Here is a 226,369-nt window from a genome sequence, read left to right as displayed (position 1 = left end):
GGAGTGTAGCCAGCCAGCTTGTCTTCATTATTTCCTCCGGCCTTCAACGCGCCTTTGGTCAAACATGCACATGCCTCTGGCCACATTGCCTTCCTTATTTCCTAAACCATTCAACGCGCCTTTGCTCAAACATATACATGCCTGTGGTAAATATGTCAAACGCACCATTTCTCTGTAAAGCTAGGGGTGACTACATGAACAGCCTCGAGGATTACTTCAGGCTCATAGACCGCTATCGCGGTTCCAATTAGCTACAGCGCTGAAATTTCGTTCCGAGGCAAAAAAATCGGCCGAACAAACTCACATTTATGGGTCCGAATTCCTATCTGTGTGACGCACGTCCTTCCCTCAATCAAATCAATCATCTGCCGGATCAAGAAAACATATTTTTACCAAGGCCTCACGTGCCACGAACAATGAACTTATTGGAAACTCCACTCGCATGAAATGTGTTTGTGTGTTCGTTAGTGCTTTCCGGTGTTTTTATGCTGTGCCCATAGTGCGGCCTCTGGACATCTTTCCGGACTGTGACTGACGTGCCATTTCTGTACCATGTTGATTTCTTTCATTACGGGGTTTAACTGAGGCGCAATGTAGCAGCCTTTTCCCAACCACGATAAATACTGACCTTGAACAAACATGCAGCAGTCTCATGAAAACTGTTCCCCTGTTTTAATATCATCAAGCCCTTGTTAAATTTTTAAGCTTGTGTTAGTCTACATATAGATTTATCCTTAGTTCGTAGCACCTTCTTCTCTACACTTTATATATATTCTCGAAAGTAGGTTGAATGTTAAATAAAGTTGGCCTTGCTCAGGCACATTCTCCTCGTCGTTTCGGTTCTAGTACTTATAGCAAACAGAGTTAAAGTCCAAAATTCTGTAAGTGTTTTCACACTGCTGAAGATCTAATCTCCAGCTCGCAAAACGTCGCAAAGTATATTGTCATACCGTATGTGACCGCAAGAAAACGTCTATTCATAACTATAATGCGATAATGCGCATTCTAATGCACATTCTGGAAGCGGCGTCTTCGTTGTGTCCGCCACTTTGTAATCCAACGACTTCAGGGCTCGGAGCTGATGAAAACGTTTCAGAATGTGTCTCAGCGAGAGAATACCGCGATAGCGTGTACATCCCATAGTATTTAGCAAGCGGAGACGTGCCACCGTAGACGTACATATGATTACAGGAATCAGGCTACAATAAGAGTGGCCCAGTTCAGATCCGCTACTGCTACTGCGCGTGGCCAGCAATGTGGTATGCTTCTGAGCTAACACATCTCTGACCAATGTTTTACCAGTAGCCTTGGTCACCTCTGAGTTTCTCTCGGCTGTGTCATGGGCAGTTGCTATCTGCGTGCAACGTGGCAAGCATTGTTAGGGACAGCATATGAGCTGTGCTGCCGCAAGATACAGACATTTTTCTTTCAATACGCGCTTGCTGTCGCGCGTAACCCTACAGATAGAGTTGAACTCTGCCAGAGACAGTAGAGCTGCAGAGCTGAGAAAGTTAATAAGTAAGCGCAAGGTAGCCGGCATTAGGAAGTTCAATATGGAACGATTTCAGTATACAATAATAACATGAATCGGGCCTAAAACCGGCTAACAGGAAACAAGGCAAAGGTAAAATTAGATGTATGCGTTAAGAGACAAAAAGAACAATGTCATTAGCACTAAGAATAATACAGTTCAAGCAGCCGAAATATTTTTCACAAATCTACACAGCATACATGCAATCGGGAAGTTCATGAGAAAGCCAGTAGCATGAAGACATAGTACGTCCAACCAGTAACGAAAGAAGTCAAAAAAACCTTGGAGTAATGTTAATGGTGAAATCAGCTGGTGATCATCAGGTAGCAGCAGATCTTTTGAAGGACAAAGGAAAGAGAGTGCTATAAAAACTAGCCATCCGCTATAGGCAATGCCTTATGAAATCGAGCGTCCAAGAAGCTTAGAAGAACGGTAAGGTTATCTGATTTATAAGAAAAATTACAGACTGATTAGCTTACTCTGTTGCCTACAAAGAGGCAACTACTATTTGCTACTAATCGCTAATAGAATGAAGGCAACCTTAGGTTGAAATCAGCCAGATGATCAGAGAGGCTTTCGTAAAAGACACAGGACAGTAAACCACAATCACGCTTTCAATCAGGTGATACAGCAATGCGCAGAATATAACCAACCACTAAATACAGCCTTCATTTATTACAAGAAAGCACTAAACTCAGTAAAAATATCAGCAGTTATGCAGGCATTGCGTAATCACTGTACAGAAAAGTCTTATGGGAAAATTCTGGAAGCTACCTATAACTAACGCAGAACGCCTATAGTCCTCCATTAACTTAGCGATAAAACTCAAATAATTAATGGTGTGATGTAGAAAGACACTATGTAGCTAGTGCTGTTCACCGCATGGTTACCGGAGGTGTGGCGAGGCCCAAATTGGGCAAAGTTAGGGATAAAAGTTGATGGAGGATACCAAAATTATTTGCCATTCGCTGATGAGATTACCATTCTAAGTTGTGGGGACCTGCCCTGCAGCCCCCTGAGTTTGCTTTCCCGCGAGGCACCGTGCAGCGGCGGTCGCACCTCGAGGCTGAGCGCAATCCCTTGTGAGTTACATTAAATGGCAAGAGAGGGCGCCAGCATCGCTGCGCAGAGACTGCCAAAGCCCGCGCGCGGGAGAGGGGGCAGGGGGGCTTCGGCTGGGATCTTCGGCCCGAGCGGACGTGTCGCTCGCGGCTCCGCTCTTCGCCGGCGGGGCGAGGAAGCGACGGGGAGACAGGCTCCCGTACTCGTCCCGTCCGGCCTTCGGAGTATATCCTTGCCCTAGCGCGGGCGAACATTCGCTCGGAACCTTGCTGGTGAGTCGGACGACCTCGATTCATTAGCGTACCTTGTTGCTAGCTGGCGTTATTGTTTCTGTAGCAATAAATGCCTGTTTGTGTCAGCCAATGTGTCGTTCCTTTGCTCCCCCAGAGTAAGGCCCGCCGTGGTCGGCGAGCGCTCGGTAGCGTACGCGATCACGGGGTGGGGTCCGGGCGGCTTTGAACCATGTCAGACGCGATTGAGTGGGGAGAACGTACTTATCTCCCCAATTCAACCCCACATCTGGTAGCCCAACGTGGGGCCTGCTCTTGGAACATTGGACGACTTCGAGGAACGCTCTTCGTCCGGACTTAACAAGTGCTAGGCCTAGAGTGAATTTTGATCGCTAGGACCTGCGGCATGCTTTCTTGAGTGCGAGGTGTATTGCGTGCAGCATGTTTGAACTTTTCGACATGCTCAGCGCATTTTTTTCCCTGGAGATTCGCGAGAATCACTTGGTCCGCATCGAGGGAGCGCGAGGCCTAGCACCCGCGGAGTTGCCGAGCCCGAAACGAGTGAGTACGGAAGCCGCGTGGGTAGTCCGAGTGTCTGTACATATTTTCTCTACTGTCTCTTTTTCGACTCTGGGAGTCGCGGCTCCGGGAGCCGGGTGGCCTGGGGCCACGGGTGCCGCTACGAGCTCGCTGGTATTGCAGCTCGGCACCGGGCGCTCCGACACCGTCCGATACGGTGGGCGCCGACCGCTCAGAAGCTGCTTTGTGCAATGAGCGGGGTAGGACCACCCCAGAAAGCTAACGTCTCCTCGCGGCTGCGCGCACATAACCCGTTTCGGGTCTTTGTTGAGGTCACGGTCGTTGTCAGAGTGGTAGTTAGGCCTGAGGCATTTCGGAGCTTCCTGCACCACGTTAAAAGAGACACGACCACCAGACCGTGTCGTTGAGAGGGGGCGCACTTTGCTGCCCGCCCGTTTTTTTTATAACCTCGCACGAACTGAGCAGTCTAGTTCAACTCAAAAAAAAAGGCTTTGTTCACTCGAACTTTGCGTTTGCACAGCTGCCGACATGTTTTGCTAGCGAGTTAGGCGTTGTGCCACGAGGCCCTTGCGGATGCCGTTTCCCCTCCCGTGACCTACGTTAAAGGCACGCCGAGAGCGTTTCGGCAATTTTGCAGATCCGGTAGAGCCACCCAGGCTTGTTTTCCGGTGCACATCGTCTCGCTGCCACCTGTTGCGATGGAGCGGCCTGTATCCTGTTCGCCGCATCCATCCGGGGCAACTGTGGCGAGACCAGTCAGCAGTCACCTCCGGCTGCTGCTACCATGGCGACTACTGCAGGATCCTGGCCTGCAGTTTTTCCACCGGCCTTCGATTCGCGGGCCTGCGGACACGGTAGTCCGCGGGCCATACGAGTCGTCACAGCGGAGACCACGCCGCCTTCGGAATACCGCAGAAGTCTGCGTGGACGCTGTCGGCGTGACCTCCGCTGCAAGACGTGCCTCAAGGACATGAAGACCAGGAGATTCCTCCATAGCATGTACCTTCAGGCGCGTGGGTCTATTTAAGGTTTGGGGGGATGTGGGGACCTGCCCTGCAGCCCCCTGAGTTTGCTTTCCCGCGAGACACCGTGCAGCGGCGGTCTCACCTCGAAGCTGAGCGCGCATTCCCTTTTGAGTTACATTAACTGGCAAGAGAGGGCGCCAGCATCGCTGCGCAGAGACTGCCAAAGCCCGCGTGCGGGAGAGGGGGCAGGAAGCTTCGGCTGGGATCTTCGGCCCGAGCGGACGTGTCGCTCGCGGCTCCGCTCTTCGCCGGCGGGGCGAGGAAGCGACGGGGAGACAGGCTCCCGTACTCGTCCCGTCCGGCCTTCGGAGTATATCCTTGCCCTAGCGCGGGCGAACATTCGCTCGGAACCTTGCTGGTGAGTCGGACGACCTCGATTCATTAGCGTACCTTGTTGCTAGCTGGCGTTATTGTTTCTGTAGCAATAAATGCCTGTTTGTGTCAGCCAATGTGTCGTTCCTTTGTTCCCCCAGAGCAAGGCCCGCCGTGGTCGGCGAGCGCTCGGTAGCGTACGCGATCACGGGGTGGGGTCCGGGCGGCTTTGAACCCTGTCAGCCGCGATTGAGTGGGGAGAACGTACTTATCTCCCCAATTCAACCCCACAAAGTCGCTCTGGAGAAGAACTGCAAATCATTGTGAATCAGTGTGACAGGCAGAGCAGAACGGTGCTTGCAAAAATAAATATGCATAACACCAAAGTATTATTCAATACTCTCTCGCAAGGGAAGGCCAGTTCAAAATTGGTAGCGAAGTGCTGTAGGTAGTAAGAGGATACATCTACCTTCTCGCATGTTCCGTTATATTAAAAGGCAACTGATTTCAATAGCAACTTTATTCCTGCGAAGAAAATTTTAGTTAGTGTTAATTTGTTAATTATAACCTGCTTGTGTTCTATAAATGAGAAATTAATTTAGTGCTGAAAATACAAAAAAACCCAAGACGCGGGATGTGAAGTGAGCTGATATCGTAGATAAAATTAACTGTAAAACTTGTTTCTGTTTGCAAATAACTAGCACTGTAGATTTGTTAAAGATGGTATCACCGAGTAATGCTGTGAAAGTAAAAAAGTGGTGCGTGGACTATCACTGCAACAATCTGGTAGAGTATTCAATTATACAGTGCAGATATTCATTGCAATGAGAGGCGCCCTTATCAACAGCAAAAATATTTTATAATAACGAAGCTCTTGTATGAGATTGGAGGAAGAGGCTCCTGATCTGCAGGAGAGCTGTTGTAGAAACATGGTGTGACGCTCTAGGGTTTTTAGAGCGAAAGCTTTTTGCAGTCGTCATTTCGCAATTAAACCACTCAGAGCTCCGTTATGGTCCCTGCACTATCAATACGGGCTGCCACTATGGCGGATGCGGATGACCACCCCAAGCGAAGTATGTGAAGGATGTGCCAGGCGCACTCACATCTGGTACAGTTTCTCGAAGATGGTCATCGCAGACGCGGAGCTGCAGCCGCTACAGCCGGAGGAAAAGGTTGAAACAGCAGCGGTGGCTGTTACTCCTCGCGCGCCCAACATGGAGGCACCCAGCTTAATGCTGATTGGCGTAGCGGCCATCTCGATCGTCGCCGCCGCAAGGCGAAGCCACGGCTGCACGTTCCGCTGCGCGTCCTGGAAACATTATTCAGCAGCGATGGTGTCGAAAGCGGCAGTGAAAAGCGACGTCCTAGACGACACCACAGTTTTTGCCGCCGGTAAGAAAACCATTGTATTCAATAGACACCTTTAGCGTAGCGTGGACTGCGTTACCGTTATCGTATATTTACCGGAGTACCGGGGGGCAGTCCGCCACCGGTAAGCATGCACTGATTGGTGTCGACGCTGCATGCGCATGTGCAGCTGCCGGGTACGGTAATATGGCACACGGTATGCTAAATGTCTTCATTATGACACTGCACGTCCAGTGAATGCGCTGGTGACAAGCGTCCCAAGCAGCACAGGCAATTGGACCAATATTGGAAGGGGATGGTTTCACACCGTTATTTGCAGGACGAGGCTTTGTGAATGCATTTCAAATATTGGGCCGGTTACCTGTGCTGCTTGGCGGGAGTCCGTTCGGCTACTCAAGCTCTGTGTGGCACTGTCTGTGGTTCAAGCCTATATAGGTACTCCAGAAACTTCAGCGCTTTGAGCGCTTGCGTAGGGAGCAAGGCGGAAATTTGGGCGAGTTGGTAAGTTTTATTTTCGCTCTCAGCGCAACACGAACGGGACACAAGACGAAGGACTAGCACAAACAGGCGCTGACTATCAGCTGGTTTTTATTGAAAAACGAAAAGCGTATAAATACAAACAGTGAACTACTTATCAATCAACAAACGTTATCTGGAAGGCGTAGGGACTTCACGATAGGGCATCCCACGAGTTCCAAATTTTCGCCACTTATAAGAACTCTGTGCTCGAGGCCACTATGCCTCACCTGTTCACGTAAATATCATCATCATAACAGTATAAGCTTCACTTTCGTTCAGCAGCAGCGGTGGCTCAGCGGTCATGATGCTCTGCTGCTCACCCGAAAGACGTGAGTCCGAACCCGGCTGCATTGGTGGCATTTCGACAGAGGCGAAATGCTAGAGGCCCGTGTACTGTCCCATATCAGCGCACCTTAAAGAAACTCTAGGTGGCCGAAATTATCTGCAGCCCTCCACTGCAGCGTCCCATAGAGGCTGAGTGGCTTTGGAGCGTTAAACTCCGTAAACCAAACCAATACACTTCCATTGAACTTTACGAAAAACCTCACGCATCATTGCCAAACACAATACGCACATTGCCTAAAAATTGCCTAGCACATTTCTTTCTTTCCGTTCCTGTTGGGCGACCGGCTTAGTTTCGTTTCTGGAAGTCAGCGTCCTTAAACTACACACGGTGTATAAGGGGCTCGCATTGGGGCGCATCGGAATAGTTTTGCCATCCAGGGTTAATTAGCCTGTACTGATATTACAGAGCGCACAAGCGTTTCGTATACCTAGCAGAGCGCAACTTTTACGGGAGGCATAAAAAACGAGCAAAAAAACATTGTGGAAAAGCACTATATGAGTCCTTTGCCCGTCGCGCAGGGTTGATTGGTTCTTGACATGGCTGATCAATAAGAGGTTGTTGGACAGAATGTCGACTCCGCTTACTGGATAGTTTACATAGAGCGAGATGAATACGCCGCTGCTAGGTACGATGTCAGAGTCGCCCAAAAAAAGACAGCCGATTTATATTGATTAGGCGAAATGAGAAATCAGGGCGCTAAGTATAATATTGTTAGGAGGAAAAAGCTCTTTACATTTATTTACAAACGTTATGGCTAAAGACTGAATAGGGAGCACCAACGCGATCAGGGAGCCACCTGAACTTCTTCCTCGTTCGTTCTCTTTACGCGACAGGCCACTTCGCCTTCCTTTTGTATGGCAACATGACCCCCGGCGGAACGTGCGCTGTCCCGGCGTTATCCTGGTGATAGGGAGCGACGTGGTGGAGCGTGAGGCGCATAACGTGAACAATGTCGGTGTGTTCTCAGTTTCGCAAAGAGACCGACGCGGCGGTAAGGGGACCACAGAAGAACGCGTGATCCCGGTTCGTAGGTGACGTGGCGATGGCGGTTATCGTACGTGGATTTCTGCGCTTGCTAGGACGATTGGAGGTAACTGCGGTCGATTTGGCGAGCGTCTGCAGCTTGAGAAATGGCGTCACGGGCGTAGGCGGTGGCGGGATGTTCAGCGTATGGGACGAGTGTGTCCAAAGGCAGGACGGCGTGTCTCCCACGTAAGAGAATGGAGAGTAACCAGTTGTGTCTTCCCGGCAGCTGTTGTCAGCGAACGTCACATAGGGCAAAGCGAGACCCGTGTCCTAGTGATCGGGAGAGACGTACATAGGCAACGTATCTATCAATGTCTGGTTCAAACGCTCGGTTAGCCTGTCCGTCTGCGGGTGGTATGCTGTGGCAATCTTATGCTTGGTAGAACATGAGCGGAGGATGTCGTCAAGAACTCTTGACATAAAATTGCGTCCGCTGTCCGTAATTGATGAGGGCCACCATGTTGTAGAATAAGATTATGCCAGAGAAAATCAGCGACATCGGTCACACAGCTCGTACGCAATGCGCGTATGATCGTGTACCGAGTAGCATATTCTCTGGCTAATGCGACCCACCTATTTCTGGAATTCGATGCCGGGAATGGTCCAAGGAGGTCAAGCCCTACATTGTTTAACCGCTCCACGGGCACGTCTATAGGGATAAGAAGACCAGGAGGTGGTGCCGAAAAACTTCTCCGGCGTTGACAGATGTCACCAGTGCTGATGTAACGCTGACTGTACGGTAAAATCTAGGTCAAAAGAAATGCGCCGTACCCAGTAGTAAGTTCTTGCCACACCAAGGTGTCCAGATGCAGGCACGTCCTGGAGTTCTGCATTTATAGAAGAGCGCAGCTGCTGAGGAATGACGAGAAGAAAGGAGGGCCCGTCAGAACGTAAGTTGCGGAGATATAGGATTTCAATTTTGCTAAGGAATAGCTGCAGGGAGCGCTTCGAGCTTTAAGAGCTGAGGCCCTCAAGGATGGTTTGACATACGGGTACTTGCTCTGCTAGTCGGCGATGTTGTTTAGATGACAAATACTAAACAGGGAAGGAATATCAGCACTGCCACTGAGATCAGGTGGCTTAACAGGGTACCGAGACAGGCAGTCAGCGTCTTGATGAAGACGTCCAGATTTGTACACGACAGTGTACGAATACTCCTGAAGGCGCAGCAACCAGCAACTAAGACGCCCGGAAGGATCGTTCAGTGAGGAAGTGAGGAAAACCAGCAGAGAGCATGGTGGTCCGTGACCACGGGAAAAGCACGCCCGAACAAGTATCGCCGGAATTTAGCTGCAGCCCAAACCAGGGCGAGGCTCTCACGTTCGGTAATCGAGCTATTTCGCTCGACAGGTGAAAGCAGGCAGCCTGCATACAAAACGACGCGGTCTGGACCCCGGGAGCATTGTGCCAGCACTGCTCCGATCCCGTAGCCGCAAGCGTCTGTGCGGAGTTCAGTTGGGGCCGAGGGATCAAAATGTGACACAATTAGCGATGACGTCAGCAGGAGGAGAAATGTGGAAAACGCATTTTGTTGACCAGGCCCAAGGAAAAGTCAGTGTAGGTCTTCAGTAGGTAACTGTTGCGATAACGGCAACATCTTGAATAAAACGGCAAAAGTAGGAACACAACCCAACAAAACTGCGCACGGAATTCTGGGACTCTGGAAGAGGAAAGTTTGTCACCGCTTCAGTTTTATCTGGATCAAGACGTACACTAGAGGCGTCGACGAGATGTCCAAGAATGGTGAGTTGCCAGCTGAATTAGTCATTTGGACAAGTTTAGCTGCAGCCCAGTCGTAAGAAACACCGGCATAAAATAAACTGCAGCGCCTAAGATCACTGCGACGGAGGGCAGAGCGCAGATTCCGACGCGCAAAGTCAAGCCTTGAGCTCAGACATGCGAGGTTCATGCAAACGAAAATTGATCGCAGAATTCAAGCCCTCCAGGCATGACGTTTGAGGTCATTTTATGAAACATTTGATTCATTGGAGCCTTTCTCAAGAACCTGGAATGTCGTTCGTGGCCTTCAAACATCCCCACAACAGCTGCACCCATTGAGGTCTCTCGCACTGTAAAAACGACGTGGCGAGGTCTAGGTAGCTGAATCTTTCTGTGCTTGCAATGGGTAGCAGGGTCACCGACCCCATCCGAAACGCTGCATTGCACCGATGTTCCCGCTTCTCGAAATTCACGGATGGACCTTCCCTTCTCAGCTGATGACCTTGACGCCACGCTGGCTTGTTGCAGACGGTCATCATCATCTTATTCTTGCTGCCTACCTCCACCTGCAAGGTCTTCAGATTTCAAGCGAAAATTTATTGTCGCGCACCCAATCGCATAAAACACGCCGCTGCGGATCTGAATGTTAACCAATGGTACATTTTCAACACACTAGCCCTTTTGTTGTGAACAGATTCTGCCGTTTAATTTATCTCCTGGGTTTGAACATGTATATAGGATGAACATTAGTACGCCTTGCTTGAAAAGTGCGGCGGCGTGTCGAAATTTGCACGCCGAGCAGTCTCGAACGATGTTCGTTCTAGGATGGCCTTGCAAGAGCGACATCGTAAGAGGCGTCAGCGCGAAGCAGCCGCCTCCATCAAGCAGCTGATTCAAGCCGTTTGTTTCTGTGCGCCGTCACATTATGTCTCCAATTTTTTTTCTTTGCACTGTCACGGCTTTTGTTTTCATGAGTAAATAGCATTCGAAAAGCTGTTCTCCAGCCGGTTTAAGGCCTTTCATTAACGCGGGTAATAATGTGCCATATGGTGACGTCACCTCAGATGAACTTCCATTAGCGCGGGTGGGCCTGATCAGACGTGTCTCAGCACAGCTCCATTCTTTGACGCTGTTATCGGGAGAAATCCTGCCCATCGACTGAAAACGAGTGAAGAATCGGATGTCGGAACTCGCCGGGAATACGAGGATACCAAGTTTTCCACCATGTGAGTCCGATTTTTCGAATAATCCAGTATTTTTGAGGCGAATCGAGCTAAGCCTAACCCGGGCGATACATGGTCGGAGCCTCGGCGGGGGAGCCGAGGGAGCAGCAGCGGCGCAGCGGCTCCCCTAGCGTGAGGAGCAGCAGCGCCACGGCGCGCGGCACGAAGCGCGCGGGAAATTTGAAACGAGGGCAGCCATCATGGAGGTGGTTGAAGGTGACGAAGTGGACCCGCTGGAGTTCACGGCGCCGGGACAGTGGTTCCAGTGCAGAGGGAAGAAGGTTGTCCCGCTCGAGAAGAGCAGGAGGGAAATCGAGGCCGAGCAGTTCAGGCTCCGGCAGGCCGGATGAAAACTGGCAGCATTTTCAGTAGAGAAACTGGAGGCACAAATACCGGAGGGAGCGGACAAGATTATTCTCCGACCCAAAGGTGGACTAGATAGACTCCTTCAATGTGGACCTGCATACTTAACAAGAATGATCAAGGCGTCGGCGGGCGTGAATATTCAAGAAACGGAAGAGGAAGACATCGTGATACCCAACACGAAACAACATTCCATCCTCATCGCTACGACAAGTGCGGAAAGGAAGATGAAATACGTGAGCATAAACCTAATCAAGCTAGGGGAGGAAGAACAGGTGCCAGTCTTCGCCTACGTGGCCACTCCGGACGGCTGCGGCAAGGGAGTGGTGAACGGGGTGGATAGGATTTTCACCCAAGAGGAGATCATGCAGATGCTAAGGCACAAGGCAAACCCGGAGGTTATCGGGGTAAGAAGACTCGGGAAAGATTCCACGACTATATTAATACTCTTCAAGGAGGAGAGAGTACCGAGGACAGTCATCCTTGGGGGAGCCCCGCACAGATGCTACCTGTATAAGAAGAAATACGAAGTATGCAAGGCATGCGGAAGACTAGGCCATAGAATCGACGTGTGTTCAAACCCGGCAAACATCAAATGCCGTGGTTGCGGACAGAAAAATCCACCAGAGGCCCACAACTGCAAGCTGAAGTGCCACTCTGCGGGAAAGATCACATGCTGGGGAACAGCAGATGAAAGCTGATCCATCGTACACCGTGCGAAATCAAAAAGAGACACTGGGAAAAGAAGATGAAGGAAGAAGCGGACACGTGGGGAGCAACCAACCACATCGCAAAAACCCAAGAACACCAGAGCCGCCAAAGGGCCAGACCAGACGGGGAGAAGGAAGGATACAAGCCCAGGACGAGTTCCTTCCCTAGCCTAGGAGAGGAGCAGCGGACAGCCTCCAGGGGACGAAGCTCTTCCAGAGGGAGGAACCAATTCAGGGGAAGGAGCCAATCCAGGGGACTGTCGAGCTCGAGAGCCAGGACCCCCAGTCGAGCCCTAGGCGCATCAACAACCCATAATGGTGAGAGCAAAGGCGTGAGCTTCGCAAGCACGGCTACCCAGGGCGGAAATATTAAGGACAAAAAAGACGAGGAAATAGAAAAATTGACAAACATTATTAAGAGCATGACTGCAACGATCCTAAGTTTAAAGGAGGACATACAAAATTTAAAAACAGAGCGCAATACAGTGACGCCTCAATCTCAAACAAAAGCAAGCGGATCTAAAATAGCGGCGCAAAACAAAATCGAAGGCGACCCTCTTAGCGCTCAAGCCGACAGCAAGGGTGCGGAGATTAATATAATGGTCGAGGGTATCTCTCCACCCCCATCTAAACGCAAAGTCAGGGAGGAAAACTACTCAGACCTGACAGTGGATGAAAAGCTAGAGAAATTAAATGCGAAACTGGAGAGAAGTCTTAAGAATTTTGCTAAGGAAAGAGACAGTAAACTTGAGTACTTAGCCAATCAGATTCAACAAATGCAGATACAGATGCAAAATCACTTTCACCTCATGACGGAGGCGCTCCAGCAATTAAAGGGGGAAACCCCCAACCTAAATGCGAGAGTGACTCTACTTGAGGAGAACATGACAAAGTTGAATAATGGACAGACCGCCCAATAACATCCAAATTTGGCAGTGGAACTGGCGCGGGTATCGGCGCGAGCGACCGGTATTGCAGAGCACGCTGTCGCTCCGCGAATCAGCCCCCCTTGCTATAGCGTTGCAGGAGACCGGTGGCCCGGCCAAATTACAGGGGTATCGCGCCTTCCACAGTGGGAAAGGGGACAAAACGAGAGTTACAACACTGGTGCAGAGAAACGTAGCAACGATCGAACACGAATTAGAAGACAACGTCATGGAAAACGTCTTTGTAGAAATTCTAACAGGTACAAAGGAGGAATCGAACACGTTCCTACTCAATATTTACAGCCCACCGCGACAACGGAAGGTCCGCTTCAGGGCGATAATGAACAAGGCCCTTAAAATAGCGGGGAACCAGCCGCTAATTATAGTAGGGGATTTTAACGCCCATCACCCGGAGTGGGGGGTACACCACGGAAGACGCAAAGGGGAGACAGTTGTGGGAGGACACGCATAACCTGGGGATAACATTGCTGACTGACCCGATACACCCCACGCGGGCGGGCAACAGCATTACCGCCGATACCTCACCGGACGTGACCCTGATTAAAAATGTAGAAACGACGCAATGGATAAATACGGAACTCAATCTGGGGAGCGACCACTCAATAGTGGAAACTACGGTTGAAATCAGGAGTAAAGTCAAAGAAAAAACGTGTTTCCGGACGAAAATCACAGACTGGGACCGATTTAGAGAGATTAGGGGGAACAGAGACATAACAAAGATAGGAAATATAGAGGACTGGTGCGAAGCGGTAAAGAAAGACACCAGGAAAACAACTAAGACGCTAGAAGGAGAAAAAGCTCCGGAAATAGTGGAAGCCCGACTCTTACACATGTGGGAGGCCAAACAGGGCATGGAACGTCGACTTAAAATGCAAGGTAGAAACAACAAAAACCTCAGAAGAAGGCTGGCGCGTCATAACAAATAAATAGAAGATTACGCCTTTAAGCTGTGTGAACAAAATTGTACTAACAAATGTAGTGACATGGAAAGGAGTGTGAATCTCCCCCAGAGGTGGAATATCCTAAGACATTAATTAGACCCTGCCACGTCGAAAACACAAGCACGAGTCAGAATGGCTAAAGTTAGACACGCATGCGAAGAACAGGACGACGACATATTCATGAAAAAACTCGTCGAGACATACATAGGCGACACGGAAATTAGAGAGCTACCCGACTACCACGGGATTCCAAATGAGAAGTTAGACGCGCCCATCACGAGAGCTGAAGTAAGGGCGGAGATAGCGAAACTCAAAACCAAGTCGGCTCCATGGCCAGATAGAGTCACGAATAAGATGCTCAGGAACTTAGATGACACCTCGATAGAGGTCCTTACCAGCTACATGCAGGATTGCTGGGAAAAAGGGGAGATCCCACCGCTGTGGAAAGAGGCTACCGTGATCCTGATTCCAAAACCCGGGAAGCAACCGCAGCTGGAAAACCTCCGGCCTATATCACTCACGTCATGTGTCGGAAAGTTAATGGAACACATCATTCAGACCAGAATTTCAAATTATATGGAGGAAACAGAGAAATGGCCAGACGAGATGTATGGCTTCAGGCCCCATCTGAGCACACAGGACGTCATGCTGCGGCTGCTGCAAGACATAATCTATTTCAGAACCAAAGACGCGAAAGTCATTATGGGACTAGACCTCAAAAAGGCCTTCGACAACGTCAAGCCCGAAGCCATTCTGGAGGGGCTCCAGCAGGCAGGAATAGAGCTAAAAACCTATCGTTATGTCAGAAATTTTTTAACGGACCGCACGGCTGTTATAAATTTCCAGGAAATACAATCAGGCGTGATCAGGCTGGGTAACAGGGGGACACCTCAGGGATCGGTACTGTCACGCACTCTTTTCAACATGGCCATGAGAGGGCTCCCGAAGGAACTGCGAAAAATTGGGAACTACAACTTAAACTACAGCCTGTACGCGGACGACATCAACCTCTGGATCAACAGAGGGAGTGACGCAGAGATCAATCAAACGCTGCAGGTGGCAGCAGACGTCATCTCAAAGTACGCGGAGGACAGAGGACTTAAATGTTCGCCTGAAAAATCAGAAATCTTCGTGTATAATGACAAGGCACTCAGGAACAAACCTCCCTCTGACCCACAGGTGTACGTGGAAGGAAGGGAAATACCAAAGGCAGAGACAATACGAATATTGGGCCTCCACTTACACACGGGAGGAACACGATCACAATTAACATATTAGAAAACCAAGCGACCAAGACATTAAACCTCATTAGGAGGGTCTCACGTAAGGGAGGCGGCCTCAAGGGAAAAAACCTCCTAAGATTGGTACAGGCCTTCATCATTAGTAGAGTGGGATACGCCACGCCATATCTGAACCTAAAGGCAGATGAGAGGAGCAAGATAGACGCGCTCATCAGGAAATGCGTAAGAAATGCCCTAGGGCTCCCAATCTGTACATCGACGGAGAAGCTACTGGCCCTAGGACTGCATAATACGATTGCAGAAATCGCGGAAGCGGTTAAAACCTCGCAACTTGAAAGACTCAGCACGACGCGAGTGGGAAGAGCTACGCTAAGTAATCTTGGAATGGCCACAGACAGGGGGCAAAAGGAAAGGGTCGACATTGACAGGGAAATCAGGGCGCACCTAAGAATCCCTCCCCTACCCAAGAATATGCACCCTGAGTTTAATAAGGAAAGGAGACAGAAAAGGGCGGAAGCGATAGAAAGAATATATCGGGGTAAATCCCGAAATGAAGTCGCCTACGTAGATGCGGCAGGGGCAGACACAGTCGATACATGACCATAGTGGCGGTAGATGGGGAGGGCACCCTCATCACGGCGGCCACCATACTAGGGAAAGAAACCGAGACAGTGGAGGAAGCCGCGATAACGATCGCTTGCGCTGGCACAAAAGCTAGATATATTATTAGCGACAGTAAGACTGCAATCCAAAAATTCAGCAGAGGGAGGATAAACCCCCTCACCACCAAAATTTTAACACAAGGAGTGATTGATAGGACGATCAACATCATCTGGACCCCGGCGCACGAATCTGTCAGCGGTAACGAGGCGGCCCACAGTGCAGCTCGAGATCTCTGCCTCCGTGCTTTACAGGATGGGTCGGCTCAGGCCGAACATGATAGAGAAGGGCGATTAATCTCGTATCAAGAGATTACAGAACACTACAAGTAATGCCGGAGGTGTTTTCTCCCACCAAACATGGCATTAAATAGGAGTCAGGAGACGGCGTGGAGACACCTGCAGACGGGAGTATACCCAAACCCAGTACTAAACAAACATATCCGATCGGACTGCGAGGACGATAAATGTAAAAAGTGTGGGGCGAGAGGAACCCTCGACCATATAATTTGGGAGTGCGCTTACTCCCCAGGCAGGGCACAAAACATTAGCAGTAGGGAAGCCTGGGAAACCTTGTTGCGGAGCTCGGACCCTGAGCTCCAAATCACCGCCGTCCAACTGGCGGAAGAGGCCGCCGGCGAAACCAACCCGGCCAGCATCGAATGCGACCATCCCGTGCGGCTGGGCCGCTCTTAAGTCCTCTCCCCTGTAAAGGGGGGTGAGACAGAGCGGCCCAGGCGGTGTGGTCTTTCTCTGTTGGACAATAAAAGTTTTCATCAACAACAACAACATCCATTAGCGCCACCTGGACGAAACTCACAGTAAAATGTTGGAGTTCAGAAGTCATGTTCAGCATTAAAGGTCAAATGTCAAGGGTCAAAGGGCCAGGCGGCACGGTGGACATGAGACATCATGCTAGCTCCTGAAAACCTGCCACAACTTGAGGCTTTAACTTGGTTATACCTATTATAGTGCGAAAGCATTCCCAAATTCCAAAGATGAAATTTTTTTAACGATCCGGGCCAAATTTGTAAGTTTCCATCGTGTCGGTTATGTCGACCACGCAGGAGCCTGAGGGCACCTTAATTTTGTCTAGATTAAACAGTTTTCCACGTCGCTTCTCATGCATATAACAAGGGATACAGAACTCTTACTTGAAAACGAAATGAAAACCTTGCTCTGACAGTCCATTGGCTTTCAATTCCGCGACAATTAGGGAAAAACCACTGGAACTAGGAACAGGAATTCAGTTTTTCTCTTCTATGCCTGCAAGTGGAGAAACGAAAGTGAAATGCTATGAAACTGCCACACGTATTCTGACTGGCCTACTGTAGTGAAAAAATAAGAGTTTCTGATTCAACTTTACATAAACAATAGACAAGCAACGTCTTCATGAACACAACATATATCGGGCCAGATGACGCACTACCCCGCTGATTGAAACGTGGTCAATGCTCGGCAAATCTATTTCACAACAGATAAGTGCTTACCCTTCTGGCTGCGTGCCTTTACGCAGGGCATCAAACTAGACATTTCGCAATGAGAGTTGGCAAGGTAAAGCCCTCTCAGCGCTTCGTCGCTTTCTAATTTTCTGCCGGAGAAAAATATGCCTGCTTGTAGCCACAGCAGCAATTACGCCCAGGACCATATTACAGCAATTACACCCAGAAGCAGCAATTACACCCACAACGCATTTGGAAATAAAAGGACGCTTCTACTCACAAAGAGGATCATGCAGGTCAGGCCACGGAATGACTGCAGAGCTCTCATAATGCATCAGATGGTGATTTGCGCTTGCGCAGGGTGCTAACGGCGGCAGCTGGAGCGCGCATGCTATCTCGGCGCGCTGGTTCTCCGGCTATTCACCGCTGTGTCAGCCACAGGCCACACCCGTCGCGCCGAGGCGGCGGCATGTCGGCGCACCGCGCTACTCCAGAATGAGTGTCGGAGAGAAGAGGAGAAAGCCAGATGATCGGCTCCTTTTTTTTTTTTTTGAAGCATTTGCTGCATCAAGAATAGAAAAGCTACAAAAATTCTATGCGCAATTTCGATTCTCCGTAGGGAGAAATATTAGAGCAGCTGTGTCGGTGTCTCAGGGTGTGTAGGCTCATTGTTTTGCTTTGATGGGTGGTCGGCACTTATGATGACGATATTAGCTTGATATTATTATTATTTGAAGAAGACGGTGATATGCAATGCAGAGCGCGCGGGAATGTGTATATTAAATCACTAGCAGTAGTAGTGAAGACGACTACAATGTGCAATATGCAGCGCGAAAGCAAGACAAATTTTAGAGTTCGCTTGTTTTCTGTCTCATTTGTTGCGATGTAAAGTTCAACCTCTGGTGCTTTTGGAGGGGTGCGCTCTAAGCATTTGCCTGGGATTGCCAAAATCACTGGCAAATTGTGGCCTCTTTCGTGAAGACCGCGCACGGGACCTAATCTCTTGCTTGCAGCTCCTCGCGGTGCGCTCCTTCTTACGGGGACTTGAATCGATGCCTGGAGTGGCTCATCCAATATTTTTAACAACCCCAGCTTTTTTTCTAGACAAACATTCACCGCACTACAAACTGCCTTAACTTGTGTTCACAGAGTGCCTGTTGTCTAAAATTGCAAACTCGCTTAAGTTCGTGCAATCTGTTAGTAATGTGCAGGCTTCACCAGCTGTTTGCTTCGACTACGCTCTGCCGCTATATCAAAAGAACTTGTCTGCAAATGTGCTAAATGGTCTCCTAGAAAAATATTTGTTTCTGTATCTGAGCCACGTAGTTATTTTCACAGATGCATCGCAACATGGCAAAAAAAGCAGCAGCAGGTGTTTATTCCCACGCACTAGACTAGTGTTGTTCCATCCGGGTTCTTGATTATAAACCAACTTTTGCTGCCGAATTTTGTCGCTGTTGGCTTGGCCCTTCAAAAAAGTTCTCGCAATATTTCTCACGTGATCAATCTCTCGGAATGTCTCTTAGTCGTGGCAGCGCTTGAAAGCTCGAGGAGTAGTCTCTTGTACCGATCCCTCATGTACGTTGCACGCCTTACTGTGTAATAAGTGCGTTTACAGTGGATTCCAGGCCATAGTGGCATTACTTCAAATTCTATGGCGGATTTCGTTCAGAAATCAGCCACCAATAGGCCTGTTGCCCATGTCGTTCCAAACCTTACCCTCCTGATTATGACCGTTATGAATGTTTCCAACCTGCACCAGTACCTGAGCCATGAACCCATCCTTGCTACAGCTGACTTTGAACACACAAAACCCCATGGATCATAGGTTCATGCCCTTCGAGGCAATGTCAAGTTTCCATGCCGCTGTTACGCTGAAAGATTTCTCATGTCAATCTGCATTTATGCCCTTCTGGGTTCACGCCATCGAATCTCTGTGCGTCATTGCGGGGACGTTCAAACGTTTTATCATTTCATCCTCACCTACCTGTCCTCCCCTCCTCCGGTGCAACCGTCAAAGGGCATGTCCTTAAGTACGCGTATGAGCTTCTTCACAGGCATATCACCAAAACCGGGAGATTTTAGTGTTAACTTTTCGTTTCCTTTACTTTTTTCAATTTTTTTCATTTTTCTTTAAAGTTTCTTTAATTCAGCACTCACCGCTTTGCTTCCTTGATTTTAATTGTAAATTCCTCATGACTTCTCAAAATTCGTTACTTGTTATCACAGATTTCTCGCTTTATATTTATGAACCCGGTTTAGATAAGCCTGGATATATTTTCTCCCGTTTGAATCTGCAAAAACCCTGGCCTATCCTCCACGGTGGGTATGTGACATCGCTTTTCAGGCAACAACACGAGGCGTAATCGGCTGTTGCATTAGCCTTGTGCTCTCAGTCTCTGAAAGCTCCTTGCTTTGCTGCCGATCGGCACGTGTGGCGACAATATTGGTTCGACACCAGTGTTTGTTGAAGAAGATGGCTATGTGTAATGCACAAAAAGCGAGAATTTCGTGGTTTAAGCGGACGCGTGTTCGGCTGCCTCGATAGCTTAGTCATTCTGCTTCTAGCTACGGTCGTGAAAGAATGCAGGATGGCTGGCTCTTCGCGAGCTGTGATAACGACCGACGCTGGCCGCGGAACATCGTTTTTGGATGGTTTCAGAGATTACAAGATTGTACTGCCGTATTTGCGTACCGGAGCAAGGACTGAAAACAATGGTCCTTTTTCACTCCGACATCACTGGAAGGATTTAAAGAATAGAATATTTCTGCCAGCCGATGCAAGAAGCCGGCGTCATTGTACTGGTGGGTCGGACCAGGTGTCGCACGTCTGGACAGTAAACTTCCGTTGCAAAGAAGTTAAGAAAACAAAACTGTGAGGAGGGTGGTCGATGAATATGGCGAAGTGAAAGAAGTCTCGAGTGATAGATGAAAAACGGACATGTTTAAAAACGGGAACGGGTCACTGTTAGTCATCCGGCCTGGGAGTGCGCCTATATTTCACCGCTGCCCCAACCCAGGTCACATTACGCATGACTGCAAGGTGCCGAAGTATACACAGTTCCACGAATATGGGCACGAAGAGGGTGAATGCACGAATTCGTACGGCCGCACTGCTGAGCGCGGAAAACTCGGCGAAAATAGCTCCATATGAACGACGTTGAAGCTGATCCCAACAGAGTTGGCAGTAATGAACAGGGTTAACGAGTCACCGCAGGATATCCCACGCCCCGCTGGAAAATACAACGGGCCGACCGCGGCGGCTGCGTTTTTATGGAGTAAAAACGCTAAGGCGCCCGTGTGCTGTGCGATGTCAGTGCACGTTAAAGATCCCCATGTGGTCGAAATTATTCCGGAGCCCTCCACTACGGCACCTCTTTCTTCCTTTCTTCTTTCACTTCCTCATTTTGCCCTTCCCTTACGGCTCGGTTCAGGTGTCCAACGATATATGAGACAGATACTGCGCCATTTCCTTTCCCCAAAAACCAATTATTATTATTATTATTATTATTATTATTATTATTATTATTATTATTATTATTATTATTATTATTATTATTATTATTAGTATTATTATTAATTTATGGAGGTCTACCAAGCTGCTGCTGAACGGCGCCACGATGACGTCAATGCAACGGGCCAGCAGCAAAGGCAACGTCCGTTGGAGAAGTCAGCGGGATGCTGGCGAGAATAAAATGGAGCGTGTCGCCAGCTGGCAACGATTTTCATCGCTTCCTCGCCACCACAACTCAGTCCTAATAATGGCGGACCGGCACTGCGCGGCTGTACGTTGTGCGTACATAGGTAAGAGCCGTACTGGTGGCCTGGTATTCCTAAGCGATAGCGGCTTTTGAAAGACACCACGTCGTATTCATCATCATCAGCCTGACTACACCCACTGGAGGGCAAAGGCCTCTCCCAAGTCTCTCCAATTAACCCTTCTTTTTGGAAGCTGCATCCAGCCTTTGCCTGCCAACGTCTAAATCTAATCTGCCCACTTAACATCCCGCTGCCCCCTGCTACTCTTACTTTGTCTTGGAATCCAATCCGTTACCATTAAGAACCAGCGATTATCTTAACTTCACAATACATGCCCTGTCCAAGTACATTTCTTCGTCTTTATTTCGAATAGGTAGTCATTAACCCTCATTTGTTTCCTCGCGCACTATGCGTGCTTCCGATCTCTTAACGTTACGCCTAGTATTTTTCTTTCCGTGGCGCTGCAAAACTTTTTCGTTAGCCTCCACGTTTCTGCCCCGCAGGTGAGTATCGGTATTATACAGGTTTCGTACAGTTTTCTTTTGAGGGATATTGGTAAACTGCCATTCGTGATCTGAGAAAACATGCCATGTGCGCTCCACCGCATTGTTATCTTTTTAGTTATTTCCCTGCGATGATCAGGATCCGCTGTCAATACCCGTTGTGAGTAGACGTATTCTTTTACCGCTTCCGGCCCCTCGCTGCCAATTGTGAACAGCTGTTTTCTTGGTAGAGTGTTGAACACTACTCTGGTTTTCTGCATGCTGATTTTTATATTCACCGTTCTGCTCTGCCTGTCCAACTCATCGATCATGATTCGCACTTCACCTCCTGAGTGACTCAGCAAGGCATTGTCATCAGCGAAATGCAGATTATTTAGGTATTCTTCATATACTTTTTTTCCCAATTGTTCTCAGTTCAGGCCTCTTAATACCTCCTTTAAACAGGCAGTGAACTTGGCCCATTGTCGTAGCCACGATTAATGTCAGAGGTCTTTCATGCAGAAGGAGAGAAAATCAGCTATTATTGCTCGTGACAGAGCAGAAATTGGATATTGTAGTGATACAAGAGACCAAAATCGAAAGTCAAGGGCAGACCGACAGTATGGTGCGTCCGTTCAGCGGCCGATAGCATGTTTGCGCGGCTCTTGCGGTAAGTAGTTCGGCAGGGTGCATGCTTCCGATTCCGCCAGTCCCTGGGAGCGATTGTGGAAATAGTTGAGACGCGTTTTCGCTCATTGAATTCTGTGTGACGTCACATCTGCCAGTTTTAAATGGCACGTCGTCTGCATTAATGAGCACACTAACAAGAAATAGAAGCGGCAACTTTCTGAGACAGTTGGAAAGTATTGTGACACAGACCGTCCGATCGTCTTACTTGGCGTTCTAAACTGCTTAAGTATGGCATGCCACAAGACCAGTTCGGCGCCCAACACAGAGTACTGCCTGTTTGAGTAAAGTAACTGATCGCTGCCATCTGGTATATGTGGGCGATTGTTTCGGGTTTTATTCTGGCATTAGTGTTACTCATTTCTATGGAACTGATAGAATTCTGCTGCAGATACCACGCACAACCAGTGCCATTTAGTGACCATTGTCTTGTTTTGCTTGTAGGAAAAAGAAAAGGGTCGAAAAGGAAATTCGTGTGGGAAAACCTTAATCCTAATGAGAAGCTGCTGAATTATATCTTTCTGGGACGTGTAGCGTCGGCGATGCACTGATTGCACAAAGAGGACCACGGGCTTCATGGAGTGAAGTGCGAAGATTTAGCCGACAATCAAAATAACATCTATTGAACGATTGAGCAATGTAAAGCAAAAAAGAGTGATGGAAGGTATGCTTAGAGACGACTTGCTGTTTTTTATAACGCAAGAGGGCAAGCAGCCATTGGCATGCATAGAAGAAATTCGCTCCGCTAAGCGGAAATTAGAGGCAATAGATAGAGAGCGGTAACAAAGATCGAGCGTGAGGGCGAGGTCACAGTGCCTTATAGTGGGCGAAATGTCCACAAAACGTACTCTCGGCTAGGAAAGACGCACGCTCAAAAGAATGGCTTGGAAATAGAATGGAACCGTCTAATTTACTAGTATAAAGGAGATGTAAGGGATTCTCTTTTCTTATTAGAACAGCGGCCTTTTTGCTTACACCAAAGAAAAAGACCGAAGACTTTAAAACCCGTCTTAAAATCTCCCTCTAATTCCGAAGCTTAGTGAAAGAATGAAAGAACATTAAAACTGAGGTGCCCCTTTCAACCCAAGAAGCGCGGTAAAGGGCATATGACCTCTACCCTGGAACGTCTCGAGGACAAGGTGGGCTAGTAGCATCGCTCTATAAGGCAATCGAAAATTGATTTGCGCAAGTTTGGTCTACGCTCTTTAATGAAGCTTATAATTAGGATATCCTTCCCTGTGATTTCTACCGTCCTACACAATTTCAATACCAAAAAGCGAAGATGAAGCTAGACTGAGACAAGTTAGCGGCTACCGACCAATACCTCTGGCAAAAAGTGCATTTTAAGATCGTCATAGAAATTCTGGCTGAACAGCTCCAGGCTGCGATGCAAGAATCCGTAGGACCACATCACACCTGTGGTATTAAAGGCCGCGACATATATTCCTACACTCACTCAGCCTCTGTATGTGCTCGAGTGTTCCGACGCCATGCGTGAAAGCATGGTGACATTTCAGCTTGATCTAGAGAAACCCTTCGACGGGGTGCCACATTACCTCTTGTTCTCTCTGTTAGAGCACGTGAATTTCGGATGAGTCATTTGGCATGGCGACGCCACGGCGTACAAGGGATGCACAACACGGTAAATAGTAAATAAAGAATTGGAGCGTGCATCTCAGTGCAAACCCTGTGCGTATGCGTTACCCCCCTGTCATCATTGCTACTTTGTTTGTTTTTTTATAAAACATTTCTGTTTGAGCATAACTGAAAGCAGCATCAGTCATGATTTTCTCGTACATACGGCGGAGGGGCGCATTCTGGCGTATCCAGATGATATTGCTGTATTTTGTGATCACTACAAAAGCGTTCGTGTTGTTGTTGAAATTGTAAAAGACTTAATTTTGAGAAAAAAAGCAAGTGCAGGACCTTTTCCAGGCTAAAATAAAGCACTCTTCTGATCGCTGGCTCGCCCAATTTCGCGATGCAACTAAAGAGCAGCCAAAAAAATTCTTGAGCCACATAACCTGGCTGGGTGAAACGAATCGAAGAAAGCAGGAACAGATTCAAGATGCCGAGGGAAAACGATTACAGCGAGACAATGCTGCGAAGTACAATGCAGCAGTTATAGCTGAATTATTTAGGAACGACGATGGGGAAATGTCCCTAATAAGGGAGCAACCCAGAACAGCACAGTAGAACACAGCTTAGAACTGACCAGTCTTAACTCGGAAAAGGCGAAAGCAAGTAATCCAAAATACACATCTGCAGAGATAGAAGAAATTCCAATCAAGCTGGTTAATGAACTTGACCCTAGAGGAAAGAAAACGCTTTTTAAGCACTGGATGCAGTCATTACAAATAAGTAAATTCCGCACCTCTGGAAACATAAATAAATGAATTTAATTTTTTAAAAGACAATAAGGTGAACATGAAATCCTACCGACCGATTTGGATAACATCAGTTATATGCAGGCTGGCGATGCAGGCGGTGAAATAAAAATGCAGTCATTGGTAGACAGTAATGGAATAATCGGAGAACTTCATAACGGCTTCAGAAGGCGTAGACGCAAATATAATAGCCTATTCGTGCTTACCCAATGCATAGAAATAGTTAAGGCGGAAAGCAGACCTCCGTATTTAGCCCCCCTGCGCATAAGCGGTGCATACGACAACATTAGCACAGAACTCCTGTGGAACACATTAAAAGATGAAGGTACCAGTCACGAGGTAATTGATTTTCCACGGGAAGTACACGTAGAAAAAAATGGCTGTGGGTTAGCTATAATTAAACCTGGAATGACGCGATAGCTACATCTGGCCGAGATGATTTCGCTCAGTCGAATTGCAAAGTCAGTCTTTGGCCGCTCCGTTTCGCTGGGCTGTCCTTCTTTATGTTCGTCCTTCTGGGCAGGGCGCACGCGCACAGCTGTTGCAGCTGTTACGCGGGGCGCCCCAACAGCAGCAGATGCTCCGCACCAGGTGACCAACCCGCGTCACCAACCACGTGACCAACGCCGCCACCACGGAGCTCATGTGGAGCCGCGCTGAAGGGTCGAAGGGGTAGCGTAGTGTAGCTATCGCTACAATAAAGTTCAAATAACATGGGAAGAGATTAAGATTATGACAAGTGTCGGGGTACACAAATGATGAAGGCAATGTCCTCCTCTATCACCTCTGATGTTCATGCTTTATATGATTAATATAGAAATAAGGCTACAAGGAAGCAGTCCCGATTATAATCTGTCGTACAGATTAGGCGGAAAGGTTGTTGACAAACGACTACGGGGTTTAATGTCTGCGAACGATATTGTACTTCTAGCAGATAGCCGGCAAGATTTGCAAACTCTGGTTAATTGCTGTGGAGACAAAGGAAAAACTATAGGTTTCATTTTAGCGCAACTAAGTCAGGTGTAGCGATATTCAACGATACAACTGATCAGGTGCTTAGAATACAAGGCCATGAAATTCCTTTAGTTGCCGAGTACAAATATCTCGGGGTATGGGTAAACGAAGGGCAGACGTACACGGAAAACCATGAACAGTCTCCTATGGCAAATGGGTGAAGAGATACCTGGATAATGAAATATAGGGAATTATGAAGGTAGAACAAATATGACATATTTAGAGGTATTTGGAAAGGAATAATAGTGCCGGGGCTTACATTTAGGAATGCGGTTCATTACATAAGGGCAGGAGTTCAGTGGAGATTGGAACTAATTTAGAGAGCGGTTGGAAGATTAGCACTAGTTGCCTACGGGAAAACCACAAACGAGACAGTACAGGGTAATATGGGCTAGGCATCGTTCGAAGCCCAAGAAGGTCAGAGTAAAATATTTTACGAAGGACGCCTGAGTAGACTGAACTATGGCAGCAGGGCAGATAAAGTATTTAAGTACCTATACAGCAATAGCGTTGACTCACAATGGCAGAAATGAACTAGGAATCTAACCAGTAAGTATGCCAGACAAAGGGCGGAGAAAGGAAGAGCATTAAATGGCAGGTTAAAGACGCGGAAGGTGAAAATGAAAAAGAAGGATAGTGTATAACTATATCGATACTGGAAAAAGCTGATCAGGCAGGAAGCGTTTTATGATAACTCAAGAGGCAGCACCCTACTCTTTTGAAGCTATGTCAGGGTGTCTCAGCGCGCGCAGTTTCAAAAAGAAATTTACCGAAGATGACACATGGAGTTTATGTGGCTAATCTGTAAAATCAATAGAGCACCTAATAATCTAATGTGATCTCATCCATCCTGATGCCAAAGCAGGCACAGTCACTCGTCCTGAGGTCCTACTGTTTAGAGACAACAATGGTCATGTAAAGAAATCTGCGGAGGTTATAAGCAAAAAGCGATTTAGAAATTGGTGGCTCTAAAGCAGACACGTGACGAGTGGTGAGAAGTGTAGGAAGACATATTTAAAGAAAATGGCGAGTTTTATTAACATCTTACAACATAGATAAACGCAGGTAAAGGAAAAAAGATCAGCATGGTGGCAACTTCCATACCCCGTTTCAAAAGCGACGCTCCTTCCTTCTTTCCTTCCCTAATTCCCTCCTTCCTTCATTCATTCCTTTCTTCTTTCCTTTCTTTCTTCCTTCCCTCCTTCCTTCTTTCCATCCATCCATCCATCCATCCATCCATCCATCCAACTATCCACCGAAGCGGCGACGGACGACGACAGCACGCATAAAAGTTGCCCTTGTTAGAAGCACTCCCAATCAACACCTCCATCTCCCCATCGCCTCCGGCGCGCCTTATGCCCGTGTGGAATAACTGGTGGACCTCCATGTAGCGCCAGCTGTGCCGAATTTCGTACCATAATTGCGATGGAACTATTCCTTCTGCACCATTCCGGGTGTTATAGTATAATTTCTCGCTGCAGATAGCAGATATCTGCTAGTCAACTTTGAGGCTAGTTTGCAACGTGCATTCGCAATGGCGATAAACTCTCGCTGTACCACCAACACTATGCGTTCCCTTAAATTTGCATAAATACTATGAAACAACCATTCTTTATAATTTATAGACCGTTCCCGCTGGTATCGTACGATTTATCGTTCCACATCACGTACGACTCTTGAACAAGTTTCAGAGAATCTCACGACAGGTTTCCAAACCGACGCCATTTCAGACTTTAATGTTATGCCTTTCTTCGGCTTTGAAAATTGAAAATTTGTTTCTGAGGAAAGGAAATGGCGCAGTTAACGACACATATCTCGGAAGGCAACCGAACCGCGTTTTAAGGAAGATATAAAGGAAGAACCGAAATAAGAAACCGTAAAACAGGCGCCGAAGTGGCCGCCTCCCGAATAATTTCGACCACCTGGGGATCTTTAACGTGCACTTACATTGCACAGCACACGGGTGCCTTTGTGTTTCACCTCAGTTTCTTAATTTTGACGTAACCATTCGTTGCAAAGCTTTCCGGGTGTTGTCATACGATTTCTCATTGCGCACTACAAACAGCTGCTCGTCAAGTTAGAGGCTAGGTCGTGACCGCGATTGCAACGACTGAGATATAGTCATAATGGGACCTTATTTTCGGCTTCACAGCACGGAAGCAGTCTTAAGCGCCCTCCTTTATATCTAAGCCATCTCTTTTTGTCTCGTCACGTGCCTCTTCACGCAGTAAATGTACAGCAAGGTTACTCGTCTGCTTCTGTTAATATGTGAGAAGCCCTTAATCCAGCCTTGATCATGCCGTCTCTTCAATCCAAGTCCGCCTTGCATACTTATTGGAGGATTAGTAACGAACAATGGCCCATTTTGGCCCACCTGTTAGAATGGCGCTGCTAGTCATGGGACAAAATGACAACTAAGGCCAATCTTGGCTGTGAAGAGAGTAGCGATGCCACTACGAGCGGCACAATGTATAACGTGGTCCATTGTTGAAAATGACGTAGTGGGACTGTGAATATGACGGAAATAGAGGTCGAGAATGGCCCCTGTTGTAATGCAACGAAATGGCGCTGCCAGTATTGGAACAACACAGACATGTAAAGGAGTTATTGGAGCCGTGAGAGAGGAGAATTCCCTTTGTTGGAAAACCTGCGACGCCGTGTAGGACTAATTTCTGCCACGACTTATTCAATATGGAGCCCTGCGTTGCTTGGGGAGCGTTTCAGTATGTCATGTTCATTCAAGACCCGCCATGGCAGCCTTCCATGCTTGAGAGCAAAAAAGTGCGCCAAAATGCACATGAGAACACGATGGCAAGAGAGGTAAGATTGCGCTTCCTTCCAACGTATGAAACCAAAATTGGTCGCTAGGGCAGACGAATAACACAAGCGCAGCCTTGGATTCCGTCTCAGTAGACTATCGGAAAGTAGAAACGATGAATATGCATTAGAATAACACTGCGTATTTAGTCAGCGTACAGATTCACACTGAGTACCGGACATTTTAATGCGTATTCTGGAATACCATTATTGTGCTTACCTATGGCGATGTCGTAGCAGGTTTTTTTACTGAAAGCACATTAAGCATGAGAAGTAAGCTTTCAGTCATGGTGACTTCTTGAAAAAAGTAGGACAAATTTTCGGAAAGCCATTTAGATTCAGTAACGTCCACAAGCTATCTGACTCTTCCAACGGGCCGCGAGGTAGACACATTCACTCTTGACTTTGTGTGGTGTCTTAGAAGTTGCGGGCTATTTACTTTTCTCTTTTTTGCTAATTGGTCTTAATCTCTTCTCCAATGTAGTCTTTACACCCATGAAACGAGCAACCGACGCACGTGCTATTCAATTTGCATCATTCCAACGGTACGGGCTATCCTCGTTTCTATTCACTGTGTAAGCTCGAGTAATGCAGAAAGTTGGGCGAGTTGGCGATTCATCTTGAACTAGCAACAGCGTGCGGGACGAATACTGAGATGAGGCACACAGCAACAGTTGAAATCGAGCGATGATTGTCCTGCATGCGTCATCTCTCTCTTAATCTTGTAAACTGGTGCTAGTTTGAGATATGTAACTTCATGACGCCATCAGCACTACCTGCGGGGCGTTTATATAGCTTTAGATGTCCTGTCGAGCAAACTAAACCTCGCTTTTCCTCTAAAAGCAGAAAGCCTAGGTGGCATGGGTCAGGAAGATTTCTCTCATACACACTAACCTTATGGAAAATTATACGTTTGCAGTATGCAGTCGGATATATATTTTGAATATAAACACAGTTTGCATTCATGGATGCGCCAAGAATAACTACGAAATAGGTGCGTCAAACATTTTGCTTGCCACACTGAATACCAGAAATTTGTCAAAGTTATCTCACCTGAAAGCATGCTTCAAAAATTTTACAATACCGGAAAAAATATTTATACAGCGTTAACATCTTAGCAATTAATTAAAAATTTAGTCTTTTACTTTAATTTTACAAGTATAGTTGAAATTACGAAATGGGCACTCCTCGAAAACTTATTTTCAACACACTTCAACTGTGGTAGAACAATGTAGTGTTCGAAATCCTGTTTGAGGGACAGCCGGGACGCTTCTGTTTCTGTTATCGTTCCGTTCATCATAAATTCCAGCTGGGAGACAACCACCACTTTATAACATTACGTATGGATAATGGAAAGCATAAAACTTCCAAGGGCGTCTCGGGAACCTCCGGGCTGTTCGGGCCGGTCGGATTGCATATACACCTATGTATGTGTTCTTTGACAACTGGAATCCTAACCAGTTTTAACGCATGTTGCGATTAGCAATGTGTCTCTAGTAGAATAATTAACGATCAATTTTTTTCTCTGAACTTTGCGCAATTTTGAAACAGGCAGTTCGTCTTCATTTAAAGACTACAAAATAAAGAACTAGCGTTTGTCTCAACGCTCGTGCTTCGGACTTCAATATAGCTGTTCACACATTCTTTTAGGGACCACATTAACGTCCGGGTTCTTTTAGAGACTATAATTAACTCGGTCTTCATTTCCTGCATTTGGCAACAATTCGCATAATCATATAGCAGGAAATTGTATACCAGTGATAGAGGCACGCCTTCGTGTTTCAGGCAACGGCATGTAAAATTAGAGCTTTTTGCTTCTTTAATAATAATAATAATTGGTTTTGGTGGAAAGGAAATGGCGCAGTATCTGTCTCATATATCGCTGGACACCTGAACCGCGCCGTGGTGGTGGTAGTGGTTTTATTAAAAATAATAGTAAAAAGGAAGAAAAAGATTTTTGCTAGCCCCGGCATCTGCCATCGATACTGAAGCACCTGAGCTGGGGCAGCGGAAATAAAAGATAGCAGGCTGAATGGAGAAATGAAATGAAAGAGGTGAGGGGACAGGAAGAGAGGATAGGGGGAGAAGTAATATGTACAAACTATTTACACAATAAGAAATGTGTCCAGGTTGTGGGCGTGATTAGTTCATTATACACGGATTAAATCACACACACGGACAGCACTGTGTTGGTTACAACTGGAGTGGGGCGTCCAGTTATTAATCGTTCAAGGTACAACTCGCGGAGCGTGTTCTACCTTGAACAATTAATAACTGGACGCCCCACTCCAGCTGTAAACAACACAGTAAGAAAAGGGATAAAGAAGGGAGTGAAAGAAGGAAGAAAGAGGTGCCGTAGTGAACGGCTCGGGAATAATTTCGACCACCTGGGGATCTTTAACTTGCAGTGACATCGCACAGCACACAGGCGCCTTGCCTTAATTTTCGTTTCCCGATGATGCCGCACGGGAGAAGAGAGAAGCATAGGTGTTCCGACTGCACCGTAAGGCTGTGTACCCACGTTTACACTCTAATGTCGTTAAAACCAACGCTAAATCTTCCTCGTAAAACAAGATGGAAAAAGGTAATGTTTGGCCAAAGAGGCTATTATAGAAATTTCAACCTTTCTTCAGCAATGGAACATTTCGATACACATAAACTTATTCCGTTTACGTTAAATCCATTTGTGGTGTCTTTGCATTCGCTGCAAATCATCTATTCTTAGTAAAAACAGTATTTTATTTTGAGCTAATGGCTTGTAAACAGCTATAGGAACTTGAACAACATTCTTGGCGCGCTATTCGTCATGCGCTAGAACAATTTTCAGCGATGTCCTAATGTAATACCTCAGCTAATAAACACATAGAGGGGAGTTATAAAAAAAATTAAATTATGTTACTTTTCCCAGTAAACCATTTCCCCTTCTTCATCTTACCTTCATTCTCTATCCAGTCATGTCATCCATTTGAGTCATATTCACTGCTCTGATGCAACCTTCATTTAGTGGATTCCACCATAATGCAGCATAAGGGCGAACAATTTATTTACACCCCCAAATTTCGACCGCAACCTTAGGTCGTAGGTTTTGTTGGTTCACAAAACAACACCCTTGTAATTTAATATAATCCAAGCTCTTTGAGTGCGTTACACCGAGAGCCCATCTTCACGCTTGAAACTGCTGAGCCCTCGCTTGTGATGTTGAAAACTGTCATTGAGTTTGGCAAAAACATCGGCCACTTATTGCCATTAGGTCCAATAGGCGCTCTGCAATGAAGAAAAAAAAAGATATTTTTAAAGACTTGCGCCACCCGTATTTTTCAGTAAAGGCGACCACGACTCCCACTACATAAACACACCGCACACTCTGCACATCACCTTTCTATCGCATACATTTTTAACCATTACTAAAATTCTAAAAGTAAACTACAAGAAACAATTCAGTGCCCTTTTAACAGGACCTTACCGAGCTCTTTTTATACGTGAAAACTGTACAGGGAATCTCGGTTTCAAAGCAAAAGTACTTTAGTTTAAATATGTAATATTATCTTAAAATCTTCGAAGTAGCACAATTGTCATTACATTAATTCATAGCTATACTATACTTTCCATTGTGCAATAATAAAAAATTCTTACATTATGCATCCCCACAATATATCAAAGTATCCGGGGGGATAACTTTGCAAAATAGTTACGAAGAATCAGAACGAGTGTACGCCTCTTAAATTATAAGGCCAGCGAATTTCCTCTTTTGAGAAAATAAAAATCGTGCTTGCTTCTAACAAACCTCTTCCCACAATGTATACGAGCGAGGAATATCAATTATCACATAGTTCGCCCTGAAAAAGCTTCATCATCGCAATGCGGCGTTCCATTCACGTTTATCTAAGAGATTCTATTTTATAATGATCATTCTCGTTAAATTTCTATTTGGGGCTGGCATGAAATTACAGATGTGGAAGCAGCCAAACGATCTTCGTATCGTAAAGAACATCCTATCGGTTTCAGTATTGACAGCCGTGCCTAGATATGGTCAATAAAAATATAATATTATTCACTCTGTTCGTGAACGTGTCATGTTAGCTGCACACTTATCCGCCTTCAAAAATAGTTGTTGAATGGAAACGCAGGCGATTTTACTGATTGGCTTTCTTGTCGAAAAATAAATATTCGATGTCGTAGTGTCTATTGCGCTGTGGCTTAGGGTAAAATAAATTAAACTGATTAGGAGTACATTTACACATTGAAGAGGATGAATGTCCGCAATGCTTTATGACTGGTGCAGCTTTATGCGCGCTGCGTGTCCAAGCACGCGGGTTTTGATGGACCGTGAGTGTTTTCCCGGGTTCAGCGACTTTAGACTTACATCATCGAGGCCTCCACAATACAGCCAGTCAGAACCCCACCCTTTATGGCTTACCTGCCCTTAGCGAAACTGCTCCATAACTCGATGACTGCCCTGCTGAATGGAATATCCCTTGTACATCCACCGTCAAAGTCAAAAGGTCTCCCGAACACGAAAGGTATTTCGTCTCCGTGCGTCACACCAAACCAAGGTTGTCTTTTGTTGCACGCCGACACGTAATTCATCTCGTAGACGTAGACGCCATTGCCACCGTCGGCTGAAGCTGCGGCATCGGCCAATCTTTCCGCAGTTTCGAAGGCCGCGCACAAAACATGTTCATCGCTCTTGATATCAGACAGTGCTTGTCTCAATCCTTTGTAATCGTTTTCTTGAATATTCCCCATATATATCTGCTGGAGGTGGATTAGGTCGGGAAGAGAGAGATCCGGGTAGAGGGTTCCCAGGAAGTGAATCATTTCAACCTTGTTAATTTTTCTGGGAGGTAGAATTTGAGAGAACGTGTCTCTGAAACTCTCGTAGAGCATGATGCTTCCTTCATTGGCGACGTATCCAATTAAGACATCTTTGTCACCCAGAAATGCAGCTTCACTGGGTTTCACGGGGAGGAACTCATCCCCGAAAATTGGTTCAAACAGGCGACTTCCTTCGTCAGCAAAAGTTTGTTCCACTGAGGAGATTAAGCTGGCGTTTACATTTTTAAGGCATGACACCGATTCTGACGACAAGTTGATGTCGCTGCTACCATTGCTACAACCAAAGATCTGAGCAAAGTCATTGGTGTATCTCAACATCAACGATCGCTCTTTCGTGCGATCTTTTTTTGTCACGGGCCCGCTCTGCATGATCGCTCGCTTGAACAAATGTTTGCTTCCTGGCGATAACAGGTGAAAACCGGTCGCGATACTACCAGCGCTCCATCCGAATAACGTCACTTCCCCTGGGTCGCCGCCGAAGACTGCGATGTTGTCTTGTATCCACTGCAGTGCCAAAGCTGAGTCGTGCAGACCCTGGTTTCCGGGAGCATCCTCTGTCCCGTCATACAGGAAACCATACGACTGCAGCCTGAACATTGAGATAAAGCGCAAAGGCATGTCAATTTGAAATAATACTGAAAACTACAAATAAAAAATCTTCATATATATTCGCACTCGAGCATGTAAACCAGCGTGACGGTGCGATGCTTTACGTAGCAATTTCTGGAGGAATCAACACCGAGCCTCTACCGCCAAAAGACTCCATGAGTTAATAAAGCGCAAAGCTTTTCGGCAGCATATTTCTTTGTGGTAAATTGTTAAGGCAAGCGTGTGTAAATATAGTATACCAATACACCTTAGGGCAGCTGCAGCCAGTGTCACAGCACTGGCGTCGGGAAGAGATAGATAGTCGTTGACTTCTCCACCCGCCTTTATCCTGTGGAATAGGGAGTCGCTGTATTCGGCCTGCGGCAAAGTCCCTGATGCTAGAAGTACTTCCCGGCGCTAAGATGAGGACATATGAGCGAAGTTCCAATGTTTAAGACTACTACAATTTGAATGCATTCTGGACGGTGAAACATAAAGGTAGGAAATTTTAGGCAGGCCTATTGCTAAGCGGAAATCATTTTTGTATCCCCTTTTCGTGGCTTGATGTGTGTGCTATACCAGCTTGCAACGTGCCTAATGTAAAGTCTTCAAAGGAAGGACTCTTCGAATTTCTGAACTCTCGAATACAAATGAAAGTTTTTCGTTTCTCTGATTACGCGCTTCATTTTATTTCGAACTTTCTGTCCAAACATTTTTTGTGCAAATTCAAAATTTCGCTCTCACCTTCTTTGCTCTAATATATCTCGCTAAAGGCAGGTTGTGTACTGTCGATTAATAACTCATTCAAATCTGCCTAACCTGCTGCTTACAGCTACACGAGGGAGCTATAGCAGTACGTTTGCGCTGAGGCGGATGCGAATGAATAATGCGTTTCGGCCTGTATTTATTAAACCCTTGGGTATTTCAGATAAATACGTTAAAATAAATATTCATGAGTACAGGAACACTTTGTAAATGGCATTATTTCTTAGCTTCACGCCATCTTTATATCTTAAATAGGAGAGAGAAATATTTATTAGTGCGAGAATTATTTTTTACATGGCGCTTTTTATTACCCTTGCGCCATGTTTTTTTTTTATCGTAAATTGTCTCCTGTCTACTTTAGAGGGTGAGTTACTTCCTAGCTAGCTTCAAGCACGCTATTTAAAATTTAAAAGAATGAAATGACCTTTCTTCTCCCCGATCATGCAAAGCAGTAGTATGCAACGACATGCAGCTACACTACAAAAAAGCACCTGTAGGCAATGGTGACCACCACCACTTTTCCAAGAGCAGCCAGATTGGCACCGTCATCCAAGCGCATGGCAGCTGATCCAACTTGAAACTCTCCGCCATGGAGCCACGCCATGACTGGGAGCCGCGTTGATCCGCTTAGCGTCGGTGTCCATACGTTTAGGTATAGGCAGTCTTCACTCTTTTGCAGACCTTTAAGAAAAAGTTACACAATGCACTTACATTCGCATACTAACCGAACACCAAGCGCCGAAATTGTGCAACCTCGCAGGAAACAAAATCAACGGTTCCCAGGGCGCTTTACTCCGGACGAAAGTTGCATCTTCTCCGGGCTAATTATTTTTCGAATATCGCTAGGACTAAAAAGAGAATAAAAAAGCTAACTGCTTCAATTGGCTTATTCTAGAGCCACTCTAAAAAAGATCCGTGCTTCGATGGCAAGCACAACAGTCACGGGCTGCCAAAAATTTATTTTAGCCGAGGGCATGATAAGCGCTGCATTCTAAAATGCATCATTTCAGAACCTCAAAAAAAAAAGCTTTGTTACGTACGTACGAGCGATAATTTAGCAAGAAACCCTTTTACATCAGGTGAGAAAATGCGGCTTGCGTTTCACTAACCACGGGCATATAATTTTTTGAATGCTGGTGCTGCTGTAATAATTAATCCTGATCTGCTGAGTACGTCCTGTTTTTTATACCTTTTATAAAGGACGACTGAAGTAATAGCAATTAGTGCTGTCGTCACTGCAACATTTTACGATTAACGGCAAATCAAGAGAATCAGCTCTTTTCGCTGTCAGCACCGCTGTTATTGGACAACAGCCTCTTCTTATTTGTGAGAATTACATAGGACCAAAAATAAATGTAAGACATTCTCCGTACACTAGGCAACTTCTCGTTACAAAAAAAGAAAACTACCTAACCACGACTAGCAAGATTTCGCTAAATAAATTTATGTAGAAATGGAGCCTTCCAAAACCGACCACTTAACAGTAGTAACATTTCACGAACGATTACTTCGTTCGCAGTGATACCAAAGATTTCTCCGGTTCTTCGCTACATGAACCACGAGTCAGAGGCCCCGCGACGTCCGGCCCGTCTTCTCACCCTCCGTAGACAATACGGCCAAGACACCTCGGCTATTGTGTGTGGATGTGGCTTCCTGTGCACAGCCCCACAGATATGCTTGTGCTGCTGTGAATCACGCCAACACCCCTTTTCTTAGAGCGTCCTTCACGGCACAGGATCCGGCGACCGCAGAAGCAATTGCAATAGCCATCACCATATAAATGAGCGGCACGCAATTACCACCACGGCGCTCACATTTTTACAGAGTCCCAAGCCGCCCGTAGACCCTTTATGAGTGTGCGTGTCCCGCCCACGGCTCACCGCGTACTAGGCGGTCATCTCCAGTATGATCACGTCATCATCTCGGTCCCAGGACATGCACGTCTCGATGGCAACATTCGGGCAGATGACCTAGCTCGAGATTACACCAACCGAGCGGTGCACACTGACTCTACTGTTAACCACCTCTCAACCTATTTTTCAACCCGCCTAGAGACCCTCCGCCTAAACAGGAGTCTCTACCCTTCGCCACATAACAAACTTTCGCCGGAGGACTCCTTCCACCTAAGACGCATCCAAACACTTACTTTCTCCAATCTCTACCACCTACACCGCATTCACCCAACGTTATACCCAGATACATGGTGTGGCGAAAATACCACATTCACACACATTACATGGACATGCTCAGGTAAACCGAACCACTTAAAGCCGCACAACGAGGAGCGGGAGCCCTGGAGGTAGCGCTGGCCAGCGGCACCCTGAAAGGCCAGGAGGCGCTAGTCGTCATCACCAAAGCGTCGGCGGAAGCCACTGGAGTCTCGGACCCACAATCCGCTCCGGTCTTCTTTTTACAAATAAATGTTTATTCTCTCTCCCTCTCTCTCTATCTCCGGTTCCTAACAGAACATCGAATGGCAGGCTTTTGGACGTAACCACAAAGTTTATTCCGGTAGGCCATCGATATCAAGCGGTTGATGCAAAATCATGACACGCTTTACCTGTTTTATAAACTTTCTGTTCATAAACATCGAAAACATTCAATTTAAGTAAGCACAAAGAATACCAAAATTCTATTGTAAGTCCTGCTCAAGTCATAATTATGTCTCAAGCCTGCAAATTTATCACTTTACCGTGAACAGAGTTCTCAAAAGAGAAAAAGTTTGCACAAAACAGAGCACTGCAGTGGCATCTCTTCACTGCAGGATTTCACTGCAAGCACATGCTGAAGTGGAAACTTGGACGCATGGACTTGCTCACTGCGTTCGTATGTAACACTCTTTTGTGGTGATGGCACGTAGATTGGAAATGAGGAGAGAACAGTGCAATAACCCCGGACAGAAGAGATTATGAAGTGTCACTCGTTTCATATTGCACCACTAGGCCTCGGTGAAGGCATCATGTGCATAAAATTCAGAAGCGCAATCCAAACTAGGCATCTAAGATTTTGGGCGCTCTTTCGCTGTGAGTGACGGCGCACTAGCATGAAAAAAAAACTGGGCTTCGTATATACCGATCATCCTCACGGGGGCACGATCTTTTGAAAAATATTGCACTAGTGCTCCAATTTTGAGGCTTAAAAGATGTTTTTGTAGCGATAGCTACATTACGCTCGCATTTCGAGCCTTCAGGATTGCCACCCCGTGGACCGCGGCCTCCCCGTCGCCACCGTAGCAGCGCCGTGGTTGGTCACGTGGGTGGTCACGTGGTTTGTGACGTGGTGCGGAGCAGCTAACGGAGGCAGCGTAAAAGAACGACGAAAGACTGATTTTCAGTTCGACTGAGCGAATTCCATTCGGCCAGCTGAAGCTATCGCGTCACTCCAGGTTTTACCAGAGCTAAACCACAGGCAATTTTTCCGTCGTTTCCGCTCGATTGTTGAGATATCCGCACCTTTTTCTAATTCGCGGCAAAGTGACATCGTAAAATTACGACCGCCCGCATTTCATGGAGCTATATGCAAGAGCAGACATCGGGAAGTTTATGTTTGATTTTCTGAGAAATCTGGTCGCCTCTTCATGCCGAAAAAGTAATGCTAATGATCTTCCCGAAAGGTAATCTATGGTACTGGCTCTGTTTAATTTAGCGCTGATTTTTCTGTCAGTGTCCCTTTGAGAAGGCACCTATAACATTAAAATGTACAAGTTCACAAAGGGAAACGTAGATACTGTTTGGTGATTGCTAGCTTTCTGTGTAATAGCGTTGAATGGTTATTTCTCAGACTGCGCTTTGTTCATCGCCAGTCTTTCGAACGGTGAGAATTATCGTTTCAGCCGAAAGCATTCCTTGACCCATAGAGCGAACATCCGTGTGTGTGTGATGACATTTGAATAACATATGACAGGTGGTGTCTTCAGCGAATCCAAATGCAACCGAATGCGACTGCCGAAACAAAGATGCATCGATGGTCAGAGCATCCGCATGGAATCGAGCATAACGAATGCATCCCAATGCGTCCAAATTCAAGAGCACAAGATGAAACAGCATCCAAGCACCGCGGCGCGTAAGTAGTCATAAATTTCGGCTGTGTGTGATATTGCGCTACGGAGAGTGAATCATCTATGTCTACTTTCATGGCTCCACGGGGCAGGCCTTGCAAAGCTGTTGACTCAGAATGGCCACAGCGACTGCGCAAAGAAGCTGAAGGTGGTAAAAATGCTGCCAAAAGGGCAAAGAGAGCAGCGCACAAGTGGATGCGGTCGAGTCGATGCGGAGAAAGCGAGTCGACGACAAATAATCGTGCCAACGTCCGACGGCGGCCAGTGCATATGCGATGCGGCGGGCTTAGGCCTTCTTGCACGGAAATAGCCTTCAATTTCTCTGCCGACTTTTTTCGCTAAAGACATTTTGATGTTCATTGCTCGTAAACATTTAATTATATTCACACATTCACTTCCATTTCACAAAGTATTATGAGGCGCACTATCTTGCAACCGCTAATTTTAGCGGTTAAGCAGCTGTTAAGTAGCAACGTTAAGCAGCTGTTGCTGCTTAACGTTTTCGACTCTATTGCCCGACTACTACAAGGCCGTTTTTGATCTTCAACAGAGAGGTGCTTTTTTTCTCTTTTTTTCAATACTGCCACCTCATTACATGCACCCCTGATACTAGGCCTGCGTTCAAGCTGATTATCAATGTTCAATTTATTCAATTTATTATTTTGATGCTTTACCTCTATTGCCTTCCTTCTGCTAAAAGCCGTGATTTGCGTGGGTGTGTGTGCGTGCACGCGTTAGTACGTGTGTGTGAAGCCTCAGCGCTATGAAAACATCTCGAATGGCTGTTCCTCCGAGCACCCGCTGCTAAAAATGCATCTGCCGCACACGAGCCGCCAATTTCTGACGTAACTCCACCGTACGTATGCACGCCTTCCACATTAGTCCATACATAAGAAGCCTATCACGCAGCATTGGAATAAAAAATTAACGCCGAAACGCTATTCTAACAGTCAATGGGAAAGCGATCAACTTAAAAGCAAAATTACAATCAAAACAGTCGAGCCTCGCTGTAACGAAATACTTTATAAAGAAATACTCGATATAACGAAGGAATGACTTCCCCTCTTGGAAGCTAAGTCAACACTGGCTATCACGTAGCTACGGCTACAACGAAGTAATCTTCGGGCCCTCTCAATTTCGTTATGAAATGGGCTGCACACTGCCGAGGCATTCACCAAGGCGCAGAGCAGTATTAGGCAGAAAAACGGGTTAGAGACCATAAGTATCGAGAGGCCAGCGGACACAGTCAGTACGGTGTATGGCAGAGGGAGACACTTGCGGGGCACGAAAGTATTGCCTCGAGTAAAGAGGACAGTGTCGTCACTGATGTAGTTGCAAAAAATGTGAACAAGAACGGATGAGCATGGGGAATGTCGATGTCGTCGGCGGCGAGGGCTTTAACACAGGAAACGGTAGGGGTAGCGTCCAGGAAACGTCAGGAAAGTAAAGAGGACCCGACTTCCGCTCACACAAAATCGATGATAGCTTCATGGCGGCAAAGGAAATCCCAGCCGAGAATAATAGGATGGGAAAAAGAAGGCAGCACGACGAATTATATCGTGTAGAAGAAGTCCTGAATAACACCTTGAGCAGTACACGCTGCGGATAGCTTGATATAGTCAAAGCTGGCCGTACGCAGCGACAGTCTAGCAATCGGCGTCTTTACCTTCTTCAACGAACGAAAAACTTTCCGTCCATAACAAAAATTGCAGCACCGGCGTCCACAAAGAGCCAAAACAGAAATGCCCTCGACAGAAACTTTATTCAGATTAGCAGGGAATATGCGAGGCCATAGAAAGTTCGACGGTCACGCATTTCTCGCCTCAGGAACTGCGGCACCTAGTTTTCCTTCTGATTGGTATTGGGGCGAGGTCGCATAGGAGGAACGGAGCGGCGCCTCGGAGAAGTGAACGGAGTCCAGAAAGAGCGGAACTGTCAGGAGAAAAAGTACGACTTGACGGTGGATCAGCTGGCCCAGAATACTCACTCGTGGAAGGTCAGTACGCGGGAGCTTGAGGAGGTGGCGGGTAAACTGAGAGACGACGACGGCAAAGCCGCAACTGTAGCAGATAGGCCGGTTGTCGATGATGCGCCAGGGATTGCTGACGCGTGGAGCCGCTGCTCGCGCAGGTATTGCAGGCATTAGAAAGGTAGGGGTCGAGGTCTGGCGACAACGACCGCGCATGTCCGCGGAGCGGCCAAAGGAGGCGGTGTTTGGGCGACGACGTCAGCGTATGTCAGTGCAGGGGTGACAAGTGGTGGCGGATGGCCGGGTGGAAGAGCCTCGGCAACCTGCTCTTGGTTGGCATGTCGAAAAGCCAGAGCCAATATGGAGCTCGCTCTGTAAGGCTCGGCAGAAGAGACAGCTGGAATGCCACTTCTTCTCGAACAAAGTGTTCGATCTGTAGCAGCCGGGATGAAGTGTCAGATGCTGACGTCAACATAGAAAGCGACTCAACCTGTCGGGGGTGCTGACGAGTGAGGTGCTTTTGCTTCCGCAGCTCCTAGAAGCTTTGGCAGAGGGTGACGAACTCAGCAACAGTGCGTAAGTCGCGCGCTAACATCATCTGGAAGGCGTCGTTGTCTGCACCCTTCAAAATGTTCTTAATCTTGTCAGCTTCCGACATATTGAGGTTGACACGCTTGCATAGGTCCAAGACATCTATGTAACTGGTGAAGCTTTCGGCGGCCTCCTGGGACTGTTCACGCAAGCGTTGTTCGGCGCGGAGTTTCCGGACAGTAGGACGACCGAACACTACGGAGAAGGTTATCTTGAAAGCAGAACAAGTTCGGATGTCCACCTCGTGGTTCCGACACCGCAAGTTAACCATGCCGGTGAGATAAAAAATTTCGTTATTTAGCTTTGTCGCATCCTCCCATTTGTTGTAAAGGTTCACTAGCTCGTAAGACGTGAGCCAACCTTCGACATCCTGCTCATCGTTCCCCCTGAAGATGGCCGGGTCCCTTTGGCGAAGGAAGCCGGCGCAGGTAACAACTGAGCCCACTTGCACAGCTTGATGTTGAACGTCGTTAGGCATCACAGGTGGCGGGATAGTACGGTTGCGCAATTGCACGGCTGTCACCCGGAGCTGGGACGGGAGCAGCAGTGGAAACAGTCCGAGGGCAGCCAGGTCGGGCACAGTCATTCGGGGTGATCGCAATACGGCTGAGGCGCAGGGCAGTCTTCTTCTTTGTCTCGAGTCATCTGCTTTGTCTGTCATCTTCATTACACGAGGTTTAGCTGTAGTGCTAACACAGGTTTGTCGCACCACTTCATGTGTTCGCCTTAGCTTTTCACAGCAGCGGCTGCTAAAATCTCTTTCACTGGGTTCAGCGCAGTACTATTGTTAGTCGAAGTAACCAGAGGGTGGGGACTACGGTGAAGGAGAGTGAGGAGCTTGGGGGTGACTAAGGGAAAGGGAGGATATGGCGAGAGTCAAAGAATGCACATGCAAAGACTAGCACTAGGAGGCGGATGTAGCATGAGATGAGGAACGCGTTACCTTAAAGGGATTTTCGTGCAAGGAGTAAGGTACGGCGATATGGGACGAATAAGCAAGAGAGGGTTTATTGATAAGAAAGGCAGACAGGTTGGCCTGAAAAATAAATATCTGGCCTGCTACTCAGCTCTGGGGGACGGGAAGAGGAGATAAAAGAAGGTTACGATGGGGGACGATGATGATGGGAGGAGGCAGATGAAAGCTACTTTAAAAAAAAAAACAAGGCACACTTTCTGACATCACAAACGCGAGTCAAGGTCCGTGTCGCTCAAAAAGCGTGAGAGCGCTCGCGTTGCCTTTACAGTTCTAAAACTATCTGGCCAAGCGCCGAGGATCAAATCCTCAGAGAGGAGCGATGTGTCCATAGGCTTCAGAGCAGATGTGAGTATGAGTCTTTCACGTACATACGCTGGACACGCCACTAAAACATGTTCTATAGCCTCTAGCACGCCACATGTGGTACATTCCGGGGAGTCCGCTTGTCCTATTAAGTGCAAGTATTTGCCCGTGAATGCCACATTTAAACGTAGTCTACGGATAACGCATGCAATAGGGCGAGGTATTCCGCGAGGAACTGAAAAGGTCATCGTCGGATCTAGCCGTTTAAGGCGGATGTGGCGGGTGTCTGGCAGGGCGCAACGAATAAGCAAACGAAGCGTAGTGGGCATGGGAACCAAGTAAGGGTTCTACCTTTGAAGATGGAGTAGAAAGGTTACCATGGAAGGGTGTGGCGAGGACAGAGGAACGCGGAACCGGAAAGTGGCTGCCATGGGAATAACTGGGAAGAGTATTGCCGCTGAAGGAGGCAGAGGATCATTAGTGAAAAGCGGATGGTAGGATCAGAGCAACAAAATCACCAGCCGGGGAGTGGTTGCGTCGGAAACAGCCTTGATGTAGTTACCTTGAAAAGAATGAGGAAAAAGGTTACTGCGGAATGAGGATGGTTATGGCGAGAGCAGAATGTGCAGGCGGTCGATGCTTGTCTCGTTAAGAACACCCAAGAGGGTTAGCGAAACAACTTTCGTCCTGTGAACGCCAAAGCATTGTTCTTCTATGTTTAATTTCGTTTATTTATTTATTTTAGCTTTTTTGTTTCTTTCTAATGACATACCAACTCATTAGCATGCAGCATAAGAATGCGCTTATAGTAGGTTCACACTTGTTCGGCAAGGACCGACGCGGTTTCATGGCCTGTGGGTTGCGTGCCCGCCATGCTGTCTGAAAGCTGGGGTTCAACTCGCTAAATCCTGAGAAGGAATTTTACTTTTCTTTGATTCCACGGCGACGTCACCTCGGATTCTAGGGACAACGGCTGCTGTTGAATACAGACTCCAGGTTTCGTTACCGATGAGTTGCATTAAATTGTGGATGAGGACTAAACGAGAGTGGAGGATTCTGACACGCTTCGTCAGCTGGAGCTGCTAACAAACGTGTTTCACGAATTGAGCCTTAACGGCGGACGGGGAAGAAATGCTACTCAGGAGACGAGTATATGCTGAAAACTAAACCACTAGCCTATAACTATGTTTTTGTGCATATTGCAAATGAGTTCTGTATGAATATACATATAACTATGTTGCTTACAAATTCTTTGCCCTAACATACGCGAAACCAGTATACCTCGAAATCTGTCGCTGAATCACGCGGTACACACACGCAACCGGTTTGTAATAATTTTGTCAATATATGGCTAACAGGCTAACAGGAGATATTTATTCATTTCAGTATTTACGATTCATTAGTCCCAGGTCCTGGATCGTTGTACTTTAAAGGCGCCAAGACCACACACGCACGAGAAAACTGGACAAAGCGCCACTCACAACTGGTTCAATTTACAGAAACCACATGCATGCATATATATACAGTCAGCCAGCGCCTGCACAAGGAGCCTATTCACACATCAAGTCAAGTCGTACACGACAAGCATCGCACAAAAAAACTGTTTTCCGTCTTGTACAAAGATAAAGATGTTTCGCTGACGCACAAACGGCCTTTCTTGCTGATATAGAACTCTTCGATCAGTTCTCTTGCTTTTGCAATGCTACTCTTGGCAAGAATCCGCAGCATTGAAAACATGGCTCACAAGAGCGCGAAGGGCAGGCTCTGATATCCTTCACGAGGGCACAAATTTACCTAAGCATATCAGAACCTGCCCTGCACGCTCTTGTGAGGTATGTTTTCTATGCTGCGGATTATTGCCAGCAGTAGCAATGTGAAAGCAAGAGAACTGGTCGAAGCGTTCTATATCAAAAAGAAAGGCAGTTTGTGCGTCAGCGAAACATCTATATCTTTGTACAAGACGGAAAAACAGTTTTTTGAGCGATGCTTATCGTGTACGTCTTGGTGCGTGAATATGCTCCTTGCGCAGGCGCAGGCTGATTGTATATACATGCATGTATGTGGTTTCTTTAAATTAAACCCGTCGTGAGAGGCGCTTTGTCCCATTTTCTTCTCTCGTGTGTATGTGTGGTTTTGGCGCCTTTAAAGTACAATGATCAATTACCAACTAGCCCAAAAAGAAGTTCACGTCCTGGAGCGGGCAAGTTTAACATAACACCACACGGGATTGGAAAAATAAGTCTATTTTTAATCTTTTTACGTCCATGCCGGTCCCTTTCGTATGACCTTTAAATGAACTTGCTGTACAATAAAACTCGGTGACAGGATAGTGCACACACTGCAGTGGTTAGAACATCTGGATGCACCTACTCAATAAATCGCCTGCGGTACTCGCATGTTTCTCCCCTCCATGAAAAGGTCCCCTCAACACCGACACCTATTTAGCCACTACGGCACCGACACACCGACAAACACCGCCTTCCATATGATGAAGCTACGTACAAAGCCATTGGGCACGTGAAGATATTTATGTTTTACGCCAGGATATAAAGTGGAAGAAAAGACAGGACGTCGTAGCGGGAAATTAGTGCTACACCATAATAGAGGCGCATGTGATACGTCCTAGAGAGCGGATGTGCGGCTTGCAACATGTTTTAAAGCGCCTATAACCATCTTTGGAACGAGTAAACGTCATGACATCCATTTTTTGACGAGTTAAATAAGGGATCAGCCATTCCATGCCTTAGCTCATGCCGCACCGTATGTGATACGTGGACATCTAGTGTTCGGTTTCTTTTAATACCGGCTCTCAAATTATCCGCTGCCCAAGTGGATAATCAACTGTGTAAAACAAGCTTTCAGGCTTATATACGACATTCCTTAAACATAACTGCAGTACAATAAATATAATCACATTCACGTTTGTTTGGGTATGTGCATCTTTCTTATTAGAATCTCGTTTTTGCGCTTCAGTCCTGTCTAAAGATACTAACTTCCTTTAAAAAATATAAAATATTTCTTCGTGATTTTCTCCTTCTTCAGTTATCCCAAGCGTTTTTCCAGTGTACATATACCAAAGACTATTCATTTCACAGCGATAGCTGTTAGGCACCCGTCCCTGGCTTTCTCGGCGTAACCGGTAGTGCGCTAGCAACCACCGGTTGCACCGGTCAAACTTGGGTCGCATAAGCCTACAGGGGGATCTGTTTGGAACAGCCGCCTGCCAGTGCAGGGGTGCATCACGTGGCCACCATTCCAGTGGGGACAAGACTAAACACCTAAACAGCTATCGCTGAATCTCACGTTACATAGTCGTAACCTCCCTGTGAGTTTTTTTACTACATCTTCGTGTCCAATTTATAGCGATGTGCTCAGTTTTCGGGAATAGGAATAACCTTAAAAGGTGCCTTGGATGTGTGCGCCTTTTGAAGAATCCGATAGGTGACCATATGAAGTGTGTGTGCCGTCGAAGTCTCCGCTAACTATAAGATACCCGAGTTGGTAGAACGAAGAAAACGAATCCATTCAAGATCGAGAGGTGCGGAGCCAGAACGGCAATGAAAAGAAACTAAAATAGCGGCTGTGGGTGCAGGTTTAACAAAAAAAGTGACGATCTCTAGACATGTGCTGCAACTGTGAAAGACTGAGCGGCGCATGCGGAACTGAATTGTGAATATAAATTCCAGATGTGCCTGGGCTGAGGGAGGAGGCAGTGCAGTAGCAATCCTGGGATAGAGGGCGAATGGTATGCGAAGAAACCTGAAAGGCGTGGAAGTGAAATACACTCGTGCAGTGGGAACGCCCATGCCATCAGCTTCCCGTCGCGAAGGCAGATATTGATTTCAGAGACCTTATTAGTGAAGCCTCGGCAGTTCCACTGCGCCACCATAGGTCATGCGCTGCCCATGGCGAGGCCGAAGAGCTTCTACGATGAGGAACTTCACCTGCTGCATGAGCACTAATATCTTATTCACTGTCGGAGTAGTAACGGTTAACACGTAGTCGGCACCTGATCATGGCCCGGTGCTCATTGAAGGCCACCTCTGTGAACATTGCTGCTGAGTTATTAGAATTCTTCGCGAGGAGTGAGAACGACACTGCTGCTGCTGCTACTGGTTCTGGGTGATTTCGTCTAGACGGCAGCGAACCACTGCGATGGCGTTGTCTAAAGCTTTGTCTTCGTCTGTGATATCCACATGTGTTGGATGCAGAGGTCATCTTGGTGTACTATTTGATCCACGAAGGTGAGCCACTTGTGAGTAGGCCGCTGAGAAGACGAATGGGGAGCAGCGGGGTTAGGTGAACGACATTCAGGGAGGTGATTGCCGTCACATGAGCAAGCCATAAACCGATTACTTGGAGAAATATCTATTTTTGCACACGGCTTGCGCAAGTTCTTCGCTCGCTTCCTCTTAGGACAAGCGGAGAAGTGAATTGCATGCCCCGGCGATTTGCATAGCGCAAAAAGAACTGTAGGTTCATTCATGTCGGCCGAAGCTGCAGGGTTAGGGCAGGTGTTTGCTATGTCCTTTTTTATGGCAATGATCACAAAAATACAACGAAGTCAGAAGGGCTCTGTTTTAATAATCGCACCGTAGTACGTAAGGTACTTCGGCAGAGACAACGGCTTCGCAGGATGACCAGGTATGAGCCCCGGCGCTCCGTAGGGCATGTTTGCAGAACAGCGCGAGTGGAACAGCGAATGATAGCGCGCTCATCTACAGGAGGACTTGTGCTGTCGCCATGATAAACCATGCAGCGGAAGGTGTCAGGGCAAGATGTAAAATATATTTGCACCTGTACATGTTTCCTGTCCTCCAGGAGTATCTGCGCTACTGCGCATATTTTCTGGTCATCCACCAAAGAATGACAAATTTATCGCGAAAGTTTTCAATGGGCAATGGACGACAAATGTACAGTAATTATGAGCCAAGGACGTGGTCAGTTGTGGTTTGAGCATACCGGGCAGGAAGAAGCTGTCCTATCAAATTGCATTGTAAGCTTGACGGTGACGCGGGACGAGTTAGGAGCTGTTGTAACTGACGCTTGAGTCACGAGAGGCCTCTGGGGAGTTGGCAGGGGCTCAGACACTGATGGCGGCCCTTGATGGAAATACTAAACTGGTGCCACGCGCACAGTTTCTTCAGGAAGTGCCACAGGCACGGAAGTGGTAGAGCACTCCATGGCACAGGCCAAAGTCGTTGCATCGGATGACGCAGCAGCACGGCCGTGAAGGCAGCGTCAGGTGGTAAGACATCGGGCGCCCGCGTAGCTGTCTTCGACGACGCAGACTACATGCAGGACCGTAGCGCGGCCTCGCTCGGCAGCGAGGAGTTAAGTTAAGCCTATCATGCGCTTGGGGAATCCGGTTGGGTTTTCTCACGTGAGAATGACTCCACCTCACCGGGAAACTCTCCACAAGGGCGCCTTCAGCATTCGTTCTCACGCTGGACACTGTCCCTCGCAGCACGCAAGAAAAAAGGCGAAACAAGGCAATAACACAGAGCTAGAAGAAGACGCGTGTCCACCCACTACGTATTCGTCTTCTTCGGCTGTACATAAGGCTTTCGTTATTTCCTGTTTCATTACTGGCGGGATTATCTATTGTTGTGCGCTACTGCCTATGTAATTAACGTGCAGATTACAATGGCTACTGTATAAATTTGTGTAGAACTCTTCGCCTTCTTCAACTATCTTTTCCATATTGCGAGCGACATTTCCCTCTTTGTCCCTTAGCGAATACATCGGGTCATACCGATGTCTAGTTTCCTCTTCAATGCTTTTAGGCTACCTCCGCTCTTTAGAGCACGCTCGATTTGCTCTGTTTAAACTTCCTTATGTCGCCTACTTTGCGCTTGTTGATTAAGTTGATAGTTCTGCCAGTTCTCGTCTGTCTGTAGGGTGAGAAGCTTTCAGGTTTTGGCGACCTTGATCAGGTTTTTCTTATCCTGAGGTAGCTTGCCGGTATCCAGTCGAAACATCCTACAGCCTACTTCTACGGCGCACTCCGTAGTGATAGCTGTGCGATTATTGTTCATTGTTTTAATATCAACAACCTCTCTTCTGGTAGAGGCGAATATATGTTCTAGAGCAATATTGTGAATTCTTGTACTTTCCCTCTAACCGATAACTCGATACTGCTTCACTAATTTCTTCCGTTCCCTGTTCAGTTTTAAGGCAATTACAGTCCTTACCATTCTTTAGTCGCTACAGCGCACCTTTCCGATGTCCTCCACATCATGCACGATACCAGGGTGAGTGCTTAGTAGGCAGTATATTCCACTGCGGTCTCACCATTTGGGCTCTTCCATGTCCACTTTCTGCTTTTTCCTCTCCGGAAGAAGGTATTCATGATCCCTAAATTGTTTCTGTCTGGGAACTCCACTAAGAAATCCCCCTTGTATTCTTTGAGCATATTGCATAGCCGCATACCACCCGCTTATCTTGCCTTCGCATACGCAGTCGCTACGTGGTAAGACGTAACCCGGTGCTACGCAGCTGATAATAAAACCTTTTTGTGGCTCTACGTAGCCGTCGCCGCGACGCCAACGCACCCCCAATGACTGGTGCAATAAATTTGAGAAGCCAGCCACCGCCGTATCACAGCCCGCTCTCCGCATTAAGGGCATGACGCTTTAGCTGATGGGCTAGTGGCCATACACGCAGGATTTATCTTCCACTACGTGACATTCATAGAACCCTAGAAGTCCTCATAACACTACAGCGCAGTGGGGCACTGGATAAGCAGTGCGCCGCTTCCCATGACTGACACGTGATTCCACCGGTGGAATTCATGCGATCCAGGCTGCTGTTCCCGAGCAACTTTGCGCAACCAATGATTAACTTAACTTGCACCTGCCAGGTTGCATGAGGACGCGACCTTTTATAGGTATCATCAAGTGTCAACACACACACATACCCAGAATAGTTTTCGCTCAATGGGGCAAGTAAGGCTCAAGCCTTAAAAGCTGAATATAATGAAGAGAATCAGAAACAGACAGCGCCCGTCGTATTAATTGTACCTCGCTGTGTATAAGGAGAGAAAATTTGTCGTTTCTAACTTTTATGAAATGTCCGTATTGCCGTGCACACACTTGTTTTATGTGTAGAACGTTCAATCCGGTGATTTATTGATTTCAGTTGGATAAAACTGTTTCGGGGCCTTGTGAGGTAAAATTCGGACCTGTGTTTTAATTTCTGTTTGTTTTTGTGCAGCTGCGCAGATAGAGCTTTATGTATTCTTCACAATACAAGCTTTACATTATCGTAACAAAAGATTCCCTTGTCAACAGTACGCGAAGATTAAAACTCAAACACAATACAAATTATACATATTTTTAGCGCAACCATGACAGGACACAGAGAACAGAGACAAACCCGAGTCTCTGTCGTGGTTGCGCTCAAAATATGTATAATTTGTCACAAATCCAACTAGCCCAACGTCTAACTCTTTCAAGCGCAATAGCCTAGCTACTGCAATGCCGCATTGGTAGCGATGATGTCGTCACAGCCAATAGTATTAAATTGATTCGATTCCCCTGCTATTCACTTTCGCTCTTCCCCATTGAACGTGCTGCGTACACACATTTGCTGCTGCCAAGATGAGACACTTTCTAAACTTACGATGGTAAGATGAAGAAATTCAGAGCAAATGAAACATATGCATCCCTGTGTAGAACGTAAATCTTGAGATATTAAATCCATTTATGGCAACCTGCTTCGAGCTTCTTTGCTAAAGCTCAGCATTAACCGCACTCACTCTACCCGCGACGTCGCGTGTTAAGTGTCAATACTTTCTGCCGACGTTTTCTCATAATTTTTATTCTTCATATTTAGCGGCCAATACGAAGCAGTAAGTTTATTGGCAGGCTACGCGCGGTAAACCAGAATATGGACTTACCGTAGGGTGCCCAAAGTATGTGTCTTGGATAAAACACGTCCACTTGCATGCAAGAAGGTGGTGTCTTTGTTGCATCAAGTGTGCTGTCTCCCCAGGGAGCAACAGGCTTTGGTTTCTTATACCGTAGATCGCCGACGGGTGGTTGAGCGAAGGGAACACCCGTGAAAGAGTAAACTTCAATGCCTGCCGCGGAAATGCGTCTAGAACCGCGGATTTTCCCCACGGGTGGATTCACAACAGGAGCACCTCGCAGAGTTCCAGCAGTATTCGACAGTAGTTCTGACGCCGCAGATAATTCGGACAGCAAGCAAGCCAAGAGAAACGCAATGAAAGGCCGCTGCGCTGACCTGGCTGACATTTTGATTCCGCCGAAGCTTGAAGCCTATCTGTGATACAAAGAGAATGTGTGACACCTAAGAGGATACACTGTTTCCGCACCTGCGCTCGTACCTGCAGCTGCATTGGAGCTAGGCATGCGCAGAATAAAAAAAAACACATGCCGCCCATTAGCCTCATTCAACACGCAGACTGTCGCTCGCAAGCATATCAAGGTAGACACACCGTGATGCGAGCCGCTGGCCTAGAAGATGATATGTTCACAACGAGGCGCCTTGTGGTAAGGAGCCAACGCCATCTTTTAAGTGAGTCGACAACTACACAATGACGAAATAATTAAAAACAGAAAAGGAACCTCGAAATTCAGCTCTTGTATAGAGGAGCAAAATTTCTCGAACGTATTGTTGTTCAGCGCAACGCATGAGACAAGGATTAAGAGTGAAGACACGAGCGCTGACTACAAAACAAATTTCAAGATACTCCGCACTGGTTTTTTCTTCTTTGATAGTCCCTACAGTGTGCCCAGTGGCTCTTATTGATGCAGTTCTAGGAGACTCACTGCTAACCTAACCTAGTCCTAAGCTTGCGCCCCCCTATTCTAGTCACGGCTGCCTAGGATTTGTGATTAGGAGCGTCTGCAACTAAACTGGTAAGGAAATGCCTCTTTCATTATTCCACCGTGATACTGAAGTAAAAGTGGTTGTGTTGAACCAACCGAAGATAATGTTTTGAAAAATATTTCATAGTCCCAGGTTGCCTGCCTGAAGCAACTTACATAGCGGGAAATGTAGGGGGTGTTACGTTTGGAGACGCCAACATGCCAAGAATATTAAAGCCACTGGGAATCATTCATCAATCTACCGAGGCTTCAAAGGGCCGTCGATGTGGTTGCAGCGCTACGAGTGCAGGTGGTGGCGTCTACAAGGGTCCTTCCCCCCCCCCCCTGCTGTTTACGGGGTGAAACGGCTCCCCGCTGTCTGAGAACGGCTTTGGTGAACTTGTCTTTTGTTCTCAACGCCGGACCCACCCGGGACATTTTTCTCCCGGAGGGGACGGCGGGGGAGCCGGCGAGCGGCGGAACTGCAAATCAGCCGTGACAAATGCGGCCGGGTTTGACTAAGCCAACGTCTCTGGAATCTTCGTGCTTCGAAAACAACTTCGACTTAGACTGTGCTTTCCCACACCCATACGTGAAAGCTTCTGCGAACTGCGGTGGGATCCATTCGCACCACGCTACCGCTGTGAAGTGCAGGTGAATGATCTTCGACGCTCTCAATGGGACCCCCTTCGGGCTATTCATCACTGAAGCCTGGACAGCGCGGACACTAATCTGCCAGAAGTGGCAAGAGTGTGTGGCTGGGGGCGGACCCGGAAGACTGGACACGTGATCTACATCACAGTGATTCGACGCATTTTTAATAAACTAGATTCCCCAACTAGGGACCTGGGGACAGCGGACCCTATTTAAGCAGCGATCTGGCGTGTGTTCGCCAGCTCCCGATTTACTCTTTCAATGTTTGTATAAATGCAAATAAACCCTTCAGTTGCTCCTTTACCTCGAGGACCCTCTCATCTCTTCGTCAACCCCACTACAGCAGTCTCCCGATCCGGAACCCGGGGACACCGACCTTGGCGAGAGACGGCACAGGCGAACCAGGGGCCCGCATCTAACAACTGGTGGCAGCGGTGGGATCGAAGCGCAATCCCCCAACACCGGTGGCCTGCTACGGGAGAGAAGCCCCACTTCTAACAACTGGTTGGCAGCGGTTGGATCGACCATGCGGCGTGGTGTTGCTTCCGTGGGTGAGTGTTTGAACGTTGCTTGAGATTCGCCAGGCTTCAATTGTTTGGGTTAATACATTGAACTGCTGGGAATCGAGGGAAGTTGATCAGTGAGTCTGAGTGCGTGTAGCTCACGTCAACAGTTGTTCAGCAAAGTCAAGGCTCAGAGCAGCAAACATGGACCTAATGAAGTTGCTAAGGGCAGATTTGCTGTCAATGTGCGAAGAGTTGGGTGTAGATGTAGGGGTTAAGATCAAAAAGACGGACATTTGCAAATTGCTCTTGGAAACCGCCGAGGAAGGAATAATTACCGATACGTGGGAACTCCTCAAAGCTGAGCGAAAGAAAAAGGAAGATGAGCTAAAGAAAAAGGAAGATGAGCGGAGAAACATAGAGGAACAAAGGCTAGCGGCAGAGAAAAAGAAATGGGAGCTCAGAAGGTTGCAGCTTGCGCATGAGAGAAAGGAACTGGAAGATGAGATCTCGAGAGCCAAGGCTCCAGAGAGAGCGAGTCAGGCCGGATCGTTCCAGTTGGACAGACGTGACGATATAAAACAGTATTGTGAAACAGCGCCCACGTATGAGCTAAAGAAACTGGATGATGAGATCTTGAGAGGCAGGACTCCAGAGAGAGCGAGTCAGGCCGGATCGTTCCAGTTGGACAGACGTGACGACGTGAAACAGTACTGTGAAACAGCGCACAACCGTCAGGAAGACTGCGGAGCTGTAATGTTGAAACGCAGTATCGAAAGCCACGCGGAGACAGAGGACGAAAGCTCAATTGCAGACGAGCAGGGCGTTTCAGGGGTAAGCGCTCAAGCCGATAAGCGGGCGGTGGATGACTGCCTTCAGGAAAGCGAACTGCCCAACTCGGGGGCAGCGGAAGGTTCGTCTGTCAGCGGTGTGGAGCTGACACTGACCTGCGAAGGCAAAGCGGCCAGTCTGCAATTGGATGAAGGTCTCCGAGGTGCCTCTGAAAAACTAGATCAAGCTAGTTGCGATCAGGAGACACAAACGGAAGTGTCTAGACGTAAAAACAGGAAGAGGGCACGGACCAAGAAAAAACGGTTGAAATGCCAAGCCCTAAATCCAGGAGCGCAGACAGGTGCTAACGTTAGCACAGATAAAAGTGCGGCAGAAGCGAAAGAAAAGACTTCCCGCATGGGACCTTGTAATTTTGCAGCTAAAGTTACTGGTCAGGCGGCACGCGCAGATGCTTCTGAAGGTGACCGCAGTGACAGAAAGAGAAAAACGCGTCTACCAAGCAGAACAGGAGCGAGGCTCTTGAAAGGGCAAGGGCATCGGCCGGCATTAAGACCCAGACAACCCCGACCTGACAAAAAGGCGGTAAAGAAAAAGGCAAAGTGGCAGGAGAGATCAGAGGGCGCTAGATCGCGGGACACCCGGCGCATGCGAGCGCAGTGGTCCAGCAACAGAGACCGCGCACGCAGGCATGTTCAGCGCGCGCTCTGGAGAAGGATGCGTCCTGCACTTTCCGCACTGTATTCGAGGAAGCGCGCAGGGCGAAAGGGTAGGCGGGCTTGCTTGGGGCGAGAACAGAGAGCAGCTTCTCGCTCCGGTCGCTGTCCGTCGCCCGGAATCGGTTATCGGCACTGCATGGGCTACCGGGGCCTACTGAGCGCGTCGATGGACTGTGGAGAGGACAGTAGCGATCAGGAATGTCTTCTTTCAGTTGCCCTTTGTCACGAGTTGACAGTCGTACAATCAGTCAGAGCGCGACCCCGGCGGGCGCGGCTGAAGAACTAATCCTTTCGACGCGGGGGTGGTGAGCCATGTTTGACCCCGCGTAGCAATTCGAAGTAGCACTTCTTTTTATTCCTCTTTTTTTGTGTGCGTGTAAAAACGGGGAAGGAAATGCTATTTTGTTTTAAGTTAAAGATTTGGATTTGATCAGGTGTTGCTGTTTTCCTAACAGTTAGATCAAGGTTATTGTGCCATTCAGTAAGAAAGGACGTGTGTCAATTTGAGATGCTACCAAGTGATAAAGGCACTCACAGGAGTTCAGCGAAGACATTTCCCGAGTTGATGATGAGCTGTTTGCTTATGTAGAACCGTTTCAAGCAAGCAAATTTCTTTGTGTTTGAAAATTTGACACAGGTTTGCTTTTTATCTTCAGTGGATTCAGAAATGTAGAACTTGGTCGAGATACCAAGAGCTTGTCGCTACATTCACTACATTAACAGCAGTGTTGCTAATGTCAGGCGAAGGCAAAGAAAGCACGGATATTTGTGCCAATTTGAGTACCTGTGTTTAACGGTGCTAGGTTAGATAGCCGATTTTGGTATTCAAAGATTACGCGAATGAAGTGAGGCTGCAGAATTCTGCAGAGAACAGCTGTAGCAGCTTTCTGTACAAGTGATGGGGACGAGGAGGCCGTCAGACCTCAAGATAGCCCCTATCGCTGAATTCCCGCAGCCCCGAACTAAGACGGATGTACGTTCATTTCTCGGTCTTGTGGGGCACTACCAAAGGTACATACCCAACTATTCACAGCTAGCAAGTCCTTTGACCGATGCGCTTCGCAAAGAAAAGCCGAATAGCGTTATCTGGGACGCAGCAAAAGAAATTTCGTTTCAGAGCTTGAAGAGCGTGCTGGTTTCGCGGCCCGTGTTACGCGCGCCGGACTACAGCAAGGAATTCGTGGTCCAGTGTGACGCCAGCGACCGGGGTATGGGGGTCGTATTAAGCCAAGTCGGAGACGACAATGAGGAGCACCCTATCCTTTATGCCAGCAGGAAGTTAACCGTAAGGGAAGAAGCCTACAGCGCTTCGGAAAAGGAATGCGCTTGTCTGGTTTGGGCCGCACAGAAGCTAGCCTGTTATGTTTACGGGGCGAAATTTACTTTCGAGACAGATCATTGTCCGCTTACATGGCTGCGTCAAATGTCGCCCAAGAATGGCCGCTTGCTTCGATGGAGTCTAGCCCTCCAGCAATATAACTTTTCTGTGCGATACAAAAGAGGCAAATGTCATGGAAATGCCGACGGATTGAGCAGGTTATTCCCATAATTGAGGTATCCGTTCGGTGGCAATTCGGTGCCTTTTCGTATTTTTTTTTGGTACTAGTTAGCTTTGTTTTGGCGTGGTGTCCTATTATCCTTTTTCTTTTGCTTCCAAATTTGCCACCTCTCTTCAAGCTGTGTTCGGCGAATCGGGCTTTGGCAGCGAATTCGGCAGACATGGAAGCTGTTCTTAGTAGCCGAGATTACTGCTGTCAGCTACAAAATTTTGTGCTTACGTTTACATTGACAATGCAGTAGTATTGCATAACAGACTGGCGGCTCTCGGGTGAATTTCGTGCACTGCCTGGGGAGTGGCGCCATGTTGAGTGGCTGATTTGGACTAATGCCTCCGTTGTCCGAGGTTTAGGACTCTACTCTGTGCTTGCAGACAAGATGAAGAAGGGCCTCCCACGCTACAACTCAAGTCATCTCTCCTCGACCAGTGATTGTGACCACTGGCCGATCGAGATTGTCCTGGCCGCGGAGGAGCTGTTACGTTTGGAGACGCCAACATGCCAAGAATATTAAAGCCACTGGGAATCATTCATCAATCTACCGAGGCTTCAAAGGGCCGTCGATGTGGTTGCAGCGCTACGAGTGCAGGTGGTGGCGTCTACAAGGGTCCTTCCCCCCCCCCCCCCCTGCTGTTTACGGGGTGAAACGGCTCCCCGCTGTCTGAGAACGGCTTTGGTGAACTTGTCTTTTGTTCTCAACGACGGACCCACCCGGGACATTTTTCTCCCGGAGGGGACGGCGGGGGAGCCGGCGAGCGGCGGAACTGCAAATCAGCCGTGACAAATGCGGCCGGGTTTGACTAAGCCAACGTCTCTGGAATCTTCGTGCTTCGAAAACAACTTCGACTTAGACTGTGCTTTCCCACACCCATACGTGAAAGCTTCTGCGAACTGCGGTGGGATCCATTCGCCCCACGCTACCGCTGTGAAGTGCAGGTGAATGACCTTCGACGCTCTCAATGGGACCCCCTTCGGGCTATTCATCACTGAAGCCTGGACAGCGCGGACACTAATCTGCCAGAAGTGGCAAGAGTGTGTGGCTGGGGGCGGACCCGGAAGACTGGACACGTGATCTACATCACAGTGATTCGACGCATTTTTAATAAACTAGATTCCCCAACTAGGGACCTGGGGACAGCGGACCCTATTTAAGCAGCGATCTGGCGTGTGTTCGCCAGCTCCTGATTTACTCTTTCAATGTTTGTATAAATGCAAATAAACCCTTCAGTTGCTCCTTCACCTCGAAGACCCTCTCATCTCTTCGTCAACCCCACTACAGCAGTCTCCCGATCCGGAACCCGGGGACACCGACCTTGGCGAGAGACGGCACAGGCGAACCAGGGGCCCGCATCTAACAACTGGTGGCAGCGGTGGGATCGAAGCGCAATCCCCCAACACCGGTGGCCTGCTACGGGAGAGAAGCCCCACTTCTAACAGGGGCAAACTGTTTTGATTCTTATTTTGTTGCGCTATGGTACAGATGAAGAAAAAAAACGAGGACTCCCTTCACCTGAACGTATGGACACCTGAGCTGAATCCTTCGACACTGCTTACTGTTATGGCCGGCTACACGGAGGTATCTTTGAAACCAGTTCGTCCGCTATGACTCTGCCTGAGGGTCACAACTCGGCTGCTTTGGAAGACGTCGTCGTAGTTACGATTGCTTACAGGTAGCGTTTACTGGGCGCAAGTAATATTGGGCTTATAAAATCGTAATATGCAGAGTACAACAGAGGCAGCCGCCTCAAAGACGAAGGCTGAAAAGAAGAATTTTGCATTCAACTTAAAGCGACTTTTTTTAGAAATTCTTTTTTGCGGGCCTTTAAGCTCTACAGTGTTCTTCTTCGGTGTAGTGATTTCGTAATAGGTGAAGGGCTTGTGAAATGTCTGTGAAAAACGTAAGGTGTCCCCACCAAGCCAAACACGAGGCTCACAAAGCATTTCGCTATAAACAGCAATGTTAACCCGAGAACTGTAGTTAAAAGCGTGCCTGCGAAAAAACTCCTTGCAGCTTATGCTCTATACAGCATGCGAGAAGCCAAAGCACGCCTGCATCTAAGCCCTTCGGACATAAATGTAAACAACTATCGCCAAGATACCTATTTCGCACTAGCGATTGCCATGCATTATGATATATATGTCCATGTGCACACATTGTGGAGAGCGCTTCAGCAAACAATGTAATTTTGATAAGTTAGCTTCTGTTTTTAAATAAAATACGCGAACAAAAGGTCTCAAAGCGTAAGAATATCTATGACTCGCTATGTCGCTGTTATTGTGTATCTGTTATTGACCTATTCAACACAACATCCCTAGAACATATGTAGAAACATTTTACACACTGTTGATAGGTCAACGAGCTGTTTCTACCGTCGATAGCCTAGTGATTCTGCTTCCGGTTATGGTCGTGAAAGGACGCAGGATGGCCGGCTATTCGCAAGCTGGATAACAGCGGATGCTGGCCGCGAAACATAGTTTTTGGATAATTTGAAAAAGTACAGGATTGTAGAGCCGCATCTGCCTATCGGAAAAAGACTGAGAACAATGGCTGTTCTTCATTTTGACGCCGCTGCAATGCCTTACAGTGTAGAAGATTTCCGCCAGTCGATTAAAGAAGCCGGATTCATCGAACAAGTGGGCGTACCAGATGCCGCGTGTCTGGTTAGGAAACTTGCGTAGCGAAGAGGCCAAGAAAAAGCGGCTCGACGTTGGGGATATCATTTTTAAAGGGAAGACTTGCGTAGTTTGTGATCCTCAAAGGCATGATGTGAGCAAAGAAACTTTGCGTCGGGCGGTCGATCAGTACGGCGAAGTAAAAGAAGTCTCGCGCGATGGATGGAAAACGGATGGGTTTGAAAAAAACTGACTCGACTAAGCGATTTGTGCGACCGGTTCTAAGAGAAAATGCAAGCCTCGAACGCCAACCACATGAGATCCGTATCGGAAACAAGACCGTGTTAATCGTCGTGCCTGGGTGTGCTCCGATATGTCTCCGCTGGCGCAACGCAGGTCACATTAGTCGAGACTGCTATGCGTCCAGCCAGTGCCACGCATACGGACACTGAGAGGCTGAATGAAAGAAGTCGTACGCCCATGCTGCTGGGCGAGGAGCACTCGGCGAGAGAGCTGCATATGGACGAGGATGAAGCTTAGCTGGCCGCCTCTAACACAGCAGTAGTGACCCTAACGGCCGCATCGAAGCGCGATTACAAAGCAGACGACATGCCACGGACTCCTGAATGAACGCTCAGCCCACCCAAGTTGAAGATCATTAACGCGGGTACCGAGGCAAAAAAGGATATCCCACGCCCTGCAGGAAAAGGCAACGGGGAATCCATGGAGGTGACCCTGCGGCTGCTAAACGGCCCCAAGGCGACGTCACTGCAAAGAGCCAGGAGCAAAGTTATCATCCTTAGGAAGCCAACGGGACTCCGGAAAGGTGAAAAGGCACGTGCCACCGGCGGGCAACTGTGGTCGTCTCTTCCTCGCGACCTCACCTGAAAGTCCTATTGATGGCGGGATGGCGCAATAAGTCGCCGGGTTGTGCGTACGAGGGATAGCGCCCTGCTGGTAGCCTGTACTTGCTGAGCGATGGCGTCTTTTGAAAGACACCTCGTCGTAGCCACGCTTAAGGTCAGAGGTCTTTTATACAGGAGGAGGCAAAATGAGCTTTTACAGCTCGTGACTAAGCAGCAATTGGATATTGTAGCAACATAGACAAGGCAAATGAAATGAGGGGCTCGTTTGACAAACATATTAAGGAAGCCAACAGCCACCGAATCTAAGGTGCTTAAGGGAATGCTTGTAATGTTTTTTTAACTTGTAGTGCCAATCAATTGGTTCAAAGAAAATTACAGATAAAGCAGCAGAGAAACAACCATGCCGCCGGCGGGATCCGAACCCACGACCTACGAATACCGCGTCCGCTGCTCTACCGACTGAGCTACGGCGACGGATGTCCAGTCTGCTGCTTTCGTCGGTATTTATGTTTCGCGTGTAAGCGAACCTTGAGAGTGTTCACCAGTGCCACCCTCGTCCATAGCGGTGGACGTAACACGTCCTGTAATACCGCGAGTGTGACGTAGAACGTTATCTAACGGTGAGGGGGAAACTGTGCAAGAGCCCTCTTATGCTACCTATGGCATCGAGACTGCCAGAACCGAGACCGCCGTTAAGCTATTAGCAGGCAAGGCAAATGAAATGAGGGGCTCGTTTGACAAACATATTAAAGAAGCCAACAGCCACCGAAACCAAGGTGATTAGGGGAATGCTTGTAATGTTTTTTTTTAATTTGTAGTGCCAGTCATTTGGTTTAAAGAAAATTACTTATAAAGCAACAGAAAGACAAACCATGCCGCCGGTGGGATCCGAACCCACGACCTCCGAATATCATAGAGCACTGAGCGCGATATATATATATATATATATATATATATATATATATATATATATATATATATATATATATATATATATATATATATATATATATATATATATATATATATATATATATATATATATATATATATATATATATATTACCCAACAAACACAAAACACCCTCAAAATCTCCCAGAAATAGGCCATCAGAACGTTTGGAACCTCCCCAGGAGGTGGTCATTTTTCCCGAAGACATCCAAAAAACGTCCCTACAACTCGCCGTGTCTAAAAGTTGTGCGTCCCAGGGAAAGCCCCAAAAGGTTAATGCTCGATTTCTCGGCTCTGGCTAAATAAAAATATTTCTTCTTTTTCATGCAGATTTCAGGCATCTACGCACACATATGTGTCAAATTTCAGGCGCATGCTTACGTTACAGGTGGTGTAATACATGTGTCCACTCGCGTGAAAGCATGCTGGCTAGGCCATTCGGACTTACCTGTTTACATAAGATGTGCTTTAACAAGGTGAGAATTTGGGCTGGTTAGTGCATTATTTTGTGATGGGAGCAGCGCAGCACGAGATAAAGAGAGAGGCGGAACACGACACTGAATTAGAACGAGATTTTTAATGCACGTTCGTCGAATATATACTCGATCGTATAAGAAGGAAAAGGAACATGAAAAACGCATAAGATGTACACGTGGTAAAATATTAAGGCATCGCACGCAGATAATCAATTTCTCTGTCACGAAGCGGTATTGAAGGTATGTAGACGCATATGTCGCTCTTTTGTCGGATGTTGAAGGCTTCTTCAATCTCCCTTGGTCCGTTGATCAAAAAATGGCGGGATGATCATTGTGCTGATAAGCTGCGGAGCACATTCCTGCTCTCTGCAATGTTTTGCTAATTCACTGCTGATGGCGCCATTTAGGAATCTTTTGTGCTCTCGAAGCTGTTTTTTCAAACAGCGCCCTGTTTGACGAATTTAGGTGCGTCCGCACGACAGAGGTATTTTATAAACCTCGCTTTTCACACATTTCATATGTTTGTTCCGGTGTTTTTTTCTTGCATTGATTTTTTCTTTGCTGGCTGTTGATTTTGGCGCACAGGCTTCTTAACTTGTTGGGTGCTGACATGGCCACTTTTACACCAGCTCTTGCGGCTACCTTTATGAGACTGTGGGAAATGCCATTAATTTAAGAAATGACCGCGTACGGCTTCCTTTCTTCTAATGTGGTTGTGACATATTTTCTGCCCCTAAGTGCTTGCAGAATCTCTTCTGTGACACTGGATAGCAGTCTCGTTGCGAAACCTGCTGCTTTCAGTTGACGGTTCTGGATGTCAAAACTTCCTTCAACTTCAGGATGACCGGATCTCGTCAATGCGGCTCTCATTGCTGTTCTTTTCTATCCCTGCTTGATAATCTTGGGGTGCGCAGGTGTGTAGGGGAAGAGTCCCTTCTAGCTTCGTGGTCCGTACCGCCAGCATATGTGAGCGCCTAGAAAGGTTAGCGTTAAGTGAAGAACGTCAATGCGGCTCTCACTGCTTCCTTGTGCTTTCCCTGCACCTTGTTGCATAGGCCGGCCAGGGAAAGCACAGGGAAGGATGCGGTATCAAGCACGCAGAAGGATTTGTCCCGTGCAAAAGGGGGGTCGTTTACCGTATACCCCTGTCCTGTGGCAAAAGCTTCATCGGACAAACCTGACGCTGTATAAACGTCAGACTACAGGAGCACCACGCAGGAATAGGCGCATTGGCGGGGGGAGGGCATGTGGTCGACCATTGTCGCCACTGCCGTGGTTGCATGCCTCGGTTCCTCGATACTACTATCCTCAACAAGTTCGTGTCTTAACTAAGCAGAGAAGTGTACGAGGCCTACTGTATCAAGAAGGACAAGCCTCTTATACTTAGTGGCACAAGCAGGGGCATATTGGTTTACATTCTTTTTCTGGCTGCCCCACCATACTTTTTTGTATCAAGAAGGAATCCGGCTCGTGTGTCAGCAAAACCTCGGTAAACCTGTCTGATGAAGAGTATTCGTATCTTGATTGCATGATGTCTCGTACACGCCTGCGCACAATGGTTACGTGATGATCGTTTGTCATGTTACAATGTGCTTACGATGACTGTATAAATGTGACGGATTGTTGTAATAAACCAGATGAAGATCAGCGCTCTGTCCTGTTAGTTTCTTCCTCGTTCCTTGTATTTTTGTGCGTGGTTTCAAGATACATTCTACTAATAGTCACCAACTAGCCCGTCCCTATTATTCTTATCAAGATTGTAACGCAACCATTCGTTACAGGGGCCTAAAGTTTGCCGCGACGGCAGCGCCGTGCTCCCTCCATAGTGGCGGAATTCTGAAGCTGCTATCGGGCGCGACAGAGGCGCGGCGCTCCGCGCGTTGGATGGCTGGAAAAAACTTTATTGCTCTATTTATAGCTTTCAGCGGCTAACAGAGGTCTCCATGTTTTACTGAAGTCTCCGTCGTCTTCAGTAAAACATGAAGACCTCTGTTAACCGCTGAAATTTTCTCTCTCCGCGTACTGCTCGCGCCGGTCTCTTCACGGGCGCGGCGGATGCGAGCACAGCCTGGCGACTGCACAGTGCGCAGTGGTGAGCAGTTTTTACGTGGTGATCGTATTGACACGCAGCACCGTGGTTGCCTAAATGCGGGGAAGCGTCTTGCTTCACTTGTGGGCTTCCTTGAAATGACGCATTTGCATACTGTCATGTGTGCTGTCAACAGAAATTACCCAGGCGGCACAAATCGTTCACTGCGAAGTACCGGTACAGTATTGAGCGCTGCAGTATTGATTAAAAATAGCACTAATGATCTATCTCCTGCGGCAACAGGAGAGAGCACTCGCGGGACCTTAATATACGTGCACTTACTCGGCCGACACCTTGTAAACTGGCAGCGCATACTACTCCGAAGGCGAAGATGGCAGACACGATTCCACATGTGAACTAACATTGTGTCTCTGTCGTACACACGTGGTAGCAGTGTGGCTCTGCAGATTACAGACCAAGGACTGTAGACCTCTGGCGGCCGCACAATATGGTTACGTGCCCCGTCGATGCGCATAGGAACTGAGTTGTGCCAGGGGTTTGTGAGTTTAACCTCCCGAGGGCTGTACGTAGATTGTGCACAAAGCCGCTTGTGAAAGGCTCGGGATTAATAGATGTTACTTATTATTATTAGATAATAATATATTAGATATATAATATATTAGATATCAAGAGATATTATAGATATTAATAGATATTAGATTAATAGGTATCTCTATGGTAAATGCTCCATGTGCGTTAAATACGACCATACGGCAGAAGCGGCTAGGCAAGCGCGCACCGGTAAGAACGGCAATGCGTTACCACTTTGATCGTATCAGCCGCACGCCCATGCTAAAACTCTCAAAGCTCAACAGAATGGGATTCGTTAATGCACACCGACATCGCGAAATGAGTTTTCATATTTAGCACAAATCTAAACGCGATGCGATTCGATCTGCCACACAGTGGTGTGTAGCCTAGCGCCGAAGCCATTGAAACACCGTGGAAAGGGAAAAGAGAAAGGCAGAAGAAACGTGTCACCAGCACGCGCTGCGGAAGTAAGCAGATCGAATTGAGCTAGCAAAATTTGAAGACACGAAGAAAAAAAAGCGCGAAACGCATTCGTGCCGCAGTTTCCTTCGAAGGTAGGCTTTACTTTCTGTTTTCGCATCGTACACCATGTCGTTATGCACTCTGGGCACAAAAGTAGGGCGCGACGAAAAGTGCGCCCTTTTGGACTATATGCTTGAAGCCGCGCACACGAGCTGCTCCCTCTCTAAAGCACGAGAGCGCGCGCAAATATTTGCAGGAGTGTCAAAGCGCGAGGACAACCCTCGAGCAGGCGCGCTCTTCCCTCGCAACGGCGTCCATGAACGAGCGGAGAGAGCATAGCGTGCGCGAAGCGAGCTCTTCTCACAAAGGCGCCGAAGCGCGAGTCAGAAAGAACGAGCGCGTGCGCGCAAACTAGTTTCCTTCGCGTGCGGGCGAGCCAGACCCACAGAAGTCAGTGGAGAAGTTCGTCGCCCTGCATGATCAATTACGAGGATTCGCTCGGTGAGGTCACTGTTCACTGGCATCCGCAGCGCCCTCTGACCCAAGTTGTGTCCTCTGGAGTATATAGAGCGTTCTCGCAGGGGCCATGCGATTTATCGCCGCACATCGCATACCTCTCTTGATCAAGTTTTTGAGAAGCTCACGATAGGGTTTCTCCGACGATATATGAGGCTTTAATGTTATGCCTTTAACCCCATCCCGAGGATCCGAATGGTGGTCTTCTCGGGAATGGACTTCAGTCCAATCAGCGGTGCAATCATACTCTGACACTGCTGAAGACCGCCACCATGCAGGTGACCCGTATGACTAGTAGAGTATCCAGCAAGAGACACGGTATGAAGGAGAGCGACACACTTAAGCTAGTCAGGAGCCTCGTGGTTAGCAGAGTGGTGTATAGCCTTCCCTACCACAACTGCATCAGGCAAGAAGAAGAAAAAGCGGACGTCATACTACGAAAGGCGTACAAAACTGCGCTTAACCTGCCGCAGTGCATATCGACCGAGAAACTGCTAGCCCTGGGACTGCACAATACCTTCAGTGAACTGAGAGAAGCACTACTACGCTCTCAGGCACGTAGGTTGATGCAGACCCCCAAGGCAGGGCGCTCCTGCGAAGATACGGCGGCAGCAACATGATCCAAGAGATCGAAAGTACCGAAGACATTCCGGACAACTATCGCACTACACTGCGAGTCGCACTGATACCCAAGAATATGGACCCGAACCTGCACAAGGGGCATAGGGAAGCAAGAGCAGAGTACGTGTAGAGAACCCTGGCAAACAAGGACAACATAATGTATACAGACGCGGCAACGTTTGATAAAAACGGAAGACAAAGCAGCAAAGCAGTGGCATCGGTGGTCAATTCGGACCTCAAGGAAATCACCCGCGCATCACTATAGGACTGCACGGTAGTCGAGGCCGACGAGACAGCTCTAGCTCTGGCAGCACTGGAGGGCTACCGATCTGGCAAGTCCCTCACAATAATAACAGACTCTCAAGCAGCATGCCGTAATTATACAAACGGTAGAATTGGGGGCAGAGCACGCAACATATTCTGCTCAAGCGACCCGGGAAACAAAGTTCAGCATACCATAATCTGGGTACCAGGGCACACTGGCATAACAGGGAGCCAAGAGGCGGATAGGATAGCTCGAGGGCATACCAACCGGGCGTCCGACACATCCAGCCTTCAGGAACCCGGGTCAGTACCCATTTGCTACTGAGATATCTTAAATTATTATAACGGGGTCAGAACGAAGTATCGACCCCCAAATAAGGATCAAAGCAGAGAGGATGCTGTTGATGGCGAAATCTTCAGACGGGTACTTTCCCGAATCTAAACCTTCTTAATAAATTGTTCCCTGCGCAGTATAAGGCTAGGTGCCCATGGTGCGGAGAGAAACCAGATTTATAACATATATCATGGGCCTGTCAAAAGATTGGGCCTCCAACTATCCATAGAATGAAAAACCCGAGTGCGGAGCAGTGCGAGAGTATGCTTTCCAGCGTAAGCTTGAAAGGCCAAAGGTGCCTAGTAGAGCGAGCTCGCGAGATGGCCATACTCAGTAGAGCCTTGGACTAGGCTCGTGAATTCGTCTTTCGTGAATGAAGACGGAAGACGCCATCGGAAGATGGAAGAGGCCGTCAAAAGCCGCGAAGATCTCTTTTCTAGAGCTCAATAAATGTTTTTCCTAAATTAACCCGATCCTACCTTTAACCGTTCATCGGAAAGCTTTCCAGATGTCTTACGATTTCGCGTTGCGCACAACATACAGCTGGTGGTCAGGTTAGAAGTTAGCTCGCGGCTGGGATTCCAACCAAAGACCTCTAAAGTCACGTTGGGATATTCATGTTTTCGCCTTCACAGCACGAAAGGAGTCTTAAGAGGCCTGCTTAATTTTAAGCTTTGTCTTTTCTTTCTCGTCACCTGCCTCTTCACGCAGTAAATATACTGCAAGCGAACACATCTTCCGCTGTTTATTTGCGATAGGATCTTAATCCAGCCTAACCATGCCGTCTCTTACATGCAAATGCGCCATGCATATATATGTAAGAGTGTGGAAAACAGTGGCCAAGTTTCACCAGCGTATTAGAATAGCATTGCTAGTCATGGGGAAACATTAGATAACTAGGGCCATTATGGACTGTGTAACGGACTGCCGATGCCAATATGGGCTGTATAATGTACAACCAGGTCCACAGCTGGAAATTACTACCAGTGTGATGTAAATAGTGGTAAAGAAGGGACACTATTACAATGTATCGAAGTGCGCAGCCTTTATTGGAAGACTAGAGACATGTGAGGCCATATTGGAGCCGTCAGAAAAGGACATTCCCTATGTTGGAAAAATTTTCCGCCAACACTGGCTCAGTGTTCGCTTAAGAGCGTTACCTAAGAGAGCCTCCACTGCTTACATAGGTGTGCTCAGGAACGTGGAGAAGACCAAATGCAAGAATCCGCGGATGTTTTCTTTCCGGAAACGTCATTTCTATGAAATAATTAGTGTCATGTACCTCGTGGGTTTTGCGCTACTTTTGTGATTTACATCCACCTTCGCTATATCCGGTATATCTCCCAGTTATATCAGGTAATATATTTTATAAAATTGTGCATCATAACACGACAAATTGTTTGACGCTGTCCGGAACCACCTGCGACAAACTGTTTGGCCGTAAAAGCAGTCTGAAGGTCCTCGGAATCCACAGTTTGGTGGCGGAACGGTCGTAGTTGCGGATCTCACACCTATTATAAGCTCCATCTCAATTATTAACATTATTCTCTGGAACATGACAGGTCATTTGACACTACTTCGAACATTCTGCATCAAACTGGTGACCGCCAAATTATATGCAAGTGGTTGTCCCGCAATGGGAGAGGGGCGTCCCACTTTGATGGCCGCAATCAGTTGCGGTGAAATGTGCCCACCGTTGCAATGTGATGCAGTGTGGTCACGTGGTAGCGTTCTGTTCAATTATACCTTCATTGCAGAGAGAAGCGTCCTTGACAAACACAAGTAGTAAGATCTTGGTGAGCGTTTCAGTATGGCATGTCAATTCAAGACCCGTCATGGCGTCCTTCCATCATTAAGAGCAAAAAATGCACCAAAAGCACATGAGAGCAGGATGGCAAGAGAGGTGAGAGAGAGAGAGAGAAAGCACTTTATTTGCACCCGTCAGAGAGTATGGGTGATGGGTGAGACGCAGCTCCCCTTTCACCGTCTGCCTCCAACCTAGACGTCAGCTGGAATCAGTTGACTTCCGGCGGCGGCCTGGGCATGACCGATGACTTGTCGCTGTACTTGTTCTTCCTGGCTATGGAGGGAGGATTCCCATGACTCTCTGTTTCCATGTCGACCATTTAGCGCTGGGAAAGCCCACAGCATGTGATTTAGGGTCGCTATGTCTTCACAGGTTTTGCAAATTGGAGAGTGCACCTCAGGATGCCATTTGTGTAGGACATACGGGTTTGGAAAAGTACCCGTCTGCAGTTTTCGCCAGATTACTTCTTCCTTCTTTGTGAGAGATGCATGGGGGGGGGGGGGGAGGCAGGGTTCTCCTCCCCATTCTGTAGTGTTCTAGAATTTCACTGTAAGTGATTAAGTGTCGCTTTTTGGACAGGGAGTATTCTGACTGCGCTGGGGCGCGGTGTGTGAGTGCTCGGGTTTCCTCGTTGGCGATCTCGTTCCCTCTGAGCCCACTATGGGCGGGTGCCCATATTATGCTAACTAGGTCGTTAGGTACGTTCTCTTTCCCTGCTTGCAGAATTTTGCCGGCCTCTTTGGACACTTGACCGTTGTCATAGGCTTTGATTGCAGTTTTAGAATCTGTGATGATAATTCTAGTTGATAGGTTTGTGATTGCCAGGGCAATCGCTGCCATCTCTGCCTCCTCTGGTGAAGAGTGTCTTACGCTACAGCCTGAGATTAGCTCGCCTTTGTCGCTCACTACTACTGCAGCGTAGTGGCCTTCTGGGTACTCTGCCGCATCGGTGTACACAACCCCTTGTTTTTGGAGGAGGGAGCTTTGGAGTCTTTGGACTCTGCTTCTCCTGCGTTCCTCGTTGTGTATGGAGTGCATGTTTCTTGGGATGGGAGGTATTTTTAATTTGTTGGCAATCTCTTTGGGGATGGTGGTTATCCCTTCTCGTGATTCTGGGTTTTGGTAGCCCAGTTTCCTAATTATGGATCTGCCCGTTTTGCTGCCACTTAGTCTGACATATTGTGCCGTGAGTTTAGCCTCGCACATTTCCTCTAGTGTGTTCGACACTCCTTGGTGGAGGATCGTCTCGGTTGATGTGCACGCTGGTAAACCTAGGGCAGTTTTTACCCCTTTCCTGATGAGAATGTCTGCCTTGTCTCTCTCTGCTTTAGTTGTCTTTAGGTACGGGATAGCGTAGGTGATTCGGCTAATAATGAAAGAATGAACAAGCCTAATTAGGTTCGCCTCCTTCATCCCCGCGTTTTTGTTTGCTATCCTCTTGAGAAGCCTGCATGTTTGGTTGGTCGTGGCTTCAAGTCGGTTTATTGTTTCAGTGTCTTTCCCATTTTGTTGTATCCACATACCCAGTATCCTGATCTTGTCCACCCTTGGGACCGGGGTGTTGTTGACCAGGAGCTGGATATTAACCTGCTGCTGGCTCATGATTAGCATCTCCGACTTTTCCGCTGAGCATTTTAGCCCTATGGGTCTCAGATAGCTTTCCGTTTCCCATATTGCCCTTTGTAGGGTGTCTTCTATTTGCCCATCGCTCCCCCCTCTGTCAACCCAAAGGGTGAGGTCATCAGCGTAGAGAGTGTGGCAGAGGCCCTCTAGCTTTCTGAGTCGTTCTGGCAGCCCGATCATTGCAATGTTAAAAAGAATAGGAGAGAGCACCGATCCCTGCGGTGTTCCCTTGTCGCCTAGCATGATGTTTTTTTTTATTGTGCCCCCGATTTCTATGTTTACCGTTCGGTCCGTGAGGAAGCTTTTGATATAGTTGTATAGCTTGAGTCCCACATTTAGGTGATTGAGGTGCGACAGGATCGCTTGGTGTTTGACGTTGTCAAACGCTTTGCTAACGTCAAGCCCCACTATGACTCTCGAGTCGCTAGTCTTCCTTTCCAATACTTGTTCTTTGATTTGTAGCATGACATCGTTTGTGGACAGTTGTTGTCTGAATCCGACCATGCTGTATGGGTAGAGATTCTTACCTTCCAGGTATCCGTTGAGCCTATTCTGTATGACGTGCTCCATGAGCTTGCCTACACAGGAGGTTAACGATATTGGCCTAAGGTTCTCAAGTTTGATTTCTTTTCCGGGTTTGGGGATGAGGACTAGATTTGGTGTTTTCCACTCCCCGGGTATCTCCCCCTGTTCCCAACACTTTTGAATGAATGCTGTTAGTTGCTGGAAGGAGTCGTCATCGAGATTTCTAAGCATCTTATTGCTGATCCCATCTGGGCCAGCCGCAGTATTTCCGCGGAGCTTGTTCCAGGCCGCTTGGACCTCTCTTATGGAGATTGGTTGGTCGAGCTCCTCGTTGTTTTCGCCGCTATAGTCGGGCAATGTTTCGGTGTTTGTTTCCCCTATGTACCTCTCTTTTATCTGGTTGATCATCTCCTCCGATCCCTGGAAATTGTGGGTTAGTCTTTGCATTTTTCTCCTGGTATCAGCTTTGGTGCTGCCTGGGTCCAGGAGGTGTCGCAATAGTTTCCAGGTGGTGACGGAGCTTAATTGGCCGTCTAGTCTATCGCAGATGTCGTTCCAGTGTTGTCTATTTAGTGTTTGGGCATGGCTCTCAATTTCCTTGTTGAGAGCAGCTATTCTCCTTCTCAGGTTACGGTTGCCCCTTTTTGGGGCGAGCTCGGTTTCTGCCTCTTTTTTCTTTTGCCACAGTTGTCTCATGTGGCTGTCAACCCAGTTTTGTTCCTCATCTAATTCTACTTCCTCCTCAGCTGCTTTGCACGCCTGCTTGATGCCATTGGCCCATTCAGCTATGTCGGCGATCTCCCCGCAACCCCCTCCGTTGGCGTGGAAGGACTGCCAATTGATGGATTTTAGGGTTTTCCTTTCCCGTTTGATGTTGACCCCGTTTTGAATAACGAGGGTTCGCTTCCTTGCAACGTAGGACACCAAAATTCGTCGGTAGGGCAGACGGACAGCACAAGCGCAGCCTTAGGTCCTGTCTGACTAGACTTCCTGAAAGGACCATGCAGCGATGAAAATGCATGACAATTATGCTGCACATTTACGCACAGTACCGATTTACACTGAGATTTTAATGCTTATTTCAGAATATTATTAATGTCCTTATCTATGGCCATCTCGTTGCCCGTTTGTTTACAGAAAGAACACTAAGCAAGAGAATGAAATTTCCATCCATTGTGATTTGCGGAAAATAAAGGGGAAAACTTTGGGAAAGCCATTTAGTACCCTGCGCAAGCTATCTGACTGTGCCAATTGGCCGCAAGGAACCCACATTCACTCTTGCCTTGGTGGGGTGCCTTAGAAATGGTGAGCCATTTACGTTTGTCGTTTTTCTTAATTTGTCCTAATCTGTTGTCCGGTGTCGTTGCTTTCACCCCTCGAAACCAGCAACCGTCGCAGGTGCTATCCGATTTACATCATTCATACCGTACGGTCTACCCTGGTTTCTATTGTCTGTGTAAACTGGAGTAATGCAGAAAGTTGACAGAATTGGCCATTCATTTTGAGCTAGCAACAGAGTCCGAGACGAAGATAGAGATGAGGCTCACAGGAACAGTTCAAGTCCAGGGAATCTCATGTCCGCTTCATCCGTCTTTTTCTCGTACGCTGGTGCTAGTTTACGATGTGTAACCTTATGACGCCTTGAGCACTAGCTACAGCGCCTTTTGATAGCTTAAAATGTCGTGTTAGGCAAACTGGACCTCGCTTCTCCTCGAAAAACAGAAAGCATATGTGGCAGGGGCCGGGAATGCTGCTCTCCTTCACACCAACCTTAAGAAAAATTATACGTTCGGAGTAAAAAGTGGGAAATATATGTTGAATTTTAAACATCGCTTGCAATAATGAATGCTGCAAAAAAGCATAAATGGGGAGCCGCCGCGGTCACTGAGTGGTTATGGCGCTCGGCTGCTGGCCCGGAAGACGCGGGTTCGACCCCGGCCGCGGCGGTTGAATTTTGATGGAGCCAAAATTCTAAAGGCCCGTGTACTGTGCGATGTCAGTGCACGTTAAAGAACCTCAGGTGGTCGAAATTTCCGGAGTCCTTCACTACGGCGTCTCTCATAGCCTGAGTCGCTTTGGGACGTTTTTTTTTTTATGAAAGACTGCGGACACTTAGTCCAAGTAGGGTGGGCGTACAAGTGAGCGAAATAAGAAAGAAATAACACTGGAAAATAGACAGAAATAGCACTAATTGGTTAGACCTCATGGGGCAATGGTTGGTTTATTTGATTCCAATCTATTATAGTTCGTGGGAGAAATGAAAACTTGTAGGTGTCTGTTTTGGCGAATATAGGGGTTAGAAAACTAGAGTGGTAATGTCGAGTTTGTCTGGCAGATAACGGCTTTAATTATAATGAGGGGTGCAGACGAAATTTGTTCTCTAATAAAAGCGCAATAAACTCTAACCTGAACTTTTTTCTTCGGAGTTCAAGACGTTCAATTTGGTTAATTTCCATCAAACTGGTGGGGGAGTCAGTCTTTGCATATTTAATAAAGATGAATCTAACAGCCTTTCTCTGTATTCGTTCCAAATTGGCTATGTTAGATTTAGTATACGGGTCCCACACTACGCATGCGTATTCGAGTTTTGGTCTGATTATAGAAGAATAACAAAGTAGCTTGATGTTAGGAGGCGCGTTCTTCAGTTTATGTCTTAAGCAGCACAATTTGCGAAATGCGGAAGAGCAAATGTTATTGATATGCAAGTTCTGCATTAATTTGCTAGTTATAATTATGCCTAAGTATTTGTAGTTAGATGCTTGTTCAAGAGGGGACGAAATTAATTTATATGTGTAAATATGTGGCATGTTTTTTCTTGTTATCGGAAGATACACACTTATGTCAGCATTGAGAACCATGCCCCATTGGTCGCAACATTTAAACACATTGTTTACACCATTGTTCAAAACATTCTGGTCATCCCTATTAGTAATTTCTTTGAATAATATACAATCGTCTGCGAACAATCTAATATGCACTGATGGGCTAATTACTTGAATAATGTCATTAATATATAAAAGAAAAAGCAGAGGGCCAAAGACACTTCCCTGTGGTACACCGGATGAAACTGGAAGAGAGCCCGAACATTGTCCACCAACTTCAACAAACTGCCTGCGGTCCTTTAAGTATGCGGTTATCCAAGTTATGAAATTCTCAGGAATGCCAATATGTTTTATTTTTAGAATTAATTTATCATGAGGAACTTTGTTGAACGCCTTGCTGAAATCTAAAAAATTGCATCAATTTGGCCCTTACTATTTATACAGGATGCGAATGAGTTAATTACCGTAATCAGTGGTGTTACTGTCGAGAAACCCCTTCTGAACCCGTGTTGGAATTCGTTTATGACCAAACTTTTTTCTAGAAATTCATTCACACAGTGTGCAACTATATGCTCTACTAGCTTACAGCACGATAAAGTCAATGATATGGGACGATAGTTTTGCAACAGAAGATAATTTTCCTTTTTTGTAAACGGGGACAATTCGGGCTGTCCTCCAGTCATCAGGTAATTTGCTTGTCAGCAAAGAAGGACGAAATATGATCACGAGGAATAAACCATAAACCAACCATAAGAAATGGGTTCGTCAAATTGTTTGCTTTGTATTCGAAATACTTAACATTTGTCAAAAATACCTCACCTCAAATTATGATTCGAACAAGTTTCCAATACAGGAAAAATTTTATATGTTGTTTTAGCATCCCGGCAATGACTTTAAAGTTTACTTCCCTCAAAATAAAATTAATTATTTCCAAATATACTTGAAATCTTCAAAATAGGCAGTCCTCAAAACATTTGCAGCATACTTCCAGCTGTCGTAGACAATCTAATGCTCGAAATACTGTTTTGGGGACAGTCAAATCGCTTCCTTTTCTATTGGCCTTTGGTTTATCATAACTCTCATCTGGGAGAAAACCACCAAATAATGATATTATGTAGTCAGAATGCGAGAGCATTAAACTGTCTAACGTCTTGGACACTTCCGGGGCCGGACCCGCCAAATAAAAGTGCCCCGACTCGCAGTCTGAGACCGAAGCGTGGCCTTGTGGTAGAGCATCCGGCTCGCATTCGGGAGGTGCTGGTCTCGATCCCCAGTGTCACCGGGTACCCACAGGTTTTTTGATGGGTATAAGATTTCCCCGGCCTGGTGCTCGGATCTTCTAGCGTGAGATGCTTGGGAAAAGGGTCCTGGACCTAACAGTTGCCGTGGCCCAGTGGGTTGGGCACCCGTCTCGGATGCGGCAGGTGGTTGGTTTGAAACCCACCGAGGGACACCCACCGGTGAAAATGGGTACAAGCGTCCCCCGGCCTGGCGCCCGACTTTCTTTAGGGATGTTCGCTTGGGAGAATCTCCGTAAACCCCGCTGTGCCCATCGCCGGCGAGGCCCCAGTTTAGAACGACCTCGCCGCCTGATAAAGGTGGTACCCCTTCGGCCAACGTGGATCGAACGCGAGCATAGCCTCGATGCGCTGTCCCTGGGCGCGGGCACGCCCTAGCGCAACGGCCTCTCCTCCTCCTTGAGGACAACGCAGACCTTCCGCAGAGAAGGCAACTCCCTCAGCGCCACGGTCTCTCTGCGACAACGCTTCCCCTCTCCTGAGACGCACACACAGTGGCTTGCAGTTCTCTCCACAGAACGCACAACTCTCGCCGAACCTTGATACGCTGGCATACAGCAGCATCAGCAGCAGTCATCCGCAGCATCTCTTGGTCGGTTCAGCACGTGGAGCAAAAATAATACACAAAAGGCTAATTTCCGAGTTGTGGCAGTGGCTGTCACCCTGGACCAGAGCGCAATGATAATATACGGATTTCAATTACCTCCTATTCTTCGGGCATCCTCATTGGTAGTTGTTCTTACGCAAATTTTATGTTACCTATGGGAAGTGTGGCGCACCAATGATTGCAAGCGGGTGCAACCGAAAGTACGGAAATATGTTTTTGCCGGTCTAAAGCCGCGGCCTAAATGTGGAAGTTTGCTTGTCACACTTGCGGTAACCTTCTTTCGTCTTCATATGGGAAGCTACGCGTGAACTGCAATCACGGGTCCCTTGATGACTTGTAAAAAGCACCAATACTTTTTGCCAGAATTTGCAGATAACTTTGATTCTTCAGCTCTGGCGGGGAACATGAAGGTGTACAATTTATTTCTGGCCAAGGGCGATGAAGGATAATATGGGCTTACCGTAGGGCACCCAGACAAAGCATCTTGCCACAAAAACGTCGACCTGCATGCAAGAAGGCGGCGTCTTTGTACCGTCAAATGTGTTGTCCCCACAGGGTGTCACTGGCTGTGGTTTCTTGTACCGGAGGTCACCGATGGGTGGCTGAGCGAGAGAAATACCCGTGAAGGCGTAGGCTTCAATTCCTGCCACTACTGTGCGTACGTATCCACATATTCTCCTCACAGGTGCATTGACCACTGGAGGGACCTCGTGCCCCCTGATCATTCCCTAGTTGTCGTTTTGACGCCGTGCATATTCCGAAAAGGAAGCAGGCCGAGATATTCATTCTAAATCGCCTCTGCATTGGCCAGCTCGCCATAATGATTCTGCCTCAGCTTGAACTTTATCTGTGCGAATATATGACACCTGAGAGCAAGAACTATTCCTACAGCACCGCTCGTGCCTACAGCTGCCGCAGTGCTGGTTATGTTGAAAATGCTTTCATAAGAAAAAAATACATGGCGGTCTAAAAACCTCATTTCACACTCAGTGCAATATTGGGCGCAAGCCTGACATGGTAGGTGTAGCATGTTAGCGCAGCTATCGTAAAAGGCATACGTTCTAAACAGGCCAGCTTGCTTGTCTGAGCCAAACAACTACAGATGGGAACGCCAGGAAAAAACAGTTTTGCTGGTTTCTATTTTTTTCCCTTGGCATGGAAGTTGAAAAGAAAACAGAGACTGTCCGGTGACGATCAGCAGAAATCTCGGAAAATATGTGCTGCACTATAGAATTCTCATAAGTCGGTTCGCCAAGAGAAAACAGAAAAGGTCAAAGCGTGCCTGTATCCATTTTTTTGTTTTGGTTTACAATAGCAATGAAGGGTTTAGCCTTGGTACTGCGTTACAGAGAGCCCTAAATTACTTAGACACATTAGTATGTTGTGTTCCTTCTACTGCGCTTCATTCATTACGATCGTTGGATCAAGGGTTAGGCACCGTAAGAACTGCTGTGCTGTACGGATGTGCACAGCTCCATAAATGTTCGCGGAAGCTGCAGGAAACGATCTCATTACTGAATTCGCTGTCTAATGTTCATTCATGCGCAAATCAAATTTACCTCTTCACCAAAGAGAAAAAATGTAGGATTCTATGCCGGCATTGCTAGCAATATAGCACAGACATGTTTTTTTTTCCTTATTGGTATGAAAAATGCGCATTCAGCGCAACTCTGTGTCCTTCTTCTTCGGCTCCTTTACCTGTGAGCGCTGTTTTTCTCAGAATGTACCTCAACCAACTCGCCCAGCAATACACCTTGCTCAAGTTCTGTGTCCTTCCTGTTGTAGTTCATTGTCTGCGAGCGCTGTTCTTCACAGAATGTGAATAATGGCGAGGAGTATTGCGAGTGGACAGATTAGATCGTTGATGTCGATCCCTTGGTCAGCCGTGCATTCACCAGTGATAAACGGGAAAAGATTTTTTCTGCTTGGTATCGAGCTCTTTTAGGCTGAAATGCTTGTGAAATACGGCTTGAAGCCATATAAGAAGATGAAAACACCTTGTGTCATGGTGGTCGCTCACGCCAGATGTTCTTGCGCCATAACATTCATAGTCATCAATCATCGTGAACTCTGCATTGCAGGTTGACTCATTATTAAAGATAAAGGTCAGATAATCGACTATACACATAAATGTCCGCCCCTGAATTATTTTGCCAGGTATAGTTACTGGGGCTCCTTGCTTGTGATCTCAATTCTTGCCCTTTAAAAATGTGCATTTATGGGAGCACGAACGAGCCAAGGGTTGTTAATGGTTCGTCCAAGTAGTGGAGCACCTTGGCCTCCCTGCTCCTTATGGTGCGCTCCAGTTGCCCGTGGGTGGGGTAATGCCTGCCCGCGTGGTGTCTTATCGAAGTGAACTACCTATTTAGTGTCACTGGAAGAAACAGTGGCTTCATACGACTTTTTTGTACAAATTTTTGAGGGATACACAGAGTTGAAAGTGTGTATTCACCCTTAAGCGCAGGTAATGGGCCAAAAGCTCGCCTAGCTTTAAGTTGACTCATTTTGTTGTATATTCCGAACAATTTTTTGTGTGCTGCGGAAAAATACTGTGAGGCCACTTGAAGTACCATGAGTTCCAAGGTGGACCGTTTCTATTTAAATCATGCTGTACCTTTTATTACGTTATTTTCTTACAACACATGTAGTGGGAGGCGGGCAGACCTAAAGGAGTAGGAATGCCTTACGAGGCCTCGGCCCTCTGCATACGTATGTATGTAGCTGAAAAGATCGATGAATACAAATTGGCAAGCGGCCCTTGAGAACCAAATATATCCACATAAGAGAAAAAAAATAATCAAGCGCAATAACAACCAAGTGCAAAAGTAATGAAATTCTTAGTTGCAGGGCACATACTTGTTGCTGAGTTAGCAGATGAGACAGCAAAATCAATGAAGAGATATTTTATCATAGTACAAATGCATGGGTAAAATAAACATTTGGGCCATATTCAGAGAATAAAAATAAAAAATAAAAGTTAGTAGCATTTTTGACTTTCGCCTGTTTTTTTTCCTTTTTTTTGCACAAGCCCATGCCGCGCACAAGTACAGGATTCACATTGCGCTGCATTCTGTGAAAAAAATAAAAGATAATGAACACCTCAATGAAAACAAAATATTGCTTCAAACGAACAAATTTTAACATTTTTAAGAGCAAAGCCGTTTTAGAAATCGGCGTCTACGTCTGTACCAATCAGTATTTTGACTTTTGAAAATGTAAGGTTTCTACTGTGTAGAATTTTCTTATAGATGTTTGTCAAGGTGCAAGATTTCTAGCTGTATAACTATACGAAATCTCTGGAGCATTCCCAGCATTCCTGCACAAACTTTTAGAATATTTCAAATCTTTAAGGTAAAAGTATTGAAGGTAATAGTCCATTCTACCTATAAGTAGCAAAATGTTTCTTGTATAGCTTTTCCATCGCTCTCATCGAGCAGTTAAGTCTGGCATAAAAAAGCAGTAGGGAGCGCTTTTGGCGATGGCAAAATCGGGAATAGCGATTAATGCAAGCCTGTTGAAAGGAGATTTGCGAATATATTGATTGCTTGACTTAAATCTCACAATATGTAAAAAAACTGCCTTCCTCCGCTTTTCTGCTCAAAAAATGGTTTCCTCCAGAATTGCTAGGTATGTGTGCTATAAGTCTATTTGTGAATCCATAGTAGCGACTTGAAGTAATACACCTGGCATAATTTATGAACATGGCTATATTTTATGAGCATGGCATATTTTTTGAGCAGCGGTTGCGTGCGTTTCCGTGATGATTTTCCTAAATGCGTTGAAAACCTCACTATAGCTAGAGCGTCCCCGGTGACAACGCGGAGAGCGCGGAACTTCAATTTCCCGCACTGCTGTCTCGGGCGAGGGTCTGCTAGAAAAGCACGCTGGAGAGAAATCGTTGGAATAGTGAGTGCGAAACAACCTCCGCCGTCTGCCACAGGCTCTCGCCAATTGTTTAACTTCGTTGCTTCCTGGTTTAGCTAATTTTCATAAACTTCAACTTTTATACTTTGTCAATAGTTTCATTGTTTACCTTCTCTTAAGTTATTAAATGAAACTGCTTAATTCTACACTCAAAGCGTTATGTACAAAATTTAAACCCTTATTTAGTCAGAAAACTACTGCTCGTGCTGACTAAAAGACGTAAATAAACTCTAAGTCATTTGTTACCGCAGAGAAATTAGATTATATCAAACACATTATTATCCTTCCTTGCAAAAAAAATGGCCGCTGAAAACAGAAAGCCGCGTTACTAAATAAACGCCGGAAAAAGTCCGCCGAGTATGTGCAATCTGTGAACCGAAAATTCCAACTTTTTCTGAGACTGTGGCTGAAAGCAGTTAAGCAGTTTGCTACTCAGCATTTATGGCCATTGATGGTAGTACCGCCTTTTATTTCCACAAGCGATGACGGACGATCCATAATGAAAATGGCGTGAGTGGCTCCTCACGTACCTTGGCGAGCGAGACGCCACACGGTGAGAGCATGATCATCTACGAGAATCAATGACAGTCTTTTCGCACGGATGTCGAGCATCGTTACGGCGAAGAGGCGGACGAATGGTATCCGCCCTGTTGCTGGTTTCATTAAAATGCACATAGTAGTACGAAAAAAAAAACATCGCTTCGGGTGGCTGCGACTGCTATGTAATAGAAACTCAGTATTTCGGGACGGCAAAATGAGCATGTACAAACCCCAAGGTTACCTTACATCTTGTGTTGGCATCAGAGCCGAACGCTATTTTTCCGAAATATTGCGAGTCCCAAGCCGCCTTTTGTTGCGGCAGCATTATTGGGTCCGGTGTAGGGACCGCCATTTCCCTAACCAACGATTAGTGATGACCGCTATCCGGAGCAGCACAGGTATTGGGACCAATATTGGAAACGTATTGGCAACGGTCGACCATACAAAGGAGCACGATAGAACCATTCTTTTGCAATATTGGGCAGATTACTTGCGCTGCTTGGGATCTTGTGTCACATGTGCACGGCAAACTGTACCAGTGCGAACTTTATACTTTTCCAGAAGATGCCCGCACCTAAGTCGATAGGTGGTGAAGCATGCTAAATTCTCACACTGAGGCGGTATGTCGATATACACATGTAACAAATTAATCGCCCGGCATTGAGTTCACTACAGCCCAGGCTCCCGTACCGATTAGTGCTAACCTGTACGATTCGGAATTACCAGCCACGGCCCTTACTACTCGGCTTTTACGGGATCTACTTTTTACCCATGTTACCTTGTGGCATTGAGTGGACAAGATAATATTGTACAAAGAACAATCACCTGCGGTCCTCTTACGACTGCATTTCCGGCCTTCTTTGGAGCTTAGGAGACTATTCGGGACAATGTGACTCTCTTGCAGCCTAGTTCTGAGACGCGACGGTTACGTCGCTTATGGCACCAGCTCTTACATAGAGAAGCTTCATGCGTAGCACTCAAAAATGGAGTGCGACTCTACCTGATCATTCCACCTTTCGTGGTCACAGAACTTGCATGTCATGAGGCTAGACTAATATAAGTGCGCTTAGTTGCGCCTGAACTCATACTTTCTGGATTCTTCCTTCTTTCCCGCATACCTGCATGACGACACCTACTGTGTTCCGCCAGACAATAACTACAGGCGCATTTTGAATACGGGCGCAAGAGGACATTCAAAGTTGAGGTCGCATTCCAAATATTTTCGTTCCTCAGATAGAAGCTAGATAGAAACTATGGTGCATAGACGGAAATTTCACTTCAGTCGCGATAAACGCACCCCAACGGATCCGGCCGCGAATAGATGCACACGGCAATGTTTACGCAAGACCTATCCCTACGTGGTATGCACCTTTTTGAAAACTAAACCACTAGTCTATAACTATATTTTTGTGCATATTGCAAATCACTTCTGTACGAATATACATATAACTATGTTGCTTACAAATTCTTTGCCCCAACATACTCGAAACCAGTATACCTCGAAATCTGTCGCTGAATCACGCGGTACACACACGCAACCGGTTTGTAATAATTTTTTCAATATATGGCTAACAGGCTAACAGGAGATATTTATTCATTTCAGTATTTACGATTCATTCGTCCCAGGTCCGGTCCGTCCACACACACACACACACACACACACACACGCACACACACACACGCACACGCACACGCACACGCACACGCACACACACACACACACACACACGCACACGCACACGCACACGCAAGCACGCACACACACACATACACGCGCATGCGCACGCGCACGCACGCACACACACACGCGCACGCACACACACACACACACACATGTATGTGGTTTCTGTAAGTTAAACCCGTTGTGAGAGGCGCTTTGTCCCGTTTTCTTCTCTCGTGTGTGTGTGTGGGTTTGGAGCCTTTAAAGTATAGTGATTAATTACCAACAATCCCAAAAAGAAGTTCACGTCCTGGAGCGGGCAAGTTTAACATAACACCACACGGGCTTGGAAAAATAAGTCTATTTTATATCTTTTTACGTCCATGCCGGTCCCTTTCGTATGACCTTTAAATGAACTTGCTGTACAATAAAACTCGGTGACAGGATAGTGCACACACTGCAGTGGTTAGAACATCTGGATGCACCTACTCAATAAAGCGCCTGCGGTACTCGCATGTTTCTCCCCTCCATGAAAAGGTCCCCTCAACACCGAAACCTATTTAGCCACTACGGCACCGACACACCGAAAACATTGCCTTCCATATGATGAAGCTATGTACAAAGCCGTTGGGCGCGTGAGGAGATTTATGTTTTACGCCAGGATATAAAGTGGAAAAAAAGACAGGACGTCGTAGCGGGAACTTAGTGCTACACCATAATAGAGGCGCATGTGATACGACCTAGAGAGCGGATGTGCGGCTTGCAACATGTTTTAAGCAACTATAACCATCTTTGGAGCGAGTAAACGTCATGAACTCAATTTTTTTACGAGTTAAATAAGGGATCAGCCATTCCATGCCTTAGGTCATGCCGCACCGTATGTGACCCGTGGACATCTAGTGTTCGGTTTCTTTTAATACCGGCTCTCAAAGTATCCGCTGCCCAAGTGGATAATCAACTGTGTAAAACAAGCTTTCGGGCTAATATACGACATTTCTTAAACATAACTGCAGTACAATAACTATAATCACATTCACGTTTGTTTGGGTATGTGCTTCTTCCTTATTAGAATCTTGTTTTTGCACTTCAGTGCTGTCTAAAGATACTAACTTCCTTTAAAAAATATAAAATATTTGTCCGTGATTTTCTTCTTCTTAAGTTATCTCAAGCGTTTTTCCAGTGTGCACATACCAAAGACTATTCATTTCACAGCGATAGCTGTTAGGCACCCGTCCCTGGCTTTCTCGTCGCCGTCGGCGTAACCGGTAGTGCGCTAGCAACCACCGGTTGCACCGGTCAAACTTGGGTCGCATAAGCCTACAGGTGGCTCTGTTTGGAACAGCCGCCTGCCAGTGCAGGGGTGCATCACGTGGCCACTATTCCAGTGGTGACAAGACTAAACACCTAAACAGCTATCGCTGAATCTCGCGTTACATAGTCGTAACCTCCCTGTGAGTTTTTTTACTACATCTTCCTGTCCAATTTATAGCGATGTGCTCAGTTTTCGGGAAAAGGAATGACCTTAAAAGCGGCCTTGGATGTGTGCACCCCTTGAGGAATCCGATGGATAACCCTACGAAGTGTGCGCAGTCGAAGTCTCTGCCAACTAGAATATGAGATACCGGAGTTGGTAGAACGAAGAAAACGAATCCATTAAAGATCGATAGATGCGGAGCCAGAACGGCAATAAAAAGAAACTAAAATAAGGGTTGTGGGTGCAGGTATAACAAGAAAGGTTACGACCTCTAGACATGTGCTGCAACACTGTGAAAGGATGAGTGGCGCATGCGGAACTGAATTGTGAATATAAACTCCAGATGTGCCTGGGCTGAGGGAGGGGGCAGTGCAGTGGCAATCCTGGGATAGAGGGCGAATTGTATCCAGTGGGAACGCCCATGCCATCAGCTTCCCGTCGCGAAGGCAGATGTGGATTTCAGAGGCCTTATTAGTGAAGCCTCGGCAGTTCCACTGCGCCACCATAGGTTATGCGTTGCCCATGGCGAGGGCGAAGAGCTTCTACGATGAGGAATGTCACCTGCTGCATGAGCGCTGGTATCTTATTCACTGTCGGGGTAGTAACCGCTAACACGTAGTCGGCACCTGATCATGGCCCAGTGCTCACTGGAGGCCACCTCTGTGAAGACTGCTGCTGAGTTATTAGAATTCTTTGCGAGGAGTGAGAACGGCGCTGCTGGTGCTGGTGCTGGGTGAGCTGGTCTAGACGGCGGCGAACCTCTGAGATGGCGTTGTCTAAAGCTTTGTCTTCATCTGTGATATCCACATGTGATGGATGCAGAGGTCATCTTGGTGTACTATTTGATCCAAGAAGGTGAGCCACTTGTGAGTAGGCTGCTGAGAAGACGAATGGGGAGCTGCGGGGTTAGGTGAACGACATTCAGGGAGGTGATTGTCGTCACATGAGTGAGCAGTAAACCGATTACTTGAAGAAATATTCATTTTTACACACGGCTTGCGCAAGTTCTTCGCTCGCTTCTTCTTAGGACAAGCGGAGGAGTGAAATGCATGCTCCGGCGATTTGCATAGGGCACAAAGAACTGTAGGTTCATTCATGTCGGCCGAAGCTGCAGGGTTAGGGCAGGAGTTTGCTTATGTTCTTTTTTATGGCAATGATCACAAAAATACAACGAAGTCAGAAGGGCTCTGATTTAATAATCGCACCACAGTACGTAAGGTACTTCGACAGAGACAACGGCTTCGCAGGATGACCAGGTATGAGCCCCGGCGCCCCGTAGGGCATGCTTGCAGTACAGCGCGAGTGGAACAGCGAATGATAGCGCGCCCCTCCTCAGGAGGACTTGTGCTGTCGCCATGATAAACCATGCAGCGGAGGGTGTCAGGGCAAGATGTAAAATATATTTGCACCTGTACATGTTTCCTGTCCTCCAGGAGTATCTGCGCTACTGCGCACAATTTCTGGTCATCCACCGAAGAATGGCAAATTTATCGTAAAAGTTTTCAATGGGCAATGGACGACAAATGTACAGTAATTAGGAGCCAAGGACGTGGTCAGTTGTGGTTTGAGCATACCGGGCAGGAAGAAGCTGTCCAATCAAATTGCATTGTAAGCTCGACGGTGACGCGGGACGAGTTAGGAGCTGTTGTAACTTACTCTTGAGTCACAAGAGGCCTCTGGGGAGTTGGCAGAGGCTCAGGCACTGATCTCGGCCCTTGATGGAAATACTAAACTGGTGCCACGCGCACAGTTTCTTCAGTGAGTGCCACAGGCACGGAAGTGGTAGAGCACTCCATGGCACAGGCCAACGTCTTTGCATCGGATGACGCAGCAGCACGGCCGTGAAGGCAGTGTCAGGTGGTAAGACATCGGGCACCCGCGTAGCTGTCTTCGACGACGCAGACTACATGCAGGACCGTAGCGCGGCCTCGCTTGGCAGCGAGGAGTTAAGCCTATCATGCGCTTGGGGAATCCGGTTGGGTTTTTTCACGTGAGAATGACTCCACCTAACCGGGAAACTCTCCGCAAGGGTGCCTTCGGAATTCGTTCTCACGCAGGACACTGTCGCTCGCAACACGCAAGAAAAAAGGCGAAACAAGGCAAAAACACAGAGCTAGAAGAAGACGCGTGTCCACCCACTACGTATTCGTCTTCTTCGGCTGTACATAAGGATTTCGTTATTTCCTGTTTCCTTACTGGCGGGATTATCTAATGTTGTGCGCTACTGCCTATGTCATTAACGTGCCGATTACAATGGCTACTGTATAAATTTGCGCAGAACTCTTCGGCTTCTTCAACTATCTTATCCATATTGCGAACGACATTTCCCTCTTTGTCCCTTAGCGAATACATCGGGTCATACCTATGTCCAGTTTCCTCTTCAATGCTTTTAGGCTACCTCCGTTCTTTAGAGCACGCTCGATTTCCTCTCTTTAAACTTCCTTATGTCAGCTACTTTGCGCTTGTTGACTAAGTTGATAGTTCTGCCAGTTCTCGTCTGTCGGTAGGGTGAGAAGCTTTCAGGTTCTGGTGTTTCTTGATCAGATTTTTCTTATCCTGAGATAGCTTGCCGGTATCCAGTCGAAACATCCTACCGCCTACTTCTACGGCGCACTCCGTAGTGATAGCTGTGCGATTATTGTTCATTGTTTTAATATCAACAACCTCTCTTCAGGTAGAGCCGAATATATGTTCTAGAGCAATACTGTGAATTCTTGCACTTTCCCTCTTACCGATAACTCGATACTGCTTCACTAATTTCTTCCGTTCCCTGTTCAGTTCTAAGGTAATTACAGTCCTAACCATTCTTTAGTCGCTACAGCGCACCTTTCCAGTGTCCTCCACATCATGCATGATACCAGGGTGAGTGCTTAGTAGGCAGTATCTTCCACTGCGGTCTCACCATTTGGGCTCTTCCATGTCCACTTTCTGCTTTTTCCTCTCCGGAAGAAGGTATTCATGATGCCTAAATTGTTTCTGTCTGGGAACTGCACAAAGAAATCCCCCTTGTATTTCTAGAGCCTATAGCATAGCCGCATAGCACCCGCTTATCTTGCCTTCGCATACGCAGTCGCTACGTGGTAAGACGTAACCCGGTGCTACGCAGCTGGTAATAAAACCTTTTTATGGCTCTACCTAGCCGTCGCCGCCTCAATGACCGGTGCAGTAAATTTGAGAAGCCAGTCACCGCCGTATCACAGCCCGCTCTCCGCATTAAGGGCGTGACGCTTTAGCTGATGGGTTTGTGGCCATACACGCAGGGTTTATCTTTCACTACGTGACATTCATAGAACCCTGGGAGTCCTCATAAAACTACAGCACAGTGGGGCACTGGATAAGCAGTGCGCCACTGCCCTTGAGTGACACGTGATGCCACCGGTGGAATTCGTGCGATCCAGGCTGCTGTTCCCGAGCAACTTCGCGTGACCAGTCATTAATTTAACTTGCACCTGCCAGGTTGCATGAGGACGCCATCTTTTATAGGTATCATCAATCAACACACACACATACCCAGAAGAGTTTTCGCTCAATGGGGCAAGTAAGGCTCACGCCTAAAAGCTGAATATAATGATGAGAATGAGGAACAGACAGCACCCGTCGTATTAGTTGTATCTCGCTGTGTATAAGGAGAGAAAATTTGTCGTTTCTAACTTTTACGAAATGCCCGTATTGTCGTGCACACACTTGTTTTATGTGTAAAACGTTCAATCCGGTGATTTATTGATTTCAGTTTCATAAAACTGTTTCGGGGCCTTGTGAGGTAAAATTCGGACTTGCGTTTTAATTTCTGTTTGTTTTTGTGCAGCTGCGCACATAGAGCTTTATGTATTCTTGACAATACAAGCTTTACATGTTCGTAACAAAAGATTCCCTTGTCAACAGTACACACAGAATAAAACTCAAACACAATACAAATTATACATATTTTTAGCGCAACCACAACAGGGACACAGAGAACAGAGACAAATCCGAGTCCCTGTCGTGGTTGCGCTCAAAATATGTATAATTTGTCACAAATCCAACTAGCCCAACGTCTAACTCTTTCAAACACAATAGCCTAGCTACTGCAATGCCGCATTGGTAGTGATGATGTCGTCACAGCCAATAGTATTAAATTGATTCGATTCCCCTGCTATTCACTTTCACTCTTCCCCATTGAACGTGCTGCGTACTCACATTTGCTGCTTCCAAGATGAGACAGTTTCTAAACTTACGATGGTAAGATGAAGAAATTCAGAGCAAATGAAGCTTATATGCATCCATGAGTAGAACGTAAATCTTGAGATATTAAATCCACTTATGGTAACCTGCTTCAAACTTCTTTGCTAAAGCGCAGCATTAACCGCACTCACTCTGCCCGCGACGTTGCGTGTTAAGTGTCAATACTTTTTGCCGACGTTTTCTCATAATTTTTATTCTTCATATTTAGCGGCCAATACGAAGCAGTAAATATATTGGAAGGCTACGCGCGGTAAACCAGAATATGGACTTACCGTAGGGTACCCAAAGTAAGTGTCTTGGATAAAACACGTCCACTTGCATGCAAGAAGGTGGTGTCTTTGTTGCATCAAGTGTGCTGTCTCCCCAGGGTGCAACAGGCTTTGGTTTCTTGTACCGTAGATCGCCGACGGGTGGTTGAGCGAAGGGAACACCCGTGAAAGAGTAAACTTCAATGCCTGCCGCGGAAATGCGTCTAGAACCGCGGATTTTCCCCACGGCTGGATTCACAACAGGAGCACCTCGCAGAGTTTCAGCAATATTCGACAGTAGTTCTGACGCCGCAGATAATTCGAACAGCAAGCAAGCCAAGAGAAACGCAATGAAAGGCCGCTGCGCTGACCTGGCTGACATTTTGATTCCACCTCAGCTTGAAGCCTATTTGTGATACAAAGAGAATGTGTGATACCTAAGAGGAAACACTGTTTCCTCACCTGCGCTCGTACCTGCAGCTGCATCGGAGCTAGGCATGCGCAGAATAAAAAAAAACACATGCCGCCCATTAGCCTCATTCAACACGCAGACTGTCGCTCGCAAGCATATCAAGGTAGACACACCGTGATGCGAGCTGCTGGCATAGAAGATCATACGTTCACAACGAGCCGCCTTGTGGTACTGAACCAACGCCATCTTTTAAGTGAGTCGACAACTACACAATGACGAAATAAATAAAACCAAAAAAGTAACCTCAAAAATTAGCTCTTGCTTAGCGTAGAAAAATTTCTCAAACGTCTCGTCGTTGAGCGCAACGCATGAGACAAGGATAAAGGAAGACGACACGAGCGCTGACTACAAACCAAATTTCAAGATAATCCGCACTGGTTTTGTCTCCTTCGATAGTCCCTACAGCGTGCCCAGTGGCCCTTATTGACGCAGTTCTAGGAGACTCACTGCTAACCTAACCTAGTCCTTAGCTTGCGCCCCTCTATTCTAGTCACGGCTGCCTAGCATTTGTGATTAGGAGCGTCTGCAACTATACTGGTAAGGAAATGCTTCTTTCATTATTCCACCGTCATACTGAAGTAGAAATGGTAGTGTTGAACCAACCGAAGATAATGTTTTGGAAGATATTTCATAGTCCCAGGTTGCCTGCCTGAAGCAACTTACATAGCGGGAAATGTAGGGGGAAAACTGTTTCGATTCTTATTTTATTACGTTATGGTACAGGTGAAGAAAAAAAACGAAGACTCCCTTTACCTGAACGTATGCAAACCTAAGCTGAATCCTTCTACACTGCTTACTGTTATGGCCGGGCTACACGGAGGTATCTTTGAAACCAGTTCGTCCGCTATGACTCTGCCTGAGGGTCACAACTCGGCTGCTTTGGAAGACGTCGTCGTAGTTACGATTGCTTACAGGTAGCGTTTATTGGGCGCAAATAATATTGGGCTTACAAAACCGTAATATGCAGAGTACAACAGAGGCAGCCGCCTCAAAGACGAAGGCTGAAAAGAAGAATTTTGCATTCAACTTAAGAGACTTTTTTTATTCTTTTTTGCGCGCCTTTAAGCTCTACAGTGTTCTTTCTCAGTGTAGCGATTTCGTAATAGGTTAAGGGCTTCTGAAATGTCTGTGAAAAAAGTAAGGTGTCCCCACCAAGCCAAAACAAGGCTCACAAGGCATTTCGCTATAAACAGCAATGTTAACCCGAAAACTGGAGTTAAAAGCGTGCCTGCGAAAAAACTCCTTGCAGCTTATGCTCTAAACAGCATGCCAGAAGCCAAAGCACGCCTGCATCTATGCCCTTCGGACATAAATGTAAACAACTTATCGCCAAGATACCTGTCCTCCAGTCATCAGGTAATTTGCTTGTCAGCAAAGAAGCACGAAATATGATCACCAGGAATAAACCATAAACCAACCATAAGAAATGGGTTCGTCAAATTGTTTGCTTTGTATTCGAAATACTTAACATTTGTGAAAAATACCTCACCTCAAATCATGATTCGAACAAGTTTTCAATACAGGAAAAATTTTATATAATGGTTTAGCATCCCGGCAATGTCTTTAAAGTTTACTTCCCTCAAAATAAAATAATTATTTCCACATATACTTGAAATCTTCGAAATAGGCAGTCTTCAAAACATTTGCAGCATACTTCAAGCTGTCGTAGACAATCTAATGCTCGAAATACTGTTTTGGGGACAGTCAAATCGCTTCCTTTTCTATTGCCCTTTCGTTTATCATAACTTTCATCTGGGAGAAAACCACCAATTAATTATATTATGTAGTCAGAATGCGAGAGCATTAAACTTTCTAACGTCTTGGACACTTCCGGGGCCGGACCCGCCAAATAAAATTGCCCCGACTCGCAGTCTGAGACCGAAGCGTGGCCTTGTGGTAGAGCATCAGGCTCGCATTCGGGAGGTGCTGGGCTCGATCCCCAGTGCCACCGGGTACCTACCGGTTTTTGATGGGTATAAGATTTGGTGCTCGGATCTTCTAGGGTGAGATGCTTGGGAAAAGGGTCCTGGACCTAACAGTTGCCGTGGCCCAGTGGGTTGGGCGCCCGTCTCGGATGCGGCAGGTGGTTGGTTTGAAACCCACCGAGGGACACCCACCGGTTAAAATGGGTACAAGCGTCCCCCGGCCTGGCGCCCGACTTTCTTTAGGCATGTTCGCTTGGGAGAATTCCGTAAACCCCGCTGTGCCCATCGCCGGCGAAGCCCCAGTTTCGAACGACCTCGCCGCCTGCTAAAGAAGGTACTCCTTGGGCCAACGTGGATCGAACGCGAGCATAGCCTCGATGCGCTGTCCCTGGGCGCGGGCACGCCCTAGCGCAACGGCCTCTCCTCCTCCTTGAGGACAACGCAGACCTTCCGCAGAGAAGGCAACTCCCTCAGCGCCACGGTCTCTCTGCGACAACGCTTCCCCTCTCGCGAGACGCGCACACAGTGGCTTGCAGTTCTCTCCACAGAACGCACAACTCTCGCTGAACCTTGATCCGCTGGCATACAGCAGCATCAGCAGCAGTCATCCGCAGCATCTCTTGGTCGGTTCAGCACGTGGAGCAAAAATAATACACAAAAGGCCAATTTCCGAGATGTGGCAGTGACTGTCACCCTGGACCAGAGCGCAGTGATAACATACGGATTTCAATTACCTCTTAGTCTTCGGGCATCCTCATTGGTAGTTGTTCTTACGCGAATTTTATGTTACCTATGGGAAGTGTGCCGCACCAATGATTACAAGCGGGTGCAACCGAAAGTACGGAAATATGTTTTTGCCGGTCTAAAGCCGCGGCCTAAATGTGGAAGTTTGCTTGTCACACTTACGGTAACCTTCTTTCGCCTTCATATGGGAAGCTACGCGTGGTCTGCAATCACGGGTGCCGTGATGACATGTAAAAAGCACCAATACTTTTTGCCAGAATTTGCAGATAACTTTGATTCTTCAGCTCTGGCGGGGAACATGAAGGTGTACAATTTATTCCTGGCCAAGGGTGATGAAGGTTAATATGGGCTTACCGTAGGGCACCCAGACAAAGCATCTTGCCACAAAAACGTCGACCTGTATGCAAGAAGGCGGCGTCTTTGTACCGTCAAATGTGTTGTCCCCCCAGGGTGTCACTGGCTGTGGTTTCTTGTACCGGAGGTCACCGATGGGTGGCTGAGCGAAAGAAATACCCGTGAAGGCGTAGGCTTCAATTCCTGCCACGACTGTGCGTACGTATCCACATATTCTCCTCACAGGTGCATTGACCACTGGAGGGACCTCATTCCCTAGTTGTCGTTTTGACGCCGTGCATATTCCGAAAAGGAAGCGGGCCGAGATAGTCATTCTAAATCGCCTCTGCATTGGCCAGCTCGCCATAATGATTCTGCCTCAGCTTGAACCTTATCTGTGCGAATATATGATACCTGAGAGCAAGAACTATTCCTACAGCACCGCTCGTGCCTACAGCTGCCGCAGTGCTGGTTATGTTGAAAATGCTTTCATAAGAAAAAAATACATGGCGGTCTAAAAACCTCATTTCACACTCAGTGCAATATTGGGCGCAAGCCTGACATGGTAGGTGTAGCATGTTAGCGCAGCTATCGTAAAAGGCATACGTTCTAAACAGGCCAGCTTGCTTGTCTGAGCCAAACAACTACAGATGGGAACGCCAGGAAAAAACAGTTTTGCTGGTTTCTATTTTTTTCCCTTGGCATGGAAGTTGAAAAGAAAACAGAGACTGTCCGGTGACGATCAGCATAAATCTCGGAAAACATGTGCTGCACTATAGAATTCTCATAAGTCGGTTCGCCAAGAGAAAACAGAAAAGGTCAAAGCGTGCCTGTATCCATTTTTTTGTTTTGGTTTACAATAGCAATGAAGGGTTTAGCCTTGGTACTGCGTTACAGAGAGCCCTAAATTACTTAGACACATTAGTATGTTGTGTTCCTTCTACTGCGCTTCATTCATTACGATCGTTGGATCAAGGGTTAGGCACCGTAAGAACTGCTGTGCTGTACGGATGTGCACAGCTCCACAAATGTTCGCGGAAGCTGCAGGAAACGATCTCATTACTGAATTCGCTGTCTAATGTTCATTCATGCGCAAATCAAATTTACCTCTTCACCAAAGAGAAAAAATGTAGGATTCTATTCCGGCATTGCTAGCAATATAGCACAGACATGTTTTTTTTTCCTTATTGGTATGAAAAATGCGCATTCAGCGCAACTCTTTGTCCTTCTTCTTCGGCTCCTTTACCTGTGAGCGCTGTTTTTCTCAGAATGTACCTCAACCAACTCGCCCAGCAATACACCTTGCTCAAGTTCTGTGTCCTTCCTGTTGTAGTTCATTGTCTGCGAGCGCTGTTCTTCACAGAATGTGAATAATGGCGAGAAGTATTGCGAGTGGACAGATTAGAGCGTTGATGTCGATCCCTTGGTCAGCCGTGCATTCACCAGTGATAAACGGGAACAGATTTTTCCTGCTTGGTATCGAGCTCTTTTAGGCTGGAATGCTTGTGAAATACGGCTTGAAGCCATATAAGAAGATGAAAACACCTTGTGTCATTGTGGTCGCTCACGCCAGATGTTCTTGCGCCATAACATTCATAGTCATCAATCATCGTGAACTCTGCATTGCAGGTTGACTCATTATTAAAGATAAAGGTCAGATAATCGACTATACACATAAATGTCCGCCCCTGAATTATTTCGCCAGGTATAGTTACTGGGGCTCCTTGCTTGTGATCTCAATTCTTGCCCTTTAAAAATGTGCATTTATGGGAGCACGAACGAGCCAAGGGTTGTTCAATGGTTCGTCCAAGTAGTGGAGCACCTTGGCCTCCCTGCTCCTTATGGTGCGCTCCAGTTGCCCGTGGGTGGGGTAATCCCTGCCCGCGTGGTGTCTTATCGAAGTAAAGTACCTATTTAGCGTCACTGGAAGAAGCAGTGGCTTCATACGAATTTTTTGTACACATTTTTGAGGGATATACAGAGTTGAAAGTGCGTATTCACCCTTGTGCGCAGGTAATGGGCCAAATGCTTGCCTAGCTTTAAGTTGACGAATTTTGTTGTATATTCCAAACAATTTATTGTGTGCTGCGGAAAAATACTGTGAGGCCACTTGAAGTACCATGAGTTCCAAGGTGGACCATTTCTATTTGAATCACGCTGTACCTTTTATTACGTTATTTTCTTACAACACATGTAGTGGGAGGCGGGCAGACCTAAAGGAGTAGGAATGCCTTACGAGGCCTCGGCCCTCTGCATACGTATGTAGCTCAAAAGATCGATGAATACAAATTGGCAAGCGGCCCTTGAGAACCAAATATATGCACATAAGAGAAAAAAATAATCAAGCGCAATAACAACCAAGTGCAAAAGTAATGAAATTCTTAGTTGCAGGGCACATACTTGTTGCTGAGTTAGCAGATGAGACAGCAAAATCAATGAAGAGATATTTTACCATAGTACAAATACAATGGTAAAATAAACATTTGGGCCATATTGAGAGAATAAAAATAAAAAATAAAAGTTAGTAGCATTTTTTACTTCCGCCTGTTTTTTTTTTTCCTTTTTTGCACAAGCACATGCCGCGCACAAGTACAGGATTCACATTGCGCTGCATTCTGTGAAAAAAATAAAAAATAAAAGATAATGAACACTTCAATGACAACAAAATATTGCTTCAAACGAAGAAATTTTAACATTTTTAAGAGCAAAGCCGTTTTAGAAATCGGCGTCTACGTCTGTACCAATCAGTATTTTGACTTTTGAAAATGTAAGGTTTCTCCTCCGTAGAATTTTCTTATAGATGTTTGTCAAGGTGCAAGATTTCTGGCTGCATAACTATACGAAATATCTGAAGCATTCCCAGAATTCCTGCACAAAATTTTTGAATATTTCAAATCTTTAAGGTAAAATTATTGAAGGTAATAGTCCATTCTACCTATAAGTAGCAAAATGTTTCTTGTATAGCTTTTCCATCGCTCTCATCGAGCCGTTAAGTCTGGCATAAAAAAGCAGTAGGGAACGCTTTTGGCGATATCAAAATCGTGAATAGCGATTAATGCAAGCCTGCTGAAAGGAGATTTGCGAATATATCGATTGATGGACTGAAATCTCACAATATGTAAAAAAAAAACTGCCTTCCTCCGCTTTTCTGCTCAAAAAATGGTTTTCTCCAGAATTGCTTGGTATGTGTGCTATAAGCCTATTTTTGAATCAATAGTAGCGACTTGAAGTAATACACCTGGCATAATTTATGAACATGGCTATATTTTATGGGCATGGCATATTTTTTGAGCAGCGGTTGCGTGCGTTTCCGTGATGATTTTCTTTAATGCGTTGAAAACCTCACTGCAGCTAGAGCGTCCCCGGTGACAACGCGGAGAGCGCGGAACTTCAATTTCCCGCACTGCTGTCTCGGGCGAGGGTCCGCTAGAAAAGCACGCTGGAGAGAAATCGTCGGAATAGTGAGTGCGACACAACCTCCGCCGTCTGCCACAGGCTCTCACCAATTGTTTAACTTCGTTGCTTCCTGGTTTAGCTAATTTTCATAAACTTCAACTTTTATATTTTGTCAATAGTTTCATTGTTTACCTTCTCTTAAGTTCTTAAATGAAACTGCTGAATTCTACAATAAAAGCGTTATGTACAAAATTTAAACCCTTATTTAGTCAGAAATCTACTGCTCGTGCTAACTAAGAGACGTAAATAAACTCTAAGTCTTTTGTTACCGCAGAAAAATACTAGATTATGTCAAAAACATTATTATCCTTTCTTGCAAAAAAAAAATGGCAGCTGAAAACAGAAAGCCGCGTTGCATAATAAACGCCGGAAAAAGTCCGCCGAGTATGTGCAATCTGTGAACCGAAAATTCCAACTTTTTCTGAGACTGTGGCTGAAAGCAGTTAAGCAGTTTGCTACTCAGCATTTATGGCCATTGATGGTAGTACCGCCTTTTATTTCCACAAGCGATGACGGACGATCCATAATGAAAATGGCGTGAGTGGCTCCTCACGTACCTTGGCGAGCGAGACGCCACACGGTGAGAGCATGATCATCTACCAGTATCAATGACAGTCTTTTCGCACGGATGTCGAGCATCGTTACGGCGAAGAGGCGGACGAATGGTATCCGCCCGGTTGCTGGTTTCATTAAAATGCACATAGTAGTACGAAAAAAAAACATCGCTTCGGGTGGCTGCGACTGCTATGTTATAGAAACTCAGTATTTCGGGACGGCAAAATGAGCATGTACAAACCCCAAGGTTACCTTACATCTTGTGTTGGCATCAGAGCCGAACACTATTTTTCCGAAATATTGCGAGTCCCAAGCCGCCTTTTGTTGCGGCAGCATTATTGGGTCCGGTGTAGGGATCGCCATTTCCCTAACCAACGATTAGTGATGACCGCTATCCGGAGCAGCACAGGTATTGGGACCAATATTGGAAACGTATTGGCAACGGTCGACCATACAAAGGAGCACGATAGAACCATTCTTTTGCAATATTGGGCCGATTACTTGCGCTGCTTGGGATCTTGTGTCGCATGTGCAGGGCAAACTGTACCAGTGCGAACTTTATACTTTTCCAGAAGATGCCCGCACCTGAGTCGATAGGTGGTGAAGCATGCTAAATTCTCACACCCGGCGGTATGTCGATATACACATGTAACAAATTAATCGCCCGGCATTGAGTTCACTACAGCCCAGGCTCCCGTACCGATTAGTGCTAACCTGAACGATTCGGAATTACCAGCCACGGCCCTTACTACTCGGCTTTTACGGGATCTACTTTTTACCCATGTTACCTTGTGGCATTGAGTGGACAAGATAATATTGTACAAAGAACAATCACCTGCGGTCCTCTTACGACTGCATTTCCGGCCTTCTTTGGAGCTTAGGAGACTATTCGGGACAATGTGACTCTCTTGCAGCCTAGTTCTGAGACGCGACGGTTACGTCGCTTATGGCACCAGCTCTTACATAGAGAAGCTTCATGCGTAGCACTCAAAAATGGAGTGCGACTCTACCTGATCATTCCACCTTTCGTGGTCACAGAACTTGCATGTCATGAGGCTAGACTAATATAAGTGCGCTTAGTTGCGCCTGAACTCATACTTTCTGGATTCTTCCTTCTTTCCCGCATACCTGCATGACGACACCTACTGTGTTCCGCCAGACAATAACTACAGGCGCATTTTGAATACGGGCGCAAGAGGACATTCAAAGTTGAGGTCGCATTCCAAATATTTTCGTTCCTCAGATAGAAGCTAGATAGAAACTATGGTGCATAGACGGAAATTTCACTTCAGTCGCGATAAACGCACCCCAACGGATCCGGCCGCGAATAGATGCACACGGCAATGTTTACGCAAGACCTATCCGTACGTGGTATGCACCTTTTTGAAAAATAAACCACTAGTCTATAACTATATTTTTGTGCATATTGCAAATCACTTCTGTACGAATATACATATTGTAACAGGGGGGTTTGTTACGAGGTACTGGGGCGACGGAAACGGCAACGGCAGCAGTCTGGGATCAGATCGGCAAAAGACACACAAGCGTAGCGCTGGCAAAAACTCTCGAGAACACTGTCACCTCGTCTTCGTCTTTTCAAATCATCAGACGCATCTTCTTCTTTAGCCTTACAATCGCCCCGGGGACAAGAGGAGCCATCCTGGCGACTTAGGATGATGGCAAGACGGCGGGGTCGTAGTAGGGCTTGAGGCGCTGGACATGAACGGTCTCCCGTCCTCGGCGGCGGAGATCAGGAGACGGCGTGAGGGGTTCCACGATATAATTAACCGGAGAGGTGCGCTCCAGCACACGGTAGGGACCATGGTACTTCGCAAGAAATTTTGAGGAGAGACCGGGAGTTCCTGAAGGGATCCAGAGCCACACAAGTGCACCAGAAGTGTAGTTCGGTGGGGTTTGGTCTTGGTCGAGGCGGGAGCGCTGGCGATGCTGGGTGTCAGTGGTGAGTGACCGGGCAATTTGGCGGCAGGCTTCGGCGTGTTGCGCGGCGTCGGAAACAGGCCGATATTCGGATTCATCAGGGCGGTAAGGGAGGATAGTGTCGATAGTAGCAGAGGGTTGGCGGCCGTAAAGTAGGAAGAAAGGAGAGAATCCGGTGGTAGACTGCGTAGCGGTATTGTACGCATAAGTAACGTACGGAAGGACGAGATCCCAATTCGTGTGGTCAGAAGCGACGTACTTGGAGAGCATGTCTCCGAGTGTGCGGTTAAATCGCTCAGTGAGGCCATTGGTCTGCGGATGATAGGCGGTGGTAGTTCGGTGAATCGTGTTGCACTCTTTGAGAAGCGCCTTCACCACCTCAGATAAGAACACGCGGCCTCGGTCACTGAGCAGTTCACGAGGTGCACCGTGGCGAAGGATGAATCGGTGCAAAATGAAGTAGGCGACGTCCGTCGCTGTGGCAGCCGGAAGGGCAGCAGTTTCTGCATATCGTGTAAGGTGATCCACCGCTACTGTAGCCCAACGGTTGCCGTCTGCAGTGTATGGAAGCGGACCGTATAAATCAATGCCAACGCGGTCGAACGGGCGTGGAGGGCATGGTAACGGCTGCAGCTCAGCAGCAGAACGATGGGGAGGTGTCTTGCGACGTTGGCAGGGAATGCATGCGCGCACGTACTTCATGATAAAGGTGTACATTCCGCGCCAGTAGTAGCGCAGCCGTGTGCGGGTGTAGGTCTTGAAAACGCCCGCGTGGCCGCTGTGGGGGGCAGCATGGAAGTATGCGCATATCTCCGAGCGTAAGTGACGTGGAATAACGAGCAGCCACTTGCGACCTTCGGAGTTGTAGTTACGGCGATAAAGTAGGGTGTCACGGATCGCAAAATGGGCAGCTTGGCGGCGGAGCGCACGTGACGGTGAAGCAGCCGTCGGGTTGGCGAGAAAGTCGAGAAGGGAAGCGATCCAGGGATCCATGCGTTGCGCTGAAGGCATGTCGCCGAGGCGAAGCAAGGGCAGAGAAGCGTCGGAGGTGGAAAGGCTGGCGATCTCGGCTGGAAGGGGGCAGCGTGACAGTGCATCGGCGTCTTGATGCTTGCGGCCGGTGCGATACACGACGCGGATATCATATTCTTGCAAGCGAAGGGCTCACCTAGCGAGGCGGCCGGAGGGGTCTTTCAGGTTGCAAAGCCAACAGAGCGCATGGTGGTCGGTCACAACGTCAAAAGGGCGCCCATAAATGTACGGTCGAAACTTCGCGAGGGCCCATATAATCGCCAAACACTCTTTTTCAGTTACGGAGTAGTTGCGTTCTGCTGGTGTGAGTGTGCGGCTAGCATAAGCAACGACGTATTCGTCAAAGCCAGGTTTTCGTTGGGCGAGGACAGCGCCGAGGCCAACACCGCTGGCGTCCGTGTGAACTTCGGTAGGAGCGGCCGAGTCGAAATGGCGCAGAATGGGCGGCGCCGTGAGGAGACGGCGCAAGGTGGTGTATGCGTCGTCGCACGCTGGAGACCACAGTGATAAATCCGCACTTCCAGATAGCAGTTCAGTCAAAGGCGCAGCAATGGACGCAAAGTTGCGAATAAACCGGCGGAAATATGAGGACAAACCCAGGAAGCTGCGCAGGTCTTTGATGGAGGTAGGTTTGGGAAAGTCAACCACAGCACGAAGTTTCGCTGGGTCGGGACTGACGCTCTGCTTAGAGACAACATGACCTAAGATGGTTAATTGACGAGCGGCAAAACGGCATTTTTTTAAGTTCAGCTGCAGGCCGGCGTCAGAGAGGCAGGTCAAGACGTGCTTCAAACGGGAGAGGTGGGTGTCAAAGTCCGGGGAAAAGACCACAATGTCGTCGAGGTAGCAAAGGCATGTCTTCCACTTAAGTCCGCGCAAAATGGTGTCCATCATCCTCTCAAAAGTCGCGGGGGCGTTACAAAGCCCGAAGGGCATCACCGTAAATTCATACAAGCCATCCGGTGTCACAAAGGCGGTTTTGGGGCGATCGGCTTCTTTCATAGGAACTTGCCAGTACCCGGAACGCAAATCAAGAGATGAAAAGAGTTCGGCCCCTTGCAAAGAGTCCAGAGCGTCGTCTATGCGCGGGAGGGGATAGACATCTTTGCGCGTAATCTTATTAAGGCGGCGGTAATCTACACAAAAGCGTATGGAGCCATCCTTCTTTTTGACGAGCACCACAGGCGACGCCCATGGGCTGCTTGAGGGCTGAATGACGCCGCTCTGGAGCATCTTGTCGACTTGGTCTTCAATAACTTGGCGCTCGGCGACAGACACACGATAGGGACGTTGTCGCAGCGGTGCGTGGTCACCTGTGTCGATGGCATGGGTGACAGTGGAAGTTTGGCCCAAGGAACTTTGATGTGAGTCAAATGATGAGCGAAACTGATTAAGTAAAGTGAGAAGCTGTGCCCTTTGCGGCGCTGGAAGGTTGTCGTCGATGGAGCGAAGGAATGCTTCGGTTGAGGAGGGATCGGGCGCAGCAGTAGGTGGGCTGAGTGCGGCTATGGAGAGGTGCGGCGCGTCGTCCGTCTCTTCGCGGATGAGCAGAGACGCGAATGGTTGTACCGTGCCGAGACATTCACCTAGGCGCAAGGCGTTGGGGAACGAGAATGGGTTAGACACGAACAGTACGGAGAGGCCAGCGGATATAGTCAGTACAGCGTATGGCAGAGGCAGACACTTGCGGTGCAGAAAGATAGGGGACGGAGTGAAGAGGACAGTGTCGTCGCGAAGAGGGCCGCAAGAGAGGGGTACGAGGACTGAAGAGCAGGGAGGCAGGTCAATGTCTTCGGCAACTAGGGCCTTAACACAGGCACCAGGAGGGGCAGTGTCCAAGACAGCTTCGGGCAGGTGAGAGAACTCGACTTCAGCTCGAGCACAATCGATGATAGCAGCATGGCGCGATAGGAAATCCCAGCCCAGGATAACAGCATGAGAACAGCAGGGCAGTACGACGAATTCGACGGCATAAATGGTCCCCTGGATTACAACGCGAGCGGTACACGCTGCTGACGGCTGGATGTTCTGAGCGCTGGCGGTGCGCAGTGAGAGTCCAGCAATTGGCGTCCTTACTTTTCTTAAAGAACTACACAGCTTTGCGTCCATGACGGAAACGGCAGCACCAGTGTCGACAAGCGCCATGACAGAAACGCCGTCGACGGAAATTTCAATGAGGTTAGCGGCTGACGGATGAGGCCTTTCGAAGTTCGTTGTGGACGCAGTTCTCGCCTCAGTAACTGCGGCGCCTAGTTTTCCTCCTGGTTAGCGGTGGGGCGACGTCGCATAGGCGAAATAGACCGGCGTCGTGGAGAAGAGGGCCGGCGGCTGGAGAGGGTAGAACGGTCCGGCGAGGAAGTACGACTTTGCGGCGGCGCAGCTGGTACAGAGTACTGACTCGGTGGGGGCCAGTACCCAGGAGCTTGGGGAGGAATTTCCGCGTCCGGGAGACGACGGCGGCAATGCCGAGCTACATGACCCGGGAGACCACAAAAGAAGCAAATCGGCAGATTGTCCGTTGTGCGCCAGGAATCGCTGACCCTTGGAGTAGGTCGTCGGTAAGCCACTGGCCCTCGCAAATGCGCCGGAGGCGCACTATAGACTGGCGGCTGCGGCCTTGCTACGACATCGGCATATGTCACTGGAGCCGCGACAGGAGGCGGTCTCGCGACGGCTTCGGCATATGTGAGCGGAGCCGCCACAGGTTGTGGTCTGGCGACAACGTAAGCGTATGTCAGCGGAACCGTGACAGGTGGTGACGGATGAGCCGGTGGAAGAGCCTCAGCAACTTGCTCTTGAATTGTATGTCGGAGCGCTGGAGTCAGATATGATGGTCGGTCGTGAGCGCTCGGCAGAAAGGAAAGTTGACGTGCCACTTCTTCCCGCACGAAGTCTTTAATCTGCTGTAGCAGCGAGGGGTCAGGAGCAGGCGTGAGCCCAGCGAGCGACTCAACCTGCTGTGGCCGCTGGCGTGTCAGAATCCGCTGCTTGCGCAACTGCTCAAAGCTTTGACACAGCGTGACGACTTCAGCAACGGTACGCAAGTCGCGCGCTAGAAGCATCTGAAAAGCGTCGTCATCGATGCCTGTCAAGATGTGTTGGATCTTGTCGGCTTCCGACATACGAGCGTTGACCCGCTTGCACAAGTCGACGACATCTTCAATGTAGCTAGTGAAGCTTTCACTAGCCTGCTGAGATCGTTCACGCAATCGCTGTTCGGCTCGGAGTTGCCTGACAGCCGGTCGACCAAATACGTCTGCAAATTTAGTCTTAAAAATGGACCAGGTTTGAATATCTGCCTCATGGTTGCGATACCAGAGGTTAGCCACACCGGCGAGATAAAAGATGACGTTGTTTAGCTTCGTCACATCGTCCCATTTGTTGTATACGCTCACCCGCTCGTACGATGTGAGCCAATCTTCCACATCGTTCTCGTCAGTCCCGCTGAAAATGGTCGGGTCCCGTTGACGAAGAGAGCCGGCACAGATGACAGCCTGGCCCACTTGTACGGCCTGGTGTTGGACGTCCTCAGGCATCGTGCGCGCCGGGAGAGCACGACTACGGAGCTCCAGGGCCGATGTTTTTTTTCCCCGGCACCTCCACCAAATGTAACAGGGGGGTTTGTTACGAGGTACTGGGGCGACGGGAACGGCAACGGCAGCAGTCTGGGATCAGATCGGCAAAAGACACACAAGCGTAGCGCTGGCAAAAACTCTCGAGAACACTGTCACCTCGTCTTCGTCTTTTCAAATCATCAGACGCATCTTCTTCTTTAGCCTTACAATCTAACTATGTTGCTTACAAATTCTTTGCCCCAACATACTCGAAACCAGTATACCTCGAAATCTCTCGCAGAATCACGCGGTACACACACGCAACCGGTTTGTAATAATTTTTTCAATATATGGCTAACAGGCTAACAGGAGATATTTATTCATTTCAGTATTTACGATTCATTCGTCCCAGGTCCGGTCCGTCCACACACACACACACACACACACACACACACACACACACACACGCACACACACACACACACACACACACACACACACACACACACATGTATGTGGTTTCTGTAAGTTAAACCCGTTGTGAGAGGCGCTTTGTCCCGTTTTCTTCTCTCGTGTGAGTGTGTGGGTTTGGAGCCTTTAAAGTACAGTGATCAATTACCAACAATCCCAAAAAGAAGTTCACGTCCTGGAGCGGGCAAGTTTAACATAACACCACACGGGCTTGGAAAAATAAGTCTATTTTCATTCTTTTTACGTTCATGCCGGTCCCTTTCGTATGACCTTTAAATGAACTTGCTGTACAATAAAACTCGGTGACAGGATAGTGCACACACTGCAGTGGTTAGAACATCTGGATGCACCTACTCAATAAAGCGCCTGCGGTACTCGCATGCTTCTCCCCTCCATGAAAAGGTCCCCTCAACATCGAAACCTATTTAGCCACTACGGCACCGACACACCGAAAACATTGCCTTCCATATGATGAAGCTATGTACAAAGCCGTTGGGCGCGTAAGGAGATTTATGTTTTACGCCAGGATATAAAGTGGAAAAAAAGACAGGACGTCGTAGCGGGAACTTAGTGCTACACCATAATAGAGGCGCATGTGATACGACCTAGAGAGCGGATGTGCGGCTTGCAACATGTTTTAAGCAACTATAACCATCTCTGGAGCGAGTAAACGTCATGAACTCAATTTTTTTACGAGTTAAATAAGGGATCAGCCATTCCATGCCTTAGGTCATGCCGCACCGTATGTGACACGTGGACATCTAGTGTTCGGTTTCTTTTAATACCGGCTCTCAAATTATCCGCTGCCCAAGTGGATAATCAACTGTGTAAAACAAGCTTTTGGGCTAATATACGACATTCCTTAAACATAACTGCAGTGCAATAACTATAATGACATTCACGTTTGTTTGGGTATGTGCTTCTTCCTTATTAGACTCTTGTTTTTGCGCTTCAGTGGTGTCTAAAGATACTAACTTCCTTTAAAAAATAAAAAATATTTGTCCGTGATTTTCTTCTTCTTAAGTTATCCCAAGCGTTTTTCCAGTGTGCACATACCAAAGACTATTCATTTCACAGCGATAGCTGTTAGGCACCCGTCCCTGGCTTTCTCGTCGCCGTCGGCGTAACCGGTAGTGCGCTAGCAACCACCGGTTGCACCGGTCAAACTTGGGTCGCATAAGCCTACAGGTGGCTCTGTTTGGAACAGCCGCCTGCCAGTGCAGGGGTGCATCACGTGGCCACTATTCCAGTGGTGACAAGACTAAACACCTAAACAGCTATCGCTGAATCTCGCGTTACATAGTCGTAACCTCCCTGTCGTAACCTCCCTGTAACCTCCCTGTGGCGATGCAGCGATGGCGTAGAGGTAGAACATCCGCCTCGCGTGCATGAGGACCGGGGTTCAAATCCTGGTGCCGCGCAATTCTCCACCGGGATTAAAAAAAAATCCGCGTCTCGATGGAATTGCATAACCAGGCCTGGAGTGCGGCCTTATCACGGTGACCAGAACCGACAAAGCACTCTCTCACCAGAGCAGGATTTGGCCACCCTGGTGTAGTACTTGGCCACAACCTTCTATGATCAAACCAATTAACCCTCGGCCCTCAGTCCCCAGCGGCTGCAGAGCAACTGACCACGGCGGCGGTCAGACCTGTGACGCAGCGGAGGGTGCTAAGAATCTCTGGCTCCGGACAGGCCGCCATTGGAATCTGAACCTGGCAGCGTTTAACGCTAGAACTTTAGCTAGTGAGGCTAGCCTAGCAGTGCTGTTCGAGGAACTAGCGGGAATTAAATGGGATGTGATAGGGCTTAGCGAAGTTAGGAGGACAGGTGAGGCGTATACAGTACTAAAGGACGGACACATACTGTGCTATCGCGGGTTAGAGGGTAGACGAGAACTAGGTGTGGGTTTCCTCATTAATAAGGATATAGCTGGCAACGTAGAGGAGCTCTACAGTATTAACGAGAGGGTAGCAGCTATAGTAATTAGGCTGAATAGAAGGTACAAGCTGAAAGTGGTGCAGGCCTACGCACCCACATCCAGCCATGATGACCAGACCGTTGAAAGCTTCTTTGAGGACGTAGAATCAGCAATGAATAGAGTAAAATCGCAGTACACTGTACTGATGGGCGACTTCAATGCGAAGGTGGGCAAGAAGCAGGCTGACGACCACGCGGTAGGTGACTATGGGATAGGCTCTAGAAATAGCAGGGGAGAGTTATTAGTCGAATTCGCGGATAGAAATAATTTACGGATCATGAATACCTTCTTCCGCAAACGAGAAAACAGGAAGTGGACCTGGAAGAGCCCCAATGGTGAGATTAAAAATGAAATAGAATTCATACTATGCGCTAAACCTGGCATCATTCAGGATGTGGCCGTCCTCGGAAGGGTGCGTTGCAGCGACCATAGAATGGTAAGGTCTAGAATTAGCCTAGACTTCAAGAGGGAACGGAAGAAGCTAGCGAAGAAGAAGACCATAACGAGTTTGCCGTAAGAGGAAAAGCACAGGAGTTTAGGATAGCGCTGCAAAACAGATACTCGGCTTTAACTGAGCAAGATGATCTTGATGTTCATTCAATGCACGATAACCTGACATCAATAATTACGGAGTGCGCAGTAGAAGTAGGCGGTAGGACAGTTCGAAAAGATACCGGGAAGCTATCTCAGATGACGAAAGATCTGATTAAGAAGCGCCAAAACATGAAGGCATCTAACACTACCGATAGAATAGAACTAACGGAGCTATCAAAGTTAATAAATAAGCGCAAGGTAGCCGACATAAGGAAGTTTAATATGGAGAGAATCGAGCATGCTCTAAAGAACGGAGGCAGCCTAAAAACAGTGAAGAGGAAACTAGGCATAGGTAAAAACCAGATGTATGCATTAAGAGACAAGCAGGGCAATGTCATTAGCAATATGGATAAGATAGTTAACGTAGCCGAAGAGTTCTACACAGTCCTGTACAGTAGCCAATGTAATCAGAACGCTAATGAGAAAGACAGCAGTGCACAGCAATGCGTCATCCCGCCAGTAACAAAAGATGAAGTAAAGAAAGCCTTAGAAGCAATGAAAAGGGGAAAAGCAGCTGGGAGGATCAGGTAACAGCAGATCTGTTGAAGGATGGAGGGGACATCGTGCTAGAAAAACTAGCCACCCTGTATACGCAATGCCTTATGACCTCGACTGTACAAGAAGCTTGGAAGAATGCAAACATTATCTTAATTCATAAGAAGGCAGACGCCAAGGACTTGAAAAATTACAGGCCGATCAGCTTACTATCCGTTGCCTACAAAGTATTTACTAAGGTAATCGCTAATAGAGTCAGGGCAACGTTAGACTTTAATCAACCAAATGATCAGGCAGGCTTTCGTAAAGGATATTCTACAATAGATCATATTCACACCATCAATCAGGTGATAGAGAAATGCGCAGAATATAACCAACCTCTATATATAGCTTTCATTGATTACGAGAAAGCATTCGACTCAGTGGAAACCTCAGCAGTCATACAGGCATTGCGTAATCAGGGGGTAGAAGAGCCTTATGTCAAAATACTGGAAGATATATATAGCAACTGCACAGCTACTATAGTCCTCCATAAAGTCAGCAATAAAATTCCAATAAGGAAGGGCGTCAGGCAAGGAGATACGATCTCGCCAATGCTGTTCACCGCATGTTTGCAGGAGGTATTTCGAGGCCTGAATTGGGAACAGTTGGGAATAAGAATAAATGGAGAATACCTAAATAATCTGAGATTTGCTGATGACATTGCCTTGCTGAGTCACTCAGGAGGTGAACTGCAAATCATGATCAACGAGTTAGACAGGCAGAGCAGATCGATGGGTCTAAAAATTAACATGCAGAAAACCAAGGTAATGTTCAACAGCCTAGCAAGGGAACAACAGTTCACAATTGGCAGCGAGAGCCTAGAAATTGTGCCGGAATACGTCTACTTAGGGCAGGTAGTGACAGCTGATCCGGATCATGAGAGGGAGATAACTAGAAGGATAAGAATGGGGTGGAGCGCATATGGCAAATTCTCGCAGATCATGAGTGGCAGTTTACCAATTTCCCTAAAGAGGAAAGTGTACAACAGCATAATCTTACCGGTACTCACCTACGGGGCAGAAACGTGGAGGCTAACGAAAAGAGTTCAGCTTAAGTTAAGGACAACGCAGCGAGCCATGGAAAGAAAAATGATAGGTGTAACGTTAAGAGATCGGAAGCGGGCAGAGTGGGTGAGGGAACAAACACGGGTTAATGACATCCTAGTCGAAATCAAGAGAAAGAGATGGGCTTGGGCAGGGCATGTAATGCGAAGGCAAGATAACCGCTGGTCTTTAAGGGTAACGGAGTGGGTTCCAAGAGAAAGTAAGCGTAGCAGGGGGCGGCAGAAGGTTAGATGGGCGGATGAGATTAAGAAGTTTGCAGGCAAAGGGTGGATGCAGCTGGCAAAGGATAGGGTTAATTGGAGAGACATGGGAGAGGCCTTTGCCCTGCAGTGGGTGTAGTAGGGATGATGATGATGATGAACCTCCCTGTGAGTTTTTTTACTACATCTTCCTGTCCAATTTATAGCGATGTGCTCAGTTTTCGGGAAAAGGAATGACCTTAAAAGCGGCCTTGGATGTGTGCACCCCTTGAGGAATCCGATGGATAACCCTACGAAGTGTGTGCAGTCCAAGTCTCTGCCAACTAGAATATGAGATACCGTAGTTGGTAGAACGAAGAAAACGAATCCATTAAAGATCGATAGATGCGGAGCCAGAACGGCAATAAAAAGAAACTAAAATAAGGGTTGTGGATGCAGGTTTAACAAGAAAGGTTACGACCTCTAGACATGTGCTGCAACACTGTGAAAGGATGAGTGGCGCATGCGGACCTGAAATGTGATTATAAACTCCAGATGTGCCTGGGCTGAGGGAGGGGGCAGTGCAGTGGCAATCCTGGGATAGAGGGCGAATTGTATGCAGTGGGAACGCCCATGCCATCAGCTTCCCGTCGTGAAGGCAGATGTTGATTTCAGAGGCCTTATTAGTGAAGCCTCGGCAGTTCCACGGCGCCACCATAGGTTATGCGTTGCCCAAGGCGAGGCCGAAGAGCTTCTACGATGAGGAATGTCACCTGCTGCGTGAGAGCTGGTATCTTATTCACTGTCGGGGTAGTAACCGCTAACACGTAGTCGGCACCTGATCATGGCCCAGTGCTCACTGGAGGCCACCTCTGTGAAGACTGCTGCTGAGTTATTAGAATTCTTTGCGAGGAGTGAGAACGGCGCTGCTGCTGCTGGTGCTGGGTGAGCTGGTCTAGACGGCGGCGAACCTCTGAGATGGCGTTGTCTAAAGCTTTGTCTTCATCTGTGATATCCACATGTGATGGATGCAGAGGTCATCTTGGTGTACTATTTGATCCAAGAAGGTGAGCCACTTGTGAGTAGGCTGCTGAGAAGACGAATGGGGAGCTGCGGGGTTAGGTGAACGACATTCAGGGAGGTGATTGTCGTCACATGAGTGAGCAGTAAACCGATTACTTGAAGAAATATTCATTTTTACACACGGCTTGCGCAAGTTCTTCGCTCGCTTCTTCTTAGGACAAGCGGAGGAGTGAATTGCATGCTCCGGCGATTTGCATAGGGCACAAAGAAATGTAGGTTCATTCATGTCGGCCGAAGCTGCAGGGTTAGGGCAGGAGTTTGCTTATGTTCTTTTTTATGGCAATGATCACAAAAATACAACGAAGTCAGAAGGGCTCTGATTTAATAATCGCACCGCAGTACGTAAGGTACTTCGACAGAGACAACGGCTTCGCAGGATGACCAGGTATGAGCCTCGGCGCCCCGTAGGGCATGCTTGCAGCACAGCGCGAGTGGAACAGCGAATGATAGCGCGCCCCTCCTCAGGAGGACTTGCGCTGTCGCCATGATAAACCATGCAGCGGAGGGTGTCAGGGCAAGATGTAAAATATATTTGCACCTGTACATGTTTCCTGTCCTCCAGGAGTATCTGCGCTACTGCGCACATTTTCTGGTCATCCACCGAAGAATGGCAAATTTATCGTGAAAGTTTTCAATGGGCAATGGACGACAAATGTACAGTAATTAGGAGCCAAGGACGTGGTCAGTTGTGGTTTGAGCATACCGGGCAGGAAGAAGCTGTCCTATCAAATTGCATTGTAAGCTCGACGGTGACGCGGGACGAGTTAGGAGCTGTTGTAACTTACGCTTGAGTCACAAGAGGCCTCTGGGGAGTTGGCAGTGGCTCAGGCACTGATCTCGGCCCTTGATGAAAATACTAAACTGGTGCCACGCGCACAGTTTCTTCAGTGAGTGCCACAGGCACGGAAGTGGTAGAGCACTCCATGGCACAGGCCAACGTCTTTGCATCGGATGACGCAGCAGCACGGCCGTGAAGGCAGTGTAAGGTGGTAAGACATCGGGCACCCGCGTAGCTGTCTTCGACGACGCAGACTACATGCAGGACCGTAGCGCGGCCTCGCTTGGCAGCGAGGAGTTAAGCCTATCATGCGCTTGGGGAATCCGGTTGGGTTTTTTCACGTGAGAATGACTCCACCAAACCGGGAAACTCTCCGCAAGGGCGCCTTCGGAATTCGTTCTCACGCAGGACACTGTCCCTCGCAACACGCAAGAAAAAAGGCGAAACAAGGCAAAAACACAGAGCTAGAAGAAGACGCGTGTCCACCCACTACGTATTCGTCTTCTTCGGCTGTACATAAGGATTTCGTTATTTCCTGTTTCCTTACTGGCGGGATTATCTAATGTTGTGCGCTACTGCCTATGTCATTAACGTGCCGATTACAATGGCTACTGTATAAATTTGCGTAGAACTCTTCGGCTTCTTCAACTATCTTATCCATATTGCGAACGACATTTCCCTCTTTGTCCCTTAGCGAATACATCGGGTCATACCTATGTCTAGTTTCCTCTTCAATGCTTTTAGGCTACCTCCGTTCTTTAGAGCACGCTCGATTTCCTCTCTTTAAACTTCCTTATGTCAGCTACTTTGCGCTTGTTGACTAAGTTGATAGTTCTGCCAGTTCTCGTCTGTCTGTAGGGTGAGAAGCTTTCAGGTTCTGGCGTTTCTTGATCAGATTTTTCTTATCCTGAGAAAGCTTGCCGGTATCCAGTCGAAACATCCTACCGCCTACTTCTACGGCGCACTCCGTAGTGATAGCTGTGCGATTATTGTTCATTGTTTTAATATCAACAACCTCTCTTCAGGTAGAGCCGAATATATGTTCTAGAGCAATACTGTGAATTCTTGCACTTTCCCTCTTACCGATAACTCGATACTGCTTCACTAATTTCTTCCGTTCCCTGTTCAGTTCTAAGGTAATTACAGTCCTAACCATTCTTTAGTCGCTACAGCGCACCTTTCCAGTGTCCTCCACATCATGCATGATACCAGGGTGAGTGCTTAGTAGGCAGTATCTTCCACTGCGGTCTCACCATTTGGGCTCTTCCATGTCCACTTTCTGCTTTTTCCTCTCCGGAAGAAGGTATTCATGATGCCTAAATTGTTTCTGTCTGGGAACTGCACTAAGAAATCCCCCTTGTATTTCTAGAGCCTATAGCATAGCCGCATAGCACCCGCTTATCTTGCCTTCGCATACGCAGTCGCTACGTGGTAAGACGTAACCCGGTGCTACGCAGCTGGTAATAAAACCTTTTTATGGCTCTACCTAGCCGTCGCCGCCTCAATGACCGGTGCAGTAAATTTGAGAAGCCAGTCACCGCCGTATCACAGCCCGCTCTCCGCATTAAGGGCATGACGCTTTAGCTGATGGGTTAGTGGTCATACACGCAGGATTTATCTTTCACTACGTGACATTCATAGAACCCTGGGAGTCCTCATAACACTACAGCACAGTGGGGCACTGGATAAGCAGTGCGCCACTGCCCTTGAGTGACACGTGATGCCACCGGTGGAATTCGTGCGATCCAGGCTGCTGTTCCCGAGCAAGTTCGCGTGACCAGTCATTAATTTAACTTGCACCTGCCAGGTTGCATGAGGACGCCATCTTTTATAGGTATCATCAATCAACACACACACATACCCAGAAGAGTTTTCGCTCAATGGGGCAAGTAAGGCTCACGCCTTAAAAGCTGAATATAATGATGAGAATGAGGAACAGACAGCACCCGTCGTACTAGTTGTATCTCGCTGTGTATAAGGAGAGAAAATTTGTCGTTTCTAACTTTTACGAAATGCCCGTATTGTCGTGCACACACTTGTTTTATGTGTAGAACGTTCAATCCAGTGATTTATTGATTTCAGTTTCATAAAACTGTTTCGGGGCCTTGTGAGGTAAAATTCGGACCTCCGTTTTAATTTCTGTTTGTTTTTGTGCAGCTGCGCACATAGAGCTTTATGTATTCTTCACAATACAAGCTTTACATGTTCGTAACAAAAGATTCCCTTGTCAACAGCACACGCAGAATAAAACTCAAACACAATACAAATTATACATATTTTTAGCGCAACCACAACAGGGACACAGAGAACAGAGACAGATCCGAGTCCCTGTCGTGGTTGCGCTCAAAATATGTATAATTTGTCACAAATCCAACTAGCCCAACGTCTAACTCTTTCAAACACAATAGCCTAGCTACTGCAATGCCGCATTGGTAGTGATGATGTCGTCACAGCCAATAGTATTAAATTGATTCGATTCCCCTGCTATTCACTTTCGCTCTTCCCCATTGAACGTGCTGCGTACTCACATTTGCTGCTTCCAAGATGAGACAGTTTCTAAACTTACGATAGTAAGATGAAGAAATTCAGAGCAAATGAAGCTTATATGCATCCATGAGTAGACCGTAAATCTTGAGATATTAAATCCACTTATGGTAACCTGCTTCGAACTTCTTTGATAAAGCTCAGCATTAACCGCACTCACTCTGCCCGCGACGTTGCGTGTTAAGTGTGAATGCTTTCTGCCGACGTTTTCTCATAATATTTATTCTTCATATTTAGCGGCTAATACGAAGCAGTAAATATATTGGCAGGCTACGCGCGGTAAACCAGAATATGGACTTACCGTAGGGTACCCAAAGTAAGTGTCTTGGATAAAACACGTCCGCTTGCATGCAAGAAGGTGGTGTCTTTGTTGCATCAAGTGTGCTGTCTCCCCAGGGTGCAACAGACTTTGGTTTCTTGTACCGTAGATCGCCGACGGGTGGTTGAGCGAAGGGAACACCCGTGAAAGAGTAAACTTCAATGCCTGCCGCGGAAATGCGTCTAGAACCGCGGATTTTCCCCACGGGTGGATTCACAACAGGAGCACCTCGCAGAGTTCCAGCAATATTCGACAGTAGTTCTGACGCCGCAGATAATTCGAACAGCAAGCATGCCAAGAGAAACGCAATGAAAGGCCGCTGCGCTGACCTGGCTGACATTTTGATTCCACCTCAGCTTGAAGCCTATTTGTGATACAAAGAGAATGTGTGATACCTAAGAGGAAACACTGTTTCCGCACCTGCGCTCGTATCTGCAGCTGCATCGGAGCTAGGCATGCGCAGAATAAAAAAAAACACATGCCGCCCATTAGCCTCATTCAACACGCAGACTGTCGCTCGCAAGCAGATCAAGGTAGACACAGCGTGATGCGAGCTGCTGGCATAGAAGATCATACGTTCACAACGAGCCGCCTTGTGGTACTGAACCAACGCCATCTTTTAAGTGAGTCGACAACTACACAATGACGAAATAAATAAAACCAAAAAAGTAACCTCAAAAATTAGCTCTTGTTTAGCGTAGAAAAATTTCTCGAACGTCTCGTCGTTGAGCGCAACGCATGAGACAATAATAAAGAGTGAAGACACGACCGCTGACTACAAAACAAATTTCAAGATAATCCGCACTGGTTTTGTCTCCTTCGATAGTCCCTACAGCGTGCCCAGTGGCCCTTATTGATGCAGTTCTAGGAGACTCACTGCTAACCTAACCTAGTCCTAAGCTTGCGCCCCTCTATTCTAGTCACGGCTGCCTAGCATTTGTGATTAGGAGCGTCTGCAACTATACTGGTAAGGAAATGCCTCTTTCATTATTCCACCGTCATACTGAAGTAGAAATGGTAGTGTTGAACCAACCGAAGATAATGTTTTGGAAGATATTTCATAGTCCCACGTTGCCTGCCTGAAGCAACTTACATAGCGGGAAATGTAGGGGGAAAACTGTTTCGATTCTTATTTTATTGCGTTATGGTACAGGTGAAGAAAAAAAACGAAGACTCCCTTTACCTGAACGTATGCAAACCTAAGCTGAATCCTTCTACACTGCTTACTGTTATGGCCGGGCTACACGGAGGTATCTTTGAAACCAGTTCCTCCGCTATGACTCTGCCTGAGGGTCACAACTCGGCTGCTTTGGAAGACGTCGTCGTAGTTACGATTGCTTACAGGTAGCGTTTATTGGGCGCAAATAATATTGGGCTTACAAAACCGTAATATGCAGAGTACAACAGAGGCAGCCGCCTCAAAGACGAAGGCTGAAAAGAAGAATTTTTCATTCAACTTAAGAGACTTTTTTTATACTTTTTTGCGCGCCTTTAAGCTCTACAGTGTTCTTTCTCAGTGTAGCGATTTCGTAATAGGTTAAGGGCTTCTGAAATGTCTGTGAAAAAAGTAAGGTGTCCCCACCAAGCCAAAACACAAGGCTCACAAGGCATTTCGCTATAAACAGCAATGTTAACCCGAAAACTGTAGTTAAAAGCGTGCCTGCGAAAAAACTCCTTGCAGCTTATGCTCTAAACAGCATGCCAGAAGTCAAAGCACGCCTGCATCTATGCCCTTCGGACATAAATGTAAACAACTTATCGCCAAGATACCTGTCCTCCAGTCATCAGGTAATTTGCTTGTCAGCAAAGAAGCACGAAATATGATCACCAGGAATAAACCATAAACCAACCATAAGAAATGGGTTCGTCAAATTGTTTGCTTTGTATTCGAAATACTTAACATTTGTGAAAAATACCTCACCTCAAATCATGATTCGAACAAGTTTTCAATACAGGAAAAATTTTATATATTGGTTTAGCATCCCGGCAATGTCTTTAAAGTTTACTTCCCTCAAAATAAAATAATTATTTCCACATATACTTGAAATCTTCGAAATAGGCAGTCTTCAAAACATTTGCAGCATACTTCAAGCTGTCGTAGACAATCTAATGCTCGAAATACTGTTTTGGGGACAGTCAAATCGCTTCCTTTTCTATTGCCCTTTCGTTTATCATAACTTTCATCTGGGAGAAAACCACCACTTAATTATATTATGTAGTCAGAATGCGAGAGCATTAAACTTTCTAACGTCTTGGACACTCCCGGGGCCGGACCCGCCAAATAAAAGTGCCCCGACTCGCAGTCTGAGACCGAAGCGTGGCCTTGTGTTAGAGCATCCGGCTCGCATTCGGGAGGTGCTGGGCTCGATCCCCAGTGCCACCGGGTACCTACCGGTTTTTTAATGGGTATAAGATTTGCTGCTCGGATCTTCTAGGGTGAGATGCTTGGGAAAAGGGTCCTGGACCTAACAGTTGCCGTGGCCCAGTGGGTTGGGCGCCCGTCTCGGATGCGGCAGGTGGTTGGTTTGAAACACACCGAGGGACACCCACCGGTTAAAATGGGTACAAGCGTCCCCCGGCCTGGCGCCCGACTTTCTTTAGGCATGTTCGCTTGGGAGAATTCCGTAAACCCCGCTGTGCCCATCGCCGGCGAAGCCCCAGTTTCGAACGACCTCGCCGCCTGCTAAAGAAGGTACCCCTTCGGCCAACGTGGATCGAACGCGAGCATAGCCTCGATGCGCTGTCCCTGGGCGCGGGCACGCCCTAGCGCAACGGCCTCTCCTCCTCCTTGAGGACAACGCAGACCTTCCGCAGAAAAGGCAACTCCCTCAGCTCCACGGTCTCTCTGCGACAACGCTTCCCCTCTCGCGAGACCCACACACAGTGGCTTGCAGTTCTCTCCACAGAACGCACAACTCTCGTTGAACCTTGATCCGCTGGCATACAGCAGCATCAGCAGCAGTCATCCGCAGCATCTCTTGGTCGGTTCAGCACGTGGAGCAAAAATAATACACAAAAGGCCAATTTCCGGGATGTGGCAGTGACTGTCACCCTGGACCAGAGCGCAGTGATAATATACGGATTTCAATTACCTCTTATTATTCGGGCATCCTCATTGGTAGTTGTTGTTGCGCGAATTGTATGTTACCTATGGGAAGTGTGGCGCACCAATGATTGCGAGCGGGTGCAACCGAAAGTACGAAAGTATGTTTTTGCCGGTCTAAACCGCGGCCTAAATGTAGAAGTTTGCTTGTCACACTTACGGTAACCTTCTTTCGCCTTCATATGGGAAGCTACGCGTGATCTGCAATCACGGGTCCCGTGATGACATGTAAAAAGCACCAATACTTTTTGCCAGAATTTGCAGATAACTTTGATTCTTCAGCTCTGACGGGGAACATGAAGGTGTACAATTTATTCCTGGCCAAGAGCGATGAAGGATAATATGGGCTTACCGTAGGGCACCCAGACAAAGCATCTTGCCAAAAAAACGTCGACCTGTATGCAAGAAGGCGGCGTCTTTGTACCGTCAAATGTGTTGTCCCCCCAGGGTGTCACTGGCTGTGGTTTCTTGTACCGGAGGTCACCGATGGGTGGCTGAGCGAAAGAAATACCCGTGAAGGCGTATGCTTCAATTCCTGCCACGGCTGTGCGTACGTATCCACATATTCTCCTCACAGGTGCATTGACCACTGGGGACCTCGTGCCCCCTGATCATTCCATAGTTGTTTTGACGCCGTGCATATTCCGAAAAGGAAGCAGGCCGAGATATTCATTCTAAATCGCCTCTGCATTGGCCAGCTCGCCATAATGATTCTGCCTCAGCTTGAACCTTATCTGTGCGAATATATGATACCTGAGAGCAAGAACTATTCCTACAGCACCGCTCGTGCCTACAGCTGCCGCAGTGCTGGTTATGTTGAAAATGCTTTCATAAGAAAAAAACACATGGCGGTCTAAAAACCTCATTTCACACTCAGTGCAATATTGGGCGCAAGCCTGACATGGTAGGTGTAGCATGTTAGCGCAGCTATCGTAAAAGGCATACGTTCTAAACAGGCCAGCTTGCTTGTCTGAGCCAAACAACTACAGATGGGAACGCCAGGAAAAAACAGTTTTGCTGGTTTCTATTTTTTTCCCTTGGCATGGAAGTTGAAAAGAAAACAGAGACTGTCCGGTGACGATCAGCAGAAATCTCGGAAAATATGTGCTGCACTATAGAATTCTCATAAGTCGGTTCGCCAAGAGAAAACAGAAAAGGTCAAAGCGTGCCTGTATCCATTTTTTTGTTTTGGTTTACAATAGCAATGAAGGGTTTAGCCTTGGTACTGCGTTACAGAGAGCCCTAAATTACTTAGACACATTAGTATGTTGTGTTCCTTCTACTGCGCTTCATTCATTACGATCGTTGGATCAAGGGTTAGGCACCGTAAGGACTGCTGTGCTGTACGGATGTGCACAGCTCCATAAATGTTCGCGGAAGCTGCAGGAAACGATCTCATTACTGAATTCGCTGTCTAATGTTCATTCATGCGCAAATCAAATTTACCTCTTCACCAAAGAGAAAAAATGTAGGATTCTATTCCGGCATTGCTAGCAATATAGCACAGACATGTTTTTTTTTCCTTATTGGTATGAAAAATGCGCATTCAGCGCAACTCTTTGTCCTTCTTCTTCGGCTCCTTTACCTGTGAGCGCTGTTTTTCTCAGAATGTACCTAAACCAACTCGCCCAGCAACACACCTTGCTCAAGTTCTGTGTCCTTCCTGTTGTCGTTCATTGTCTGCGAGCGCTGTTCTTCACAGAATGTGAATAATGGCGAGAAGTATTGCGAGTGGACAGATTAGAGCGTTGATGTCGATCCCTTGGTCAGCCGTGCATTCACCAGTGATAAACGGGAAAAGATTTTTCCTGCTTGGTATCGAGCTCTTTTAGGCTGAAATGCTTGTGAAATACGGCTTGAAGCCATATAAGAAGATGAAAACACCTTGTGTCATGGTGGTCGCTCACGCCAGATGTTCTTGCGCCATAACATTCATAGTCATCAATCATCGTGAACTCTGCATTGCAGGTTGACTCATTATTAAAGATAAAGGTCAGAAAATCGACTATACACATAAATGTCCGCCCCTGAATTATTTCGCCAGGTATAGTTACTGGGGCTCCTTGCTTGTGATCTCAATTCTTGCCCTTTAAAAATGTGCATTTATGGGAGCACGAACGAGCCAAGGGTTGTTCAATGGTTCGTCCAAGTAGTGGAGCACCTTGGCCTCCCTGCTCCTTATGGTGCGCTCCAGTTGCCCGTGGGTGGGGTAATCCCTGCCCGCGTGGTGTCTTATCGAAGTAAAGTACCTATTTAGCGTCACTGGAAGAAGCAGTGGCTTCATACGAATTTTTTGTACACATTTTTGAGGGATATACAGAGTTGAAAGTGCGTATTCACCCTTGTGGGCGGGTAATGGGCCAAATGCTTGCCTAGCTTTAAGTTGACGAATTTTGTTGTATATTCCGAACAATTTATTGTGTGCTGCGGAAAAATACTGTGAGGCCACTTGAAGTACCATGAGTTCCAAGTTGGACCATTTCTATTTGAATCACGCTGTACCTTTTATTACGTTATTTTCTTACAACACATGTAGTGGGAGGCGGGCAGACCTAAAGGAGTAGGAATGCCTTACGAGGCCTCGGCCCTCTGCATACGTATGTAGCTCAAAAGATCGATGAATACAAATTGGCAAGCGGCCCTTGAGAACCAAATATATGCACATAAGAGAAAAAAATAATCAAGCGCAATAACAACCAAGTGCAAAAGTAATGAAATTCTTAGTTGCAGGGCACATACTTGTTGCTGAGTTAGCAGATGAGACAGCAAAATCAATGAAGAGATATTTTACCATAGTACAAATACAATGGTAAAATAAACATTTGGGCCATATTGAGAGAATAAAAATAAAAATAAAAGTTAGTAGCATTTTTTACTTTCGCCTGTTTTTTTTTCCTTTTTTTGCACAAGCACATGCCGCGCACAAGTACAGGATTCACATTGCGCTGCATTCTGTGAAAAAAATAAAAAATAAAAGATAATGAACACTTCAATGACAACAAAATATTGCTTCAAACGAAGAAATTTTAACATTTTTAAGAGCAAAGCCGTTTTAGAAATCGGCGTCTACGTCTGTACCAATCAGTATTTTGACTTTTGAAAATGTAAGGTTTCTCCTCCGTAGAATTTTCTTATAGATGTTTGTCAAGGTGCAAGATTTCTGGCTGCATAACTATACGAAATATCTGAAGCATTCCCAGAATTCCTGCACAAAATTTTTGAATATTTCAAATCTTTAAGGTAAAATTATTGAAGGTAATAGTCCATTCTACCTATAAGTAGCAAAATGTTTCTTGTATAGCTTTTCCATCGCTCTCATCGAGCCGTTAAGTCTGGCATAAAAAAGCAGTAGGGAACGCTTTTGGCGATATCAAAATCGTGAATAGCGAATAATGCAAGCCTGCTGAAAGGAGATTTGCGAATATATCGATTGATGGACTGAAATCTCACAATATGTAAAAAAAAAAACTGCCTTCCTCCGCTTTTCTGCTCAAAAAATGGTTTTCTCCAGAATTGCTAGGTATGTGTGCTATAAGCCTATTTTTGAATCAATAGTAGCGACTTGAAGTAATACACCTGGCATAATTTATGAACATGGCTATATTTTATGGGCATGGCATATTTTTTGAGCAGCGGTTGCGTGCGTTTCCGTGATGATTTTCTTTAATGCGTTGAAAACCTCACTGCAGCTAGAGCGTCCCCGGTGACAACGCGGAGAGCGCGGAACTTCAATTTCCCGCACTGCTGTCTCGGGCGAGGGTCCGCTAGAAAAGCACGCTGGAGAGAAATCGTCGGAATAGTGAGTGCGACACAACCTCCGCCGTCTGCCACAGGCTCTCACCAATTGTTTAACTTCGTTGCTTCCTGGTTTAGCTAATTTTCATAAACTTCAACTTTTATATTTTGTCAATAGTTTCATTGTTTACCTTCTCTTAAGTTCTTAAATGAAACTGCTGAATTCTACAATCAAAGCGTTATGTACAAAATTTAAACCCTTATTTAGTCAGAAATCTACTGCTCGTGCTAACTAAGAGACGTAAATAAACTCTAAGTCTTTTGTTACCGCAGAAAAATACTAGATTATGTCAAAAACATTATTATCCTTTCTTGCAAAAAAAAAATGGCAGCTGAAAACAGAAAGCCGCGTTGCATAATAAACGCCGGAAAAAGTCCGCTGAGTATGTGCAATCTGTGAACCGAAAATTCCAACTTTTTCTGAGACTGTGGCTGAAAGCAGTTAAGCAGTTTGCTAATCAGCATTTATGGCCATTGATGGTAGTACCGCCTTTTATTTCCACAAGCGATGACGGACGATCCATAATGAAAATGGCGTGAGTGGCTCCTCACGTACCTTGGCGAGCGAGACGCCACACGGTGAGAGCATGATCATCTACCAGTATCAATGACAGTCTTTTCGCACGGATGTCGAGCATCGTTACGGCGAAGAGGCGGACGAATGGTATACGCCCTGTTGCTGGTTTCACTAAAATGCACATAGTAGTACGAAAAAAAAATCGCTTCTGGTGGCTGCGACTGCTATGTAATAGAAACTCAGTATTTCGGGACGACAAAATGAGCATGTACAAACCCCAAGGTTACCTTACATCTTGTATTGGCATCAGAGCCGAACGCTATTTTTCCGAAATATTGCGAGTCCCAAGCCGCCTTTTGTTGCGGCAGCATTATTGGGTCCGATGTAGGGATCGCCGTTTCCCTAACCAAAGATTAGTGATGACCGCTATCCGGAGCAGCACAGGTATTGGGACCAATATTGGAAACGTATTGGCAACGGTCGACCATACAAAGGAGCACGATAGAACCATTCTTTTGCAATATTGGGCAGATTACTTGCGCTGCTTGGGATCTTGTGTCGCATGTGCATGGCAAACTGTACCAGTGCGAACTTTATACTTTTCCAGAAGATGCCCGCACCTGAGTCGATAGGTGGTGAAACATGCTAAATTCTCACACTGAGGCGGTATGTCGATATACACATGTAACAAACTAATCGCCCGGCATTGAGTTCACTACAGCCCAGGCTCCCGTACCGATCAGTGCTAACCTGAACGATTCGGAATTACCAGCCATGGCCCTAACTACTCGGCCACTATGGATCTACTTTTTCCCAGGTTATTTTGTGACATTGAGTGGACAAGATAATATTGTACAAAGAACAATCACCTGCGGTCCTCTTACGACTGCATTTCCGGCCTTCTTTGGAGCTTAGGAGACTATTCGGGACAATGTGACTCTCTTGCAGCCTAGTTCTGAGACGCGACGGTTACGTCGCTTATGGCACCAGCTCTTACATAGAAAAGCTTCACGCGTAGCACTCAAAAATGGAGTGCGACTCTACCTGATCATTCCACCTTTCGTGGTCACAGAACTTGCATGTCATGAGGCTAGACTAATATAAGTGCGCTTAGTTGCGCCTGAACTCATACTTTCTGGATTCTTCCTTCTTTCCCGCATACCTGCATGACGACACCTACTGTGTTCCGCCAGACAATAACTACAGGCGCATTTTGAATACGGGCGCAAGAGGACATTCAAAGTTGAGGTCGCACTCCAAATATTTTCGTTCCTCAGATAGAAGCTAGATAGAAACTATGGTGCATAGACGGAAATTTCACTTCAGTCGCGATAAACGCACCCCAACGGATCCGGCCGCGAATAGATGCACACGGCAATGTTTACGCAAGACGTGCCCCTTCTTTGTATACACCTATTTAATCCGTCAACGCAGAGCTAGGAACTAGGAGGTATATTTTTGCTTTGTTTTCCTCGTATGTGGCCACAGTTCTGAATCGCACGTGCTTTTTATATAGAAAACAAAACGGAAACAATGCCATGAACTGCGTCGTAAGCGAAAGATTCGGGGGATAAAGAAAAGAATGACGAAAGCCAAGGCACATGCAGCACCATTATTAAAGGGAATAGTCGGTTCTCTCCCAATAACGTATTCCGGATTCCTTCAGTACTGAAACTAAAAACTGCCCAAGCTCATTTCTGTTGACAAAAGAAATATTCAGAACAAAAAAAAAGCGTGCTTTTAACGAATACTTTTGAACTCGGTTGAATGCAAGTAATTTATTTTGTATAATACTTGAGCTACCGGCACTTGGCTTTGGTGTGCCGTACTGCGTGGCTTCCTTGCTCAGCGTGGCTTCTGGAGCGCGTGAGTAGATCAAGTCAGCTGTCTCGAGACTATCCCTCAACTCACCGTAGGCCCACATACTGCAGACCCCTCTTCAAGCGAAAATCTCACGCGCTACTGAAGCCAAATCTCGGAGGTCATCCGACAGCCAGGCCACAGGCAGTGTCCAGGACAACTGCTCAGCGTTGTTCACAAGACGAAGACACTTGAGAACTGAAAATTGCTGCTCGCCGTTAATAGCTGGCTGCTCGGCTCATAGAAGTTGCCACCAGCTCTTGACCAGCTGTTGTGATGGAATATCTTTAAGCGCGTCTGATCTTCTAAATATTTAACGTGGGCTTTAGCACATTATGCATTTTTGGGGCCGGAGTGGACAGCACTCATCGCTCTTGTTCCCCGAAGCAGAGGTCTCAGTGAGCAATTTCCTACGTTTTTATTTTGCAAGATCAAAGCAAGAACAAAACGCGTCTATCATTCAGCGTCATTAAGCTTGCTGCGGCGGACAGAGCGAGACCTGCATGCAGGGTCTCGTTGGCTCAGGAACGTCTCTTGCAAAGACGAAGCCTTTCTCTCCGCGCGGGTCAATGCGCCTGAGCAATGATGCTGCGTTGCCGCAGCAAGAGTCAACGTCGTACAGCTTCTCCACTTCCCGGTTGTTGTCACTTGTAATGGCTGTGGAAAAGACAACGAATTCTTGGCTAGAACTCCACCAAAGTTATCTTGCATAGATGCATAAACAGGTGCGAATGACCGTCGTTGCAACATGGTCTTTACTGTAAAATATGTTTCGAACCACACTCATAATTTATTCAAAGCGCAAGAGCATAAGTACGAAAGCTATTATGTTGATTAAAATCACCGAAGGTGAAGGAAATTTGTGATAATTGGCCACTTGCTCTTTATTATCGACCAAACCGCAGCACTGCGGATGCAAAGGAAAGCAATCGCACAGCTTCCCTTCTCCCTGGTCTTGGGCAATCGCATCACCCAGGGAGCTACCCAGCAAGCTTAGCAAATGGCAGAGCGAGGGCTAATTGAATAACCCGTAGCGCCAAAGATTTTTTTCTAATATGTTAGGTAAGTCCTCCCAGGTGGAGGAAATTTGTAATAGCAGAGCAATTTATGAATACCATCACAATATACACCCATTCGCCTGCAAAATTAAGCTCTATAACTTTCACAGAACCTTTGCATTTGAAGCAAAATTCTTCCTGGCCCGAGGTTCGAGCCCTTGTCCACTGCCTGTTCAGGGCATTCACTCTCTAAAATGAGCCAAGCACTATGACTAGGATTATACGCGGTGCGAACCCTGAAACAACGCCTATCCAAAGCAATCGTCCTAAAAATTAAACAGGAAGGCAGTGACTTTACAGTTAGATGCATTCTTAGAACAACTGCTCTGAATAGGTGGCAGTCCCGGGCTAGAACACCGGACCAGGGTATTTTTTTCTCAGCACCCAGCGTCTGTAAGCTCTGCCTAGGTTTTCTTCGCAGCCATATGGCTAATTTTAGGCGAACGGCAACATATAATTGCTTCCTTTTTATAAATTCTAAAATTGTAAATATTCTGATATAAAGGTGGCTTTTCTGAATCGTTGGGCTTAGAACGTTTGGAACTGCAAAACCTCTATATGATAGAAATTTTGAAGGTAATGGTTCATTCTTCTGATATGTAGAAAAATTTTTCTTATAAATTATTTCCCATGATCACACCGAACAGTTAAAACTGCCATAGTAAACCAACGGGGAACACTTTTGGTGACAGCCAAAACGTTAATAGAACATAATTCAAGACTGACGTCGAGTGATCTGTGAATATCTTATTTTTTAGAGTGAAATCTTACACTATACGAAAAAAGTTACGTTCATAAATGGTTCCCCGCTCAGAAATGCTTTTGTTCAGGATTGTTGGGCAGACGGCTGCTTTTGGATGGATGATGAAAAATAATTGCATAATTTTTAAAATGTAAATCTTCTGGCATATATTCGGCTGTTTTCTCAATCACAGCGTTTAGAAAGTTCTGAACTGAAAACGATCTGCATGATATAAAAAAAAAGAGCGCATTCAGGCACACCCCACCGATGCCAGCAGCATTGTGGGTTTATACGCAATGACGTTGTAGCTTTATGCGGGTCTGATTCCAGCGTAATAATTACAAGGCTTAGCGATCTTTGACTGTTTGAAGCGGTGCGCTTTCACACTGGAGAAAACTGATGCTCGTGCATTGCGGACAAAGCTTTAAGCTCTTGTGCAGCTTCTTACTTACGCCATCGTAAACACTAGCAAGCTATTGGATTGTGGCTAAAGAATATACATTATACTTCTTATCGTGACGCAATTCAAGCGTGTAAACCTCAGTTTGGTTTCTACGCTAAGTAAGCATAGCACGTTGCGAACACACTTTCGACACGATGAAAGCTGGAATCAAGAGAGAGGAACACAGTGAAATGACATCATAAGCTCTTTAGTAAGGTTTTTGTTTTTCATGGCGTTTCACTTGCGATAGATTATCTGCGCTCAGGACGGGTAAAATACATAACGCACGCAGGACGGTATCATACTCTTGAAGGCGATGTGTTCCAAAAGGAATGAACAGCGAGATTTTATTACAGGTCCAGGAGCCGTATTCTGTAAGCTGTTCATTTTCCGTTGTCCATTAAGAAAAAACTCTGTCAGTGGTCACTCACGTATACCCGCGGTCTGTACCGCCTGTAGTAAGCGACACGACCAATTGCGTAGTTGAGGAATGGACCTCACCATCGCCGGAAACCGGATGCTCTGTCAACAGTCGGAGACCGGACCGGACTACTGGAGGCTGCGATATGCAGGCAATGGTGAGGTTAGGTCGCCAACAACCCGATGTCCGGCTCGCTTGCCAGAGAGGTTTCAAAGCGGCGGGTATATCTCAGTGACCAATGAGAGAGGACGCGAGTGGACGCGAAACGAACAAGCGAAAATGAACAGCTCCTAAAATGCGGTTCCAGATGTGCGATTCCCTCTTCTAAAGCTTTCGAAACAGAAACCCCTTACTTCAGACTTCCTAAATAGCTCGTTAGACGGGTATACTTATGAGTGCCAGTTATGTTTTTCAAGTCGTCTGTGGAACTACAAGGAACGCATTAACTCACGAAAGCGCGGTACACTAGCTGGAGCAGAGAAAACAGCTTCCGAAGGCGGTGTGAGGGAGATCGGGTCACCAGAAGTAGTGGTGAACGTGAAGCGATGAGTGTGCGCAGTGTCTTACATTAAATCATTGAATACCCTACGCGCATCATTAGAAGGTTGAAAGGGGATTTGTGGTGGTCAGAGAAGTGCCCAGAGTAAGAAGGGCCACTACTTCATCCCCTCCTTATGTATTCCTCATGCACGTGCATGTCTACCGAACCACGTTGGAGAAATTTCTTGACGCTTGGATATGTGTGATAAGTCTTCCATTTCATCGAACCTTCAGGCAATTCTCAAAACGAATGTGGTGTTAGATTTTACCACCTCTCTGGGCAATTGTCTAGAATCTGCACGCTCACTTTTCAAAAAATGAGATCGTAATGCATCCGCTTTCTGTTAATACCCTCACCATTGTCTCTGGCTTCATTTCTTATCCTCCGCTGCGCTATTGCCCACCTGTCTGATTTTATATCCCTTCCTTTTTTCTTTATATCGTGCAGCTAACGACATTTTTGCTTACATATTGCTGCAACTACGCCCTGTACCACGTGCATTGTATTATGTCAGCGGCTTACTTTTTGCATCTCACGTATAAAACCCTGACATTGTCGTCCATATGTATATATCTTGTACAATGCTTGTCATTGAGCGTCCTTTGTTTATTTTTCTTGAATTGCTGCTGAACTGTACCCAAGGGGGCCGGGCTTCGTCAAGCTGCGCATGTGCAGCTTTTTTTCCGTTGCCCCCTTTCTTCCTCTCAGAGAAAAATAAATTTGACTTTGACTTTGACTTTGACTTTGTAACGGGCTGGACACATTTTCGGTGAATTACTGATTACGCTAGTGGTAGGAATATAAAAAGCTATCTGCATTAGAATGAAAGTTCATCAATTCAGCGCCATCATTAGCCTCACGGCGCCCACTGCAGAACAAGAGAAAATAAAGAACACATAAGAATTATGCGAAACTTCTGTGCATTCATAACGTAGCTTTCATGCAATTTCAAAATCGTTTTTGTTTTTCGTTTTGTTTAAAGTTGTTTGCCTTAACAATTCTTTGACCCGTGCTCTTCGGGGCAAGATACAACAGGACTGCCTTGGAAATGTTATCATAATTACGCGGTAGTAATGCCGAAAATTTATACGAATGTATTTCTAAAAGTGAAATTATCTTTTGGCTGGCCTGAGCATGACGGAAGGGCAGAATCCTCAAATTCAGTCCTGCAGCTTTTCCGGAAGCGTAAAGCGCTACATGTGCAAGGCAGGCATGAAGATATTTTTTAGCGTTTTATGTCTGCTTAAACGGTTCTGGTTCATTTAATTACCGTGTTAAAAGCATACGTACAACCTTCAGCAAATATGAAGAACCCACTAACTGCAGCGGCTGCGATTTCTTCGATGGAAAAAATTTATCAAGCAAGCTAGGCAACAACCTAGTTAAGAGACTCGGCGAGAGCCGCCATTTGTTGCGGGCACCTTCCGGACACTGAAGCTGCCACCTCCGGAGCACCCTCCGGAACGTGCACCGCAGGGCACCTGTCAAATTATGAAGCCTGCACCCCCCAGCGACCCTTGTGGATTGCATCTGATCGGGATAACTTCCGGAAACCTGTCATGCCCTACGAACTTTATCTACACAAAAATGTCGGCTCTCGAGGTAGACGATCTGACAAATGAAAGTTCTCTGTTGGCGATGATAGCATATTAGGGAGGGCACCCTATGCTTACAACAGGCACTGCGCCGTCGGAAAGGGATGACATCCAGTGTGGCCAGTTCAAACGTTTTCTGCAATGTTTTTCATGAGTGTACATTTTAACACTGCCGGTATAAATTCATTCTCATTGCACTATGTCTTTTTATTATGGTTTATGTCAAACGTCATGGTAAATACGTACTGAACTTCAAGTAGTAGGCGAGGCCGTTTTCCGGTTCAACAACCTGGATGAAATGCTCGGAGAAACCTGGAATTGAACGTCTTATATGTGTCAGCTTATTTTTTGTTAGTTAAACCTTAAAATGAAATCCATGGCTACTGCTACTAAAATAAACACGCCGTAATCGCTTAAAACTGAGCAGATCTATCTCATCTATATGTCACAAAACGCGAGGAAATAATCACGTATTGTGCCCCGTGGCCTCCATTGGGAATGGGACAAGGGGAGGTAAATGTGAGATGTTATGCTCTTATAAGGCATTGTCACCAATAGTAAACACGTGCGCCGGTACTCACGACAAAAATTTACGAGGAAAGCAAAGCATTAAACGCGTTGCTGGCAGCGAAATACAGTCATGCACAGTGCTCGGTCTTGCTGATAACTGGTGCCAAAACCTTGGAAGACCCGAACAACCCCACTACAAGTGTAAGAGGCCTGCACAATACCGGTGCGGTGTCGTAAGGCTACGCACTTTAATTTTTGCTACAAAACGGGTTCTTAAATGGTTTTGTATTAATAAACGGTTTATAATCTTTTTCTTTCAGAGTACGGAAACCGCATTATTATCTGGAACAGGACCGCCAGTTTCTGTGAGCTTTCATTTAGTAAGGTTGTATCTAATACTAGACGGATAAAGACAGCGATCTGCAAAAGGCTTCATAAAAATGTAAGCGAAGTTTCGTTTACAAAAGCCTAAATGTTACACTAATGAAAACGGGAACTCCTAGAAATCTTCACGCAAAAGAACTCACAACCATCGCTGTGGACATAAATGAATTTCTATATTCAGATGCGACAGTGTGTAAGGTATTTGAAAACTCTACTTACTGTCCGCTGTTGCCATTATTGTCCCACTTTCATCATCATAATAATAGGCGACGAAACCTCTGTAACAAAATGTTTGCAACAAAAAGGCTCTACGCGATTCTTAAGGTTTGAACCAAAGTGGCTAAGGCACATTCATAACTTCATAACAAGAAATATTGGTATTTATAAATGGCATCTCAGGCTATAGCTTTCCTCTACCGAAATCTATTGACGGTGAAAAAAATCATTTTCTATTTTCTTGTCAACAGCAAGCATTCAGGTGCTGGTCTGATATGCAGCCACATACTGTGGGAATCTGGAAAAGCTCAAAGTTGTGCTCAAGTTCTGCTTCGCCGGCTAGGCAAAGTTCGTCTTGACTATGCTGCCACTGAATGGTGAGCTTCGTTTGTTTCTCCGCAGTCACGAACACAGTTATAAAAGATGGTAAAGCTTCAGAACCAAAGTTCACTGGCTAGCATGTTGTATTTCGTACGTTGGCCTATACCGATTACCCATGTCACTGGCTGATCATATTCTAGAAGTGTTTTTCTGTCAGATGTATTTAAAAATTGTTTCTTTGTTTGTTGCTGTCAGCTCTCGCTTCCACATCGGTAGGAGAGAATAGACGGCGGTAATCATCTGACCATGCCAGATATTGGGCACATCTACCGTCTTAAATGTTTGCCAACCGAATTAAAATGCGTTACCGAATTTCATACTTCGTTCGAAGTATGGTTGATAATTGAAGATTTCTGAACGGGAACTCAATTCCAGGTCACATTTGTAAACGAAACTGGCTCAAAAACAAAAATCACGAAGTTTCTTTAGGGCAGAGCAGATTTCAGGGCCGCATATAATTGGGAGAACTCACGGGACTGTTTGCTTTGCACCTCAGTTTTGTTCATCCGTCGACATCGACGGAAATTGTTCCGCTGTACTTTTCCCAGGACTAATATCTCACTTCATGAAGACTATCAGACCTCCCCTTCCCCATCTGCACAGCCCTCTTGTATAAATTCCTGCTTCGGAGCCACTATAACCAGTCCCTTCCTTAAAATCTGCTATACATTTAGCATAGACGGCTCCACATTGCAGGTTCTGGCGAAATCGAACGCGTGTCGTCAGTTGATCCAGGTGCAAACAGAGAAAGTAATAAACGGTAAAAAAATCGCCGTGGTATTGTGGCTCCAGGCTATGCGAACGCAGTAAGTCAACCGCGAGTAACACGGGTTATACACTCACAGCACCATTTTTACGTATACTTTGATGCCTAGCTGTGGAAACACATATGCTATATATATTAGCGCTTCTTTTGAGTTTTCTAATAAGAGCGCAATCCGTTCCAACTATGTAAAAATACTGATAATCCTGCCAAAAATCTAGCTTATATGCATCACTTTGAGATAGGTTTTGACATTCCTCCTGATGATGATGTTACACAAATTGAGTGTTTTTCGAATCTCCACCAAGCGAAGTGTAAAATATCGATAAGTCCTAAAACTCTGACAACCACCTCTCACTCTAGAGCTGCTCGAGACGAACCCCTATGACCCTGTGACTGCCGAGGTGCTCAAGTGTATTCCATCATCAGAAAGGCAGCGACTCCGGCTGCCCTCCTCTCATCGAAAGAGTTTGGCGAGCGGTAATCTTCGCAACTTTTACGCCTGCTACGGGAGCTTCGCGGAATAATACCAATTCTTTCGACCGAGCCCTGTTTCCACCTTGCACCTTATTTACAAACATGACACTAGAAACGTGTAGAAATTATTTTATTACTGCTTGAAAAATCTGTCGGCATGAAAATGCCAGATGAAGTGTGATCGAAATCAGTGTTTAGAGAAATATTGTTGCCTTCATTCGCTAGCGGTAATGACAAAGCACATCAGGTACCTTATGAAAAGTATAAAATAAGTCTTCTACTAACCAATCACTGCTTGATGTTCCACAATCAAAGAAGCGCAGAATTGGCTACGTGCGACATCTGCACACTTGTCTAGAGAACTAGAACTCCGCGCTCTGTTGTGTATTTTTGATAATCGTCGATGCCTTGTGGAGTAGATAGCACTTTTAAAGATATGAGGAGTTTAACACCATCCAAGGGAATTAGCTTGCGGTATGGTGCCACGTTACATCTCCTACGCCGCTCTCAAATGACAGAACTGTTCTGCCCGGTGGGCCCCTCGAGTGCTTTAAAGAGGTGTGTGGACAACTATACAAAGTTGCACACCTTCGCGCGGCCTCTTTCATTCTCTGTCTTTTCATCTCAATAAAATAAATATTTCTACGCGTTTCTAGCATCATGTATGTGAACGAGGTGCGTGGTCAGAACAGGCGCTAGGTCTACAGAAGCGGCATTAGTCCATGAAGTTGCTGTAGGAGGCGCAAAAGATGCGCCAAACTTCCAATAAGAGCAGTTACTGGAGTCACTGCCTTTATGATGATGATGTGCACTTGAGAAGCTCGGCTGTCATAGTGTCATAGGAGTTTGTCTCGAGCACCGCAAGTGTGATGTTTCGGATCTCACCAGCTGTCTCCGCACTGAGGTCAAACATGAGGTGTTGAAGCCTTGAAGTCTTCTGTGTGATTTTCGCTGTTTACTTGCTTAAGCCAAAGGAAGAAGTCCTCCGCTGAGAACTTCGGTAGGCGGATATCTCATAAAGCGCTTAATGGTCGAAAGTGCGTAGTGCAGGCGGTTAATTTCGTTTCATGTCTGATGTCATATTTTTCTACTATTACTCAGTGTGCCGTGAACTGCATCAGGTGCATCAGGAACGCAGCCAAAACAAACGGGTTGTATTAAAACTCAAAAGAGTTACGAGCAGATGTGGGCGGGCAGTCCCCGAACCTAACTTCGCGGTTGAACAGAAGTTATCAGCACGAGCGGTGCGCAAGACGAATGAGCTGGCCTTTGTAGCCGCTTCTTGTGATGATGATGATGATGATGATGATGATGATGATGATGATGATGGCGGCGTATTCAGGTTTAATGGCACATACCCACAGTGGAGGATTGGCCAGGGTACATTGCTGTTACAAACGCACTCATGGACAAGGAGCGGAGTTTTTCGATAATTTTTAGCCGCTCCGGATGATGGCGATGATCGTGCTGCTGCATATGCACCTCGGAAAGAAAATATATTGGCGATCCTGTTCCTCAAATCGTTTTGTTTCGATGATACGATTGCAACACATTGTGGCACTTAGTGCAGAATCGTCTAGCAGTCTGTGAAAAAATACTTCTCGTTAACCAATAAAACGCGCTCTCCAGCTCCGTCATATTTCTGAGTCGCAATGATATATCTTCGCGGAATCGGTATGTAGCGCGTTTGGGCATGAAACTAGCATCATGTATCGTTTGTGACGGGACCGATGGGACGTCATATAAAGCGGTGCCTTTTGGCAGGAGATCAAGGAAAAGAAAACTGAATGATTCTTTTACATAACACGCCCTGATTTTACCCACAGACGTCGCGGTAGGCAATAATAATCCTAGTTACAAAAGACATGGGTCTGTAGTCAAGCGTCATAGAATGCCTGTAAAAGGATGTAAAGAAGCTACCTCATTTTTTTTTTAATTTTGCCAAGAAACCGTAACTAGTTTTGGCAGATGCTACAGAGTGGATTGCAACCGACACTAGAATAAGAATATGTGCGGATCAAGCCGTTGGACGCGCAGTTCTACCATCTGTTCAGAACGTACTAAATGTCGAACCGCCAAGGACGTTCCCTAAAAGTGCCACAGATACTTGATATGATTGCAGTCTCCAGGAGCGTTCTCGTGACCCTAGTAGAGACGACGAAGGTTGTCCGAGACACCCGTGCACTGCTAACCCCCACCTTAACATAACCTACATGCGATCCCTGCGGATTGTGTCTGATAAGCAGCTTTTGCTATGATAAAGGCTCCCCTATTGCTGAAAGCCCAGAGTGCTTTCATAGCAGCATAGCTGCTAAAATGCGATTCAGGCCACTGAGTGCAACCTGCAAGACTGCATCCTTTCACCTTCGTCAGGATCTCTCAGAATGGCTGCCGCTAAGACGCCTGTGCTAGACATCTGCTTTGTTTTTAATAATAGCTCATAAATTTAAGGAACAGAACAATGGAGACAGAAAATCTTCAGGCTTCTGGTGCAAGAAAAATATTTTCGTGCCTGCGCAAAGCGTGATACAACTGCCACGGGCCAAGCTATTAGAAACCAGAGAAAGAATGAGAGGATCCCAATTTGATTATGTGCTCCATTTAAGACCTGCTTTTCAAAATGCGGATGCCATGGCGCTTACTGTGTGTACTGGTCCTGGGTTCCTTCCGGTGCGTACCACACCGTGGCATTTCCCTCGGCGTTGTTCGGCATCGTTCCATCAAAGAGGACAGTGAAGTTGACCGTGCCCTCTGGTTGATAGGTGACTCCAGTGTGGTAACATTCGTACGTCAGAAGTGGACGGTACTGTGATAGCTGAAGTGAATCGAGTTGTTAGTTTTCTCTTGCTTTAGCAGAGCAACCGCCACTTACTTACTTATTGCAGAGCTGTCGTTATCGTAAGGCCATTCTCAAAAGCAGCCAGTCCAAGGAAATTGTTTCTAAGTCGTGCAGTGTACTCTACTGGGTGCTGTTCAAGCCTTAAATTTTAGCAAGTGAGACAAGAGTTCCATTCGCTTCAAGATATTTTGAACGCTAGTGAACCATAACGTCTGAGACTACACGACTCTCAGTAAATCTCTTGAATTCTACTTTTAACAAAGGCCGCACTTGTCTTCATTGGTGCGTATTTTGCTGCAAAATTCTTTCTGCTGTAGCCTCTTATATGTATAGTGAGGTCCGTTTTCTCATACTACTGTAATTATGTGGAGGAAAGGCTTTACTGGAAAGAATAACCGTTGGTGGTCAGAGCAGACAAAGAGCCCAATGCTGTGCTCCCCCCTCCCTTCCAAAAAAGAAAAATGAAAACGAGTGGCTACAACATAACTAAGCCATTTGATTCTATTCCACTTCTCGATTTCTAGCTCATTCAGTGACAGTCTAAACTACGGAACGTTCATGCCACCACTGGTCTTCAGCCAACGGCGATGTGGAAACGCGTACGGAGACATCGAATAAGCAGCTCACGAAGAGTGAAAGAAATAAAAAAGTGATGAAAATAAAATTGAACCGTTATTTTGTACGCACTTTGGCGGCAGTGACGGAACCAGTGCCTTGGGCGGCTGTGGAAATAGCCTAAGCGTGGGAATCTAGTAAAGTGTGACAGCTATCTGTTTAGACAATTATATTTCGTAAATTGGTAGATTCTAAGTTGAGTGGCTTGAAGATGTGGTATATGACAGTATGTGGTCATAAAGTATTCTTTTATCCCTTTTTACCAGCTAATTAGTTGGTGTCAACACGTCGGCTATGCACAGTGACGCTCCCTTCTTTCTTTATTTAAGGAACCCACCTACCTCTAAAACAGGTTTGTTATTTTTTTTTGTTGCTTATGCTCTCTGTGACGCGCTATATTTGTGAAATAGGTTGACAGTGTATTCATTATCTGCTTGACATTTGTTTTGGTTTATCTTGGTTTGCATAGACCTACGATAAGCTCTTGAGTACGACTCCAATTTTTACTGTATTTTCGAATGAAAAGGTCTAAAAAATAAAACATAATTTCGAATATTGCATAACTGTTGTGTAGGTAACGTTTCTTTTAGCGGCCAACCTTGCTACGTGCGAACAAGGCTATATAAAACCTTTGTCTATAAAGTTCCGAGACTGAGTCCATTAAAAAAAGTCTAACATCGAAATCATTTGTGCAGCACCCCTTCGAAATAGTCTCCCTCTCAGTCAATACATAGCTTCCAACGCTTCTTGAGGTATTGGAAACAGTTGGAAAACGTTTCTTTTAGCAGGGCTGTGAGCTCTTTTATCGTGGCGTCTAGAATGGCCTTTACGTTCCCCAATTAGCGACCTTTTAGGGCTCCCATAACACGAGGAAAAAGGAAACAATCGCATGGGGAGAGGTGAGGCGAGTATGGCGGATGGGGAAGTACAATAATGCTGGGCTTAGCGAGAAATTTTGTGACGCTCAGAGCAGTGCGGGGCCTTGCGCTATCGTGGAGAAGGCTCAATTGTTCGGATGCCCCGAAGTCAGGGCGACGGCGTCGCAGTGCATCAGGCATGTGTTGGAGCACGCCGATATAAAACTCCTGATTCACCGTCTGCCCTAGTGGGACGAACTCGTTGTGTATGACTCCTCTAGTTGGAATCGAAAAAAAAACTGTCAGCATCGTCTTTGTTTTGGTCTTCTGCCGCCGCACGTTTCTCGACACCGGAGAGCTTGTGAACCGCCATTCGGCACTCTGCCTCTTTGTTAGAGGATCGCAATGAAAACACCATGTTTCGTCTCGCAATGATGCTGTCGGCGAATGCAGACCTTCTCTGCCTCGGCGAGGAAATCAACGCTCACTGATGCTCATGTGCCCTTCTGATCCTGTGGGAGAGAGTGCGGCACAAGTCTAGCATTCAGGTTTCGTTTCCCCAAGTTCTCACGCAAAATTTGGCGGCACACTGTCTCACTAATTTCGAGAGCATCTGATAGCATGTGGACTGTAATGGTGCGGTCTTGCTGTACGATTTCCCAGATCCGAGCTACGTTGTTTTCATTCCGTGAGGTTGAAGGGTGCCCCTGCCTTGTTTAGTCTTCAACCGACGTTCTCCCCGAAACGAACCTCTTGTGCGACTCCAAAACTCGCGCCTGCGATAAGCGCCACGAAGGAGCTCATACGTCTATGTGGCTGTCTCGCCAAGCTTCGCACAGAATTTTATGTTTACACGCTGTTCGAGGTGGACATCCATCTCTTCACATTCACTCACAGTAGAATGCGCAAACTACTGACAGAGTTTTTTTTCTACATGTCGTGCCATCTAGCAGCTGCCACAACAATTAACATACATAGCTCAGCTCAGCCCGAAAAGATGGCGCTACTCAAACCACCAACATTTGTTTGGGGGATTATTTCTAGAGAAGAAAAACCAATGTCTCGAAACTTTGCGGAGAAAGGTTGTATGATCCTCGGGCACTGCGGATGTGACATGGTGGAAGTTTAACGCATTTATTAGCCCAATATTAACCTTGACCAACGTCATCAAAGATTGCAGTTCAAGTAATACAGAAAGCAGTCGCGCTTGAGCTTCACCACTGGGTAAGCAGTATGCGCAGTATGCCCTTTCTTTTCAGTGCCTATACATCAAACTGACTCTGAGGGCAATTTTAACCACTTTTTGCTCTGAGTTGAGATGATTGTTTGCCTACAGCGAGGCGCGCTCACATGTCTATTGCAGGAAAACTCATTAACTGCTTGGAAAAGTAATTAAAAAGTTTTTTCAGCCACATCTATCAAACCGCTCTGTTTACAATAAAAGTAACTCAGTGACCACCATTTTCATGTAAATGATCATATAAGAGGCGTTCAAAGTTGGGTTTTAAGGATGAAAAAATGCCGAGAAAAGTGCACAGAGGTCATTATATTAAATCGGTTTTTTTGACAGGTGGACACAGTGAGAAAAATTGCCATCGTGAACTTAGTAATTCTCGAAAATTCATCAATTAACTCTTTAGTAACTGCAGTTAGCGTTCACGTTTACACTGATACTTGCCGGTAGTGTAATTCATAGAGAATTCTCTTTTCTACAAACTTACTAACGTGTCAAAGCCCTTTGGAGTGCTTGTAAAATATCCCACCCAAAACCGTGTAATTAAGCATGCTAGACCGTGGTACTCAGCATGAGGCTCCTCCCTAGTGGGACTCAGCTGTCGTCTATGGCGCTCCACCTGACAAGAATGTGGAGTTGCTGGCGACGTCGATAACTTTTGCAGCGATAGCTACATTATGCCTGCCACTTCGCAAGGTCAGCGTGGCTGCGCGCAGAGCCGTGGCACCACCGCTCCGCCAGCTGTGCGCATGCGCGGAGTGACGTCATAGCCCGCTGCTTGTGTGCGCGCCGCGCGCCTCGACGCTGCGCCGACGGCGGAGCAGTGCTGCGCGCCTGGTCAGTTGTGCCCATGTGCGTAATGACGTCAGAGAGCACATATGGTGTGCGCCGTGCGCCTCCATTACCTTAGCATTTCGAGCATTCAGCGTTGTGGCGCCGGCGAAACCGAGTTGGGGAGTGGAGAGGGGAAGAAGTGGGAGAGACTGAATACTCGTCAGGGACGAAGACGAAGAAGGAACGCCCAGCGGAACACACCCGCTAAAAACTGAAATTGCAGTTCGACTGAGCGACTTCGACTCGGCCAGCTGTAGCTATCGTGTCTCTCCAGGTTTATCCAGCGTTAAACCACAGCCATTTTTCGTTCTTGGCTAACCAAACCGAAGAATCACTGTGCGGGGGGCAGGAACCGAGCGCTCTTCCGTTAATCGATTGTTTCGTAGAATGGGTGATAAGATGTGGCCTAGCTTTATACTTCGCATGCGACCAAGCGCCACAATACACACAGGTGTCCAAGAGCGAAAATTTACAACCCTCGCCTATAACTCCATATTCTTGTCAGGCGAAGCCCATGCAAAACTGCTGCATCAAATCACGAAGGACCTTCGTGCTGAGCACCGCGGTCTCGCATGAGTAATTACACGGTTTGGGCTGACACTGTAGACATGCATGTATTAGGAAAAAGGTACATTACTAAAATTGCGCACAATAATATTGCCTGTGAATGCCACTGCCCCTAAGTTTTAAAATGTGTATAGTGAATATTGGGTAATGAATAATATTATGATTTCGATTTTCATCACTGATTGTGTCCGCCTGGCCGCATAGCCCAGTGACAACTATGACATTTGTATACTAATGTTTTCACTTTTTTAATTCGTAAAGCCCAGTAATGAGCACCTTGTACAGTAAACATTTCGATCCAAATCCGCAAATCTGTGCGACGTACACAGTTTACTTGAGAAATCAGCCGGCCATGTTGACTTCTGTGTTCAGAGTTCCGGTTAATGCTAGCTGATAAAATTTCAGTTTTAGGTCAGTGCGGTGTCTTTCTTTATTAGAACTTGGTAGTGTACCGCTTGCAAGCAAACTTACATTTTTCCTCACTGCCATTTTAATAACACTGCAGTGCTTCTGGTGCAGTAGAAATATACCACATGTAAATGCGAACTTCTTTGCGTCATCACATAAATAACAATCTTATAAATAAGGAGGAAAGAGCACAGAAAACTGCCAGAAGATAGTAAACAACACACAATATTTCCGTTAAGTCCCTGTAGGTTAAGAACTTAGTGTCGGTGTATTTTTTTCTCGCGCTTAAAAATGCGCGTGACAATTGACAGTAGGAGTGCGGCGAGAAAATGCCGTTCACAACATCGCGTCTCTCAAAAACTGCAGAAATAAATTACGCATACAATATTCAAGCGTGACTAATGGCCTGACAGATATTTGTACTGCCACGTGATGGTTCTTCGGCTGCCTCGCAGCCTCCAGGTAGCGTGGTTTTCAAATATACGAGAATGCCCTGTAATCATACTTTATGCACTCCGACAGATATATGACAGAACGAAACGTCGTTCAGCCAGCCATCCCAGCAACTTCTTCACCTTATAATTACAGCGGAGTGTTTGCAGTTCACTCTCCCGAAATCCTCTGAATCCGGATTGTCTTACTTTACTTGGGACATGAGCTTGTGAACATTCTTGGCGCATCAAGCGGAGTTCTTTAATGGAGCTAGCCTTCATCAACACGTAATGTAAGGCGATACTTTTATCCAGCAGAGTATTAAATATTATTACTACTCCTTCGTGTGGATACCAATATAAACGAGCAATGATTTCGTTTTCACAGCAAGCAGGATCCATTAGCCAACTCAATTACACTTCAGATATTTGAACAATATACACCATGGGCATACTCAACTTTCTGAAAATCTTACCAGGTAAAATTTCTTTGTGAGCCCACTAGCTCCTAGAGCAACCGCGTAAAAAATGGAAAAGATGGCATACTCCGCAAGCAGAGGCATTGTAACCTTTGACTTCTTTGAGAGGTTGCTGCCTGCAAGAGAATGAGAGAGAACGAGAGGAGAGATACAGCTGCGTATTTGGCATCTTCGTTTTAGTCACTGTAGATGGAACGGGCTTGTTCCACCAGTTCCAGTTGATCATTAAACTTATCTCAGGCCAAACAAGCACTCCAGGAGAGTAGAGCTGGGTAAGGAGTCCTGAGAGGATGAGTTTTACATTTAGGAGAAATAAACAACTGATTTCCACCTCATACCTGATACTTGTGTCATGGTTGATCTTACCGTCAGTCTTATATGCGTTACATTGCGGAGTGCCAGGCTTGTTAATGGGATTCAGGAAATTGCATCGATCCGATTTATTCAATATTGAACAGCTCTCAATGTTATACCATCTAGCAGGGTGGGAAAGTTCAACCTACCGAGTTGCTAGCACGGTAGTATACATAGGCCCTTTCTGCCTACTTTTTGCAAAGACGGTCAATGCTTCATGAGTATGGTTGATGTGAGGTGTCACCTAGAGGGGAGTACTGCAGTTTCTCTTTCAGCGCACTGCAACGCCCGTTGACAGGCATACTCACATAATCAAGCCTGTCGAGTAATGCAGCCCAAACAAGCGGTTATCACGAGGGGCCAGGGCGGCGACTACTCGCTCACAAAAAATGTCTATCTTGGAATGAGATATAGTGCGCGTAGCACAAGAAGCAAAGGAACGCTGAAGGCAAGCTGGCCTGTTGCTTGGACCAGCATCAAAATTAATGCACTGAGTCATGATGAATGGCAAGCACATTTGGAAAGGAGGACACTAGAAGAGTCTCCACATTTGAAGTCCTTCAAAAGCCTGTACGTTACAAAATAAAAGTAACCACGCTACACCCTTCGCCCTAAGTAATGTTTCATTCCTCTACTCTCTTTTTCGTCTCTTATATTCCCCTCCTCACGTGTAGGCTGCCAAGGTTAACCTTCACGCCTTCAGTTTCCTCTGCTTGTCACTCTTTCTCAGAAGTTACAAGTGACACAAAAATTTAAAGCAAAATTAAAATGAATTTACAGGCGGTTCTTTTAACTCTCTAGTACCAAGTTGTTTAAGACAGTTGTGCAGCAAACGTCTCCCGCATAGAATGGCTACTGGGGGATACGGCTCCAAGGATGGGGCACATGAATTTTGGCCCGTGGAGAACGGTTACTCAGAAATTATTGCGCTAGAGATATGCTTAGATCGCATAAACCTTTTAATTAGCGATCTTACCTCATTGGAAAGCTTCGTATTTATCACTACCACTCCTCCGCCCTAGAACGTGATAAGCCCGAGATTCCCTGGAGCTCAACTTCGGTCAGCTGGCCGTCGGCATTCATTTCGGACACTTATTATGACAGTGCAGCTCTTTTTGGGTTGAAATGTATTTTGTGGCCACTTCAAGAGCCCAAGAAGAAACGATAGTAATGCTCACCGTGCCGTTTTCTTCGAACTCCTGCTGCGTTCCTTTGCAGTAAAATTCCTGTACTGATGAGCGAACCGCAAAAATATATAGCCCGAAAACAAAGGAAGTATACAGGATGTACTAACTTCCTGTATTACTGTGAAAGGTTGTTGCATTCTCAGGTCATTTGCCTTTGACTTCAGGAATGTAACCCCACAAATATTTTTTACTGTTTCAGAAAAGTGTAATTGAAAGTACCTTTTGCTAATATACCTACACTGTAAACTTTTTTTTTTAAAAAAAAACACTTTTTCTGGCAGCTGTCCTGCCAGAAAATGTCTGTAGTACAGTTCTGTTTTGTTTTTCAGTTCCTTGGTTATTTTACAATGTTACTTTTTTCTTATTTATTGAACATTTCTGTGAAATTTCTGTGATGTTCCATGTTCTGTTTTGAAGTAAGTCTGTGATTTTCAAATTTTTCTTTGTCATTATTTACTGGAAGCTTATAAAATATCTGTGAAGTTCTCTTTTCTGTTTTCAGTTGATCTGTTATTCTACAATGTCTCTTTTCTATCATGTATAGAAATCCTGCGAATGAAAATCGAGTTAAGTTGTCCGTTTTTAGATTCCCTGTTAATTTACACACAATTTTGTTTTTGGTTTGCAGAAAATATATTTGAAATTCCTGCAAATTTATGTTTCCTGGTTGTTCTTTATTTCAAGGTTTTCCCCGCGCAAAATACTGTTTCTGTGCAAGCACGAGTGCTCATTAAATTACAAATACGATCTTTACATCGTTTATGCCAATGAAAGTGAATATTTCATAATTCGCTGCTCGAGGGACGTTGTCTGTAGCTAATTTAAGAATATTTAATTATGAAACGTTTGCTCAACACACTGATTTTCATCGGTATATAGCACTGCCTGAGAACCAAAAGCCAAACAGCTTGATATGAATTAACACTTTTAATTAATTAATAATGAAAGTCACATCAGCAGTCTCCTATAGCTCGAAAACTATTTCTGAGCCCAAGATAATAAAATGTGCTACAACAAGCGTAACAGACGCCAAAAATCTAAAACTCATAATCTTTTAGTGCCGTTACGTGTGCAGCCACTCTTGGTGGCAGGCAGTGCTGCTTCCCACCATTCTTCTGCACCTTGGTTCCTCTTGCAGGGTTAATACCTGCGATAGCCCTGAAAGAAAGAGCCACGAGCTATGGCTAACGACCACGCACAACTCAATTTTTATAGCTGAAAGACAAAAATATGTTCGTTCAACACTTCACAACCACTCCGACAAGAAAAGATATGTTTAAAAAATTAGGCCTAATGTTTGATCTACTAGGTTCGGAGGGATAAAAGCTGAGTAAAAAAGCACTAATCTTACCTGTTCCCACCCAAAAATAAAACTCTAGCTTTTTGAGGCGTCACTTTGCTCCTCAAACCTTCTTGGCAAGCTCCTCATAACGATAAAGCAGCAAGGTTCGTTTTATCAAAAACCGTACATCAGCATGACTCACAGGTACTGCTAGGCGGAAAGAGCATACGATGCTTCTACAATCTCATTGTTTACCAGGCACATGTGTTGCAGTTTCCGGTCATACAGGTACCATTGGAAACAGAAGTATCAAGGATGCTAGTGAAGTCATTTAAGCGCCTTGTTTCTCAGTGATCACCTTACTTTACTACCACATATTAAATAACTTGAGATCGACTTTCATCTCCACAAGTGAGGATTTGATCCAGTGTGTAATAATAAAACTGTCGCAATCGTTCGTAGCTCATGCGCCCTAGGATAAATCATAGCCACTTCAGTACATGTGGGCCTATGAATGAGGTGATTTGAACGGTTAACACAAGGAGAAACGTGCTTTATCAAAACGTTAGGTTTCTTTTGCTCAGCTCTTTCTACAGCACTTTGACAAGACAGGACGCACCCCTCTCCGATCAAAAAACTAAGCCAGTACGCCGTACTCCGATTCCATTACCTTCAGTGTGTCTGTGAAATGCGGCAGGCAATGAGCGGGACAGATGCATTTTCCCCTTCTCATTGATGTTTTATATATAGGGTGATTTTTGTCACTTTTGTAGATATTTGTTTTAAATACTTAGTTACGTCGGTGTGGTCTTCTGAGCTGGATTGTAAAGCAAAGGCAGACAATAGGTACCTCAATTGTATCTGTAGTTACGTAATTAACTTTGACTTACTTGTCTGTTTTTCATCTCAGAGGCAAGGTAGGTTATATTACATAATTGATGGTCGTAAACTTTGAATATCAGCTCTTTATAAACAGTGCTAAACGGCATTATCATTCAAGACATCGACCATCAAAAATACACATATGAAAGCTCGTTCAGTCGGCTTTCCAGCATTGCATATTTATAAAAAATTGCTTCTCGCACTTCTAACGCATGCAGAAGATACAGGCGCAGTTAGTGTATATTTATGAAGTATAAGATAAGTAGATTTCGGCGGCAGTACCATGCACAGTTACAGCATTGTATAGTAAGGTAAATTGGGCAAGCCAAGTGAACAAGCTTTCCTTTGATACTTCGAAATACGTTTCCGAGTAACAAAATTTAAAAATAAGCCTAACCTTCGATGATGACAGATAAATTTCACACTACAACCTTCCCTTTAAAGCGGAAACAGTACAGTCTGCTAGCTAATTTAAGCTGATCAATCCTATAAATATTGATCTATATGAGGTACATAATGTCCACTTTGCTGTACAATCCAGCAAAATAGAAAGCATCGGCGTAATTCTCACAGTTTATAATAGACGTCTCTATTTAAAAAAAATCACCGTTTTTAATAGAGTTTTCAATAGGATAACAAAACAAACAAAATATCTGATCTTAGACCTTCACGTTTACTAGAATGCATCCTTGTCTCTATGCTCTTGCATTAACCTTCCAGCAGAACTAATAAGCATCACACAGGTGTGATCCCAAGCTGCTACTTTACTGCTAACTATAGATATAAAAGGTTTATTTATGATGTTTCGCTGTTTCACATATTTTTAGAAATGAGACTGGGTAATTAGAGCATGTTATTACATCAGTTATTGGTAAATCGATTATTAATTTCTTGTACTACAATGTTGTTAAAAATCTCTACCTGAAGGAATATTTACTTCGGTGCTGCTCCTATACTACAGCACACTATCAAATGTCTTTAACGTTGCCGCGTCCCAGTGTTAGTTCAATGCATAAATGAAGAAATGCCAACTTTCACCTATATAAGCAAATTTCATTTAAAGTATGATATTCGCGATGAACACGCACACTGTTCAAAAAGCTTTTACGTTGAAGTGCTTTTTCTTCGCGTACTCTCAGTTCACCAGCAATAGTGACCACTTTTGTGAATAAGGTTTTGAAGATTGGCAGACTACAATATGCATTTGCAGAGGGTGCGCTTTGACGTCAGGCAAGTGTACAAGTGAGTGAACATCGGCTTCATTTCTTACCTCTCTGTGAATTCCAAGCACAGGCTCGTCTCCTTCTGGTACTGGATGTTAAAAGCAAAGTGGGCAAAGAACAGCAGCTTGAAGGCCTCGTCTGGCTTTCATGCATGAAGCACTGAATGGGTGTCCAGGCAGATTGTATATGAATTAGCAGTGACAAATGTACCTCCTGGAAAGAGTTGGAATGAAGAATTATTATTGGCCTTGTTCTTCCGTTTTCATTATGTCTTTCAGTTGCACTTACAGTCCCTTTATTCAGAGGGGTGGGTTCATGACCATTAGGTTTAGGACGATAAGCGCAAAACGAGGAAGGGATAATAACGACGAAGATTGCATTGGCCTACACATGATAGACACACCGAGCCTACAGTAGTCATTGAGCGTTGCAATTAGCGGCAAGTTTATTTTAATAAATTCAATACATTTGTCTAGTATAATAAATATTTCTATTTCAGACAACCTAGCACCATTTAGTGCACTTTGCAGCAATTTTTTTTATGAACTGCCCCTTTAGTCAGTCATCAGTCTTACCTTTTGCGCAGATGAAAGGACAGCTTGGCAGATCCCCCAAGTCGTCGTCGCTGGCCGTCTCCTTATATGAAAAATATAATTCACACGTGCATTAGCGTTATGATCGGTCACTGGCATGTAATATAAGACAAATGTTGCATTAAGACCTCAACACAGACGCTTATTCACTTAATATGAGTTTCCATTGCGGCGCACGATAAAACGCACAGCAGCAAGTCCGCTGGCTTTGAGAATAAGTTTTCGTTTATGGGTGAGGTTGGGATGAAACTTCCAGATTTTTCTCTTATCTAAGTGCAAATGCCAGAGATGTGGTATTAAAACAATCACTGCACTGTTGTTATAAAAGGCAGTGCTGGCTTGGTTATTGGGATCAATAAATTAATGGGGCGCTTCACATTGCGCATTAACGTGCGACGACTGCAAGGAAATAATGCAAACCGTATAGGTGGAAAGCCACCTATACGGTTTTTGTGATTTTCTAGAGGAAGCCACTTAGAAACCGTGACAAAATATTGTATATACAAAGAAAGGTCGAATGACACTATGCCTTCAAAACGATCGTGTGCCAAACAAGGAGGAAGCCCTGCTGCGCAAACGTCGAAATATTTCCTATCGTTGAACAAAGACCTAAACTTTACTCCCATTTCTGCACCTAAGGAGCTATCGGTTGCTAAGGTTAGGACGGCACTGTTGTAATTGTCTGGTGTTTTCAGCTCGAATACACCTGGCATTGCAAGTGAAGAAAAAAGATTTCTTATTTCTGCCAAACAAAGCCTGCAGATGTGTGTTGCATTGCTAAAGTTTTCAACAAAGCCACCATTTCCATGGCTTCCAAGATTGTCACCGCGGATTGCTCAAACGGTGCCAATCAGATGTGTGCCCTTTGTAGTGACGACTGTGCCTGCTTCGAGCTTTTTCAGATCATCAATCAGGGGTACAAATATTTTGTCTTGACCAATGCCTTTAAAGTAAGTCTCACTGCAAAGCAAGCAGAGCTTGATGAAGTCAGTTGAGCATCTCTTCCATGAACAAAGATTGCAAAGAACTGAATAAACTGCAAGCAGTTTGTGCTTCTTCTTCGCAGAACCGAGTGAGTTTACGACTTCAAAAGCATCCTGGAAAAGATTTAGCTTTAACGCTTTTGGATGTTCCTTGTGAAGTAAAATAGACTTGAAAGCACTGCCATCGGTGAAGTCTTTCATTACTCTATTGGTGCTTGGCAAGAGTTCATCACAGTGCTTAACCACAGCTTCATTTTCTAACATGGTCTCCAGTGTTTTCAATACTGACACATAGTGGCACATAACCACAGCTTCATTTTTTTAACATGGCCTCCAGTGTTTTCAATACTGACACATAGTGGCACATAGTGGAATGTTGCATCCATATTTCTTTTGTTTCGTCCCAATAGCATTGTAACAAGCTCCACAAAGAGGAAGCGTTTCTTGAAAAGCAAGTTACGGGTGTGCTTACTCCGGAACACACCACCCGGAGCAAGATATGCTTCAAATGCTTCGTCAATTATCTTGTCAACTTCTTCACTGCACACATGTTTGAGCCTAGCTTTAAGAATGGAATTCGTCATCGAAACATTAGCGGTCTGAATTTCATATAGCCTCTGCGATCAGATGCACAGTGGATGAAGGAGCGTGGCACTAGGACAGCAATCTCAGGTACAGATGAGCGAAAGCGTCAGTAACTTCGTCACTGCATGTTTCCTGGCAGTCTCTGGGGGAACCGTCATGAGTACTTGTAATTAGAGCTTGTTCAAATTTGTTGTCCCAGGAGCTCTCAGAAAACTGAACACTTCCTATGACCACTTCTGAAGTAATTGCACTGACAATAGTTTGAACCTGCGATTGTGCAGCTGAGTTCGTGGCCTTCCCGTGGTAGCTTGAAAGGTGGGAGGAGAAAGAAGCCTTGTTCTTGCACGCTTTGCTGCAGTTCTGAAATGGACACTTCACTTCTGTCCCTTCGGTAATGTGACATTTCAAGTGTGCCACGAGAGATTTATAATCTTTTCAGAGCTGAATGCAGGCATCCGCAGAGCACACGAAGTCACATCTGTGAACAGTTATAGCACTTCGGCTGGACCAAAACTGATTATAAGTAATCAATTTTATTCAATACAAGTATATTTAGTCCTCTACAACGTCCCGTTCAAGTACTGTTAATTTGATTACATTCGGAAAACTTTGGTTAAGTCACTAATTATTCACTAATTAGCGGTCACTAACCAGGTAGTACTAATTGGTAAATTATTATGTCAAGTTTCAGTATTGTTAATTTGGTTGCTTTTCTGGTAATTTAATTCCCTAATTGCTTCTGACTAATAAATGGTCACTAATTAGCGGTCGCCATTGACTCCTTTACTACCGACAGGTCAAGTACTGTTCGTTTGATTACATTCGAAGCATTTATAGCCATTTTATTCACTAATTGTTTCTCACTAATTATGGGTGGGTAATTAAGCGTCACTATTTAGTCCTTTACTACATCGAGCTCAGGCACTGTTCATTTCATTACATTCGGAGCATATTCGTGATTTATTTCACTAATTACTGTTTTAATTACGGGTCAGTAATTATGTACTACCATTTCGTCCTTTACTGCGGTGCATTTTTAGCTGTTTTATTCACTAATTAGGGCCACAACTTTCACGTCTCCAACTGATGTGCTAATAATTTCATTTACATTCAGTGCATTTTTGCCGTTCTGGGCATTTATATTTACGGATTACACTTAAAGCGGCACAGAAAGGGGTGTTTGAGCTTGGCTATAAAATGCTTGCACTATGTAGAGTACAGGCCACCGAGCGTCCATGCCGCGTACGAGACCTCAGAAGCGACCAGGAAATTTACAATACATTTCTAAAAATTCACGCTTTCGCACCTCGCGGCGACACTCGGTGCCGGGCTTTTCAGCGAAAACCTGGCATAGCGATGTCACGTCATGCATGTAATGTCAGTATCCATGAATTATGGTTCACAGCGCCAAATACTTTCAGACGTCATGCGTTACCGCGGCCGCGGCCACTCCGCGCGCGCCACTGTTTTGGCGCACGAGAGTAGCGTGGCTGCTGCACGCTCTATTTGCTGCCTTCGAGACGGTGCAATTATGCGCACCTACCAACACGGCACAGATCGACGTCTTGGAGCCTGGTTGCGCACGGCATGCACCGCTAACTCGCACCAGGTTGCATGCAAGCGTCGGCGACAGGCGACGCGACAGACTACGACAGCACAGATGCGCATTCGCTCGAAGCCCAAGCTTAGCCCATAAGAAGTCTAGTAACCTGTGCCCCCAATCTGCTCGTAATTTAAACATGCTGTCAAGCATCTACGCCATTTGCAACTCTGGGCCAGCCTCCGAAGAGAACGGACACGTAGGGTGACCGACGGCCCGTTCTCAACTTAACATGCATCTCGCCACCCAGAACTGGCCGTAATACGTGATCAAATCCAATATGGTAGTCTCATTGTCCGACAAACAGAACAAAGAGGATATTTAACATTAAAATTTTTAGATTATATTTCACAGCCATAGCAAATCGAACCTATGTTACGCTTAAGCCGATGCAGCAGTGGCGACGAGGTCGCCGAGCCTACTGAGGCGATGACATGCTCCACCGCGATACACGGGGCAGCGCAGGCCGCGCAGCAACTTCAAAGCGGGAAACGAATGATCCGCTTCTGGGTCGACGTTGCTTGTCGACAGCTAGGCAAGCGCCCAGACACCAGCTTTGTCTTCTCGTGAAATTTCGCGCACATAGTGAGTTCCGAGGTTAGCACGAGCTGAACGGCCTCCGCTCAGCCGTAGCCCCACGTGATCAAGATGCGGTGCCGCTGCACTCGGAAGGACAAGCTGATGCAGGGCCGAAATCTCGCGAGACTGGTTTCGGCTCGCGAGAATGGCCGGTGCGCCGGCCGCATGACGACAGTCGGCGCGGCGGCCAATGGCGCGAGCCGAAGCCCAAGCAAGAACCCGACCCCTGGCAGCTCTCAACTTTAACGCACAATCCACGTTAAAACACATTGCCAAGATTTCAAATAGCCTTTAGAGAAAATCGTGAACGCGAGGAAAATTAAGGGCTTCGTGGTTGCGGTAGCGAGGCCGCGGCATGATTTCCAAGCTCGCACAATGGAACTAGGCACGCGACGCTTGCCGCTACGGCGGTGTCAGCGGCGGCAAGGCATTCGCGTGTGAGCGCTCGTGCTGTTTGTTTTAACTTTTAACTGCGTGTCAAAGCTGCCCCTTCACCATGAACAGTTTACGGAGCATACGCAGCTTGAAACCGCAAGGTGGAGGATGAAAGTTACACAGGGCTCGGGCTTTCCCGCCATTTCGTGAGATGCGAGCTCTGTGCCCATGCCTTAACATTTCGCTACAATAATCCACCTCCATTGCTTGCAACATCTACAATATAGTTTAGAGACCACCACAGGTGACACAAACCAAATCATACTGTCTGTATCAAGCGGCAGTTTGTTCACTCACCAGTCCAAATGAGACGAATAAATCGACGCTGCAAGAAAACAAACCCCTCTTCATACGGCAGCCATCTTGCGAAGTGCAGCTCCGCATCAAAAGCAACCACAGAGCACTAGTTTTGCGGAAATTTTAGTTTACTACACTCTAGGCTTTAAAAAATAAACGGAAGTTTTTAAGGTTTTCAGGTGCATTATTCGCAGCTTATTTGTTATTAGAAACGCACGTGACTACACCACGTCAGTCAAAAACAGAAAATGTCTATTTTTTTGCTTGATCACGTTTATGTTTTTTTCCGGTAACATATTTTTTCCGCGCGGCAACAGTAAATTTTCGCAAAAACGCCTGTAATTTTAGACTTTTTTACAATGTATATGAACCCAGTCCTAGGCATTTTTCTTCTCTACGTTCTGAAACATTATGATTAAGTGAACTGCACTTCGAGTAAGATGTTATATTTATGTGTTTGACGTTATGGTTTCACATTGAAAAAATGGAAAATGGTCAAAGCAACTGAAATTCAATTTCCGGCAACTAAAATAGGTCAAAGACATTGACATGCAGGACGAAGCTGGCTGCCTGTTGAGTAGGAGATATACTCGGTCAGAAGAGAAAATTAACAGAGTAAGGAAACCAGAAGCTCTGAGCGACGATGTTACCGTTGGAATATGCACTGCAGTTTGACACTTTGAGGCATTGGTCCACTACCTTGCAAAGTATTCAACTGACTTCTAAACAAAAAAAGAGGAGCCTATTTTCACGGGGATAGAGTCAACTGGATGTATTTTGCTGTCGGCATTACTGCTCGCCTGTTTCTACACAGCACCGCGTTCTATGGAAGAAGAAGCTGTAAATAAGGCATCGTTGACAAGGGTATCACAAATTGTACAGCGAGATCTCTAATATTTTTGTACAAGTCATTTCGTAGATGCGTAGTGGTGCATTTATTCTGTCCTCGCAGAAATCGAGCCGCTGTCACGAATCTTGCAGCGTATTCAGGCGTAGCCAGCACCAGGAGCGCAGGGCAACTCCGTCTTATAGCGGTGAGTAACGTCGGCCCATGCCGGTAGCGGAACCCGTAACAGTTGCTACATTGCTGTTTCCCTCGGTGAAAAAAAGAGTCAGCCTGCAGACTTATGGGGAAGAAAGAGCAGAGGGGTCTTAATACGGCTTCAGTCGGTTGACGTGGACAGTTTCGCGGCCACGGCGACGCAAGTGCATAGAGGCAGCAACATGCTCAACGATTTAACTCACGGGAAAGGTTTGCTTAAGAACCCCGTAGGGACTATGATGTCGAGCAAGCAGTTTCCGCGAAAGACCGGGAGTTGTGGAAGGTACCCGGAGCCACACAATGGAGCCGGCGGGACATGATGTATATGCCTCAGAGGTGTCGCGGTCGTATTTTTACTGGCACCGGTTCTGCGTGGTAAACGAGCGAGCGAGCTGACGGCATTCTTCGGCGTACGCGGCGTCGCCCGAAAGTAACGTGGACTCAGAGATGTCGGGGCGGTAGCGAAGAACAGTATCAATTGCGCAGAAGCCTCGCGGCCATAGTGCAGAAAAAAGGGAAAGAATCCAGTGTATTGCGTCGAAGTGTTGCACGCGTAGGTAGCGAAGGGAATTTTCTGGTCCCTGTTGGAGTGGTCGGCGTTCACGTACATGGCCAGCATGTCTCTGAGGGTTCGGGTTAAACACTCTGTCAGACAGTTCATCAGAGGGTGGTAAGACGAAGCGATTTGGTGGATAGTGCGGCTATTCTTCAGCAGGGCCTCAAGAGTCTACAGCAGGAATACGCGTCCGCGGTCGCTGAGCAGTTCTTAAGGTGTACCATGGCGAAAAATCATGTTCTTGAGAAGAAAGGAACAGAAGCCATGGACGGACGCAGACGTCAATGGTGACAATTCAGTGTAAGGGGTGAGATGATCGACGGCCGCGATAACCCAACGGTGACCAGCGCGAGTGAGAGGGAGGGGGTATTATATGTCTATGCCAACGCGGTCAAACGACAGGGCAAGAGGGTAACAGCTGCATTGAAGCAGGCGAGTTGTAAGGAGGATTTTAACGCCGTTGATAGGATGGTCAAGACCGCGCAAAGTTGTGAAAAAACGGTACATGGCCAGAGGCCCGCACTCGCAGACGCGTGTATGTTTTCAATACGCCAGTGTACACACTCGAGGTCCACATGGAAAGATACAGAATTGCTACTCTGGAAGGTGACGTTGAACTAAATATAAATTACCAAAAAATCAGCGAATAGTTTAAGAGGTGGCATATGGTATTAAATCCAAATAAAACAGATTTTATGAAAGTTACAAGAAAGAAAAGAATCTTAGATTAAAGTTATAGCATTGATGATAGAATAAAGCTAGAGTAAGTACACACAAATAACTTGGATGAAAACTTACTTCTGACATAAACGTTGGAATTCACAAATAGATAATACGTGTCGCAAGGCCTCCAAAGCGCTGTGGAGTCTAAGACGAAATATGCATAGTGAAACCCCTGAAATAAATTGTCTGGTTTTTAAGAGCTTTGTAACGCCCATCCTCGAATATGAAAAAATGGTCTGGGACCCACACAATGGATTCAATTGCTCTAAGCTGGAAATAATTCAGCGTCTCAGTGCAAGGTTTTTGCTTTATAGGTACCGACATTCTGATCCTCCACGTCCTTGTGTAGAAGTGCTGATTTGGATGCGTTTGATTTTAGAACGAAATTTGGCATGCTCAAGTTTCTTTTCCAGATTATTAATCACCGCTTGAACATCATCCAATAAAAGTACCTTGAAATTAAATCTGGAGAAATATCACGCCCTTGTCACAGCTTGCAGACAACAATGCCACTGTCCGAAATGATTGCGTTAATTTTTTTTCCCAGGAACCATTAAGGAATAGAATATGCTACCAAACTCAGTTGTCACTTAACAATGAATTAGGCAATTCTTAGATAATCTGAGCAAATTTTTTATCGTCAACATGAAATATATGCCAGAGTTTTATTTTGTATATGTGGCAATCGCTTTATGTAGCGAATTTTGTGCTCGTTTCAGTAATTTTGTTATTGTTGTTTTCTGTGCCACATTACCCACTCCTGTTATTGCCAGTGATTAGGGCTGACACTATAAATAAATTAAAGAAAAATCTTTGTGCGTAGATGGCGGGAGATGACTAGGAGCCGTTTGCGCCCGTCGAACAGGTGATGCCCACGATACAGCAGGCTCTCCTGTATAGAAAAGGGACGGGCTTGACGGAGGACTGCACGGGGCGAATTATCTGTAGGCGGATTTCAAAGAAAGTCTTGAAGAGCGGCCATCCAAGGGCCTCTCCGCTGATCTTGGGGCATGTCTGCAGTTGCAAGCTAGGACATATAAGCCGACAAGGGGTCAAACGATGAACCACTAGGAAACGGCGAGGGGGAATGAGCGTCTGCGTCATAATTCTTGAGGCCAGAGCGGTAAACGACATAGATATCATACTCCTGTCATCGCAGAGCCCAGCGAGCTATGCGGCCTGACGGGCCTTTCAGAGAGTCCAGCCAGCACAGGGCATGGTGGTCGGTTACCATAGAGAACGGGTGGCCGTAGACATAGGAACAAAATTTTCCAATGCCCCAAATATTGGCCAAACATTCTCTATCTGCGACAGAACAGTTGGTTTCCGCTTTGCTCAAGATACGACTAACTTAGACGATCACATACTCAGAGAAGCCAGGTTTGCGTTGGGTGAGAACGGCACCTAGTTCAATACCGCTAGTTTCAGTGTCAATTTCAGTTGGCGCAGTGGAGTAAAAGTGGCGCAGGATAGCAGGCGAAACCAAAAGGCGGCGCAAAGTGTCGAAGGCATCATCCCAAGCAGGCGTCCAAGTAGAGAGGTTGGAACTGCCGGTGAGTAGCTGGGCCAGGGGGCGACGATGCAGACGAAATTCAAGATGGAGCGGCGGAAGTGCGAGCAGATGCCAATAAGGCTACAGAACTGATCCAGTGAGGTTTTCTTTAGAAACTCGGCAACTACGCGACATTTGGCAGTGTCCGGAAGAATACTGTCCTTAGAAAAGACATGTCCTAAAATTCGAACTTGTCGGGCAGCAAGGCGGCACTGTTTAAAATCCAGCTGAAGCCCAGCGTGAGACGAGTGAGGACGTGCTCCAGTCAGAGGACATGAGAAAGAAAGTCTGCAGAAAGAGATGTCGTCGAGATAGCAAATACGAGTCTCCCACTTGAGTTCTTTGAGGATAGTGTCCATCAGGCATTCGAAAGTTGCCGGGGCGTTGCAAAGGCCAAACGGCATGACGTTGAACTCATATAAGCCGTATGGTGTTATGAAGGTAGTTTTTGAGCGCTCATCGTCAGCCATCGGAACCTGCCAGTAGCCTGAGCGCACAACCAATGAGGAGAAATACTCGGATCCTTGCAAGTAGCCAGGCCGTCATCGATGCATGGCATGGGATAGACGTGCTTGAGCGTAATGTTGCTGAGCCGGCGATAACAAACACAGAACATGATGGAACCATCTTTCTTTTTCCCCAACACAACCGCAGACCCCCAGGGACTATTGGAGGGCTGTACAACGTCCCGACAAAGCATGTCGTTCACATGATCAAAAATCACACGGCGCTCAGAAGCGGGCACAAGATAGAGGCGCTGGCGCAGCCGTGCTTGTGTACCAGTGTCGATCGTGTGCGCAACGACAGGCCTGTGGTCGAAGGCAGTTTGAGCAAGATTGAAGGAAGAACAGAAGCTCTCAAGAAGGGCGATGAGTTGATCGCGTAGCACGGACGAAAATTTAGCGTCAATCGCACGTTCGAAAACGTACTAGGGTGACAGATCGGGGGCAACATCGCAAGAGCTGACCACATCGACGTCAGTGCAAACGGCGGTATCAAGAATGGGGTAGGGAAGGCAGGAATATAGTTCTATACGCCCGAGGCATTCAACTGGGAGCACGGCTGACGGGCACAGAGATGAGTTCGAGACGTATATTAGTCTATTGTGGATCGTGAGAACAGAAAAGGGAAATAAGATTCAGATACACGGCGGGAAGCGGCAGCGGTATGAGTGAAGGAAACATTTGAATCTGTGACGCCCACACAGGAGAGTGGTATGAGGGCAGCCGAAGCTTGAGGAATGTAGGTATGAGCGGCGACAAGAAGGCTGGCAGACTGGGTAGGTACGCCGTTATATAGGAGGTACAACGGCCGCCGTGTAACTCGTTATGCATGACTCTTTTTTTTAAGTATAGACACCACCTCCAGGTCTGAAAGTGCGATTGAGTTGTCGACTGACCCATGGAGCCAATTATTCGCCTTTCTTTTCTGAAACCCAACAGAGGGCTTAGATTCGGAACAAGGCAGCGCTGGGAGCTATATGATTTGTGCAAGCGGGTTCTGGAATCTGTGCAGTGCTCAGTGAACATGATTGCACCGGAAGACTGCATGTGAAAAAAAGCCGAGCATGCATGTAAGCTTATAGACACAAAACGAGCCTTTGAGACGCCCAACCGGGCAGTAGCCTCTGAAGCGTGAAAAAGGGCCTGCCACTCGAGGCCTCTCAGCCGCTAATGCCTATCAGCTTTTGCTGTTTAATCCGTTAGACCCGCGAGCTGAGATCTAAATATATTTTATCATTTATATTTCAGCAACCATTCACTTTTTCGTGCTAACCTTTATTTATGTTGTGTGGAAGCATTTGTATATAATATGATAGTATTCTCGTGAATAGAACTGTATCAGTAGCAGTTTTCATTTAGCGCGTTTTGACACCTGTGATTTTAAACCCACATAGGCTTAACGACTGCCGCCTGCATACATTGTTTTGATACCAGCGATCTCTCGAACATGATTATTCTCCTTTGATCTTTTTGCTGATGCACCTATTTTCGTAACATTTTTCGCACTGCTGACGTCAGTATTGCTCCCGCCAACTCAAAGAAATTTTAAACCACTTGCATGATCACATCACAATGGAAGTTTATTTTTCAATTTCGAAAGCACATAGAGGCATTGAACCAAGCAATTACAATGCCTTTGTTTACGGTTCGCAAGGGGAGGCAGTAAAATTTAATGGGCGTCTACTTCGGTGCTTTATTTTTGTCGTTTCCTCTCTTCTGTGAGCATCATCAGTGGGCCGGAAGCAGCAAGGCATGCCCTCTGCAGCTCTAGCACTTCCGCTATTGCGGTACGTGTAGCGTGCAGCATTCGCTGGGTGTAATAGCATGTTTCTGGCTTGTTTTTGGAGCGTGTATATAAGCCGTGCTAGTAAACGCGTTCTTTTGTCCCATAGTGTTCGAGAAATTCAAGTATCTAACAATTCAATTCCAAGTATTCTTAACGCCTCAAGGCTATACCTCTTGACATGATTCTGGCTGGGTTGAGGCCGCGACCTATTCTCGGCCTCAAAGGAACACTCCCAGGTATCTTCTTAGTGGGATGGAATATAAGAAAGTTTATATTTTTATTGTGCAGAGAAAGTTGAAAGCATAGAGCCCAGAGGACGCGTCTTATCATGGACGGAGAGCCCCATATCACGAGACCGCACATATCCACATTTCACTACTCCAGCCCGAGTCCACACTCCTTGCCTCTGGCGCGATGAGGTTTGACATTGTCAGTGGGAGTACCTAGGTCCACGCCTACTCGTGCATGTACTGGGGGTCAAACAGGATGCAGTCCTTTTCTTGGAGCGCGTGCCCTGTCGAGCTATTCCCACCAGTTTCGTACCGACCACCGTGAGATGCTTTTTATAACCCTGAGTTCGGTGCATACGTGGCGAACGGCTCCACCAGCGAATGGTGTCTCATAGTAACCTGCTGGCCCGGCCATAATTGCACGTCCGCCGCCTGAAAAAGTCACAAAAGGGTTACATTACACTGCTTCCCGAAGTTGCCGTTGTACACTTCCATTCGTTCCACACTGGGGCCAAAAATGTTCACGGACACACACATCACAGCGGCCTGCACTGTCCGCGCCTTGACCTCGCAGTGGCTGACACCCCATCCACACATGCTAAATAGGTCTTATCAAAAAGCCTGCCATCAGCCGCCCGAATGAGTCAAAAAGCGTCGCAGTAACCAAGCAGCACGCAGTGTCCAGGCCGCCGTGCTGCCACTGTGCTTCGCCGTTGGACCCGTTGACCACCGACAGTACCGGGTCCTAGAGCAAGATGGAGCTGGAACAGGTCAGGCTCATTTAATTTCTACCCCTATACTACCGGAAAAAGAGACGCATATCATCTCTTTCTCTTCAGATGACTCTTCTGCGGATCCTCATCCTTGCTTAAGTGGACAAGAGCACATTCAAATCCAAAGCCCCGACATGGTGTACACCTAACCTTTCCGTGACCTGTCTGGCAAATTTTCTGACAAAGGCTCCTTCGTTCCTTTACTGGTAGCTTCACACAGGAGAAGCGCTCACTAAGAACGTGACCACCTGAGCTTGAAGGGAGAGATCAACGTTATAACATCTGCACCGAGGTGATTAATATTTAAAAAAATTGCTTTAAATTTTGCTTCAAGGAAACACAATGCCTGTGGCTGCCTAATACGAATTTGGAGACACAAACACAAATGTACCCTGTCACCGGAAGAAGACCAGGAACGTTTCGTAGATTCATGACTTTCGCAGTATACAAACGAACTGTCCTTCCTCCTACGCCTAAATAAGACACTGTGTCTCTTCCCCCTCGCTCCTAATTATCCCAACTTTTTCAATCATCCTCTCCCAACGTGGACCATTTGGTTGGCGGACCAAAGCGAAAACCTACACTGACCTGGGTCCGGTTCACCATCAATATTAGTAGTAGTAGCAGTAGTAAATTATAAACTTTACTGGTTGTTTTGGGTTACTCGGACGGTCTTCCCAGGCCCGGCATCCCGTTGAAGAAGGCCGCTTGCATGGCTTGGTGAATGAGCTGGCCCTATAAGAGCAGCTCTGGTGAGACAACTTCGTCTTCCACTGCTCGAAGCTAACTGGTGTGTTGATAAAAAGCATGAGTTGCGCTGTGCAGCTCCAGACTTTCTGGTTTCTCCAAATTGTGGCTTCTGTTCTACTCAGGGTTTTTTGGAGAGGAGCAAATTTCTAGTGGCTGTGTCTATAAAATTGGGTAATTTCTCCTTACGTTTGAAGGATGGAGGGTTCGCGGTCAGGCGACTACGGGGCTCGGAAAGTGCGACCTCGAGCTGTCCGGTCGGGCGCCTTGTTACTGGTGATGCCCTCATGAGCCGGAAACCATGGGATGCTGATGTGAGAGCACGTGCTAATGAGGGGGCTTGCACATGGTTTGAGCTGCGGTCCTTATAAGACTGCTGTCAAGGTAGGCTTTGCAGGCGTGTTTGGAATCGCTCATGATCGTAACGAGGTTTTCAGTGTGGTGCGCATATTTAGTTGCAAGGGCTATCGCAACTTCCTCTGCGTCAGCAGCGCTGGTGACGCTTAGAACTATAGCGCTGGCAACTTCTTTTCTGGAGGCAGTAGTGACCACAGCTAAGGCTGCCACTGGGTTCGAGTATGCGCTGGCGTCGTTGTACAGGATGTGCACGTGATGGGGGATGATGTTCTGAACGCGTCTTGCTCGGTCTCATTGGCGGCCGCCGTTGTGTGTACTCCCCCTTTGTCTCCAGAGAGGGACGGGTCCATGGTGTAATGGGAGCTTGGAGTTGCTATTCACGTGGCTGTCTTCACAGGCGTTGTAGCATGCGAAGGCCGGCCTGGCTCAGTCGGAGACGCCGCTCTTCTCCAAGCAGTACCGCCTCTTTCTGTTCGGCGTAGGTCCCAAAGGACCTCATGTCCTCGATGGCGTCTGTGGCGGCAGACCTTGGGAATCCTAAAGTGACCTTGTATGCGTTCCGAATTCGTACTTAGACTGTGAAAGCCGTATTTGGAAAGGATAAACTGTATGTCTGTCTGGGATCACCAATGCTCTTAAGACGCGAAGTGTGTCCTTATCATGCCGTAGATCTGGTCTGTTGCATGCTTGAGCTCGACGATTGTCGGTCGTCGTTCCTCTTAGCTCTGGATCCAAATTCCTAATATTCTTATGGTTTGGACCTCCCGGAGCTCTTGTACTTGTTGGTAGAGGCTGATTGGTGAATTTTTGAAAGTTTTCTTGTGCACGCTTATGTATTTTGATTTGTCTGGGGCACAGCCCATGCAGCTCCGCCGGGCAAAATATTTGATAGAGTCCGTGGCTTTCTGCAATTTCTCTTCCTGCTAACCCGGCGAGCCGATGGTGGAGCAGACCGTGGCTTCGTCGGCGTATAATAGCGGTTGGGTACCAGGCTGGCTGGCTAGTGCCCGGGCGAGAGGGATCATTGCGATATCAAAGAGCAGAGGCGAAAAGTACAGTGTCGCTCGGTTGAAGAGAGCACTCGTGCGACTTGAAACTGCGTGCGTTGATGGGTGGCCGTGCGAGAGGTCATTAAGCTCCAGACGTAAGTGTATGTTTTTTGCCCGCAATGTGTGCCACCGAGGGTGGTGAGGATGGCCTCGTGGCTCACATTGTCAAAAGCTGATTTGATATCCGGTGCAAGAATTATTCGTTTGGTCTTGGAGGACTATGGGTCTACAATGTCCTCCGTGTGTCGCAACATAATGTCTGTAGCGGAGAACTGTTTCCAAAAGGCGAACATGGTCTCCTGGAGTATAATTAACATCTCGATTTCGGTGGTCGGTGAGGCGGATTAGCAGGATCCTTTCACACCATTTCTCACCGCACGAGGTCAGTGAGATGGGTCCAAGGTTGTCGAGATGCGGGAGTTTTCCGGGCTAATGTAATGTGACGATTTCCGCGTGCTTCCATTCTCGAGTAACTTTCATGGAGTTCCACATTTCTTTAAAGTTGTTCGTCGTTTTCCTGATGAGCTTTTCATTTTCGGCTGCATTGCGAATATCTGGTTTGGTCAGTTTGTCATGTTGGAGAGGCGTGTTCTCGTAGAACAAGCGGCCCTCTGCAAAGACCGCCGCCAGAGGGAACGGAGCATCTGGACGCAGGTTGTCAGGACCCGTGAAATCTGGAAGTAGCGACGCTGCTGTCTGGTCGTCCGCGTATTGAGCCCAGACCCGGTCGATTATCTCCGCATGCGATGCGTGGTGCTCGTGCAAGATCTGCTACACTGTTTTGCTGTTCTCAACCTTTGTTGCAATAGGGTCGTTGAGATGCCTGGTAGTGCTCAAGCTTCAGGCTTTGTCAGGTTTTCCATGAGGCTACCACAACTTTGCCTTAAGTAGCTGCTGTTCAGGTCCCTGGTGTATACTCTTGAATTTTATGATTTTGCGGCGCAATGCGATTTTTGTGGCGCCGGTTGCATTTTTGATGTTTCCACCGTCCAGTAACACCCTAGAAGGCTTCCCACAGGTTGAGGCGGTGCTGGAGAACTTCAGGAGCTTTTTTTTCCACGCCGGCCGCTTTGTCTTTCGTTTGCCGATTGGATTTTTCTTTCATTCACATACACCGTATCCATCCTTAGATGTAGATTAATATTGTGGGCGTGTAGATTATGGCGGCCAGTAAAAGTGTTTTACTCCTGCTCCTCCTCTTTTCTCTTGGGGAAATAATACCTTCGCCACGTGAGGCTAGGCATTAAGCAGAATCTCACGTCCCTGCTGAGGAAAAACATTTGGTCGAAGTGCGGAACTGCGAACTCATCCATTTTGAACACACAGTTTTATTATTGGTGCCTGCCAATTCCCAGTGCCTAGTACCTGCTCAGCACTGCGATGTGCTGCGCAACTGACGCCCTCCGTGATCTATATTCAGAAGTTGTGTAGCAAAAGACACAGATATAGGAACGGGAAAATCTTCGTCTTTTAGACTGTGCCTTTTAGGTGGGCATTGGGAGTACCGAACAGAGCTGTTCTTGGCGTAACGTATTATGAGCTGAAACCGCTGCATGCCACAACAGCGAGGAGAAACAAGGCGTAATGGAAAGGTGCACAAGAGAGGGGGGGGGGGGGGCATCTTGTGTGGGAAGTGCGAAGTTTTATCTACGCACACAAACTGCGCAGAAACAGCACAGTGATACTGACTGGCCCGTAGCTGGTACCGGTCGGGACAGACGACCCTGCGGCTATGCTGTGGCCTTCTTGTCTGTTGTTTGCGGGTCTGTTGTGCGCTTGTAAGTATCTTCATACATATTTTTTTCGTGTAACACCGGATGCATGAGCGCCCATTCTACTCATCACCTTCATGCAGCGTCGACTTCTTCTCTTCTACTTCGTCGTCGACCAAGGGCTCCTGGAACTTGGCGCTAGGCTCGGTCCAATCTGACCAGACCCAACCAGAGCAGCAGCTCTTTCCTGACCGTCACAAGCTCTGCTCACAAGACATGATAACGAGGACAGACACTATTCTCCCTGACTCTTAAGACATCACGAAGATTAAATAACTTGAAGGCAATACGAACCAAATGGCAGCCCCGACCAAGCAGTTCGGCGCATACTCGGGATTTTGAGCTCGACTCTTGGAGATCGTTCTACATTGATCTCCGAGGAAAGCGTTTCGCCAGATCTTTTGATTTATCGCTACAGCATTCGTTCCATTCTTTTTCAATCTTTAATGACGATATCAACTATCCCGTCATCCCCAATACTCAAACTATTAGATTAGGGCGATCGCTTTGCTTCCCCGGTTATCGCTACAAAGGAGGCGACAAATCCAGGAGTGGAGCCGGATGGGCCGCTCGCTCTTCATCCGCCGTTATTCAAGCATATTGCATCGACTTTCAATATCGTCCTGCTTTCTCGCTTGGCATCGCGTAAGAATTTCTTTGGAATTTATTTTAACGCGACACCGTTAAGGCACCCGCTCCGCAGAAAATCCGCCGTCGTCGTCGGCTCTGTGAGCGAAGAATCCCCGAAAAATCCACCTAGTTGGTCCACTTATGCCCCGTGTCCTTGGGGCGTCATCATAACTTGGCTGCCAGATTACCGTGACAGGCGACAGTTAAATTAATGATTGGTCCCGAAGGGCCGCTCTCGAAGAGCAACCTGGGTCGCACAACCCCAGCAGTGGCAACACCTGCTGCTGCACCATTGCGCCAGGAGTGGTACGAGGACTCCCAGGGATCTGTGAAAGTAAAGTTGTAGATTAACACTTCGGCATGTATGAACATTTCATCAGCGCTATCGCGTCATACTCTCATGGAGGAGCTTAGGTGTCCCTTCCAGATTTTAAAAAAGCCGTAACGCTGTCACGGATCACGTGCAACGCGACCCTTTCAAAATGGAAGGTTCGTGTTGTCACAGTTTGTTTTGGGAACCAAACTTTTCGTTGCATATTGGCCTCCTTACTATGAACACTGCTGCCCGCCCAATGGGCAGTGTAAAAATGCACACATACTATTAGGCCCGTTAACTTTATATAGTGTGGATATATACAGGAACCACAAATTCTTAACTTCCCTAAAAAAATAAGTGTTTTCCTGTTTTTTGAGTTGTAGATACCGTTGAAAGGTACGTAGAAAGCGTAGATGCCTGGATGAAGACCTTTATTGTGTTGTTTTACGCTTTTCAGTGCTAATATTCCGACCCGAAGCAACTCATCGTTTGCCATAATCCATGAATACCTATGAATAAATTCTAATTTCAGCATATGCAACGTCAAATACCTTAATTCGAGCCGCCGTGGTGGCTCACTGGTTATGGCACTCTACTGCTGACTCGAAAGAGCCAGATTCGATCCCGGCAGTGGCAGTCGAATTTCTAAAGAGACGCAGGGGCCTGTGTACTATAAGTTGTCAGTGCATGCTAAAGAACTCTAGGTGGTCGACATTTGCGAGACCCTCCACTTCGGCGTCCCTCATAACAGGAGCCGTTTTGGGACGTTACACCCTCATAAACCAAAACCAAAAGCTGTATATCGAAGCCTGCCAGACGACTGCGTACTTATGAGAACTATTGAATCGTGTGGTGTTAAATATCATACAAGAGGTACATGATGGTGGCATTTTCATTTCCTGTGCTTAGGTTGAACAGGAAAATGTAATGTACTAAACGAAGATGAATAAATTCTGATTTCATTTGATTTGATTTGTGGCACGAGACGTTACCCGACGTACTTCGAATGATCGAAGCCATGCGAAACAACTTCCACTTTGTTCCAAATTGTTGTAGTTGTTTCGGCGCCTTATCTCGATGGCTCCTGGCTAGCATTAAATCGAGTGCGGCCGAGAGAGGCAGGAATTCTGTTCTACGAACGCCAATCGCGTTGCTGCTACCCCGCCGCCAACACATTCAGTACTTTGCTGGCGCGAGTCAGGCCCCCAAAAAAAAAAATTTTGTTCGAAACCGCTTTTCGCTGTCTTTTTGGCTGCGAGACTCTTGTTGCGACTACATGGTATTTTTATGAGTTAAATTATTCAGAGCGAGATCATTTATGTGGCACAACACGCTCACTCTATAGTCGGGAAGCCTCACGGATCCCACCCAAAATTATGCAAGTCATACAAGTCTGCCTGCGCGCTCCGACGTTTTATGCCCCGAGTCTCAGTGTCTTCCTTTCTTCGAGTGCATGCTGCGGTGACATCTACGTTTCGCCCCAACACTTGCCTACCGGCATCTTCCCCAGGCCTGGTTCTCGGCGTTTCCGGGTGAAATACTTGGGGAAAAGGTCCTGGAACAAGCCGTTGTGTTGGATGATAAGTGATTGTTTCTTTCGTCAAACGATTTAAATCAGCCTTGTCTGGTACAGCCCACCTGTGGACCTTTTTTTAATGAAGCGGTGGCCTTGTTTTGGAGCATCCGTCTCGCTTTCAAGTTGTGTTGGATTGGATCCCCAGTGCCGCTGGGTAACCACCTGTTTTATGTGGGTACAAGGTTCCCCCGGCCCGGTGCTCGTCTTTTTGGAGTGAAATGCTTGGAAGAAAACCTTTTGGTTTATTCCCCTTCCAACAATGAAAAATATACCCGCGAGGAACCTAAACCCGTCTTCTGCGCTAAAGCCCATGCTGATCATTGTGGCCAAAAGAAGATTGCGCAACCAGACAGTACGCACATGACTGCCATTTAAAGCTGAAATGCCCGTGGCATGGCAGCCACTTTGCCAAAACTCGTTGGCGCTCCTTCAAATAAGGCAGACAACCCTTCACACTTCCTCTGCTCGGAGAAGAACTGCACACACTAAGGAAGGCTTGGTGCCTACCTCGAAAGAGAAGTCGTCGTAACAATTAACTAGACCATAAATATTGACATTCATGCAACTCGAAAAATTTTTTTTCCAACCTGAAGCTCCAGCACAAGATTTCCCAACAGTCTAAATGGCAATTAGCAACAACCTCAACCTTGGCATATTCTCTTTTCGTTACTGCTCGCAAAATGGTCGAGTGAACGGCGCACTAGGACAAGTGTGATGAAGGCACATAAGCACGGTCTCTGCAGTTGCACAGCTTCTCTATGCTTGCGTTCGGTTGATGCCATTAAAATACCCTATAAAACGGACAACGCTGTGAGTTCTTTATATTTTACTTCTGGCGCTTCAGATACACAGCATTATCAAAAGTTGGAATGAACTTCTCGTGAAAATAATAGGTCGATGCCCTCCTCACGTCACGAATGGCAATACGTCTGCTTTTTACATATGCAGTAATTGAGAACAGTGTTTTCTAAACTTTCCCTAAAATCCTGTTGTATACTGAGACAACCTTCTCTTAGCGTCTCTATTCATAGCTATCTGTATCGCTGCACACTTTCAAGAACTCAGGCGTTCCTTGGTGCCTTAGTGAGTTGGCGATTAGGCTGGGCAGCCCAATTCGCAGAAGCCAGTTTTTATTGCTGGAGTGCTTTTTGTGGAAGCGAAAAGAAAAAAACACAGCCTTGCGTGATATCAGTGTATGGTAAAGAATATCAAGCGGCCAAAATTTTCATGAATTGCCCACTGTGGCGCTGTTTATAGCCAACATGTAGCTTGAGGACGGTAAAGGTGACACAGACTACCACTGGTTTGTTCTAAGTCCATGGCGTGCGCAATTTCTTTCTGCGCATTAAGAGTGGCCGGAGAACCTATGGCTTGAAACGGTTAATTTCGGGAAATTCTGTCCGAGAGATGTCAGGTTGGCATATGATTGGGCTGCTGTTTGCATTTTTTTTTTTTGCTTTAGACGAGCAATCAATGTACCAATAATAAAGCCAAGTGGTTTCAGAATATTTCTTTCTTAATTATTTTTTTTAATTCTCTGCTTCTCCCGAAGCGACTGATCCCATCAGCGGTTATCCCGGTTGATGTCACTAACAACTTTTGCCCTGCAAAAAAAATAATTATTCGGCTAAGAGCGCATTTCTAGTAAATGAGGCAGTATGGACGTACAACTACCATCCTTTCAGGAAGTGCCTTTCCATTGTTTCATCTATCGTGCGTGCCGTCTGTCAGATATCGCTTTGTCGGGGAGCATAAGACCTCAACACGTAAGTAGTTCACTAAGAAAAAATTAGCGAGATAGGTACCTGTCACGGATCTCCCCGGAGAACACTCGGACCGAAAGAATAGGCTAGGCGACACGTGTACCCACACAGACGCACATTTAACACACCCTACGTAACACAAACACAAACACACAAAACTAACTAACAAAACTAACACAAAACACAGACTACTATATACACGACCCGGGAACGCTACTACCAGCTTCTACTACTATCGCTCTACTACTAGCGTTCGGCGTTCGTGCTCACGGTTGGTTCGGAGCTGATGCAGCGTTGCATGGGTCCAGTATCTGGCGTCGAGGTGGCGTTCGAAGTGCTCAGGCTGGCGTTGCTGGCAGCGTCGTTGGCGGCGTCGTACAAGCTCCCGATCCAAGTGCCCGTGGAGGCGATGCCGTTGTTGTTGGAGTTGGGGGCACCACCCGTATGGGTGGCAACAGCGCTGGAGGCACCCGTGGCCGTAGCAGGTGGTTCCGTCATCCATTTATTCCCCGGAATGGGCTCAGGGACGGCAGGAAGACAACGGTGCGAGGCCGTAGAACTCGAGCTCCCCGGAGCAGTAGCCGGCGTTGCTCTCTTCCAGCCGAGGTGTTTCCGACCCGCCGGAGCCTCTGCTTCTCTGTTCTTCCCCCGGTGCCTCGCTCTCCCTCGCGTTTTTACAGCCTTGGCGTTAGTCCACGTAACGTAATCTTTGTCGTCGTCCTCTTCTCTACTCCACCAATCATTTCTTACCACCTCATCGTATACTTCTTCATCTTCTCTATTCTCTGCCTAGTACACGTCATTCTTAATGCCATCCTTGTCGTCTTCTTCAAACCTTTTCCGTTCATACTTCTATTCCAAACTCCCTATTATATGTGACAAGGGCCCCCTCTCTCAGAGTTTCTTCCCTGAAAAACTGCTCACATCATCCTCGTCTAAAAACCTTCCAGCCAACCGACTATCTTCTGTGGTGATTATGGATCCATCACACAACACACCGCCGATGTCAAGCACACAACAAAAGCACACCACTGACACACCGCGCCAAATTGCACTTACGGAACATTAACACACCACTGCGTTGTCCGTACGGTGTCCTTAATACACATGTTAATGTCCACAACACATTCCCTTGTATAAATATACACAACAACAACAAGAACAGCAAAAAGGTACAACCCAGAGATAGTTAAGCTGTTCAGTTGGCTCTACTCCTGAAGCCCACTCCAACGTTATCTCTGCCTTTAATATATTCTACCTGAAATGAGTATTCTTGCAAGGCCAAACTTCATCTCATGACTTTACTATTGGTCATTTTGGCCTTGGTTTAGTATTCAAGCGGCTGATGATCCGTTTGAATTCTTAAATGTCTCCTATTAAGACAAATGTGAAATTTCTGTACCGCCCGCACTACCGCCAATCATTCCTTTTCTACAGAAGAGTAGTTTCGTTAACTTGCTGATAATCTCCTACATGCAAAAAAATGCCGGATGTAGCCCGCAATTCACTTTTTGCAAAAGTACGCCTCCTAATGCTCGGTCTGATGCATCAGTGCGAAGCACACTCTTTATTTAAATTTGGAGCAACAGAATTGGCGGTTTTGCCATATGCCATTTTGACATCACGAATGCGTTCTCATGGTCAGCAGTCCAATTCAGTAGTCCAATTTCTTTCACCCTTCTTAGTGAGTTGGACAAGCAGATTGGCTATGTAAGCATAATCGGGAATAAATTCCCTGTAGTATCCCATTATACCCAGGAACGACTCCTTTTTCTTGGTTGTCGGTGTATGGCCTTGCTGTATTTTGACCAGGATGTCGTCTTTCGACGCGATGCGGCCCATCCCCAGCTTGTGTCCGAGAAAAGAGACGGCTTCAAAACCAATCTCACATTTTGTCGGTTATATGGTCAACCTAGCATGCAGAACTCTGTCAAACAGTTTTTCCATCGTAATTACATGCTCTTCCCGTGTATCTGTTGCCACGAGGATGTCATCAGTATAGTGTTCTACATTTTGGGGCCGATCCAAACCTTCTTCATCAGCTTCGTGAATATTGCGGATGCTATTTTCAAACCAAAAGGCATTAATTTAAACTGAAATAAACCCGCCGAGTAAGAAAAGGCAGTTTTCTCTTTAGACGAATCTTCCATTGGTATGTGCCATTACTCTTTAGGTATATCAAATTTAGAAAAACATCTTTTGTGAGCCACCTTAGCGAACACCACGTCCGTTCTTGGTATAGGTTCGGAATCTTGTACTATGATGTCGTTTAGCCGACGAAAATTTGCGCACAATCGGTTAGTGCCATAGGGTTTTTTGGCAACCACGAGAGGCGCAATTTATGCTGGCCACGACGTCTCTATCACACCAAGCTCCAGCATATCCCGCACCTCATTTTCAATTGATTCTTCAAATACTAAAGGTAGTGGGCATTGCTTCACACTAAGTGGTCTACCTGTAGAGGGATCTAATTTGAAACATATGACATTCGTTTTGCCCGGCACAACTGAAAACAAATCCCCCTTGCTTTGGAGTAGGGCCTTTATCTGTGATCCTCTGTCTTCATTCAAATTGGGGTTTATTAGCACCTTATTCCATCCTACACTTTTCTTCCCACTGCACGTGGGCACCTCGGCAACCGCATCTATCTCATCTGCCACTATCGAGCATGCTACCTTAGGGGCGTACTGTACGGGTGCTCTTTTATCATATTTTTCAACGTATTTTCATGGAAAACCTTCGTGTTATTATCCATAATTCATATTCCATGTCATTTTTCTTCTGCGCCACAAGGTAAGAGCCCTTCTATTGCGTCAGTAACTTGTTATGATCCGTGGGTAGCAGGATGAGAACCTTGTCCGCCCAGATTACGATTTCTGTGAGTGGGTTCCTTTCGTAGTATCTCTTATAGCGTTCGCACGCCCTATCCAGGCCTTGATGTACCAGCCTGCATGTTTCCTCCAACTTGTCCCGCCACTCAATCCCGCAATCTCCTTATTAGCCCACGGCACTTTCAGTATTGTAAGTGGACCTGTAATGATTCTCCCATACATCTCGAAGGGCGAGACACCAAGACTGGCTTGCGGTACTTCGCGGTAAGCGAACAAAAGAGCAGGGTGATGTCGATCCCAATCAGTGGGTCTCTCCTGGCACATTTTTCTGATCATATTTTTGAGGGTGCCGTTGCACCGCTCTACAAGCCTATTACACATGGAATGGTAGGGAGTTGTTAGTAACGGCCTTACTGACAAAAGGCGGCTAACCTCCTTCATTAGTTCCGATGTGAAGTTCGAGCCCCGGTCACTCAAAACTTCCCTCGGGAACCCATAACGCGAAAAAATTTCCACAAGACCCTCCGCCATTTTTACACTGTTAATAGTTCTCAGTGGAATAGCGTCATGATAACGAGTGGCCACGTCAACCAGAGTAAGCACATATCTACTGCCTTTGGCGGGCACTGGAGAGATGGCCCCACAATATCAACCGCCACTCGCTGAAACGATAGGTCGATAGCTGGCATCTTGCCCAGAGGTACGGGACCAACCCTTCCCTTCGGAACTGTGCGCTGGCACACGTCACGCGAGCGAACAAAGCGTTTAACGTCACTCTGAACACCTGGCCAGAAAAACTCCTCGGTGATTCTAGACACCGTTTTTTGAACACCATGGTGTCCGTCCATAATGGCGTCATGTCCTAAACATAGCACTGTTTCGCTCATATTTTGCGGTAACACCAGCTGTTTGACCTGACTTCCTGAGCTAAATATGCATTCCCTGTGCAGAAGACCATTTACCATTTGATATTCGAATGACGTACGACTCCTCTTTCTTTTCACTTTTTCCCCAACTCTTTCGAAGCAGGCTTTCAAGCTCGGGTCATCTCTTTGCCTAATTGCAATTTCGCCCGGTGTTACGCTCAGGCACATCGTAACAGGAGTAGAGAGCGGACGCTGCGTTGCTCGAGCTGTCGCTTGAGCTCTTGTCTCCACTGCCGACGAGAACCTGACTGCCCCTTCACCCGCCTGAGCTGTCGAGAAGCTTTCCTCTTTTGGGTGTTCTTCAATGTCGAGCATCATCCACTCAGCATTGGAGTCCTCGACACTTCTTGCACCCGTAATATTTCCCAAAATGAGATCGTAGATTGGTTGCTCTCCGCAGTTTGCCACTACCTATTAGGTATAATATGGCCTGGACACTAGAACACTGGCTTCAGCAAGGTACCTTACCGTGCTATCTACAAGAGTGATGGCTGAAGCTTCCCCTGTAAGAACCTCGTCCTTCACCAGGCTTTTCGGAACCAAAACTGTGTTGGTTCCGCTATCTCTAACTACCAATATAGGACGGTTCCCTATTTGCCCAACCACCTCCGGAATTGCTGCTTTCGACTTGGGTGTTCCACACACGGGCTCATTTTCCAGCGACGTTTGCTCTCCTTTCGGCTGTGAAACTTTTGGCGGTGTGACAAGTTCTGCCCGAGAGTCAACAACGCATGCAGCTCGGTCCTCCGATTTATATCGGCACTCATCCAGAGTATGGCCCTGCTCTTACAACCTTGACACACAACCTGTGTCAATTGGGCAACGCTAATGGCCCGACAGTCAACTGCACGGTGTCCCACCTTGCCGCAGAAAAAACACACCTTACTGGAGCCTTAGATGCAGCGCCATAGGCTCTTGTTTTTGTCGCATCTGTCTCTAGGAGCTTTTTTTTGTTTGCTCTTTTGTCTTACTCGTATTTCTCAATCTTTGAGCCTCGAGGAATCGGACTATAGTGTCGGCAAACTCTTCCAGCGAACATAACTTTCTTTCTCAGGAATAGCGCTAGCTTTGGACTGCTACATGCTAAGAACTGCTCTGTCACCAGCTTTTCACGCACCCCTTCAAAACTTTCCTGGGTTTGACATGTCAAGCCACCTGTGGAAATAGTTGGTCAGCCTGAAGGAAACTTGCTTAGCGTATTCAGAATCATCAGGTTTCGCGGTGCGAAATATCATGCGAAAACCCTCTGCCGTAAGCCTGAATCTTTGGAGGAGTGCCTTCTTGACTTTCTCGTAGTCCATTGAATCAGCAGCAGGCATCCTACCAAACACATTCAGCGCCTCTCCGACTAAACACATTCTCATTGCCGTGGCCCATTCACTGCGCTCCCAGCCTTGCCTCGAAGCTATCCGCTCGAATCGTTGCAGATATGCATCCAAATCATCTTTTGTCATCGAAAAGAACCATCAGCTATCTTTTGCAAACTCTGGCCGGTCTAGAAGATTCTGCACCCGCCAAGGAACGCTGATCATTGTCCCTGATCTCCTCATATCGTCCCGCGACACGCGCCTGTTTCCACAAAATAAACTCCTCCCGTTCTATCCTTCTTTTCTCCTCCTCTTCTGCCTCACAAGCTCTTCTTTCTGCCTCGCGAGCTCTTTATCCTTCCGCTCTTTTGCTTCGCGAGCTATTTTAGCCTGTCGCTCTTCTGCCTCGCGAGCGTCTGCGCGTACTTGCGCCCTTTCCTCTCTCTGCCTCTTTCCCTCCTCGTCATACAGACGCATCACCTCTTCCTTGCTTAGTCCCAGCTTGAGCGCCAGTTTTAACGTTTTTGTAAAATCCATACTTTCTGCCGCCGAGAGATCGGAAGGATCTGAGACAAAGCAAAAAGAAAAAAAGGAAATTATTCCTCGAACAGACTCGCCACTTAACTCGAACCAGGTAGCAATGACTTAGTTGTGACAAAAGCAAAGGCTTGTAAACCAACTGCTTGATGTTTTGTGGAAGAAAAGCCGTAACTCCACAAAATCCTAACTGTTTCAGAAGGGTTCCTTATCACGGTTTCAACCTGCTCGTTCCACGACAAGTGTAGGTCAAAACGTACACCAAAGCACATTTTCGAGCAAATTCAGTATTTGTTAAACCAAGGATGCGTTCTTTCGCTCGCAAAAGATAGCCCTGGCTTTCATAGTATTTATGGCTAAAGAGTCTGTATTTCTCAAGGCGTGCTATGTTTCTAATAGCGAAGTTCCTTTGCTATTTATCTCAGATAAATTAGCTGCTTTCAGATTTAGGCTATCATTGGCATTAATCACAAATTTACAGGTGCTATCTACTTATATGGCATTATTTTTATACAACTTAAACAACATGGGGCCTATTAAGCAGCCTTGCGGTGAGCCTCCATGTATTTTATTTTTAGTTCTACTAAAAAACCATTCATTGTTATCATTTCCGAGCAAAGTTTAAAATATGTAGCAGCAGGACCAGCACCAGCCTCCGAAGATGATGACGCCGAAGTGCAGCCGAATTGAGCTCCCTCCTCGTGCCGGCGTCACGCGCCGTTCGGCTGCATACCATCAGACGCTCTAGCGTTTCAGCCAGTAAATCAATCAATCCCTTCATCGTGCCGGCCTCATATTGATTGGTGCGACAAATACGATGCCACAAAGCCAAAAATATGCCTGGATAATCCTGGTATTTGAATTTTTTAAATAAAGACTGTCAGTTCAGACAATTAAATGCCTTGGAATTATCAACAAATAGGCCTAAAAGATTTTATTTTTATGAACTATTCTAAAATGCAGCCATTTTGGCTTAGTAGGGCTGTCTCTGTGCAGTGTCACTTTCTGAAACCAAACTGGCAGGGTATAATGAAATCTTAGATTTCATTATCTTAGAAAAAGAGGCCGTGCCGTTGTTGAGTAATTTTTGTACGTGTATCGAAAAAACAGGAAGATTGAAATAGGCAACGCTATTTGTGTCGCCCCTTTTCAGCAGAACAGTCACTTTCGCTGCCTGAAGCCGTCTAGGAACGGTTGCATTTAAAGAAAAAAGTTCGGTATATGACATGTTCCAGCGCGGCAAGCATATTATCTACGGCATGTTTAATTGGTAATATTTAAGGTCATAAATAACCGCGCCGTAAGGGAAGGGATGAAGGAGGGAGTGCCCTGATTCCCGAATAAGGGTGGGATAGAAGATGCCATTTGCGTGGACTCGGCGGGACTGGACTTCATGATAACAACCCTAATGTACACTCATGCGGGAAGGAAATTACTTTATTGGGCATCACTTCGATGCTACAGGATCGTCCAGGCTGAGGAGGCGACACTTGGTTTAGCGATGGTTTTCTTTAAGCTCTCGTGTGTAATTATAGACTCCTGAACTGGATGTTGGCATTATACCAGAGGGAGGAATGATAAACACGCAAGAACAATACTGTAAAGTAGAGAAGACAAAAGTTTTTATTTCATAGTGACATCGACCCCAGGACACTATGCGGTTGCTGGAAACGAAAGCGCTCACGCCGCTTTCTGATGCTATTAGCCCGGGTTCCCCAACATTCGCCTGAACATAACAATTCTGAGCAGTTATTAAGCTATTGGGAGTTTCTGAAACATTTCATAATTGGGTAATCCTAAAGAATTTGAAGTAAAATACTCATATCAACCCATTCAATGTCAGCTGCATCGCCCCATATTCGTAGGATGCACACTTCGTCTTCTAATGTGAGGTCGATTACTTATATGACTTGGTATGGGCATCCCAGAAGAATCCATATTGCGAGAAGCAATGGCCCAACAACTGAGGACTGGGAGCCGTCGCTGCATAGCGCACAACCGGAAGACAAGCCTTAAATGGTAAAGCAGGCAAGGCGGGCGGCGAACGCCAATGGGCTCCTGGAATAATGGCCCACCCAAGTAACTTTGATTTATTCAGTTAAATCAAAGCTAATGTTTTCACACGCACACTCTGCTAATGATTGGCCTTGATTCAATATAGATTTTTTTTTCGGAGCAAACAGCAAAGCAAATGCTGGCAGCACAGGTGGTAGTTAGGAAAAGCTTGAACCTCAACCTCTTCATTAAGGGCAGTAATTTCTAAGAGGCCTAGAGAACTGCGCACAAAAAAAAACATGTGTGACGAAGGCATATACACGCATGATCTGTTGCGGTTAATAGCTGCTCTGTGCGTTTCCTGTTCTGCTACGTCCTCAAAATCGCGCTGAACAACCGGCTCGACTTTAAACTTTAAAATTTACTTTCTCCGGTGCTTCAAGAAGTCAGTATTGACAGGAAAACAAAGAACGCTCTAATGTAAATGACATGTCTATGTCCTCAGCAAGTAATGATTAACTTTGTGCGAGGGCTCTGTTGTTTGACACGTAGGATAACTGAGACGCCATATGCGTTGTGAACATTTTCGAAAATGCTTCTTATTCGCTTAGGCAACCTGGTTTTGGCCTTAGGGTCCCGTCGTCGCCGCGACTTGCATGGCAGCTTCTTTTGTGCATCGAATCCTGGGAGCGACGCGTACATTCTGCTGGAAACTACCCGGAAATCAGGAGAAGCGCTTCTATTACCCTTGGCTGTCACCACTCGGCGCATGGCTGAGAACATTGAAAAATTGAGTTTACAACATCTATAACGCAAGAAACAAAGAGAATGACCGAATCGGCTCCCGAAGAAGTTCCACAAGCCGCAAGGTTTAGCGCCATTGGTGGGGAGCTGTCTGAAAATTCTAGTAATGAACGAAACGAGAAACCTCCCTTTACTGTTCCATATCTGTGGATGGTAAGGAACACCAAGTGGTCTAGGTGACTTTGGAATCATCCGCTTTGGCGTTCTTGGTAGCCCACGCGCAGCTTTGGGAAGGTAATTTCGATACAAATTATCATTTCCCAGTTCTTCACAGTTCGTGCTGTTCTGCTTGTCTTTAAAACGGTGCAGAAACAAAGGTTTTGAATGTCCTTTGTTTTGCCTTCAAAAACGCCTGCACTCCTAAAATTCTTGAAAATGCGCTGAAATCACCAGAGCGCGGCGTCAATAATTAAAACAAGCGATTTTGTTCTGGCAGTTTCAAGTCGTGGTCGGCCTCAGATCTGGAGTGCTCCGCGAAGTCATGGACGACTGATAACACGCTCTTGATGATGCAATCTAAGAAATCTATCACGAGAGAAGTTCGTCTGCTTGCGCCTCCAGCGCATGTTTTGTCGTCCCAACCACAGGTGTGCGGCCATACATTCGATGTCTTCTTCCCTGTCTTCAGAGTAAGACGATGAATTTTGGCCCAGCCCTTCTGCGTGGAGAACGGGATCGAATAATCATTTCAGCTTCGATCTTCTGCAGCGCAATAGCGACTCGCAGGACGCGTCCAAGATAAACATCAACGACGACGGTAATGATACGAACATCCGCTTCGGCAATGTTAGATACCAACTCCACTTACACTACATATTTTGTGGAAAAATGTTCAGAGCCACTGTACTTATGCTCTGTTTCATCAAGGTTTGCGGTCTAAATAGGCAGCAGCGGGCAGACTGACAGCAAATCCAGTCCAGATTTTTCGGTCCCCAACGGCCAAGGCTAATAGTCGGCGCTATCCACTTTGCCCCGCAGCGCGGCTGCTACGGTTTGCGAGGCTGCTAATTTGGGCATGTGTTGAGCTGTTTTCTTTAAACGATCTCTCAAAGTTTGTTCGATGTAAGAGACTCACAATTTAACCCCACTGCTCTTAAAACTACGCTCGATAACTAGATTCATTCGGTAAAAACTCTTGAATACGCTCTCTACAAAAGCCGAGACTTCCCACGCGGACACTGAGAACCCGCAATACATACTCGTCGCGGAAGGGGCAAGCACCGGCTAAGATTTAAGAATTTGGCTATCTTTTCCGCTGGTAACAGTTGACGAGCTGGTATGTGGATTTCAGTACAATGCTTTTTTCTCTTATTTGTAATACCGCTAAGGAAGAGAGATTCCAGTTGTCTCATTTCGCGAAGATTTCCCTCGCCAGCCGACCTGCCGAGGTCCGATCGGGAAACTGTACGCCGACCCGTTTTTGTAGCGACAGCTACACTGGGGCTACCAGTTGTGCATTTCCTGGTGGCCGGGAGAGGACAGTTGTGCGTATGCGCCGTTACCATGGCAACCGGAGAGGAGCAGCATGTGCGGCGTGCACTTCGCCATCGCCATGACCGCGCGCCCGCTCCACCGTCGGAGCCGCTCGTGAAGTTACGCGGATGAGCAGTTGTGCGTAAGCCCCGATACCATGGTGACCAGAGAGACCCCACAGGTGTGCCGCGCGCTTCATCGCCGCCTCGCCGCACGCCGCTTTATCACCCTAACCACGCGTCGCACGCGCAGCATTGCGTATAAAAGGCGGAGACGTAATGAGGGGGGGGGGGGGGGGGATTTATCACAACGTTTGCCATGCATGCAGAAAAGGAGAGTCCAGCCGCTGCAAAACGGCGGTATAGACAAGGAAGATTAACTATTTCGGTTCTGAGGTTGTCGCCTGACACTTGGCCACTCAACAGAAAGAATGAGCGTAAGAAGGCGAAGAGAACAGCGGAGACGCCTGAACAGAGAGAGAAACGGCTTGCCAAACGGAGATGCCAGACTGCCGAGCGTAATAGACTGCACATAGCTGCCGAGGTGGAGCCCAATGTCTCTCATTGTCAAACGTATAGTGATCACATTAAGCTCAGCCAGGGATATGTACATCTCACTATGTATATCTTGGCGTAGCCGAGCTAAGCCACCGCCAGATTCTTTTTTCGGTATCTCTCGCTAAAACGCATCGCACTCTGCAGGGCCTCCCGGTGGTCCATTGTGCTAGCGGCGTCGGTCTAGTCTGACAACGGAGGTTTTCCTTCAGTGCGAAAGAGCGGTGCGTTGACGATGGGTTCTGCCGACCAGCCGGCCGATCGCCAACCTCGGCGTCGCTGCCAGTCACTGAGTCTTGATATGTGGGATCGGTGACGTCACAATATTTGCGACTGCGCCCCGGGACACCACTCAACGAAGATGAAAGTTCAAAGCGCATGTTTGGCAAATATTCAAAATCATATAAAGTTATGATCCACACACCGCCAGCGATTGATACTTCCTAGAAGGCATCTCTGTGTTTACGCGCAGGGAAAAATAGTCACTTGATAGCCATCGAAATTGTCTGCCTCTATGACTTCAAGTTTTAAAGGAAATGTCTCGTTGCTTCCTTGTAGGCTCCTGGCTTTATCTTTTGAGGAGCGTTTTAATCACTCGCTCACAACCTAGCCAGTGTATCTAGTTGCATCAACAGCCGCCGCGGTGGCTAAGTGGTGATGGCGCTCGGCTGCTGGCCTTAAAGACGCGGGTTCGATCCCGGAATTGTAGAGGCCGGTGTAGTTTGCGATGTAAGTGCACGTTAATTAAAGAACCCCCAGGTGGTCGAAATTTCCGGAGCTTTTCACTACGGCGTCTCTCATAGCTCGAGTCGCTTTGAGACGTTAAACCACCATAAACCAAACCAAATAAGTTGCGTCAACCTTTGCCAATTGGTTACCGACTACGAATAATCATTTCTCAAGTCTTGATGCAGCTGTCTACCACGAGTGGGTCGTGGTGGCCGTGGCGGAAATGCTACTCAAGAAGATGAAGCCCGGAACCAATAAGGAAGAAACAAGACCCCTGCAGGGTAAAGAAAGGCCTGAAGTTATCACTTAGCTACATGGAATTTCTCACGGCCTCGTAACGGTGGCTAACCGGCACAACATGCCGCTGTTTTTCTAAGCTCTTAGGAATTCTTCCCAGTTGGGCCAACGCATTAACGGTGAAAACAGAAAGCCTGGCTGCAAAACCAAGCACTTAAACCGTTAGTTGGAAAATGCCACTGGCGTGCTTTATGATATCCCTTCGTGGTGTGGCTAGTCCTAGAGCGGCCAGATGGGGCGTTGTGCTAGAGCCGGCCAAAAGAGGACGAGAAAGATCTGGACAACAATGAGGGCGAAAATTTTGTTCAGTGCAGAAGTACTTGAGAGTACTGCGCATCGTGATTTTCTTGCAGGAATATTCTTGGCAGGCGCCGACTGCAAACTACACGTAAATATATCGAAGCTTTCTATATTAAAAAGCTCGACCACTATGAGTCAGTGATACAAGACTTGACTCACAAAACGCGGAAAAGTTGTTTATTTCGCGTATTTTTTGCGGTAAATTTGTAACGCTTATCTCTTCCTTGCACTGTGTGCGCCTGTACAGGTCTGAGGGGTTCTGTGTTCGCCGCGAAATAGACTTGCGAGACAGAGCGGTGTTTCGTCTTTTTACTCACTCTTGTGTTCTCCTCTTTGGCCGTGTGCCGTTGCGCTGTCATTGTAAAACTATCACCCTAAATCTACAGCACCGTCGAACTAACCCAACAATTAACTTCTATAAAGTGCGGCATATAATGTTTCGCGGTATATGTTTTCCACGTTTATATCGTATACGTGAGGCCTAGGTAATCATGCCATCCGTGGCCCTTGTGCATATGTCCTTTAGGTGCTTTGGTGTGATGCCGCGAATATGACCTGTGAATCTGTAGAGCTTTAGTTTTAGTAGTTTGAGCGTAGTTGCCTTTTCCTCTATGTCTTCTAAGTGTAGGACGAAAAGAACTTTCTACCATATGTGAACCCAAGTTTCTTTAGAAATTTTACATTTTATGAGCCCAAAGCAGCCGTGGTGGCAGAGTGGTTAAGGCGCTCCGCTGCTGACACGAAAGACGCGGGCTGGACCCTGGACTTCGCGGTTGAAATTCGGCTGAGGCGAAATTTTAAAGGCCCGTGTATTGTGCGATGTCAGTGCACAATAAAGAACCACAGGAGGTCAAAATTTCCGGAGCCCTTCACTACGGCGTCCCTCATAGCCTGAGTGGCTTTGGGATTTTAACCCCCAGTGACCATTAACCATTTTATGATCCCAATTTATATTTTAGGTATTCTAGGATTTCAGGTCTCATAACGACTCAGACTATCAGGAGCATCGTAGTGAAGAGCTCTGGATAATTTTTTTATTTTCGGGGTTCGTTAACATCCAATGACCTCGCACACTACAGTCAACGAAGGTTGGTTAACATGCTCTGACATCGCACAGTACAACCTACCTGGTATGTGTCGGGTCACTTTTTTTTTCATTAGTCCCAGAATATTATCAGTTTTAGTTCAGTTGGTCAAGAATGGGCTCCACCATAGTTGACTGTCAATATTCTCGGGAGAAAATTAGTGTGTTTTATTGCGAGTACATAATAGCATTTTTGTGCTCAGAAAAGCACGATTGGTTAGGACTGTTCATTTCACCCTACAAGTTTTCACGATATTCGAGGTACCCGCCGGTGCGCGCCGCTAAGCTTTAATGCATTCTAATGTACATATGTGCTGAAAAGTAGCCTCGTGTTGCATATTTGTAATTAGTGCCGAAAAACTTAGATTAAACGTGCCTACATATTTTGTAACCACAGTAGGCTGTTAGTCAAAACCGGACTTCATCCATATGAGTTGTTCATTTATCACTGCTAAAATCATTGTCGAATCTAATATGCCACTGGATGCGAAATAAGCAGCATTCTTTAAAGCCAATGAACGCGTTTAACGGGTGCAGGATATCCGTGGTATTGAGTCCGTGTTCTTCAAACGATGAGCCGCCCAGTGGCCTGCTTACGCGGGGCCTTATGCCGTGCAACGCGCACCTGACTATTTGAACGACTCACATACCCGCGCCATCGCGCCGACCTTGCTCCTCAAGATAGTCTCTCGTGTTCTCGGCAGGTGGCGACACTACACCGCGCCGTAAGCATAAACTTCATACTATGCGCCGTGGCAGAAACACGTGCGAGTAAAGGGCGAGGTGTACTACAGCGGTCAAACTGACTGTTCGTTTATAGAGCCAAATCAAAGAACCAATGCTAAAAGAGCTGCATTGTTCCGTGCAATATTTTGTTTTCAGGAATACAACTTATATGTTATAAGCTAGAACAGCCGACTTATTTGGTGGGTCGGTTTTCCGTGGATACCTAAATCACACACCCAGCATTTTCATTAAACGCATCCATACCCTCCATGGGACAATAGGGAGCAAATGAATTGCTAAACTTAAGAATTTTTCTAACAAAACAAGGAATACTTACCCTGAAAACGCGTTTCATAGGCTAGAAAAGGCGAGGAAACAAAATACTGGCATCGCAACGATCGGCTGTCTAACAAGTAAACTGCCCTGATATCAATGCTCTTTCTGCTACGTTCATGCCTAAGGATAAACTACACTGCCACTTACTTCCTGCGTCATCACTCCAGCAGTGCATATTTCTGTCCGTGACAGACAGACAGACAGACAGACAGACAGACAGACAGACAGACAGACAGATAGATAGATAGATAGATAGATAGATAGATAGATAGATAGATAGATAGATAGATAGATAGATAGATAGATAGATAGATAGATAGATAGATAGATAGATAGATAGATAGATAGGTAGGTAGATAGATAGATAGATAGATAGATAGATAGATAGATAGATAGATAGATAGATAGATAGATAGATAGATAGATAGATAGATAGATAGATAGATAGATAGATAGATAGATAGATAGATAGATAGATAGATAGATAGATAGATAGATAGATAGATAGATAGATAGAGAGATAGATAGATAGATAGATAGATAGATAGATAGATAGATAGATAGATAGATAGATAGATAGATAGATAGATAGATAGATAGATAGATAGATAGATAGATAGATAGATAGATAGATAGATAGATAGATAGATAGATAGATAGATAGATAGATAGATAGATAGATAGATAGATAGATAGATAGATAGATAGATAGATAGATAGACAGACAGACAGACAGACAGACAGACAGACAGACAGACAGACAGACAGACAGACAGACAGACAGACAGACAGACAGACAGACAGACAGACAGACAGACAGACAGACAGACAGACAGACAGACAGACAGACAGACAGACAGACAGACAGACAGACAGACAGACAGACAGACAGACAGATAGATAGATCCTTTATTGCGCAACACAATTTGAGGCTCGCAGGTCCCCCTGGGCCTCCGCACGAACCAACTCACGGTCAAAGCATTGTTGTGATGCCGGTCCATCACGAGTTTTAAGTCATGAAAAATTACTATTTCAAACGAACAAAAATTGGCAGTGGCTTAGCTCAGCTGTGCCAGGATATACGTAGCGAGAGTTGCAGCTCCCCCTGTTCTAATCCCGTGGTCAGTTATACGACCAGCCTTTACATTCTCCTGTTCAGTTGTTGATGATGATGAGGTTGTTGTCATTGCTTCATCTTGATTTTGTTGCGAAGGAACCATGCGAGCTGCTATGCGCCGCTTGTTACGCTTAGCCTCATGTCGTCTCCGCTTGGCAAGACGCTCTTTTCTTTGCTCAGGCGTCTGCGCCGCTCGTTTAGCCTTCTGATGTTCATTCTTTCTCTGCTCAGCGGCCACAGTATGTTATTCTTACACCGTGAGAGCGGCCAAATGCAAGGCGACGACTTTTGGTTCCGAGGAATTGATAATTACATGATGATACCGCCGCATAGGAGCGGCTGGAGTCGCCTTTTTGTCACCCATACGAAGCGATTGTGATACACCGAGTCGTATCACCTCAGATTTTAAGCACAGGGCCGCACATAACGCAGTTTATACACACGAGCCCACATGCGGCCGCGGCGGCGGTCGAGCTCTCACGTCATGCGCCGCGCACTTGCGGTTCTTCTCCGGTTGCCGCGCATGCGCATTCACGCGCGGCGCCGGCGGCCGTAGTCGGGACAGCGCGGCTCTTCGCGCGGCGGCGACGGCGAACTCTGACGTCATGTGCCGCGCACCTGCTGCTCCTCTCAGGTTTCGCGCATGCGCACTATCGGCCTCCCAGGCTCACGGCGAAATGCTCGAGTGGGTAACGAAATCTAGCTCTGGGTAGAAAATTATCAGCAATAAATTGATTATTTGATAATGCCCTTTAATCCAGCCTCAAAATGTAAACAATAAAATATCAGTGACAAACAAAATGGAAAGAGTTTCCCTCAATATCCCTTATAATATATACCCCTGATTCTTTCGGTTGTTCTGGCCAGCACCGCTTTTAGTACATCAGCCAGCGCCATGCGCTGATTTCTAATTATTAGTTCTGATCTTGGATTAGTTAGTGAACAGTGCTATCGAAGCAAAATTTGTAAGCGTAAAAAAATGTAGCAAAATACGGCGCAAACTCGAGGAGATGCACTAGGTTCGACCACGTCGTTCGGCTATTATCGATGCGACTGCGACATTACTAGAAAATATTTCAATGAAGCGGCGTGCAGGGTTTAGAAGTATTTCTGTCTTAACTTCTGCTTACCGGGTCAAACAGCAGTGCTCTACCGACATAAGCGCCAGTTTAGTCCCACATATTTTTATTTCGTGTGCGTAATTGAAGAATGCCCTCTTTCCGACCATTCATATTTGTGTTTATTAAAATTACCTAATGGAAGGAGAGGAACTACTCTATCTGAGTTTCATGCGTCAGGATAACGGCGCGAAGTGCAGAGCACGTATAGTCACGCTGTAATGAAACGGAAAAACGCCTCTGAACAAAATTAAATATAGCTGAGCTCGCTTATAACGAACCTGACGGTCGCGCGCACTGCGTTCGTTTTGTACGAGATTCGTAGAAACTGGTCAACTCATTTTACAGCCAGAAATGCCAAATCCAACAACACTTGCCTTTATTTCATACACAAGTTCGTAGTACACGCCGGCATCTTCAAAGGAGACCGTATCAAGGAAGTTTTCAAGCCATCAAGAGCAGACATACTTTATGTCCCTCACCTATGGCCCCAGGGCCAATATTTAGGCTGCTTTTGGAACAGAATTTCAAGATTTGTGGTTAAAGCGTTTACGGCAACCGGTGGCACATCGGCCTCCCCTTCTTTGTCATCCGATTCTCGGCCGTCGAGCAGCGCTCGTACTTCGCGTACAATGGCTTCGTAGGTGCACTACTTTGCGAAGCCCGTGTCACAACCCGCACCAACGACGTCAACTCGGGTAAAATCTTGTCCGGCCATCTGTGCATCAACAACGCGTTGTTACCATTCCACATGCATGTGATCACGCGAATGTTCAACGATCTTCCCAGTCGTTCCTATTGGCCCATAAAGCATACTTTCTGGAAGAAATTCTTGATGCAGTCCGCAGTCACCTACGCATTTATTGCGTTAATCCTTTCCACAAGAGCGAACAAAGATATCAAAACCCGAACATCTCCATCTGGTGCATCAGTTGCTGCCAACTCGAGCTGGATGGTGCTCCGATGATGGGACATCATGAGCGCATGGGTGGCACCCCTGTCTGATGGTTGTACCTTGCACCTGGCATTCGGTGGCGGGAAGAACGTTGTCACGTCAGCCAGAGAAGGCAACTCATGTTGCGCTGCAAAAATAAATTTTCGAGCACTGCTTAAGCTCGTATTTTTTTTTCATTATGTCATGATAGAACTCAAGACAAGCCACTCGGCGAGCTAACTGTGCGTCATACACATTGCACCTTTGGAATTTATGCCTGACTGCATGTTCATTCCATGAAAACAAAAAGTGACGTATTATCCAGGCATGTAGCTTAAGAAAACGCAGCTATCAAAGCATCGCAGTGCGCGAGACTTGCCCATGACAAAGGGGGCGCCACCGGTCGCTGCCGTGTCTGTCACCAGAGCAGTCGCCTTTGAACGTGTGCCCCGCCGCGGTGGCTCAGTGGTTAGGGCGCTCGACTACTGATCCGGATTTCCCGGGTTCGAACCCTACCGCGGCGGCTGCGTTTTTATGGAGGCAAAACGCTAAGGCGCCCGTGTGCTGTGCGATGTCAGTGCACGTTAAAGATCCCCAGGTGGTCGAAATTTTTCCGGAGCCCTCCACTACGGCACCTCTCTCTTCCTTTCTTCTTTCACTCCCTCCCTTATCCCTTCCCTAACGGCGCGGTTCAGGTGTCCAACGATATATGAGACAGATACTGCGCCATTTCCCTTCCCCCAAAACTAATTATTATTATTAGTATTATTATTATTTGAAGGTGTGCGTTTCTGGCGACAGAATTTAGGGAAACGGTGCCGTTTTTATAGGGCGTGTCTCGCCTTTTTTATTGCATTTCTAGGGCCCCACGTTCTTTTCGAGTGTTAGTCTAGCGGGAGCCCGGAGAAGCTCTTTCATCTCTGCGTGAGTTTTTCGACTGCGGTGCCGAGTTTACGGCGCCTCCTCGTTCGTTCTATCCGAGTAACGCAGCCTTGGTTGTTTTTTGCATCTCAAACGCAGTCCCCATTGCCCCTAATGCATATTTAGACGGTGGCGCCGCCCTCGTTCGTAATAAGCGAGCGTTCGTAATAACTGCTTACTATATTAAGAGATATGACGGCACTTGCATCAGCACTCCCCCATTATCACTTTTTGCAGCAGAGGTAGACTTTTTAGAAGAAGCCAACGTTTGAGTTTTTCATGTCTCGATGCTTGCATGGGTTTGCTGTTATCTTTCTCGATTTTTCCCTCTCCTACTTTTCAACTCTGTTGCTCACCTTATTTAAGGCGTGCCTTCCTTCAATAAATTCAGTTTTAGTCAGCGCTTGTGTCTTGTCCTTTCTTCTTGTGCGGTTGCAAGCTTTTGCGCTGCTCCTTTTCCTTGGATGTTGGCCTCACTTTATCCCGTCAGAGAAGTCCGCACCTGCTTTACATGCGCTTTAAACTTGAAATGAAGTCGTAAATATTGTGGCTGATAGCAGTGTGCGCATAGAGAACGCGCCTAATTTAAATTACTTTCACGTGCATTTGGGCAGGTTGCAAAGCTTGCCTTAGAGAAGCAAAGGGAGTGAGCTGATCAGAAATGTGAGCAGCTACCTCAAGGACACCCCATAGAGCCCCCTGACGATGTATGCCAATAGGTGTGAAGATACGTGAAATGAGCATTTGCTGACGTGTCATCCAAATGCGCTCTAGAAAAATATAAAAAATGTTGCGTCCGTATGAAATGAAAGATGAGCTAAAAAAATTACGCTTGGAGATAGACGGCTCCATGGCATGTCACTGGAGAATGCATTCAATGATTACTTTAAAAATTTGCAAACACGAATCCTAGAATCAGTACGCAAGATTATGTTACCTACGTCTAAAATCATGATCAATCGTTTTTATTAGCACCAACAGATAGGGTCGTAATAAACAAAACTTTTTCGAAGATGGAAGACAGTAATGGAGAAGATGTTGATGGTGTTAACATTAAACCAATGAAGTTTCTTATCGAATTCTTGGCCGCGCCACTTGCGTTCATTTTTAACCTGTCATAAGCCATCGGCGTCTTTGCTAGCCTTACGCAGATTTCCATAGTTGTGCTCATATTTACGGACGGTGTCAAGCACGCGTTTGGTAACTTAACACTTATATCGATATCATCTAACTTTCCAAAGGCCTTGAAGAAAATGCTTCACTATAAGTTGTCTTCCTATCTAGAACGTTTTCATTGGATGACATAGGGCCAAAACGGGTTTCGAAAAAAAAAAGATCGACAGAGACAGCACTGCTCTCGCAAAAGTAAACAATAATCTTGAAGAAAATGCTGCACTATAAGTTGTCTTCCTATCTAGAACGTTTTCATTGGATGACATAGGGCCAAAACGGGTTTCGAAAAAAAACGATCGACAGAGACAGCACTGCTTTCGCAAAAGTAAACAATAATCAATAATATGTAAAAGAAACTTTTTACACTAGCTGTATATGCTGATTTTTCTAAGGCTTCCGACTTAGTAGATCACACTATTCTTTTGCACAAGCTAGAGTGTTATGGAATACGTGGCATTCCCCTTATTTAATAAGACATAGCTAGCAAGCCGCAAGCAATTTGTGAAAATCTATGACTCATCTTCCTGTCTAAAATCAGTTAATACAGGGGTACCTCAAGGTAGCGTATTAGGCCGCTGGTTGTTTCTTTTATTTGTGAATGATATTCACCACTGCGCATCTGAAGGTCAAATAGTTGCATGTGCAGATGAGATTACACTGTTTTTTTTACGGCTAGAAGACCTAACGAAATTGAAATAACAACCAATCGTATGCTATCACCGCTTTACAGGTGGAATAGTATGAACAGACTCAAAATAAGCACAACCGAAACTAAATGTATGCTTTTCTTTTGCAAAAATACGTTCCCACGCTTTCAATATTCATATATCTGATGAAGTAATGGAGGTAGTTAATAGATTTAAACTACAGGGAGTAATCTTTTTAGAGAGCCTGTCTTGAAATGAGCATGTCCTATATATTCAACGTAAATGTAGGGAAGCAGTGGGAATATTTCGTAAACATCGCTCAATCTTTCCTCAACAGGTGAAGCTTATGATATATAAAGGTTTAGTTCAATCCCTTGTTCTCTGTTGTCATCTTGTTTGGCACTCCATCACAGCGCACAACCCTTATATGCATAGAAAAGGAACCAGCGAAAATAGACGCAAGACAAGAACAAAGGAGGCACACACCACAACGCTGGACTTACAACTGATTTATTGCGATGAAAAACGCTCATTTTAAAGGAATTTCCTGCCTGCGCACCCACCCTACAGACAATACACTTCGCGCACCACATGATGACATGCCTACTATAACGATAAAAACTTGTATTCCTTTTCAGTGATAATCACAGACGGCTCGCTGACGCATTTCTGCTTATTCTTTCTGATCATGAATGCCTCCAATAGCTCACGCTCACGTTTAGATTTCCCCCGCCCGATAATGCTGGCAATGTGAAAACTAGGAGAACATTTGCAGTCCTTTACATGTAAGGCTAGATTGCTGCCTGTGCCTGTGCCCAAAGTTGTGCGATGTTGCCTCAGGCGCTCATTCAAGCATGCTCCAGTTTGGCCTATGTAGATTTTCCCGCATGACAATGGGATTGAATACACCACGCCCACTGCGCATGTGGTGAACATAGTCTGGTGTTTTGTGTTGCAAACACCAGTTCTGCGCATGTCTGCAAAGGTTTGGGCGCACAAACCGGACAGTTTGCAAGGAGCAGAAAATGCCATAGTGACGCCAAACTTCTGAGCTACTTTTTTTAGACCATGTGAAGTCTTGTGGAAGTAAGGCATGACTTCCAACTTTCTTGTTGGCACTTCTACTGGCCTGGCATCCTTTGAAGATAACTTCAGTTTTTTCCCCAAGGATTCCGCCACCGCCATCAAAACCGAGGGAGGAAACCCAGAACATTGTAGCCGTTCAACCTGCTCCGCCAGACTTTGCTGCATCACATGAGGGCAACTCTTCTTTAAGGCATTCAAAAAACATAAGTTTGCAATGCTGCGCTTCACTAACTTAGAATGGGCCGAATCATACGGCAACAGTGCCTTCTTAGACCTGGGCGCATATTTCCAGCACACGTGTTGATTGGGTAAAAAAGTCAATTCTAAATCCAGGAACCTAATGGTCTTGTCAGAAGGAATCTCATGCGTAAAAACCAAGTTCTTAGAACAAGTGCTAAAAATATTTAAAATCTGGTGTGCCACAAGGGTAAGCTGGTCAGTTTCGGTTAAGTTCAAAATTACTAAAAAATCGTCAACATATCTAAAACCCTTACAACACGTGTGTCGTTTAGAGATCTTTGTAGCATCGAGTCAAATTTTGCTAAAAAAATGTTGCACAGCACCGGCGCAACACAGGAGCCGATACAGATTCCATGTTTTTGCACAACATACTCATCTTCATGCTGTGCTATCGTAGAATTCAAGTACACTTTTAAAAGTTCGAGAAAGGATTCTAAAGTGATGCCACACTTATTCTGGAAGGAAATTGTCCCAGATCTTTCAATGAATTCGCGCACAGCAATAAAAAGTTCGTCATGGGGCACAGAATAAAACAAGTCCACAATGTCCACCGAGAAGGCTGCATTAGCGTCGGGGAAACCGCGATTGAGGCACTCCACCAGGCTCATCGAACCCTGCACAACAAAAGGATCCGCAGGCACCAGGCCCTCGAAGGAACACTTTAGGTAGTTTGAAATCACTTTTTGCCATGAACCTTCTTCCGTGACGATCGCCCTGAAAGGGTTGTCAGGCTTATGTGTCTTTGCTGTGAAGCCTGCGGATCCTTTTGTTGTGCAGGGTTCGATGAGCCTGGTGGAGTGCCTCAATCGCGGTTTCCCCGACGCTAATGCAGCCTTCTCGGTGGACATTGTGGACTTGTTTTATTCTGTGCCCCATGACGAACTTTTTATTGCTGTGCGCGAATTCATTGAAAGATCTGGGACAATTTCCTTCCAGAATAAGTGTGGCATCACTTTAGAATCCTTTCTCGAACTTTTAAAAGTGTACTTGAATTCTACGATAGCACAGCATGAAGATGAGTATGTTGTGCAAAAACATGAAATCTGTATCGGCTCCTGTGTTGCGCCGGTGCTGTGCAACATTTTTTTAGCAAAATTTGACTCGATGCTACAAAGATCTCTAAACGACACACGTGTTGTAAGGGTTTTTAGATATGTTGACGATTTTTTAGTAATTTTGAACTTAACCGAAACTGACCAGCTTACCCTTGTGGCAGACCAGATTTTAAATATTTTTAGCACTTGTTCTAAGAACCTGGTTTTTACGCATGAGATTCCTTCTGACAAGACCATTAGGTTCCTGGATTTAGAATTGACTTTTTTACCCAATCAACACGTGTGCTGGAAATATGCGCCCAGGTCTAAGAAGGCACTGTTGCCGTATGATTCGGCCCATTCTAAGTTATTGAAGCGCAGCATTGCAAACTTATGTTTTTTGAATGCATTAAAGAAGAGTTGCCCTCATGTGATGCAGCAAAGTCTGGCGGAGCAGGTTGAACGGCTACAATGTTCTGGGTTTCCTCCCTCGGTTTTGATGGCGGTGGCGGAATCCTTGGGGAAAAAACTGAAGTTATCTTCAAAGGATGCCAGGCCAGTAGAAGTGCCAACAAGAAAGTTGGAAGTCATGCCTTACTTCCACAAGACTTCACATGGTCTAAAAAAAGTAGCTCAGAAGTTTGGCGTCACTATGGCATTTTCTGCTCCTTGCAAACTGTCCGGTTTGTGCGCCCAAACCTTTGCAGACATGCGCAGAACTGGTGTTTGCAACACAAAACACCAGACTATGTTCACCACATGCGCAGTGGGCGTGGTGTATTCAATCCCATTGTCATGCGGGAAAATCTACATAGGCCAAACTGGAGCATGCTTGAATGAGCGCCTGAGGCAACATCGCACAACTTTGGGCAAAGGCACAGGCAGCAATCTAGCCTTACATGTAAAGGACTGCAAATGTTCTCCTAGTTTTCACATTGCCAGCATTATCGGGCGGGGGAAATCTAAACGTGAGCGTGAGCTATTGGAGGCATTCATGATCAGAAAGAATAAGCAGAAATGCGTCAGCGAGCCGTCTGTGATTATCACTGAAAAGGAATACAAGTTTTTATCGTTATAGTAGGCATGTCATCATGTGGTGCGCGAAGTGTATTGTCTGTAGGGTGGGTGCGCAGGCAGGAAATTCCTTTAAAATGAGCGTTTTTCATCGCAATAAATCAGTTGTAAGTCCAGCGTTGTGGTGTGTGCCTCCTTTGTTCTTGTCTTGCGTCTATTTTCGCTGGTTCCTTTTCTATGCAATATGAACCAACTAGCCCAGCAGTTTGCACTCCTGAACCCTTATATGCTTCTTATCGGACAAAAAAGGACCATTAAAGTAATTGCTCGAGCTCCTTATTTTAGCCATACACACTTTATATTTGGTCAATGTTTAGAGGAATCCGCAAAAGTAGAGTAGATTTGTAATAAGGGAGTAATTACTCATTGGCATCCACTCAAGTGCAGCCACAACTTAACACGACTTCGCATTGTTCGAGTAGGCAGCCTTCATACATTTTACCTTTTTTTTTATTTCCCACCAAGTTGCCCGTAAATGTCCTAACAGTTTATTTCAGCTCGCCGGTTCTGTAAAAAATAGAAAAATTTATAACACGCGCTTATCTGAAACAGGGCATGTACATACCCTACGTAAAAGCTATGGCCTTGGATCGCTCAATACACATTACGATTGTTACTAAACAGGTTAGAGCAGAAAGGCGCATGTATGAAGAATTTTCATTTGAAGCTGAATTCAACACATGGTCCATTCTGTAAACACTCCCTATGCCAGTTTTTTTTAAACCCCTGTTTTATTTCTTGTCTATTGCAGCTTGCTAACTTGTTCATGTTGTATATTTTGTTTAATGTTAAGGATTGGTTCGGGGGGGTTTAACGTCCCAAAGAGACAGGCTATGAGGGACGCCGCAGTGAAGGGCTCAAGAAATTTCGCCCACCTGGAGTTCATTAACGTGCACTGACATCTCACAGCACACGGGCCTCTAGAGTTTCGCCTCCATCGAAATTCGAACGCCGCGGTCGGGACCGAACCCGCGTCTTTCGGGTCAGCAGCCGAGCGCCATAACCACGGAGCCACCACGCTGGCTTGCGAATTGTTAAGTTCAAACCAATATTACAAAAACGCATCTAGCTTTTTTTTTGCGTGTAACAGTACTCTTTTGCGTGGCGTGTTTTCGCGATGTTTCGAATTTTTTTCTGTTTGCTGCAAGAGCTTTTATTATTTATTTGTTTTCTTGTATTGTATATACACATTCCATTGTAACTGATGCCCGCAGATGACAGCCAATTTTATGAACTAGGCCGTCGTTAAGCTGCTAGCTACTGGCGCAACTTTTTGCCGTAGCCACCTTCCTTCTTGTAAATAGAGTAAATAAACATAAAATTTCGAACTTCAATCGCGAAGACATAATTTAGGCTGTTTTAAAAACGCTTGAGAGAGTCAGCTACGCGATTGCAGGCTGTAATTCTTGTTTTATCTTTTCTATTTTGTAGATGCGCTGCTGCCCTTTCTGCGTCATTTTGTTGTCAGTCCATATTTGAAATAATCCTAGTTTCAAGTGATCACCTTTCCTTTTCATCTTTTCTTTCGTCCTCGTCTTATCCTTTTATCCATGCTACGCTAAAGGTCTAAAAACGCTATGTAAAAACGCTGTCATAATCTCATGTATGCCAGTTCGCTGTAAAAGATATCGAGAAAAGTGCTTCTTAAAGCACAAACTTCAAAAAAAATGAGGGAGGAGGTCTGCCCTATCGCGATCTAAATATTACGAAACACGTGTTCTCGGAAAATGTGTATTGTAGTTTTGTCTCACCACCCAGTGGCGTGGTATTGTTACCATCCGATAGAGCATGCAAGCCTTCTCATATCTTGATACATTTGAGGCCAGTGGATTACGTGACTATATATGATGAAGTAAATTTTTTTTCGCGCACACTGACGCCGCGTAAGCTGTTGATCGCTGTAGTACAGGTACTCTGAGTAACCTTTCGACAAAATGACTTCTCTGGGCTGTTGTGGTCGCGTTTGGCGACGTTTGTATTGGCCCTCTAATATAGGAGGAAATGCCTTAGTGAGTTGAAGGAAAGGAGATAATTTTTTGGTGTAAGGTGGTTGCAGAGTGATGTACTACGTTGTTTTATAATGGTCTTTTCCAAGAATCAGGGCGCACTTTGGTGAATGGATTCAGACTGACCCGTATGCTTTAGACAGCAATTGTCGCGAATTTACTTTAAAAAAACAGCATTCATTAGCATATTATACTTGTACCAGCTTCTGATATTAGACTCATTATAGACTGTGGTACACTTAAATGTGATAAAAAAAACGCTGCAGTCTGGCAGTGGAATGTATTGCGTTTTATTATTAGAAGATGTACTGAGGGATGCAATTACCCAAAGCCATAAATGAGCGACGTACCACAAAGCAACATTTTCTTCGTCCCATAGAAGGGATTCCACTCAAGCAGCCTTGAACGGCACAGTGAAAGAAAACAATATTTACTCCAAGAATGTTCGCCATATTAGTCAAAGAGCTCACCTCAGAAAAATAAAGGTAAGGCCTCATTGAACATTGGCTGGAGGTCGGACATAAGCTTCTCTTTTCCTTTACACATCTTAGTCACTGTATCATCAAGCGGCCAAAAGGAATTGGCTAAGTAAACACATAACGACATCAAAATCTTTAGTAAGCTTTGTAGAGAAACATCACACGGCTCGTAATCGCCAAGTCTAAAAACCTCATCATTGGATGCTAAATATTTGGAGGCTTTTCAGTCACGACGAAAATATTGAAGTGTAGTTTAATAGTGAAATCAGTGCAATTCCTAACGTCCCTAAAGAATCAGATTTTTTTGCCCTTGCAAGGTTTTCATCAATTGCCTGTCTAGATAGCTTAAAGCATTTTACATACAATGAATTCCACCTTTTACCCAATCCAGAAACTTTTTTCAACGCGTACATCTCATCTTTCAGCCGACAGGGGCCAAATTCTCTTAAAAGCAAACTCTGAATATACTAAAAAGAAAATTCTGAAAAAATTGCATGGCAATATTTTATTCGAACCGGAAAAACCAAGCCTGTACAATATCACCAAAATTTTACGTTAGCACTGATCGAGTGGAAGCTGTTCCGATTGCTACTCTCAAAAAAAAAAATTGTGAGTGTAAGTTTGGAGCGTATTGAGAGAAGGCTAGTAAAAAGGAGCAGCGGGGAAGGCAGTTCAAGGTCAGCCATTCGCAGCAAGGACTCAAGCTGAGTGACGGCAATGCTGCTAGGTCGATCCCACATCTTTTAATGCGAAAGGACAACACGGTCACAATCAAGAATCTTGAGTGAAGCCTCTGAGTAACCTGGTTAAGATCGTGTTGGGTTAGTTCGGTGGAGCGTCCCGCATGCTACAGCAAATTGGAGGAAGTTCGGGTAAGATTAGAGGAGTGTCGCTCCAGCTGTAGTTAATGGGAGGGGAGCGTCGCATCAGCTGTGGCCGAGTAGAGGGTATGAAGATGAAGAGCGAGAAACGCGGTTGCGTGCACATGCAGATGTCAGAAAGAAGTGAAGAATGAACACTAATTTCCGCATGTCTACTCAGTACTCTGTACTCTATCTACTCTGCCATGCTGGCGAATCAGGGGGAAGGCAATCGGGTAGTAGTACGACGTAATGCGCTGGACAGGAATAATCTTATGGCCCGGTGGCCGAGATATAAATATGGCGTGAATGGTTGAGGAATGTCGACAGGAGGAGTCCTGCACTACAGTAAGTGATAGTGGGCATAATACTTCGCAATAAGCTTCTTGAACAAACCCGGTCAAATCGGTAATATTCACACACAAATAAGAGACCTGGACATGAATTTCGGTGCACTCTGGTACCACTGAGATACTTCCTGTATCATGCAACCGTACGATCTGGCGGCCACCTTTTATGTGCTGGTAAGCTTGAGAAACAATTCTACATTGATGTGTGGCGGCGGTAGGTTACGATTCAGTGAACGGGAAGGGGAGGACGAAGGCTTTATAGAAGAAAGAGCAGGGAGAAACGTGTAGGCAATTGCGTAGTAGAGACTTGAAAACTGTAGTCAATTGCGTAGTAGAGACTTCAGAGAGAGTCCCGGTTCTTGTGGCTGGAAGCGACTGACAAGGCGGGCATATCGCCCGGGGCGCGGCTAAATCTCAGGAAGTTTGTGTGCTGGTGGTAGGCGGTGAAAATGAGATTAATTATGAGGCACTAGGTGAGCAGGCCTTTGGATTATTACAACGGCTCCCAGAGTGAGGGTACCGACCCTAATGTATGCATGTGCACGAGTAACGCTGAACTCGTAAAGCTCAATTATCAGCAATCGACCTCACATCATACCGCTCAACTGAGCTTACAAGCTGCGCCGGCGAAGTCTTGGAACAAGTGTTGCATACACGCAAGCAGTGCTGCCTGTAACTTTCCTGAATACAACCAAAAATTTATATCGAGTTCACAGAGCCTATAGGGCTGCCTTGCCCCTCTGAGGGGAGGCGGCAACACTGCGTCATAGATCTTGTGAGGTCCAAAAAAAACAATGTAGTCCTCAACACACAAATTTTATAACAGGAGGTTTGAGAGAATTCTTTGTCTAACTCAAACCTGGAGGACCACCGACGCCTGGTGGACCGGGCAAGAGCTGCTGAAGTCTCCATAGAGGCCCTCGACTAGGAGCTCCACCCAATCACTACCGAAGCCTTCGCTCAACGCAATAAATGTTTTTCATTAATCTGACAGGGCGTATAACCTATCAAGTATGTCAGCGACTTGTTAACTTCTGTTCAAAACAAAGAAGTTATGAAGCATTGCTCATGGGGTTCTTTTCTGGACGTCATAGACGGATGCTGCAACCTAACACGGCAAGCCATTTTGAGCTCCTGTGAAGGTGATGAAATAGGTGGTCGCATGTACCGCTGGACGCACCATTATTTATCTTAAAGGTCGCTTTCCTTCCACGCTGACAATGAGCCAACACCTCATTGCAATTCGCGCGATGTCTCACAGGGTGGAATGCTTATCTAAGCTACCTTCTACCTTGTCATCGTCGGCGTCGTCGGCTTAGTGACACATCATCGCAGCTCTCCAGTTAAACTGACGATATATGGATTTGGACATCAAGTGCGATGCGTGGTGCGAGATTTCAAAAGGCGGCTTCAATGCTAACATAAACGTTTGTCTGAAGGGCCTATAAATTTCAGCCAAGAAAAGCTCTGCAGCGCACGAAAAACAAGGTCATCTTCCTCCATACCTATCAATGGTAAATTGATCCTATACAGAATCAGCCATCGCTTTCGCGAAGTTACCGTTGCTAGAAATCTCACGTGGAGTTCCCATTTCTTGTACATTAAGAGCAGACCTACTGCGATTTTCCACGTTGCATCCTTCTTCGGATGAATGTCATAGGAAGGGTCAGCGGCATTCATGTTACAAATGTACAATTTGTTTTCTGTACCGTCCTGCAGTAGAGCCTTGGAATGCACGGAAACATTCGAAATACAAATAATCAGGCTTTTCACAGCGTGTGTAAATGAAAGCTCTCAGCAGGTAGCAGCTTGGCCTGGCGAAAACTACTACAGCGGAAACTGTACCATCTCCCAGGAACATCCCATTATTCCGTTCGTGGCTGTTCCCACCGTGACAACATATATTGGACAACTCACTCGGGTCACCTGTCCCCAACTCGCAACTGTTAGTGTGGTTGGGCTCCACAGTACTTTCGCCAAAATCATTAATGGTCATCCCCACTTTTCAAACCTTGCAGTTAACCCCAACCTGGAGACAGCCTTCTACTTACTGAGTCTGCATCGCCTCTCAGGGTACCTTTTCATATCCAGCACTAGAAATGAAGGCGAGGTGTCATCAAAGACTCTAAAGCAGGCCTTGTTAGAGCTTTTCATTATATCTGCAGTCAATCAGAGCTCAGTTCACTCAACCATTTCTGCAGCGTGCTTTACCATCCCTACAAAGTGCTTCTTGATCGCGGTGAAAGCAACGACCACACTTCAACGGGTGCGGAACTGGCTGCCCTTCTGGCTGTCATTTAGTTCATCAGCCAGGAAACCCTATACGATTGGTTCATGATTGTTTTTATTCCAAAGTAGCCTTCCAGGAAACGCAAGCTTCACTACGCCGCGGATTGCATAACAATTCGTCTCTAAAATCCGCAAGTTTTTTCACTATGTAGTAATCAGAGGTGGTCGAATGTTTTCCAGTGGCTGCCAAGGCATTCGCGGCGTCTTCTTGGTGGCGTACAAGATATCATCGGGGCCGGACGTCCAGTCGGAGTCGAATAGCGAGCGGACTCTCTTGTGAACTGACGCATGAGTCAGGAAAAGGCCATCGTTGCTGCGTCGATTCCCGGCCTTGCTAGGGCAATGGCGCCGACAGGTAAAAGGATCCATTATCCTTTGCGGGAAGACCCAGGCCTAGCCGCACCTCTTCAGCAAGTCAGTTCAATTCAATTCTTTATTTACTAGAATACTGGACGGTTTCCAGGGCTAAAAGTTGCTGCCTACAACTTTACTTGGCTTTAGAGCCGTTTACAAAGCGGCAGCCGACATTGATGACTGAGTTACAACTGAGAAAAGTGTACTCTTAGCTTGTTAGAGGATTTGAAGGCTACCTGTTTGTGCTTGTTTAATAAGACCGGCAGATTGTGTTTTAAAGATTGCAATTTGTACTGAGTTCGAAAGTATGGAACTAACCAGGATTCAGAAATTCGATGAAAGAAGGAGCAGCTTTAGGTTGCAGGAATGCCATCGAACGAAGGAAACTCTGGCTGTCATGCTGAGAAAAATAGAAAACATGTAACAAGATTATTTATTTATTTATGCATACTGCTAATCCCATTTGGGATCGTTGCAGGAGGGCAAAATAGGGTTAGTAATAACCGTTCAAAAATGCATCATTTTGTTGAAGATCGTAAAATATACAATAGTAAGGGTAAAGCAAAAGCACTGGAATTAACTATGGAAATACAACCAAAAATACAACAACGCAGAATAACAATACAACGAACTGTACCATAACCATATCGAAACAAGGCAAATTAATGTCACAATAGGCGTCATGACAGAAGTTACATCCCAATAGTTTCGAAAACAATACTGGTAGTCTGTGTATACCTGAACAAAGTTAACATTAAAAAGGCACACAGAAAACACACACACACACAAATTTTTGCTAATTAAGTACCGAGCTCTCGATAGCAGCGCTGAACTTTCCTAACGATGAGCTGCTAGTTATTGAAGGGTTTAGACTGTTCCATTCACTAGTGACAAACGTAAAAAATGATTATTTGAAGCAGTCAGTATGAAAAGGGTACTCGTTATGTGTATTAAAATGTTTGTGACACGTCGATCTTGCTTTAGAAAATGAAATATTTTTTTCATTTCATTTATTGAAGCCTTAAGGGCCCGTGGGCATTACATTTAGTAACATCAAGTTTCAATTGCTGGTATTTATAGTGATGGTCATAACCACTAATATTGTTTTTGCAAAGAGATGTATTGTCGTAGACTGACGAGCAATATTAGCTTTGTAGCAAATGTACCTTTTTACAGAACTATTATCTTTTGAGTATTTGCTCTTGTGGTGTTTGCCCACACCAAACTGCAGTAGCTCATGTGCGGGGCAAATAATGCGTTATATAACTGAAGTTTGGTTGTTTGCGGCATAAATGTACGACGTCGAGACATAGCTCTAGTCACTGAGAGTTTTTTTTTTTTTTGCAACATAGTTGACATTAGTGTCCCAAAGCAAATAGCAAGAAAAATAGACACCGAGAATTTTGTGAGTTTCGACAAGTTCACTATTTTTATCTTGAATCATTAGAGAATTTTCTAGAATTAATTTCTTATTTCTGGCTCGAAATAAAATAGCTTTCATTTCCTGGGTGCTAATTTTTATGTGATTTAATTGGAATCAGACGAACAATTTTTCAAGTACACAATTACAATGTAACGCAAGGCCGTTGGGATCATTACCAGAAGTAAGCACTGTACTGTCATCAGCATATCAAATGAACTGAACACTGTTGTCAATATGAACTATGTCATTCATGTAAAAGTTAAACAGAAGCGAGCCTAATACACTCCCCTGTGGTACACCACAAAATATTGGAATTAAGGACGACTGTTGGCTGTTAATACAGGCACACTGTCTTCTATTACTGAGATACCAGTTAAGGAAGGCATGAGATTTTCCGCGGATGCCATATGAAATGAGATTTCAAAGAAATATGTTATGGTCTAGACAGTCAAAAGCTTTGCTGAAATCAACGAAAATACCGAGCGTATATGTTCCCTTTTCAATTCTCTGTAATATTTTTTTCTTTTATTGCAAGCAGCGACGTTTCCGTAGATTTACCTTTTGTGAATCCAAACTGACAATCGGTCCGAGCCCTAATTTTATCTATGAAATTTATTTGGCGTAAGTAAATGATCTTTTCTAGTCTTTTCGAGAAAACAGGTAATATAGAAATTGGTCGATAGCTAGTTGTTTCATTTCTGTTTCCCCCTTTAAAGATTAAATCGAGTCTTGCTCGCTTCATGCCCTCAGGAAAGGTAGCCGATTTTATTGCTAGGTTAAATATACATCACAGTACTGGGCTCAAAAATTCAATCACGTACTTTATTGCCTTTATTTGTATGTTGTCGCAATCAAGGGCTTTGCTGGTTTTTAAGTATAGAAATGAATTGTGTACTTCATTTTGGTCCGTCGGACGAAGAAAGGGGGTTTCAGGGGTACTGTTGCTCATTTCGGGCAAGAATTTTAAGCTGTAGTTGCTATGATTTGAGACATTGGTAAAGTGGTGGTGAAAATGATCAGCAAGAGCTTTACGATTTAGTTCAGCGCCGTTAACTGTTAAATTTCTGGGGACGAACCACCTTTACCTCTGCTAAGTACATTATTTATTGTTTTCCAAATAATATCTGGCTATAATATCTGCCTATGTCAGAAAAAAGATGCTCGTAATAAGCTTTCTTTGCCCGTCTAAGCGTAGTATTTAGATTTTTTCTAAAGGTCAAAAATTCTTTAAGGTTTTTTCCCTCCGTGCGCGAAGAAACTATAAGTACAGACGGTTTTTCTCTTTGATTTGTTATAGGTGGCCGCGTGTTACCAAAGTTTTCTTCGTATTTTAGAACGTTTTAGTGTTCTGGATAGGAAATGTGCTGTATACTCTCTCGTAAATATTTCTATGAATTTGGAGTATGCTTCATCAGCTTTAGTTTCCTTAAACACAGGGCTTCAGTCACGCATACTGATACTCTTTCTAAAAGACTCGAGCGAGTTGTTCGAGATATGCTGAAAACTGAATGATTGTTCGAGTTTTTGGCTTAAGTTTGTGTTCTTGACATAGGTCATAAAAGCCGGACAGTGGTCACTGATGTCACTTGTAACAGTGCCAGCACTGGTAACAATGCATGTGTTTGTGGTAATTAGAAGCTCAAGGCGAGAGCAGCTTGAAACTGTAATACGGGTTGGCGAGGTGATCAGGTTTGTGAAGCCAGAAGCTTGAATTATATTTCTAAGTTCATGCGCATGATTATTATCTCAAAAACGTTAATATTTAGGTGACCTGCACCATTAAACAAAACTTGATTAGGCTGGCATATTCCATTAAGTCATCAACTTTATTCAATTCAGAGTCAATTCGGAGGTTCTCCCGCAATGGCTCGCTGCTAAGCCAACCGGACGGCGTCGTGGGAAAACAAAGGCTCCATTTTCTTTGTATTGAGAGAGGAGATGGCAGTGAAAGTAAGCCGGCTTTTTCGGGTACCTGCCCACAAAACAGGACAATCTCCTCGGAGGAGGCGGCCTTCCTAAAAATAGAATTCCAAGATAATCCTGATCAAAGTCCGGTTTCGGAGATGTCTCCTTGACCTGGTAGAGAAACACGAAAGTGCTGCGTCGCTTTGGTATCATGCTTGTAGCCACCAAAAGCGAGAGTGCCGAGGTCACGTCTATAGATGTGGGCGGTTCCGCAGGATTGCACAAATAACCCACCGATTTTACCGTCCATAATAAACCTCATTTCTCCAGATAATTGCCTCAACATACCGCACTATGTATAAGCAGCTGAACTGGTGTGCGGAACATGCTGACTTCCCTTCTTTTCTCACGTGCGAAACCTGACTGCTGTAAATCTGTAAACTAAGCTGTACAATCTTCTTCAGCATCTTCTGGCTCTCGCCACTCCATCTCCGGTCACCTCGTTCCTGTTCTCTACCCGTGCATGCCACATCGACCATAACACTGCCCAAAGCAAACATCCAGCACTGCTCAGTTTTGTATAGGCAGTGCAGAGCATGATTAGTGCGAAGTATAGGGTATACATCATTTTGCGTGACATTAAGGCGGCTCTAACCCACCCAGATCCGAATGAAGGCCAGTGGGCTTTTGGAGGTATGAGTCAAGCCACTCTGCAGCATTTTGTGAATCTTTCAAAAACTTTTTCCACAGCGGCGGACACAAGGTGTCGACACCGCTGCTCTGCTGCATGAGCACCAGTGTCACATTGTTTGGAGACACTGTGCGCGCGGCTGAAAGCGGACCGGTGAGAATACAAGGTGAAGCGAAACAGATGAAGCACACCGTGAAGTCGAGCGTATGGAGAGAAGCAAAACGTGTGTAGACTTTGGGGCGATCGCAGGACCAGGTGGGCTGAGAGCATCCGTGGTGGGGGGGAGTGGCAAACCGTCTATGCCGTCGCAGTTGAGAATAAAATCAGTGAGCTGGACGATGCGAAGGCATTCTCTGCGACACAAAGCAGGAAAAAAATTTAGAATTGATTGTTGGGGAAAAGAAATGGCGCAGTATATGTCTCACATATCGGCGAACACATGAACCGCGCCATTAAGCGAAGGAATAAAGGAGGGAATTGGAGAAGAAAGGAAGAAAGAGGCGCCGCAGTAGAGGGCTCTAGCATACTTTCGACCTCCTGGGGTTCTTAAACGTGCACTGACATCGCACAGCACACGGGCGCATTTGCGTTTCGCCTCCATCGAAACGCAGCCGCCGCGGTCGGGTTCGGACCCGGGTACTCCGGATCAGTAGCCGAGCGCCCAGACCACTAAGCCACCACGACAGGTTAAAGCAGGACCGCTTGATAGTGGATTGAAGACTAATAAATCGGTGTCGCCAGCGGATGTAAGAAAGACGCCAAAAAGTAAAAAAAAAGAACCGTGGGGTGCAGTACAGTATGATTCGCTGCGAAGAAGGCATTTGAATTGCACATCAAATTGAGAACATGGCCACAATGACTGGAGAGCTTGGAAGAAGATATGCAGATATTATCATTACCTCTTCGACTTCATTACATCGGGCAACCTTTTTAATTGCTATTTTTGTCCTTTTCTTTAAACCATCAGCACAAACCCCTTTTTGTGCCCCGGTGCAAGAAATATCGCTCTAAAAAAGGGTGCTGTCAGCGATTAGAGCTTTAACGAAGGAATCTGAATGGTAACCGTTCATTGGAAATAAGGCAGCGCAGAGAACGCAATTTTAGCAATAGCTCAAGTTATCATGCCATAGAACAGTAGGAACTGCCAGACCAAGATAATCCCTTGAGAGCATTATGGCAGAAGGTGAACACCATCGCATAGCGGATGCCTTCTTGCCGACTCGATGAATACGTACTGCTAACGCCTTGATGTGGTGCGCACTTGGTGGTCGCAACAAAAGTATAGTTCGTGACATTTTTATTTTCATTAAAAAGTTACAAAGTTATGGATCCATGAGAGGACTGGCAGCATCATGTGTCCACTGACATCATCGTAAAAGCTTCCTTTGGAAATTTTTTTTTATGTTAGAAGAATATGAATGAGGCCCTCTACATCTCGCAAGGGCGCAGTTCCTCCAGAACATGACTGGGACGACTTCGCACTGCTGATTTGGACAGGGAAACAATGAAGGCTAACAGGGGCTGGAGAAGGTAGATTGTTGAGGCGAAAATCGCGACTTAGTGGCGGATCCCCAGTCGCCTAGTACGGACTGGAGAGGCCTTGAGCCGTATGCAGGGTATCGGAGGCGTTTAATGAGACGATGATCATACCTCGCGAGATGCTGAGGCAACTCACATAAGTAGCAGAATGGGCGATTTGAATCGTTCGCCAGGGACTGCCGTAATGTGGAGGAGGTTCTGTGAAAGGCGCCGGTTCTAGCGCAGGTGCCTGAGGTTCCGTGTACCTCGGCGGCCAGGGTGAAGCGACGGAATTGGCGAGTATCAGCATAGAATTGACAAGAGTAAGCTAATGGAAGGTTCAAAAGCCTCGGCAAACTTGATAAACAAGATATCGTCAAGGTACAACCCTGTTTTGGCATGCGTAACTTCTTTGCGAACTTCTTTGATACGCAAGTTCTTTGCGAACAAATTCTTTGCTTTGCAGTCTTCAGGTAGCCGGCAGGCCACCAAACGCCTCAACTTATGTATGTTGTTGGCGTGTTAAGACCGTCTACTTGCGCTGCTCTATGTAGATTTCGCCGAAAATGAATATCCGTTGGCCACGCGCTAGCAACTTCATAAATGCATCATCACTGACAGCTTTCAAAATATTTTTTAATCCTCTTTTCACATCAGCGCGTCTCTCCCGTTTTTGTGAAAGTCTAACGGAATCTCTGTATACCTGGTGAACTTCTCGCCGGCGTGCTGCGACTGTGCGCACAAGCATTGTTCGGCACACTGCTTTTTTACTGCAGTAAGGCCGAAAAATGCTTCCACGCTCATCTTAAAAGCGGTCCATGCTTAGATCCGCATCGTGGTTACGTTACGACAGGTTACTCATGCCGATCACGTAAGAGATAAGGTTAGCTTCGGATCGTCATCCCAACTTATCATAGCCACTCACACGCTCGCAGGACGGGGGTAGTACTGCACGTTCTTCTGAGCGGTCATGCTGAAGATTGCCGAGTCCCGCTGGCGAAGGCAGCTCGCAAAGGTGACCGTCGGGTCCACCTGCGCATCTTGGTGCATAGTGTCCTCTCGCATATGCTGCTCTATGTTCGCCCGCGGAGTTTCAGGGCTGGATGTTGATGCCGCCCTGCACATGCGCCCAACGTGAGACGACGGTTTGCTACGAGAAGACGGAAGCAACGGTAAATGCAGACCAAGCTCATCTATTCCGAGTAGGGTCTCGCGCTGAGCGATGACAATGCACCTCGGCTGCATAGCCATCTTCCCGTTTACAACTACAACATCCGCATTTTGTAACACCAGTGGTCACATGTCAAACATTCTCAGACAAAAATTTTGAAAAATGGACAATTGCAAGACATGTTTACTGAAATACCGAAGATAATTGTTCATTCTTCTGATGTGCAAAATCTTTAAGTGCTTCCCATCGACCCAGTCAATTGTTATTACTGTCAAAGTAAACCCAACGGGGACTCTCTTTACGATAGCTAAAACGTCGAGAACCAATAAGTACAAGTCTTATCTCAAGTGATCTCGGGGTATATTTATTGTTGTAGTGAAACCTTTCATTATATGAAAAAATATTGATCATAATCGGCTTCCCGATGAAAAATGATTTGGACCAGAATTGTTGGGCAAACTTCTCGCTTCAGGGGTCGAATTGTGAGACAAGAGCTGCACTAACACGTCAAGTTGGCAGGCTTTTTTTCTAGAAACTAGTCCACATAACGCACTGTATAGATCGTGCCTCTTTAAATCTGGACTTAGTATGGGCCAATAGGGGCATCACTAATTGACAGAAAACTCAACGCGAAGGAACGTAGGCATGAGGGAACACAATAGACTGGACAGGAAAGCGCCCATTCCGTCTCGTGTGTTCCCTCATGTCCACGTCCCTTCGCGAAGCTTTTTCTGTCAAATAACGTAGCTCTTTAGAGCGAAAGAGTTTTTATAAGATTTTGTTGTTTGCACTTTTAGTCGGCCCGCGCTAACTTGAAAGGTCTTGTTTCTTCTGCATTGTAAATACGTGTTTCTGTGCTCTATACTTTGAAGAAGCAGTGTTGTTCTTTTTATTCGGCAGGTTTCAGGGCCTCCGGTCAAATTTGTCCACCCTGAAAGATCGCAAAATAATCTTAATCTCTAACACAATCCGCAGCCCTTTCGGCTCCCCTCAGGTTCTTATACCAATGGGGTCATTTTTTCGCCATTCACCCTTGGGACCACTTTGCACTTTTACGCATGGTGCTCTGTAACCTGCTTTATCTTCCTGAGGCGCTAACCAACCGATGATCATCTCAACACCTGAGTTCAGCGAATTTTCAAATCTGAGCTCAGTTAAAGTTTTAAAATTTTCTGAGAAACCTCTGAAATATATGTGCTTTTATACTAGGAATTTTCTTTCCGGAGAGTTCATCAAGGAAAGAAGGAATGGCCACACTTGCATTTAGAAGCGACCTCTTCCGCTGGCAGGTCTCATTGCACTACTGCGGGAAAAAAAAGATGCGTTCAGTTCCGCAGGCCCAATGTTTTCGCTTTGTATAAAAAATGACACCTCGCCCCTAAAGAAAGGTAAGAGTTGCTGTTTGGAATAGGACCACCGTAGATGAAACGTTCGTAATGCAGAGTGTTGAATGTTTCTTGATTCAGTGAATGTTCCTCAGTTAAATGGGGTTAGCATGAAATTTTGGTACTGTTGCAGCATATAATGCACAACCGTGATGCGATCGATTCAACATCTGTCTATAAAAGACCGACTTCAGGAAGTTAAGAAGGTGTCTGTGTAGGCATATCCGCCGACCGCTGGTTAGTCGTGACATTCTCATCCCTGGCAAGCTTTCAGAATTTTTTATATTTTTCTGTAAACTGTACAGTGCACCAACGCTTCACTTACGGTCAGTAATATCGTGTATGCGCCAAGCTAATTTGGCTGCCTTTCCAAATTCTCATGGGCGCTAAATTGTTCGAGACCAACGTGAAAATTAAAACCATGGCTCTAAAGATGCCAACAGGCAAAGACGACGAATATAAGACCCGCAGCAGTGGTCGCGGAATGTTGCAAAAACCCAACCAAACTTTAAAACTTGAATCTGACGACATACAATTAATTAAGGAAAAGAGGCATTTCTAAATGAATAAAGGGCGAAGCAGAGGACATTCCGAGGTTCATAAATTGTCTGGAATATGAGATTTCGCTTCTGATTATCTGCAAGGTGGTCTTGGTAGAAGTCAAACGCGGAGATTACGTCCTCTACTCACGCAATCCTGCTTTGATATCACCGTAGCGTTTATGTCAATCGAGTTTAGGTGTCGACACTTTTCCCCTTAAAGAGCTGAGTTCACGAGCCAAGCCAAGTATGACTTACCGCTCGTGCAGAGTTATTGAGGTGAGACTATGATATAATACCGCGCATTTCGCGATCAGTCCATCTTCCTGGGGTTCTTCCAATCGCGAGTAAAAGGTATAAATACATAGCCTTGAAAAGTGACGACATGTACCTCTCTCACGTGCCGCATTGAAAATTAGTCCGCCCTCATGTCCTTCTTGGAAGTCTAAGAACAAGAAGGATTGTTTTCGCTTTCTAGTCAGATTTCTCCAGCGCGACGCTTCTCCGCTCTCGCGAATTCAAGGCGATCAGCAGCTGATAGCCCATATCTCTGCGCCTCGCAACACCTTCGCTTCGAGCCGGCCTGATCTTGAATTCCTCGCCAGTCCTCTAAACTGGGCGTGTCGTAGGAGAGGTTGAGTCTGCTTTTTTTGATATCGCAGCCGCTCGCTAGCGATGTGCTTCAGGTCCTACGAAGAGCGGTCACGCGTCTGCATCGTGACAATATGGAGCCCATCCAAAAGCGAGTTTAGCGATTCTCTCAGCGCATTCAGAGGGGACACTCCCAGCCTTGAACCGATGGCCTTCTTTTTCCACCATCTGCATTTTTCCATTGATGGTGTCCTAGTACCTGGAAATGGCTTAAGACGCAGTAGAAGGGATCTAAAAGCGGGCCATAAAAGTCACTGTCAAGCAATTTATTCTTTTTTTTCCTGATTCCTTCAATCAACAATGTTAACGCAATAGAGCGTTAAGCAGCTCGTGCCACAAAAAATTGTCGGCGTCGTTGACCGTCAACGAAAAATCAACGATAAATGCCCAGAGAAGTCACCTAGGAGGCTGACAGGCCACCTAGACCACATGACATTGCAGCATCATGACAACCTAACCACCGGGTTGTGAGCGAACTTCCCACAATGGCAGGTGGCATTTAAGTTAACAATTGGCTGCTCGGGACGAGCAACCTCGGTCCCACAAGGCCCACTGGTGGCAGCACCTGCCATCCCGGCGCAGTGCCGCTTCGCTTGATCGCTACATGACTGCGCCAGGAGTGGTATGAATACTTCCAGAGATCTATGAATGTTAAGTAGAGAATGACCAGTTCAGTATATACGGGCACAAGCTGATTAAGCTATCGCGTCATGCCCTTAAGGCGGAGCCTAAGTGTCCACTCCATTTGTTTTGTAAAGTTAGAAATGCAGTTAGGATAAGTTTGGTTATGTTTATCAATGAAAATTTAACCTCCTGCTGAGTTGTCGGATTCGACCTCGGAGTTCTCACGGAAGAATGGTTTTTGGTCGTCACTTGATTACAATATCACAAAAGGATTCATTGAGAGCGGTATTCGATTGGCCACAAAAACTCCTTAGGCAGATCATCCCAAGAATCGAGGTGTTTTATAACACAGCCTACGTGCATAATACTTTTTAAGGTACATGACGCATATGATGAAGCATACCGAATTAGTGCGCTTCTACCAAAGTTCCGACAGCGCGATGAAACAAAATTGGCGAGGGAAGTGGCATGCACAAGGCGGCAAACCAATCTTGAAAAAAAAGAAAGAAAGGCGTGTTGAAACACATGAGCGAATACTCCCAAGAGCTTCGTCGGTATATCTTATAATTTTTCGCCCGCGTTCCCATGTGATCATCTTTCGTGCACAACAGTTGAGAGCAGCCCGCAGTTTTTTGGAAAAATTGTACCTACAGTCGTCAAGGGGTGCACGATAATGAAGCTTGAATGTTGCACAATTGAAGAAAAGCGATGAACTGGAAGATTTTTTTCTTTATGCTCTTTCCTCTTGCTCGGGCTTTACCTTGTACCTTTCTGGTGCCTTCTACTGGCATTTTATTCAACGAATTTTTGTTGGTTTTGAATAATAAAAAACAACAAGATTCACGAGGCTAATGAGGTTCACGCTCATCGTTTTCACTGAATAAGCATTTTAGCGGTCGGCTTGGAAATAATTAAGCAAGAACTTGAGGCTATCTTTAACGTATGCGGTCACTTGTGATATTTGTGCATTTTCTAGCTGGCCTGTTTTTGCCATAAACAACGCTTGAAGCAGGAACTTCTTCATAGAAGTCCTCGATAGCGAGGAAGGAACACGACAACCTCCTCGGGGTGAGCATTGATCCTCAAGGTTTACGCTTTACCCGACTGAGCCCTCGTTCCCTAGATGGTAATCAGTGAATGAACTAGTTTAGTAAAGACCTTGCGCAATCTTTTCAAGGTCCTCTCAACTCCTGGCTCCCAGAAGGTGAGAGGAGAACAGTGCGGCTTGAGCAGAGAGCACTTTGGTTTTTCACTGCGCGTTATCATAATTCGTGATCTCGCGACGAAAGGTGCTCATGGAAAACTTCATTCCTCTGAAACTTCGCGTAAATCGCAGATTTTATCTTAGACGAGTGTTTACTCTCGTGCGCATTTCTTTCACGAAGTGGTTCCAAAAACGCGAATTGTAAACGAGAGATACTACGTGCTTGTCCGAAAATCATAAATGCACCAAGGAAGCTAAGGTTGTGCTGGCGTCTTTAAATGCGTGCTGCAGAGCACATAGGTCAAGCCTGTAGATTTCTTTATTGAGATCTACAGGTTCAATCCTCCTCATCCAATCTCTTTTCTGCAAATATTACGTCTTATAAACAGCACCGTGTGCAAGAGTAGATAAACTGAGACATTCGCGCCTGCATCCTCACGGACATTTTGAGGAAGAAAAGCTGCTTTCATCAATGATTCTTTTTTAAGGTTTTTCTTCCATTCCGTGGAAGTCAGCAGTGATCTTAAGAATTTTTAACAAGTCAAGTCAAATTTATTTTCCCTCCGGGATGAAGAAAGGGGGAGATGGAGAAAAGCTGCACATGCGCAGCTTGACGAAGCCCGGCCCCCTTGGATAGTTCAGCAGCATTCAAAAAATATACAAAGAACACTGAATGCGGCAACAATTATTGTATGTGCAGGATACTTACATATAGACGGCAATGTCGGGATTTGATACATGAGATTCAAAAAGTAAGCAGCTAACAAAATACAATACACGCGATACAGGGCGTAGTTACTACAGCATGGAGGCAAGAAATGACGTTACCTGTACAATATAAAGAAAAACGAAAGGGATATAAATCAGACAGTCGGGCACAGCGCAGCGAAATATAAGAAATGAAAGCAGAGAAAATGGTGTGGAAACTAACAGAACGCTGATGCATTGCGATCAAATTCAGTGAAAACTCAGCGTGCAGATTCTGTGTTTGCATCAACACCAACTCGACTAAAAGCGTTCAGGAGTACGGCGACGTGCAACGATAAAGGCTGCCACATGTTGCGCGGCAGAAATGTTCGACAAATGATGCTTTGGTTTATGAGGGTTTAACGCCCTAAAGCGACTCAGGCTATGAGAGACGCCGTAGTCAAGGGCTCTGGAAATTTCGACCACCTGAGGTCCTGTAATGTGCACTGTCAACGCACCGCACACGGGCCTCTAGAATTTCGCCTCCCTCGAAATTCGACCGCCGCGGCCGGGATCGAACCCGCGTCTTTCGAGCCAGCAGCCGAGCGCCATAACCACTCAGCCACCGCGGTGGCCTGTTCAACCCATGATTTTGCCTGATGTTGTGGCTATGACTGCCCGTGGCAAGGTTGAATAGTTGAAGAAAATAGTGATTCTCAGTGTGAACAGCGGTCTTGTACTGGCAAATGAGACGGAATGAGTACATGGTTTCAATTGCAAGTATGCGATTGGTTGCGAAGCATGGGGGCGTGTGATCCCCGTATGAAATATTTGTAATGGTTCTAAGTGCGAGTTTTCGACCTGTTTTTAGTTTATGAATGTTTTCTTTGGAGGTTGTGGCCCTTACAAGATGACAATAATTAAGTGTAGATTAAAAAAGGCGTTGTATACCATTCTTTTTGCTTTTGTAGGTAGGATATGCCGGTTCCTGCTTAAAATTCTCCCAATTTTATTTAGTTTCCAGAAAACACGTTCAACATGCTTATCCCAGGTTAGGTTTTCTGGGAAGAAGACCCCAAGTGATTTAATGTGCCTTCGTATTTCAATTTCATCATTTGCTAGAAGTAGCTTTTCTGCGGGACTGACAGCGGTATTTCTTGAGCGGAAAAGTATTGCTTCCGCCTTTTTTGCATTAGTTCGCAGGAAGTTATTGCCATACCAAGGCTTAATAAACCCCAATGCTATATTTATGTGTGTATCAAATTATTTGGGTTATCTCCGGTAATGAAGAGTGCGGTATTATCTGCATATTCAATCCATTGCACCTGGCTAATGGTCGAAAAAATATCATTTATGTCAAGTAAAAATAGGAGGGGACCGAGAAAATTGCCTTGACGGACAGCGGAAGTTTGTTTTTTGACGCTAGAATTTTTGTTATTCTGGCTAACATACTTCTTGAGAACGGTGATGAAGATATGTTGATAAGGGAGCACTAGAATTTCACTGTATGTCATTATGCTGAAGTTTCTTTACTAACGTTTTCTGACGTACGCAATCAAACGCCTTTGAAAATTCTATATATATATTCCAAGAACTAGTTGCTTATTCCGGGTGTCAGTAATGTTTTCTTTTTGCATTAAAAGAGCCAATTCGGTGAATTCTCGTTTCAGAAAACCGTGCTGGCAAGGCGAAATCAGTGCATGCTTCTCTAAAATGAATAAAGAGGAATGTGCATAAATTTTTCTAATCTTTTAGATAAGAATGTGAGACTTAAGATGGGCCTAAGTTTATTCATAAAATCTTTGTCACCTCCTTTATGTAGTACAATCACCTTGGCTACTTCCATTAGTTCTGGAAATGTATTTTGTTCAATGGCTAAGTTATACATACTAGTCAACACTCGAACGATTATATCAATAATGCACTTAATAGGGGCAATTTGCATGTCATTCGCATCACGAAAGTTTGAATGTTTGAGGTTATTATGTACATAAATCACTTCACTTTCATCAGTGAGAAAGAATACCATACTTTCAAAGATATTAGAGATGAAATCTGTAGTGGGACTGTAAGCTGTACCTGCGCGGTCAGTTTCCCCAACGGAGACGAAATGCGTATTGAACGCATTAGATTGATCAGTGCCACTTATATCTTAATTGTTGATTTTTATGCTGGTAATGCTGAAATGAATGCTTGGGTTAATGATGCTATTTAGGCGTTTCCACAAGAGTTCGACGTTTTGGGATGCCTCATGCAGATAGGTAGGAAAGTATTCTTCCTTGGCTACTTAGAGCTCTTTATTTACTCTTTTTCCTAATCTTCTATACGCCTGTATACATTTATATCCTTGCTTTTCACGAATTTTCAGTAAATACGGTTTTTTCTGTTAATTGTATTGAGCAGATTATGTTCTACCCATGGTTTCCGTGATTTCTTGTTCCTTCGTCACACTACAGATGAAAAGTGCTTTCGGTAAATATAAGTAATTTGAGATAGAAGGGCTTTGTACATTGCACTGACATCAGTCCCTGAAAGAACATGGCTCCAGTTATGACACTGAACATCGGCTCGAAGACGTGGTTATGTCTTTTCTACAAATAGGCCTATTGTTTGGGGGCGCAAGATTATCTTTTGCATGAATAAAGGCGAAAATGGGCAAGCTATCCCTCATGTCGCTAGCAACCGCAGCGCAAGAAGAAACAATTACATCGGCATTAAAGATGAACAGATCGTGTAGAGTTGCTGACACGGATGTGACACGTGTTGGTTCATTTTTAATGTTTGAAAACCCATGCCACTATAGAACTCAGAGGAAATCATTTTTAGCCTTAGCAGTTTTGAGCTTATCAATGTTTAGGTCATGACCAAGAAAAAGAGAGTATTTATTAAGAGATATAAAATTTAGAAGGGTTTCAAGAAAAAGCAGGAAATTTTGCAATTCTCCCTTCGGTGGACGATAAAAAAACCGAGAAAAATCGTGAACTCTCACGCGCTATCACTATTTCGTAGTCGTTGGTTGTCGCAGTAAACTCGGGAACAGGGTACACGTTAAAGCTGTTGTTCATCAGTAACATAACGCCACCAACAAGCTTCAGGGGGGTGTGGTAGTTTTGGCAGTCGTGTGACAGGAACGGGACAAAACTATCATTGCACCACATTTCGCATGTACACCATAATCGCGTCGAAAGAAATATCAGTTACATTGATTAAATATTTAAAGTCACAGTGCATGCTTTCTAATGAGCGTGCATTAAGGTGAAGAAAAGATAAAAGACTCTTATGATAGAAATTTTTCTGATTGGAAGGTTGTACTGCAATGATGATAGCAGAAAACTACTACTTAAAACTGCAGCTGCAGGCCCGCGCGTAGGATTGATAGTGTAATCATGACGTGCCGGTTTGCCCAGTCATTCTTTCCAGGTCGTCCGGACAGTTGATTCGAAGTACTGTCGTGTTTTCAGCTTTACGCAAAAAGATTTTTCGATCGTTCGTCCATGCAAACTTCAAGTTAACCTGCTTCTTCTTTGTGATGGCAGCACCTAGCAGTTGCTTGTTTTCGCGTGTTAGATGCTCGCTAACAAAGACGGCGCTTTCGGGGCTGTAGCCGAGGTCGGCTGTCGTTTTTCGCGTTTTCAGGTGATCAGATGGCGCTCCGCGGATGTGCGCAGTAGCAGGAGTTGGTGATAAGCTGGCTTCAGGACTGGCTTGTGCTTGTCATGCTGATGAAAAGGGCGAAGTCTTGATGTGATTCAATGCGTAGTGTAGGCTGCAAAATGCGGAGAAATGAGTACATGCGCCACAGAAGTACTGCTGCCGCCGAACCAAGCGTCGAATTCCAGAGTAGATTATATGTGGCCTGCTCAGGTGATGCAGATGGCGCTCCGCGGATGTGCGCACTAGCAGGGGTAGGTGATAAGCTTCCTTCATAACTGGCTGGTGCTTGTTATGCTGATGAAAAGGGCCAAGTCTTGATGTGATTCAATGCGTAGTGTAGGCTGCAAAATGCGGGGAAACGAGTACGTGCGTCACAGAAGCACTGCTGCCAAACCAAAAAAAAAGTTAACACTAAAACGGTAACATGAATCTCCTTTCAGCAAAACCACCCCGGCAATCATAGGCTTCAAAACTGAGCTTGACACGACACTTCCTCGGGTCTGCTTTGCTTTGCAAATGAATATATCGGCTCCTCATAAGCGCGATTTATTATTACAACATTCATGAAGTACTTTTTCGATTCAAGCAATTAATCAAGCTAAGCTGTACATGCTGCTTCAACGCTTGGCACCAAAATGTCACCATGTTAATTTTTTGTTCTTCCCTCTCTTTTTCTAGGCACGTTTTCCAGCGTTACTTTTTGACGGTCGGTACCCATGCTACAAGGGCCGGCAAAATAGAGAGAAACGACGTAGTATGTCCTACGCACATGCGATGTTTTCTACGGCGTTTTAGAAAAGCGCAAAGTTATTAGCGCCGATGCTTACTTGGCAAATCAAGTCATTTTTATCTGACATAAAGCACTTATTCCGTGATCCGTAATAAACGCCATTCATTTTGTAGTGCCCACTTGCGCGCACGAAACAGCATTGTTTCTTAGCTATTTAAGTCATTGAAATCAAAACCATTGACGAAATTTCCATTCTGACACTGGCCAAAACTTGGAATATCATGTTACAGCTTAGATCTTTAACTGCCTGCGCAAAACAACCGTGTATGCATACGCCACGAAACACAATCAGCAGCGCACTGTCAATTGCTTCACGGAGCGTTCGCTCTTTCATTGAGGAACCTTCACAGCCCGTCATCAAGCGCACCCCCAATGGAAGGGTTTGAATGATCTGCACAACCGGATCTGAGACCGACGTTCTCAGGTACACTTGCTACTTTTATGTTGCGTCAGTGGAGGTGTGTAGAGTTGGAAGCGAATGAATTAGGGATGCGAAATGAATTAGGCTACTTTCATTTTTGAGATAATGGGGCTGCGTCGCTTTCTTTGTAAAGAATCTGCGCAGATTGGAGCGTCACAGCAAGCGTTCTTGTCTACGCCGCCTTAGTAGTGAGCGCTGCCAAACCATATTAGCACCTTGGCGTGAGATGAATGAAAATGCAAGATGGTACGGTGCCATACTTCTCATTCGCACCTCTCTTCTGCGATTCTCTAGGGCGATTTTAAACGACCCTGACTCTGAACTAATTTGCAAATAGGAAGAGGAAGCTCGTATGACTTGAAGCTGTTTTCGACTTTGTGTTAGGTGTATGGCGACTTGGCCTTGTGCCCTTTTTCAGACTTCAAAATGATCTGATTTAGCGGGCATAGTTTCTTTTTAAAGTTCTTTTTTCTTCTGGGCATGACGTTCAGAGATACCGCGCAAAGCCAGAAAGACGGCGACGCAAGCGCCCGATTTTGCCCTTGCACGTACTACGACGTATTGACGGACTTAGTTGGCCATGATATATAGCTTCGGCATCGAAAGCTATCAGGAACTCAAGCGGTTTCAAACGTGCTGATGACGTGTCATTTTGGATGCACCGTGACAGCTCAGATACGTGTATAAAGTTGCTTGAAACTCTCTCGTTCATCGTGATGCTGTCTAAAGGCACGGTCACTCGTGCGCTGATTTCCCGTGCGTACGTTATTGTGCAGGCATGTGGAGGCACTCACAAAGGGGAAGGTTAGCGATTGTCATATATCCGTCTTCCTTGCCGAGTGTTCGCAAACAGTGGTTGTTTCAAGAAACCCCTCATTTAGAAAGGTGAAATAGTGGCAGCCGTGTTCATTAAGTGATGAGAATGAGTTCGGAACCATATATTGTCGACAATTCTATGCATATTGCAGATTTGACTTTTTCAGCTGCATCTGCGTGAGTTTCAGTCAATACGGGCCTTGGTGTCAAACAGAATGCGCTGTTTTCCAAAACAGATAATTGTTTCATGTAAATCCAAGCCGCGCTACGGTCTTCATCGACGGAGGCGAAACGAAACTTTCCGTGTTGAAGACGGCGAAGAAAATTACAGAATCCCTTGTGCTTGAATTCAAGTTGCTCTTCCTCACCGAGTCCTTCATCATCCAATATTTTTCGCTGCTAAATAAAATATTTTAAAGTAATTACTAAAGAAACGTTAGAAAAAATTGACGCCCTTCTTCATACCTGTTTGCAACTGAAAAACTCTGTATTCCTAAGCAGCTGCTTAGGAATACATTGCGGCTGCCTATTTTTGTGCGTGGTAATTTATTGGTGTCATTATTCTTTATGAAAGGGTCGACATAAAGAACTACTGCAAAGGAGACATCTTCGTCCTCTAACACTTTGCTCGACGTGTGTGTGCGTTGGAAGGGGGCAGTCATTGTCGGGAAGTAATGAATACATTTGCTAAGTATTTTGCGCCTCTTTTCTTTAGTAGCCTTAAACAAGAGGGACCGGGCAAGCCACAACAGCTCACCCTTGTCATGAATAAATAGGCATGTAACCAATTGACCTTAACTAATCGTTTTTCCCGAAGAAAAGCGCCACTGTGGTATTTCTTGTCGACGTCGTCTTGATATCTTCCTGTCCCTTCGATATTCAGGCCAGGCAATCATGCTTCAATTCCCGGGTTACACTAAAACACCGACACTTATTCGCATAACACCCGAAAATAAAACTATCATGAGCAATCATGACAGCCTCGCTTCATCAAATTCCACTGATTTTTTTTTTATGCCGATGATAATGAATTTTTATGCCGCAAAAGCTTCTGTGGCTAAAGAGCGCCATGGAACAAGCTCCTTTCTTATACTCAAGGTGGGATCAAAGACTCATTTTCCAAGCATTTGGCCCTAAAGTAGCCGAGCACTAGGCAGGCGAAAACTTATACCCATTATATAACGGGTGGGTACCCGGCGGCACTGGGGATCGAGGCTCTTACTTCCCGAATGCGGGGCGGATGCTCAGGCCAATAGGCCACCGATGCGGTCCACTTCTTTTCTTAGTGCTGTAGCACTACTAGGCGCAAGCTACAGGGGCAATTCCGATTTCGGGCATACATAGGTACCGGTCTGGAGCCTTCTTTCTGGCAGCCAGCCCACCTCCCCACTGGGATCTGGGCCACATGGGTTAATGATTTGGCGAGTGGTGCAATTTGGTGAATTCCTTTAGGGTAAATGCCTTCAGGTCAAAAACCTTTAGGGTACTGACCTTATAAAGGACTTTGGAGTAAAGGCTTCCTTAGTAAATGCCTTCCGGCTACAAGACTTTAAGTGGAAGGTCTTTAGGCTAATGGGCTTTATGGTAAAGGCCTTTGGATCAAGCGGTTTCTGCACATCAGGACCCGAATTGCCCGCCGCAACTAGTGCTAGTGCAATATATCACGCGCTTAGCAATGCTAAACCGTCTGCTATTTTTTGGTGAAACTGCATTTTTTACCGATCCTGAACATGCCTAACTTATACGTAATTAAGTTACAAAGCCGTTTTTCGAATATCTTCAGCCCGCTAAGGCATGAAGCTGAAGAGCTATATTACAATTTGTGGTCCCAGCCATGTTTTAGGAGCGTTAGCTCTTACTCATCACGTTTTGAGATTTTGTGGGGTCTGCTACAACCCTTGATCACAGCGCCCTCTCTGGCAGCAACTACTCATCACGTGTCGAGATTTCGTGAGATCTCCTACCACCCTGAGATCAAAACGCCGTCTGTGGCTGCAACTAGAAAACAGCGCATGTCGCATTAAGACTTGTAGCGCCATCTACATTAGCATTTAGAAACAACCACCTGCCAAGTGCCAATGATGAGGTCACGGTCCAATATGGTGGACAGAATTCGAACAATGTGAGAATGACGTCAGGGGACAAAATGCCGGCATAGTTTCGGCTTTTTGAATCCAAGATGGCGGCCATTAAAATTACTTGTACCCTCTCATCTCTTCCCCCCCTCACCAAAAATTATCCTAAAACGGGTAGCTAAACTGTCACGTTACGGGACCGCTATACGTGTATAGAGTGGTTCCGCTATATATACTCCGGCAACAAAGGGCTACCATGCGGAGACAGTTGTATACCGAATATGGTAGGCAAATAAAACCCTATGGTTTGTGGTATAGACATAAAACCACAATTAAATAATAGGTAAAAATTGTATACATGTAAATACTAATTGAAGCGTTACCATATCGCACCGCAAGTCGAATTCTAGGCCCACATTGACCCCCAAACGAAGCAAATTTCCTTTGGGACGTATCTTGAGGGGGTGCAACTCGACAATAGGTAGACGTGCATCGTAATTTTTTGATAGATGGCGCTAGGCGGCGATCGTTCCGCTCAGCGGCGTACGTGCACGCGTAGCCGAGCATGGTGGAAATCCACCCCGCTTCAAAGGGTATTACATTCTGTTTCTCGGCACGAGCGGCGCGTTCTTCATCGCTTTCTTTGTCTAGTAAACCAAACAGCTAACGCTCGTTCTTCGTCTTCCGGACGGTGGCGACCTTTTTTGTTTAGTGGCACATATACTCAGTACTGACTTCAAATCTGCCAGCAGCCAGCAAATTATCTCCCGCTGCGTTTTGTCCGTATGAGCCGCCGCGGTGGCTAAGTGGTTACGGCGCTCGGCGGCTGGCCCTAAAGGCGCGGGTTCGATCCCAGCCACGGCGGTTGAATTTCGATGGAGACGAAATTCTAGAGCCCCGTGTGCGGTGCGTTGACAGTGCACGTTAAAGAACCCCAGGTGGTCGAAATTTTCGGAGCCCTTCACTACGGCGTCTCTCATAGCCTGAGTCGCCTTGGGACGTTAAACCCCAATAAACCAACCAAACCTTTTGCCTATATGATGAGGACCATTTTTGGAAGTTTTTCTTAATACAGCGCACTATCTTCGCATTATTTGGACACTCGCGAATGAACACTGTCTCAGTGGTCCGTCATAGCATCTAAAGCTCCGTCACTGCGCTATGCGTCATGCGGTCTCGAGCATCATCCATTTCCATCCTTGTGACTCTATACGAACGCCTTAATGCGATCGCTAAGCGCACTGATATGCATCGCTTCACGGCTGAGTCCGCGTGCCTCTTTGTGTGGCCTTCGGATGCTCTGGCCACAGCTGCTTCAAATCTCTCATTTATGTTTTTCTTTAACCATTAAACTCGTGCATAAAAGACTGCCTGCAATCAGGGGAATCATCGCCGGTTTTTTTCTTTTCTGCGATATGCATTCGTAATCCTCATTAAAAATCGTTTACAGGCCGTTGTACGCGCATCCATTCGAAAGCAGCGAGCGGCTAAGAACTGATAACGACTTATTGAGGAGCTGCGTCACTTAGACTGAGTATTGGAATATACCGCCAAGCATGTCCTTCTTTCGGTTTTATTCTTAAGAGTGCTTCACGCTCATTTTTTCTGCGTAAACACACACTACATCCAAATACAAAAGACAAATAATCGGCGCTACATGCCTTGCAAACTGGGAGGTCAAACGCTGTGCAAACAATCGCCTCTTCGGTTAAAAATCTGCACACACTACGAACGCTGCTTGCACTGGCATGCACGGCAGAAATTATTTGGAGACAGTGTGTCAGAGACCCAGTGAGGCAAAGTATTCGTCGGAATATTTTGATTAATCATTTCCACCCAGGACAACATGCTGTTTAAGGGCACACTAGAATAACCCAAGCCCCATTTTCCTATTTCCTAAATACTAAAATGCAAACTGAACATAATTTCAGCACCTCTTTGTGTTCGCAACCAAGGTGTAGGCATGCGCTACTCCATAGATGTTCAGCGTCCATTTTCACGCCATCACCAAAGGAGCTTTTTTTGCACGATATTTTAATTTTGGGTAAATGCGGGACTCGATAACCTCTGTTGATGAAATTACCGTGCACAAATAACAGCATAGAACAGGCTGGCCGTGTTTTTTTTTTGTCTCATAACCGGATCAAATGTGACGTCTCAAAGTCAGTGTGCCGGCGCAGTACTGCTTCAGGCAGAAGATGCCAGCCGAGCGTCTAGCAAGAAGCAGCCTGCGTCAGCCTTGTTCAGAGCGTTGGAGGAAAATTTAATGAAAGAAAGGCGGAGAGGTCGGCCGGTCATGCTTTCTAGATTTTACTGGCTATGGTTGTGCGCAAGCACTGCCACATAGACCTGCAAGTAAGATAGGCGTGAGCACTTTGCCCGAGCGACATGGGCTGCTTTCTTATTTCTGTTTTTATTTCGTGGTGCACGCTGTTCGAGCGTTGTGCACAAGGGTGACGCGCGCTGTACTTCTATCCGCTGCTTGTCTCAGTAACCTCCCGAAGCGGCAAATGTGCTCTGAGGGGTGCCATTTAGTTGAAGTCTCCAAATAATTTGGAGGATTTGTGTTTGTTTAACATGCGCTGGTATCGCACAGCACATGGTGTTTTTGTATTTTGCCTCAATCAAAATGAGCCCGCCGCCAACGGCATTCGGCCCCGCGACCTTGCGATCAGCCAACGTGGTCTGTATTAATAATTTATTTGCACCGGCATCGACAGTTGTCTGAAAGATATAGCATTAAGGCCTTTCACTGGCCTCAACAAAAATAAAAGCAGCCAGAGCAATACTGTAAACGACAAAAAATGCCAATGTGACGGTCATATCCCATTTTAGCCACATTTCAAGCATGAAAACGCTTTTAAGAGCACTGCATTAACTCCTCCTGGCTTACTGAAGTTAATACATTTTAGACAGGCCTCAAAAGCTTCTTTTCTGCAACTGTATGTCGCCATCGGCGCACATTGAGTGCTTGGCTTCTGTAACACTAATTTTACCTCAATGCCACTTTACTCCTTTCAATTGTTCACTACTTATGAGTGACGAAGCCCGAAATTGGTCGCCTCATTCCCACTTCGTAAATGTAAAACTGGCCACGTTTTGTGGTAAAGAATGGGCACAAAGCATAGAGGGTACTTGAATGCTATCATTATAACTGCTTTTGGGATGTTAAGGTGAAGCACAATTTTGATTTGCTTTCTTCACCAACTAGAACAATTTAGACAAGAGCAATGGTCATGCAGAAGCCTTTCGTGTGATCAACGTGTTTCTGGAATGTGGTTAAAGTTTCTCCGAATTTTTCTTAGCTATAAGAGTCAATTTCATTTTACTTTTTTTTCGCTTTGTTCAAATACAGGTGCTGGTATAGTTTCAACATCAGGAGTAGCAGGTTTCATATTGATAAGAAAACTAATAGCCCTTTTTCTACGCACCGGTGCCTTAGTAGCGGCGCCATTCGGGATGTTCTCGTATTTTACGAGCCCTTCATACGAACAATTTGTATGCAATTGTCATGTTAGCTATGTTGGCTTCAAATTCTCAAGACGGCTCTCGGCGAGCGAGCAGGAACATTCAGATATTTCTTGTTTAGACCGCGAGCGTAGCTGCCAAATCACGCACTCTGATTTTTTTTTTTTTTTGCACGTAGCCGCACGTGAAGGTACGTTTATGAAAAAGTACTACTTCTTGAAATGAAGATTATCAAATCAAAATCAAATCAAATCAAATCTTTATTCAGCATTCTTCCGGATTTGTGGAAGTTGCCGTCACCTAACTAAAAAAACTCGACAAGGGAAACTGGAAGCTCGTACTTCCGACACGTTTTGAATAAAAAAGCAGAATCGACGAAGTTACATCGAGTACTTTTCAAAGAAACTGGCCATTTCTACAGCGTGTGACCAGAGGTTTTTAGGCTCACTAATTTAGTGTGACTGCAAACAATTTACACTAGAAAAGACTGTTCGCTGCTAATGTCCGTAGAAAATAAATCCAGCCTCACAGATTCGCTTACAATTCACACAGACACGCTTGCTCCCTTTCCACTAATCTTCACGTTCTGCTCTCGCAGGCCTATTCTAACGGTACTCTTTAGCGCCCTGGCTGCTTTAGCTTCTAAAATTCTTTGAAGGAGCTAACCGATTACAAGGAAATTTTTCTTCCGAGCCCTTACAGACAAAGCCAAGATTGCTGGAATTCTCGAGGGTTATTGATTCCGCGGCTTACATGTATGCGGAGAGGAATTGCTCTGGTTAAATAACTGTCAGTCATTTCTACCCGCTTTAATTACAGCAGAGTTTTTGCCATTACGAGTCTTTTCTGCAGATCTATCAGGATAAAACTGCATGATGCACCGATCACTCAATTTTTGCTCAATAGAGTTGGAGCGGGCACCGTCTATGACTTTTTTCACCTCCACATTTAGGGAAGCAGACTTTGTGCAGCACCGAAAACGTGCGCAAAAGGCAGCCCTCATTAGGCGGTGACATAGGTATGCAGGGTGCTTAAGCTAAGATCTACCGCAATTTTTAAAAATAACCTTTCTGAGAAGAGCGCATTTTTCGGCATGAAATTCTCAGCAGTGTAGCGATGTAGAATGCCGCCACGACATGCTAACTAGTAGGACGTTTAACTAATATTGGATAGTTACCTTTTTAACTATTAGGGTTAGTCTTCTTATTTATTGAGAATAAATAACTTACTTAGGTGTTGTCTACCGTAACTATTAGGCATATCAGCCGATTTCGCCCACCAAATAGCTACATAGCGCCAAAATACATGCGCTTCAGAAAAGCTTGCATTCAAAGCAACTTCGCTAGTGCACGTAACTCGTCGAAATAGCCCAAATCTGTTGGGCCACACCGCCGACGGTAACCGCGCTTTCAAAATTCTAAAAACTAACGGAGATATTGCTTACTCTGGTCTGCACGACTCTCAGTAAATGAGCAGACTAACACTAAAAGTAAGAAGTCAACTATGCAATATTAGTTAACCAGCCTACTAGTTTGAACGCGTTAGCTGTATTCCGATGCGCTACACCAGTGGCTGTGCTATGCCCAGGAAAGCACTCTTCTAATTCAAAAAGCCTATATTAAAGAATCGCACTACATCTAAGGTGAAACACTCTGTATAGAAGGAAGTCCTTTCTGGCTTAACAATGAATTGCGTTCCACAGTCAGCCCACTTTACATTAATTGCAGGTAAAGCCCGACAACACTCTTTGAATACTTAAGGGTGGTCACTCATCAGGAGGTTACACGTGAGTCTAGCCCGGGTCGGCCCGGTATTGCACTGCCTCCGGGATCGCCCCGGGGCGTAATACCGCGCGCCTTGTCTTTCTATCTTTGCTCTCCTAACCTTTAACTCTCCAACTTTCAGCACGCGGCAGCGAGCGTGGCTCGGCTTGAGCCAGTAGGAATGCCCGTTCACTTTCCTTTTCTTTCTTCCTGTCAGCAACAGCAGCAGAAGCGTACAGTGCGCAGCCTTAGCGGTGCAGGAATGAGAGCACGCCGATAGGTCAATTATACTGCACGAGGTTTTTCACTGAGCTCAGGAATCCTTCCTGATAAAGGTAACCAATGTTTTAAAAGGGCATGCTCTCCTAGCCCCGTGAAACTAACTGACGCCTTTGAGAGCCATGAAGCTCCGTCTGCACTACTTCTATTTTCTTTAAAGAAGCGTGCACTGCTAACCCGACTCTTTAATTATTGGCTTCACGACCAAATGTCCTCTTACAAAATGTAGAGCGTCTTCAAAAGCAGTTCGCTGAAATCAAACGAATTTTACATCGCTAGACGCTGTCTGGAAAGCGTACAAATAAAACTTCTCGGCTAGGCTTTGTCTCATGCAGTAGGCATATGTAGCAAGACGAACTCAGGGCAACATATTACTGTGGAAATATGCAGTAGTTACGCACACGGTGACAAAAGTTAAAAGTGAAATACACGTAAAGTAAAATTTATTTATTATAGCGTCTCATATTGTTCCAAGCGGCAAAACTTTTTCTTAGCTCGGCGATAGAAATAAGACCTGTTTTTAAGTTTACTCGAAGCGTGCTCCAACTTTGGTAGCAGCATTATTGATGGCTATTTTCCCATAAACGCTATTAATAATCGGAAGGTTAAAGCAGCATTGATTATGGGTCGTTTAGGACAAAACGTCATAAATAATCAGAAGATAAAAGCAGCACCTTTATTTGATTCCTTGTTTGACAGGATGAATCCATGAAAGCAGAAGGGGGTAGGAGGAGGAGGAGGAGAGAATAATGAATAGAGCAGAGGTCTGCCAGGTTGTTAGCCTAGAACGCTACGATGGTATCATGCTAAGAGGGTAGTGGAATATCGTAACTATGCATGTGAGGAACCACACAGGCTGGTTTGTATTTTCGGGCTGTAAGGATTGGCATAATATTTAAACCACAGAAGAATGGAACGAATCTGATCCTCGGTTTGCTATGTGTTATGATGCGAAACGTTCTCTATTGTAATGTTAGTATTTTATTCATGTGCACAGTTTAAGTGATCCCCGAAGATTCAACGCAGTAAGTAATTTGGCTGTGGGAAAGGCAATAATACGCAGTTCTTATTGTGTCCAGAGAAAAAATTTTCAGGCTTTTAATAGCACGAAGCAGACACATCTTACCTTACAATTACCTGAGTTACATGCAGATTAAATTGAAATGTTCAGTCTAGAGTTTTGCCTAGGGTACATATAAATCACTTTTTTAAGCATAATATTACTAATTCTTAGCTGTACTGACATATAGGAGATTTTAAAAAAGCCAAAAAACACCACGTTTTTACTTTTGGAGTATTTATATTTATTTTCGTTTTTTTTATCCACTACTCAGGTATATAACAATAAGGTAGGAACTTGGGCTTGTTGATTCCGACCTAAAACCATCGTTGTACAGCAACGCACAACAAGAACACAGAACGAGAGGACACACACACAGCGCTAAGATATCGCATAAAGTTCGCTGTTCGCATCATTTTCCATCATATTCGAGTCTTGAACAGACAAGATAAGGATAGTATCTTCAGGGCACACAACTGTTAGGCCACGATTCAAAGCATTCAGACCGTCATTCATATATAAGGAAAAAGCATAGGTCATAGTGCCGAGCTTTGGGGCACACCAGAAGGAAGGAAACTAGCATTGGATACAGTAGGTCAATTTATACACATTGTTCAAAGCCCAAAAGATAAGTACACAGGAACTGCTGCGGTAGTCGTTCAATTTCATATCAGTGTACATTTATAATCAGGATATAACTTTCCTATACCTGATGCTTTCCTAATGACATGAAAAATGTTGATTGTATATCTTTTGTTATATAACGCTTTGTTAACAAATAAACTCAACAGCCGCATAATAAGAGGCAATAAATATTTTGCGAACTGTGCACAGATGTAGCGATTTTCGCTGCAGCCGACATTTTCTACTATCGCTTAGGATCGCAAGGCAACAAAGCAGCCTCTATTGCTCTAACAAGGACAGTGCTCACATTGTTTTGTGAACAGCAAACGCTGCTTTCTGTTCTTAAAAACTGCCGAACTCTCTTCAAATTCAATAACTTATTTTATTATTTTGCATCCGTTTCAGATTACATTACTGGACTAGGCTAATGCAGTGTGCTTTTCTATGCCAAATTCAAAATAAAAACTGTTCTACTTCAGGTAACCCTATTTTCTGAGGAGCGTCGTTGCGAAACCCGCTGGTAATTTGCATTTTGTACTTATAATCTGGATGTCTGTTGCTCTCCTTACAACAGAAAACGAATCACAGATTTCTTAGTCGAATCTCTGCGACAGAGGGCGAAACATGTGGCGAATGCTGAAACTATGCCACCAAGTTTTTTTCAGCTCGTGCCGAATGATAAAAGGCAAAAAATTCCTACTCTACAGCACACTTGAAATTCCCGAAAGGCACGTGCCATGAGAGCGACCGACGCAGCCACGTGTTCAGCACCACGTGAGTAGGGCGTGAGCTACTTCCTGACTGGGACATGGCCAGATTCCCAGCACCGAAATGAGCATTAAATGTGCAAAAAAGAATGCATCCGTATCGAGTCGCCAGGAATCCCATGCGAGTGTGGTTTACAAGCCACTCACTCTACCTTTATCTCTGCCGAGCGCTGGCAAGTAAAAGCTATCTCTCTTCTCCGTCAGATGTGCCCCAAAATGCAAATGAAACGCCAGCTGACAGACTCCGATGCAACATGACACAGGAAGCCGACAGAGGCGTACGTGGTAGACATCATATGCGCCTGGTGCATGTCTACATTCCCTTGCAGTACACGTGCTCGAGTACGCGTGTTTCTTCGTACATGTGCTTCCGCGCGCTATTCGGCATTGACAATGACACGCCTGCATATGTTTCTTCCAGCCTTGTACCTGTACTACTTAGCACACGCTGACACGCTGCCGTCGGCCCGCTTTCCCACATCGTCGGGGCGCAGGCATTTAGGTCGCTCGCAAGATATAGCCGGCGGCTCAGCAACCTAAAGTTCGTAGCTTTGCTGCGTTTATTTGCATGAAAATGGTTTGTGTTTAAAAAAAATTGCGTCCTTGGATCTAAATGTTTGCTAGAATTGCTTTGCAAGCAGGACACGTGTATGTCGCACGGACCGTAGCGAAGTAGGGACTCTTTCAATAACCGTACGCTTCTGACTTGTTTACCGTCTGCCATGCATTTCATTGGACGACCTTGTGCAAGAACGTTTCTTCATGCCGTTCTTATGCGTAGTTTTTCGTATTCATGTGAATTGTTCGTCGTTGACACGTGTTGAAAGCTGAGCTTCAATTAACCCAACAGGAACGCAGCCAGAAAGCAACAAACTTGTCACGCCACCCTACTTATCTGTTGCGGTCAGGCAGTTCTTTATATCGCTTTCGAAACTGACGGCCTTCGAGCTGGATAAACTCAGACCGCAACTGAACACACTCGTGACACTTTCTGTATTTAAGAGCTTCAAAAACCACCAGATCGCAAGGAGGAAGCAGTGCCAGTAAATTTTACCATCTAAGAGGTAAACTATGTCCCGTGTCGGTTTGCATTTTCTGCTGCTTTTTATTTCCCAGACTGTAAAACGCCTCCATTTGGTTCTAAAACGCCTCCATTTGCTTCTAAAATGCATCCTCTCACATTCAGGACAACAGTAGAAACCAACAAATAACGTATTACCTAACGGCATGTGGAGATTATCTGCAGCCACTGCTGCGAGAAATGATCGCAACGTTCTGGAGTAATGTGTTTTACATGCACCTTGATTCTTGCCCTACACCGCCGAGCATGAAAAGAGTACAGAAATGCCATTTGTGCCCGGAGGAAGGGGTGCTATGCTGTTGCTATGCAGTAAGACTGAGAATTGCAGTTAAAATGGAAGGCAGAGGTCTTTCCTAAGTATCGATGTCAGAGCAGCTTTTAAATTACACCAAAGCCGGACGCAAGTACGCTTTATGACAAGCTTTCCTCTATATTTTTGTTCTTTGTTTATGTTTTATTGAAAAGCATCCACATGATAGCACCAACCAAGAAGCGTGTTTTGGAATTTGCATGCCTTACTGAAATATTCACTTCGCTGTGGACTCTGGTAGTCGTCTCAGCCAGACGGTGCTCGCCTTTCATCGAAAGTAAAGAGACATTTTTTTATTTCCCTCACAAATTAAAACATCTGAAAAACCTAAAAAAGAGGCAGGGAGCCCGGATCAGCAACGTTTGGCCGGGCTTAAAGCCAGTTCAAGATAAATGAAAAAAGCTCGTTACACATCGACAGCAATCCTACTCGTATGATAGTGAGTGCTAGTTGTCGCCCCTAAGAAGCTTAAAACATTTACGGACAATTTAAAAGCTTAACTGCAAAGCTTATTAACCGGACCCTTGGGCGCAAAACATGTGACAAAGGCGGCGCATTTTTTATTTACTAATTTATTTATTACTCGGCAAACATCCCTTGCGGGCCAATACATGAGGGAGGTAACATGGCAAAGATAAATATTCTTTATTTAAACTGGACAACAGCGGTTACATTGACGAATGAACTTCCTCAATGGCGGACTTAACTAGTCAATGGTTGGTGATGGCGGCCACTTCAGTCGGGGCGCCATTCCAGTCGCGAGAATTATTTAGAAAAAGGATTGCTGGAATGTTGTGGGATGGGCATGTTAAGGTTATACAGCGTTGGGGTGGTTTCGAGGGCAAATGCGACGAGAGCGTGGGGTAATTTCATTGGCTTGTGGGATACTGTGAAAACATTTATAAAATAACCATCGGCGCGCTGCGTTACCACGGATGACTAGTGTATACGCAACTGCAATCGTGATATTAGTCCTGAGAGGCTCGTGTGATAAAAGTAGTCAGATGAGATAAACTGACGGCATGACTGTGGACTGACTCAGTGCTATTAACAATATTAGTTTGATGAGGATCCCAAACAGAGTTAGCATATTATAGTTTGGTCTGATGAATGTATGCTAGACCGTGATTTAAGCGAACTGAGTGTTAAAGCAAGGATGCGCGAAGGTACCTAAGGACGCTGCTTGCATAGTTTGGTGAACCGGGTGATATCAAGAGTGTAAGTTATATCTCGTCAAATATTAACGCCTAAGTACTTGTAATTATAGACGGAAGAAACTGCGGAGTTATTAACAGTGTATACAGGCGTGCAAAATATAGGACGACTGTGAAATAAAGTCCGTGAGGTCTTGGAAATAATTAGAGACATGAGCCACTTGTCACACCAATGCTACACTTGAGAAATGTCATTTTGAAGGGCGATGATATCCGATCAATTTCGTATAGAGTGATATATCACAAAATCATCAGCGAACAATCGTATGTTTGAAGAAATACTAAGTGGTAGACCATTAATGTCTACAAGAAAAAGAAAAGGACCTAGTAGAGGGCCCTGCGGGACACCAGATTTCCAGCGTAAAGGGATGATGACTGACATTTAGCATTGACGAACTGATACCACTCCGCTCACCCCAATACCGACTACGCGAAAGCTCCAGTCCATTCAGGCAATTTAGTAACAAAAGTTTACTTCTGTCCTCAATTACATTCGCGAAACATGTTGTACCGTAGCTTTGAAGACTGTCGTGGACGCAGCCGTAATCCATGAACAAGCGAACCGGCTGATAACTCAAATTGTAAGTGGAATAATATGCGTGCACTATCAGTAAACACGGCGTCGGAGATAACGCGTCTTCTCGCGGTCCCCTGGCTCAGAATGCATATCACACTCTGCCACGTTCTTTTAAAAGAACGCTTTTAAGTTTTAAACAGGTCGAAAAATTCTAAACACGATTTGTGTGCCATCGCGTGGTATTGACCTCTCGATTTGATTATGTCTCCTCTGAGAGAAATGCTGACAAGATCTCTTACGGCGAGATAAAAAAAGAACACAGACGGGAAGCATGCTGAATTTGGGTTACATTATCCCGTTCAAAAAAGAACATACTACTCGATTTCAATGACAAAACAAAAGCAGCAAAGAATGACAAGGAGATTAAACATCGATTTCCTTCAGAGCACATATTAGGGTTTCATACTAGACGCGTACGGCTTCGAGTCGAGAGCATTGCTGCAGCTATGTTGTCAGTCCATCGTGGCAGTCCACTTAGAAGAGCCCCCACGGCAGTAATCGAATCTTGTACAATCGAAATAACAAAGCGAAGTTTTTCAATAAATACCCGATAACCGATTCATCTCTTGAAGCATGCACGGCCGCACGGCTTGCATGGCCTGCCTCCCGTTGTCACATATTTCCGTGTGGGGCATCGCCCCGTTGATGGAATGTGTTCTTTGACTCTGCGAGCTTTCATGCAAAACCTTTCTGCACGCAAAATGAAAGAACCATCATAAGGGTTGGCTGCATCAGTAAGGTTCGTCGAAATTGCGCGGAGCACAGTCATAGCTTCTCCGTCGTGCACAAATTTGAATGGTATCATCGGTCTTGTATCCTTTGCCGAGGGTGTTAGAGGAGAAGAGCACCTAAGGTAGAATGACAACCCAGGTATTCATTTCAATGCTAGCCTACAGGCGCAGCGAAAATATTATGGACTGCCCTTCAATGCTGAAATTTCATCACGCTTTTCGTTAAGGAGATATGAGGGTTTCTTGGGTTCATACGGGAGCGCGTGGACGGCGTGTGCTAATATACGCATAAAACACTTGATAATTTTTGATATGCAAGGTTTCACATGAGCTTTTTCTCAGGTGAATATTCCATACCTTTATTAAAGGGACTGTGCATGATGAGTATACGAGTGATTTTGTTTGACCCGTGTGTTACTCCATCTGTCTTTAGATAGAGGCAGTCTTCATACGGTGGCTGCCGGACTAGAGTGCATGATCGGTTTTTGAAGATGAGCTTCAAGATTGCTTGAACCTGAAAAGAAGCGGGGAGATGCAGAAGCTCTCTGCAACAATACACAAGTCACCCAATTTGTTTCAGGGTACCCTCTTGATGCCACAATAGCTGTTATACTGATACGCGAAAGTTGGAAAGGAAAGATTGTCAGTCAGGAGTAAGTTCGGCCTCAGCAGTATCTTCTCCGGGTGAAGTTTCTAGTCGCGTACTGTAGGTTTTTGCTTTTAACTGCACCACCGAAAAAATTCAGTAGTGGCCGTTTCCGCCAGGAGTATAAAATAAGGGCTCACAATTGAAGGCTTACTCGCACTATATATAGCAATTGGCGCTGTATCCCAATAAATGGATGCGCTTAGTATATAAATAAATGTAGGAGTAACGTTCTTATCTCCTTAGCAAAAACTGAAGCCGCATACGGAACCAGATAGGCATATCTGGTGAGAGGATGCTGCAGGGAAGGCTCAACAAGAAGACTTTTCGATCGCCTTCCGTGCTCTGAGATGTAAGTGAAGTGGTAAGAATGGGATGATAATAAGCGGCAACGTACACTGTTGATTTCTTATCCTTTCGATCTCGGAAATTAGTTCTGTTCAATATTATGTGCAGAACTTGCTTTCGTTCATTATATATGAGGAAGTCAAGAAAGCCTTAGGAGCGATGGAAAGGGGAAGAGCAGCTGTGGAGGATCAGGTAACAGCAGATCTGTTGAAGGATGGAGGGGACATCGTACTAGGAATACTAGCCACCGTGTATACGCAATGCCTTATGACTTCGGCCGTAGCAGAAGCTTGGAAAAATGCTAACATTATCTTAATTCATAAGAAGGGAGACGGCAAGGACTTCAAGATTCCAGACCGATCAGCTTACTATTCGTTGCCTACAAGGTATTTGCTAAGGTATTCGCAAATAAACTAGGGGCAACCTTAGACTTTAATCATCTAGAAGATCCGACAGGCATTCGTAAGGATATCCCACAATCGATCATATTCACACTCTCAATCAGGTCATAGAGAAATGCGCAGAATATAACCAACCACTATATATAGCCTTCATTGATTACGAGAAAGCATTCGACTCAGTGGAAACCTCAGCAGTTATACAGACACTGCGTAATCTGGGAGTAGAAGACCCTTATGTCAAAATACTGGAAGATATATATAGCAGCTGCAAAGCTACTATAGTCCTCCACAAAGTCAGCAATAAAATTCCAATAAGGAAGGGCGTCAGGCACGGAGACACGATATCGCCAATGCTGTTCACCGCATGTTTGCAGGAGGTATTTCGAGGCCTGAATTGGGAAGAGTTGAGAATAAGAGCAAATGGAGCATACCTAAATAATCTGCGATTCGCTGATGACATTGCCTTGCTGAGTCACTCAGGAGGCGAACTGCAAATTATGATAAATGAGTTAGACAGGCAGAGCAGAACGCTGGGTTTAAAATTAACATGCAGAAAACCAGGGTAATGTTCAACAGTCTAGGAAGGGACAGCAGTTCACAATTGGAAGCGAGGTGCTGGAAGTGGTAAAGAAATACGTCTACCTAGAGCAGGTAGTGACAGCTGATCCGGATCATGAGAGGGAAATAACTAGAATGATAAGAATGGGCTGGAGCGCATATGGCAAATTCTCGCAGATCATGAGTGGCAGTTTACCAATTTCCCTCAAGAGGAAAGTGTACAACAGCATACTCTTACCGGTACTCACCTACGGGGCAGAAACGTGGAGGCTAACGAAAAGAGTTCAGCTTAAGTTAAGGACAACGCAGCGAGCCATGGAAAGAAAAATGATAGGTGTAACGTTAAGAGATCTGAAGCGGGCAGAGCGGGTGAGGGAACGAACACGGGTTAATGACATCCTAGTCGAAATCAAGAGAAAGAAATGGACTCGGGCAGGGCATGTAATGCGAAGGCAAGATAACCGCTGGTCCTTAAGGGTAACGGAGTCGATTCCAAGATAAAGTAAGTGTAGCAGGGGGCGGCAGAAGGTTAGGTGGGGCGGGTGAGATTAAGAAGTTTGCAGGCAAAGGGTGGATGCAGCTGGCAAAGGACATAGTTAATTGGAGAGGCATGCGAGAGGCCTTTGCCCTGCAGTGGGTGTAGTAAGGCTGATGATGATTATGATGATGATGATGATGATGATGATGATGATGATGATGATGATGATGGTGGGTGGTGGTGGTGGTGGTGGCGGTGGTGGTGGTGGTGGTGGCGGTGGCGGTGGTGGTGGTGGTGGTGGTGGTGGTGGTGGTGATAATGATGATGATGATGATGATGATGATGATGATGATATAAAATATTCACTGCTTATGCATATTAAATCATTATAACCTATGAAGTGGTGTCAGGTGTGCATCTTCTACGAGTCATTATTGTCCAAAAAACTATTGTCTACAATTAAAAATCCAAGAACTAAGTCCTATTTGTGTCCAAGAGTGAAATCAACTTCATTCTCATCTGAGATTTGCAGCAAAACGATAGCGTAGCGATGCATAAATACAATCATTTTGCTGAACTTCGTCGCCCGCCCAAAAAACATACCTAGCATTTTCCCTTCACCGGCGCTTTGGCTGCTTCGAATGTGGCGTGGGTATGAAACTCTTGGTCCTGCGAGATCAACTGTAGGAGAAAAGAAAGAGGTGTCTTTTTTAACAACTCAAACCCCATGCAAACGTAACGAGACCCACAGTCAGCGCGAACACACAATCAAGGGCATCAGTTTACACTTCGACGGCTGCCGGTGCTATTGTTCTTTCTCCAGTGAACACGAAGCCGAGACACGGACAAAGCAAATCGTCGGCGCACTTGAAAGAAGCTTTAAAGTAGTCACACCGACAATGCTCATTGTTGCCGATGACGCCGTTTGTCTCCTGATGTCTACTTGCCACTCAGTCAGGCGACCTCTTTCTCCGAACCGAGCCCACTCCTTTCTCCGCCAACTTTGTTCCTACCTCTCCCTCGCAATGGTGTTCGCTACAGAACCGCAGCACAGAGTATCAGCTCTACGAGGGGCGTAGCGTGCGCTAGCGAACGCGCCAGCACAGACACGCTTGAGATTTCGGTTAAGGACACTCAACGCCGTGGTATATACCGTGCGCAGTCCGCGGTTCAGCAACGACTGTTTTTGTGCTGCGTAACTGGAGTGTGGTAAAGAGAGCACGAAAGGGTCTGTCGTCTTTAAAGCTTTGGGCTGAAATGCAACTCGATCGCTGCACCAAAACGAGATTTGCGTTTTCAATAGTTGAGTAATGAGACGAATAAAGAAATTGCACCAGTCTGTGTTCGATTGACTCACTGCTTGCGTGACTTCATCAGGGAAGCCAGGCTGTTAAGTGCAGGAAAGGGCAAAATGGCAACCATTTTGGAAGGCACCCATACTGATTGCCTATGCGGGACATGCTAGTGCACTCGTTTCAGCCTTCACTCCATCTACACCATGGTGGTGCAAGTGGGGTCAAAACTTCCCGGCGCGCTCACATTGCTGCCGTCGTCTCAATGCATTAGAGTTCCTCATCGCCCTGACCTTGATTTCAGTTGACACTTTCGTGACAGTGGAAAAAACGGATGTTTCTGTTTATTCATACAATATTTTATAACTAAATACACGTCAGTGAAATAACATGCAGCCCATCAATATGAAGTGGAATGAATGTTCTATTTTGGATACAATTATTTAGAAGTCATGTGAAAGTGAAATACATTCGGTGAGCGAAATAACGTAAAATGGTTAAGATGTTTCTTTTTAAACCCAAAATCGGAATGAGTTTAAATGGTCTGATATGTGGAAAACGCTTCTTTTCTAACTATAAAAGTGCCTGTAAGTTTCAATATGCCTGTTCCTTAGTATAAAAATAGAAGTTTCTTGACGGTGCTCCAAGCTATGTTGTCCTGCAAATAATTTTTCTAGCAAATGCTACAAAGTACAAAAACATCGGCTAACAAATCTACGCTGGCTAATAATAAATATTTAAACCATAAATGGTGAATCTTTTTACACAACAATAGCAAAAAGAAAACGATGAGCGACGATTAATGCAGAAGTTAGAAATATATGGGAACATCGCAAAGGAAAAAAATTGGCTATATTTATCAGATGCACAAGATGTTTTTAATGCAGGTGAGTAAAGGTTACGCATATAAATTTTCACGTAATAGATAATTCCAGTCGCAAAAGGGAGCCTTAATTTGCCATGGTGCAAGTGCTACTGTGTGAAACAGATTCTTAATAAAAGTAGGTGCTCGGCCGGTTGCATAATGTTCGCGTAGGTCACGTTTTCCTGCGGAAAGGAAAGATGGACACATGAAGACAGGCAACCCACAGGAACGGCAATCTACTCCAGGAATCAACATTCTTTGAATGATGAATGAAGATAACATTCTGGACGCGTGGAGGAGATTAATGATGGGGGAACGATACCTGACTGGCACTTAAAACGCAGACAGCACATGCTTTGGCTTTGGAAATGTCCCTATCTTATCGCACCGAGTGCATCGCTTTCTCCACTGTAAATCATATCGAGATATCAGCATTTGAAGCTGAACCTATCTTGTTACAAATTCCTCTAACAATTCACGTTCGAGACTGTCCTTGCCTCTACTTAGTATTTTTACTTGCGTAAGTTTTGCCTCACGCACTCGCATTTTATAAAAAGATTTAGATCCGCTTGCATCAGTCATACTTCGCTACCTCTTTTCAGCGGCGAAAGGCATCTACTAAGCGCGATAAGCAAGGAGCTGTTCTCAAAGCAAAGACCTGTTTTTCCGCTTGTTTGGCGCATGCCCAGAACGGTTTCTTCGGTGCTCGTGCTCAAAAATGGAACTAGCTTTAGTACAGCGCCCATTTTCTGTGTTGTCCTTCCGTGCGCGCTTTTCATTTGCACTGTAAAGCTCTACATTTACGA

General features: G+C 45.9%; 1 protein-coding gene and 1 non-coding gene across 2 annotated transcripts; both read right to left on the bottom strand.

Annotated features, from left to right (window-relative positions):
* Positions 1-31,466: 31,466 nt before the first annotated feature.
* Positions 31,467-196,134, bottom strand: LOC144103455 (acetylcholinesterase-1-like). The gene is made up of 9 exons (XM_077636168.1): positions 196,010-196,134; positions 193,861-193,919; positions 193,535-193,705; positions 69,172-69,222; positions 68,545-68,646; positions 50,336-50,614; positions 35,031-35,220; positions 32,768-33,775; positions 31,467-31,614 (listed from the first exon to the last, which is right to left on the bottom strand). The coding sequence occupies exons 1-9, from the start codon at positions 196,132-196,134 to the stop codon at positions 31,467-31,469; spliced, it is 2,133 nt and encodes a 710-aa protein (XP_077492294.1).
* On the bottom strand, positions 59,371-59,443 carry TRNAP-CGG (transfer RNA proline (anticodon CGG)). The gene has a single exon. It is a non-coding gene; the product is annotated as a tRNA-Pro (tRNA).
* Positions 196,135-226,369: the final 30,235 nt, after the last annotated feature.

This window comes from Amblyomma americanum, chromosome 9, assembly GCF_052857255.1.
Source record: "Amblyomma americanum isolate KBUSLIRL-KWMA chromosome 9, ASM5285725v1, whole genome shotgun sequence".
Lineage (NCBI taxonomy): Eukaryota > Metazoa > Arthropoda > Arachnida > Ixodida > Ixodidae > Amblyomma > Amblyomma americanum.
This window is presented reverse-complemented; position numbering and strand designations above follow the sequence as displayed.

Coding starts and splice junctions, on each gene's coding strand:
- LOC144103455 (XM_077636168.1), bottom strand. CDS start 196,134: ATGCACCAAGATGCGCAGGTGGACCCGACGGTCACCTTTGCGAGCTGC. Junction 69,223..193,534: donor TGGCCTTCATTCGGATCTGG/GTGGGTTAGAGC, acceptor CCTCCTGTGTAG/GCAAGCTCATGGAGCACGTC. Junction 31,615..32,767: donor AGCAGTTTCGCTAAGGGCAG/GTAAGCCATAAA, acceptor TCTTCATTGCAG/AGCGCCTATTGGACCTAATG.